This window comes from Globicephala melas, chromosome 11 (assembly GCF_963455315.2).
Source record: "Globicephala melas chromosome 11, mGloMel1.2, whole genome shotgun sequence".
Taxonomy (NCBI): domain Eukaryota; kingdom Metazoa; phylum Chordata; class Mammalia; order Artiodactyla; family Delphinidae; genus Globicephala; species Globicephala melas.
In genome coordinates, this window is record NC_083324.2 from 62,756,413 (window position 1) to 63,027,450 (window position 271,038).

The following is a 271,038-nucleotide window of genomic DNA, read 5'->3' on the forward strand; positions in this document are numbered from 1 at the left end:
TCTACCTCTTCCATATCTCTTTAGTCTGTCCTCCATTCCCACTAGTTCAGGCCCTCATTGGTTTGCTTGTCTTTTTCCTGGATCACTGCAATTTTCTTAGAACTGCTCTTTCTCCAATCTTATTCTTATTTTCCAGTGCTGCCACAAGGATCTTTTTATTAGGCACTTTTGATCACATCATACTTTTGCAAGAAAGCCTTCAATGGCTCTCTACAATCTGCTTTCCTTGGCATGATCCTTAATGATCTGGATCCACTTAACCTATCTCTATACATCATTTGAGATGAAATCTCACCTCCCTCAGGGAGCCTTGGAACCCAGAGTGGAGATGAGTGACTTCTTCAGTATGCTTCCACAGCACTGGCCTGTCCTTACCATCATTTGTATTGTATTATGCTCTTCTGTTTATGTCTGCTTCGGTCACCTCACTTCCACTGCAAGGTCTCAAGGATCTCTTCCTGGTATTTTTCCATTTTCAGCATCTACCAAGAAGGCCCACCAGCAAGTGACTACTCATTGGATGAATAAATGGGCTGTTGGTTACTGAAGGTGTTGAAGCTGGGCCTAGAAGAGCCTTCAAGCATTAGATGAATGATAGGTCATTCCTTCTAACATGGATATTTCAACAGTAAATCTGGGGTTCCCTGGTGGTGCAGTGGTTAGGAATTCACCTGCCAAAGCAGGGGACACGGGTTTGGGCCCCGGTCCAAGAAGATCCCACATGCCTGCCACAGAACAACTAAGCCCATGTGCCACAACTACTGAGCCTGTGCTCTAGAGCCCACAAGCCACAACTACTGAACCCTCGTGCCACAAATACTGAAGTCCGTGGGCCTAGAGCCCGTGCTCTGCAATAAGAGAAACCAACGCAATGAGAAGCCCGCGCACCGCAACAAAGAGTAGCCCCCGCTCACCACAACTAGAGAAAGCCCGCGCGCAGCAACAAAGACCCAACACAGCCAAAAAAAAAAACAACAACAGTAAATCTTACCAGGCATGTCTGTGGGCCACTCTACAGACATCTTCACTCCCACTGCCTTCCCTGTGCACCCCACTCATCTTCCCATTTTCTTCCTCCTCCCTGCCACAGCCTAATTCAGAGAGTAAGACTGCCCATCCAGCTCCCACCTTTACCCTCATTCCCAGCTCAGTGATCTCTTCACATCCATATTCATTGTTCCCTTTTAGCTGTATTATTTGAATACAGCAATCCTGTCAACTACACTACAAGGTTGGAATTTATTACTGCCATTATATAAACAAGAAATCTGTGGCTCAACGAGGTTCATTCATTTATTTATTTAGCAAATATTTACTGATTACCCTCTATGTACCTCGTAGTATGCTGGGCACCAGACACCTACATGACCAAACTTATAAGCTAATGAAAACAGAGGCATTAAACAAGTAATCATACGAACCTACGAAACCAAATTGTAAAAGGTACTGTGAAGGAAAAGAACGGAGATCCATAAGAGACACTAAGTGAAACGGGGAACCTAGTGATATTGAGATGGGATCTGAAGGGTGAGTAGGAGTTAGCCAGGCAGAGGGGGAAGAAGAGGAAGGCCCTGAGGCAGGCAAGGAGCTGGCTCCTTCAGGGAGGTGAAGACCTGTGTGGCTGGCATATTATTAGTGAATAAGAGAGCACAGACAGCAGATGAGGCCACAGGCAGGAAGAAGCAAGACCACGTGGGACCTCGTGGTCCACAGCGAGGTTTGCATTCTCCTCTAAGTGTGATTAATTCTAATGCTATGACTTTATTCCTTTTCATTCCATGGGTGAATGTGTGCTGTGATTCCTACCTGACCTACCTCCAGTCTCTCCAAAGCCAATCCATGGTGCACACTGATGCCAAGTAACTTCCTATAAAGGTAGCTCTTCCTTCCCCTCTCAAAACTTAAACAGCTCCCCCCTTTCTATGAGATTCAATCTGAATTACTTGGCCTGGGTTTTTCAGGTTCCCCATACTCTGAATTCTATCCCCAGACTACAAAACTGCTCTCCAATATCAGTAATGATCACCAACAACCTAGTGAGATTTCCCCTTTCTTCATTCTCTCACACCCTCTGCAGGATCTTGTCTCTTCATTCAATCAGAACAGGGGTTTTTGGGAATTCCCTGGCAGTCCAGTGGTTAGGGCTCCGCGCGTTCACTGCCGGGACCCGGGTTCAATCCCTGGACAGGGAACTAAGATCCCGCAAACCGCATGGCGTGGCGAAAAAAAAAAAGAAAAAAAAGAACAGGGTTTCTTAACCTGCAGTCCACATGCCATAAAATTCAGGGGTCCATGAACTTGGATGGAACAAAAAGAGTCACCTTTATTTTTAAGAACATCTAATTAACTGAAACTTAATTTTATGAATGTAGAAAACAAGTCTTTGTAGTACGAGCAGTACCTGTAATGTCATCAATAGAAATCACCATCAATGAATATTTTCATATCATAGCCATCTCAAAATACCTCTACAACTATGAGTTTAGACCTGCAATAAATCATTTTATTTATTGTATTAGTATTCTATTAATAAGGGAACACATTATTACTAGATCATCACACATTTCTTTTAATATTTTGATAACTGTGTATTTTACTTATGCATTTACAAATGTTATTGTCAGACAAGGTCCAAAGGCTCCACCAAACTGCCAAATAAGTGCATGGCACAAACAAGCTTAAAAACTCCTGATTAGTCATTCATTCGATAAACATGAAATCCTCACTGCAGCCCTCTCTTGTTCTGGCTTCCTCATATTATGTTGTTCTGCTTTTCCTTGTTTGATGCTCTTACACTGGTTTCTCTTCCTGTTCTTGCTGTGTGAGGATGCAACCCAGAGTGTGATCTTCAACCCACAACTAAATTGTTCCATACTTCCTCACTTATAAATCTCACCTACTTACCTGCATGACTGATTCAAACTACACCTCAAAGGTGACTTCCAAATCTACCTCAACTAATCTTTTTTTTCCTCGAACTTCAATCTTTGATTTTAAAATACCTGCTGTGGGGCTTCCCTGGTGGCGCAGTGGTTGACAGTCCACCTGCCGATGCAGGGGACACGGGCTTGTGCCCCGGTCCGGGAAGATCCCACATGCCGCGGAGCGGCTAGGCCCGTGAGCCATGGCCGCTGAGCCTGCGCGTCCGGAGCCTGTCCGCAACGGGAGAGGCCACAGCAGTGAGAGGCCCGCGTACCGCAAAAACAAAAACAAAAACAAAAACAAAAAACCTGCTGTGCCTAACAACCAGAATAACATACCACCCAGAGACAGACTGCCTGGGTTCAGATCCCAACTCTGTACACTTATTAAACACGTAACTGTGAGTAAATTATTTAATATCTCTTGCTTCAGTCGCTTCATTTGAAAAATGGGAGTGATAACAATAGTATCTACTTTATAGGGTTATAAACATTAGAAGAGTTCCTACATGTAAAGCATTTATAATAGGGCCTGAGACATTTCAAAAACTCAATGAATTTTAGCTATCACCAGTCTCACCTCCTTCCAACACGTGGCATTTTTATTTGGTGTTTATTAACAGGTATAGTGATAGCCACTGGGGATATGAAGATAGGATTCCTATCTAATGACATAATTCCAATCAAGCCATTGCTCAAAAAACTTCAGAGGCTCTCCACTAGGTCCAAACTTAACAGCACCGGAAATCATCATACTGCCTCAAATAAATGTAACTTCCAATCTCCTCCGGCTCTACTTCTTGTAGCTTATATTTTACTCGGGCCAGATTGGACTGCAGTGCTCTGTGAAAATGACCTGCTCTGTTCTGTCTTTCCTCACACCATCCCAGTGTCTCAAATGTTTATCTGACAACAATAACTTTGTTTATGATTATTTCCCCAATACTACGCATGGAGCCCCCGCTCCAAACACATACATTACAATCTTACCTAAGTCACATACTTATGTAAACATCAACTTCCTTCAACATTTGCTCACTTTGTGAGCACCTCATATTGGTCAGGTCCTGAGCCAGGAGCTGGGGGCATTTAAAATAAAAACAAAACAAAACAACATGGCCCTGTTCTCAAGATCAAAGTCTAGTAAGGGAGAGAAACATGTGGCATCACATATATGCCATTCACTGTGAAAGGTGCAATCATAAGAGAAAGGGACACCAAGGGATGAGCAGTCAACTCAATTTGGAAGGCAAGGATAGGCTTTTCAGATGATGGTATTTGGGCTTAGATGGACTGGAGAAAAGCATATTTCATGTAGTGAGAGCAGTATGTGTAAAATACAGTGTAAAACAAAATGATGTATCTGGGGAACAGTTCAATACGGCTGGAATATAGGGCCCAAGAGGAAGTGGCTAGACATGACACTGGAGAGCTGGGCAGACCTCTCTGGCAAGCACAGGAATTTGGACTTTATCACACAGGCAATGAGAAATTAATACGGGGCTTAAACAGTAGCATATGGCTAGAGTTGTATTTTGGAAAGCTCATTGCTGGCAGTATTGTGGCAGAGGCAGAGAGAAAAATCTAGAGCAGCACTGTTCGAGAGAACTTTCTTCAATGATGGAAATGTTCTATAATTTGTGCTATCCAGTATGACGGCCACTAGCCACACATGGCTAATGAGAACTTAAAATGAGGCTAGGGCATCTGAGGAACTAAATTTAAAACAGTATTTAATGTTAAACAGCCACTTGTTGCTACCATAGTGAACAGTGCAGCTTTAGAAATAAGGAAATCAGTTAGGAAGCTGTTGATACAGCTCAGGTGATAGGACTAGGACAGAGTGTGAGTCAATGGCTGTACTAGAGGCACAATGATAAGCCTAGGAGATATAATGTTGTGAGAAAAAGAAATCAAGAATGGCTCCCAGATTCCAGGCTTTTTGATTGAATAGCTGCCATCAGCCTGGATAATACAGACGGAGCAGGTCTAGGGTACATACAGATTGTATCAATTTTGAAAACGTTGAAGTGTCTGAGGATTATCCAAGTGGTAAAATTCAGTAGTGAGTTTCGCTCAGGAGAGTCCTCTGAACTAAAAATACAGATCTGAGAGGCTCTGAGCCACTGAGATTACTTAGAGACGATGAACAGAACTAGAAGCAAACTGAGGCAAAACCCTGGCAAACATCAACAGGGCCGAAGAAGAAGCGTCCACAAAGGAGACCAGAGGAACAGTTGGACTAGCAGGAAAAGTTTTCCCGTTGCGGAAAACAAGTGAGAAGTAGTCACAGAAATCAAGGGTGTAGAGAATTTCAGGAAGGAAGCGTGATCAAATGTCAAATACTTCAGAGAGGTCAAATAAGGTGAGAACTGAAAACTGCTTCCTGACTTTGCCAATTAGGAGGTTCCTGGTGACATTTGCCAGGACAGTTTCAGTAGTGGAAGAAACGAGCTAGAGTGGGGAATGAGGCAGAGAGAGGAACATTAAGATGACAATTTCAGGTCTTGACTGCAGGGGAGCTGAGAGTTAGATAAGCGAGTCCACAAGGGAATACAATATTGATAAGGTTGTCTTTCTTATCTTCTTTTTAGGCTGGGAAACCCGTATTAAGGGATTAGTTAAAAATACTAATTGGTAGAAAATGGAGGAGAGCTTCAGAGTAACAGATAAGATTGACCAGGTCAAAAGGAAAATACATTTCTTTAATCCGAAGAGAGGACTTCGAGTACAATGGTGGTAAAGGAACACAGACACGGCCCAGTTTACAGGTGGGAGATGGAAAGCCAAGAACTCTCGCGCAAGCTGGCCTTTCTGTTCCGTTCTGCGGGTGGGGGTGGGGAGTTATGAACTAGAGTGAATATTTGAACCACACTGAGGGTCAAGGGAGGGATTACTGCCCATGAACAAGTAAAACGTCGCCTTTAGGTGGCAACCATCCCTAGATTAGACTTTTATGGGTTTTATTCAACATGAGCAGAGGGTAAAGCCTTAGAAAAAGCCTAAGTGTTTTAACTCAAATGATCGAGACGAGCCCAGTAAAGAAGTAAAAGTGATCAAAAGGCCGGCAAGTTTTGCAGCAGGCAAAGGAGTCCAGGCTCCGGCAGGTCTCAATAAAGTAAGGAACTCCAGGTAGACTCAGGGGAAATGAGAGGTTAGAAAGCGGCCTAAGACAAAGAGACCGAACAAAACGCCCACACCAACCGCCCGCACCTCCTCTCCCCGCCGCAAGCACAACGAGGGCGGTGACAACACTCCCGTCGTGGAACCACACTACAGCCGGGAAGAGACCCCACCCTGCAAACCCTCACAACTCCAGGTCCAGGCCCCATTCTCCTCCACTGACAACAGCACGGCGGCGCGCGTTCCCACTGCACTCCGGCTCGGGCGTCCCAAGCCGCACCCTCCACCTGCGGTAAAGGAACCGAGGCAGGGCTCCCCCGGCTGCCCCGCGAGGCCGCCCGCAGTGGGGTAAGGCCTGCTGAGGCGGGAGGCCGGTGCGCCGCTCCCGCTTCCGCCCCACCCACCGCGCGCGCTCCGAGCCCCGCCGCGGGAGTTACGGAACCCGCCCTCACGCCTGCGCACTGCTCTCCCCGCGGCCTCCCGCTCTCCTTTCCCCTCCCCCAATCCGGTCGCACCCATGCGCCTGCGCTGTGCACGTTCCCGGGCTGCGGCAGCCATGCTGAACCCGTACGGAGAGGCGAGTGGGGGGGAGAGGGTCGACGATAGCGGGATGGGAAGCCGGGGATATGCAGAAGCAGCGGCATTAGAGTGCTCTGGGTCTGTGGAGAAATGCCTGGGCCATGCGGCCCCCTTGGCCCCTTGAACGACCCCTAGGAACCTACGGAAAACGCCCCCGTGGCGGGGGGGGGGGAGGGAGCGGCTGGCACGTGACCCGGGTCAGCCAATCTGGATGTTGCTGACGTGGCCGCGCGGCCCCGATGCTCTCCCCACCCCCCAGCTCAGTCGGGAAGGGAGGGGCTGGGGGCTACGCCCCCTCCCCCAAAGCAACCTCAGTTTCCGGGGGGGTGACACCCCGGATTACATCCTCCCCCCGCACCAAGACAAGGGGAACATTGGAGCCCCCCTGGAAGGTTCCAGGATCCAGGTGAGACGGGGCCTTTGGCGGGCGGGGGCGTTGTCAGTCATTTAAGTGCCTAACCAATGGTGGGGAGTCCGGGAGGGAGATTCTTGGGGTGCAGAGAAGAATCCTGAGGGTGGGAGGATTTGTCCTTCAAACAGTTTACAGCCAATGGGAGTGTGTAGGGGGGCGAGCAGGAGAGGGCCCCTCGGGTGGGGGAGGGGAATGGCCAACCTCTGTCTCAATACCAATTGGAGGGCAAAGGGGCGTGGGGGCGGTGTTCCCCCCCCATTCCATTCGTCCCCTGGGGGTACAGGAGCTTGGAGCCAGGTGAGAAGGGATCCTTTTGGCGTTTGGAGGGTGGGGTGACCTAGTGGGCTGAGGAGTGGGAGTGGTGACTGTAGTTCTTACTCGTAGATGGGAATGCTGAGAGTTGGCAACCCGGGTTGTAAACTGAGATTGTTCCCAGGCGCCCACTCCCTTTCTCCGCAGAGACTAAGGAGCATTTCTGTGCTTCCTTTGTATCAGTGGTAGGAAGCTGGCAGTCGCCACATGGCACGGTGGAGGTTACACTTCGACTCGCTTATCGAATTTGTGTGCATTCACGTGGACATGACCTGCGGAGCCTTCCGAACAAAACCTTCTTTGCCGCGGCGGGGGTCTTAGCTGAGCATGTGTCTACCCCAGGCTGGGGAGGGCTTGCAGGCTGGAAGCTTGAGGTCCTCTTGGGAGCAGAAACCGGCCCAACCGGCGTCTTGGGAGGGGTTGGAAATCGTGGCCTGAGACAGGAGAGAGTGAGTCTCAGGACCTGGAACGATTTCACAGCTCCCAAGGTTTCGGGTTTCTCCTGGGTGGCGTCTTTTGCCTCCTTCATCCCCTCCCCCATTCCTGAACAGTTCTTTCCTTGTGTATTGCGGGGGAGGGAACGGAAAGGAGAGAAGAGTTACTTTTCCAAATTACTGAGTAGCAGTAGCCTCCCCTGTGACTCATGTAGGGGAAGGGAGAACTGGGAGGGAGCGGAGAGCAGTGATTTTCCGGAATGCAGGGAAATAAGCCAGAGTACTGTCTGGCTGCCCTTTTCCTTTCTAATAAGGCCCTGTATACTCTCGACCTCCTAAATTTTCTTCCCTGGCCGGCCCCTTGATGGGCCTGTGTGCAGACTTGCAAGGCCCCGGGTGGAGAAAGGCAGATTGGGGAGGTTGGGCCATTAGGGGGAGGGGAATGGGGGAGGGGAGAAGGCCTTTGCAAAGTTGCTGTGTCATTGCTCTCTTTGCTGCAGCCACCCGGGCGGGCCCGCGTGTACTTTTGGGGCCGAGGTCTGATCGGAGGTGGGTGGGGGGGAGGAGAGAGACTGCTTTCCCCGTGCCCACTACCCCTCCTCCGCAGGGTTTGCCGGACTCGGGTGGTCGAGAATTGATGGCCATTTTAGACACAGTAAGCGAGGTTAGGGTTCCAGGGCCGCTACGGAGGGAGGGTGACCTAGTTGGAGTTCAAGGACCTAGGCCCTCACGAAGCCCTGGGTTTGCGGGGGGAGGGGGCTCTTATATTCCTTAACTTACCTTAATTTCCTTATTCAGATATACATAGTCTGTTTTCTTCCTTGGTAGCCAGAAGAGGGGACGTGGAGGAGGGGAAGGCCCCCCACTAAAGCCCAGGTGGGGGAAATTCTTTCACTCTCCGGTAAGGGGGCGGGGGAGCCCCAGAGGTGGCTTTAGAGATCTTGACCTTGTGCTTTGCCTCTATTCACACTTAGTCTGTAACCCTAATCAGATTACTGTACTAGATTGTGGGAAAAATGTAAGTTGAGTGGGTTGGGGGGAGGGGGCGAAATTGAGTTCCCAAAATGGCTCCTGCCCCTCCTCGGAGGCGGACGGCCCGGGGGGAGGGGGGAGGGGAGAGGAGGGGGAGGGCTAGTCTGAGCCGCAGCCGCCGCCTCCTCCGCTCGCCCTCCTCCCTGGCGCTGACCGATGGACCAGCCGCTCCGTGGGGAGGACTCCGAACCCTGGTGGGGGGGATGGGGGGGTCCTTCCGCCCCCGCGACGCCAGGACCCTTAGAGGGTGTGGGCCTGCCTTCGGGGTGAGGGGAGGGCGGGGAGCGTGGGGAAAGGTCTGAGCTCGCTAGGAGGGGGAGGGCGTTCACCCTGATTCGCCCCTCGCGGGACTTGTTTTTTCCGCTCTGAGCCAGACACCGGAATGAAGTTTGGGGAGGAGGTGGGTTTCATTTTAAAGGGTATATGGGTGCGTTTGGAGATTTTGCTCCCAGTTAAGGGTTGCCGAGGTTTTGTCGAGCAGGCAGATATTTGTATTGGTACCTGAAGGTATGAGTGGGAGGAATTGGAGAGGTGCTTCGGGTGCAAGTGTTTGGAACGTATTCTGTTTGGTTGCCTTGTTGGTGAAAAGCCTTTAAGAGTTCACAGATGGTAGATTCTGGGGAGAGTTTTGCCTTTGTCTGTCGATTGTTTGGCTTGGGGAAGAAAAGGGAGGATTTTAATTATCAATTCTGTATTTTTGATTACGGAGAACGGGAACGTTCGGTTCCTTGCTGCGTTTGGGAGCCCTTAGCTGTTTGCCAGTGCCAGGCCGCGGCTTCTAAGATGGCGTCTCCTTCCTCATTTCAGATTCTTCACTGCGGCGGCCTCCTCACTGCCGAGAACAACAAGCCGCGGGCGTCCTGTGACCACACCCCGGCGGGCCCAGGCTGACTACGCCCACGCGGCCGCCTCCAGTCCTGCCAGTCTGGCCAATGGAGGAGCTACAAACGGCACGACCTGCCCGAGCTTGGCAGTCACCAGTCGCACTGGGCTTGGACGCCTGGGAAGACTTTGTTGGAAGGGGAGGCGGGGAGAGGGTGCTGCACCCCTGCCAACCTCGCTCTTTCCCTGGAGTTGCCGAACCACAGCGCAGCCAATTGGCTCGGAGATGTGGCGGGTTGCCGCTTCCCTGTGGGTCTATGCGGCATTCTTCTGCCTGGTGACTAACGCGTTGGAAATGAGGCTTATGACGTCATCGCATCCGCCGACCAATAGAAAACGCTCCCGCGGAGAGGTGTTCCTCCCCCTTCGACTGCGCTTCTTCACGCGCGTGAGCGAGCGCGCGCGCGCGGAGGGGGTGGGGGAAGTCGCGAGCGCGGTGGCGCGCATGAGCGGCGAAGCTCCGCCCCCCTGCCTATATATAAAGGGCTGGCGCGGGGCTCGGCGGCGCCATTTCGCGCTGGAGTGGAGCAGCCTCTAGAACGAGCTGGAGGATTCTGCCTACCTATACAGAGCCTTCGAGTCGTCCGGGGCCGCCATTACAATCCACGTCCATCCGCTTGGAAATGGCCTTCGTCTCGGCCTATGACCGGTCCCGGCGGACAGTACAGACCCCATAGAAGCCCCCGAAGCTCCCCTTTTTCGAGCCCCGCCCAGTCCTCGGAGTCTGTCCACCCCCTCTACTCCGCCCTCAAGAGGATTTCAAAGATGGAGGCGGCGGCTCCCTAAACCACTTTTCGTGTTCATCCGCCTCCATCCGAGATCGAAACGGGACCTCGTCCGCGCCGGACGGTCCTGGCAGGAAGAGGGGATCCTTGCAGACCAACAGCGGGCAATATTGACGACGGTGTCTGGGATCGGGGACTGTCCTGGGGTTTGAAGAGTCCGTCCCCCTTCGCTCGCCCGCCTCAGCTGGGGCCGCCGCCATTTTCTCGCTGTCCGCCTCCTGCGGAGCGCGCCAAGCTGCCGGGAGTTCTCCGAGAAACAGCGGAGGAGACTGCATTCGTGCCGGCCCGGCGGGGGGGGTTGTTGCCTGGAGGGCCGAGGGCAGCGGCCCCCGACCCCCCCCCCATTCACTTCCCGGGTTATGCTGGACTGGAAGGTAAGGGGAACCGAGGCCACCCGGACTTTCCGCGGCTGAGGGCAGCGCCGGTTCCCCGTGGTCAAGATGCTGCAAAACGTGACTCCCCACAACAAGTACGTCCCCGCGAACGGCGTGTGGGAAGGGGACGTTTGCGAGTTGCAGCGCGCGGGTGTGGGGCATCGGATTCGGAGGGAGTGCGGGACCGAGTGGGGCGCGTTGTTGTTCCGTGGCGCAACTGTTGGCTCGCCGGGCTCGCGCAGGGGGTTGAGCGGCGGTTTGGGACTGAGGCAGTGGCCCAGATCCTGAATATGGAGGGAGCACAGGTTATCAGTTTATATGTTGTTTCTTCCTCTGTGGTTAGATCTTACCCGAGTCGGGCAGAGGGAGGTGGCGGCAGAATGTAATGGGGAAGGACGCTGGTTGGGGAGCAGGTCCTGCGGGTCGTGGGTTTGGTGTCTAGCGACGGTTTGTCAGGCCTTTTGGGGGAGTGGGTTCGTGGCCGTATCTTGTGCTTTACAGGGTTGCCATGGTGATAGAGCTCGAGGACTGGAAACGGAGATTTCCTGAGTAGGGTAGAAGGTAGAAAGATCACTCTTTCCTAATGGTTGGGGTAGGTCATTAAGCTCCTGCTAGTCTTTCGTTGACTGGTGCGGTTTTGTGTTGAGAGTTGTGTGTCTTGTTGCAGAGGATTGGGTTTTTTTGCTGTGTTTTTTTTTTTTTTGTTTTTGTGATACAATTGGGAGTTTCATTCAGGGTAGGAGGGTGGAGCTAAGGATTCTCTAGTCCAGCTCTGCGGATGTAAACAATGAGATTTCGGTATAACGTCTTTAGTCTTGGGCCTTGGGAAGCACCTGGTCTCGAGGAGCACCAGAGAGAATGTAAACTTGGTGCATTATTGGCGTTTGATCTTCAGAGTTGATGCTGCAGTGGGAACTGTTAACGGCATCGCAGTTTTTGTTAGGGGTTGCAGGGGAGGTCTGTATCACTTTTATGAGGGAACTTGCTGACCTTGACTGTTCGGACAGCTCTATTTTTTGAGTTCTTCAGAGGGAGGAGACGAATTTGTGAATAATTTCTGGAGGCTGGTAGCTTGGGGTATTCCAGGCTGTGAAGTGTGACAAATGCTCCCTTGTCTGATTTTTTTCTTTTTTTGAGTTGATAGGGTTTTCCGTTAGATGTCTGATCTGTTTGGAGTTAACTATCCAGAGCTTGTGGAGGATGCAGATTCCCTCTGCACAGGTGGATTCTTAAGTGTCTGTTTAATTAGCATTTTATGAAATTTTTCTATTTTGTTTCCTTTTCACCCACTTCTCTCAGGCTCAACCACCATGGCAACCACCAAGTCCCTAGTGAGGAGGAAGCTTGGGGCTTGAGTTTCTCGGCTCCACCCATTTTGCTTAAGTCCCATCCCAATAAGGCTGTGATTCTCAAATGGCTGTGCCTTGTGAGAAATTACCTTGGGCTTTTTCACTTTAAATTTTAAAAACAGATGAAAGAGTCCATCAGACTTGAGAATTCAGAATGTAGGACTAAGAACAGAAGAGGTGGTAGGAAGTAGAAGAACAAAAGCTCCATGGATTGTTTGGATACTGGTTTCATTTTCATAATCTTGACCACCTTTCACTAGATTCCAAGCCTGGATTTATTGAGGGTACGTAGTGTAAATTAGTGTAAATTGTACTCTCTCAAGTTCCACAAGATTATCACATATGGTTTTGTTCCTTGTCTTCACAGGCTCCCTGGGGAGGGGAATGCAGGGTTACTGGGGCTGGGCCCAGAGGCAGCAGCGCCTGGGAAAAGGATTCGAAAGCCCTCCCTGTTATATGAGGGATTCGAGAGCCCCACAATGGCTTCAGTGCCGGCTTTGCAACTAACCCCTGCCAACCCACCACCCCCGGAGGTGTCCAATCCCAAAAAGCCAGGACGGGTTACCAACCAGTTGCAATACCTGCACAAGGTGGTGATGAAGGCTCTGTGGAAACATCAGTTTGCATGGCCCTTCCGGCAGCCTGTGGATGCTGTCAAACTGGGTCTGCCGGTGAGTAGAGAGATTGGAGTGGGGAGCTATGGAAATGAACAAGAATGTGTGTGCGTGGAGGTGGGCTGTCTAGTGTAGCTGCTGCGGCCCCTAGGAGTTCCCATTTCTACCCTGTAGGGCAGATAGCCACCAGATTTCTGGATTCTTGGTCCTTTGTGTTTGATCCAACCGCTTGCTATCTTAGCATCTCTCATTGTGCCCTCCATGTGTCCTTCCTTAACTTTTGTGCCCTGGCTCCATTTTACAGATTCCCACCCCAGGTTGGGAGAGGACCACGGTGGCCAAAATTCTTAGCTTCTTCCTCTCCCTCATGCAGCCCATGGATAGCCAGCCCCAGAGGTAATGTCACAGGATGGGAAGCTTTTCCAGAGTGGGTGGGAGGTGGGTGGTTAGAGAAAGGCAGTAGGGGCCTCCCTATGGGTGATAAGAATCCTGTTCCATTTTTTTCCTATCCCATAGATTTAATTGGGGCCGCAGTTTAGGAGACTTTGTATTCTTGACGCATAGGGGGTGTGTATGTGCGTGTGTGTTGGGGTCGGTAGTTTGCTTAGGAGAACAGGCGTGTTTATCTTTTTGTAGCTCTGACCTACCATTTCTTTTTTCAGGATTATCACAAAATTATAAAGCAGCCTATGGATATGGGTACTATTAAGAGGAGACTTGAAAACAACTATTACTGGGCTGCCTCAGAGTGTATGCAGGATTTTAATACCATGTTCACCAACTGTTATATCTACAACAAGGTGAGTGTTTTTGTGTTGTTAGTAGTTGGGGAGAGACAGTGCATTTTTTATCACTACTTTATCAATGAAAGGTTTAAGTGTTTTACTGTAGGTGTTCTCAGTAGTCAGGATCCTAGAAAGTCTGAGTTCCAAAAGGTACCACTAAAAGCAGTGATGTGGTTTCAGAGATCCAGAGTTAAGAGATGTTTAAATAGAACACTTTTTATTCTTGTGGATAGTGGCCCTGTTTTTCAGAGAAATCTCCAGAGATCTGAGTAGAGCAGGAACTATTTTTTTTTTTAGTCAGCTCTCATTCTTCTACTTCTGAACTTTATTTCTTTGTTGCATCTTGAGGGGCAGAGTTGGAAGAGAAAAGGGAATTTAATGGCCCAATACAGGTGATTTTCAGTACTTGATGGTGAAGTTGTGTAAGGGGGGTGGTGGTGATGCCTGGGGCTAGGAATTCCTCAGAGAAAAATGGTTTTGCTTGTCTTTTGCTGGCATTTGAACTTTTTCTTTGTGTTTCCTGTAGCCTACTGATGATATTGTCCTGATGGCACAAACGCTGGAAAAGATCTTTCTACAGAAGGTGGCATCAATGCCACAAGAGGAACAAGAGCTTGTGGTGACTATCCCTAAGAACAGCCACAAGAAAGGGGCCAAATTGGCAGGTAGGAAGAGAAGGAGTTTTGCCAATGAAGACCGAAAGATGGGAAAGATAATCAGACTAAACTTTTTTTCTCTCCCCCCACCCCAGCACTCCAGGGCAGTATCACCAGTGCCCATCAGGTGCCTGCTGTCTCTTCTGTGTCTCACACAGCCCTGTATACTCCACCACCTGAGATACCTACCACTGTCCTCAACATTCCCCACCCATCGGTCATCTCTTCGCCCCTTCTCAAGTCCTTGCACTCCGCTGGACCCCCGCTCCTTGCTGTCTCTGCAGCTCCCCCAGCCCAGCCCCTTGCCAAGGTATACATCTGTGGATATCTTTGGGACAATGAGGATGGAAAGGTCTTGAATGGAGTGGACCCAGGGTAAAAGGCTCCTGTCTTGTTTTTCTCTGCAGAAAAAAGGGGTAAAGCGGAAAGCAGATACTACCACCCCTACACCTACAGCTATCCTGGCTCCTGGCTCCCCAGCTAGCCCTCCCGGGGGTCTTGAGCCTAAGGCAGCACGGCTTCCCCCTATGCGTAGAGAGAGTGGCCGCCCTATCAAGCCCCCACGCAAAGACTTGCCTGACTCTCAGCAACAGCACCAAAGCTCCAAGAAAGGAAAGCTGTCGGAACAGTTAAAACACTGCAATGGCATTTTGAAGGAATTACTCTCTAAGAAGCATGCTGCCTATGCCTGGCCTTTCTATAAACCAGTGGACGCTTCTGCTCTTGGCCTGCATGACTACCATGACATCATTAAGCACCCCATGGACCTCAGCACTGTCAAGGTACCCACTGCATGGGGCAGATGGGATACTCAGGCAGTGATTGGAGCCTAGGGATCAATAAAACAGTCACTTTTTCCGGGCACACAGCAGTCTCGGCATTTTATTTTTACAAAATAGTAACGGGGCAGAAGGTCAGGTACTTGTTAGGAGTCCATATTTTCTGGAGTTTGAGACAGTGTGGTGGGTTTTGTGTTCAGAGCATCGCTATTCATCTACAATTAGGTCCTACCTATTGGGAATGTTGGGTTAGGATAGGAAAGTTAAGGGATGGCTGCTTAGTCAGAGGCCACCCACCCTCTCTTTTCACTTAGAAATGATTTTTTTTCCTAGACATAGGTATTTCTTCAACCCACCCAAATTCCTTTGACTTCAAACTTGAGCCCCAGGGCATAGATCCTTAAGGCTACCCCTGCCCCGCCCCGGTACTCTCCAGAGGGCTAGCCTTGCGGTGTCTGGAGCTGGCAGGGAAAGGTGAGTCTTCCTGCCTGTGCAGCTTCTGATGCTGCCTCCTTCTGCAGCGGAAGATGGAGAATCGTGATTACCGGGATGCACAGGAGTTTGCTGCTGACGTGCGGCTTATGTTCTCCAACTGCTATAAGTACAATCCCCCAGACCATGATGTCGTGGCCATGGCACGAAAGTTACAGGTGAGTGTCAAGGTCGGAGTTGGAAGAATAAATGGGTCTGGGGAGAGAAATTTTGCTGTCTGTGGTGCACAACCTCAACATGGGGCTCTCCCAGTCTCTACAGTTGTAAATTGGAGCTGCCATATGGCTGGGTATGATCAGGGCATATCCACTAGCATGGTTTTGAGTCTGCTGTCTCTTTCTAGGATGTGTTTGAGTTCCGTTATGCCAAGATGCCAGATGAACCACTGGAACCAGGGCCTTTACCAGTCTCTACTGCCTTGCCCCCTGGCTTGGCCAAATCATCTTCAGAGTCCTCCAGCGAGGAAAGTAGTAGTGAGAGCTCTTCTGAGGAGGAGGAGGAGGAAGATGAGGAGGATGAAGAGGAGGAAGAAGAGAGTGAAAGCTCTGACTCTGAGGAAGAAAGGGCTCATCGCTTGGCTGAACTACAGGAACAGGTATTATTTTAATTTGTCACTGTTCAGTTTACTGGGTGAGGTTTGTGCGCTGTCTTGGCCCTAAATTTTTTTTGTTTCAGTCTTTATTGCTTTACCTATTTATTTTTTCTATTTCACATGATTCTTTTTCCTCTTTAGCTTCGAGCAGTACATGAACAACTGGCTGCCCTGTCCCAAGGCCCGATATCCAAGCCCAAGCGAAAGAGAGAAAAAAAAGAGAAAAAGAAGAAACGGAAGGCAGAGAAGCATCGAGGCCGAGCTGGGGTTGAGGAAGATGACAAAGGGCCTCGGGCACCTCGCCCATCTCAGCCCAAGAAGTCCAAGAAAGCGAGTGGCAGTGGGGCTGGCAGCGCTGCTACCCTAGGCCCTCCTGGCTTTGGACCTTCTGGAGGAAGTAGCACCAAGTGAGTACTATCTAACATGGAAGCAGAGACAGCTCAGTTATGTCTCTAATCTCTCCGGGGAGGATGATTTCTCCCACTCCTTGCAAAGGTTTCTCTAAATCAGGGTCCAGCGAATTTTTTCTGCAAGTGGCCAGGTGATGAAGTAGACTTTTGAAGACTGTAGTCTCTCAAAGCTGCTTGACTCTGACAGTGTAGTCTGCCTACCCCTTCTCTAAACCAGTGAATCTGTGGTTTTTCGTGTTTTCTTCTGTGGTCGGGGGTGGGTTAGTGCTTTAGGGAGCAAAAAAAAAAGTGGACCTGTGCCAGCGTACTTATATTTAGTTCTCAAAGTCCGAGATTAATAAAAGTGTTTGACATGTATAGAAGCTCTGCTCCCCTGATACAGTGTCTAGTAGCCCACTCTTTTGCCTTAATGGAAAACAGTTTTTCAGGCATGAAATCCAGGTCACTGGGTTGAATAGTGAGAATATCCCACAATTGACAATTTTCTTTTGCCCGTAGACTCCCCAAAAAGGCCACAAAGACAGCCCCACCTGCCCTGCCTGCAGGCTATGATTCAGAGGAAGAGGAAGAAAGCAGGCCCATGAGTTACGACGAGAAGCGGCAGTTGAGCCTGGACATCAACAAGTTGCCCGGGGAGAAACTGGGTCGAGTTGTACACATAATTCAAGCCAGGGAGCCCTCTTTACGTGACTCAAACCCAGAAGAAATTGAGATTGATTTTGAAACGCTCAAGCCATCCACACTTAGAGAGCTTGAACGCTATGTCCTTTCCTGCCTACGAAAGAAACCTCGGAAGCCCTATAGTGAGTATGAAATGAGGCCCACCAGTTAACTCAGCAAATCCTTGCGAAGTTCTGAGGAGGATTTGTTGCATCTAGAGGGGCAGAGTTAACTCAGTTAACTCAGCAAATCCTCACGAAGTTCTGAGGACAGTGAGAGAAGGATAGTTAGGCATATGCTTGATGGACTTGAGATCATCAGCTCCTGGGATGATAAGGGTTGGATTAGTTGCTTCCCAATGTTCAAGAAAGGAATTTGGCAACAGTAGGGGACAGAGAAACTAGGGTGCTTCTGGCTATCTTAATCCTGGTATATTTGTTTTTCTAGCTATTAAGAAACCTGTGGGAAAGACAAAGGAGGAACTGGCTTTGGAGAAGAAGCGGGAACTAGAAAAGCGGTTACAAGATGTTAGTGGGCAGCTCAATTCTACCAAAAAGCCCCCCAAGAAAGGTGAGTGTTCAGTAAGCCACTGTGAATTCACTACACCCTGCCCTCTTGACTCTTGAAAAATGGAAATCAGACTGAAATAATCTTTAAACTTCAACTTTGTTCTGCAGCGAGTGAAAAAACAGAGACGTCATCGGCACAGCAGGTAGCAGTATCCCGCCTCAGTGCTTCCAGCTCCAGCTCGGATTCCAGCTCCTCTTCTTCATCTTCCTCTTCTTCAGACACCAGTGATTCAGACTCAGGCTAAGGGGCCAGGCCAGATGGGGCAGGAGGCTCCGCAGGACCGGACCCCTAGACCACCCTGCCCCACCCCTACTCTCCCTTTGCTGTGACACTTCCTCATCTCACCCCCTCCCCCCACTGTAGGAGAGCTGGCTCTGCAGGGGGGAGGAATGCAGGGACAATTACTGAAGGAGGGACATAAATGGACAAAATACAACTGCGTTCCCAGCCCCATGGAGAGTGACCTCTTAGGCATAGAGCCCCTATTCAAAATGACTGTGGTGGGGCAGGGGTAAAGGGTGGGAATGGGCAAAGGCCCTGATACAGGGTTACCTGAGGCCGTAGCTGCCCTGTTCACTTGTAAGGGCCCTGTTTTGAGGTTGTTTGTTCTAATTTATTTTAAGCTAGGTAAGGCCGAGGCAGGGTGGGGCCGTGGTCCCCTCAGCCTCCATGGGGAGGGAGGAAGACGTTCTTTTTTTACGTTGACTTTTTTTTTCTACTCTGTTTTCCCTTTTCCTTCTGCTCCATTTGGGGCCCCTGGGGGTTTCAGTCATCTCCCCATTTGGTCCCCTGGATTGTCTTTTCTTTGTCTGTTGATTCTAACTTGTAAATAAAGAAAATATTATTCAAGTTTTGAGTTTATTACTTTAATGACATTTTTTTCTAGTGCTTCAAAATGAATGTGATACAATTGAAATTTTGAAGAAAGTACTCTGAGGTGAGGAAAAAGGACCATCCTGTTTTAAATAAACCAGTAGGCTGTTGCTGTAGTGATAGAAGTGCAGATTCCGTTTGTAAAGTGAATCCCCCAAAATAACCTTAAAGTTTGCAATTTGCTCTGGTTTTAGATGAAGAAAACAAAATTCTCTGGCTCATTCATATCTTAACCAAGTTTCAAACTCAAGATTTGGAATAGGCTCAAGTTTTCCTCTGGTGCTGGATATGTGGGTTGTTTCTTGGACACTTAGCAAGATGTGAAAGGGATGGGAGGTAGCCAACAGTAGGTACTTCTTGCATTGGGCATCTGCCTTAAAAAGGCAGTTGTGTCTACTTTTATAATTTGCTGCTTTGGCCTCAAGTTGCACATGTACATAGCTTTGCAAAGTTGGTTAATACAATGCCAGTTCAGAGAATTCCAGTGATCCTTACCAAAATGAAATCACAAGAACTCATTTCCAGGGCTTCCCTGGTGGTGCAGTGGTTGAGGGTCCGTCTGCCGATGCAGGGGACACAGGTTCGTGCCCCGGTCCGGGAAGATCCCACGTGCCGCGGAGCGGCTGGACCCGTGAGCCATGGCCTGTGAGCCTGTGCGTCCAGAGCCTGTGATCCGCAGCGGGAGAGGCCACAACAGTGAGAGGCCCGCGTACCACAAAAAAAAAAAAATTTCCAGAAGTCCAACCTCTTGTCGTGCTGTATAGACAGAAGGACTCTATAGTTGAGAAGTATGAGATGTCTGATTTCTGGAATTTGGGGGGCTTTACACCCTACAAAAGGGGACGGTTTAAAATAATGTGCTGTAGTAGAAAACCTGAATTTTTAAATGGAAGGCTGGGAATGTAAACCTAATGGTTTATTCTGCTGTAACGTTGCTGGAAACAGGTGGAAAGTGGAATATGGTGGAGATGGTAGTGATGATTTTGGAGGTAGCAATAAATTGGGCTCTAGCAGTGACTCTCAACCCTTGTTGCATACTTGGACTCCAGAGCTGCTAAAAGCTTGTAACGGGTTTCTGTCTGAATCCTTTTTTTTGGCCATACCCCGCGACTTGTGTGATCTTAGTTTCCCAACCAGGGCTTGAACCCAGACCTGCAGTGGAAGTGCAGAGTCCTAACCACTGGACTACCAGGGAATTCCCTGAATTCTTAAGTTGAGGCCCAGGCAACGCAAAAGCTCAGAGATGGTAATACCCAAGCAGGTCTGGGAATCACTTGTTACCATTTTGCAAGGCTCTTAGTTTTTTAAAGGGGAGGAGCCCCCTGATTGGGCTTTTCAGCCCACTTAATTGTAGATCTCAGTGAGTGAACTCTTCAACTCCCTTTGAGCTCTGTTCATCTAGAGAAAAGTGATGGAAAGGATTTGGAAAGTTCAGTAGTACTTAAGAGTTGTGGGTGTGGGATAGGATTTATTTAAGTCCAAAGGGATAAATGTTGATTTCAAATAGATGTGTGTCAATCTAACACTATATCTCATTTAAATGGGCATTTAAGGTGTGAGATTAGTTTGGGGAGGAGACCAGGCATACAATCTTGGAAGACTGTCTGTGGCTGCATCCCCTTCTGTTCACGTCATTTAAGTATTTTAAAATTGTGGTTTGGGAAAATAAAGACTTCAACTCTCAGAAGATGAGTTTCTGACATTGTACCTGTGGAGGCAATTTAATATTCCCTATAGACTGAATCCAGAACAGTCTAAGTGCTATAAAAGTAGGTGGCCTGGCTTATTCCCTTGACTGCAGAGCAGGCTGAGACTGGGCAAGAGTGGCTCTGGACCTGGTTTACACCTCCCTCTTTACCACCTCACTAGACAGCTTACAAACGTTCATGGATTTCCTGATGGTAAGTCTGTTGGTGAAGAGTCCTTTCCCTGGTTCCTGACCCTTGAGGTTGCCATTTAGCCCTTTGATTTACCTTTTCCCTTAGTCGAATTTACTGGTCAAAACCTTAGCTGTATCCCATCCTCTCCTTGAGGCATTGTAATAGTTTCAGGAGTCTGATCCCCATTTTGGTTTGAATTATTGTCTTCCAAAGTAACAAGCACAGTCCCCAGCTCAACCAGAAGGAACAATTATGGAATCCTACCGTGGGCAGTATTACCTCCCATGCTCTTTCCAGCTCTTGTAAGCATGGGTTCCACTGTCTCTTTTTTTTTTTTTTTTTTTTTTTTGCTACCTCTTGCCGTTTGCTCCCCTTTAATGTTTCCATAGTAATCATTAATTCAGAGTTCCTTTGATTGTCTTATTTTTCAATAAACACCATTAATCTAGACGTTGTCAAACTGCTCAGTCAGGAGGTGTGGCAGTGAAGATAAAGGCAAGGCCCTTGCCTTGTCTTTGAATCTTGCTTTATCAGTGCAGTTAGCTCGTGGTGCAGTTACTGGGCTGATTTGCTCTAAGATGAAGGCATGACAGTCTTCCAGATGATTCTTTCTAATTGCACCCAAATGTGTGCACCCCAGTCCAAGCCCTGCCAGCCTTGCTCTTGGATTCTCTCAGCACTATCCTGACTGAAAAGCCCTGCTTCCCTGAGGGGCTCCCAGGACAAGAATCAAACAAAGCTGGTTGGAGTTACTCTCTGAGGCTTGCCAAGAATAACACAGGGGAGGACTCGCTGATCAATGAGAAAAGGACTCCCAGAGAGCCAGGAAGGGGACTGGGAATGGTAGATGGAACTGATACATGATGATTCCATGATCTCCGTCTTTGCTTCTTTCCCCTTTCCTGGATCGTCACCCTAGTTCAAGCTCTGCAGAATCCCACTAGCAGGTCTTGCTGTCCCCATAGTTTACATTCTGGGAGCAGGAAAAGGGGTGACATTAGACAGCAGATCACAGTTTTTAATAAAATTATAAGTTTTAGCAGTGCAATATGCAAAGATCTGTAAAGAATTTAAGAGGGTTCTGATCTGAGAGATTTCTGAGAACTGTTCAGATATATCTGGGAAGGATGAGTAGTGTTTGTGTCAGGGAGGGCGGGAGTGAGCACTGCCAGCAGAAGAAAGTGATGATAGTTCCCTGGTGGTCTAGTGGTTAGGATTCCGGCCTTCCACTGCCGTGGCCTGGTTCAATAACTGGTCAGGGAACTGAGATCCTGCAAGCCATGCAGCATGACTCGAAAAAAAGAAAGGCGCGGCGAACGGCGGCCGGAGAGTAGCGCCCGCGCTGCGGCCCGCGGAACCGCACCGCGACCGCCCGGGCCGGCCCTAAGGAGCGCCCGTCGCCGCCCCGGCCGTCGCGCGCGGACCGAGGAGATGTGGGACATGAGGATTTGGGATATGAATTCATTTGAAAAACCACTTTGGGATTATGAACGTGATTTCTGATGAAACTGGATTGGAATAATTTTCATGATCTTTGTATATTTATATATATATTTTTAATTTTGCATTTGACTTAAAGTGCCATGAGAAAATTTGCATATTGCAAGGTGGTCCTAGCCACCTCCTTGATTTGGGTACTCTTGGATATGTTCCTGCTGCTTTACTTCAGTGAATGCAACAAATGTGATGAAAAAAAAGAGAGAGGACTTCCTGCTGGGGATGTTCTAGAGCCAGTACAAAAGGCTCATGAAGGTCCTGGAGAAATGGGGAAACCAGTCGTCATTCCTAAAGAGGGTCAAGAAAAGATGAAAGAGATGTTTAAAATCAATCAGTTCAATTTAATGCCAAGTGAGACGATTGCACTCAACAGATCTTTACCAGATGTTAGGTTAGAAGGGTGTAAAACAAAGGTGTATGCAGATAATCTTCCTACCACAAGTGTGGTGATTGTTTTCCATAATGAGGCTTGGAGCACACTTCTGCGAACTGTCCATAGTGTCATTAGTCGCTCACCAAGACACATGCTAGAAGAAATTGTTCTAATAGATGATGCCAGTGAAAGAGACTTTTTTTTTTTTTTTTTTTTTTTGCGGTACGCGGGCCTCTCACTGTTGTGGCCTCTCCCGTTGTGGAGCACAGGCTCCGGACGCGCAGTCTCAGCAGCCATGGCTCACGGGCCCAGCCGCTCCGCGGCATGTGGGATCTTCCCAGACTGGGGCACGAACCCGTGTCCCCTGCATCGGCAGGCGGACTCTTAACCACTGCGCCACCAGGGAAGCCCGAAAGAGACTTTTTGAAAAGACCTCTAGAGAGTTATGTGAAAAAATTAAAAGTACCAGTTCACGTAATTCGAATGGAGCAACGTTCTGGATTGATCAGAGCTAGGTTAAAAGGAGCTGCAGTGTCTAAAGGCCAAGTGATCACCTTTTTAGATGCTCACTGTGAATGTACAGTGGGGTGGCTGGAGCCTCTCTTAGCCAGGATCAAACATGACAGGAAGACAGTGGTCTGTCCTATCATTGGTGTGATCAGTGATGATACTTTTGAGTACATGGCAGGACCTATGGTGGATTCAACTGGAAGCTCAACTTTCGCTGGTATCCTGTTCCCCAAAGAGAAATGGACAGAAGGAAAGGTGATCGAACTCTTCCTGTGAGAATACCTACAATGGCAGGAGGCCTTTTTTCAATAGACAGAGATTACTTTCAGGAAATTGGAACATATGATGCTGGAATGGATATTTGAGGAGGAGAAAACCTAGAAATTTCCTTTAGGATTTGGCAGTGTGGAGGAACTTTGGAGATTGTTACTTGCTCACATGTTGGACATGTGTTTCGGAAAGCTACACCCTACACGTTTCCAGGAGGCACAGGGCAGATTATCAATAAAAATAACAGACGACTTGCAGAAGGGTGGTTGGATGAATTCAAGAATTTCTTCTATATAATTTCTCAAGGTGTTACAAAGGTAGATTATGGAGATATATCATCAAGACTTGGTCTAAGACACAAACTCCAATGCAGACCTTTCTCTTGGTACCTAGAGAATATTTATCCCGATTCTCAGATTCCACGTCACTATTTCTCTTTGGGAGAGATACGAAATGTGGAAACAAATCAGTGTCTAGATAACATGGCTAGAAAAGAGAATGAAAAAGTTGGAATTTTTAGCTGTCACGGTATGGGAGGTAATCAGGTTTTCTCTTACACTGCCAACAAAGAAATTAGAACAGATGACCTTTGCTTGGATGTCTCCAAACTTAATGGCCCAGTCACAATGCTCACATGCCACCACCTAAAATGCAACCAACTTTGGGAGTATGATCCGGTGAAACTAACCCTGCAGCATGTGAACAGTAATCAGTGCCTGGAGAAAGCCATAGAAGAGGACAGCCAGGTGCCCAGCATTAGAGACTGCAATGGAAGCCGGTCCCAGCAGCAGTGGCTTCTTTGAAATGTAACCCTTCCAGAAATATTCTGAGACCAAATTTACAAAAAAAGAAAAAAATAAGGATTGACTGGGCTACCTCAGCATACATTTCTGCCACATTCTTAAGTAGCAAAAAAGGAAAAGTGCTTTCCTCCTGCAGGATGTAAGGTTTATCAGCCATTAAAACTTAAACTGCTCTCTCTTTCACTAGCTGTGAACCGGCCTTCCTGTCCAAGGACGTGAAACTACATAGTAGCGAGATTGTGCACACTGATGTTTACAAGATTAAGAGTCTTTCATCAAGAATCATTGTAAAGAATATTCAGACTGAAACAATCTACAAAATGTGCTTTCCAGAGAGCAGCACCTTTTATGGTTTGCTTGCACATCAGTCATTTCTGCTGAATGTGCTGTTATAATGAAGAGATGTCCAAGATTTTTTTTTCTGATTAGAACTGGTAGCCAGTATATTAAATATTGATATAAAAATAAATGAAAAAGAACTGGAACCAGATTCAGAATCATGAAAACATTTTTACAACAATTTAAAAAACTATATTAAACAGGGTTTAAAGGAAATTAAAACAGAACTATGAGAAGTACAATTTGTTATAGTATAGTATCAAATTTCTATATAGATTTTATACCTCAGTGGGGGAAAATAACTGATTCCAATGACATTTCATTCTGTTTCATCTGTGATAGTCATAGATGCTTTTTTTTTCCTTGGGGTGCTGAAATTGAGCTGAAAAAGTGGCTCCTTGAACGTAGTTTTAATTGCTTTCTACAGTTGTTTTTTAAATTTGGTTTGTGGGCTGTTGGAATTGTAATTTTTAATTGCCTTCAAAAAATGGAGATTTAAAATAATGTCTGGTTTCACTGAACAAGTTTGATATCTCAGTTGCTCTTGGGTCAGCTGGCTTATAGACTTTCTCTCACACACAAATTTCTTATTAGATTTTCAACTTCCTAACTCGATTCAACTGATTATGTTTAATACCCAAGATTCATACTACTGTACTACAGATTGGTTTTCACAGCGATAAATCTTCTGTTCTTTGTTTATGATTCCACTCAATAGACGGCCTGCAGAAGTGAGTTATTATTTGGGTATTTGGAGATGATACGTTTGACGGTTTTTTGGAAAAAACTTTTTTCACTCCATACTCAGATGTGCTTCATTGTCAAGTGCATATTTAGATTAGGTTCTTGAATTGTAATGTTGATCTGCTGCTTTTTTTTTTTAATAAAATTTGACTGAAAATGAAAAAAAAAAGAAAAAAAAACAGTGATGGTAACTGTCTGAGAGCAGGTGGTGCTGAAGCAGCAGAAAAGGATGCGTGCTTCCAGATAAAGCCAGAAAGTTGGGAAAAGCTAGATCAAGGAGATCACTTAGGCCACAGTAAGAATTTGAATTTTCATCCTGAAGACTTTTAATAATAGCTCTCATCTATTGAGCACTTACTGTATACCAAGCAGTGTACTAAAAACAAACTGTAAACTCATTTGGTCCTCATTATGGTCCTTTGAGGTAAGTCTTTTTTTCTTTTAATTATTTATTTTTATTTTTGGCTGCATTGGGTCTTCGTTGCTGCACACAGGCTTTCTCTAGTTGCAGTGAGCGGGGGCTACTCTTCATTGCGGTGGGCCGGCTTCTCATTGCGGTGGCTTCTCTTGTACGGAGCACCAGCTCTAGGTGGGCGGGCTTAGTTGCTTCACTGCATGTGGGATCTTCCTGGACCAGGGATCAAACCCGTGTCCCCTGCATTGGCAAGCGGATTCTTAACCACTGTGCCACCAGGAAAGTCCCTGAGGTAATTATCTCCATGTAACAGGTGAAGACCTGAGGCAGAGAGTGAAGGAATTTGCCCAAAATCGCAACACAGCCAGTGAGTGCTGGAACTGGGATTTGAACCCAGCAATCTGGCTCCAGGAACTGCTACACTAAGAATTCCAGTACTGTGGTCTGGTGGGAAGCTAGGAGACATACCTACTTGGAAGAAATTGCAGTGGGAAGAGTCATACTGGGTTAGCGGGGCATTGAGAATGAATGCAGAGTGACACTTTAGAAAGCATCGGCGGTGGTGGGTCCCAGCAAGTGAGCATAGTGGTTTGGAATGGAACTATGAAAAGTTCCATAATGAAAAGACGTGGGTAGATTTGAAAACTATGTAGGAAATAAAATAGATGGGACTATTCTCTGAAAGTTCTTATTTTATCTTCACATACCAAAGGAAGAGCAGAGGGGTGTGTGTGTGTGTGTGTGTGTGTGTGTGTGTGTGTGTGTGTGTGTGTGTGTATCCCTCAGAGCTTTCCAGTAGTGGAAATTTGATGGTTCCTTGACTAAAGGAATGCCACCTTGCTGACTGTCAGGTTTAAATGTAGCCGCCGCGAGGCTCGCCTAAGGGGCAGGAGTGCTAAGGCCCGTGTTAATCGCCACGGAGGGTCTTTGGCGCCACCTGGTGAGCATATTACCAATGACACCCTCCTGAATCTCCGTTCTAGATATTTTTGTGCCCACCCTCCCATCTTTTGTTTTTCATTTTTTTGCCTGCGCTGTGGGGCTTGTGGGATCTTAGTTCCCCTACGAGGGATTGAACCCGAGCCCTCGGCAGTGAAAGCGCGGAGTCCTAATCTCTGGACCACAAGGGAATTGCCTCCATCCTCTGACGTTTAGGTCTTTCTTGCCTTCTTACCTCCAGCTTCAGCTCTTGAAACATGAGCCTTCACTTTTCTGACCCAGAGACCATTATCTCCCTTTACCTCTGAAGCATCCCTGGTTCTTTGATACCCCAGTTCCTAGCGCTCATCCTCTGTAGACAGCCCCTCTTGGTCGGCTTCTCTGGAGTCCCTGCCTCAGCCTTCCATGAGATGTTGTCTGTCATGTTACCGTCCTTGCCCTCTTCTCCTTATTTGCACAGTATTTCTAAGCAATTTCATCCATTCCTCTGGAGGCAACTCCCACTCATAAAATCTATCTCTTGTCTAGACCTTGCTCCAGAGTTCCAAATCTGTTTTTCAGGGACCTCATAGCAATGTCCCATAGGCCCCTGGCACTCAATGCATACCCAGAAAAGATCCTGTCTTTTCCCCCAAACATTTCCCTCTGTGAGTTATCCGTTTATGTAACAAGCATTCGTACAGAACTCATTAATGTGCCAGACATTTAGAATGCCTTTAAAATTAAGTCCTCATAGGGAATTCCCTGACGGTCCAGTGGTTAGGACTCCACGCTTTCACCGCCTTGGGCCCGGGTTCGATCCCTGGTCGCGGAACTAAGATCCCGCAAGCTGTGCTGCACAGCCGAAAAAAAAAAAGTAAGTCCTCATAATAATCCTGCGAAGTAGATACCCATCACCGTTTCACAGATGAGAAAACTGAGGCTCAGAACCATTCTGTTCTACAGCGGATAAGTAGCAGAACCAGTATTGCTAAGGTATCATTACCTTCCCTGGTGACCTGCCTGCTGGTCTCACCCTTGCTCTCCGCTTCTCTGCTCAGCCATTGAGCCCTCCTGAGCCTTCTTCTTCTCTCCTTTCAGTGCCCCCACCACCCCGGCTGGACTGTCACAACTCTCTTCTTCCTAGTCTTTTTTTTTTTTTTTTTTTTTTTGCCGCAGCACATGGCATGTGGGATCTTAGTTCCTCCAGCAGGGATCAAACCACACCGAGTCCTAACCACTGGACTGCTGGGGAATTCCCCTCTTTCTAGTCTTCTAGCCACAGTCCCATTTCCATGGACTCCATCCCCCACACTGTTGCTGCCAGAGAGATCATTTAGAAAAGAAATCTGGTCATGTTGCTTATTACCTTTAAGGATTAAACTCCTTTGCAAGGCCTCTCTCTAGCCCTTGTCATCTCTATAAGGTATATATCTCTATATATATCTCTATAAGGTTATATAGTTGCACCCTTCCTTGAACCCTGTGCTCAACTCGGAGCTGAAGAGAGGCCTTCCCGGATTCTCCCATACTGTTTATTGCCACTGGACCTTGGCACGTGCTGTTCTCTCTGCCTGAAATATGCTCTTTCCCCCATCAGCAAATCCTACACAATCTCCTACATAGTGTTAACTCCCCTATGAAGACTTTTTTTTTCTTAATTAATTAATTTATTTTTGCCTGCGTTGGGTCTTCGTTGCTGCCCGTAGGCTTTCTCTAGTTGCTGCGAGCGGGGGCTATTCTTCTTTGCGGTGCGCGGGCTTCTCATTGCGATGGCGGAGCACGGGCTCTAGGCGCATGGGCTCTAGGTGCACGGGCTTCAGTAGTTCTGGCTCGTGGGCTCTAGAGCCCAGGCTCAGTAGTTGTGACGCACGGGCTTAATTGCTCCACGGCATGTGGGATCTTCCCGAACCAGGGCTCAAACCAGTGTCCCCTTCATTAGCAGGCAGATTCTTAACCACTGCACCACCAGGGAAGTCCTATCATGGGCACTTTTCATAGTGACCTCTTTAGTCCACAGAATATCCCTATCGCATATGTATTGTTCCTATTTTAGAGATGAGGAAATAATAACAATGTGTATAAGATCGTAGAGCTGGTGAGACCGTGTAGTGCTGATTTCAAAGTTTATATTCTTTCTTCTATGCCCAGAGTTTCCGGTTATATTATAGATATGAGCAAAAAAGGAATTCAGAAGTGAAATTTTTGTTAACTCCACCAACCGGAACTGAAGAATAAGGAGATACACACACACACGGACACACACACGTCTGTCTATCATCTATTGATCTATCAACATCTTTTTTTTTTTTTACATCTTTTTTTTAAAACAGATCTTTATTGGAGTATAATTGCCTCACAGTACTGTGTTAGTTTCTGTTTCACTACAAAGTGAATCAGCCATATGCATACATATGTCCCTATATCCCCTCCCTCTGGAGCCTCCCTCCCGTCCTCTCTAGGTCATCGCAAAGCACCGAGCCGATCTCCCTGTGCTATGCTGCTGCTTCCCACCAGCCAACTATTTTACATCCGGTAGTGTATATATGTCAATGCTACTCTGACTTCACCCCAGCTTTGCCCTCCCACCCCATGTCTTCAAGTCCATTTTCTATGTCTACCTCTTTATTCCTGCCCTGCAACTAGGTTCATCAGTACCTTTTTTTTTTTTTTTTAGATTCCATATATATGTGTTAGCATATGGTATTTGTTTTTCTTTCTGACTTACTTCACTCTGTATGACAGACTCTAGGTCCATCCACCTCACTACAAATAACTCAATTCCATTTCTTTTTATGGCTGAGTAATATTCCATTGTAGATATGTGCCACATCTTCTTTCTCCATTCATCTGTCAGTGGACATTTAAGTTTGTTCGATGTCTGTCTATTGTAAATAGTGCTGCAATGAACATTGTCTTGCATGTCTCTTTTTGAATTATGGTTTTCTCAGGATATATTCCCAGTAGTGGGATTGCTGGGTCATATGGTTGTTCTATTTTTAGTTTTTTAAGGAAACTCCATACCGTTTTCCATAGTGGTTGTATCAATTTACATTCCCACCAACAGTGCAAGAGGGTTCCCTTTTCACCACACCCTTTCCAGCATTTATTGTTCCTAGATTTTTTGATAATGATAATGGCCATTCTGACCGGTGTATGGTGATAACTTATTGTAGTTTTGATTTGCATTTCTCTAATAATTAGTGATATTGAGCATCTTTTCATGTGCCTCTTGGCCATCTGTATGTCTTCCTTGGTGAAATGTCTATTTAGGTCTTCCACCCATTTTTTAACTGGATTGCTTGTTTTTTTTATATTGAGGTCCACATACTGTTTGTATATTTTGGAGATTAATCCTTTGTTGTTTCATTTGCAAATATTTTCTCCCATTATGAGGGTTGTCTTTTTGTCTTGTTTTTGGTTTCCTTTTTGTGCAAAAGCTTTTAAGTTTAATTAAGTCCCATTTGTTTATTTTTGTTTTTATTTCCATTACTCTAGGAGGTGGATCAAAAAAGCTCTTGCTGTGGTTTATGTCAAAGAGTGTTTTCCTCTAAGAGTTTTATAGTGTCTGGTCTTACATTTAAGTCTTTAATCCATCTGGAGTTTATTTTTGTGTATGGTATTAGGTAGTGTTCTAATTTCATTCTTTTACATGTAGCTGTCTAGTTTTCCCAGCACCACTTATTGAAGAGGCTGTCTTTTCTACATTGTATGTTCTTGCCTCCTTTGTCATAAATTAGGTGCCCATATGTACGTGGGTTTATCTCTGGGCATTCTATCCTGTACCAGTGTTCTATATTTCTGTTTTTGTGCCAGTACCATACTGTCTTGATTACTGTAGCTTTGTGGCATAGTTTGAAGTCAGGGAGGCTGATGCCCCCAGCTCCATTTTTCTTTCTCAAGATTGCTTTGGTTATTCGGGATCTTTTGTGTTTCCATACGAATTGTAAAATTTTTTGTTCTAATTCTGTGAAGAATGCCATTGGTAGTTTGATAGGGATTGAATCTGTAGATTGCTTTGGGTAGTATACTTATTTTCACAATATTGATTCTTCCAATCCAAGAACATGGTATATTTCTCCATCTGTTTATGTCATCTTTGATTTCTTTCTTCAGTGTTTTATAGTTTTCTGAGTACAAGTCTTTCACCTCCATAGGCAGGTTTATCCCTAGGTATTTTATTCTTTTTTTTTGCAGTGGTAAATGGGAGTGTTTCCTTAATTTCTCTTTCTGAGTTTTCATTGTTGGTGTATAGGAATGCCAGAGATTTCTGTGAATTTTGTATCCTGCAACCTTACCAAATTCATTGATTAGTTCTAGTAGTTTTCTGGTGGCATCTTTAGGATTTTCTATGTATAGTATCATGTCATTGGCAAACAGTGACAGTTTTACTTCTTTTCTGATTTAGATTCCTTTTATTTCGTTTTCTTCTCTGATTGCTGTGGCTAGGACTTCCAAAACTATGTTGAATTACAGTGACGAGAGTGGACATCCTTGTCTTGTTCCTGATCTTAGCGGAAATACTTTCAGTTTTTCACCATTGAGAACGATGTTGGCTGTGGGTTTGTCAAATATGGCCTTTATTATGTTGAGGTAGGTTCTCTCTATGCCCATTTTCTGGAGAGTTTTTATCATAAATGGGTGTTAAATTTTGTCAAAAGGTTTTTCTGCATCTATTGAGATGATCATATGGTTTTTATTCCTTAATTTGTTAATGTGGTGTATCACATTGATTGTTTTGTGTATATTGAAGAATCCTTGCATCTCTGGGATAAATCCCACTTGATCATGGTGTATGATCCTTTTAATGTGTTGTTGGATTCTGTTTGCTAGTATTTTCAGGATTTTTGCATATATGTTCATCAGTGATATTGGTCTATAATTTTCCTTTTTTGTGATTTTTTTTCTCGTTTTGATAACAGGGTGATGGTGGTTTCATAGAATGAATTTGGGAGTGTTTCTCCCACTGCAATTTTTTGGAAGAGTTTGAGAAGGATCAATGTTAGCTCTTCTCTAAATGTTTGATAGAATTTTCCTGTGAAGCCATCTGGTCCTGGACTTTTGTTTGTTGGAAGGTTTTTAATTACGGTTTCAATTTCATTACTTGTGACAGGTCTGTTTATATTTTCTAATTCTTCCTGGTTCAGTCTTGGAAAATTGTACCTTTCCAAGAATTTGTTCATTTCTTCGTGGTTGTCCATTTTATTGGCATCTAGTTGTTTGTAGTGGTCTCTTATAATCCTTTGTATTTCTGTAGTGTCAGCTGTGATTTCTCCTTTTTCATTTCTAATTTTATTGATTTGTGTCCTCTCCCTTTTTTTCTTGATGAGTCTGGCTAAGGGTTTATCAATTCTGTTTATCTTCTCAAAGAACCAGCTTTTAGTTTTATTGATCTTTGCTATTATTTTCTTCATTTCTATTTCATTTATTTCTGCTCTGATTTTTACAATTTATTTCCTTCTACTGACTTTTGTTTTCTTTGTTCTTCTTTCTCTAGTTTTTTTAAGTGTAGGGTTAGATTGTTTATTTGAGATTTTTCTTGTTTCTTGAGGTGAGATTGTATTGCTATAAACTTCCCTCTTCGAACTGCTTTTGCTGTCTCCCATAGGTTTTGGGTCATCGTGTTTTCATTGTCATTTGCTTCCATGTATTTTTTAATTTCTTCTTTGATTTCTTCAGTTATCTCTTGGTTATTTAGTAGTGCACTGTTTAACCTCCATGTATTTGTGTTTTTTACAGATTTTTTTCCTGTAATTGATTTCCAGTCTCATAGTGTTGTGGCCAGAAAAAGTGCTTAATATGATTTCAATTTTCTTAAATTTACCAAGGCTTGATTTGTGACCCAAGATGTGATCTGTCCTGGAAAATGTTCCATGTGCACTTGAGAAGAAAGTGTATTTTGCCACTTTTGTGTGAAATGTTCTATAAATATCAATTAGATCTATCTGGTCTATTGAGGCATTTAGAGCTTGTGTTTTCTTATTTATTTTGTTTGGATGATCTGTCCATTGGTATAAGTGGGGTGTTAAAGTCCCTTACTATTATTGTGTTACTCTCGATTTCTCCTTTCATGGTTGTTAGCATTTGCCTTATGTATTAAGGTGTTCCTATGGTGGGTGCATAAACATTTATAATTGTTATATCTTCTTCTTGGATTGATCCTTTGATCATTATGTAGTGTCCCTCCTTATCTCTTGTAACAGTCTTTATTTTAAAGTCTATTTTATCTGCTACAAGTAATGCTACTCCAGCTTTCTTTTGATTTCCATTTGCATGGAATATCTTTTTCCATCCCTTCACTTTCAGTCTGTATGTGTCCCTACGTCTGACGTGGGTCTCTTGTAGACAGCATATATATGGATCTTGTTTTTGTATCCATTCAGCCAGTCTGTGTCTTTTGGTTGGGGCATTTAATCCATTTACATTCAAGGTTATTATCGATATGTATGTTCCTATTACCATTTTCTTAATTGTTTTGAGTTTGTTTTTGTGGGTCTTTTTCTTCTCTTGTGTTTCCTGCTTAGAGAAGTTTCTTTAGCATTTGTTGTAATGCTGGTTTGGTGGTGCTGAATTCTCTTAGCTTTTGCTTGTCTGAAAAGTTTTTGACTTCTCCACCAAATATGAAAGAGATCCTTGCTGGGTAGAGTAATCTTGGTTGTAGGTTTTTCTTTCATCACTTTAAGTATATCCTGCCACTCCCTTCTGGCCTGTAGAGTTTCCACTGAAAAATCAGCTGATAACCTTATGAGGATTCCTTTGTATGTTATTTTTTGTTTTTCCTTTGCTGCTTTTAATATTTCTTCTTTGACTTTAATTTTTGTTAGTTTGATTAATATGTGTCTTGGAGTGTTTTTCCTAAGATTCACCCTGTATGGGAGTTTCTGTGCTTCCTGGACTTGGGTGACTATTTCCTTTCCCATGTTAGGGAAATTTTCAACTATAATCTCTTCAAATATTTTCTCAGACCCTTTCTTTTTCTCTTCTTTTTCTGCGACCCCTATAATTCGAATGTTGGTGCATTTAGTGTTGTCCCAGAGGTCTCTGAGATTGTCTTCAATTCTTCTCATTCTTTTTTCTTTATTCTGCTCCTCAGCAGTTATTTCCACCATTTTGTCTTCCAGCTCATTTATTCATTCTTCCGCCTCAGTTATTTTGTTATTGATTCCTTCTAGTATATTTTTCATCTCAGTTATTCTGTTGTTCTTCTCTGTTTGGTCTTTAGTTCTTCTAGATCTTTGTTAAACATTTCTTGTATTTTCTCAATCCATGCCTCCATTCTATTTCCAAGATTCTGGATCATTTTTACTATCATTTCTCTGAATTCTTTTTCATGTATATTGTCTATTTCTTCTTCATTTATTTGGTCTTGTAGGTTTTTACCTTGCTCCTTCATCTGTGATATACTTTTTTGCCGTCTCATTTTTTTTTTTTTTTTTTTTATGAGTGGGACTGTGTTCCTGTCTTACTGGTTGTTTGGCCTGAGGCTTCCAACACTCGAGTTTGTAGGCTGTTTCGTAGAGCTGGGTCTTGGTGCTGAGATGAGGAACTCAGTGAGACCTCACTCCGATGAATATTCCCTGTGGTCTGAGGTTCACTGTTAGTTCAGCGCTTGGACTTGGAGCTCCCACCACAGGAGCTTCCGCCCAACCCCAGGCTCATGAACCAAGATCCCGCAAGCCACCTGGGGCAGCAAAAAAAAAGGGTGGGGGGGGAAGGCCTTGGCTGTGGAGGGCAGGGCCAAGCAAGGGTGAGGTTTGGGTGGTGGGCGGGGCCAATGCTCAGGACCCACAGGGATGGAAAAGGCCCTGGGGGCTGTGGGGGTGGGGCTTAGGCTCAAGGAACAGAAGGGGCCCAGGCGTGCCCCCCACCCCTGGTCTCAGAGGGCAGGGGACCTCACTTGGGAGCCCAGCAGGCTTCGTGGGCTCGAGTGGGTGGGGCAAACACCCTTCTTTCCTCTCCTGCTCCTCCGATCTGGGATGGCCCCTCCCGCCTGCCTCTCCTTATCTTCCCAGCCTTAGGTGCACCAATCCTGTCTGACCTCCACTTCTCCTCCCCCCTCAGTCCCCCTATATCCTATGTGTTCACTTTGGTGTTCCTCCCACTCCCTGGGTGTCAGAGTCCCCCACCAGCAGCTGGCAGGTGCCCTAGTAGTGGGAAGACCCTAACTCTGCGTCTTTCCACACCTCCATCTTGACTCTGCCTCCTCAACATCTTTTTTTTTTTTTTTTTTTTTTTTGCGGTACACGGGCCTCTCACTGTTGTGGCTTCTCCCATTGCAGAGCACAGGCTCCGGACGCACAGGCTCAGCGAGCCCGCTCTGCGGCACGTGGGATCCTCCCGGACCGGGGCACGAACCCATGTCCCCTGCATTGGCAAGCGGACTCTCAACCACTGCGCCACCAGGGAAGCCCTCAACATCTTTTTAAGTGTAGCTTTGCCCAAGATTTCACCATGCTGTAGAAAAATAATTTTTTTTCACCAAGCCCAACTAAACTGAGTTTAGCTGAAGAAATATTAGGAAGTATGAAGACACAAAAGGAGAAATGAAACAACCTTGTTCCATCAGTACAAGTGAGGGAATCCCCAATGATGACTATTGCTGTGTGAAGAAGAACCAAGATGAGTGGTAATTATTCACTTTGAGTGGTATTCACTCAGTAATATCACTGAGTAATATCTGAATGGTGACTATTCACACTTACCATCCTTTAGGCTTGGCTTAGAGACTGGGACCTTTGTGAAGGAAAAAGGCTGCCAGGGTATAGGTGGTGGATGTGAAGGCGATGGGGCTCTGACCAGCTGGACAGGGTCCACAAGAGGAAAGTTGGGCAGGGGGATATCTCGGCTTGTATTGACTGTGTAAGAAGGAGAGAAAAAGGATGAAAAAATTATAGACCAGGGCTTCCCTGGTGGTGCAGTTGTTAAGAATCTGCTTGCCAATGCAGGGGACATGGATTCAATCCCTGGTCCAGGAAGGTCCCACATGCCGCAGAGCAACTAAGCCCGTGCACCACAACTACTGAGCCTGCGCTCTACAGCCTGTGTGCCGCAACTACTGAGCCCACGTGCCGCAACTACTGAAGCCCACGTGCTCTAGGGCCCACGTGCTGCAACTACAGAAGCCCACGTGCCTAGAGCCCGTGCTCCACAACAAGAGAAGTCATCTCAATTAGAGAAACACGAGCACCACCACAAGGAAGAGTAGTGCCTGCTCGCTGAAGCTAGAGAAAGCCCGTGAGTAGCAACAGAGATGCAGCCAAAAAATAAATTAAAAATAATAATAATAATAAAAATTACATGAACTTTGTAAGACTTTGGAAATTTTGTATCTTCTCCTTTTTTAAAATATTTTGATTAATCTTCTCTCTTTTCTGATTGGGATTGACAATAAAAATCTCGAACATGGATAAAAGTACAAAATTACAAACCATCTTAATATTTTTACCGTTGAACTTAACTCTTGGTGTTCCTGAGATGACTATAGGCAGTGTGATAGTAACTTTTGACTACAGAACATTTTCTCAAAGGATAAGATATTGAGGAAGCAATTGTAGGGCTTCCAGGATAAAATGAGGCTGTGCTTTGAACCTGGGGATGAAAAGGTTGCTGGAAGAAATGGCCAAATTTTATGTGTGTATTTAATAACCATGTAATGTAACAACAACAAAAAAAAGGCATTACATCAGGCTTACTTTATTTTAATTTAAAAAAAGAACAAAAGATTAAAATTATTTATATTTAAAGTACAAAATATCTATTACAGAGGAGTAATTATTCAATCAGTAGCATATATCAACTCATGGGTTCAGGAATCCAATGATCTCTCATTTAATTTCCTGCTATTTTCAAAAACAGCACACACACATTTACATTTCAAATGTAAAGAAAAGCTGGAAAAAGCACGAATAATACTTGACTACCCATAACATAGATTCAACAACTATCAAGATTTTGCCATATTTGTTGCAACTGCACATGTGTGTGTGTGTGTGTGTGTGTGTGTGTGTGTGTGTATCTGCATCCATTGCAAAATAAAGACATCATGGCATTTTCTCTAAATACTTAAAGTTGTCTTGCTACATAACCACAGTACAGTAATCATATTGAAAAAAATTGAAAATAATTTCCAAATATCACTGGTTACCCAGTCTATTTTCCCATTTGTCTCAAAAGGGTCTTTATATCTGTTTTCCCCCAAAGATGTTGCCAAGAATCACCCACTAAATCTGATTGTAATGTCTCTCAAGTCTCTCTTAATCGCCCCCTCCTCCTTTTTTTTAATGTTGTTTTTAGAGAGACCAGGCCAATTTTCTTATAGAATATCTCACATTCTGAATTTGTATGATTATTTCTTCCTGGCTTCATTTGACTTATTCCTCTATCCAATGTATTTTCTATAAACTAGAACTTTGAATAGAAGGCTTGATCAGATTCGGATTAAAGATCTTTTTGACTATAATTCTTCATAGGTGATACTGTGTACTTTTCATCTCATCAAGAAGGATGTGATGACCGTGTTGTTGTCTCATTACTGGTGAAGACAAGTTGGATTGCCGAGCTGAGGCAGTGACAGCCAGATCTCTCTCCTCTGTGAAGATATTTTCTCCCTTTCATCAATAGCAAACAATCTGTAGGCATGATACTTTGGTGTAATGGGACTCTCCCGTTTCCAGTCATCTGTTCTCCTAACATCTAGATGCCTTCCCTGAAACAATTCTCATATTAGGGCTGCAAAATACTGATTTTATCATTCTATTTTTTCCCAGCTGGCCATCATCTGAAAGGAAGACATTTTCTCAACCAGGGAACTATAGAGTTCCTTCTGAAAAGTCAGGATATCTGCTTGTTTTTTTTTTGTTTGTTTGTTTGTTTTGTGTGTGTGTGATTTTTTATTTATTTATTTATTTATTTATGGCTGTGTTGGGCCTTCGTTTCTGTGCGAGGGCTTTCTCTAGTTGTGGCAAGCGGGTGCCACTCTTCATCATGGTGCGCGGGCCTCTCACTATCGCGGCCTCTCTTGTTGCAGAGCACAGGCTCCAGACGCACGGGCTCAGTAGTTGTGGCTCACGGGCCTAGTTGCTCCGCGGCATGTGGGATCTTCCCAGACCAGGGCTCGAACCTGTGTCCCCTGCAGTAGCAGGCAGATTCTCAACCACTGCGCCACGAGGGAAGCCCACTTGTTTTGTTTAAGTACCAATTTTCTTTGTTGGAAATAGAATATTACACCCAGTGATGATAGAAAAGTCTTGTTGTTGTTGCTTGTTTGCTTTATCTTTATTTGATTATTATTAGGGACTCATGCATTTTTATCCATTCAATGTGTTTAAGTTGATTATAGTAATTTTTTTTAATCCTCAAATTGTCCCAAATTTGGCCAGTGGGAGCCCCTTCAAGATGGCTGCTCTTTTCTTTTGACATGACTCTGGTAGTCTTTGAGCACTTTCTTGTTTTCTGAAACAAGCTTGCTTTGTGTTTTCCCTAGCCTAGACTTGAAATAAGTCACTTCTCTAAGAAACTCCAGTTCCTTTTATTGGGTAATGGTATTAGGAAACCACAATCTGTGCTCTAAGGATGCCCATCGCTCCTGAAGGACCATTGCTTCCAGGTTCTTTCATTTGCTAGAGCTAGAAAATATATATATCTATAAATCATTAGGTTAAATTGATGTTTCTAATTCAAATTTAATATTAGGGTTTTAATTCAGCTACTTTTTTCTTTCCTTTTATACGCTAAAATCATGGTTCCCAAATACATTACATCATTCCCGAGTTGCTTTATCCTATAATATATATAAACATAGTTTCAAAATAACAATACAATATTATTACTAATAATAAAACTACTGAATGACTATCAATGCTTTTAGTACTACTTTTTATCCTTAGAATATAGTCCACTAAGAATATACAGTACTGTTTTCTAATAGGAGTTAAAATAAGTCTTCTCTCTAGGTTCAGTTGTTTATGTTTGTTTTAAATTTTAGGACTTTTTGTTTCATGTTTATAAAAATTGTAAAGCATTTGTATATTTCAAAAGTCAATATTCACTTTTATCCCTGTTGCCTCAAACGCATTCCCTCAACTCTGCTCTTCCCCCCTACCACTTTTTTAACAATTTCTGGTTTATCTTTTCAGTGTGGCTTTCTGCAAACATATCTTCCCTCTTTCTTACCCCAAGGTAGCACACAGTATGTACATTCTTCTGTATCTTGCATTTTTCCACTGCATCCTAGGGACCCCTCCATATCAGCTTAAAGAGATCTTCTTCATTCTTTCTAACAGCTTAATGTTTCTCCTCCTCATGGAGGTACCGTAGCTCTTTCAGCTTTTCCATTCTTGTTGGACATGTTTCCAATCCTTTGCTATTACCAAACATGGCATGTCATTTTTGAAAGGCAGATTGCTATATACTAAAACCTGCATACTTACGTTTGGCATTTCCTTACCCATATTAAAATATGTTTTAGGAAAAAAAAGGTTACTTACATTGATTTGTTTTTAATTAAGTTATTAACATCCTTCAGAACATTTGAGCTCCATGGAACAGTTTAGGAAACACCATGGTAGGTGTGCAAACTCATAGCTTTGACAGATGTAGGTGTTTAGTGCTTGGCACATTGGAAGTGCTCAATACATGAAAGCTAATAGTAATCATAAAAGCAATCATGTCAATAACAGCAGAAAGTTTTTAAATGTTTCTTCATTTGGGTGTGTCATCAAGGAATCTGAGAGCTGAGCAGACTATATCTTACTCTTCGGTCAGTTACTGAGTAACTGCCGTGTTCCAGGCGTTATGGTAAGAACTTGTACCTGGAGCAGAGCATATACTGCAGGCCTGAGGGAAGGAATGAAGGAAAAGCGGGAATCCAACCGAGTCTCAGGAGTGGCGCTGGGGCTCTAGGGACGGGGCAACAGAAAGTCTCCGGGAGGCAGAAATGCCAGGGAGTCTTCTCCTGGGAAGAGGAGGTTTACTCAAATTTGGAGCCTCCACAGGAGGTAGAATCAAACCACAAGACAGCCAAACCACAGTTAATGGAAATGACTGGAGATGAGGGGAGAGATGGAGAGAAGGGAGGAAGTGACGTTTCTACATGACGGGTCACGCCCCCGAAGGAGGAAAGAAAGCCTGAGAGGAGGGCCTCCATTCCAGGAGAGATGTCTGTCCACAAAGATAAATGGAGTCTTGTGATCGAAAAGGACTGGAGATGGGTGGTTTATTTAGCAAAGCTGATCAGGGAAGCCTCTGAATTTTTACCACATGTGTTGTGAATGAATGATGAGTTGGAAGCATTGATGTTAAGATCACAGGCAGGAGGAGTCTAAGGAAAGAGAGTATGGCTGTAACTTAATGAAAGAAGGAAGGCCGGAGGAGGGGTGAGGTTGGAGAGCCTTAGCCAGTAAGGAATTGAGAGTCTATCCTAAGTGAGAAAGTCTGAACAGGAGGAGTTGCATGAATGGTTGGGAGAAGTAACATCTCGTCAGTAATTCCAAAACCTGGTCATTCTTCTAGCTGGATATAAGAAACAGAATGTCCAACACAGAGGACAGGTAAATCCTGACAAGGATGGTAAATGGTGGTCCCAGGATGACAGCTGTCTCACTGAGAGCAACTAGTTAAGATCGAAGCCGACACAAGGTTCTGGGAGTTTTATCGACAGTAAAATGGACAGAATACCCAGGGTAGCTGATTGTATTGTAAGGAAATTTGTGATTCATTAATGACGGGTACCAAGAAAACCAAGCAAAGAGAAAACAGGCCGATTATTCATCCCAGGGAAAACACAAAGTTGTCTAGGAAAGGAAGAGCAGGCATGGTTTACTCTGTAGTTTGGCTATGAATACCCTTCATAAGATCATAATAATATAAACACTGAACACCAACCTAGCCAAAATTACAATATAACTATATTAGAGGAAGGGGTGCATGTGTGTGGTTTAAATCCTCTTCTTCCATAGTAGGAAGTAAAGAGAAAAGGCCTGAAGCTGAAAAATCAAGATATAGCAAAGCAAGAATACTATTTAGAGACAGAAGGTCAGTATCAACAGAATTAGTTAAAAACAGTTGAAAACTTATCAACTCTGGGGACAAGAACGTGATAGGAGAAGGGGCTAGAGACTGGAATTGTTTTTTACGCAAATCTGGTAGAACTATTGGATTCTCTAAACTATGTGGATAAAATTACGTTGTTAAAAATTAAAATTTTAAGAAAGAAAGTAGATTGGAAGAGGGGATGTGGATGCAGCCCATGCAGAATCCTCTTTCGGAGAAAGTGATGGGAGGAGCTTGTGAGGTATGGGTTATAGGACAGAGAGGAGATTTAATGTTCTTAGTATACGAGAGTGATGATATGTTTATTATCTGTGGAGAGGGAACTCTGCAAAGGGGGAGAGTTTGAAAATACAGAAGAGAAGGTGACTGTCTATTCTAAAAGAGACTGAAAGAAGTCAGATCAAGAATGCAGAACAGGGCTTCCCTGGTGGCGCAGTGGTTGAGAGTCCGCCTGCCGATGCAGGGGACACAGGTTCGTGCCCCGGTCCGGGAAGATCCCACATGCCGCGGAGCGGCTGTGCCCGTGAGCCATGGCCGCTGAGCCTGCGCGTCCAGAGCCTGTGCTCCGCAATGAGAGAGGCCACAACAGTGAGAGGCCCGCGAACCCCCCCCCCAAAAAAAAGAAAAGAAAAGAATGCAGAACAGGGCTTCCCTGGTGGCTCAGTGGTTAAGAATCCGCCTGCCTATGTAGGGGACATGGGCTCGATCCCTGGTCTGGGAAGATCCCACATGCCGCGGAGCAGCTAAGCCTGTGCACCACAAATACTGAGCCTGCGTTCTAGAGCCCGCGAGCCACAACAACCAAAGCCCGTGTACCACAACTACTGAAGCCTGCGCACCTAGAAGTTGTGCTCGCAGCAAGAGAAGCCACCATGGTAAGCCTGTGCACCACAACGAAGAGTAACCCCCGCTCGCTGCAACTGGAGAAAGCCCGCACACAGCAATGAAGACCCAGCGCAGCCAAAAATTAAAAATAAATAAATTTATTTAAAAAAAGGAATGCAGGACAATTTTTTTTTTAATGAGAGATAATTTACTTTGAGACTAGAAGAAAAAAAAATGTGAGTGTGAAGGCAGATACATAAACCTAAAAGTTTTGGAATAGCTCCATATTCCTTCCAAATTGTTTCTAGTGATTTCTGGGTAATATATGCATAGTGAAAAAAAGCACACTTCTGGTCAAAAGAGGACACTTTTTTTTTTCTGAAGTATAGTTAATTAACAATGTTGTGCTAATTACTGCTGTACAGCAAAGTGATTCAGTTATACATATATATACATTCTTTTTTTAATATTCTTTTCCATTATGGTTTATCATAGGATATTGAATATAGTTCTCTGTGCTCTACAGTAGGACCTTGTTGTTTATCTATTCTATATATAAGAGTTTACATCTGCTAACCCCAAACTCCCACTCCATCCCTCCCCCAACAGCCCCGCCTTGGCAACCACCAGTCTGTTCAAGACAGGACACTTTTATGACTTTATTAAACATAAGGACAGAGATGAGAGAAACACGTTTCCAAGGATGCATCAAGTTAAGTTTTAAGTAAAAGATCAGCAGAGACCAGGGCACTATGGGGACAGACATCTCTTGCGGTGTCTTCTGAGATCTTTCTCTGAGAACGACCCGACTCCTCACCCCAGAGGTGGGTGCCAGCCACCACCATGTTTGTACTATGGGATCTTGGTCCCCTGGTCACAGTACATTGGGCTGGGGTTGATACTTTCCCCAAGTTTGGGCAGTCATTTGTTTTTTCAATGATTTAAAATTGTGACTGGGAGACACAGTCTCTGTGGGCGGCTAGAGCTGAGGTGACATACAAACACAGGACCTATAGGGTTGACATGTCGGCTGAAAAGGACAGTCAGTCCATAGGGAGAGAATATGGCTGACGTACCGAGGGATCTAGAAAACAGGGACCATATGGCCCAGAGAGAGAGAGCAAGACGGACTGCTCTGCGTTCTGCTGGCTCTTCCACTCTGAGTTCTGTTCCTTGCAGGGCCTGGCTCAAACCCACCCTTGGGTTCTGAATACCACTCTTGTGTCTTTATTGTAAACACCCTCTCCTTTTGTCTATAACCACTTTAATAGGGTTTCTGTGACTGGCAAGCAAAAACCTGGATTAGAACAATCTTCTCCCACTTCCATCCGAGTCCTCTTCTGGCCATCGATTTCCCCCCATTTATTCTCTCTTGGGAAATCCACAGAGTCCTCATAATCTCTTGGTTTCTCTCTTTTCCGGGACCAAATGCTCCCAGTTCCAACCCCCATCTTGCCCCTACTCACCTGTATCTTGCTCAACTTTTTCTTTTTTGGCTGTGTGGAACAGCACGTTCCCTAACCGGGGATTGAACCTGTGTCCCTGCATTAGAAGCACAGAGTTTTAACCACTGGGAAGTCCCTTCCTCAACTTTCATGCCCTAAAAAAACCAGGTTTTCCAGAAAGCCCTCCTGGACTACTCAGACCTCAGGGATCCCCTCTTCCAATGACCTCCAATAGCACCAGACTCTGTCCATGGATCCCTGTTCCCAGACCACAGCCTGGGTCCAGGATGGCTTCATCGGCACCATCTAGAGCATGTTAAAATATTACAGACTCCCCGTCACCACTCTCCCCAGCCCCGAGATTCTAATTCAGTAGATCTGGGAGAAGCCTGTACTTTTTAAAAGGCTCTCAAGTGACTCTTCTCTGTATTCCAGTTTGAAAACCATCAATCTGTACCACTCACTTGGTACTTGACATAAACTACTTTGTATGGTTAGTTACCACTTTGTGTGCATTTTAAATTTTGTTCACAGTAAAGTAAAACCTTCCAGCCCACAGATTTAGAGAGCATTCAGGTGGATCTCTCCTAGACCTTCCTCTTACCAGATACCTTGATGATCTACACTGCTACCCTCCTACCTGATATGATTGACCCCAGGCAGAAGATATGGCCATCCTACCCAAGCCTTGGGCCTCTTTGTCATGCTTGGGACTCTAGGGAATGTAGAAAAAGGAGATGACATTGTAGATCATGGCTGCATACCAATGGACTCTTCATGACAGAGTAAATCTGGACAAGACTGAAATTTCCATGAACGTTTCCTCTCCTGGTGCCCTGTAGAACTGTCATTGGTTGCGGGGAGTTGCAATGAACAGGATACTCTGCGTCCCTTTTGGGGCAAATCCGAATTCAGGATGTTGATTTCATGATGTCCATGTGAAACAGTCCGTTCGCACGTGACACACAAGGGGACCCAAACCGATGAGTCAAATGGAGCAAGACGTAGCTAGACTGGCCCGGGAATGATTGTCAATCCCCAGTAGCAGGTGGTCATGCTCAGTAGTCATCCCCAGAAGTCCCCACTTCCAGATCCCAGCATCCCTTACACCCTGAAAGAATTGGCCAAGACCTGGTAAAATGAATACAGTGCAAACACTGTTTAAAATTTTACTGCTGCTAGCCAGGGCTTTGGGTAGAGCAAGAAAGTGTGTGTGTGTGTGTGTGTGTGTGTGTGTGTGTGTGTGTGTGTGTTTTGGGGGTGGGAAAGGGAACTCCTTGGTGCCCCACAAGTCTCTGCCTTGAGTACAGGAGCCAAAAAGGAGGAGACCTGTAGGACAGAGGTTGATCCCATTCAAAGTCAGCACGGTGGGGATGAATGTGGTAGACTCTGACACTGAGCATCCAAGGGCTGTCAGACACTTGCCAGGAAGCCGTAGGGTGTCTCCCCTACCTGTTTCTCTCAGAAGGGCCATTACCTAAAGTAGCAAAAACCATATGACCAATGTTGTCCCAGCTCACACTTCTGGGATCCCATCTCTGCCCACCTCCCCCAAACCTGACACCCTCGCCTCACCTCTTCTCTTCTATTCCCTGCCTACCACTCGTCCCTGACCCCACCCCTCCCCACAGAATCTCTCATCCTCCACCCTAGTCCCATGCAGAGTCATCTGCTTTCCTCCCCACCAGACCCCCGGGGCCTGCGCACCTGGGGGTGCTGGACAGGCATGTGCCTGTGATGATGAGGATGACGCCCACGAGGAAGCCGGCCAGGCCAAGGGCCAGGCCGAGGGTGAAGACCAGGGTCTCTGTGGTGTCAGGCAGCAGGGTAGGCACCTGGGGCTCTGGGAGAGAAAGAGAGGGTCAGGGGGTCGGGCAAAGGGATTCCAGAGTGAAGGACACACGGGTGTGAGAAGGGGGGCCTGGGGAGGGGGCTTCGTACCCCAGTGCTTAAAGAGTGGCTGGTCCAGGCCCCAGTGCTCCACCTTGCAGTCATAGAAGTCATCCACCGAGGGCACGAAGGGCAAGTAGTGGAACTTCCGGAACAGATGGTTGGGCTGGGCATAGAAGCTGGTCTGGGCCACCCCCTCGGTGATGGTCTGACCGTTGCGCAGCCAGGTGATATTGATGACAGGGGGGAAGATGTTCTCCACGACGCAGATGAGGACGTTGGGCTGGCCCAGCTCCACGTGAGACTTGGGCAGCACAGTCACTCTTGGGGGCACTAGGAGGAACCAGGCCCTGAATCCCACAGGCTCAGCCCTCCAGCTGGGCCTTATCAGGGCTGGGATTGAAGGGTGTTTCCTCCTATTAGCTTTCCGAGAGCAGGGAATGGTCTAGGATGGTGACACCAGGACAGAAGCAGGGGGACAGAGGGATGAGAGATTGTGGAGGGCAGAGGGGGCCCCCGGGGTTCCTGTATCTGCCAGGTCCCTGATGGGGCGTACAGCGGGAGGGGTCATTTCTCAAGAGGAAGAGGTTGCTAAAGGAATCTGAGAAGATCCAGCACCTCCTGGGAAGGAAAGGGCCTGAGCACAACAGTCTCAGATTCCGAGAGTGGAGCCCAGGAGTCAACAGAGGCCTGTGAGGGGGAGAGGAGGCTTCTCTGGGCCTCCCCTGCCTGCCAGGGGCTTAGTGGAGGGGGGCACAGAGGAAAGGCCGGTACCGTTGGCGGCTCTGGTACGGTTCGAGCGCTCCACCAAGACGTCCAGATGCGCTTTGATCATCGTGATACTGGCCAGCCCATGCTGCGGGTCAAAGTAGGCAAAGTTGCCAAATTCAGGCAGACGCCACACAGCCTCCCTCTTCTTCAGGTCCACAGAGAACAGCTGCTCTCCATCGAAATCGTGGGTGAACTGACCCGAGCCATCATAGGACTGGTAGAAGGCCGGTCCGTAGGAGCCCATGTGGTCAGCTGTATTGGGTGAGTTCAGGGGTCGGGGGAGAAAAGAAAAGGTATCAATCTCATCCATCAGATGTGATGTATTGAGTCTCTGAGCTGTGCCCCATCCTTGGTTCTGTGTGGGGGCAGAGTCCCGTTCTGACGCTGAGCTGGTCCTTGGAGAGTAGAAGGGTTGCCAAGGGACGGGAGGGAGAGGATGGAGGGCATGGGCACATCTGCTGCACACTGGCCAGCACAGAGTCATGGGTGCAGCCCGGCATACCGGTTTGGGAAGAAGAGAGGTTGCCTAAACTCAGGCTTGGGATCCCCAGAGTTAACTCTTGGCTCTGATGGTCTGCCCCAGCTGTGCTACCAGGTCCTGTGTGTGAGATGAGAGGTGAGTAGGGGTGGGATGAGGAGAAAATAAGTAAGGTTAAGAGCATCCATGGACCTTTGGGCACAGAGACGCAGCACAAGAGGATGTGAGGGAAAACAGGTGATAGCGGGCAGGAGTAAGAATTAAGATTTGTGACCAGAGACTGAAGGGATAGAAAAAGGCAGCCCAAGGTATTGCAAAGAGCAGTGGAAAAGGAGTCAGAAGTTCAGGGTTCATGTCACAGCTCTTCTGTCTCAGAGCATTATGATCAAATGTGTGTCTTCCCATGACTGAGGCTCAATTTTCTAGAAATGGGGAGTTAGGTGTTCGTTGATAAGATGCCTTTATAATTCTATGAAATTATTTGTGCAATGATCATGAGAAACCACCATGTGCCCAGCACGATACCAGGCCCCAAGGAAATACAGACAAACCAGCTGTGGACCCCGCACACAAGGAGCTCAAGTCTAGAGCAGGATAAAGACAGATAAACAGCTACCTATTGACCTGGTGATAAATACAGCAATAGAAAATGGGCTCGCCCGAAGCCAGGAAGTGGTACAGAAATCAGGATGCTGGGCAGCAGTAGGACGGAGGTTTGGGTCTCAGAGAGGAGGGAGGAATGAGGAGGCACCTGAATGTGATGCTGGGCTGAGCTGCACCTGTATTTTAGGTCCAGGACAGACCTGATAGAGGTGAGAGGGATGCGGGTAACAGAAGTTGCCCATAAACCAGAGGAAAGGAACTGTTCACTCTCTGTACCATCTGGCGTGTAACCCCACGCCCTTAATCTCCTCTCCTCACCCAGCACCCTCTGCACTCACCCTTGATGGCCCCAGCTTCCTGGGGGCTCAGGAGGGTCATCAAGCTGTGGAGTCCCAGGACCAGCCCCCCACTGAGGACCATTGTCCTTTGGTGCTTTAACCAAATAAGTCCCAGTCGGTGTGGAGGGTAAAGGAAGAGGGGGAAGGTAAAGAGGAAGAAACAGATTCTAGGATGAGGGAGCCCCCTGCTGTATTCAGCCAATCAGAGAAATTCTCTGCGTTAAATGTAGCTGTTGCTGGGGAAAGAAGTAGAGGAAAGAGCCTGGGTGAGAAGATGGAAGAATTCATTGGGCCCACGAGCACCAGGGAGGCTTGGTCCACAGGAAGCCAAAGGGATGGGAGGGGCTTAGATTAACTGTTTCTACATCCTCCAAGAAGGTATCCTGTGAAGGGAGAGGAAAGGCCATCAGAGCACCGCATAGCTGAGCTCAAACAAATCCTCTATCTTAATCCATGGTATAGGGACTCCTACTCATCCTATACGTTTCTGTGGACCAATTTGGAGTTAAAAAATAAAATAAATTTGGGGATTCCTTGGCTGTCCAGTGGTTAGGACTCTATGCTTCCACTTCAGGGGACATAGGTTCAATCCCTGGTCAGGGAGCTAAGATCCTGCAAACTACATGGCATGGCCAAAAAAAAGGAAAGGGCTTCCCTGGTGGCGCAGTGGTTGAGAGTCCGCCTGCCGATGCAGGGGACACGGGTTCGTGCCCCGGTCCGGGAAGATCCCACATGCCGCGGAGCAGCTGGGCCCGTGAGCCATGGCCGCTGAGCCTGCGCGTCCAGAGCCTGTGCTCCGCAACGAGAGAGGCCACAGCAGTGAGCGGCCCGTGTACCAAAAAAAAAAAAAAAAATTTTTTTTTACTAAGAAACTTTAAAAGGGAAACACTGGCTACACAGTAGAAAAAATCTTTTAAATCTTTAAATCATGTTTTAAAATATTACTTTATTTCATTATGTGAGGAAAACTGTATAACTGTTAGAGATGTTTAGAGTGAAAAAGAGCCATAAGGAGTTCCAGTGGACCTTTCTGAGGAGGGCAGAGGGTGCTGGGTAACCTCCATGAGTCCCTCCATGTCCCCTATGCCCGTGTCTCCGCCTGGAGGTTGACCTGTGTGGACTGCATCACCCTTACTTTTGGCTTCTAATTGGGAGGCACTGGCAGAATTTAGTCTAAAGTAAAATATATATATATATAAAGTTAACTGTCTATCCTGGTAAAGAGAAGTCTAACCAAATATCTGAAAGCAATATGTCAAAAGTGATTGAATAAATGATTTTCAACTTGGAAGGGATCTAAGAAATCATCTGAGTCTGTGTTTCCAAACCTGGCCACACAGGAGGATCAGCCGCGAAGTGTGTTAAAAATACAGATTCCTGGGTTCCATCCTGACCTGAGTTAGAGTAACTTTTCCAAAGTAGGGCCAGGGGACCTGCGTGTTTAGCATGCTCCCTAGATGACTCTTGGGCAGGCAGTCTATGGACTGCTTTTTGGCACAAAAAAACAAACAAAAACCACCTGCTCTGATGCTCTTTCCTACACTGTGTGGCATTGATTTACAATATTGTGTTTGTTTCTGTTCTACAGCAAAGTGAATCAGTTATACATATACATATCAACCCTTTTTTAGGTTCTTTTCCCATATAGGTCATTACAGAGTATTGAGTTCCCTGTGCTATACAATAGGTTCTTATTAGTTATCTATTTTATATATATTAGTGTGTATATGTCAATCCCAATCTCCCAATGTATCTCCCTCCTTCCCCCTTAGTAACCATAAGTCTGTTTTCTACATCTGTGACTCTATTTCTGTTTTGTAAATAAGTTCATTTATACCATTTTTTAGATTTCACACATGAGTGATATCGTGATATTTGTCTTTCTCTGTATGCGTTACTTCACTCAGTATAACAATCTCTAGGTCCATCCATGTCATTGCAAATGGCATTATTTCATTCTTTTTTATGGCTGAGTAGTATTCCTTTGTATATATGTACCACAGCTTCTGCATCCATTCATCCATCGATGGACATTTAGGCTGCTTCCATATCCTGGCTGTTGTAAATGGTACTGCAGTGAACATTGGGGTGCATGTATTCCATCATCTTTTTTTTATGAAGTGTTGTCTGTACCTCCCCCATCTTCCCTCTAACCAGATAAGCACCTTAGCATGCTTTCAAATACATTCAAATACTTCTCCTTCACCAAGGTATTTGATCAGTCTTACTTCCCATACCTTTTTGGCACCTCCTGAAATTTTCTCTTACTGGAATACTTCCTCCAAAAGTGTTTTCAATGTATTTGTGGGCAAACCTTCTGAAGCTTTGTATGCTTGAGAACGTTTTTATTATATCATCACTTTGAATAACATTTAGCTGTTGTATTAAATTCTAAGTTTGACTTTTTTCTCTTTAATATTTTAAATAATATTATCCCAATGACTTTTTTGCATCCATTGTTGGCATTAGGAAGTCTGCTGTCAGTGTATCTCTCCAGAATCTTTTAGAATTCTCTCATTGTCTGCTATTGTAAAATTCGTTATATTGTATCTAAAATGGGTTTGTCCAGATCTTACTGTAGGATATTAAGGAGCCTCTTTATGTTTTAATTCTAAGAATTTGTCTCTTTTATTTCTGTAACTATTTCTCCTCTCTATTTTTATGAAATTCATATTACCCACATTGGGCACGTCTCTCTTTCATCTCTTTTGGCTTTTCTTCTCTGTTTTCAATTTCTTTATCCTTCCATCTTTTATTCTAAGAGAGCTCTGTAGTCTAGTACTCCAGCTTACTAACTGTTTTTCAGTTGTATCTCTCCCAATATTTATTCTCATTAATGTGGTTTTTCTTTTGAAAGAAAAAGCTATATATATATAGTTTGTTTGTTTTGTTTTGTTTTGTTTTTGTTTGGCGCGCCTCTTGGCTTGCGGGATCCTAATTCCCGGACCAGGAATCAAACCTGTGCCCCACCCCCCACCCCACCCCCGCAGTGGAAGCGCCGAGTCCTAACCACTGGACCACCAGGGAATTCCCGACTAGTATATATTTTTACACCTAGACCTTCTATATAGTTTTCCCTATATCCCCTAGGTTTTTTTCTTTTTACACAATAGCTTCTCTTATTTTTGTAAATGCATTGTTTATGCTCATTTTAAGTGGCTAGTCTATATTTACTAATACTTCTTTTAAGGACACCTGTTGTTTTTCTTTGGAGGTGGTGGTGCTCCCTGAACTGAGGGAGTTACTATTTTGGTAACTGTGAACCAGGACAGGACCAGAGGGTAAGTGAGAAACAGGAAATGGCCTCCTCCTCCGGCTGCCCCTTATATGTAATGTATAATAATATCATGACTTCAAGGTTCCTGTATCAAGTCCTCATAGCACCTCTTAATTTCTAGTTCCAAATCACCACCAAGACCATGTGTAAGAGAACAGTGAAGTAGTTTATGTTAAAATTCCCCAAATTCAGGCAGATACTCATCCGTATCTCCATACTTTGCTCTCGACCCTATGGGAGAGATCAGACCTTGATCCACAACTGCGATTCAGACATGAGTAAACTAGCTAACATGTTGGGGTCTCCAAAGGTGCTCACAGATGCCCCTGAAACAAGTTAGCAGGAATAAAGTAAAGCCTGGCCGGGTGGGGCGGGGCTGTCAGAAGAGTAGTGACTACAGTGCAATATGACGTCGTATCAAAGATGCCATTGAATCACTAAGGGCTTAACAACATTTCTATGGGAAACGCCTGCAAAACTTTATGTCTACTGCAGAGAAAGACAAATATCATACGATATCGCTTATATGTGGAATCTAAAGAAATGATGCCAATGAACTTATTTACAAAACGTAAATAGACTCATAGAGTTAGAAAACTAACTTATGGTTAGCAAAGGGGAGTGGGGGAGGGATAAATTAGGAGTTTGAGATTAAAATATACACACTACTATATATAAAATAGATAAACAACAAGGACCTACTGTATAGCACAGGGAACTATACTCAATATCTTGTAATAACCTATAACATTACAGAATGTAAAAAAAAAGAATATATATATATAAAACTGAATCGCTTTGCTATACCCCTGAAACTAACACAAAACTGTAAATCAACTATATTTCAATAAAAAATTTTAAAAAGTAGGTCTCCTAGAAGATGGGGCACCTAGAGTAGGAGGGGCACCCTGGGGGTCTAGAGGTGATCAGAATTCTGGGTGAAATAAAAGGGGTGTCAAAGGAGGTCGGCAGCAGCATAGAGACAATGTGAGGAATAGTTCAGAGTAAATCAGCCCTGTAGGGAACAGCAACCATCCTTGTTCCCTCCACCTCCTGCTCTCGGCTAGGGAAGGACGCAGGGCAGAGCGAACATTCTCAAGACTTACCTCCTGGCAGGTCACAGACTGCAGTATCCGCACCCACATTACGTGTCCGAGATACGTGCTACTAGGGACTTGAAATTATAGCGAGACCAGGGACAGGCCCTGGAGTCGCAAAGAAGGCACCAGAGATGTCCAGCTCTGACACACAGGTATTTATTGGTCTCTGGTATTTCTCAGGAAGGATGCTGTGTAGGAAGAAGTCCCAGAGGAGACCGGGGCTTATAGATCAGTGTGGGGATCACCTTGCCACCATACTTCAAATTTCAACATGTATTAAGTGCTTTCTATATGTCAGACCCTTTGCAAAGGGCTAAGTGTGAGTGGAATCACAGATGGCCAGGATTTGGAGGAGTCTCTGGAGATGCCCATCATTGGTGCTGAGGAGCACAGAGATTCAAAGGGACTGGAGGTTTAAAGGAGATCTGACCAAAAAAAAAAAAAAAATTAGAATTCCCTGGCGATTCAGAAGTTAGGACTCTGCGCTTTCACTGCTGTGGCCCTGGGTTCAATCCCTGGTCGGGGAACTAAGATCCCGCAAGCTGTGCATGCAGACAATAAATAAATAAATACATAAAGTAGATCTGATGCTGGGGACTCCCCTCTGTCCTCTTCTGTCACAGAAAGGTTGTCACCTGCAGTAGGACAGTGTGGTTAGGACTCCCCGGTTAGCAGTGCATCCTTCATTCCTTTACACCTGCTCCCTTCTATTTCTCCCCTCACAGGCCCCTAAGGAGATGATGATCTTTCCAGCAGATGAGGACCAGTGAGAAGTCAAGAGATACCCTAAGGAGATGTCATGTCACTCTCTCCATCTCTCTCCACCTGTCCACCTGCTTGTTTTCCTCTTAGACCTGAAGGTTCTCTAGGGTAGGGCTGTTTATGATTAATGCTGGAAAGGACCTCAGAGATGATTTAGTTAAATCCTCCATTTATGGGGTAGGAAAACTTTGGACCAGGGGGGTTCTGTGATTTCTCCAAGGTCACATGACTGAGTCCAAGAACATTGTATATTCTATCATTTCACACTGGGAGGTGATGGGTTTAGGGGTAGTCATCAAAATACCTTTACGTCAACAGGAATAACACTGAATTGATGTGTCAATGCCTTGAGAGAGAACTGCACAGAGGCTGGAGGTGAGGTGAGGGGATAGAGAGAAAACACTGAACACAAAGTAGTAATTGTGACTCTGCTCTGGACAGAAGGCAGAGGGAGGTCTCTGAGTTCTCCAATCAGACACTCTGCTGAAGGAGGATGGAGACTTAGGAGAAAAGAGGCAAAAGACCACTATGTGGTCCTGGATGCAGCCACTCGACGTCACAGGGAAAGTGGGCAGAGTCTCTTGGGGGCATGGTAGCCTCTCCCAGCCCAGCTCTGCCTGTTCTCTACCTTCCACAGAGCTGTACGTGTACAGAGGAGGAGTGACTGCTACTGGGAGTGATGGACCGCTACTGGAAGTGATACCTTTATGACAGAGTGGTGTACATCCAGTTTGACAGTGCCGTGGGGGCATTTGTGGCTGTGACCAAGATGGAACACATCACTGCATGTTTACAGCAGAGCTTTTTACAATAGCCAAGATTTGGAAGCAACCTAAATGTCCATTGACAGATGAATAGATAAAGAAGATGTGGTATATATAAAATGGAATATTACTCAGCCGTTAAAAAGGATGAAATAATGCCATTTACAGCAACGTGGATGGACCTAGAGATTATCATACTAAGTGAAGTAAGTCAGACAGAGAAAGACAAATACCATTTGATATTGCTTATATGTGGAATCTAAAAATAATGATACAAATGAACTTATTTATAAAATAGAAACAGACTTAGAGAACTAACTTATGGTTACTGGGGGGGAAGGGGGCGGGGAGGGATAGATCAGGAGTTTGGGATTGACATGTACACACTGGTATATTTAAAATAGATAACCAACAAGGACCTACTATATAGAACAAAGGACTCTGCTCAGTACTCTGTAATAACCCAAATGGGAAAAGAATGTGAAAAAGAATAGATACATGTATACGTATAACTGAAAAAAAATAATGGAAAAGAATATGCAAAAGGATATATATGTATAACTAAGTCACTTTGCTGTACAGCAGAAATTAACACAACATTGTAAATCAACTGTACTTCAATAAAATGTTTTTAAACGTAAAAAAAGAAAACCCTGCCAAGATTTGGAACATCCAGAGGGAGTTCCTGGGACTGAGACAGAGCGCGGTGGACTTGCTGTGCAGACAGACTACACATGGACAACGGTTTCACCCTGAAGCACAGAGGTGAAAGGATGGGTGGGAGAGAGAAGACCCTGGAAGGGGTGGGCTCGGGCAGCAGAGGAGGGAAGCACTCTCCATCCCATCTCCGAGCTCAGTGGGTCCCAGGCTGGGTGGCTTGAGTCCAGAAGGCTTCACAGTGCATGGGGGCCAGACCAGCATGGGAAAAGGCCAGACCCCCTGCTAATTAAACACACAAAAAATATTGGGTTTGTGGTTCTTGCTACAATTTTCTTTTTTTTTTGGAGTTGGGGGGAGGTGGGTAGAGGAGACCAGGAAACATACATTAAATGTAGAATGAATCAAGCTACTTCTTTTCTTCTCTTTTTCTAATGAGGATTATCAGACCAAGAGATCAAAAGAATGCTATTGGCTGAATATATTCTGATTCTAAGGTCATGTTTGGCAGTATGATACATCCCTTTGAACAAGATAGGAAAATGTCAATTTAGGTAGCTTCACCACTGGTTCAACATTTCTGTTCAAAGAATATTAGTTACCAGACTATACGTTTCTGGTGAAGGTGTTATAGAAAGTATTATAGTGCTGACTTTGGCCCTCTCCTGTTCCTCTCTGCTCTCTCTTCATTGTGTCTGACAAGGCCCTTCTTGGAAAAATTGAATGTTTTACTCTGTTTTTCCTACTCTGTCCCCCATCTTCTGCCTCCAAATAGCTTAATGGATGATATATTCATCTTTAAAATCTAAAAGTCAATTTGGCTTAAAAATGGTAAATCACTGTATTGTACAACTGTAACTTATATAATCTTGTACGTTAACCATACTTCAATTTAGATTTTTTTAAAAATGTCAATTTGGCAAGAAAATCACTCAACGCACTGCATTAGCTATCTCCATGGTCATAACGAGATTCTTTCCCGCACTCCTACTCCAACCTAAAGTGAACGTCTCCCCCTCCAAGAAAGAGCCCTTGCAAGCACACCACCTGCTCGTCTGCCATGTGACTGATTTCTATCCAGGCCACGTGCAAGTCCGCTGGTTCCTGAATGGACAGAAGAAGACAGCTGGGCTTGTGTCCATCCACCTGATCAATGGTGGAGACTGGACCTCCCAGCTCCTGGTGATGCTGGAAATGACCCGTCAGCAGGGAGACGTCTACCCCTGCCACGTGGAGCACCCCAGTCTGGACAGACCTGTCACCGTGAAGTGAGTTACTCCCTTATGACCCTCTGGACTCCAAGCTCTGGGGTCCACTCACTACGCCTCGGGGCCACACCACCCCGTGTTTTTCCTCCTCAACTCCCTGTGGTCTGGGCCGGGAGCAAAGGGGAGCTGGTGACCCTAGTGTGCGTTTATCCCTGCCCTGGGAAATCCTAAAGACTCTCTCCTTGTTAGAAAACCTCAGAAAGTAACCACCTTCGTGACTGGCCCTCAGACATGGGAACCAGCCTCTCCCCCCGGTCTCCCTTCAGCCCCTGAAGCTGGGACCTGACGGGCTGACATTGGCTCCTGTGGAAGTCTCCACTCCAAGATCCAGAACTTTTGGGGTGATTGCCACATTTTTAAAATTAATTTTTATTGGAGTATTGTTGATTTACAATGTTGTGTTCGTTTCTGCTGACAACAAACTGAATCGATTGTGCATATACATATATCCACTCTTATTTAGGTTCTTTTCCCATATAGATCATTACAGGGTATTGAGTAGAGTTCCCTGTGCTGTACAGTAGTCCCTTATTAGTTATCTATTTTATATATAGTAGCGTGTATATGTCAATCCCAATCTCCCAATTTATCCCTCCCTCCCTTTCCCCCTTGGTAACCATAAGTTTGTTTTCTACACCTGTGACTCTATTTCTGTTTTGTAGCCACATTTTTAAACTTAGTTTAAAAATCATTTTGACTATGCTAACACACATATATGGAATTTAAGAAAAAAATGTCATGAAGAACCTAGGGGTAAGACAGGAATAAAGACACAGACCTACTAGAGAATGGACTTGAGGATATGGGGAGGGGGAAGGGTAAGCTGTGACAAAGCGAGAGAGAGGCATGGACATATATACACTACCAAACGTAAGGTAGATAGCTAGTAGGAAGCATCCACATAGCACAGGGAGATCAGCTCGGTGGTTTGTGACCGCCTGGAGGGGTGGAATAGGGAGGGTGGGAGGGAGGGAGACGCAAGAGGGAAGAGATATGGGAACATATGTATATGTATAACTGATTCACTTTGTTATAAAGCAGAAACTAACACACCATTGTAAAGCAATTATACCCCAATAAAGATGTTAAAAAAAATCATTTTGACTGTTACCTTAGAATACTGAACATTCCATCCTCTGCTTATAAGCAGAACCAATAGATTAATATAGGGTTTGACAAAAAGAAGATGGTCTCCCTGACTTTCTGTTTGGCCAAGAATTCCTTCTAATGTGGTGTTATCAGACTGCAGTCATAAAGCTGTAAGTTAACTCAGGATTCTAACCATCAAATCGGGTTTTGAAGCTTGTCCTAGTGGGGGTAGAGGGTTGTCACAAGGAAACATGGAAGTTCAATGATTTAGTACTTCTTTCCTTTCCCTGCTTTATTGGACAACTATGGGAAACTAAAACTGTGGATGGGAGAGGGAAGGACTGGGAGTCTGGGATGAGCAGATGTAAACTATTATATACAGGATGGATAAACAAAAAGGTCCTACTGTATAGCACAGGGAACTATATTCAATATCTTGGATAAACCATAATGGAAAAGAATATGAAAAAGAATATATATATGTATAGCTGAATCACTTTGCTGTACAGCAGAGATTAACACAACATTGTAAATCAACTATACTTCAATAAAAAATAATAAAATTAGGGTCTTCCCTGGCTGTCCAGTGGTTAAGACTCTGTGCTCCCAATGCAGGGGGCACAGGTTTGATCCCTGGTCAGAGAACTAAGATCCCACATGCCACGCGATGTGGCCAAAATAATAATAATAGTAAATACATAAATAAATAAAAAGTAAAAACAAATTTTTAAATAAATACAAAACTTTAAGAAAAATAAATAAAATTGTGGGGTAATTTTTAATTTTTATGAGAAATAGTCTAAGATTTGAGGGAAAAGTCAGATTATCCATTGCCAAGAATCTGAATTTTACATGTTCTGTAAAGCTAGAGAATGTTCAATAGGCTCCCATCTCCACCTAGTGGCCAACAGTGGGATTTAGCCTTGGAACAAGAAATCAAGGGATTTGTGAACAATTTGTTGGAATACGCCGACGTTTTTTTTTTAATACATATACATTTTTAATTTTTTTATTTATTTGGTTGCGTTTGGTCTTCATTGCTGCGCGCAGGCTTTCTCTAGTTGCGGTGAGCAGGGGCTACTCTTCTTTGTGGTGGCTTCTCTTGTTGCAGAGCACCGGCTCGAGGCGCGCGGCTTCAGTAGTTGTGGCTTGCAGGCTCTAGAGCGCAGGTTCCGTAGTTGTGGCGCACGGGCTTAGTTGCTCCGCAGCATGTGAGGTCTTCCCAGACCAGGGCTCGAACCGCGTCCGCTGCATTGGCAGGCGGATTCTTAACCACTGCACCACCAGGGAAGTCCCTACCCTGACTTTTATATATGTAACCTTTTATCTAACTTTTTTGTAAAGAATGTTGGAGTGGGACTTCCCTGGTGGTGCAGTGGTTAAGAATCCGCCTGCCAATGCAGCGGACGCGGTTCGAGCCCTGGTCTGGGAAGACCTCACATGCTGCGGAGCAACTAAGCCCGTGCGCCACAACTCCTGAAGCCCACCTGCCCTAGAGCCCGTGCTCTGCAACAAGAGAAGCCACCGCAGTGAGCAGCCCGTGCACCGCAACAAAGAGTAGACCCTGCTCGCCGCAACGAAGACCCAAAGCAGCCAAAAGTTTAAAAAAAAAAAGTTGGGATAAATATGGCCAAATGTAGAGGCTTTGGCAGCACCAGCGCTTCTGCAGTTTGGCTGTGCCTCGGACAGCAGCCATGAAAATATACTAATCATTGCTCTGTTGCAATATGTATATTTTTGTTAAATAATTGAACATAAATATACCAACAGAAGGCAACCCTTCAAAATTAACTTTAGAAAGAAGAAGGTTTACAGAAGTAGAGAGTCATAGTATCTATAAAGTGAGTGTGCTCATCAGAGAACATCTAGAGCAGCCCTGCCCAATAGACCTTTCTGCTTTGATGGAAATGTTTATATCTGAGCTGCCCAATAGAGCAGCCACTAGCCACATGTACTCTTGAGCACTGAAAATGCCCTTGGCTGGTGCAACCAATGGGCTGAAATTTTCATTTAATTCTAAACTAGTTAAATTTAAATTATAGCCATATGTGACTAGTGGCTACCATATTGGACAGGCACAGTTTACAATCTTTCTCTTTAAAAAATGTAGGCCCTCTCTTAGTAGCCTTTACTGGAGGCTGTAGGATAAGCTACTAGAAAAATGAAAAAGGATTTGAGGGACTTCCCTGGTGGTTCAGTGGCTAAGACTCCGCACTCCCAATGCAGCAAGCCCTGGTTCGGTCCCTGGTCAGGGAACTAGACCCCACATGCATGCCACAACTAAGAGTCTGCATGCTGCAACTAAAGATTCTGCATGCCGCAGCTAAAGTCCCGCATGTGTCAACGAAGATCCCGCGTGCCGCAACTAAGACCTGGCACAGCCAAAATAAATAATAAATAAATAAATATTTTTTAAAAAATAGAATTTTAGAAGCCAGGGAAGGTAGAGATAAAGAGTCTTCTCTGGTCATGGATCATTAGATTTGGGGATAGCAAAATCTCAAAAACATAAAAGGCCCACTAGCAACTTAATACATTTACAAAAGAGATTAAAGAAGCACAAAAAAAGTCCAATTCTAGCAGATACAGAAGCTACAGCCATAGAAGGAATCTTGGCAAACCCTCAACTCATGCAGTTGAAAAGCGCTGGGAATGAAGCCAAAGGGAATCTCCAAGACAAAGAGCTTACAAATTTTAAGAACATGTTTTCTCAGTACATACAGGAAAGGAAGCACTTCAACACACCTCCTCTGATTCACCCTCTGAGTTTAAAGAGCTTTGCCCTGAAGATCAAGCCAGATCCTCTCCTAGGACAGCACAAATAACTTTAATTTCCTTCCCTCCAGATCTGTTACAGTAGTAGATCTGTCTGGAAACACTACACTCTATTAAAACTTTGGACAAAGGACAACATTGCAGAATTCTAGGAACTTCGGGATACAGGATCAACAGGAACTTTTAATTAGGAAACCTAATCTAATAAGAGGGCTATTTTGACTGTTGGGGCATGTGGAGGAGAAAGTATCTAAAGGAATAAGTTGTGATAACATTAAATGAGGTTAGAGAGAAACAAAAAAGTTCCTATGGTGATTTCACCTGCCCTTGGGTATGTTGAATTTACTACTGCAATTCCGGGAAATAGAAAAGCTCCCACTTTGAACCTCTGGAATTTCACATCCCCACCAAAAAATGTAAATATGAAACAGTGCCAAGTCTCTAACAGAGTATGTAAAAAAACAATGATGATAAAATAGCTGGAGAAACTTGAGATAATCCATCCCACCAACAGAACTCTTTAACATCTCATTTTGGCCAGTCCAAAGGTAGGTGAATCTCAGAAGTTAATTGTGAATTATAGCAATATTAAGAATAATAGGTAGGGACTTCCCTGGTGGCACAGTGGTTAAGAATCCACCTGCCAATGCAGGGGACATGGGTTCGAGCCCTGGTCCGGGAAGATCCCACATGCCGCGGAGCAACTAAGCTGGTGTTCCACAACTACTGAGCCTGCTCTCTAGAGCCCGCAAACCGCAACTACTGAAGCCACGTGCCTAGAGCCCGTGACCCGCAACAAGAGAAGCCACCGCAATGAGAAGCCTGCACACTGCAACGAAGAGTAGTCCCCGCTCGCCACAACTAGAGAAAGCCTGCGCGCAGCAACAAAGACAATGCAGCCAAATAAATAAATAAATAAAAATTTAAAATACCATATAAAATATAATAGCTAATTCTTTTTTTTAATTTTTATTGAAGTATAGCTGATTTACAATGTTGTGTTAATTTCAGGTGTACAGCAAAGTGAATCAGTTATGCATATACATATATCCACTCTTTTTTTTAGATTCTTTTCCCATATAGGCCATTACAGAGTACTGAGTAGAGTTCCCTGTGCTGTTCAGCAGGTTCTTATTAGTTATCTATTTTAGTTAGAGTAGTGTGTATATGTCAATCCCAATCTCCCAATTTATCCCTCCCCCCAAATATCTAATTGTAAATATTACTCAGTGATTTAAAAAAAAGAATGAAATATTGGACAATAAGGTCCTACTATATAGCACAGGGAAATATAGTCAATGTCCTGGGACAAACCATAATGGAAAATAATATTAAGAAAATAATGTGTAGGGCTTCCTTGGTGACACAGTTGTTAAGAATCCGTTTGCCAGTTCAGGGGAAATGGGTTCAAGCCCTGGTCCGGGAAGATCCCACATGCCGCAGAGCAACTAAGCCCGTGCGTCACAACTACTGAGCCCACGTGCCACAACTACTGAAGCCCGCACGCCTAGAGCCCGTGCTCTGAAACCAGAGAAGCCACCGCAATGAGAAGCCCGCGCGACGCAACGAAGAGTAGCCCCCGCTCGCCGCAACTAGAGAAAGCCTGCGCACAGCAACAAGGACCCACAGAGCCAAAAATAAAAAAATAAAATAAAAAGTAAAGTGACTGTTAAAAATAATAATAATAATGTGTATATATATATATATGTATAACTGAGTCACTTTGCTGTACAGCAGAAATTAACACAACACTAAATCAACTATACTCCAATTTTTAAAAAGTTTAAAAAGTAAAACAAAAAAATTTTTAATTAAAAAATAAAAAAGAATGCCATTTGCAGCAACATGGATGGACCTAGAGAATATTATACCTAGTGAAGTCAGAGAAAGACAAATATATGATATCACTTATATACGGAATCTAAAATCTAATAAAAATGAATCTATATGCAAAACATACTCAGAGACATAGAAAACAAATTTATGGTTACCAAAGGGAAGAGGGAGGGAGAGAAAAATTAGGAGTAGGGAATTAACAGATACAAGCTACTATACCTAAAATAGATAAGCAACAAGGATTTACTGTATAGCACATGGAATTATACTCAATATCTTATAATAACCTAGAGTGGAATTTAATCTGAAAAAATACATAACTGAATCACTTTACTGTACACCTGAAACAAACACAATGTTGTAAATCAACTATCAATAAAGTTTTTTAAAAGAATCATAGCTAATTCTTTGTTTTTTAATAACTAATTCTTAAATCGTGCTTACTAGATGCCAGGGATTGTTCTAAGTACTTTTTATATATTTCACTCATCTAATTTTTTAAAAATAGGGCTTCCCTGGTGGTGCAGTGGTTAAGAATCCACCTGCCAATGCAGGCGACACGGGTTCGAGCACTGGTCCGGGAAGATCCCACATGCCGCAGAGCAACTAAGCCCGTGCGCCACAACTACTGAAGCCCACCTGCCCTAGAGCCCGTGCTCTGCAACAAGAGAAGCCCCCGCAGTAAGAAGCCCGCGCACTGCAACGAAGAGTAGCCCCGGCTCACCACAACTAGAGACAGCCCACGCACAGCAACGAAGACCCAATGCAGCCAAAACTAAAATAAAATAATTTTTTAAAAAAAGTTAAAAAGAGTAAATAAATAAAAATAAACAAAATGTGGTTAGCACTGTACCTGATATTATTTCCTTAGTAAAAGATCTTTCTAAGTCAATCCTTGATTAGCGTGTATGCATTCATCTGGCTGATATATTCTCCTCAATGTCAATAAACTATGTCCATCACCAGTTTGCTTTCCCTTGGCTGCCCCAACAAGTCTCATTTATTATATGACCTCAGTAGATTTTTTCACCCTGAGGCGCGATCCAATAAAGCAGAAGTTAAAGAGATGACCTAAACCCAATGCGAGTATTAAAATTGTTCGTTACACTTATGACACATTAACCAGGAGTGAACTGAAAACAATTATGCCTGTGAGGAACGTTATGGGGGTGGTAGAAATAGCCTTTATCTTGATAGTGATGGTGATTACACAATGAATATGCTTGTTAAAACTCATAGGACAGTACAGCTAAGGAGGATGAATTTCACTGTAAGTAAAATATATCTCAGTAAACCTGATTTTTTAAAAAGCAACTGCACCCCAAAACTATGTCTTCCCTTATTGATTTTATGATTAAAAGAAACGAACCATAAAATTTTCAGTAAATTGGGGGAGAAAAATTCTGCCTAGGATCAGGGAAAAGCCCTTGCCCTTGAAACACCCTACCCCAAAAAAGAAGACCAGAAATTAATTGGCATGTGTGAATTCTGAAATCTGCATCTCCCACATCTGTATTAAACTTGGATCTCTTCATCATGTTACTAAAAATGGATGCAAATCATACGGATCTTTAAACAGCAAGATACCTTAGGGCTGTGCTGTCTGATATGGTAGCCACTAGCTACATGTGGCTATTTAGATTAAAATTTCATAAAATTAAAACTACAATTCTTGTGGGACTTCCCTGGAGGTCCAGTGGTTAAGACTCTGCTCTTCCAATGCAGGGGACACGGGTTCGGTCCCTGGTTGGGGAACTAAGATCCCGCATGCCATGTGGCCAAAAAACAAACAAAAAAATAAAATTCTTTAGGTGCACTAACCACTTTTCAAGAGCTTGATAGCCACTTGCGGCTAGTGGCTGCCGTATTGGATTGCACAGATGCAGAATATTTCCTTCATCACAGAATGTTCTAGTGGACAGCACTGCTCTAGAGGGCAAATAGATATATAGACCACTGGAGTTTAAGGACTGGAATACTGAACACATATCTGTATGGCATGGGTCTCTGAAAATTCAACTGGCTGACATTTCTAATTAAAATCATCTTGAGATGATACACATTCTAACTATTCTACTTATACTCCAACAAGGCCAATTACCTTCTCACTCAGAGGCAAGCACACCAATAGAGATAACTCATGGTGAAGTCAGGGAGGAACGTGTGACAACAAGAACAAGCTCTAGGGGCTTCCCTGGTGGCGCAGTGGTTGAGAGTCTGCCTGCCGATGCAGGGGACACGGGTTCGTGCCCCGGTCCGGGAAGATCCCACATGCCGCGGGGCGGCTGGGCCCGTGAGCCATGGCCGTTGAGCCTGCGCGTCCGGAGCCTGTGCTCCACAACGGGAGAGGCCACAACAGTGAGAGGCCCACATACCGCAAAAAAAATAAATAAATAAAAATAAAAGAACAAGCTCTAGGTGCCTGTAACAGCCTGCAGAAACTTCAAGAAATCCCTAGAGGGAAGTTTGCAAAACAGAATACATAGTCTATTTGTTTTTAAATTTCTGCTTAATACTTTGCTTAGTGCTCAGGGGTAGATAATATTGGAAACCCCTCCCCTCAGGGCAAATATGTTCTTAAACAACTGATTTTTATGAAAATTGTGGGACTGCTTTATTGGTAAAAGCAGCCACTGAAGAATCCCCCCTTTCTGGATCTAAAGAAATGATTTAGAGACATGGCAGGCAGAGAATTGTCCCCTAATATCCATAATTCCACAGTTCCTAATAGAACCTTCTGTTTTATTTGGGCACATGAACTTCCAGAATAAGTCCTAGTTTCCCATCCTTCTTTCCAGTTATGTGTGGCCACACGTAAGTTCTGTCCAATGCTCTGTAAGGAGAACTGCTGTGTGCAACTTCCAGAAGGTGGCCTTATAAAGAGGGTGATGGGTCCTTCTTTCCCTTTCCTCTTTCCTGCTGATTTGAATGCAAATCTGAAAGCTGGAACTCAAGCAGTCATATTGGACCTGAGAAGGAAGAGCCATGTTGAGGCTGGTGGAACAAGAAGATGGAAAAAAAGTCTGAATCTCTGACACTGTTAAACACCCTACCAGCCCTGGAGCTCAACGTGAGAGAGAAATAAAAGTCTATCTTGGTTAAACCATAATTGTTCTCAGGTTATCTGTGTCTCACAGCTCAACCTAATCTGAACCAATATATATAGCATCTCTTGTTCACAGCCAAGCTATAATAAGAGTAGATTCATGGAAATGTAAAATGGAGCTCTCAATGTACATATCACCCTCAAGCATCAGGTACAGTAAAATGATGGAATGGTTTCCTTCAGTCCCAGTGCAGGACTGTCACGAACAGCTCTCTCACAGCTGCTTATCTTCTTGGTAATCACACCTTACATTGTGCCTTGTCCAACATGGCACCCTCCACGGTGCTTCTCAGTATAGAGCCCCGAAACTGTGACTGACAGGATGGAGAAGGAATCCCAGACGCTGTTGTGTGGGCCCATGGGCATCTGTTGAGTTTAGTGCCATATCAAAGGATTTCAGAAAGGAGCTGGTACAGATTTACTTGTGGTAATAAATCAATAAGACAATACAGTGGCTGATATACTTTCCAATACCCATGTTGCATCCCGAGCTGCCAGGTAGGAGACTTAGTATCTTCAAAGCTTTTGCAATAGCCATAAAACCACTCTTTAAAGACACAGCAAAGTGGAACTGGGCTTTTCTACCGCTAAGTGGTGTCAGGTATGTCTAATGAATGAATGTCGGTGAATGTCATGTGTGATAGTGACATAAACAGAACCACAACAGCTATAACCAAAACATGTGCATGTACTTTAGGCAAAGAAAATGTGTAAGAATTCACACCGTGGTACCATATTTCACTGACTTGATGACCAAGGGAAGACAGAGATATGTAGGCCATGGCCCTCTGGGATATGTGGTGCTCCCAAGTACAGTTACCTAAGTTGTCCAAATTTTACAAGTTTTTTGTTTTTTGTTTTTTTTGCGGTACGTGGGCCTCTCACTGCTGTGGCCTCTCCCGCTATGGAGCACAGACTCCGGACACGCAGGCTCAGCGGCCATGGCTCACGGGCCCAGCCGCTCCGCGGCTAGTGGGATCTTCCCGGACCGGGGCACGAACCCACGGCCCCTGCATCGGCAGGCGGACTCTCAACCACTGCGCCACCAGGGAAGCCCTACAAGTTGTTTTTTGACCATAAGTCACAGATGCCACAAATACAGCTCAAGGCTAAGAAGCAGCTCCAAGATGTGACAGGCTAGAGGACCCAACCCCCCAGGCTTCACGCTATAATCTCATTGTCCTCCCCACTCCTAGTTCTCCCCTCCTAAGTCTCCCAACCTGTTGTTGGCTGTGTATGTGTCTAGGACCTTCACACCCTCCTCCAACCTGGGGGGGCCCAAAGTCACTCCCCCAAGTCTCTATTTCTCTCTCCTTTATCTCCTCCCCATCCCATCTAGAAGCCTCCACTGTCCGCAAGCCACTGGAGCCCCTGCCAGCCCCCACATGTCCAGATTCCAGGACGCTTGCACTACCTACGCCCAGTCACACCCCAAAACTTCCACCTCTGGGTGCTTCCCCTCATCTTTCCTTAGAGCCAGGCCCCAGCTTGCTGGATGAGGAGGCAGGAGATGCCCCACTGCAAGGAGAGGGCTGTGGTCCTGGCGTCCTCGGCTGCAGCTTGGCACAGAATTGCTCATAAAACCGTTTGACGGGGTTGCTTGGCATACTAGTTAAATAGGCTTTTGTGGATGGGCCTGGGGACCTAACCGCCGTGTATAAATGTTAGTTGAGTAAATGCATGGCTTTGTTTCCACGGAGAAAATCTGAGCTCAGAGCATCTGACCAAAAGTGACCTTTGGGAACACTCCCCTCTGTGCTCCAAGGGCGACCTCTGTGGTTTGGCTCCAACTGCAAAGATAGCTCCGGAGAAACCTCAGCTCTGGCCCGGCTTGTCTGGGAGTGGGTGCGGGCGAACGGTGTGAGGAGCATCTATTTAGGTCTGATCTTCTGTTCAGCTGAGGCCTGGGATTGGGGGGAGAAGGGTGCCTGAAGCCATTGAGATGGAGGGGAGGGCGTGGCTGATCCCAGAAACCACGTCCATCGCCTGATTCCATATAGACGAGGGCCAGGGGCTTCTGCTCCACTCAGCCTCCTCCTGGGTTGGGGGAGTGGGAATGAGGGTTCAGTTGGTGACGCAGGAGGGGCGGCGGTTTAGGGATGTCTTAGGGCGCGGAATCACTGCGCTTGCGCTTTAGCCGGGCGCGGTCTCCGCGCCGCCACCAGGGGGCCGCAGAGGCAGAGAGATGCGCGGAGCCCGAAGAGCAGGCGCGCGGAAGCGGGTTTTCACCTGCGCTCGGTTTTCCTGCCCTCCCGCCGCCGATGCGAGGCCGGACTTCTAGATGCCCATAGGAGAGCTCCCTGGGATCGATACTGAGTTAGCTCCAACACTTCAGGGTTTCAAAGATCGGGGCTTTGTCCTTGCCGTCGGGGATCCGCCGGGAGGAAGAAGTACGGGGACGAGGGGCGGGGGCGCTGCCTACTGGGACTCCGGGTCTGGGGTGCAAAGCAGCCCCTCCCCGACCCGCACCGGGGGTTTGCGGAAGAGAAGCAGGGACACACATACGTGCACACGCTCGTACACCGTCCCCCTCCCGCACCAGCAGCCCGAGGAAAGGGGCGTCGTAATCAGGAGGCCCTGAAAGAAGTCTTCATCTCCTGCCAGGACGGGCGGGAGGCAGGATGTGCTGTGTGAGGATGGGAAGCCCAGGAGCTGCCAAGAATGCCCGGCTGTGCAGCCAGCCCTGAACAGAGGAGACACCTGACCCAGAGGGCTCGGAGCTGCTGAATAAACCCCGAGAGGGGCCGCCAGCGGGCGGCACGGAGTCGGAGGAGACACTGGGCGAGGATTATGCATCTTGACACGGCACAAAGCCTGCAGTAATGTAGACGCTAATACACACAAGCATGAGGGGCCCCAGCCGCAGCCCTGGCTTTTTATGGCAGGACATTCGAGCCTGTACCAAAGGGACTGGGGCGGTAAACGCTGTCGTGAAAGTGAGCCTCGGTCTCATTTGCAAAGAGTTCAGACTAGACATCTGAGGCTCCTTCCAGCCCTGAGGTCCCTAAAGCTGGGAGGCAATGGGGTGTTTGAGGTGAAACCAGGGAGGGCAGGCACACCCTCACACCGAACCAATCCAGCGCCAGCGTCAGGCAGAACCCTGGACCCCCACCTGCTGTCACTGGGGGATCTGTTTGAGATTCTGAACTCTTACGCCAGGCTTCATGAACTCTCTCTGCACCCTGACACCCCAGCTGGACAGGCCCTCCAGGAAACGGGGATTAAGCCATTCATTTCTGGTAACAGCTCAGCCAGAAGGGGCGCCTTTGGATGAGAGTGGGGGTGGGGATTGAAATAACAACACAAGCACCACACACATGCACCCCAGCAGGAGACAATCACATTTTTTAACCATCAGTCAGAATGGGCGCAGGTCATAGTGCTAGACAAGGCCCTGGGAGTCCCATCCAGATGCCACACATTAACCCTTTAATTGCAGGATCAGAGAAGGTGAGGGGGCACCCAGGGGAGGGATGGGGGTGGCCAGGATGGCAAGGGTGTACCGGGGGGGCTCAGGGCCACGGCGATTTCCCAGCTAACGTGGAAGAATTTCAATAGTTCAACAGTCTGCTGACCGCAGGCCATGCACACACCCCTCACTATTCCATTTCTCCCCTGAGGGACTGGCCTGGTCCCCAAGTAGCAGGCATTCCTGCGAGCCCCAGACCAAGTGAAAGACAGCAGGCATGCGGGCCACAGAGCCAAACACCCGGTAGGTAGAGATGAGCAAGCCCCACACTGGGCAGAGAGAGGCAGAGCCCTGAGACAAAGGAGACCGTGTATTACAACGTTCACAGTGGGTGCTGCAGGTGGGGCGTGAGGAAGGCGGGGTTCGGCCCCCAACCCCCACAGTCTCTGAGGAGAGCCCTGAGGCAAAGATGAGGGTGCCAGGCTCGCCCCTGGAGAGCCCTGTCTCCAAAGTCCGCTGATTTTTGTTGGCATTTCTCTCTTTATCTTTTTTGTCATTTTGTTTTCCACTCTTTAAATAATTAATATAATTACTTTTAAATACAAAATACACAGTGTCCTTTCTCTTCCACGTGTTTGGGGTGATTGGGAGGTAAATTTTAAATAAGGGTCTCAGCTGTCGAACAGGGCACAGGCTCCAAGTGGGAGGGCCGCGAGCCCCAGGTGCACCCCTCCCCTGCACTGCCCCTGACTGGGGGCTCTCGGTGCCCTGGCCCAAGGCCCCCTAGATGGCAAGGAGCCCTTCTGCGAGGTGGCACAGAGCCGATGCTGTGGGATTCCAGGTGGGCCTGGTGTCGACGGACAGGGTCAGACAGAGGAGAAGGTCTTAGCCCATGAAGCAGACAGGCCCCAGCAGCACCCCTCCCCGCCTCGGGGGGGCCCCCAGGTCTGAGAAGGAGGCGTCCAGCACTGGCAGCTGCTCCAGTACAGGTGTTCGAACCTCCAGCACCGTCCGGCCTTGCTGGGTCTTGAGGGGGAGACACCGGAGTGAGAGGAGTGAGCACAGGGGAGGCACACAGGGCCCGCAGACACCCCAGCCTCAGGCCTGGCTCTCCGCGCCTTCAGGCGCCCTGAGATGCTGTTCCTCTCATCCGTGTCCCATGTTCAGACTTTGCTAAAGTTTCTTCCTAAAGTTTCTTCCAGCGAGTCAGGATTGGGGAAGCTGGGAGGGCTGCGCGTGTGCGTGTGCTTGCACACGCATGCAGTCTTGAGCCAGTCTGAGCAGTTTGGGTTTGAGATTATTTGTCTGTAGTAGTGGTGTGAGCCTGTGTGACTCCACGGGGACGTGTGTATATGTGTTTGTGGGTGTGTGTGATGACAGCCAACACGATTCCACGTGTGTGTACCTGTGTGACCCTCTCCAGGCGACTCTGGGGATGTATATACGGATTGGGGGTGTCCGTGTGCCCCTCCGTGGGGAGGGGGCATTGTTCATACCCTGTGTGTGCAGAGGGCAACCTGTGTAAATGTGCTTACAAGCCTGCATGACTCACTCTGGGTGACACTGCCATGTGCACACAGGTGACACCCACCTTCCATCCTTCCATCCTTCCTGCCCTTCCTGACACCAGGAAGCTGGCCTCCTCATGCTCTCCCCGAGTGCCCCTGCCCGAAGGGTCTTCCCACCGCCTCCTCCAGCCTGAGTCTGGGACCCGCCCCCACCCAGCTCTCCCTGGTTCCCACCTGACAGCCGTCTCTGAATTCCTTGACGTAGGGGCTGGTCTCCGGGCTCAGCTCATCCTCATTGGCCCCTCGGAGCTTCAGGGGGCCATCCTGGATCTCCCCAGAGCAGGGGTACGAGATGTTCTGGTGGGCTGAGACGCTGAGCAACCGCAGGAAGGTGAGCTGGACCACGCCGACTGGGGAGCCTTCAGAGTCCACGTAAGAGAACTGGCAGGAGAGAGGGCTGTAGTCAAGGAGGACACGGGCCTGCAGAGCAGCTACAGAAGCAGGGCGGCTGAGCCAGGGTCATGGGTGGGGAATGGGTGGGAGGAGAGGGCTGGGGGAGAAATAAGGGGCCGGGGTGGGAACGAGGGGATAAATAAAAGGCAGACTTTTGTCTTAGGTTGTCAAGGGAAGGAGATGAAGTGAGCACCGGAAGACTGGTGAGAAGGAACGGAATAAGAGAAGAGTCAGCAGGCTCTGCAGGGTCAAGGGTCAGGGAACTTGTCACACAAACCCAGAAACCACTAGGCCCAGAGGGGGGCTCCACTGTGGTGCAAGGGACAGGGCAGTCAGAGGCCAGATCTCACCCGCGTGACATCATCCCTGGGCGTCACACAGGTTTCCCCTCCGGCCGTAAAGTTGCAGAAAACCCGGAAGGCATCCCGAGCACAGCCCTGGTTGGGGTCGACCCAGTACTCTCCTGTCGAGTGGGGGGGAGGGTCAGGGCCCCCGAGGTCTTGGACCCAAGATGCTCTTTGCCCCACTTCCCTCCCACTGCTCCAACCAGCCGCCCCCACATATGCCCTCAGACACCCAGTCCTCCGTTCCCCCGCCAGAGCCCCAGAACACAGCTCTGGTTTCCTTCATCACCTTATGCCCCTGTCCGGCTCTGCCGCCCCTCCCCCCAGCAGCACCCCCAGGCTCGCAAATGGAGGGGGTAGGAGCACTGACATCCTCACGCTGGTCCAGCGTGTGGCTGTAGGCTTGCACACATGTCTGTGTGTGTAAATGCCAGCATGTGTGTCCACGAGTCTATGTTTATCTATTTCTGTAGACCCTGAGCAGATAATGAGCTGAAGAGCCTGGTAGGACCATGTCAGTTGCTAAATACTGAAATACCTCTGACCCAGTTGGTAAAGAGCTGCTGCCCCAAGCCCCTCCACCCTCACCCCCACCCCACAGCTTCCCCAAGCCTCCCCCGACATCCATCCTGCTTGTTCATGCCCACGCAGTTGTTCACATGTCGTGTCCCTGGCACTGACCGTCGGGCAGCTCTGGGTGGCAGAGCTTCAGGTCCTGGCAAGTGCGAGCGGGGCTGTCCTGGGTCCCCGTCGGCCGCCTCATCTGCTCAATCTCCTCCCGCAGGGAGTCCAGGGAGCCAAAGATCTCCTCCAGCCCCCCAGGACTGCCCGGGGCCCCCCCAGTTGGCACGGCCTCATCTTCCTGCATGAGCTGGCTCCCATCCACTGAGCGCCGAGTCTTCTTGGGCATCTGGATGGGCAGGGGCTGGATCACCTCGCCGGGGGGGCCCTGGTGGAGGGAAGGGCAGAGAGGGCAAGAGACAGGTCAGGGTGAGGGTGATGTGGAGAAACACCCAGACAGAGGGGGACCGTCAGAAGAGCAGGATCTGACGCTGACTCACCGGGTGTCCCGGAGGGCCCTGGATGCCCTTCTCTCCCTTAGGTCCGGCTGGGCCCTGCCAAGGGAGTCAATGAAGTCATGGAGGGGTCAGGAGGTCAAGAATGCGATCAAGGTCACAGAAGGGTCAAATCAGTCCCTGGGCTGGGAATGAGGGGCTCCACCGGCAGGGAGTATGTTTGTCTTGAAGAGACAGTGTCAAGTCCACCTATGGAGGGCTGGGGGAAGGGAAGGTCAGAGCTGGCTGGGGGTCACTCACTGTGGCTCCTTTGGCTCCTTTGGGGCCAGCAGGTCCCTGTGAAACGAGGAACAAGAAAGAGATGGTCAGCACAGGGGAAGGTCAGGACAAGGAGAACTGGAGAGGCAAGGTCACGAGTTCACAGGACCCGGGAGCCATCACAAGAGGGGCAGGCATGGGAGACGTGGGGACATTCGGGAGGCCCTGGAAGGACAGGAGTGGAAACACTGAAGGTGTAGGAACATATGGGGGACACGGGAACCTGTGAGTGTTATGCTGGCGTTGTCACGGAAGCCAGTGGGGGATTACGGAGGGGGGCAGTGGGGTTTAGAGGACTGAGTTGAGGAACAGATGGGGCACTCACAGGGAAGCCGGGGGGCCCTCCAGGACCAATAGGGCCAGATGCTCCTGGGATGCCCTAGGAAAGGGAGGGGCTTGGTTCAACTGGGTCCTCCTCCCCTCCCCCTCCCTCACCCCACAGCTGAGGCTCCACACCCCGCCTTCCCACACCCCCATGAATCTCCACCCTCACCCCACCCTTAGACCTCCCAGGACCATGACCTCTACTCACCGTCTCCCCCTTTGGCCCTGTGGATCCCTGAGGACCAGGAAGCCCTCGATCACCCTTCTCTCCCTGCTCCCCCGGGGGGCCAATCAGTCCAATGAGACCTGGGTGACCCTGGAGAAGGGGCCAGGTGGTCAGGGGGATGCAGAGAGGAGACACATGGACGGGGAGAAGGAGAACCACAGGGGTCAGAGCCCAGAAGACAAGAGAGGGACTTGGGCCGGGTCTGAGGAAAGAGCGGGGGCTGCCACGGCCCTGACTGAGGAAGGGCTCCCCAAGAGCACGAGGCCCCCCGGAGGTTTCAGGGGTGGGGCTGAGACACCTGGCAATGTGCGGTCACTCACCTTCTCTCCCTTGGCCCCAGCATCGCCCCGGAGGCCAGGAAGCCCTGGGGGTCCCTGTGGGGAGACAGGAAGTCACTCTCTCTTGGGGGAGGCGGGACCACACTCTCCCCCCACCACTTCCCACTTCCTCCAAGGCTGGATGCCCACTGCCCCAGGGCCCCCCCCCCACCCACCCTATCCACAGTCACTCACCACAGGGCCTGGAGGTCCAGCCTGGCCTGTGGCCCCGGGACGGCCTTGCTGACCCTGCAGATTCGAGGGGACCACGGGGATGAGGAAGAGTGTCCCCACACCGTGCGCCTCCCCCTCTCCAGCCAAGCCTCTCTGCCCTGTGACTCACCACTGCGCCCAGGAGCCCCCGCAGACCATCAGGGCCAGGTTTTCCTGCTGGGCCTGCAGGACCCACAGGGCCTGTCTTTCCCGGGGCGCCCACAGCACCAGGATCCCCCTGAAACACACCCAAAAAAGTGTCCTGAAGGGCAGAGGAGGGGGTGTGGCTGGGGGCAGGGGGCCCAAGGTGGATGGGGGTGAGGCAGGGAGGAGGGGTCAAACCCCAGGGACCCCTGGGGTAGGGACAAGTATGGGGAACCCTGTCCCCACAGGGGGCTCGGCGTGGAGATGGTGGATGTGGGGGAGGCGTTTGGAGGCTGCAGTGTGAGGACCAAAGGGGTGGGAAGATGGAAGGGCTGTTCCAGCATCCAGGGCGGCCTCTCCCTCACCTTGGCTCCCTTCTCTCCTTGTCGCCCCTCAGGACCAGGCGCACCAGCAGGTCCCTGCAGGTGGAGGCGGCAGTGAATAGCCAGGCTCACCCCCCTCCCCCTCGCTGTCCTCCTGGTGCACACACACACACGTGTGCGCACACACACACGTGTACACACACACGTGTACACACACACGCATACCTGCGCATGCACAGGCACGATCGCAGAGGCCGACTCATGGATGGGAGAGCCGGTACAGCTGTATCAGCTGTTAAAATACTGAGTCGTTCTGTGCCTTTGGTGAAGAGCCTCTTGCCCCACACCACCAGCAAAAAGAGGGTTAATCCTGACCCAGCAGGGACCTCCCCAGGAAAGCCAGCCCCTTCCCTCCGTGTCCATTCTGATTGGTTGGTACACAACACCACCCCTGGCAAGAACAGATGGAATATACAGGAACAAATATACACAGCACGCTTACAAACACACATGATCACACACATACACACCTCACCCAAGGACAACCGGCACACCAGGCATCTCCCTCCACATCCCACCTGCCATTGCCCCAACTGCCATCCAGCCTGCCCCACAAGGTCCCAGGTGACGACCTCACTTACCCGCTTTCCAAGTGGTCCAGGAGGTCCATTCTCCCCAGTGGGACCAGGGGATCCCTATGGAGGGAGGAAGAGTGGTGGGTGAGGGACCCCTCAGGCATAGGGCATAGTAGAGGGGAAACAGGGCTGAGGGCCTGGGCTCAGTGGTGGGGTAGGGGTCCCCGGGCACTCACAGGCTGTCCTGGCTCTCCATCTTCTCCGCGGTCACCCTTAGCACCATCCTGGCCCTGCAGGGATGAAACAAGGTCAGAGGGTCAAACTGCCAATCCTCCCATCCCTCCACCTGCCCTACCACAACCCCGGTTCCCCTGCCCACGCCCATCGGCCACACAGAGCCCCTCCAGAGCAGGCCACCTCTTCGCCCCTCCCCTCCCCAGGTAAGACTCACCCGAGGGCCACTTTCTCCAGGAGGGCCAGGGTCACCAGGAAAGCCAACAGGACCCTGATCCAAAAGGAGACCAAGGGTCAGGGTCACAGCCCCCTAAGCCCACGCAGGGCCAACAGACCCCCATGGCCACATGCCACACTCTCCCTCCCTACAGGCAGTGCCCACCTGCACCATTTAGGAAGAAGGTCTCCGGCACCCCCTTTTCCCCACCTCCTGCACTGCCTGCACTCTAAGGCTTTCAGGTTATTAACTAGGGTTTCTCTCACTTTCTCTCTGGATCCCAGACCCCGTACATCCCTCCCAGGAGACCCCATTCGCAAAGCCTTCCTCCCAGGCATCCCCCACACTCTTGGGCTCCCCAAACTCCAAGATCCTCACACCCATATCCCCAGATCTCCATTCACAGGGGCCTCCTCGCAGCCCCTCCCCACAAACTCACAGGGTTCCCTTTGGGGCCATCATCACCGGTGGGGCCCTTAGGCCCTGGTGGTCCCGCCTCTCCTGGCTGCCCCGACTCTCCTTTCTCCCCACGTTCCCCGCGTGGACCCTAGAGGATGAGCGGAGGTTACAGATGGTCCCAAAGGGGTCCCAGAGATCAAAGATCCAGCCCCTGCTTCTAAAAAACCTTCAGCTTCCCCCTCTTGCATCGCTGACATCGGGGTGCACACAGAAAGGCAAGTCCATCGTGGGAGTCCCTGGCCCCTCTTCCCTTCAAGGAAAGGGGGACAGAGCCCACCCGGATCCAGGGACCAGGCCTCACGGAGAATGACCGGGAGCACAGACTCACGGGCTGTGCAGGAGTTCCAGCTCCAGGAGGTCAGAGGAAAGGTGGGGGTGGGATTGAGGGGGTGAAGGGGAGTGCAGAGCAGGGCCTCAGAACTACCACTCACCTTGACCCCTGGCTCGCCCTGGACTCCCGGAGATCCTGGCTCTCCTGGCTCCCCCTGCAAGGAGATTGGGGTCAAAAACCTCCACCCCCCAAAAAAGAATCCTGATATTCCCCCTCACTCTCTTTTGACCCCCCAAAATTGGCAAAAGTCCAACCCTCATCCCTCCAGACCACCTATGTACCCCTTCCCAGTACCTTCTCTCCAGGGGGACCCAGGTTCCCAACACCTCCAGGGGGACCTTGTGGACCCTGGAAGAGGAATAGAAATAGGGATCATTGCTTATGGGAGGGGGGGCATGGGGGGGCAGAGCCTGGAGGAGGGCCTAAGGTCAGAGCAGTGAGACAGTGTGAGACCTTCCCAGGGTCCACCGGCTTCTCTTGGCATCTGAGATGAGACTAGAGTTTACAGTCTGGGGAAAGGGAGGCAGAGGACTGGCCACACTGATCTGGAGGGACAAGGGGCCAAGAGGACTCACATCAGCTCCATTGGGTCCAGCTGGGCCTCGAGGTCCTGGGGGCCCGGGGGGTCCCTGGAGAAAAGATACACATGATGGGAAGGGAAGTGAGAGAAAGCCGCCGTGGATGCACGTGAGTGGTGGAGGGTGAGGGAGGCAGAGGTCCTGGCGGGGAGGGAGGCAGCCAGGCCAGGGAATGGCATGCAGGGAGCTGGGAGTCGGAGGCAGTGGGCTGCTGGGGTGGGGGCTGGATGAGCAGGGGTGTGCCTAGTGGGTGGGGCTGGAATCAGTCGGGATCACACCCTATCAATGCGGTCCCACTCACCATAGGGCCCACGTCTCCTGTTTCTCCCTTCTCCCCCGAGGGGCCTGGCAAACCCTGCGCAGGTGTACACAGCACAGACCCAGGTGACCAAACCACCTGGAGCACAGCCCTCGGCAGAGGGGTCCCCCCCATACAGATCCCACGTACCCCCCACCACCCAGTCCTCTGCCCCCACCTCCCCAGACCTCCTTTGTCAGCAGGGGGCTGGGGGGGCTGGGGCAGACATCAGCTCCAGCGTGAACCCATCTCTCAGCCCCTGTCTCCACCCCCCAACTCACCTGTAGACCAATGGGTCCTGGGGGCCCATTGAACCCTCTTGTTCCCTCATCACCTTTGGCTCCAAAGTGTCCCTGGGGACCCCGAGCTCCAGGCTCCCCATCTGCCCCCTGAGGTGGGAGGAGGGCAGGACAAGGACACAAAGATGGTCGTGGGTCAGGTGTGTTCTAGCCACAAGCCCCACACAGAGCCAGGCACCAGGGCTGGAGCCCCCCACTCCCACCGCCAACCCCATGGGCAGAGGGAAACTGAGGGCAGAATCAAGGCTGCACACAGGACATCGTCACTCACCGCAGCTCCAGGCTGCCCCACGGGACCAATGGGTCCAGGGGGTCCAGGAGGGCCCTGGGGGAGAAAGAAGAGTCAGAGATGCCAAGACGGGGAGAGACCAGGTGGGAATGAGGTTAAAGGCCAGAGGTGAAAAGTCAAAGGAATGGACACTTACATGTTCCCCCTTGTTCCCTTTAGTGCCCTTCTGTCCGGGGTCTCCCACCTCACCCTGGGGGTAGAAAGCAGGTGGGACATTAGAGGAAGGAGTGGGTGGGGCAGGGAGAATAAGCAGACAGGGATCTCAGGGCCAGACCAGCAATCTCATTGGGAAAGAAGACTGAGTCCAGGGTCTGTGTGCTCCCTCACCTTGTCTCCATCCTCTCCTGCCATGCCCGGGGGGCCAGCAGGGCCAGGAAGCCCCACGGGACCCTGCACCCCATCGCGGCCAGTCGGACCGATGGGGCCCTTCTCACCCTGTGAGAAATGAAGGAAGGAGTCATGACCCAGAGATGGCTGTCCCCCTCAAACACCCCTACAGGAAATCCCCCATAACCCATCAGCTCACAGACCCCTCCCCAGCATCTCCCCAGGGACCCCACACTCACCGGAACACCTTTCTCTCCTGCTGCTCCAGGGGGACCTTGCGGCCCTGGGCGCCCTGGGGGGCCAATGGGTCCCCCAGATCCTGCTGCACCTCGCTCCCCAGGGGAGCCCTGAGACAGGAGATAGAGTGAGACACCCCAAAGGAAGAGACCACAGCCCACCTACACCAGAGGACCACTGACCATGGTTCCCAGGAGAAGAGCCCAACATCAGATGTCTTACGGCTGACCCTTCCCGGTCCTGCAGCCCCCCCCAAACTCCAGATGCCGCACCGCATCCTTCCTCCCCTCTGCCCCCCAGGGACCCCAGACTTACTGCAGGGCCAGGGGGACCAGCCGGACCTTCATTTCCCTTCAAACCAAGTCCGCCCTATGAATCAGAAATCAGAGGCAACAGACATGAGACAGGAAGGGGGGACATGGGGTCCAGGAGACAAGCGGGGAAGGATGGGGGTGGGGAGATGGGAGTAGGGTGTCGCTGAGGGGTGCCGGGAAGCCTGCTGACTTATTACAGGCAGCCAGGTTGGAGTCACACTCACAGCAGTGCCAGGGAGGCCTCTTTCTCCCGGGAAGCCCCTCAGACCAGCGGGACCATCCTTCCCTGGGGCCCCAGGGGGCCCAGGGTCACCCTAAAAGGAAACAGAGGTGATGAGCCACTTCCACACTCCCAAACTGGGCAGAGAGATCTCTGTTCCCTCAAATCCCCATTTGCCTGTTCCCTTAGGCACCCCAACCCTAGACCCCCAAGTTCCCCCCTGCCGGGCCCCTTACTGACCTTTGTCCCTTCTTTTCCAGCTGTTCCAGTGAGTCCCTGCTCTCCAGGGGGCCCCGGGGGGCCTGGGTGACCTCGCTCCCCCATGGGCCCGGTTTCTCCTGCGGCTCCCTGGGAAAGAGACAGAGAGACTCCAATCTCAGAGCCTTCACCTCACTCTGTCCACCTTAAATTTTCCCTTAGAACCCCTTCATGTCTGCCCCAAAGCTCCTGGGAAATTCCCGGAGCTCTCCTAGGCCTCCGCTCTGGTTTTCATTCCCCGGTGTGGAGTAACCATACCACCTGGTGTCCCTGAGGGGACCTTCCTCTTCTCCAAGATGCGAGAAGATGAGAACTGGTCCAGGAAACAGACTGAAATTTGGGACCCCTGCTCCAAATCCCAGTCCCAGGGGCCCAGCTCAGTCAAAGGAGGGGCAGGGGCCCGTGACCGGGAAAAGGGAGAAGAGAGGCAGATAGACTAGCTCCAGGGTCTGGGGTCCTTTCTCTCCAGGGAGCAGGCATACCTGGGGTCCCACCACTCCTGGGGGGCCAGGGGGGCCGGTCTTCCCTTGGAAACCCTGAGAGAGGAAGAGAGGAGAGGGCAGTCAGAACACACAGTCAGGCGTGGACATTGTGGCACGGACCCCAAGCTCCCGGAGGGAGGGCAGGGTCACCACCAAGTCCTTGGCTGTGGTCTGAGCAGCACCGAGATGCGCTCCACTCAGCCAGGAGAACCTTCCCAGAGGGCCTTCGGGACAAGACAGCTCGGGAGTGAGGGTCTGAGGAGGCCGGGGCACCACTTACCACTTCTCCTCTCTGGCCTGGGTGTCCCGGCAGCCCATCCTTCCCAGGGGGGCCCTGGAAGAGGTTCAGATGTCAGGTGAGCTCTAGGCTGGGAAGGGGGATGGGGAAGGATTCACAGTACCAAGGCGGGTCAGAGGTCAGAGGTCAGCTTACTGGAGGTCCTTTGGGGCCAGGAAATCCGTTGGGGCCCTGAGGTCCAGGGAGACCCTAGAGACAAAGCTAGGTTGAGTCAGGAGAATGGGGAGGGGTGCTGGGCAAGGGGCCTCTCCCTGCGGTGAGAGGGAGCCGGCCCCACTCCGGCTCCCTGGGGAGCACTGGGGAACAGGGGGCTCAGGCCACACTCACCCTCTCTCCGGGGGGCCCGTGGGGGCCATCACCACCCGATGTTCCCTGTGGGGGAAACAGTCAGAGAGTGAGAGGAGATGCTTTCTAGTCAACTCTGAGGCCAGAGGAGTTGAGAGCAGCCGGGCTACAGGGCAGAGGGCGAGATGAGCCCTGCCAAGACCACCAACCTTAGCTCCAGACTTCCCGGTGGCACCTCGGGGTCCCCTCTGACCCCGTGGACCCTAGAGAGAGGACAGGGGCGTTGTCAGAAAAGCCCCGAAGCACCTCTTTGGATCTTGAGCCGCACGTCTCTCCCCTGCACTCACCGTGGGGCCACGTTCTCCCCGAGGCCCTGATTTGCCCGACACGCCCTGGTGGGAACGAAGCAGAAACAACACATCACCCAGGGCGTGAGGCCCCTGCTCCCAGAGCTGCCCCTCCCTCTGCCCCCCCAACCCTTCCCCAGCTTACACGGGCCCCCTTCTCTCCACTGGCTCCAGGAAAACCAGGAAATCCCAGAGACCCCTGGTGAGGATGGAGAAGGGGAAAAATTGACACGTCACAAAAGGGGAGGACCAAGGAAGGGCCAAGGGGGGTCAGGAGAGGTGGTGGAGGCAGCAGGGTGGGAGACCCGGGCTCTGCCAATAACTAGTGCTTCTGGCCTCTGTTCCCTCATCTGTAGAATGGGGGTGGGCTAAATTCTCTCTAGGGTCCCCCGCTGCTCTGTCAGTCTGTGCTTCCTGTAATTAGGGGTCAGGGAAGGGGGAAGGAGGAGGGGCACATGCGGGGCAACGAATCACCTTGGGACCCTGGCGTCCGGGGTAGCCAGGCAGACCAGGAACACCAAGCTTGCCCTGTGGATGGACAGGGAGCGATCAGGAGCGAGAGGAACCACGGATGCCGCTCCATCCCTGGAGATCCCAGCCCTCCCCCCACCCAGAAAAGCCCCAGCCCCTGGCCCCTCATTTCCCACCTCCCAGGATGCCTGGCTTTTGTAACCTCTCCTTGCTGAGAGTGGATTTTCCCCGAACTCTAGTGCTGGAATCTCCCCTCCCCTGTGTCGTAAAATCTGCAGCTCCAGTCCTGCAGGCGCTGTGATCCGGCCCCTGCCTACTTGTCAACCTCAGCTCCATCTTCCCAGCACACAGTCCTGCTCCACCAAGACCGGCCCCCTTGCAGGCAGCACCCCCCCAGCCTCACTCCCTGGCTCCACTCTGCACTACCCCGGGCCCCCCCACAACCATCCACGCCTGCCCCCTGAGGCTTCAGGACCTATCTTGCCAAGGCAGCTGTGGAGCGGAAGTGGGGAGCAGGGGCTCTGCGGCCTGACTTTTGGGGCTCAAACCCTGGCTCTGGCCCTCACTGGCTGTGTGATGAACAAGTTTCTAAACCTCCTGATGCTTCAGGACTGTAGTAGCGCCCACCCCCCAGGACTGACAGGACAAGATGTCACGGTGCTGGCGCACGGTGAGGGCTTGGTGAGAGTTAGCTCTGAAGATGTCAGAGCTCACCTCCTCTCTGACTCTCTTCCTTCTCGGAATGCCTACTGCTTGGAGTCTGGACACATTTTCACTCTGCCCGGCACCTTCAGGTATCCTATGACGGCCTCTCTGCCCTGTCCCCATCAATCTGTTGTAAAGTCTTCACGACAGAGACTTTTCCTTAACTTCTTATGTATTCCCCCCGCTTCAACGCATCAGTGTCTAGGAGGCGCCATGTACACACAGAGGAGCATAATGCATGGTCATCTTTGATTGACTTGCAGACTTCAGCTGTCGGCACCCCACCCCAACCCTGATCCCAGCGCCCCGGGCCTCACCCCCTCCATGCCCTACAGCATGTAGACCAGACCCCTCACACCCTCCCCATCACCTTCTCGCCCATGAGCCCAGGGGGGCCAGGGTCTCCAGTGGGTCCAGTGCGTCCCTTCGGCCCCTCGGGACCATCCTCTCCCCTGGAACCAGGGACTCCAATCTCGCCCTGGGTGAGGGGGTTGGAGAGGTTAGTGATAGGGACTAGGGGAGGGGCTGAGCCCCGAAAGGAGAGGCAGGCCCCAGTGAGGCTGAGTGGGGTCGGTGGGGGTCCCCGAAGCTACTGCAGAACAGGGAGCCCCACAGGGGCAGGGAGTGTGCTGTGATTGGTGAGCCAGTGGGTCACGGAGCACGGGGTTGGGTTCCTGCTCAGATCAGGCTCTAGAGGGTGATCAGATCCTCTAAAGGGAGCCTGGAGATGAGGAGTCTGGGGTATTGGGGGGTGGGGGTGAAGGCTGGTAACTGGGGGCTCCAAAGGGGAGGATCATCAGCACTTAGAGTTGGGGGGCCACTGTGGCGATTTCTACTCACCCTGTCACCTTTCACACCCATGTCACCTTTGAACCCAGGAAAGCCATCCTCGCCCTGAGAAAGATTGGGGTGAAAGGACACCACAGATGATGGAGGGAGGGGGTGAGGCAGAGATGGACAGAAAGGCTGGTGTGGGGCAGGTGGAGGGGCTGGGAAGTTAGGGGCACATTGCTCACCTTTTCACCCTTGTGACCCTTCAGACCCCGAATTCCATCCACACCCTGGAATTAGAGTGGGGGATAGAGACTGAGAGATCAGGGGAGGAGGCTGGGCTGGCAGGACCAAGCTCCTGGGGCCCCAGCTGGCTCCCCTGACCCCAGCCTTTATCTCCCAGCCCGGTGGTTCGTTACCTTGACGCCTCGAGGTCCTGGGTATCCCAGAGGACCCTGAGGTCCAGATGGACCCTGGAAGAAGACAGAGAGGCATCAATAAAGGGGTCTCAGGGTGTCACCACGGGGGCGCCCTAGGGGTGGGGGAAATGGAGGTTACAACATTGGGGTCTGGAGAGGGTTGAGGGGTACGGGACAAAGGACTGTCAGAGCCGCGTGACGAGGTGAGGAAATCCCAGGGACTTGGAGGCCCAGGGTCTGGGTAGAGACCCCTCCAGGGGATGAGAGGAGGCGTGGAAGATCTCACCTGGTTTCCTTTGGTTCCAGGGGGACCTTCTTTGCCCGGGTGACCCTGGGGGTAGGGGAAGGAGAGCGTGACCACTGGCCCCTGTCACCTCCTGCACCCCTCCCTACACTTCTTCCACCCAAATGCCCCCCTGGGACCTAATGAAGCTGACCAACCATTGGCAGCACCACCAGTGACCTCCCAGTGCAAGGGACACACAGTACGGACACTCACTGAAGGTGCTTGAAAGTCATTTCCTGGGGTGGAAGGTCAAGGGGGATTTGTATTAAGAGGGGTGGCCACTCACCGGGGGTCCATCTGAGCCAGGCATGCCAGGAAGCCCTGGTTTCCCTCGAGGACCCTGCAGGGGGATGAGGAGGCTCAGTCCCAGCCAGATATTTGGGGCCCACCCTACACCCCGCCTTGGCCCATCCACCATTCCCCTGATCACTTAGTCACTTACCTTCTCTCCATGAGGGCCGATGGCACCCTGGGGCCCAGGGAGACCCTAGACACAGGAGGGAGAAGTCACAGGGGGCCCCCCAGGGGTGGGCCGCTCTCTCTGCAGCAGCCCCCATTCAGAGCGTGAGCAGCGAAGGCTTGAGACCCTTCATTTCCTGTCCCCACCCGGGATCTGGCCCACTGTGGAAGCCCAGGGGAAATCACTGAAGTTGGGGAGGGGATGGACAGGACCACTCACCTGGGTCCCAGGAGTGCCCTGTTGTCCAGGAGGTCCTGGCTCTCCCTGGGGTCCCTAGAAACAGGCAACCAGGCAGGGGTCAGAAGGAGATGGTGACAGAACAAATAGGGCAGAGAGCCGAGTCCCGGCAGGGACAGCCGAGACGGCAGGCAGGGGGTCGAAATGGTGGCAAAGGGAACAGGACTTTGGCAGAGACCCCAGGGGCTAAGGGTCAGGTGGGGTCTCCATGCCCAGCACTCACCAAGCTTCCTTTGGGACCATGGGGGCCATCCATGCCTCGGACTCCCTGAAACACGAGAGGGGCATGAGCAGGCTGGAAGGCGGCCCTGGGCCCTGGAGGGACCTGTGGTTTCTGAGGCCAGGCCATCCCAGAGGGTGGGACGGGTCAGGCGCACAGCAGTTCATCCCAAACCTAAGCAAACACAGCCGGTCCGGATCCACAGGGCGTGGGTCTCTGGGGCTCTGGGACTGTGGGTTTGTGGGGGTTTGTTTTGTTTTCTTGAGGATTTTTTTTTTTTTTTTTTTGGCTATGATGAGAGCCTTTGGTGCACTACAAGACATGGTCCCGCAAGGGCACCAGGGGGTGAAGACTGAAGCAGGGCTAGGTGGGGGCCAGGGAGGAGGAGCTGGAGGGGAGGGAGGAGGGAGGCAGTCAGGGAAGGTGGAGAGAGGGAGAGGGCAGGATCAGAAGCCAGGGACAGTCACTTACCGGGGGCCCAGGAACCCCAGGTGGACCTTTGGGGCCAAGGAGACCTCGAGTTCCCTGCATTCAGGTGAGGGGAAGATAGGACCCGCATGGGTGAGAGAAAACGTGTCCCTTTCATGCCCGTGTCCCTCCTCCGGCATCCCCAGAGCCACCCCCATCCCCAAACCCCTTGACACTCACCGACTCTCCAGGCAGCCCCCGAGGCCCAATCTCCCCATCGTCTCCCTGGAGGAGGAGGACGTGGTGAAGCAGACTCAGCGTCCAGACCTCTCCCATACCCAGCCCCCACCCCTGCCCCCGCCGTCCACAACACTTACCCGATCTCCATCCTCGCCGGGGGGCCCAGGAAGGCCCTGGGCACCAGTATCACCCTGGAAAATGGTTGAACAGGTAAGAGGGGGTGCAGAGCCCCCAACACAGGCAGACACTGACTGTCTTCAGTTAACCAACCAATTTCCTTCACTGAGCTCCTGCTGGGACCCTCAGCCTCCTACCTCCCCTCCCCTCCACAGAAGATCTACCCCCTCATCACAACACACCATGCCCCTATACTCACCCTGTGTCCTTTCTCCCCAGGTAGCCCTGGGAGGCCATCAAATCCTCGGTCACCCTGGGGAGAAGAGGGGCAGCGTAGGTGAGGTCCCAGTCCCGTTCCCACCCCACCCCTCTCTACTGTGCCCTGAGTGGGGAGGGGTTATCCCTAAAAACAAACGAGCTCAGGTGGGGCTGGGAGTTGTGGGTGCCAGAGAGGGGCCCAAGCCTATTACCTTCACTCCAGGTTCCCCAGGCATCCCTCGGGCTCCATCAGCACCCGCTCGGCCCTGGGGGTGAAGGGGAGGTGTCAGAGCAAGAGGGGGCACAGTCCTCCACACCCTGTGCTCTGCCTCCCATCCCCCACCCACACCCATCCTACCCTCAGGTCACTCACCCTTCGCCCAGCCTTGCCAGGGGGGCCCATGAGGCCCTGAGGTCCTCTGGGGCCCTGGGAGGGAGAGGCAGGGGCAGGGTTAGTGGGTATAGACGGCGGGGGCACTGGTTTGGGGATCAGGTGGGTGGGGGCTGTCACCTGAGGTCCTAGGTCTCCAGATTCTCCTTTCAGTCCAGGACTCCCAGGTTGTCCCTGTGAGAGAGAAGAGAGGGTGGCTGTGCTGAAGGACACACCCATCGGTGGCCTCAGAGCCCTCCCCCAAAGAAGCAAAAGACTTGCAACTTGGTCCTTTTCCAGAACTATCCATACCCCCCACACAAATAAAGAATCCCCTATCCCAGCACCCCACTCACTCACCAAGGGTCCAGGGCGGCCCGTGTATCCCATGGGACCAGGGGGTCCTCGGAGCGCCAGCTGGGGGAGCAGGGGAGACGGAAGAGCTAAGCAAGAGGCAGCTGGAGAATTCCGGACCCCAGGTCACTTCCCAAAGTCACCCTTGTACCCCTGATCTTCATTCTACTGCCCTGTATCTTCCCCAACCTCCCTCTCAACCCCAAACCAACCCAGATCTCCGCCTGCCCTACATTCACTCCAACCTACCCTTCCAACTCTTCCTAGAGTCTTCCCCTTCCCACCACACCCCTCCCCCCACCAAGATCCCCCAGCCTTCCTCACCCGTGCCTGCTGCAGAATTGCCTGGGCCTGGGCCTCCTGTGCCGCCACCACGGGGCCCTTGTCACCCCCACCACTGCCAAACCGGAACTGTGGGCCAAGGAGAGAAGGTCTAGGGTCTTCCAGGAAATCCACATGACCCTCCCAGCCAGAGGCATCATCCAGCATGTCTGCCCCATCCCCCAGGTTCCAGGACCCCACTTCCCCCCATGCCCCCCTCCAGTGTCTCCCATGGGTTCCAGGTAGTCACTTAGAGGTTTTCAGAAACTCAACTCCTGTCCTCCTCCTCCACTCTTGAGGCTCTTCCTCCCCAAAGACCCTCCTTTGGTTCTAGACCCCCTGAAATTTAGGATTTTCTGCCCAATTCTAGATGCTCCATGTTTGGCTCCAGGTCATCTAATGAGGCCCTAAACCCTCCACCCCTAAGATCAATCTCTTTGGGTGGATGGTCTTTAGAGACTCCTCCTTGGCATTCCTGCTCCTCTGGTTCTTGGTGACACAACACAATTCTCCCTCCCTCCCCCCTCAGCTCGTTCCAAAGACCAGAAGACAACTCACTGGGAGCATGAGGGATGTGCCGGGAGGGCCAGGGGCCCCATCTGATCCAGGGAGCCCTGCTCGGCCAGGGGGGCCCTAGAGTGGGGGAAGAATGAGAAGAATACGGCCACAGGGGGTTGTTAGGGTCCTGGCATCATTTTGAAACCCTCCTCAACAGAATAAATATAGACTTCCCTACGTCTTTCCCAAGCTCTCCCCACACCCCATGGAGAAAAATGACGGTGAGACACCACACTACTCCCCTCCCCAACCAGAGTCTACCTTCTTTTCTAATGAGAAATTACTGGGCATGGTACCCCTACCGGGTACCAGTGGCTCCTCTGCAGCCGTCCCCCCACCCCCACAGGATGTCCTCATACCCTCTCGCCTGGGTCTCCAACTGGACCTGGATTGCCTTGGATGCCAGGGGGACCAGGAAATCCCTGAAGAACACAAGAAGAGGGGGTAAGGTGTGGGCGTTCAGATAGAAGAGGGGTATGTGGCTAAGGGGTGGTCTCTACAGAAGAGATCTGAGGATCTGGGAGGCTTTGATTAGAAGGATGCTCTGAGTTCTAAGAAGGAGGCCTGGGCCTATGGGGGGAAGGCACAGGTGAGCACATAGGAAGCATCTCTGTGAAAAGAATGGAGGCTAGTGGGTCACAGCTAGAACTCACCGCAGGGCCTTCTGGACCAGGGGGCCCCTCCACTAGCATACCCTGTGGAGTCAAAGGTTAAAAGTCAGAGGCTATAGGGCTAGCACCCCCACCTGCTTCCCTTCATCCCACTGCCCTCAGCTCGGTGACCACAGTGACTTACAGGTTCCAGCACCGCAGGCTCCCCCTTCTCTCCTTTCAGCCCCCGGGGACCACGGGCAGCCTGAGAGAGACACATATGTAACCCCCAGGGGGGCCCGTAAGCATTCAAGACACCAGGACTGCCCCCATCCCGGTGGCAGTCTCAGGTCCTCTGGAGACCTCCTGACCCTATCCCCAAGTCCCCCCCTCCTCCTCTAAGACTCCCTCTTCACAGACCTCCCAGGTCTACCTAGGTAGACCTCAGGGCTCCCCTCCCCACAATTCCCAGCTCCACCTCAACAAACACAGTCTCCTCCTCTCCCTGAGAACCTCTCTCAGGAAGGTCCCCAGACACTTCCTGGGATTCCAAACCCCCAACCTTCCCAAACCCTCTTCTGGAGGACTGCACCTTATTCCCCAAACTCCCTGAGAACCTTAAGAAACCATCGACTTCCTCACCTTTACCCCATCTCACCAAATAAGAATATCTCTAAGATTGTGGATAGATTTTTACTTGGGTTTAGGGGAAGATCATGCACCCATATGAGGATCTGATGTAATCTATGGAGCCCTTCTCCAGAAAAGAAAAAGTGTACGCCCTTATGCACAGAATGTTACTTAGAGTTTCAAGGGGTTCACAAGTTTAAAACTCCCTGGAGATTAGACATTCATACTGTAAGTAGATCTGGAGAGCAGTCCCCACCGATATCTCAAACTTAGACCACATAACTGGACTTTGGAAAAATACAGCTCCTGGGCTCAGTTGCTCAAGCCCCGAGCCAAGCCCCTCAAGTCTTCCCAGTTCCTCTCCCAGCAAGGATGCTACACCCGTCCTCTGACCCTCATTTATACTTCAAGCCCACCCGTCGCCTCTCTTCCACACGTCCACTCAGATGCCCGCTCCCAACTCTGGGGCCAGAACCAAGATAAGGACAAGGAGAATGGAGGATATTCACCACCACCCCCCAACTCTCCCAACAAAGATCTTCAAAATGCCCCCTTCTACCTCCATCCTGATCAAACAACAGTGATCAATTTCCAAACTCTCCCATATCCCAGATCAACCCTAAATTTCCAGAAAGCAGCATAAGGGAAAGGCAGCAGAGGGTCAAGGGTGGAATTATTAGAGCAGGGAGGGTGGGATGAGGCAGCGGGGTAGAGGCAAAAGATGAAGTGAGTAGACAGGAAATACCCCACTGACAGGGAGTGGTTGAAAACATGGGACGCAATTAAGGGAGACAGAAAAAAGGGACAAACACTTGGAAGCAAAATGATGCCAGGGCCAAGAAAAATTAAACATGGCCAAGACGGCTAGCAAATGAACCAGATAAACAGGAAGTGGTGGGACAGACAGGAAGCAGCCAAGGAAAGAGGATCCAGGAAGTGGACCTTCAATAACAACATGGCTACCACAACCAAGAGAGAAAAGAAATTCACAAAACAGACAGAAAGTAACTCCAGGAAATGGATTATGACAATGAAAGGCAATTCTTCCAACAAACACAAACATCAAGGCTAGTACACACAGGAGGTGGCTGTGATAAATATCTAGGCCCACATGGAAACTTTATGATTTGGATGACCTGAGACACATAGGAAGCGGCTTATTATCAAAGTATAAGAGAGCATGAAAAACTAGAGCCAAAACACAAAGAATAAGTCCCTTCCCGTTCAATCTGACACAGTCACCAGAACGGATGCCATGACTGGAGAAGACAGGAGGGGAGCCATTGTAGAGAAGGAGAGAAGACAGGAGGGGACAGACAGGAAGTGGCCTGTAGGTTAGAAAATGTGATAGAGGAAGTTAGATCATTTGGCAGCAACATGGACAAGAAATTGTTTCGACCAAGAAGAAATGATCGAGACAGACGGAAAATGGACACAAGGTAGGGGCTTACTGACCAAAAGTTTTATAAAATCCAGCTTGATGGAGACAGGAAGTGACCAAGAAAGACAGAAAGTGGCCATAGGATTGAAAAAAAAAAAAAGAAACCCAACAGCAACAACCAATTGCCCTGAACAGAAGGATCCATAGATTAAGACTTTTGGCAAGGGAAGGCAGGAAGTAACGTTTTCAAGCAACAGATACATCTTATGTGAACAGAAAATGGAAAACCACTAATGGGAAGTAGCTCACAGACAAGAGATAACAATCAAAAACAACAGGAAGCGATTCTTGTAGCTCCCACTGGAAGTCAAGGATGGAAGAGGAGCTCCTTTCACTTACGGCTCCCAAGTGGGCTGTCTCCGCAGAGAGTGCAGGGCCAAGCTCCGTCTCCTCACGAAAATCGTCCCCATAGCCATAGGTGTAATCGTAGGGCCCTGCTGTGGGGTCTGTGCCACCCTCCCCATATTCCTCTGTCAGGAACCTGTCAGCTGTGGAGGGGACCTGGAGATCTGTCTGCTCCTTCCCGGGGATGGGGAGGGAGAGGGGTAGATGGGGGCATTAGGGCTGAGAGGAGGTTCTCCCTGGACCCCAGGGTGTGACAACTTCCAGCCCAAAGGTTTCTGAAGGGTAACAGGGACTGGAGTTTTCCTCCCAAGAGCAAGGGGAGCCGTTGTAGAGAAGGGGGATGGCCATCAGAGCCCCCCAATGTGGAGGGAGGTCCAGAAAATGGGCCCGGTTGGAAGAAATGATGGGTAACAAGAAGGGTGGCCAGAGGGCTGGACACAGAGTGGACAGTCCATGGACATAATAATCGATGAAAGAATCCAAGGAATGACCAAAGAAATGGATGGAAAGAGGGGCAGAAGAGGAAAAGTGACAGCATTGGACAGAAAATGGCTCCTGGGAACAGAAATATGACAGAAAGTAAAACCATTTGACACCAACAGGGAGAGGAAGTTCCTCCAGAATCAAAGAATAATGGCAGGAGACATGGACACTGGAGAAAAATGAAGGTTCTGAAAGAGGAAAGCAGACCGATAGGTCCGGAGTGACCGGGAGACAGAAGGACACGAATGGAGATGACAAAGAGCCCTCCGGCCAGAGGAGGGGCTGGTTCATCAAGATGACATGGGGCAAGGAGAGTGGGTAACAGACGCCCACCGACCCAGCTAGGGCGAGGGTGGGGGATGGAGTTACCTCCTCAGTGGGTGGCAAGGGGCGTGACTCCAGGTTTCCTTCCTCTTCACCTGGGGTGGGGTCCTAACCCCAGGGGGAAGGTGTGGGGAGAGGAGCACAGGGCGGGAGGGAAGGAGAGAGGTTAGCGGAAAGGGAGGCCAAGCAGCAGTTCATCCCCCGGGGGGCAGTGTCTGTCTGTGCTGGGGGGTGGGGGCAATCTCAGATCTTGCAGCCCCTTAGGAGGGGGGGACGCTTTGGGGAGAGTGAATCTCCGAAGTCACAGAGGTTTGGGGGCAGAGATCTGGATGCCCCGGCTCTACCTGCCGGTAACCACTGCCTCTGGTCCTGGGGGGGGCCCGGGCAGTGAGGGGAGCTGCCATCCGAGCTGGGCGCCGGGAGAGGGGAGGCTGGCCCCGAGCTGGGCCAGAACCTCCACTTCGAGAGGGGAACGCCTGCCCAGCCGCTGATCTCTTGGCAGGTGGGGTAGGCTTTCGGGGAGGGGTCCGACGCCCCCTGGGGGGAGGGGGAGCCCTGTGGTTGGGGCTTGGAGGCCACTGCAGCAGAGAGACACGGGAGGGGGCAGTGAGGAAACGCCCACAGTCTAAACACAAGGTGGCTCTCCCCGCATGTGGGGAGGGGAGGAAGGTGTCATAGATGTTTGCAAGGGGTGGTGGAGGGGAACGGGAGAAGTCCCTCAAGTTTACCTGATAATCAGGGGTGGTCACCGTAGTCATCACGTCGTAATAGGGGAGCTCGTAGTCATAGTAGAGAGACTCAATGGACTGGGGTTAGGGAAGGGGCGGTGGGAATAGGTGGGAAGGGGGGGCAGGCAGGTGAGGAGGTGGCGTGGGAGTTGGGGATGAAAGGAGGGGTGGGAGTCAGGAGAGAGAAGGGGTGGTGGGAAAGGGGGGTGGGTCCCACACGTGGGACAGAAGCAGACGTGATTAAGAGATTGACCCTCCAATCTTCAGGCCACTGACCCCTGTCACTGTCAAGACTCCACCCAATTCGTACCCTCCCTTCCCTTCCACCCCCCCAGTCCCTTATCCAGCACCTCCTCGTGCAGGGGGCCAGAGAGAGGGCCCCCGTATCCACACTTGCACAGACCTACTCTACCTCCTACTCCTTCCCCTCTTCCCCTCCTGGTCTTACCATTTCAACTTTCTCCCTGTTTCTGTCTCTCCCCTCCTCTGCTCTCCCATCCTCCGTCCCCAGCTCTCACCCCCACCCTCCATGGTCTCGCAATCTCTTAATTCAAGGAAGGGGGATGGAAAGCCCAAGGGCACAGTCCCAGGAAGACTAGCAGAGGAGGAGACACAAGGAGGGGACACGGCTCCCAGCCACGAATTCTTCATGACGACTTTTTATTTTTAAATGAAAATAAAAAGGTTGATGAATGAGGACTGGGGGTGGGGGGCGGTGTGATGAGAATAGAGGGTACAGCTGGGGAGGGGCACAAGGGAGGGGAGAACAGGAGCCCAAAATAGGATGGGGAGCTCTGGGACATTGGGGCAATTCCCCTGGGGAGATGTGAGGGTGTCTTCCCTCCCTGGGACGTGCTGCAGTTTGGGGTTCACCAGCTCCCTCACCTGTCGCTGGGGTTCCTGGTTTTGTGACCTATGAAGTCTTGGTGGTTGCTGCTTCGGAGATCTCTGGGCTCTGTGAGACTGTTGTCTCTGAGGTCTCTCCCTCCAACCCCCCTCACACTCCAGCTCCTTCTGTTCACAGGATTCATAGGCAGCTTGCACCCCCGGAACGATGGCAAGCTCCTGAACATCACCCTACAAAGACAAGAGGAAGGGACACCAATGGAGGGAGGCAGAGTGGGCTTCCAAGAGACACAGGGTAGAGTCTGGGACACGGGGTCGGAGGCCAATCCGAGATAAGACTATATAATGGAGAAGGTCATTACCAGCCCTCCCATATGCACAGTGCTTTTCAGTTTTCCAAGGACCTTCTCATTCATAATCCCATTGAACCTTCACAACAACTGGACAGTTGGACAAGGATTGAAGTCAGTAGGACAAGGATCTTTATGCCTATTTTCCAAGCACATTCCATTCATAAAATTTCAAAGAGACAATGACTGGCCCAAGGTCACTCGAAGTGGTAGAATCAGGACTAGAATTCAAGCCTTCCAAGTGTAAGTTCAACTCTTGGCCTACACCCTGCCCATGTGGCCATGCATGAGCCTGTTCACAAGGGCTTCTGGAGACAGTGGCCCAACCTTAGTTGCTTTGACCTTCCAATGACAGCGACGATGAGAAGTCTCAGGATCTCTGGAAATGGGGGGAAGACAGTTCTGATTTCCAGTGGCATTTATTTGTGCCCACATGTGGTGATAAGCACACCCTGCATTGTATTCTAGTTTGGGGATACTGTCTCATCTCCACAGTGGAACTGGTAGTTCCTTGGGATGATAGAGATCTGATATTATTCTTCTGTGTTCTCCCTTAGTGTTGGGCCAGCAGGTGTTCAGAAAATGTTGACTGGCTGGGTGGGTGAATGGACAGATGGATGGCTGGATGGACAGATGGGTGGGTGGGTGGGTGGGTGAATGAGGGCTCGAGCACTTGACTGAATGGGAGTGTTGATGGATGGTGAATGTCTGTGTGGGTGGACTGGTGGGTCAATAAATGGGAGGTGCAGGGTAGATACCAACAGTGTGTCGGTAGATGGATGGAAGTGAAGAAATGGTAGGGTGGAGAGTGCGGTGGGTAAATGAGTTGCTAGCTGCATGCATGTATCCTATGCATGGGTAGACGGGGTGGGTGAGTGGATGGATGAGTGAATAGGTGGATGGATGGGTTAAAGAGGATGGATGGACAGAAGGATAGCTGAATAGATGGGTGGTTTACAGGAGGGAGTGACTGAGCAGGGGAAGAATGGGCAGGTGGGAGAATACAAGACTGAATGCTTGAGTGGGTGGGTGAGTGTGTGAATGGATACGTGGGTGAATAGATGTGAATAGATCTGCCGATGGATCAGTTGAAGGGATGGATGGATGGGTGGACTAATGAAAACTGAGTGACAGAATAAGTGACTGTGGACAATCCTGCCACATAAGTGGGCACCTAATTCTCCTACAGAAAAAAAAAATTAGCCCTGAAGATAGGAAATGGAAATATAAATTTATGAAAGGAAAAGTGAAGGGTAGGACATAGGAAGACAGAGTACTGAGGTCAGAAGGGGAGTGGATACAAGGCATAGGACCAGAAGTCACTCCTCTCTCTGGCTGCTCTGGTTACCTCAAAGACTTCTTCATCCAGGATCTGAGCACCAAAGATGATCACGCCTCGGGTGTCCAATACTGGATGAGCACTTCGGGGGAGGGGCCGGGTGACTCGCTTCTTGCAATCAATTATGAGGGTGACCGACTGGCCCTTCACAGCCACAGCCACACGGTGCCATCTGGTCATAGGGACAGGGAGGCGGGAGGTTCAAGCAACTGACTGAAGGGGGGAAAGTCAAGAGGGCTGAGCAGCCCTTGATGGAAGGGTTGACAAGTCAATGATAACAATAGTAGTAATCACAGTTAACTACCATGTACCGAGGGCTTACAATACACCAGGCACCATCCCATCACTTTCTCATTTGATTCTCACAGTTCTATTGTCCCTATTTTTCAGACATAGAAACCAAGGCTCAAAAAAGTCAAGGAACTTGCCCAAGGTACAAGCTAGTCCTACTTGCAAGGATTTAAACTCTAAAGCCCAAACTCTGGGCTAGAAGTGACTAGGCAGAAGTTTGGGCAGTGGGTAAGTGAGTGGTGGCCCACAGGGTCGGCAGGGTTTCCTAGATTAGGGCATGGGGGCTCTGCGGGCAGGGGTCAGAGGGGAGCTCCTGAAAGGGTAGGCCAGACAGGCCAGAGGAGCAAACTGACTTACTTGCCATCTGCTAGGCTGAGGCCTCGGAAGACGGGCTGAGCAGGAGGTTGAGGCCGTCCAGTCTGGTCCTCGTACAGGAAGCGGACAGGTTGGCCGAGCTCCAGGCCCAGTTGTCGGACACCCTGGGCACTATAGACAGTCAGGAGGGGAGCCTGGAGGCCAGGGCGGGTCCGGACAGCAGTCAGTAGAGAGAAGTCTTTGGGAAAGCCTCCTGGTACCGGAGAGACATACACAGGTGGAGTGAGAGGCAAAGCGAGACATTAACCCCTTCCCTTCTCGTGTCTGATCCCAGACCCTGCCCTGTGACCTCGGCCAACTTTCCCTCCTCCAGCGTGTCACCCATACCTGGGAAGAGCTGGCGGGTGGGTGCACTGAGCTGGGCGGGCCGGGACACTCGGTAAGCCACATCAGCTGGACAAATGCCTCTCGCCCTCCGGACACCGTCAGGGAGGGAGGGGAACCTCAGGGCCCACAGCACGTCCACAGGGGCTGCACCTGGGAGAGTCCACGAGGGTCAGGGGAAGGGACACACTCTCAGGAGGGCCCACACAGGGGACATTTGGGGTCTAGAGCTCAGCTTCCTGGGGCTCAAACTCCTTGGAAGATAAAAGTCACCTCTCCCTTACTTGCTCCTGAACGGGGCCTGAATGGATGGAAAACGAAAGTCACCTGGAAAAGGGCAGCGCTGAGCCGGTATTCAGCTCCCTGCCCACCACTGTCCCCGCCTCCCAGCCTCTGTCTCTGTCACTCCCTCCCTATCTCCGTCTTTCAGCCTATGAATCTCTCTCTATTCTCTCTTAACCTCTCCGTCCCAACTCTGCCTTCCCTTTACTCTAGCTCTGTCACGCTTACTCTCTCTGTCTCTGTATCTGTGGGTCTTTCTCTCTCCCCGGCTCTTCTGTCTTCCTCCGTTTCCCTCACACTCTACCCAACTTTTCCTTTCTCCCTCTCTTCCTCCCTTTCCGTGTCTCTTGGTCTCTGGGTCTCTGGCCTCAGTCCCATGTCTCCAGCATAAACAACATCTGGGCAAACGATCATCCTGGGCACGGGAGGTGCAGGGGGGCCACGAGGGAGGGAACAGAGAGGCAGCTCTGTGGGGAGGGGACTGCAAGCTGCTGGGGTTCCTGTGTTTGGGGAGGTGGGGACACCTCTGACCATGCAGAGGAAGGAGATACAAGAAAGGGCCAACCCAGGAGCTGGTGCCCCTGGCTTGGGAGATGGGCTGGGGTGCAGGGGCGGGTGGGGAGCCTGAAGCTGCCACGCAGAGCCGGAGCAGGTCCAGGGCCTGGAGCCACACATCTGTGGATCCCATCAGGGTCCTTTGCCCAAAACCCGGGCAAGCTCCCCACACCTGGAACTTCGACCGTGCCCGCCCCGCCCCGCCCACCCCCCACCCCCCGCCACGGTCCAAAGATTCAAGGCCCGGGCCACCAGCCCTATCCCCCTAGAACTCGGCTTCTGAGGGTTCAAACTCCTGAGAAGACAGAGGTCGCCTCTTCCTCACTTGCTCCCCAATACACATACTTCTCACTCCATCAGCTCCATTGGAAAAATCCCAAAGAAAGTTCCAGCAAAACCCTCATAGAAGTGTGGGGCAGGGCAGGGGCCAGAGTGATCAGGAGAGCAGAGCTGGGTGGGGCGGGTGAGGTGGGGTGGGCAGGCAGAGAAAAGGCCCTTTGAGTCCAGGAGCCGGGAAACCACGGCCTTGCCCCCTCCCACCCCCCTGCCCTAGCCTGGCCCCCACGTGTGGCAGCTCCGCAAACACCAACACACAAGGGCCGCTTTGAGAGACGAAGGGTAAGTGAGACAGAGACACAGAGACTCACAGAGACCCCAGGCCAAGGAGACCTCAGAGGGCCCCACCCTCCACCAAACCCCAGAAGAGCACAGTTCCATCCTATAGACAACCTACCCACAGGTCTGCCCACCCATCTTCCCACTTCAAGCTACATATGTGCCCCACTGTCTCTGGCCTCAATCTGCCCCAGTCTCCCCACTGGTGGCCCCATCACCCCCACCACTCTACCTCTGGCCCCCCAAACACCCCTTTCTTTACTCTGATGAATTCCACACTAACCTATTTCCCGCTAGAGTCCCACCTCTACCCACTCAACCCCCAAATAAGAGACAGTCATCTCAGCCATCCCCCTGCCTCCATGTTAAAGGTCCCCTTTTCTCCCTAAAAAAGACTCCTAGAGTCTACAGACATCCCACACTTCAATTTTCTGTCCCTGAGCCGCATGCTCCTCGTATCTTGAAAGTTCTTCCTTCTGTAATCTAATCTAATCCTTTATGCTGCTTTTCTGACCATCTTGTCTCCAAAGCAGAGAAGAAATGAATAGTCAAGTTATATGCAAATCAGCCTCCAGTGTTTCCACGGGGGGAGGGGGCTTGCTCCAGCCTGCCTAGTACCCAGGTACTCCCAGCCTCCTCCCCTCCAACATCAAACCCCCTCTCCTAGGAACCAGGACTTCTGGATCCTGGGAAAAAGAAGGAAAAGATTGGGATTGTGGATGCCAGGGTCCCAGGGGAGCCCGGCTGGCCAGAGGGGGAGGGGCGGGGCAGGAATGCAAAGAGTTGGCTCCTGCCTCAGACACCTGATCCTGGCCTGTCCAGCGGCCGTCCTGTTGGCAGCCAGCCCCAATGCTCCCCAGAGCCAGCCGCGTGGCAGCATCGAGGGCACGGGGAGGGGGAAGGGGATCCTGTCGGGGAAGCTGATGGGACAAATAGTACAGGTATCCCTTCTTTCTCTACTTTCGAGGCTCTGCTCTGACCAAGGATGCTCCCCCCCTCACCCCAGAGATACAGACAGAGAGACAGAAGACAGACATGTGCCTCTCACTCATCAACACTGGCATCTAGCCCTGACTCCAGCACCAGCTGGACCACAGTGGCCCTGCTGGAGGACCCCACCATCCAGCCCCACTCACCGCCCTCAGGTGATGCTCCGCCATTCAACCTTACCCGCCCTCCACCAGTCACTTCAAGGAGGGAAAGAGATCCCCACCCCGGCTCCAAGGATCCTAGGTGTCCTGCCCTCCAGTCTGGACCCCTGACCCCCCCAAATCCCATTCTTGGACCCAGAAGCTCCCCCCTGCTCCCCAGGCATCAGCTGTCCCCTGTCCCGAGGTGTGCGGAGATTCCGATGACCCAGGCGCTGGGACTCCCCTTACCTGCCCAGGCGTGGGCCGCGCTCAGGCCCAGCAACAGCGGTACCAGCAGGAGGAGGCGATGGCAGCGGCTGCACCGCTCCATAGCTGGCGCCCGGAACGCCAGGTCCCAGGGACCGCCGGAGGCGCCGGACACCCCGACGCTGGCAGGAGACAGCGAGCAGGCTCGCACGCCGGGGTCCCGGGGAAGTCGGAGGCTGCCGGGTGGCGACAGCTCTCAGTGACCCAGCTCCATGCAGCGAGGCGCCGTCGGGGCTCCGGCGCTGCTCCCTCCTCGGTGGCCGCCGCTCCTGTGTGTCCCCGGCCACCCCGGCAGCCCAGAGCCCCCACCCCGCTCCCGCCCCCGGCCCAGCCCCTGCCTCCAGCCGCCCGCCCACAGCCACCGAGGGAAACCCCACCCCCGATCTCCACCTGGTGTGGGGGTGCGAGTGGGAACCCTCCCTCGCTGACCCTCGGACTGCTCTCCTCTGCTTCTCGCAGAGACTCAGTGGCCTGTACCTTAGGATTCTCTTTTCGGGAACCCCAATATCTCTTCCCCAGTCTCTTTCTTTGGGGGGGCCCAGACGTCCAGTCACAACACCCCTTCTCGTTACTCCCCCTTGGGGGCCCAGAGCCCCCTTTCAGCAGAGTCTGGGGCGGGATTTACAGCACAGTGGGAGGGGAGAGGCGGACCTGGGGGTCGCTACCTCCCCTCACCCCGTCGGGTCTCCATAATTATTTCCCCTCGGCCCGGCCCGCCCGCTGTAATTACAGAGCCTGGCCCGGGGCACGGTATTTATAGACACGGCTATAGATAGCGACTGGGGACCTGCAACCGACGGCCGCGGGGAGCGGGGGTGGGGGGCGAGGCGGGAGGGCCGTTAGTGGGGAGGCCAGAGCCTGGACAGACCCACACACAGGCTAATCAGGTCCCAAGGGATGGAAGTAGGGGGACGACGTAACGGCGCCCGGGAGCCCAGGTGGAAAGGCACCCAGTGGAGAGGCGGGGGCGCGGGGGGCCGCCGACACTGGTTGGCAGAGTACGGGAAACGGGGTCACTCGGGGACGAGGCCGCCTCCAGGCGGGCAACACAGGAGTAAGCCGCGGCGCTCGGCGCCCAGTGCGCCCCCACGAGCGGGCACGGCGCCGGGTCTGCCCGGAGCCCGCGGCGCGGCCGGAGGGAAGCCCGGAGCGAGCCGAGGCGCCGCCGCCCGCTGGCGCTGGGGAGGGCGCCCGCGAACAAGGCGCCTTTGAGAGTCAGCCGCCCCCATCCCTCCGGCCGGCCCCGCCCCCAGGCTGGCACACCCTCTCCCCCCACCTCCGCGACAAAGCGCGCCTTGTGTCCCCCACCCTGCGCCCGCCTCCGAGGCCCCAGGGAACTTAGGCGGCGGCGGCGGCGTCCAGGGAGCCGGTCCGGAGCTCCCGACCGGATACCCTCCCACACGCGGCCCGGTGCGGCGCTGCCCCCACCCCTCATACAGTCACCTCAGTCCAGAAAACAGCGATTTTAATTTGAAAGCGATTTTATGTGAGTGAAAGAGAGGGTAAAGGAACCCCGGAGAGAAGAGCCGCAGGGCAAAAATCATGCAGCCCCATCACCCCATCTCTGCAGGCGGGCCATCTCCCCTCAGTTCTGAGGCCAGGAGCCTGTGTCCCCAGCCTACAAGGTGTGTGCCCCGGGCTGGGGGGAGAGCTGGGAGGGGAAGGGTCTGAGGACTACTCACCAAGCCACTTCCCCCCACCCCGCCCTCACAGCCCAGGCCCCTTCCCCAAGCCAGACGGAAAGAGTGGGGGAGGGGGCTGGGAAAGCCAGTGCTGAAGAGCCAGCCCCGCAGACCACCTCAGGGCCCTGCCTTTCCCGAACACCACCTCCACCACTGGCATTTCTTAGTCAACCTGGGAAAGTACAGTACTTCTTTGAGTCTAACTGCAAGTCTCTATCCTCAGAGAAAATTAAAAATAGCACATGGGTTCCTACATCTCCACCCGCCCCTTAGCCACCACCACCTTTTTCTTTTTCAGTCTGACGGCAGAAGGTGAAGCGTGAGAGGGGGCTCTGGACATGGGGCAGCGACAGGGCCCCTCCTTATTCCAGAGAAGCCCCCATCTGCCAGGCTTGGTTGGAGGAAGGCCTGTCAGAGCCTTACTCCCATGTCCATCCGTTTGGGGGGCCTGCCCCCCAATATCCATCTCTGTGGGAGTTCCCATTTCCATTCTTCAGATGGGGGGCTAAGTGAAGCAAGACGAGAAGGAAGCCAGGTCCTGGGAGCAAGGCCAGTGCTCTGTGCTGGGGGAAGGAGAGGCCGTTCCAGGCCAGGGGTAAGAAAGCACCCCCAGATCATGGCAGAGCCAGACAAATTCAGAGACTCAAGGCCACTGAAGGGAGAGGTCCAGCCCTCAAAGTGGTCTGGGGTCCCCTCTGACTTGGGATGCCAAGCAAACCCTTGCAGGGTTTAGGGACCCCCCGTTGGAGGTCTCCGTTCTGCCCTATGCTCCTCACCCCACCAAGATTCTAGGAACATGGTCCCTCCCCACCCTGCCCCAAGGCTCAGAGTCCCTTGCCCATGTGCCCTCCTCAAGCGTGAGGAACACCACGTCTGGGTGTGGGCTCAGGCCAGCTGGTGGGGAGCCTCAAGCATCTCCATGAGGAAGGTGTCGATGGGAGTGTCGCCAATGAGCTTGAAGAAAAACAGATGCTCTAGACACTTAAGGCCTATGGACCTGAGAGCAGGAAGACGCAAGAGCAGCTTGGCAAACCTGAGGAGGGAATGGGAGACATGGAGTGAGAGCTAGAGCCACATGGCACTACCCCCACCCCAGCAGGAGCCTCGGTTCCCACAGCCCCTCAGCCCCACAGCGCCTTCTCACCGGCCCTGCTGCTCAGGGTACTTCTGTTTGCAATAGGTCTCCAGGGACGCGTACACTTTCTCCCGCAGGACCTCTACCTCGCTGGGGTTGGAGAGGCCCTTGGCATCTGGGATGGCAGGGAAGAGAGGAGGAAGAGGAAGGAGGGCAAATCAAATCAGGACAAATGTGGAGGTGTGGCCCACACGATGTCCCTTTTGGGCCCCACCTACACGCCCTTCACCAGATGCCTGGCAAGGGAAGCAGGGCACAATGGGTTTGAGGGATGGGGTTGCAAAGGGAATGTTATCAGCAGATGTGGGTTCTTCTTTGTCAGCTGTGAGATTTCTAGGTTGAGGGGGATAGCTGGGTAACTTAGGAGTCTCCGAAGAAGAGGAGGCTCCAAGGCTGCCTTGGTCTTGAGAGACGGGGGTAATCCTCCTCTTACCTGGATTGAACAGAATGATTGCCCTCAGGCAGCCAAGTTCTGTCTTGTCCATCCTCATGTCACGCATTTTGGACACTAGCTCTGTCAGCACCCTGGAGAGGGACCTGCAGGTCACTCAAAGGTCACAGCTCAGCCAGCCTTGGACACGGACCAGCCTATAGCCCCACCCCCTCGACCGACAGGCCAGCCCAGCCGAGGGCCACTGACCGATCAAAGATGGCTCCCACGCCTGCGGAATGGGCTGAGTTGCGGTGCACGTGAAGACCTGTGGCGAGGAGGATGCCGTCTCGGACATCGATGGATCGGTGAGAGAAGGAGGCAATGAGGAGCTCATTCCAGCCTGGGGGTGGGGGGCGGCAAGGGTGACGAGCCAGGGATCAGGCCATGGGATTGAAAGCACATCAGGGGAAGAGAAGAAGGGGTGGCGAGGTCAATGAGACTGGCTCTCTGAGTATGCAAGGTAAGGCCGCTGGGGTCCCTGAAGGTCAGGAGGTCCAAGAGGGGTCAAATGACAAGAGATTCAAGGAGTCCAAGGTCACTGACCTGCCCGTAGCAGTATGACCTGGTCATCCAGAGGCAAGGAGGAAAAGTGTGGGATCCTCTTTGCCCACTCAACAAGTGTGAAGAGCTGTTTGTCAGCTGCCTGGCAGATGTTAGTCACAGGATCGTTTGGCTGCAGGGGAGGAGGGGTGAGAGTTATAGAAGGTTTGGAAGTACACTGGGAGCCCCCCCAACCCCATGAGAGGCTTTTGACACCCCCTCCTTATTTGTAGTCTCTCTTCAAGCCCTATCTGAACCAATTCCTCCTCTTCTAGCATTCAGGAAAAGTTATTAATTTGGGACTTGCCTGTGGTTCTGTGAGTGGATTGTTTTGGGAGTGGGGACGGAGGATGCTATCACGCCTACCTCAGATGTCTAAGAGACCTTGTTTGGCGGCACTTCCGGTCCCGGCAGTGTTAGATGGGTTGTGAGGGGAAGGGAGGGGAGGGGGAGGTAGAACAGACCTAGACTCCCGCCTCCCCACCCCCATCAGGAAGAAGAGTAGATTGACCCCAGCACTCACGCTGCTGCCGCTACCCGCCGTTCCCCCAGGACCCTCAACGCCCTGGTCACTCTTCTGCTCCACAGCAAGCTCTGCCTCCAGGATCCTGTCCACGGGCATCTCCTCGGGGGCTCCCCCAGCCCCCTCCCCATCCCCATCCTTGTCCTTCCCCCGCTGACGCTCCTCCTGAACCGCTGAAGGAGAAGGAGGAAGGAGAAAAAAGTAGAAAGTCAGCAGCCAGCCATGAGGAGATTCCAAAATGTCCTTAGGGTCTTATCAGGGTCTCATGGCCCTTAGGAGATATTTATAGAAATTGGGGAAGTCACTGGAAACCATGGCAGATTTGTGGCAGTCCAGAAGCAGGACTTATAAAAGAACAGATAAATAAACCCAGAAGAAGTAAAAGGGTGGGTAAAGGAATTACGGAGAAAGCTAGCATTTAAACTGAGAGCCTACTATATACTAGGAAACGTGCCAAGCACACTTTCACGTTCACTCAAGTATCATAACGACCCTGTGAGCTCTTGACCCCATTTTTAAAAATAACGATTTGGGGGCAGTTCATTAAACAGCTTGCCCAAGTTCACACAATACATAGCAAGTCGTATGTCCAAATCTAAGCGTGCCTGATGGCAAATCTGGTGCTCTTCTGACTCAACAAAAAAGCAGGAAAAGGAGCACTGGCCTGGGTCTTCAGAGGTGTGGCTTCTGATCCAAGACCTGCCACTCTTTTGTTGCATGACCTTGGGAAAGCCAGGCTTCAGGCTCATCTTCTCTAAAATGAGGGATGTGACCAACATATACTCCCTAAAGTATCTCTCTCAGAATTCCAGAATCAAGCTTAAGAAGAAAAGATAGAGATTAAAAAAAAAAGAAGAAGAAGAAGAAGCCCTGAGGTCTTCAGTAAAGGCTGCAGCTTAAGAGGGTAGAGTCCCAGAGTTTGGAAGAGAGAACACAGATAATAGGGAGATGGAGACCAGGGTGGAAGCACTTGGTCAAAATGAGGAAGAATTACTCAGGTTAGAGAAGGGGAGCTAGAGAAACCCATCATGGGGAAGGAAAACTTATCCTACCCTAGCACCAGACCAGGGAGGGGTCAGAGGGGCAGAGGCCACAGAAGCAGAACCATTAAGAAGGAAACTCAAGGCACCAGGTCAAGGTACCAGAGAGGAGGGCTGATGAGCAGGGGAGAGGGAATCAAATATCGCCCTCTGGAGGAGAGAGAGGAGTCCAGCCTTCCTAAGAGGTATAGTCCCTGCAGTCTTCCCTCCCCCTCCTCCCTCTCCTCCCACAGGGTAGACTGGGAGGCCTGGGTAGGGCAGGCTCTTACCCTCCCTCTTCATGCCGGTGGCCAGGCACTTCTGATAGCGGCAGTACTGACAGCGGTTCCGCTGGCGCTTGTCCACCGTGCAGTCCTTGTTGTCCCGGCACGAGTAGGTCAGGTCCTTACGGATGGTGCGCTTGAAGAAGCCTTTGCAGCCCTCACAGCTGTAAACCCCGTAGTGTTTGCCTGCGAGGGGACAGGAAGAGCAGTAAGACTGCACGTAGACCCTGTGCCACTAGGACTCTTGCCCACCTCCCCCCAGCAAATTTAGTTGAAGTCTGCTCTGTGTTTGCCAAAGAGAGAGATGGGGAACCAGGACATGAGGCATGATCCAGTCCCACTCTTCTCACAGTTCGAAAACCCTATGCCAGCCCCCTCTTCCCTCTGACCACCCCCCCACACCAAATCTGAGCTGCAGGGTCCTTAACTCTCATCAGACCTCCCCCAGCTCACTTGCTCTAACCAAACCTCAAGAGCCCCTGGGAATCCCACAGGTGATGGTAAATGGTACACGCTCTCTTCCTCTCTGCTGGTCCTCTGAGCCCCATACCTGAGCTTCGGTCCCCGCAGATTGCACATAGCCGTTTGCCAGCCCCAGGGCCACCTGGAGGGGGTGGACAGTGCAGGCCCCGGACCCCTAAGACTGGTGGCTTCACATCTTCAGGGGGGCCAGACCCACCCCCAGGGAGCGACACTGTTGAGTTAATCTGGGTTGGGGGAAATAGGGAAGTCACAGGGAGACTCATTGGGAAGGATAATCTCTCAGAGGGGAGGAACATCATTCCCTACCACCTAGGCAGGGCCCTGCATTGCACGTTACAAAGGACATTATTTACACTGCAGTGCCCGGGAAGGGCCACCCCTGGAGTACAACCCCGAAGAGATGAGACATAAAGGTCCCCCTGAAATTGTGCAACACAGTGGCCCTGAAGGGCTTGTATTTCAGAAGGGTAGATGGAACCAAAAGGGCAAAAAATCACTGATATATGAAAGGGACATCAAGAATAGCTGGGTTCTTTTACAGGGTTGGGGAGGAGGCGTGCACTGAAAGCTCAGTCACCTCAAGAAATGCCAGGGGTCACACAAGGACCACAGGCCTGGAAGGTCAGTGGGCCATGGGGAAGTTCACACAAGGATCTAGGTCACCAGGAAAACAAGGAAATGAAAATGGAGAGGCAGTAAGTGGGTTACAACCTCTCACCTGGGGACTGCTGACAGGCCCGGAGAATCCTGGGGGAGCTGGAGGGGGCAGACCAGGGGACCCCATGGAAGAGCTGATGACCGGGAAGGGGGAGCCCAGTGGCGGGGGTGGCATCGGGGGTGGGGGTGGAGCCCCAGAGCCTCCAAGGGATGCAGCTGCTGAAGGGGGTAAGGGTGGCCCCGGAGGAGAAGGGGGAGCGGCCCCCTGGGGAAGGGGATTTGGAGAGGAACTGTCTGGGCTTCGGGAGTCTGGTGAGGGGTACACACAGGCACAGACACACACAGACAGAAGAGACAAAAAGAGAAAATGAGTCTTCGATCATCCAACCGGAGCCTTTAATTCTCTCTCTGATCCCCCCACCGCGCCCCCACCTCACCCCACCCCTTCCCAAGTCCAGAGGCACCCTGCTGTCAAACAACGGCTTAACTCCTAATCGTGGTGAGAGGAGGGGGCTGACAGAGGAGGATCGTTCGGGTGAGGCAAATTCCAAACAATGCATTTGGTCACCCCAAGCCAGACGCATCTCGTGTGGGTGGGGCAGCACGTGGGGTGGACCAGTCAGCCCCTCCACTCCCAGTTCGTAGCCAGAACGTGCAGGGAAAAGAGATAGGCAGAAGAGACCCCTCCTAGGACACAGAATTTGCCTTCAAACGTCCAGAGTCCTCAATCTCGAGGACTAGTGCCCCACGCCTTGGACCTCCGTAGTGCAGGGCCTCGAGCGGCCACCGCTAGGAGAGCGGAAGCTCCCCCTCCCCGCCCCGCCCCGGGGGGAGGGCACTAAGGCCCTCGGGAGGGAGGGGACGCGTGTTTACAAACAAGGGGGCGGGAGCGCCTGGGAAAGAACACCAGGGGAGGGGGGGGAAGGGATTGCTGATAACGCGGTCACTGGCTTGCCGGTCCGTCCGCTAGGTCACTCACCCCGCCCGCTGTCGCCCATCCCGTCCCGTCCAGCCTCCCCCGGCTCCGGCTCCGGGGTTTGTTGTTCTCCGGCTGCCACCGCCGCCGCCGCCGCTGCTGCTGCGGGATCCAGCCAGGGCCGTCGCCGCCGCCACCGGGACGCGACCCCACAATGCATTTCTTTTCGCACCCCCACCGGCCCACACTGCCCTGCGGCATGCCGCTGGGGGAGGAAGGGCGGGCGAGCAGCCCAAGACATGATTCCTGGCTGAGTGTAGGAATACCGAAGAGGTACCAGGGATTCCCAAGGATTGATCGTTGGACTAGCTGAGCACGAGGAAGCCCCAGAGAAAAAGTCTCTGGCCTTAACCGGGTCGAATTAAGCGCTTCGCTCTGCTCTGTAGCAAAATGACAGCGCCGATGTGGCAGCCATCTTGGTATAGACGGGAAGTCTCCGCGCTAGTTCCCGCCTCCTCGTCTGGTTGGAAACGGAGGAGGCGGTCTCCTCCCGCCTGTTAACCCGCCTAGCCCAGCGTCCCCTCAAATAACCTCCACACCCGCGCATGCGCGCCAGGGCTAGACGGCTTCACCACTACCGGAGTGCCGCCATATTGGTAAAGGTACTGGGACCAAGGTAGAACGGAACTCCCTGTTCTCGCGGGAGCTAGAGGCGGGACTGCCACGTCCGAGCAAACCGGGAAAGGAGAGGATCCCGGAGCCGGTGAGAATTCCCTGTTTTTCCCTACCGTCCTTTTCAGGCCTTTTTCTTCATTTAGTGGGTCATAGAGACGAGGGCGCAGAGAGTCCATATAGTGGAGGATCAAAGCCTAGAGCGGTGTCCTGGGGGCCCTGCATCAGGGATGGGGTTCCGGATAAAGAAAACGAGTCTTGGGAACAATGTGGGTGGGGACAGGATGGAATGGGGAAGCAGCCCATAGAAGTGGACGGAGGGCGCGAACGGAGTAAAGCGGACCCCGCATAGGTATAGAGTTGAGGGTCAAGTGGAGTCACTATCTCTGTCCCTCTGGTCAGCGTGATGGCCAGAGGCCTGGGGGCCCCCCACTGGGTGGCCGTGGGACTGCTGACCTGGGCGGCCTTGGGGCTGCTAGTGGCCGGACACGGGGGTCATGGCGACCTGTACGAAGACCTGCACGAGGACTTCCAGGGCCACAGCCACAGGCACTCACATGAGGATTTCCACCATGGACACAGCCATGCCCCTGGCCACACTCATGAGAGCATCTGGCATGGGCATACCCACGGTCACGACCATGGACATTCGCATGAGGATTTGCACCATGGCCATAGTCATGGCCACTCTCATGAGAGCGTCTACCACCGAGGACATGGACATGATCATGAGCACAGCCATGCAATCTATGAGGAGTCTGGGGCTCCAGGCATCAAACAGAACCTGGACACTGTCACTCTCTGGGCCTATGTGAGTCCCCCGGGGATGGGGCAGAGGGGGACTGGTTCGGGATTGTTGGGAAACCCCACACCACTTGACCCCTGACTCTCCCTCGCCAGGCACTGGGGGCCACAGTGCTGATCTCTGCAGCTCCATTTTTCGTCCTCTTCCTTATCCCCGTGGAGTCAAACTCCCCTCGGCACCGCTCTCTGCTCCAGATCTTGCTGAGTTTTGCTTCGGGTGGGCTCTTGGGAGATGCCTTCCTGCACCTCATCCCTCATGCTCTGGGTAAGTGATCTCTAGCTTCTACCTTAAATCTTAATGTATTTCATGCTTTGGACAAGAGGGTTCTTTCCCCTTTGTGATCCCTGACCTTCCAATATTCTCCCAAATATACACCCCTTGGTTGGGGTATTTCCTCATCTGGCTTTGTCTCTCCCTTCCTCCAGAACCTCATTCTCACCACCCTCTGGAGCAGCCTGGACATGGACATTCCCACAGTGGTGAGGAAGGGGCAGGTGAAGACGTGGGGTTGGGGTGCAGGGGAAGGTCTGTGCCTCCCTATTCTTCTCTTGTGCTTGGGGAGGAAGAGTCTGAAATCAAAATCTCCCTTAATGTCTCAATGTATCCATTCCTAGGGCAGGGCCCCATTCTGTCTGTGGGACTGTGGGTCCTCAGTGGAATTGTCGCCTTTCTCGTGGTGGAGAAATTTGTGAGACATGTGAAAGGAGGACATGGACACGGACATGGACACGCTCACGGTCACACACATGGAAGACAGGGTGAGCCCAGGAACAACCTTCCTGAAAGCCACCTTGCCATCTCTGAATCTCCTCATTTTATGGTTCTTAGGTGGGAGAAGGCTACCCTTATGAGGACATATTGGCAAATCTCTGTTCTCCACTCTTACCAACTCCTTTCTTCCCTCAGGGCGTCCTTCAAAGGAGAAACAGAGCTCAGAGGAAGAAGAAAAGGAAGCAGAGGGGTCGAGGAAAAGCAGAGGAGGGAGCACAAGGCCCAAAGACAGGCCAGTGAAACCTCAGAACTCTGAAGAGGAAAAAGCAGGTTCAGGTGAGGGCCAGCGTTGCATACGCTTGGGCAAGGGGCATCATCATGAATCACATGGAACAGCACTATGGGTGATCACAGGTGTCTGGAAAATACTGAGGCTGGATGTGAAGTGGTCTCTAGGAGGCTGATCAGGGCTGAGACTAGGGGTGATGAATACCTCTAATCGTTTAATCTTCCTTTTCTCCTGTAAAAGACCTACGTGTATCGGGGTACCTGAATCTGGCTGCTGACCTGGCACACAACTTCACGGATGGTCTGGCCATTGGTGCTTCGTTTCGAGGGGGTCGGGGACTGGGGATCCTGACCACAATGACTGTTCTGCTACATGAAGTGCCCCATGAAGTCGGGGACTTTGCCATCTTGGTCCAGTCTGGCTGCAGCAAAAAGCAGGTTGGTGAAGGTGTGCACCAAACATGGTTGCCTCAAGCCTTTTATCCCCCGCTAACCCACCCCAAACCCAGACTGCCACCCGTTAGTTCCGAACAAGTTGTACTACAGGTATACCTCGTTTTATTGCACTCCTTTGTTACACTTAGCAGATATTGCGTTTTTTACAAATTTATAGCAACCCTGCTTCAGCAAGTCTATGGATACAATTTTTCCAACAACACTAGTTTACTTCATGTCTGTGTCACAGTTTGAGTAATTCTTGAAACATTTCAAACTTCGTTATTATCATACTTGTTACGTTGATCTGTGATCAGTGATCTCTGATGTTACTATAGCAAAAAGATTGCAACTTGTTGAAGGCTTACGTGATGGTTAGCATTTTTTATCAGTAGAGTATTTTTTGTGTGTGTGGTACGCGGGCCTCTCACCGCCGCGGCCCCTCCCGTTGTGGAGCACAGGCTCCAGACGCGCAGGCCCAGCGGCCATGGCCCACGGGCCCAGCCGCTCCGAGGCATGTGGGATCTTCCCGGACTGGGGCACGAACCTGCGTCCCCTGCATCGGCAGGCGGACTCTCAACCACTGCGCCACCAGGGAAGCCCTCGGTAGAGTATTTTTTAACTAAGCTACGTACATTGTAGGCATAATGCTACTGCACACTTACAGGATAGTGTAAATATATGCATTGGGAAACCAAAAAAATTCACGTGACTTGCTTTATTGTGATGCCCTGGGACTGAACTCACAATATCTCCGAGGTATGCCTGTATTGTTAACAACAGATCCTCTAGAAACGAGGGGGAAGAAGTTCTGTTTCTTTGTCTTGTAGCTCAGTAGTTCTTGAACTGTGGTCCATAGCCATCTGAATGTTTTATGGGGGTCTTTCACACCATGCCCCTGACCCTGACCTATTGAGTCAGAAGGTCTGTGGAAAGGACCTCTTTGATCTAAGATTTTTCAGAAAGTGTCTATTCTAGATCCCCTTCTTTTTGCCTTACTATTTAGTTTCTAAAGACATGCATCTTATCCATGTACACTTATACCCCTCCAGCCATATGTAAACCACTGATAACCTTTAGATGTTGGTGAGTGCCTCTCTCTCTCTTTTCTGCCCACCAGGCGATGCGTCTACAACTACTGACGGCAATAGGGGCACTGGCAGGCACAGCCTGTGCCCTCCTAACTGAAGGAGGGGCAGTGGGCAGTGAAGTTGCAGGTGGCACAGGTCCTGGCTGGGTTCTGCCATTCACTGCAGGTGGCTTTATCTATGTAGCAACGGTGTCAGTGTTGCCTGAGCTGTTGAGGGAGGCATCACCATTGCAATCACTTCTGGAGGTGCTGGGGCTGCTGGGGGGAGTTTTCATGATGGTGCTGATTGCCCACCTTGAGTGAGAGGTGGGGTAAACCAGCCCCACCCCAGCCCCAAACCTCTAGCCTCTAAACCCTCCAGGTCAGGGGTCTGTGGAAGTTGGGGGCCCTGGCCTGGGACATCTGCCAAAGGAGGGAGTTGTGTCCTAGGGAGGTGGCAACTTTGTCTTGAAAGCTATCAAGATTTGGCAGTCTTACAGGGGCTGCAGAGGTGAGAATGACAGCCCGAGGGACCATAGTGTTGGGCATGTGCTGACCATGTTGTTGGGTTTGGGGACTAAGTGGGGCCATGAAGAAGGCTGGAAGAGAGAGGAGTCACGGCAACCTACCCCATATCCCCCACCCCACCTATTCACAGAGGACCAAGCTGCCACACACTGGCTTCTCCAGGGTCCACCTCCCTCTCTCCCACCGGTTGGTGGAAACTCCAGGGAAGACCAGAGCCCTGAAGTGGGTAGCAGAAGTCGGGGATAAACATCAATCGTGTGTCCTGATTTGGGAGTTATTGCGGGGGGAGGGGGGCTAGTTGCTACTCTCATGGCCTGATTTTTCTTTTGTTTGTATTCTTTTATATCACTGTTTGAATGGGGAAGGAGGGGTGGTGACCGGAAATAAAATCCTTGGATCTTCCGCTCCACGCGCAGTCTTTGTCCTTTTTGGGGGGAATGGGGGCCCCTCTTCTCCCGGCTCCACTGGCCCCCAAGCCTTGGTGTCTGGCCACGCCCCCGCGGTTGGAGGTCTGCCTGCGCGGGTGGCCGCCAGTGGCCTAACGCTGGCGGGTCTTCGATTGGTCCAGCTTTGCTCTCGCCGCGCCCCCTCTGCGCTCGGATTGGCTCAGTGCTGGGGGCCCGCCCACTCGCCACCCGCCATGGCGTCTCAGCTCCGGCTTCGCTTCGCGCTGGCTCTGGTCACAGGTTGGGGGGCGGGTGTCCTCTCCCCGGGGGGGTTGGTGTGCTAGAGTGACGTCGGGGCGCGCCCTCGGACTCTACAACCGCTGTGGCCTGTGGTCCGAATTTTACTAACTTTGCGCCCTGTTGACCTCTGACCCCTGCCCACTTCTCCCTCCCCCCCTTCCCGCGTGTTCTCTCCCATCTCAGGTGCTGGTAGTGGCATCGGCCGAGCAGTGGGTGTGCGCCTGGCCGCTGAGGGGGCCACTGTGGCCGCTTGCGACCTGGACGGGGCAGCGGCACGGGAGACGGTGCGGCTGCTGGGAGGGCCGGGAAGCCACGAGGGGGCACCCCGCGGGGCCCACGCAGCCTTCCAGGCTGACGTGTCCGAGGCCGGGGCCGTCAGGCGCCTGCTGGATCAAGTGCAGGTGAAAAAGCGAGACGACGTCGCCCCCTTTAAAGCCCTAACGTTGCCTCCAGTGCCCTCGGCTCTACAAGGTTTTTTGGTGTGTAACCTACCCCTTACATAGGCCTGCTTTTCTCGCCCGCCATCTGTCGTTGTGTCCTGTGCGGGCATCACCAGGGATGAGTTTCTGCTCCACATGTCTGAGGATGACTGGGACAAAGTCATAGCTGTCAACCTCAAGGTGGTGATCTCTGAACCCATGACTTCTGGGCCCTCTAGCCTGGGGAGGGAGTTGGAGGAGTGTCACCCCTGCTGATCCTTTCTGCCTTGTTACTTTCTCTCCCCACCCCCAGGGCATCTTTCTAGTCACTCAGGCTGCAGCCCAAGCCCTGGTGTCCAGTGGCTGTCCTGGCTCCATCATCAACATCAGTAGCATCGTAGGGAAGGTCAGGTTGAGTTGGGACGAGGTCAGCCAGCCAAGTGGGCACAGAGAGGAGAGCCCCTCCTTAGGACTCCCAACTTAACCCCAATCTCTGGCTCACCCAAAGGTGGGGAACGTGGGACAGACAAACTACGCAGCATCCAAGGCTGGAGTGGTTGGGCTGACCCAGACTGCAGCCCGGGAGCTTGGACGGTTGGTCAGACACCTGGGGCCATGTGGAAGGTCTGAGGGAGGGTCAGTGTTCAGTCCTCTCTGGAGTCAGCAGCCACTCTCCTTTCCACAGACATGGGATCCGCTGTAACTCTGTCCTCCCAGGGTTCATTAAAACACCCATGACACAGAAAGTGCCACAGAAGGTACTGGACAAGGTAGGAGACTGTGGGTGGAGGGCAGAATCATTCAGAGAGCCAAACTCTCTGGGCTTCAGAGAGAGGATGCTGGGCCCAGTGAGGGGCATATTCAGCAAGCGTATAAGGAATGAAGACCAAAAAAAGTCACAGACTCGGTCTACAAAAAAAAAAAAAAAACCATGAAAAAAACTTTCACTCACACGAGTGTTTCCTTACAGGTGACTGGAATGATCCCACTGGGACATATGGGGGACCCTGAGGGTGAGCACTGAGTGCAGAGGGGGCCTGAATGAAGAGATCCTGAGGTCTGTGGTATCTGAGAGGGTCTCACCAGGATTGGTGGTTGGGGGAGGGATGATTCGGGTAGGTGGCTACTTTGGGTCTGTGAGAGTGAGTAGGATTCTGCCCTCTCCCCACCATTCCCATAGATGTGGCAGATGTGGTCGCGTTCTTGGCATCTGAAGACAGTGGATACATCACAGGGGCGTCAGTGGAAGTCACTGGTATGAGGCCATCAGGGGGAGGAAGAGGGCAGAGAAGTGGAACCCAGAAAGCAAATGAGGGGAGCCTGGAGCCACTGAGGGAAGGGCAGAAGTTCCCATAGGCCAAGGACAGAAGTGGATGCCTCCCCCCCAGCCCATTTGTCTCCACCTATACATCTGTCCAAATGTTTCTGCCCCTCCCAGGAGGTCTTTTCATGTAACTGCCTCAAGGACCCCGGACTCTGCTCACTATCCCACCACTCTGCCAGGCCTCCTGCTGATGAGGACTCAGAGTTCCCAGGCTACAAAAGGGGTGGCAGTGTATGGCTCAGGAATGCTGAATATGGGAGGCAGGGGTGCTTGTGACCCTAATAAATTCCAAATCCTCTTCCCTGCCACCTCCGGTTCTTCTTGTGTCCAAGTCCTCAGACCCTTCGCCACCTCCCCCTCCTTTCCCTTTCGCGAAGGATTGTTCCCTTTCACTGCCTGGTCTCCCAGGGCAACCCCCGCCGCCGGGTATGAGAGGAGAGAGTGTGTGTCACTGTGTGTGCGTGACACTCTGGGTCTTTTGGAGGGAGGGGCTCTCTGCCCCACCCCCTTCCACTGATCCTGCAGCCCCAGTCCCCTCCCCCAATTCCCTGGGTCCTTATGGTCCCCAAGGGTGATTTGTTCATGGCCCCATCGTAGTATCCAGTCTATCCTTGGGAGGGGGTCTTGGAACAGGTGGCCCTCCCCCACCCCTCTCCTTTCTCTGAGTCCCCCCCTCCCCTTTCTCTCCACCTTACAATAGCTGCAGCCGGCCGGGGGTCGGATGGGGGGGATTAGGGGAGGGGGCCAGGATTAGGGGAATGGGCCAGCCGATGAAAGGGGCTGGAGGAGAGCAGAAGGGAGGGAGGGGGCTGGGAGGAGGAGGAGGAAGGGGAGGGGGTCCGCGCTAATCGACTCTGGAGCCCACATAAGGACTGGCCACGGACTGAAGGCGAGGACAGGGAAGTAGGGGGGAACTGGGGGAGGGGGCGAGGGGACCCACTGCTGCCTTGTCCCAGAAAGAGGCCACCCCCTGGCAGTTGCAGCCCAAGTCCGGGAGCCCCAGTTCAAGCTGGAGGAGACAGACGCCCATCACGGTCTCTTTTCCCCCGTATCCCTCTCATCCCCTGCCCTCAATGGGGATCGCTCTGCCCCTTCCTCTTCTCTTCCCTCTCGGTCCCCTTCCTTTACTGGGAAGTCCTGGAGGAGACTTCTGCCCGCTTCCCACTCCAGACATTCGGCCCCTTGTGCCCCCCACCTACACGCGCACAACCCCTCCCCGATAGGGGCCCCATCGTGTGTGTGTGTGTGTGTGTGTGTGTGTGTGTGTGTGTGTGTGTGTGTGTGTGTGTGTGTGTGTGTGTGTGTGTGTGTGTGTGTGTGTGTGTGTGTGTGTGTGTGTGTGTGTGTGTGTCCCTGCTTCCGCGTGGTGTCTCCATTCCCCCATACCTCCCGTGTGCCTCCCTCCCCCGCCCCGGGCCGCGGCTCTTGATTGTCCAAACGCAATTCTCGAGTCTCTAGCTCTGGCCGAGAGTTGAGTCTGGACGTCCCGAGCCGTCGCCCCCAAACCTCGAAGGGAGAGCGGGTCGGAGGGTCTAGGGAGAGCCAAAGCGGAGGGTGGAGCAGGTCACCAGGGTGGTAAGGGAATCCCGGGCACGTCGGAACTTAGTTGCGTTCACAGGACTGAAGGACTGTAGCGGCAGAGGCTCCTCTGCAACTCTTTTTTCCCCGGAATCCCGGGCTGGGGTTATGGAGAAGTTGTGTGTGGGGAGGAGGGGCGCCCTTCCCCAGAGCCGCCAGGGGACGCGGAATGGGGGAGGTGGCCCCTTTTCCAATTCCCTCTGTCCCCTCCCGGGGTCCGAGAGATCCCAGGCCCCGCCCTCCAGAGCGGAGGCCCCGAGTGGGGGCCTTGGAAGGGGACAGTGGCTGAGGTCGGCCGCGCGACGGTGCTGGCCAGGGGACGGAGACTGCGATCCCCACGTAGCGCGGGACTCCGGGGACGCCGGCTGCTCGCGGGGGCCGTGGGGAACCCGGGCGTCCACGTCGCGTCCCACCCGCGCCGCGACTGGCGGGTGACGTCTCTGCCGGCGGGGGGTGGAGTGGAGTGGAGGGGCAGGCGGAAGTGACGTAGGGCCCCAGCGCCCGGGCCATGGCGGCGGCGGCGGCGGCAGCGGGAGCTGCTGTCTGAGCAGCGGCTGCGGACCGAGCGAACTCGGCCGGGGAGCCCGGGCCCCGGAAGAGGCGCTGTGGCGGCGGGAGCGCGGACAGCTGTAAGCTGGTGAGGGGCCGCGCCGGCGCGGAGTGGGGGGCGGAGGAGGGAGCCTAGGGAGGGCGGGGTCTCCGCGAGGGGCGGCCCCCCTAACACCCTTCCTCCCCTTCCCCCTTCCCCCACTCCCCAGCCTACCTCTCCTCCTCCCCGGCGGTGGAGCCCTCGTGGGGGTCTGTGCCCGGTCACCATGACGACGCCGGCGAATGCCCAGAATGCCAGCAAAACGTGGGAACTGAGTCTGTATGAGCTCCACCGGACCCCTCAGGTGATAGGGATTCTCCCTTTACAACTTACTCCTTTTCCCCAGACCCCCATCTCACAGCCTCTTCCATTTTTTGCCCCATTCTGCCCGATTTCACACTCCCCGGCCCTTTGAATTACCTTAATCTTTCAAAGCGTTTTCACATTTATCTCATTTAATCCTAAAAACAGACGTGCCAGAGAGGTAGAGCAAGTATTACTATCTTCATTTGAAAGATAGTAAACAGGCTGAAATTACCTTCCCCGTTCCTCAGGTCCGCATCATAGGTCAGTGCATTTAAGACTCACCTTGGGAGTTTATTAAAAATGGAATTCCCGCTGGCCCTACCTGTAACATTGTGATACAGTAAAGGGATGGAACCCCAGAATCTGCTTTTTTTTTTTTTTTTTTGCGGTACGCGGGCCTCCCACTGTTGTGGCCTCTCCCACGCGGAGCACAGGCTCCGGACGCGCAGGTCCAGCGGCCATGGCTCACGGGCCCAGCCGCTCCGCGACATGTGGGATCCTCCCGGACCGGGGCACGAACCCGTGTCCCCTGCATCCGCAGGCTGACTCTCAACCACTGCGCCACCAGGGAAGCCCCAGAATCTGCATTTTTAACCTGCATCCTAGGGGATTCTGATATAGGTAGTACCAGGACTGCACTGTAAGAAATTCTGTTGACCAAGTAAGTCTTCCACAGATGGAAAATCTGTGCCACGCCCATCCCCAGGCCTATCACCAAACCACAGATCCTCCTATTCCAAAGCTCCTACTCTTAGAATTCCCAATTTCCTCATGTGGCCAACGTGAGATACCCAGATTCTGACATCTCACTGTATTTCTCAAGACTCCAATTTCATGGACCACTTGTTTCTAAAACCCCTTTCCCCCCAACCCACCCACCACCTTTCTACTCATCGACGCCTCCAGGAAGCCATCATGGATGGCACAGAAATTGCAGTTTCCCCTCGGTCACTGCATTCAGAGCTCATGTGCCCCATCTGCCTGGACATGCTGAAGAATACGATGACAACCAAGGAGTGCCTCCACCGATTCTGCTCTGATTGCATTGTCACGGCCCTGCGCAGCGGGTAACAGGAGGGACAGGTTTGAGATGGGGGGAGGGGGACAAGAGTTGGACCCTCCATGCCCTGGTGACTGACTCCTCAGGGCCTCCTTTCTCCCACACCAGGAACAAGGAGTGCCCTACCTGCCGAAAGAAGCTGGTATCCAAGCGGTCTCTGCGGCCAGACCCCAACTTCGATGCTCTGATCTCTAAGATCTACCCCAGCCGGGAGGAATATGAGGCCCACCAAGACAGGGTGCTCATCCGCCTCAGCCGCCTGCACAACCAGCAGGCGCTGAGCTCCAGCATTGAGGAGGGGCTGCGAATGCAGGCCATGCACAGGTTCGGGGGCCACGAAGAAGGTGGCAGCGGTGCTGATGGGACAGATCCGTGGGTCAGACTCCTGGGGCTGTCTTTGCTTCTAAGCCTCAGCATCCTGAGTGCTGATCACAGTCTTAACTGTCACGCCTGGAGGTCATGGATGTAAACTGTAGCTTGTACTACTGTTCTTAAGGAAATAGCTCATCTTCTAACTTTCTGGAAGTTAGAACAGTAGAGTGCTTTTTGAGCATGAGCTCTGAGTTCACACTGCTGGGAATTAAATCACCTCCTAGTCCAGCATCACTCAGTCTTTAATGTGCATCTAAATTACCTGAGAGTCTTGTTAAAAATGCAGATTCTGATTCAGTAGGTCACAAGTTGGGCCTGAGATTCTGCATCTCTACAAGGCTGTGCTACTGGTTCTTGGACCACGCTTTGAGAGGCAAAGAGACTGTGGTCTCAAACTAGTTATTTAACCTCTCTAAGCCTCAGTTTCCTCAACCATAAAATAGAGATGATATAATTACCTGTGTCCATAGGATTTGTATAATTTGAGGCAATCAGTGCAAAATACTTAACAATGTGTTTAGCATGTAGTCAGTATGTAATAAATATTAGGTATCATCATTAAGATTTCCCTGATCTCTTAATTCTCTGAAGTTTAAAATCTAAACCCCTTATCCTTGGTGCTTTCTAACCTCAACCACTTGTTTCCACAGGGCCCAGCGTGTGAGGCGGCCGATGCCTGGGTCAGATCAGACCACAACGATGAGTGGGGGGGAAGGAGAGCCTGGGGAGGGAGAGGGGGATGGAGAGGATGTGAGCTCAGACTCCGCCCCTGACTCTGCCCCAGGCCCTGCTCCCAAGCGACCCCGTGGAGGGGGCGCAGGGGGGAGCAGCGTAGGGACAGGGGGAGGTGGCGCTGGTGGGGTGGGTGGGGGTGCCGGTTCTGAAGACTCTGGTGACCGGGGAGGGACCCTGGGAGGGGGAACCCTGGGCCCCCCAAGCCCTCCCGGGGCTCCCAGTCCCCCAGAGCCAGGTGGAGAAATTGAGCTCGTGTTCCGGCCCCACCCCCTGCTCGTGGAGAAGGGAGAATACTGCCAGACTAGGTGAGAGCTTCGTCCTTCCCCAGACCACTGAGAAACCAAAGGTCTCATGATCTTCCATCAGAATTGGGCTTCGCCCAAACCCAGAAAGAATCCCTAACCCAGAGGCCCTTTGGGAAATCCCCAACTTCCCTTCTCCATTTGAGGCTTCCTGTGCCCTCAACCTGCCCTCTCTCCCACTCCAGGTATGTGAAGACAACTGGGAATGCCACAGTGGACCATCTCTCCAAGTACTTGGCCCTGCGCATTGCCCTCGAACGGAGGCAGCAGCAAGAGGCGGGGGAGCCAGGAGGGCCTGGAGGGGGCGCCTCTGACGCCGGAGGACCTGATGGAGGAGGTGGGGAGGGTGGGGGCGCCGGAGGAGGTGACGGCCCTGAAGAGCCTGCCTTGCCCAGTCTGGAGGGTGTCAGCGAAAAGCAGTATACCATCTACATCGCCCCCGGGGGCGGAGCTTTCACGGTGAGAGCCTCTGAGGGCAGCGGTGTGAGAGGAGAGGAGGGAGAGTGGCCTGGGGACGCAGAACCGAGATCCTGACCTCCTAACTGACCAGCCCTCTTCTCCCTCTGCATCTCCCATCTCTCCCTTCTCTGTCCATCCTTCTTCCCCATCATCCGTGTCCGTGATTTGCCCCATTTATTATTTCTTCTTCCTTTTTTTTTCTCCTCTCATTCATTTCCTTTACTATCTCTCCCAACTTACTTTCCTCTTCCCTCTCCTCCCCCATCCACCCCCTCTGTAGACACTGAATGGCTCGCTAACCCTGGAGCTGGTGAATGAGAAGTTCTGGAAAGTGTCCCGACCACTGGAGCTCTGCTATGCCCCCACCAAGGATCCAAAGTGACCCCTCAAGGGGACAGCCAGGGGATGGGGACCATGGGGTGTCCCTGAGTCCTGGCCCACCACCCAGCTTCTTTGTCCCCCAGAGCCCCCCAGCCCGGCCAGCCAGCAAGAGGACACAAATGAGGACAAGTGGCTTTTATACAAAGTATCTATATCAGATTCTTCTATATTGTACAGAGTGGGGCCTGCGCCCCCATCTACTGCCTTTTCTATTGCCCCCAACCTCCCATCCATGCAAGATGTTGGGAAGGGTGAAGAGCCCTTCCCATCATGCCCTTCTACCAACAACAACAAATTTGCTTTTATTCCTCTTTGAAACCTGTGGTTTTGTGTCTCTTTATCAGGGGGTTAGTAGAAGGAGAGGAAAACAAAGATCGGGGAGGGAACCCTAGAAATCATGTAGAATCAGCCTTGGAAATGGGGAGGAAATGTCAAAGGGTATTCATGGTGTGTAGATCCCATTTTCCTGAACCTTCAGATCAGCAAATGTGAACGAAAATTGGAAGGACCTGTGAAGCTGTAAGAGACAGGGTGGAGAGCCGAGAGGTGTGAAGTCAGATCCCAAGCTTTCCCCCTATGACCTGAATGCCCAGGCTGAGATTCCGGGTTTCAATACCACAGGGAAAGAAGGAAAGTGGCTCAAGAGGGTGACGCGGCAGGCCCGAGATGTTTGGAAGGGGTACAATTCCTCGTCCCTGCGAGAAGCTGGTTTCTAAAGCTGGAGAGAAAAGGCGCGGATGGGGGGAGGGCTGCGAGAACCTCCCTGCACATATCCCGCCCCCGGGTAGCCTCCCGAAGAAGACGGGCAGGGCCAGGGACTACAGTTCCGAGGAGCGAGCGAGCCGGTCGGTGCCCGCCGAGCCGCGGGGCTGAGCGGAGGGAGGGCTGCCCGGGAGTTGTAGTTCTGTGCCGGTCCCGGCGGCAGCGGAGAGCCCAGGTGGGGGCATGCAGTAAAGCGCTCGCTGCTCCGCATCCCCCACGCCTCGAGTTCCGCGGGCGGGGTCCGGGGCCCACGTAGCGCGCCACGCCCCGGCGAGGTGGAGAGGATCGCCTCCCCAGGAGGGACTGACGCTGCCTCCCGCCACCCGCTTTGGCCTCTCTGCCCCTCACTTCCTGTTTCCGTTGCCCTTCGCGCCCCCACCCCACTCCGCCCCAAATTCCCGTGGCTCGCTCAGTCTAGTCTCGGCCCTCCCGGCTAAGGAGTCAGCCACGGCGTCAGACTCGCCGGCCCGAGGGCACCTCACTCCACGCTTGGCGTTTCTCGTTTGCTGCCCGTCGTCCCTTTCACCCTCAGTACGACGGACGCAGGGGGTACCCTCCAGCCCAGGTGACCGGGCGCCCACCCCCGAGACCTCTCGCCCTGTAGAAATAGACAACACCCACTTCACCCTCGTATAAGCCCCTTTCTACCCCCGCCTCCCTGGATCCCCGATCCTGGCTCCCCTTTTCTCCCACCCCAGGCATCCAGGGGGGTGACGCTCCCGGGATGTGAGGGCGGGAGGAAGGTGGGTGTCGCTCCCGGAGTTTCAAGGGAGAGAAAACGATGGCGAGGAGTCGCGGGAGGTACCGAGGTGGAAGCCGAAGAGTCTGGAATGAACCCGGCTTCTCTTCTGGTTCCAGCGGCTGCCCGGAGCGACACTTCCTCACTCTCCTCGTTCTCGCCAGCCCTACCCGACCCGGTGGCCCTTCTGCCTCTTCCCCCGCCCTCTGGCTTCACTCTGGAGCCGCCTGCGAGCCTTGGTCCCCCGTCTCTCCTCTCCTAGGGCCCCAGTCCACACCACGGCCCATCCTCTCCGCCGTTCCGCTTCTCACGCTCCTCCTCGGACCCCTCTCTGCTGCCAGTGCTCTGTCACCCTCCTCTGCCCCCGAGACGCTGAACTTCGCAGGCTGCCTGTTTCTTTAGATGGCACCATGTGAGCGACATACAGAACTGTTGCTCCAGGTCCATCTCCTCTGCCCACAACAAAGAAAAAATGACTGCCTGACCTGACCTGACCAGGCGTTCCCCTTCCCCAGTGCTGGCAGAAGGGGGCGGGGGTTGCTCCAATTCTGTTCCACCCCCACTCCCTGAGATAGCTCCCCAAGTCTTTCAGCCTCTGTCAGTGAAGCCTGCACCTATGGGTGAGGCAAAGTGAGAGACACAAAGTATACAAAAGGGAACCTGATTATTTTGTTGAGAGACAAGATACAGAGGATAAAAGGAGAGCAACTACCCAGAGGAGCAAGGTGGAGAAAGAAAGACATTCGATTCAGACTCATCGGGGTCCAAATCTCCACCTCGCCACTTAGAAACCACACGACCTCGCATAGGAAAGGGACTTGCGGGGTGGGGCCCGCAGTTGTGTATTAACAAGCCCTCCATGTGAATCTGATGTGCTCGGGGCCCAGAACCCCTGCAGTAGATGCTCTGGTCCTTACAGTGAATGACAAGTGTCCCCTTGGAGGGATGCCAGGCCTCAGGGCAGGGGCATCACTGGAAGCCGCAGGGTGGTCAGGAAGAGCTTCTCAGAGGAGGTGCCACCAGGCTGGATAGACGGGAGGGAAGAAGGAAGTAGGTGGGGGGCCTGTGGGGGAGGGGAGCCTCTCTCTCTGTTAGTCTCCCCCTCATTTTATCTCTTTCAGGCTTCTTGGTCCCCAAACCGTAGCAGATTATGTGTCTAAGTGCAGAAGCTGAGCCCCAGAGCCCAGGACCAAAGGAGACCCCTGCCCAGGTGAGGCCTAACCCTGAGGGCTTGGTTGTCACCCAGCTGCCCTCAAAACCCTGGCAAACTGCTAACGGGAAAGTTGTGCCCTGGGTTCCTCAGGGCGGGGCTCAGCCTGCCTGCGCCACCTTGGTCTCTCTGCCTCCCCCTCCTCCTGGCTGCTCTCACCTTCATCCCCCTCCCCTACAGGCTGGGAGCCAAGGCAGAGGAGAAGGAGAAGGCAGGACAGACCTCCAGCTCCCCATCTACCCCTTGACCCCTCTGCTGTCACAGCTGACCCTGTCCCACGTCCCTCCCAGCAGCCCCTGCCCCCACCCCAAAGCCCTTTTCTGGCCTGGACTGTGGAGCCTCCTTTTGTCATGCTCCCACCCCTCCCAGCACCGCCTGGTCCATTTGAGTGAGAGGCCCTTTCCCTGCCCCCAGTGTGGGAAGTGCTGCAGCCACGGGGCCACCTGACCCTGCCCCTGCACTCCCACACAGGTGACAGGCCCTATGGCTCTGGCCTCCATGGCTGTGGCTTCACTCAGAGCCCCCTTCTGCTTTGACAACCGTCCACACCCAGTGGGAAGGACAGGGATGAACAGAGCGGGCCGCCAACCCCGCAGCACTCCAGGAGGGCAGCCCTGGGGACAGACTCCCTCCACAGTCGGAGTGACTTGCCTCTTCTGTGGGAGGCATAATGGGGCACGGCTCCCTGACCCATTCCATCCCCGCCAGAGCCACCACATTAGGTGATCAGCGTGTCTCACCGGAACCTACTCAGGGCTGGAATGGCCAGGTCCACCTCACTTCTAGTCCACAATCTAATCCCCCAGGAAAAGAGCTTTTCCTGTTTCTTAGAAAAGAATCTGTACTTCCAATCTCCTGTCCTCCATCTGAGAAGTTTAACCAGGCTGCCTGAGACCTACTGCCATCACGGACGGATCAGATTTCCCGGGATTTTCTTGAAGGGATTTTTTAAAGAGATAACTGAATCCCCAGAGATCTCCATGACAACCCCCACCATCAAATTCTAGTTGCCCACAAATCCCACCCAACCCCATCACTTCCCCCAGAGGCCGCTGGCTGCTTATTGCCTCCGGTGCTAAAGCTACACCCAGCACCCCATCGGATGAGGCCATCTCCCTGTGCCCACTCCTGGACCCACGGGCCCTGTTTCAGGGCTTTCTGTGACCTTCACTGCATTTCACACTAAGAATAAAGCCCAGACGGAGGCTGCTTTTTCCAGCAGCACCATGGGCCTCTTATTGAAAGGTGAAAATAGGCAGAGGCATGTATCCAAGGAGAAGGAAGGGAAATGGAGGAGATGGAGACCAGTGGAAGAAGCCAAGGGAGGTTGGGGGAGAAAGTGGGAGGTTCTGGGTGTGGAAAAAGTAGAACAGGGTTGTGTGGGAGAAGACAAGAAACACCTGGCCAGTACAAGCACTTCCTTGCATTTGCACTTCTTCCGCAGGATTCCTCACTTACTGTCTTCTTCATGTGCTGGGAAACTGGTTTTGAACAAGAGTCAGCAGGGAGTCCCACGGAGCATCCCCTCCAGATTGGCACCCTGGGGCCCAGCGTGGCCCCGAGGATGGCACGTCATCATTCACTCTTGTAGGAGGTTCTGCTCGGGGAGTTTCCGCCTTGGGCGGCACCTTCAGTAAATTTATTGTTATTGTTCATGTTCAAGGATAAGGTAGACCTTAGTTCTTGTATTAACTTCCCCCAAAGAAAACTCTTTAGAACTTGACAGATTTCTCCCGATGATGTATCAGAGAGGCTGATTATTGCCACATGCAGGAAGGGATGAAAGAACCTCTAAGGTAAAAGGATCACTTGGGAGACCGCTGGTCAGTTTCACCCTTTCAGAAACTATGTATTGAGTCCACCATGTATCAGGACTGTTCTAGGACCTGGGTACCACAAACAGGTGTGTGATGTGGCCCCGCCTTTGAAGCATGTGATCTCAGGTGTTCGTGGTGAGCATCTCAATATTGAATCTAGTCCTAACGAGTGTATCCACTATAATATCTCTCAAGTCTGTCCACTCTTCTCCATCCCTCCACCTCCCTGGGCCAGCGACCACTTGGACTGTCTGGCTCTTCTCTGAATCACTGAGATCACTGGAGAGACCGGAAAGACCTTCTCTGAAACAAGAGGCATGCCTGAGTAAGAGAGACCTTTCTGAAATGCAAATCTGATGGTTTCAGGCACCCTGCTGAAACACAGTCAATGGTTTCCCACCGACCTTAAGTTAAAGACCCAAGTCCTTAACCTGGCCTCTAAGGCCCCTTGGGGTGTGGCCCCACCGGCCTCTCCAGCCTCACCTCCCACTACTCACCCCTGTCATTCCCTAGCGCTCTACTCCACCGTGGCGTGCTTCCTCCCACAGGCTGGGCCCTCCACCCGAAAGGCTTCTTCCATTTCTCTTTTAAGTTAGCTCCTGTGCATTCTTCAGATCTCAGCTCCTTTACCACATCCTCAGGGAAGGTACTCAGACCTTCCTTTCGAGTCAAATTCCCCTCCTCTGAGCTCCCACACCAAGGCGCACTCTTTCTCCAAGGTACTGTGTGTGGTCGCAGATCTGTGTTTTTTGGGGATTACTCGATTGGTGTCTGGCTCCCCATGGAACGTAAGCTCCCTGAGGGCAGGAGCCAGGATTGCAGATGCTCACTCTTGTCATTCCCTGGACCTGGAACTGGACACTCTACGAATATGGAGTTGAAATATTGGTTGAAAGGATGCATGCATGCCTGGATCTGGGGCAGGGGACGCATATTTCAGGATCTCAGGATGGATTGAGGCCGTGATTCTCCCTCCAAAAGCTGCAGCCCAGGAGTCCCATATGTCATTTCCTTAACACCATTCCTTCCTCCACGCTTCCTGGCATTGTCCGTCCACGGTTGAGCCTCCATCCCAGAGTCCTCCACCTTGCCCATGAGACCCCTTCTCCCTTTGACTTCCTAATGCCCCTTCCTGGTTTTGCCTCTTTGGCCTCAGAAGGCAGCATGGAATAATATGGCAACAGCAGAGAATTCAGAACCAGAAATCTGGGTTCAATAACTAGGTAAAAGGATTAGCAGTGTGACCTTCAGCTGGCTTTTAAACCACTCTGAACCCTAGCCTTCTTATCTGTAAAATGGGAACAACTTCAGAATCAAGCAAGATGGAGGATGTGGAAAATCTAAAAGCACCATCACCTAGAAATACTGATAAAAAGGAAAAAAATTAAACATATAACTGAGTTCTCAAAAGGAAAGTAAAATCCCAGGTGCTAGAAACAAAGAGAAAACTGAAAGCCAGAGGGTGAGCTGACTGTGGCTACGGTTACTAGGAGGGGGCTGGGAAGGAACAGGTTCTGTCAACCTGTTCTGTTTCACCAGCCACCCAGAGACAGATGAGGTCTCAGTCCTGAACAGCTGAGGAAATTAGATGAAAGACAGCCAAAGTTGACTCAAGAAGAAATAGAAAGCCTGACAGCTCTATAAATTCTAATAAATTGAATGAGAAATTTTAAGTACACACACACACACACACACACACACACACACACACACACTACCCAAATGGCTTTATAAGTATATTATTCTGCTAACTCTTCAAGGAGCTGTTTATTTATTTATATAGACCGTCTCAGACAATGGAAAAAGAGGACCAATTGAACTTATAAGATTGAAAATCCTAAATGAAATATTAGCAAACTGAATCCAATGGAGTTTGTGCAAGTGCATGTATATATGCACGTGTGTGTGTGTGACCAAGCAGAGTTTATTCCAGGAATACAAGGATGGTCTACTTTAAAAAATCTATTAATGATATTTACAGCATTGACATATTAAAAGGAAAAAATATGATTGTCCCAATATGTAGAGATGCACCTGGATAAAGTTTAACACTAATGATTTAAAAAACAAATCTAGCTAACTAGGAATAGAAAATAACTTCCAACACTAATACAAAGATACTAGTTTTTACTGTTTCTATTCAACTTGTGCTGGGGGTGGTGGTGGTCTGAACTAGCACAATAAGAAAAAGTAGAAGTAAAGCCATAATTATACATGGATGATTGATTATTTACATAGAAAATTTATGAGAACCTACAAACAATTAAAACTAACACCCTTTTGGGGGGCAAGATGAATATTCAAACATCAATATGGCTATACAACAGCAATAAACAAATTTTGTTTTAAGAAAATACCATTTGTAATTGCAACAAAAACTATAAGGTACTTAGGAATCAATATAGCAAAATATGTGCATGAGCTTTATGGAGAAAATTATAGAACTCTATTGGAGAACATGAAGAGAAGACAAAAAAGAATGGAGAGATATGCCATGCTCATGAGGAGGAAAATTCAATATACAGCTGATTAGTTTTTCTCAAATCTATACATTTAGTACAATTCTAATCAAAATCTATACATTTAGTACAATTCTAATCAAAAGTACTAGAGGGCTTTCCTGGTGGCGCAGTGGTTGAGAGTCTGCCTGCCGATGCAGGGGACATGGGTTCGTGCCCCGGTCCGGGAAGATCCCACGTGCCGCAGAGCAGCTGGGCCCGTGAGCCATGGCCGCTGAGCCTGCACATCCGGAGCCTGTGCTCTGCAACAGGAGAGGCCACAACAGTGAGAGGCCCGCGTACCGCAAAAAAAAAAAAAAAAAAAAGTTCTAGAATTTAGTACAATTCTAATCTAAATTCTATTTAACAAGCTGTTCTTTACATTCTTGTGGAAGAGTAAATGGCCAAAAAAAGTCAAAACAAGTTTGAAGTGCAAGAATACTGGAGTGTTTGCCTCACCGTATATCACAGCTTTAAAGCTGGAGTGATTAAAGCAGTGTAGGCCTGACACATGGACAAATAGATAGACCACGGGTCCAGAATCAGACCCGCAGAGATATGAGAACTTTGTATATGACAAAAGGAACATAAGTCAGTGGAGAAGGATGGACTATTTCTTGACTTGTCTGGGGCTAACTGGCTATCCAAATGAAAAACAAAATGGATCTGTGCATTACAACAGATCCAAAAATAAATTTCAGATACCTTAAATATGTGAAAAAGAAAACTTTAAGTTCTTCAAAGAAAATACAAGAGAATACATTGATGATATCAGCATAGGGAAGGATTTCTTAAACAAGATACAAAAACACAGGCAATAAAAGATTGACACATACAACTACATTAAAAAAAATTTTAACTTCTATGAGACAAGAAACAACAAAACAAAAAGACAAGCCACAGATTGTGAGACTATTTACAACCTATATGACCAATAAAGGATGGGTATTCAGGATTTATAAAGAACTCTTGCAGATCAATTAAAAAAAAGGACAAGGCAGGGGGAAATGAGCAAAAGCTATGAACAGGTAAGTCATCAAAGAGGAAGCCAAATAGCTAATAAACATAGGAAAAGATGCTCAACTTCCCTAATAATGCAGAAATGCAAACCCAGACCATGAGATACTACTTTACTAAATCAGCAAAATTAAAATAACTCTGATAACACCAAGTGTTGACAAAAATGTGGGATATTAGGAACTCATCCATTTTGGCTTGAAGTGTGAACAGCTATAACAAAATTGAAGGGAAATTTGGCAACACTTAATGCTGAAAATACACATACCCTAAAACCCAGTGCTCCGGCTTCTAGATGTATTCCTTAGGAAAACATTTATAGGGGTTCCCCTGATGGTGCGGTGGTTGGGAATCCGCCTGCCAATGCAGGGGACACGGTTTCGAGCCCTGGTCCGGGAAGATCCCATATGCCATGGAGCAACTAGGCCCGTGAGCCACAACTACTGAGCCTGCGCTCTAGAGCCCACGAGCCACAACTACTGAGCCTGTGAGCCACAACTACTGAGCCCGTGAGCCACAACCACTGAAGCTCGCACACCTAGAGCCCTTGCTCCGCAGCAAGAGAAGCCACCACAATGAGAAGCCCACGCACCACAACGAAGAGTAGGCCCCGCTCGCCACAACTAGAGAAAGCCCGTACACAGCAACAAAGACCCAACATAGCCAAAAATAAATTAAATAAATAAACAAACTCTGATCATGCATAACTCTTAAAAACAATTTCTACATATGTACAAGGAGGCAAGGATAAGAATGGGCATTGCAGTATCATGTGATTGTCAAGAAAACGTGGAAACATCCTAATCTGTCCTTAAAGGAATAGATAAATAAAGTACGGTTTATTCTTACAGTGGACTGCTACACAGCAGTTAAAATAAATGACTTATTTACCAACATATAAGTAAAAGAAAGTTGCAAAAGTGGATGTTGTATGATATTTATGTGTTTTAAAATACACAAACAATGATACATGTTAAAAAAAGCCTATTTGTTGGGACTTCCCTGGTGGCGCAGTGGTTAAGCAACTAAGCCCATGTGTCACAACTACTGAGCCTGCGCTCTAGAGCCAGCGAGCCACAACTACTGAGCCTGCATGCTGCAACTATTGAAGCCCACGCGCCTAGAGCCCTTGCTCCACAACAAAAGAAGCCACCACAATGAGAAGCCCGCGCACCGCAGTGAAGAGTAGCCCCCACTCACTGCAACTAGAGAAAGACCGCGCACAGCCATGAAGACCCAACGCAGCCAAAAATAAATAAATTATACTTATATTAACAAAAGCCTGTTTGTTAAAGTAGAAAATATGCATGGGAATAATTCCCAGTGACTTCAGAATGATAATTACCACCTAGAAAGGAGAGGAATGGGATGAGCTTTAGCTATAACTGTAATGCTTTTTTAAATTACTATTTTTAAAGAAAAAAATACAAAGCAACAGAGGCAATGCAGCCATGAAGATTTGCTCAATTGGGTTGCTGTAATGAGCTTCTACTGCTTAACGTCTCCCCACCCCCCAAAAGTGTGTGCTTTGGAATCTGGCAGAGACACAACCTCAAACTTGCTCAGGATTCGGTTGTAGTCATCTTTTGTTTCCAGGATATAGGGTAAGAGATTGCAGAAGCATTTCCCTGGGGCCGGAAGGATGTTAATTATGAGAGCAGAAGGTCAGGGTTTCAGGTTGTGCTGTGCCAGAACTGAGGGCCGGATCCCAAGTGACAAAGGTGCCCAGGTGTGGCTTCATAAATGTGGCACATGATAGGTGAGGTCCCCTAAAGTCTGTGGACCAGAGCAGGGCCCCTGTGGTCCAGATTTGAGCATGACACTGTTCGTGATCATATTCATATTCACTTCGAATTCACTTTTACATATTCACTTTTGAATATGCTAAGTCTGTGGTACCTTTGAGACATCCAAGTAGGGATGCCAGGTAGGGAGTCAGATCCACAAGTCTGGAGATCAGAGGAAAGACATAAATTTGAGAGTGATCAGCTGATAGCAACTGAAGCCGTAGGTCAGGAGTGATGGATCTCCTGGAGGCAGAGTGTAGCATGAGAAGAGGAGGGGTCTAGGGCTCAGGACCCTTGAGGATCTCCAATACGACCAAATAGAGCAGGATGAGCCAACAAAGGAGCAGGGAGCAGCCAGAGTGAGAGGGGAAAACCCAGGAGAGTGCTCAGTCCTGGAAGCCAAATAAAGACTGTGTTTCAATGAAGAGTTGGTCAACGGCTTCCCTGGTGGTGCAGTGGTTAAGAATCCGCCTGCCAATGCAGGCAACATGGGTTCAAGCCGTGGTCCGGGAAGATCCCACATGCCGCAGAGCAACTAAGCCCGCGCGCCACAACTACTGAAGCCCACGCACCTCGATCATGTGCTCTGCAACAAGAGAAGCCACAGCAATGAGAAGCCCGTGCACCGCAACGAAGAGTAGCCCCGGCTTGCTGCAACTAGAGAAAACCCGCGTGTAGCAACGAAGACCCAACGCAGCCAAAAATAAATAAATAAATAAAAGAATTGGTCAAAAGCATTGAATACGGGAGGGAGGTCAAGCAGAAGAAAACTAAATAATGGATTTAATGAAATGAGGGTCATAAAAAAAAGCACCTGTGTGGCCTGGGAGAGGTGGACACCAGCCCAAGAGGGTTGAGGTGTGAGTGGAAGTGAGGGACTAGAGAGAGAATTTTCCCCCAACTTTTTATTATGAAAAGTTTCAAGCATACAGAAAAGTTGAAACTATAGTATAATGATCACTTGTACATCCACCACTTAATTTAAAATCGTTATCATGTATACATACATACATACAAATATTTACATATTTAGATCTAGTCCTTGAACCATGTGAAAATGTAGGAGATCGTGACGCTTCACACGTGAACACTTCAGCACACATGGCCTCAAAATAAGGACTTCCTCCAGCTAAGGAAATAACAGTCAGTCCCTAATACCACCTGATATACAGAATATACTCAGATGAACCCCCAAATGGCTTTTATACATGTCTTTTCAAATTAGGATACCATCAATGTACACGCGCTGTGTGCGAGAGAGTGAGGGGATGGAGAGGTACAGGGAGTGGTCAGAGGAGGAGGTGAGGTGGAGGTGGGGGTTGGTTTTTTGTGTTTTATTTTGAGAGGGAGAGGCTGAAGATTCAGGAGGGGAAAAGGGGGAGGGTAATCAAGGACATGGGATGCAGTCACAGGTAGAGAAACTGGCTTTGGGCAGGAGGTGCCTCTGCTCCAGTGGTTCTCAAAGTGGGGTCCCCAGCCAGCAGCATCAAGCGTCACCTGGAAACTAGTTACAACTGAAAATTCTAGCCACCCACCCGCTGAATAGGAAACGTGTTTTAACACGCCCTCCAGGCAATTCTGATGCGCCAAGTTGGAAAACCATCGCTCTTTTCTGAAGGAACAGGGAGAGATGGGCACAGGTGCTATGTGGATTTGGTAACACGTGATTGAAGGAGTCCACCTCTAATGGCTTCAGTTTTCTCTGTGATGTAAGAGCAAGATCATCAACTGAATGTGAGGTGGAGACAGAGAGGCATCTCATAGGCTCCAGGAACAGGGAGTTTAATGTAGCCAATGACCAGCCTGATGTGACTGGTTAACGAAGCAATGCCTCTTAGGGACCACGAATGAGGAGTGGTGACCATTTCCTGGCTCGAGACTTCCTCCAACACTTCTTAGCTTGAAGAATAAACTCCTGAAGAAAGATCATTAGGCTCACCAGGGTTGAGGTTTTGCCTGAGACATACAAAGGATGGAAATATAGCGGGGCAAGGCAGTTCAGGATACTGTCGAGAGAGCTGATGAAATGAAGGACCACACAGGTGTAGCCACATAAGGTGGGGCTGATGGGCTGGAGGAAGGGAGGCACCAGTGACCCGTAGGTCCCGGGAGACTGAGAAATGGTTGCGAGAGGAGAGACTGAAGGGGGGAAGCTTAGGAGATGGGGGTTGAGTGATTCTGGAGGAGCCGCTGCAGATGACAAGGTCCAGGGTGTGACAGTGAGGAAGGGTGGCCAAGTCGGAGTGGAAAAGGTCCAGGGCATGAAGTCACCAAGGTGTTCAGACGTCAGGTGGGCAACAGGTCCCCTCCTTGGACAATGAGATGGGAAGAGACAGACAGTTTGCTGAGTGCCAGAGTCCCCCTGAGCGAGATGGAGAGGTCTGGGAGGGGACAGACAGTAACAAAAAGGAAGACAGCAATTTAGCCCAATGGCTGAGCCCCGGAGGCAGAGGGTTATTTTAAAGTAGAAACTGGGGGTGGGGTGGGGTGGAGGAGGAGGGTCTGGAGGCAGCAATCTGGAGCAATGAAAGCACCCTCACCTATAAGAAAATAAACAGCTGTCATTTCAGAAGCCTGCAGAGGAGGTAGTACCCTCCAGGGAGAGTTCAATTTCGGTTAAAGCCAGGAAATGGAGGGGGCACTCCAAGGAGAAGTGAAGGGTAGGAGGAGACTCCCAGTTTATTAGAGGGCACGAGGGTGGGTTCAGGAGGGGGCACGTGGGTCAGAGCCGGAAAGCACAGAGTGTGGTGGAGACAACAACGCGGTAGAGTAGGTGGGCCAGGGAGTTTACATTTTCACTCTTAAATATAAAAACAGGGATGGGAGGCAGGCTGGATATCATCTCATTAGTCTCTGGGAAGCTATAAGAAGTGACGGTTCAGGATGTGGCCTCTAGAGAAGACCTGCTGGATTCAAATCCCAGCGTTGTCATGCACGACCTTGGGCAAGGTCTCTGGGCCCCCATTTCCTCTGCTGTAAAATGGGGATAACAATAGTTCTGACCTCACAGGGTTGTTGTGCTGAGCCAGTGACTTAGTGTGTTAAATGTTGAGAACAGTGTCTGGACAGGCATTTCAGATAACTCGGTGGTGGCTCCCAAGCCCAGGGGAGCAGCCTCTTGGCTCACCTGGCCTCTGCCCTGTGCTAGGTAGGAAAGCCAAGTAGCCACCCCTTGGATGGGAATGAGGAGTTTGATGAGCAGCTGCAAATGCAAGAATGACTCCAAGATCAGAGACACCCAAGAAGATCCTGGTAGAAAAATGGACTCTTTGGGGGCAGCAGCTTGGGGTCACTGCCTACCTCTGGGAGGGGGGCTTGGTTCCCCAAGATCACAGAAGGTTTCATTGCTACATATCAGACCAATTATGGCTTCTCTAATGATAGCATGTCTAGCTCTACCGCAAAAATACAAGACGTCAATTCTAGGAATGCAGAGGAACTTCTGCAAGAAAAACCTCAAACCCACTGATCCCAAAAAGAGGGGAGAGAAGAGGAAGAAGCAAGATGGTCTCATGTCCACAAAGATAGAAATACAAATGTATTATATATCTAATTTGCCTCTAGACATTACAGTAGGTGAATTTACACAGCTGACATCCAAATTTTGCATTATTATGAGAGATCGTCAGAAGAATTTAAGGTCAAGTTTTACAAAGAAAATCAAAGAAATCTTAAAGGAGGTGGGCTTTGCTGTTATTTGAAGAGGAAATCTTTGGATCTTGCATCACAGCTCTTCGATGAAGATGAAATTGGAAGCTATAGGGAGGAATGGACAGGGAGTTTGGGGTTAGTAGATGCAAACTATTACATATAGAGCAGAAAACAACAAGGTCCTACTGTATAGCACAAGGAGCTATATTCAATATCCTGAGATAAACCATGATGGAAAAGAATATAAAAAAACTATATATGTATAACTGAATCACTTTGCTGTACAGCAGAAATTAACACAACATTAAGAAGCCACACATTACAGGTCAAAGTGGCAAAGTTTCAGCTGAAGGAGTGATATGATGCCTCAAATCTACAAGAAGAAGCTGTCTCTGCAACAGAAGCAATTGGACTGGAGACCTGAGAGGCAAGATGGGCCAACCAGAATGTACCATGAGTGAGTTGTCATCATCAAAAATATATTTCATCCAGTGGATTCAGAGGATGATCCGTTGGTGCCGAAGGAGGTCAGAGAACACCTCTGAGTGGAGTGTTCCAAGCCTGGACAAATTAAGAAACTCCTTTTCTTTGCTAGGCACGCAGCTGGTGTGGACTACGTGTCCTTGAGGAATGCAGAGGAAGCTGGTTATTATATTCAAACCCTTGATGGAAGGTGGTTTGATGGCCATGAAATCATTGCCCACGCAGGGGATGGGATTACAGACGATCGGGTTGAGGAGGCCTCAGGAGAGAGGGAGAGTTGAGGGTAAAGGGGAATCTCCAAAGGCTAAGTGTGTGTATGTGAACTGAAAATAGTTAATTCTCCTGTGTGCGGTGATATACCAAGAGAGGTGGAGTGGGAGGGCACTGCACCACAGGCAGCAGTGTTTTGTCACTATCATTGTAGAATTGCTGGTGCATGGTAACAATAAAAAGTCGATTTTAGTATTATTTAAAAATTCTCTACAGACAACTGAAGAAATACTGAATTTCACTTTGAGGCTAGTGAAAATAAAATGTACTTTTCCCCATCCTCATTCACAGATCCTTTGGGATGCTGATTAAGAGCCTTGCCTTAGAGCCAGCGATGTCTCAGAGTGGAAAGGAAGCCAGGTCAGGAGAACACGTTGCTCCCCGCCCACCAGTCTTCTGACCCTTGGTCCCTAAATCCTGGAATTGTCCTGGCTTCTGTCCTTTCTAAATCCTGCCTGTCCAGCTTTTCCCTCAGTTCTGTAAAGATCCTTCTAATCGTTTACTCTTACTTCACCAGAGTTAATTTGTTATTTCTCTGCAGACAGCTGCTTCCTCAGCTCCATGACTCCCAGCCTGGAGTCATGGAACAGGTGAATTTGGGGCACAGAAGTTTCGAACCACTGAACGGCTGTGTGGTGTTGGGTTCATTACTTACTCCAGCACATGAACCAGGAAGAACACCTCCAAGGACAGGTGTGTGAATTTGGTGAGATGACATATCTGCTCTATGATTTCAGGGACCTTGATTTATTCTCTGCTGAATCTACAGTGCTTGTCACAGAACACAGAGAAGGGGATCAATACATATGCCTTGGTTTAATGAACTTTGTATCTGAAAACACTCTATAAACTCAAATGCAACGTGAATTGCTACATCCATTTTCCCCAGGATGGAGAGAGCTGATTCTATTTTTCCCTTCAAAGTTGTCTTGGTCTTGCTTTCTCCTTCTTTCCTTGAATCTTTATCCTAAATCTATGTTGGAACCCAGCCAATTTGCCTGCTTCCCCTCATGCCTGATTTCCTAAAATCTGAAAAGCCACCCTTCTTAAATAGAGGGTGGGTGGGTCCATATTGATAGGATGGGAAGAAAGGAGGAATCTCTTATTTCTTTTGTCCTCAGGGTACATGTCCACATTCAATAGCTCTGAAATTGATGCTGAGATGGGCACCCCCATTTTATGCAGAAACAGAGCTGTTGGACACAGAGTAGATATTTCCCAGAGAGTCCAGTTAAGAAATAACTCAGGACAAGCTGAGGTCACCGAGGTGTAAAAATAGAGGGAAATGATATTTCTTTAAAGGACAGAGATCCCTTAGCATTGGGGCGCTATTACAATCCATAAGGACACCTCCAGGTCCTTCCTATATGACACTAGGTAAAGACAGGGACCGATGTGCCAGATACAGACACGAGTCTTACAGGTTAGCAAAGGGAAGGAGGATATTGACACAGTCCCGTCCTAAGGAGTGATCCCTGATGCTTCTGGGTCTGTGAGGCCAGTGTGTCTGTCATCAGCAAAAGGAAAAAAGTGAAGGAGAAGCTTGAGGGGCGGTGATGTTAGCCAGAAGTTATGAGTTTCAGCCTGGGGATCACAAGGACCCATCTAAGCCACAGGACTGAATGTTGTTAGACTGAAGGAAAAGTCCCTCAGTTGCTTCAGCTTGAAGGGAGCATGAAGGGGGCTCTTCAGCAGTCGGCCAAGTTTGAGCGGATGAAGAACTCCATCCCCTGGTCGATGCTGCCCCCTGGAGGTCTATATAGGTATCGCGGCTCCCTTTCACGCGATTCTGTCGCCTTTTCATGCCCTCCTGAGACCGTTGGGTCAGAGGGCTCCTGTGGATTCCCGGAGCAGTTCAATGTCCCCGAAAACTGTGTGCTCCAATGTAACTTTAATGCCTCCAGGCTCCAGAATATGAGCCTCCTCATATTCCAGCAATGCTCCTCAGTGAGGCCTGCAAGAAACCGTGCTTATCAGTCCAGCGTATATACTTAGGTTCAGGGACGGACAGGAGAAGGGAAGCGCAGAACTTCGAAAACCAAGGCGCCAGCATGCACAACCCTTCTCCCATCGGAGTATTAGTTGACTTTCGATGAAGACACCTGTCTCAGGAATCTCCCTCGTGGGATATCCAGAGACCCCCTTCTCAGAAACCGCTCTGTCAAAGCAGCTTATGTCTCCCTAGTCCCAAGTCCCAAATCCTGGGCCCTTCTGTGCTCCTCGAGCTGGGGCAGGAATCAGGTCAAATGTGAGAATATCTGGATCCCCCTGGTGGTGGTGGGGTTGGTGGGTAGTAACGGGACAGGAAGGTGGAGGCGCCCAGCGGTGAGCTCGCGGTCCCCCAGAGCCCAGCACACAACCGCCCAGCACTGGGCAGGCCTCAGGGAATGTCTGGGGCGAAGAGTCAGGCAGGGTAAACCTGGAAGGACGCCGAGTGGAGGGGGAAAGTGGTGGTGACACCGGGTGAGGTCAGTTAAGGACACTGTCCTGGTTCTGCCCCGGAGGCGTCTGAGGCCGCCCTCAGTCCCCACCATCTCTGCACCCTCCCCGGCTCTTCAGTCCTTGAGACTGAAGCTCAGAGATATGGGTCCCAAAGCCAATCAGAGCGCTGCTCTCAGAGATGGGGCGGAACCCCAAAACGGCGGGAGCCGGAGAAAGCGGCTCCAGCGACCCTGCCACGCCCCCCCACCGCACCCCCCCCCACCCGGCGGCAGCCAATCGGCAGGGCCCGCGGGCAGAAAACGGTCCAGCTCTGCCTCGCTCTGCGCGGTCCTCGCTTTCAGCCACCCGCGCTCAGGCCATACGCGGGACCCCTTTGTACTCTTATTCTCTCTGCCTCCGCGGGCGGGCTGGGCCTGCATCCAGAGTGCCGAAGCGGGGCCTGGGAGGGAATGATTAGGCTATAGGGGCGGAGGAAGCGTCGCCAAATTACCATTTTCCCCTGACTGCCCAGGCCTTCCCCCTTAGGACTTAAGGCGCCCCCATGTCTCCCCAGTCTAGAGTCTGAGTTCAAACGAGGTGTACAGGCAGCGGCAGCAAGCAGGCGCCGAGTCATAGAAATGGATGAGATGGTCACATTGCAAACCTGGCCTACCAATGCCCCAGTGGTGTGGGTACCGCAGCCCTCTAGCAAGTGGCTGTGACAACCACATCAGAGGAGCTAGGGAGCTGACACTGAAGGAGAGGAGGCAATCCCAGGGTCAGCCTGAGGAGGCAGGAGGCAAAGAGAGCTGGTGTTGGTGTCAGGGAGCCAAGGCAGACCTTGGACAGTGCCCAAGGTGGCACAGCCGTTGATGCATCTGCCACCTTAACCAGGGCCATTTCCTCCACCAGGCTGGTTACTCATGAAACAGTCTCCACCCTAAAAGCACTACAGCCACTCTTTTGGCCTGAGGTAGCTAGAGGTGAGAGGTAACCATGTGCCCCTACTTTCTGGACACCCACCAGAAGGGATGTAGGCCCAGGAGGTAGTCAGAGAGCAAAGATGACCCTGGAGCAGAGATGGGGCTACTTGAAGGCCCCAGGAGGAAGGAGAAAAGAAATGGGAAAAGAGTGTTATGTCATGTTAAATATTTATTGTTTTCTGCAGACTGACCTTGGTGTAACTCTCAAGCCAGGAGGGGACTGGTTAGTGTTCAAGTTGCTGAGATCTTAGGTCAAAAAGCTACAGAAAAGAACTCACTTTGAGGGAAAAGAAAAAAAAAAATCAACCATTATGAGGCAGTCTCTCCCCTTGCCACACCAATTCGAAGAGTCGAGGCTTCACACCTCATAACATGGTGACAAGAGCTCAGTGAACCAGAAGGTTTTACTGGGAGAAGAAAAAAGCCCTGGGGGTGGGGCAGTGGAGGGAAAGAGAGGAATGACAAAACTGGAAAAATAATAAAGGTCATTTTGGAAGCCCAGGAGGAAGTGGTCCTGGGAAACCTGAAGACATGGGAGATTCTGAAAGCCAAAGGGATTCAGCTTATCCTGATGAGGCAGGGTCCTGGGAATGAAGGAAGGGTGAGGCATGTCAAGGACCTGGGAGGCAAGGGAAGAACTGGAAGGGGGCCCCCAGGTGAAGAAAGGTATGGGATGGGGCACAGAAGTCCATGGAGAGGGCTGGCGGCTCCCAGGGTCCGGCGCATCAGAAGTTGGGCTTGTGCTTCTTGAGCTCCACCATGAGGTGGTGGATGTTGATGAGCTCGGCCCGGGCAGGCAGGGCTCGGAGCTGCGGCTGAGACAACACCCGGTGGAAGCGATGATAGAGCTGGATCAGCTGGGTCAGCGCTCCCTGCTCAGAGAAAGTCACAGAGGGATGAGAGTTGGCGTGGTGCTAGGGATGATGATTAGGAGTCAGGTTAGGGCTCATCCAGAACTTTGGGCACAGCTAGTAGTTGAAGATCAAGGGTCATTTGTATGATTCTGAGCCCAGAGAAAAGAGGGGGGAAAATCAGTGATGGGGTGGGGTGGGAGTGGGGACTGGGAACTGCAGGTCACCTGGATGATACTGGTTCCATTTTTGAAGTTGGTGAAACTCCGCATTACATCCTGACTCAGAGACTCCACTGAGGATTTCCAGGAACTACCAAAGCCACGGATTAGCTGAGTAACCCGGGCTGAGAGTAGGAGGAAAGAGATCATGGCTAAGTGATATTTGATCCCTCTACGTCTTCCCCAAGGCATAGCCACCCTCACCATGCAAGCCCTCTTTCCTAGTGTTCTCCCAACCCACTCTTTCCTGCTCGACACCCTCCCCATGTAATCTGCATCCTTGAATTTTTCTTTTCCATTCACCTTTCCACTGACCCCATCATAACCACCCCATTCTCAGACCTTCTTCCCCACGAAGTCGTTCAGCTTGTCCACGCTCAATCAAAGCCTCAGCTTCCTTCACAAATGCCACCAGACCCCCAAAGGGGGGAGACAGCAATTCTTCAATGAATTCCTGTAGAAACATACACACATACAGAGTTGAGTTTACTGGTGTTGGCAGATTTTCCCCAATTCTGGCATCATGCCCAACTTGGTCCTTAGAAAACTCCCATAACAGAACAGCTAAACTCTGCAAAGGTCATATACTTTAAGACACTGCCAGACTCACAAGAAGTAGGGGAAATCTCCAAGGATTACCCTCCTCAAAAAAAAAATTTTTTTTAATTACATTTGAAAAAAATTGAGCTGGGAGCAGAGGGCTGGAACCAGAGAAGTGGATAACTGGGAGAGGCAGGGCTACCAGAAGGCAAGTGGCCATGGCAACTCTGCTATCGGGAAGCTGAGCCTGATGCTAGCCTTGAGTGGGGATGCTGAGCCTGGTCTCTCACAAGAGCCTCAAAGAGGTGCCAATGTAGACCCATGTGGACGGCATCTTTCAGCTATTGCAAAAGGAGAGGTAAATCTCTGAAATCTCCTCGATCCCAATTTAGGCCCCTATGACTGCTTAAGACCAAGAAAAGAACTCAAAGATCACCAGTCACAGAAGAAAGCAAGCTACCACGAGTCAGCACAGACAATAAGCAATGGACTTAGACCTCCAAAGACTGCCAATGTTAGAACTGTCAGATACAGAGCAGCTGTACATTCTGTAAAAACTGTTCAAAGAAGTTAAAGGTACAGACACAAACATGACCAATTAACAAGATTAGGAATGGAAAGACTTGAAACAAAATGGAATTTTAAAGAAATGATTTAAAAATTTTTAAAAAGTCAACTGGCTAAATCGCAGATTAGAAATACCTGGAAGCATGATAGAGCAAATTGGAATTTATAATTAAAGAACTGACTCAGAATGCAGCACAGACAGATAAGGAGATGGAAATTTTTGAGACACTGATAAGTACAGAAATCTAATGGTCTAGGCAGTGATCATTGATGCTACTGGCAAAAAGAGAGCCAAGAAGACATTATGTGCCCCTGATAGACGTACACACCACTACCTCTCAAATAGCCTTGTAAGAAAAATCTAATTGGAACCTGATCAAATCTTTCCATCGAATTACACATTTATGGGAAAAAAGGAACAGTTTAGGCATGCCACGGAAGGCAGTCAGCAAAATCCAGACTGTACATCATTCTACATGACAAATGACTCCATTTCTTCCACAAATAAATTGCAGAGCGGGGCAGGGGGGTAAGATGGAAGGGAAATCTATAGATTAAAAAGAGACTCGTGAAAAAAAAGAAAAAAGAGAGACATGTATGGACGCATATGGATCCTGACTTGAACCACTGTCTATGAGATAACTGGGGATACCTGAATACTGGCTATTTTGAGAGTGTTTTTTTTCTTTTTTTGGCTGCACCACACGGCTGATCTCAGTTCCTCGACCAGGGACTGACCCTGGGCCACTGTAGTGAAAGCACCAAATCCTAACTACTAGACCACCAGGGAACTCCTTGAAAGTGATAATTTTTTTTAAGTGTGATAAAGTATTGTGGTTTTTAAAACACATCCTGATACAGATGAAGTGATAGGGATGTATGGGATTTTATTCAGGGACTTCCCTGGTAGTACAGTGGTTAAGAATCTGCCTGCCAATGCAGGGGACATGGGTTAGATCCCTGGTCTGGGAAGATTCCACATGCTGTGAAGCAACTAAGCGCGTGTGCCACAACTACTGAGCCTGAGCGCCACAACTACTGAAGCCCGTGCGCCTAGAGCCCATGCTCAGCAACAAGAGAAGCCATCACAATGAGAAGCCCACACACCACAATGAAGAGTAGCCCCACTCGCCACAATTAGAAAAAGCCCACGTGCAGCAACAAAGACCCAATGCAGACAAAAAAAAACAAACTTTTTAAATTCAAAATCACTGTGGGTAGGGGGGACAGGTGGGAGAAGGATGAACAGTGAGTGTTGATACAGATGAAACAAAACTGTCTGTGAGTTGTTATTGGTTGAAGATCTGTGATGGCCCCTGGGAGTTCACCATGCTATCCTCTATATAGCATGTACATTTGAAATTTCCCAAAACACAGAGTTAAAATGAAAAAGCAAACAAACAAGTAAAAAACAATGGAAGGGAGGAATTAAAATAGGGAAAGAAAAAAGAAAAAACAGAAAAACAAAAAACCCAACCCAAATAGTAAGATCTGGTAAGATGAAAATGAAACTTTTATTCCATTTAAAAATAAACTACTTCCACTTAAAAATCTTTTGTGGAATCTAATATGGTACAAATGAACCTGTCTACAAAACAGAAATAGAGCAGAAGCAAGAAGAACTACAATCCTGCAGCAGGTGGAACAAAGACCACATTCACAGAAAGACAAACAAGATGAAAAGGCAGAGGGCTATGTACCAGATGAAGGAACAAGATAAAACCCCAGAAAAACAACTAAATGAAGTGGAGATAGGCAACCTTCCAGAAAAATAATTCAGAATAATGATAGTGAAGATGATCCAGGACCTCGGAAAAGAATGGAGGCAAAGATCGAGAAGATGCAAGAAATGTTTAACAAAGACATAGAAAAATAAAAGAACAAACAGAGATGAACAATACAATAACTGAAACGAAAAATACACTAGAAGGAATCAATACCAGAATAACTGATGGAGAAGGGATAAGTGACCTGGAAGACAGAATGGTGGAATTCACTGCTGTGGAACAGAATAAAGAAAAAAGAATGAAAAGAAATGAAGACAGCCTAAGAGACCTCAGGGACAAAATTAAACGCAACAACATTCACATTATAGGGGTCCCAGAAGGAGAAGAGAGACAGAAAGGACCAGGGAAAATATTTGAAGAGATTATAGTCGAAAACTTCCCTAACATGGGAAAGGAAATAGCCACCCAAGTCCAGGAAGTGCAGAGAATCCCATACAAGATAAACCCAAGGAGAAACATGCCAACACACATAGTAATCGAATAGGCAAAAATTAAAGACAAAGAAAAATTATTGAAAGCAGCAAGGGAAAAATGACAAATATCATATAATGGAACTCCCATAAGGTTAACAGCTGATTTCTCAGCAGAAACTCTACAAGCCAGAAGGGAGTGGCATGACATACTTAAAGTGATTAAAGGGAAGAACCTACAACCAAGATTACTCCACCCAGCAAGGATCTCATTCAGATTCGATGGAGAAATCAAAAGCTTTACAGACAAGCAAAAGCTAAGAGAATTCAGCACCACCAAACCAGCTCTAAAACAAATGCTAAAGGAACTTCTCTAAGTGGGAAACACAAAAAAAGAAAAGGACCTACAAAAACAAACCCAAAACAATTAAGAAAATGGTAATAGGAACATACATATTGATAATTACCTTAAACATGAATGGATTAAATGCTCCAACCAAAAGATATAGGCTTGCTGAATGGATACAAAAACAAGACCCATATATACGCTGTCTACAAGAGACCCACTTCAGACCTAGGGACACATACAGACAGAGAGTGAGGGGATGGAAAAAGATATTCCATGCCAATGGAAATCAAAAGAAAGCTGGAGTAGCAACACTCATATCAGATAAAATAGACTTTAAAGATTGTTACAAGAGACAAGGAAGGACACTACATAATGATCAAGGGATCAATCCAAGAAGAAGATATAACAATTATAAATATATATGCACCCAACATAGGAGCACCTCAATACATAAGGCAACTAACTGCTAACAGCTATAAAAAAGGAAATCGACAGTAACACAACAATAGTGGGGGACTTTAACACCTCACTTACACCAATGGACAGATCATCCAAACAGAAAATTAATAAGGAAACACAAGCTTTAAATGACACAACAGACCAGATAGATTTAATTGATATTTATAGGACATTCCATCCAAAAACAGCAGATTACACTTTCTTTTCAAGTGCGCACAGAACATTCTCCAGGATAGATCATAGCTTGGGTCACAAATCAAGCCTCAGTAAATTTAAGAAAACTGAAATCACATCAAGCATCTTTTCTGACCACAACGCTATGAGATTAGAAATCAATTACAGGGGGAAAAAACGTAAAAAGCACCAACACATGGAGGCTAAACAATACGTTACTAAATAACCAAGAGATCATTGAAGAAATCAAAGAGGAAATCAAAAAATACCTAGAGACAAATGACAATGAAAACACGATGATCCAAAACCTATGGGATGCAGCAAAAGCAGTTCTAAGAGGGAAGTTTATAGCAATACAATCCTACCTCAAGAAACAACAAACATCTCAAATAAACAATCTAACCTTACACCTAAAGGAACTAGAGAAAGAATAACAAACAAAACCCAAAGATAGTAGAAGGAAAGAAATCATAAAGATCAGAGCAGAAACAAATGAAATAGAAACAAAGAAAATAATAGCAAAGATCAATAAAACTAAAAGCTGGTTCTTTGAGAAGATAAACAAAATTGATAAACCATTAGCCAGACTCATCAAGAAAATGAGGGAGAAGACTCAAACCAATAAAATTAGAAATGAAAAAGGAGAAGTTACAACAGACACCACAGAAATACAAAGCATCCTAAGAGACTACTACAATCAACTCTATGCCAGTAAAATGGACAACCTGGAAGAAATGGACAAATTCTTAGAAAGGTATAAGCTTCCACAACTGAACCAGGAAGAAATAGAAAATATGAACAGACCAATCACAAGTAATGACATTGAAACCGTGATTAAAAATCTTCCAACAAACAAAAGTCCAGGACCAGGTGGCTTCACAGGTGAATTCTATCAAACATTTAGAGAAGAGTTAACACCCATCCTTCTCAAACTCTTCCAAAAAATTGCACAGGAAGGAACACTCCCAAATTCATTCTATAAGGCCACCATCACCCTAATACCAAAACCAGACAAAGATCTACAAAAAAAGAAAATTACAGGCCAATATCACTCATGAATATAGATGCAAAAACCCGCAACAAAATACTAGCAAATAGAATCCAACAACACATTAAAAGGATCATACACCATGATCAAGTGGGATTTGTCCCAGGGATGCAAGGATTCTTCAATATATGCAAATCAATCAATGTGATACACCATATTAACAAACTGAAGAAGAAAAACCACAAGATCATCTCAATAGATGCAGAAAAAGCTTTTGACAAAATTCAACACCAATTTATGATAAAAACTCTCTAGAAAGTGGGCATAGAGGGAACCTACCTCAACATAATGAAGGTCATATATGACAAACCCACAGCAAACATCATTCTCAATGGTGAAAAACTGAAAGCATTTCCTCTAAGATCAGGAACAAGACAAGGATGTCCACTCTCACCACTATTATTCAACATAGTTTTGGAAGCCCTAGCCATGGTAATCAGAGAAGAAAAAGAAATAAAAGGAATACAAACTGGAAAAGAAGTAAAACTGTCACTGTTTGCAGATGACATCATACTATACATAGAGAATCCTAAATATGCCACCAGAAAACTACTAGAGCTAATCAATGAATTTGGTAAAGTTGCAGGATGCAAAATTAATGCACAGAAATTTTTTGCATTCCTATACACTAATGATGAAAAATCTGAAAGAGAAATTAAGGAAACACTCCCATTTACCATTGTAACAAAAAGGATAAAATACCTAGGAATAAACCTACCTAGGGAGACAAAACACCTGTATGCAGAAAACTACAAGACACGGATGAAAGAAATTAAAGACGATACAAACAGATGGAGAGATATACCATGTTCTTGGATTGGAAGAATCAGTATTGTGAAAATGTCTATACTACCCAAAGCAGTCTACAGATTCAATGTAATCAAGATCAAATTACCAATGGCATTTTTTACAGAACTAGAACAAAAAATCTTAAAATTTGTTTGGAGACACAAAAGACCCCGAATAGCCAAAGCAGTCTTGAGGGAAAAAAACAGAGCTGGAGGAATCAGACTGCCTGACTTCAGACTATACTACAAAGCTACAGTAATCAAGACAATATGGTACTGGCACAAAAACAGAAATATAGATCAATAACAGGACAGAAAGCCAGAGATAAACCCATGTACCTATGGTCAACTAATCTATGACAAAGGAGGCAAGGATATACAGTGGAGAAACGACAGCCGCTTCAATAAGTGGTGTTGGGAAAACTGGACAGCTACATGTAAAAGAATGAAATTAGAACACTCCCTAACACCATACACAAAAATAAACTCAAAATGGATTAAAGACCTAAATGTAAGTTCAGACACTATAAAACTCTTAGAGGAAAACATAGGCAGAACACTCTATGACATAAATCACAGCAAGATCCTTTTTGACCCACCTCCTGGAGAAATGGAAATAAAAACAAAAATAAACAAATGGGACCTAATGAAACTTAAAAGCTTTTGCACAGCAAAGGAAACCATAAACAAGACAAAAAGACAACCCTCAGAATGGGAGAGAATATTTGCAAGTGAAGCAACTGACAAAGGATTAATCTGCAAAATTTACAAGCAGCTCATGCAGCTCAATATCAAAAAAAACAAACAACCCAATCCAAAAATGGGCAGGAGACCTAAATAGACATTTCTCCAAAGAAGATACACAGATTGCCAACAAACACATGAAAGAATGCTCAACATCATTAACCATTAGAGTAATGAAAATCAAAATCAAAACAATGAGATATCATCTCACACCAGTCAGAATGGCCATCATCAAAAAATCTACAAACAGTAAACGCTGGAGAGGATGTGGAGCAAAGGGAACCCTCTTGCACTGTTGGTGGGAAAGTAAATTGATACAACCACTATGGAGAACAGTATGGAGGTTCCTTAAAAAACTAAAAATTGAACTACCATATGACCCAGCAATCCCACTACTGGGCATATACCCTGAGCAAACCATAATTCAAAAAGAATCGTACCACAATGTTCACTGCAGCTTTGTTTACAATAGCCAGGACATGGAAGCAACCTAAGTGACCATCGACAGATGAATGGATAAAGAAGCTGTGGCACATATATACAATGGAATATTACTCAGCCATAAAAAGAAACGAAATTGAGTTATTTGTAGTGAGGTGGATGGACCTAGAGTCTGTTATACGGAGTGAAGTAAGTCAGAAAGAGAAAAACAAATACCGTATGCTAACACATATATGGAATCTAAAAAAATTTTTTTAAATGGTTCTAATGAACCTAGGGGCAGGGCAGGAATAAAGACGCAGACGTAGAGAATGGACTTGAGGACACAGGGATGGGGAAGGGTAAGCTGGGACAAAGTGAGAGAGTGGCATGGACATATATACACTACCAAATGTAAAACCGATAGCTAGTGGGAAGCAGCCGCATAGCACAGGGAGATCAGCTCGGTGCTTTGTGACCACCTAGAGGGGTGGGTTAGGGAGGATGGGAGGGAGGGAGATGCAAGAGGGAAGAGATATGGGGATATATGTATATGTATAGCTGATTCACTTTGTTATAAAGCAGAAACTAACACACCATTGTAAAGCAATTATACTCCATTAAAGATGTTAAAAAAAAACTGCAGTGAAAAACTGATAAACTTATGAATTTCAAAACCTCTCTCTCAACTACTGATAAGTAGACAAAAAAAAATCAGTAAAAATATAGGTGATGTGAACCTCAGAATTAAAGAGCTTGATTTCCACACCTGACAATCAAAGAATACACAATCTTTTCAAACATACATGGGGGACTTTCCTGGTGGTCCAGTGGCTAAGACTCTGTGCTCCCAATGCACGGGGCCTGGGTTTGACCCCTGGTCAGGGAACTAGATCCCACATGCCGCAACTAAGAACCGGTGCAGCCAAATAAACAAATTTTAAAAAATTTAAAAATTTAAAAAAAACATTGGACATTTACAAAAGTTGGTCATGTCCTAGGCCAAAGCAAATATAAACAAATTTCAAAAAATTTTCATATTTCAAATATTCAGTACCAAAAGGCCACATTCTCCATCCACAATGCAATTAAGTTAGACATTAATAACAAAAAGATAAAAAACTACTTTTGGAAATTTTAAAACACTCCTCTAAAAAATCTCATGGATTGAAGAAGAAATGACTGAAATATAAAAATTCTTAGAACTGAATAATAAAAATGCTACATACTCAAACCTACAGAACTCAATAAAAGGAGTACTTAGAGGGAATTTCATAGTATATTTTTTTTAAATGGCAGTGCCACAATTTTTTTTTTAATTAATTAATTTATTTTTGGCTGCGTTGGGTCTTCATTGCTGTGCGCGGGCTTTCTCTAGTTGCGGCAAGCGGGGGCTGCTCTTCGTTGCGGTGCGCAGGCTTCTAATTGCGGTGGCTTCTCTTGCTGCGGGGCACAGGCTCTAGGGCACACGCAGGCTTCAGAAGTTGTGGCGCGGGGGCTTAGTTGCTCCGCGGCATGTGGGATCTTCCCGGACCAGGGCTCGAACCCATGTCCCCTGCGTTGGCAGGCGGACTCTTAACCATTGTGCCACCAGGGAAGCCCAGGAATTTCATAGTTTTAAATCTTCCTGGATGTGTGTGCTGGCAAGTTCTAAGATACTTCCAAGGAAGAGATCATTTCAATCTCAAACTCTTTCAGAATAAAAAGAATGAAGAAATACTTCCTTCCCACCTTCTTCTTCAAATCCAGTATGACTTTGGTACCAAAACCACACAAGTACAAGTACAAGAAAAGAACATCACAGGCCAATCTCACTTCTGCACAGAGAAGCAAAAATCCCATATGAATTAGACCAAATCCAGAATGGTTTAACATTCTAAAATCTACAAATGTAATATACCACACAGTAGATTTTTTTTTAAATTGAAGTATAGTTGATTTACAACATTGTGATACTTTCAGGTGTATAGCAAAGTGATTCAGATATAGATATATATACAGATAGATATATACATTCTTTTTCAGATTCTTGTCCATTATAGGTTATTACAAGATATTGAATATAGTTCCCTGTGCTATACAGTAGGTCCTTGCTGTTTATTTTATATATAGTTGTCCTAATTTATCCCACCCATGACATAATAGATTTTTAAAAACTTAAATATATGATTACCTCAATGTATGCAGAAAAAGCACACATTCTTGATTAAAAATTCAATACCCATTCATGATTTTTTAAAAATTAATAACTTTTGGCATACTAGGGATCGAAAGGAATTTTCTTCACCTGATAAAGGATATCTATAAAAAACCTACAACAACAGTACTCTTAATGCGGAAATGATGAAAGCACTCCTTTTAAAATTAGGAAGAGATAAGCATTCTCACTATCACCACTTCTATTCAACCATTCAGCTTTGTACTGGAGGTACTAGCCAATGCAGTAAGAGAATAAAGACATAGAGAAATTAAATACATAGGGATCAGAAAAGAAGAAATAAAACTGTCACAATTCAGAGATGATGAACGCCTACAAAGAAACACACACACACACCTCCAAAAACATTATTAGAAATAATTTAGGGGACTTCCCTGCTGGCGAAGTGGTTAAGAATCCGCCTGCCAACGTAGGGAACACGGGTTTGATCCCTCGTCCAGTAAGATCCCACATGCCGCAGAGTAACTAAGCCCATGCATGAGCCACAACTATGGAGCCCGAGTGCCACAACTACTGAAGCCCACGCAACTAGAGACCGTGCTCCACAACAAGAGAAGCCAACGCAGTGAGAAGCCCGCGCGCCGCAATGAAGAGTAGCCCCTGATCGCCGCAACCAGAGAAAGACCGTGAAAGCCTCCACGCAGCGATGTAGACCCAGCACAGCCAAATATAAATAAATAAGTTAAAAAAATAAAAATAAAGTTAAAATGATACTTAAAAAAAAAAGAAAGAATTTAGGAAGGTGGCTGGCTATATAATCCATGTACAAAAATCAACAGCATTTCTACACACCACTTCAAACAAGTAAATTTCTTTTTTAAAACACAATATTTAAGGAACAACAGTTTATTTAAAGGACAAATCCTAAAAGAATAAAGTCCAAACAGAGAGAAAAAAAAATGTAGTTATTATTTCTAGTAATTCCTAGTATTATTCTTAGTAATTATCCCTAAATAAATGTAGATTTACTTCTAGTAGGAAAAACTATGATAAAAACTCTTAGCGCAAGGGTGATTAAAAGGAATTTTCTTAACCTGATAAAGGGCATCTACAAAAAAACCTACATCTACATTACTCTTAATGAGAAAATGATAAAAGCATTTCTTTTAAACTCAGGAACAGGATATTATTCAACTATTAAACTGTTATAGGGTCCTGGCCAGAAGAGTAAAAGATCAAAGACATAAGAAATTAAAGGTAAAGAATTGGGAAGGATTTATGTATTCCTAGTAGGACTAAAGCTACATATTACACCTACCTAGGAGCAATTCTAACAAAAGGTTTGCAATATCTTTGTGCTGAAGACTATAAAAGGTTATCAAAAGACAATAAAGAATACATTTAAAAATGTAGAGAGGGGCCATGTTCGTGGATGGGAAGTTTCAATATCAAAAAGTATCAATTCTTCTAAACTGATCAATGCAACTACATTCAAAATCATTAATAAGCTTTTCTGAAAACTTATAAGCTGATCATAAAATTTACATGAAAAATCAAAAGGCCAATAATACTCAAGATAATGATGAAAAAGAAGGTAGGAGAGGGAAGTCCCTGGCAGTCCAGTGGTTAGGACTCCGCACTTCCATTGCAGGGGCATGGGTTCAATCCCTGGTTGCGGAACTAAGATCCCACAGCTGCATGGTGCCACCAAAAACAAAACAAAACAAACAAAAAAGAAGGTAGGAGAATTTGTCCTAAAAGCATGATAATTAAAACTGTTTTGCAGGTAGACAAATTGATCAATGGAATAGACTAGAGGCAAGAGGCACATGTTTGTGGAGTTTTGCTGTGTGACACAGACAGGACTACAGATCAAATGGGGAAAGAAAGGGACTTCCTATAAATGGTTCTAGGCCAATCATTTTTCCAAATAGAAAATAATTAGTATCCTACCTCACATCATACACAAAAATCAATTCTAGGTAAATTTAGGGCTTAAAAGTAAAAAGCAAAATTCTACAATATTAAGAAAATGCAGTATAATATTTTTCTGGCTTTGGGGTAATTAGGGATTCCTTAATCAAGACACAAAAATAAGGATTATTAAATTCATCAAGTTACAATTAGAAATTTCTGTTCATCATAAGACAACATAGAAAAAGTAAAAAGGGGAATTCCCTGGCAGTCCAGAGGTTAGGACTCTGCACTTTCACTGCAGAGGGCCTGGGTTTGATCCCTGGTCAGGGAACTAAGATCCCACAAGGCTCGCAGAGCGGGCAAAAAAATTTTTTTAAATAAAATTAAATCAAAAAAAAAAAAGTTAAAAGATAAAACACCTCCTGAAAGGTATCTGCAACCTATACAATCAACAAAAGATTAGTAGGTAAATGTATTAAGAACTCTTATAAATCAGTAAGAAAAACACAAACAGCCCAAGTTTTAAAAGGTCAAATGCTGACAGACATTTTACAGAAAAGAAAAATTTGTATGGTTATTTAACATTTGAAATGATGCTCAATCTCATTAGTAATCAAGAAAATGCAAATCAAGCTCCCAGTGAGACACCTACCAGAAAGGCAAAGATAGTCTGATCTATCGTATGTTGGAGAAAATATGACTCATTGAAAATTCTTATACATTTCAGGTAAGGAATAAACTGGTCCCATCACTTAGGAAAACAATTTGGCATTGTCTCATAAAGTTGAATACTAGCATTCTCTTGATGCAGCAAGCCTACTCCTACCTCCAAGAGAGATTCTTTTTTTTTTTTGCGGTATGTGGGGCTCTCACTGTTGTGGCCTCTCCCGTTGCGGAGCACAGGCTCCGGACGCGCAGGCTCAGCAGCCATGACTCACAGGCCCAGCCGCTCCGTGGCATGTGAGATCTTCCCGGACCGGGGCACAAACACGTGTCCCCTGCATCGGCAGGCGGACTCTCAACCACTGCACCACCAGGGAAGCCCCAAGAGAGATTCTTGATAAAACTTTTGATATATCTATGTGTGCTAAAAGACATAATTGTTCATAAAACAATGCTCACAGGAGCAAGAAACTGGAAATAATCCAAATGTCCTCTGTTATATTCACACAATGTAACATTATATTGCAGTGAAAAAGAATGAGCTACATGGGCTTCCCGGGTGGCGCAGTGGTTGAGAGTCCGCCTGCCGATGCAGGGGACACGGGTTCGTGCCCCAGTCTGGGAAGATCCCACATGCCGCGGAGCGGCTGGGCCCGTGAGCCATGGCTGCTGAGCCTGCGCGTCCGGCTCCGCAACGGGAGAGGCCACAACAGTGAGAGGCCCGCGTACCGCAAAAAAAAAAAAAAAAAAAAGAATGAGCTACAGCCATATGTCATAACAGGACAATACTAGAAAAATTATGCATGAAATAATCCTGTGATTCTCGCTTTTATGGCACTCAAACCCAAAACCAAATAGTTAGTTTTTGCATACCTATAGCTCTATTTTTTTTTTACTTTTATTTTTTTGGCCACACCATGCGGTATGCGGAATCTTAGTTCCCCAACCAGGGATCAAACCCATGCCCCCTGCAGTGGAAGCACAGAGTGCTAACCACTGGACCACCAGGGAAGTCCCTATGGCTGTATTTTTAAAAGCCAGGGCATGATAAAGACAACATTTAGGTCAAGAGGTGCCTCTATGTGAAACGCAGGGTGATGGGGTGGGGTTTATTGCCAAGGTGTGTGGTAGGTTCATGGACGTCTATATCATTAAAAAAATACAAAAGAAGGGCTTCCCTGGTGGCGCAGTTGTCGAGAGTCCGCCTGCCGATGCAGGGGACACGGGTTCGTGCCCCGGTCTGGGAAGATCCCACATGCTGTGGAGCGGCTAGGCCTGTGAGCCATAGCCGCTGAGCCTGCCAGTCCAGAGCCTGTGCTCCGCAACGGGAGGGGCCGCAACAGTGAGAGGCCCGCGTAGCTAACGGCCCCTTCTGTCTCTCTGTCTCTCTCTCTCTCTCTCAACTAAACAGCACATGGGACTATTCCTTTCCTCTTCCCCATACCCCTACCTGTGTCCGAGCATTGAGCAGCTGTTGGAAACTTTCAACCTCTTTGCTGTCATCCGCTGCCCGCTCCTAAGGGAAGACACAGGGAAATCTCAAGTTTGGGGAGAAGCTGCCCTTCACGTCGGAATATCCCCTTCTCCCCACATTTACTGTACATAGCCAGACGCTGTGCCAGTCTGCAAGAATAAAACACCAAACAAAGCCAGCATAATCTTTGCCCTTGTGGAGGTAACAGAGCAGTGGGGGGAACCCAAATTCTCCAGGGAGGGAGACAAGGAGAAAGGGCTTCAGGTACCATCAGCACCCCCAGCATCATGTCGTAGTTGTTGATCAGAAACACAAGCTGCTCCTTCCTTGAGGAGAACTCGGCTGCCACTCGGAGGACAAAATTCTCCACCTCCACCTGAAAAAATGAGAGGAGGAGGTGGCAGGAGCAGGCAAGGGCCCCCACCTCACACTCCAGCCCCCTGCAGCAGCGCTGTGGCTCGGCAACCTCTCCCAGCCGCCCCTCACCTGTAGCTGGCCTAGCAGCTGCATCGTCCGTTCATTGGGAATCGTCTGATTGATGCTGACAAGAGCCGAGGAGAACTCTGCATAGCGGCGTGTGATCTGGGAGAAAGAAGGTAGGACGAAAAATCAAGCCAACCCCCTGGCCCAACCCATGAAACCCCCAACTCCCTTGAAGCTGGCCAACCGGTCTCTGGGTGACTCCCACCTCCAATCCCTCCCCCAACAGTGCCCAACCCACCCTGAGTCTGACCACACTCCCAGATTGCCCCTCACGCAGCGTGGCTAGCTGTCCAGCCAGGCCCATGGACACGACCGTGAAGCTGGGTGACCCCTGCAGCGAGGCTTCGAGCCCTGCCTTTGAACGGCCCGTTACCCCTGACCGCCCTCACGTAGTGAGGCCGAGTGTCCAGCCCCCCGAGGCGCTGAGGGTCAGTGCTGCGGACACTCTGGACGTTCATCTCCAGGATCAGTTCAAACCGTGGCCACAGCAAGGTAAGCACTTGTTCCCAGTACCTGTGGGCTTGATCAGAATCAGAGATCTGGCAAGGAACGTCAGGGGTGGGGGCCAGGGGGAGGGTGTGTGTGCGGGAACGCTCATCGACAGGTGATAGCTGGTGGAGGCTGGAGTGGGTGTGAAAGGTGAGTCTGGAAGCAGCAGTACTGCCTCTAGACAGACAAATGGTAACAGGGTCAATGGTTCAGGTCAGGAAGAGCCCACGGGTCAGAGCAGGCTGGTGCAAGACCAAAGATTTCAAGGCCAGTGGAACATCAAGGACCAGAACTCAGCGACCTGTCCAGGGCAGGAACATCCCTCTTGGCTGCAATGTTGCGGAATCGGAGGACAATATGGATACAGAGAAAAACAGCAATGGCATCGTAGCAGTCAGTGAGGTAAGACTCCAGGTGTTTCTGTGATTTAGGAACAGGCAGGGGATTGGAAGAGAGCATCTGTTACTTTGCTTTTCCCAGTGGCCATGGACAGATGCTTGTGCTCCCCTAGGGACGTGGCACTAGGGAGGGGATCTAAATGGGAAATGCTCCCTCCTTCCCTGCCCACTGGCCACTCGGGTGGTCCTGCAGTCTTGCTCCCCAGATCTAAGATCACAAGCCCATCACAGCAGAATTCAGGGCTGAGCACCAAGGTTTAGGGGCCCCTGAGTTTTCAGGTGCTGTCACCTGTGTGTCCCCAGGAGCCTCTGGGACCCCAAGCTTTGATGGTTTCATGGGGAATCACACAGCGAGGACGAGGCTCATGCATTTTAGAATGAAGGGATCCTGGTTTCAGTAACCCCAGGGCTGTGACCTCACTGTGGTGCTGACAAGAACTGGGGACAGAGTTTTAAGAGCCCGGGAGCGAGGGAGCCTACCAGGGTCATGCTGAGCGTGCGGCCCATGACTGCGTGGAAGAGGTCGTGTGCAGCCGAGCCAGACACAACGAAGAATTCACAGATGAAAAGGTATTCACGGCAGGAGTTGTCAAGGAGGGCGTAGTGCTGGCTGCGGAAGAGGGCCTCGAAAGGATACTAGGATGGAAGGGGTAGGAAAAGAGACAGACGGGATGGACCCCAGTACCAGCAGTCCATGGACACAGCTGGGAAATCAGCAAACCTGGGTAATGGGAGCTCAGGAGACCCTCCCCATCTACCCCTAGTCCAGGCTGCGAAAGAGCATCCTGAACGGGTACTGAAGAGGTAGGGGGAGGGGGGGCACGAGAAGACGCCGCCTCCACCTGCTGTTGCTGCTCCCATATCCTCCTTCACACCTGCCTCATGACATATCACCCACCTCTCCCCTCTGTACACCCTAAGTCAATGGTCCCCACCCTCTTATCACAGAACACTGGGGTGACTGGAGAAGGGGACTCCCACGGGCCTGCAGTGGGGGAAGCTTCGCCCTGAGGTCTGTACTCGGAGTTCTCCCGCCCCCACCCCCACCCCGTCGGCTAAGGCTTGCTCCTCCTCCTACCCTCTGTTCTCCCCGCTGGGCGGTGTGGGGCACAAGGATGGGGGCTTCCAGTTCAGTGGGGGAGATGACAGAGCCCCGGGTCCCCAGGGTGAAGATGGTATTCCTGCTGCGGAGGGATGGCTTTGAGAAGAATCGTGGCGAGTCAGAGTCAAGGAAAACAGTCACATCACAACTGTGATGGAAGGTCAAAGACTCAGGACCTCCAGGGGCCCCCAGCAGCCAGACACAGCCCCAGGGTCCCTCTTTCCCAGTTCTGGAGCCCCACTTCACCTCACATCGGTGAATGAGCCCTAAGGAGCCTCTACACCCCCTAACATCATATGCAAAACTCTGTGTCAGGATGATTTGTGCATTTTTCTGGGGAGGGAGGCCACAGCCTTGATCACATTCTCAAAGGTTTTGGTCCCACAGAAAAAAGGTAAGCAGCAGTGCCTTGGAGGCTGGAGCCCGAAGCCCCCTCACTCTCCAGACCCAGCATGAGGGCCCCTCAGCTCCAGGATATCTTTCTTGGCTGTATCTTCTACACCCATTAGATCATCCTTCTCAGCGACCTCCTCATACTAGAGAAAAGAGCAGAGAGAACTGGGAACCATCGCTTCCCAAAGTGCAACAAAAAAATGTCTTTTTATCCTGTCCCCCATTGCCCCGTAGCTGCCCCTCCCCGCAGCCCAGGGGCCCAGGACTGCCTCTTCCTCCGTGGCCTCACCTGCACCTTCATGAGCCGCCCCAGGTAAGAGCGGTAGTAGGACAGGTAGATCTTGCTCAGTGTCTCCACATACTCGTCCCTGATCTCCTTTGCGGTGGCCCGTTCGTTGCCCAGCAGGAACTGATAGAAAAACCTGGAGATGCCAGGGACCAGTCAGTCTCCCTGACGGCCCAAGACGCCCAGCATCATGCTGGGCTGCTCAAGGGCTCCGAGGCCACCCCCAGCCCTTCGTTTGGGCGACAACCTGTACTTCAGCAGGGCCGTCTGGGGGATCTGATAGTTGGTCATTGGTTTTCTGAAGGAATAGATCTTCTGAAGGATGAACTCTCGGATCTTCGTCACTGCCTAGACATGGGGGACCAAACACAGGGCATGAAGCTGCAACCTCACTGTTTGGGAATTACTGAGGGAAGGAACAAATGTTGGATATGGAAGGGGTAAGAGTAGAGAATACCTCTTTGATATTTCTTAAAGACTTTCAGGGGAACCCAGAGATGTGCTCTGCTAGGTAAAGGCAAGGTGAAGTTCTTGGGCACAGGCTACAATGAGCTTTGCCAGGGCAATTCAGGGTGGACTTCTCAGGCAGGCTGGTTTGAGTAGTCTCTAGGGTATCCACCCCCCTCCCCACCTTGATCCGGAGCCTGTCGAGCACGCCTCGGACGTCTGCACAGGCCGCTGTGCCCCTAGCCTCCTGCTCTCGGACTGCAGCTGCCTTGGCATCCAGCTCCTGCAGCTGCTCCAGGAACCGGGGCTCTGTGACTGGTGCCTCCAGAATTGCCCTGGGGAGCAAGGAGGGGTGGGATGGGGGAGGAGGGAGACCCAGACACCCCTAGACTCTAAACCATACCCCTGGCATCCAGCCTCTGTCTCCTCTCCCTTCTTACACTGCATCATAGAGTCAGGACACACATACAAAGTTTTCTGTTCCTAGACACACACACCTCCACCACCCACATAAGCCTTGGACCCCCTTCTCTACGCCCAACCCTGGATGATTCCTAATCTTTGATGCCTAAAGCCTGCATCAAGGTTAGGAAGCGCTGTCAACCCACTCATCAGTTTCTGGAAGTGACGTGATGGAGACCCATGTGGTAAGTAGGGTAGGTCGCTCCAGCCCATCTACTTGGTACAGACATTATGCCCCTTCAAACTGATGACTCACGTGACCAGAGCAGAGGGCACCACCAGACCATCGACAAGCTCCCCGAGTTTCCCCCGGACAGCCTGGCGGTTTCGAAGCCGAATGTTCATGGCTCCTGACTGTTCCTGCAGTGTCCGGATCTCAGAGCTGATGGAGCTGAGATCACTCTGAAAAGCTCCCAGCATCTGCTCCATGCGCTGGGGGAAGGTGGAAGTGTTACTGAATGGCCATAGGGTTGGTAGGGGACGAGGGGGCCACCCAAGTTTCTTGGTAAAATCTCCAGCATCTATCAGTCCGAGGGTAGTGGATGATAAGGGAAGAGGTACCTGAAAGATCACTGGCAAATAACATCAGTCATAGCGGCAACAACAAAAACGGCTGCTGAGGTCACCCTGAAGTGACCCTAACTGTCCCCGCCTGAGGCTGATGACGTAAAGAAAGTTCCCAGAGACCATGATCTGGGCTCAGGATTATGAGGGTTACTAACCTCAAGGACAGCATCACAGGCTGTGATCTGGTTGTGCAGAGATGCTATGTTTTCACTCTCTTGGATATCTGACTCACAAAAAGTCAAGGGGCCTCACTGTGGAGATGGAGATCCTCAGACCCGCAGGACCCCTCCAATTTCTCCCTGAGGTGACATAAACCTCAGAGAGAAGATGGCAGCCCCAGCTGGGCTGTCAGCACCATGCCCCCCAAGATGCCCATTTTAATAACACCACCCTTTTTCTCTGCTGGAGGATACAATCCCGAATGGATTTCTGCTCAATCTGCTGTAGCTCCAGCTCAACCTGCTTTGAATAGTGACGGAGATCCACACCCTGGGAGGACAGAAACGTGACAGGTCAGGAGGGAGTCAGTGAAGCGATGCTGGAACAGAGTCAATGAAGGACTAGAGAGTAAGACACCAAGGTGGTATTAGAAGAGCAAGAGATTGTTTTCTTCTTCTTTTCTCTGAGGGGAAGGTAAGTGGAGGGACAGATTAGTATAGTGGAAAACCTCACCGTTTTAAGAGCTTCCTTTACTAACTCATCCTCCAGATTCGCCTGAATGTGAACTGCAAATAGAAGTTCATCATAAGGGTCCATCCAGCTCCTCCACAGCTCCATCCCCACATTGAACATCCACACACTAACCCCTGCCCTAGTACTTCCAGCCCCCATGCCTCTCAGGTTATAGGAACTGCATCCCCCCACCCCCGTGCCATCACTTACCATCCACTTCATCCAGGATGAATTCATCAGAGGTGATGTCCAACTCTCCAAGCTGCAATGGCTCCTGAAGACCCGGACCACCCTCCTGGAGAGGGACAGGTTAATGGGAAAGCAAGGGGGAGAACAAAATACAATGGGGTAATCACCAACCCTTCAAGTGGGGGAGAAGGACTTTCACTGGGGAGCCATAGGTAAATACTGAGTCCAAAAATTCCAAAAGCCTCATATTGTCTCAGTCTTACTGACTGGGGCTGATGGGTAGGGAATATGACCAGCAGACAGGCAACCCAGAAAGGGCGGAGGTGACCAAATGAGGAAAATTAGGAGATGCAGAGGACAGAGCAGAACCTGCAGTTGAATTTAAGATCTCTAGACTCCTGCTATCTTAGGTGTTCTATCACCATCCCACTCGGGAGCCCCAGCCTTTCTAGAAATGCCAACTAACCTATAGTGTTTACCTACATGCCAGGGGCCATCTTATTTGTATTCATTTGCCTAATCCTAACCGACAATCTATACAGTAGGTCTTATTTTCTTCACCTCATAGGTGTGGAAAGTGATGGCACAGAGGGACTAGTTAACTTGCCCAAAGACACACAGTGTAAGTGGCAGAAATGGAATTAGAACCCAAGCAATCTAACTCCAGAGGCCATGTTCCCAGCCGTTACTCTACACTGCTTCTCTATTCTGCCCAAACATCTGGAGATTAACTGAAATTGTGGCCCCAGAACCTGAGTCTCGGCCATTCTGGTCCCCGCTCAGTTTCAGGTCTGATTCCAGGAAGGTGTATGGAGAGCCAAACCGGGTAGCATCACCGGTAGCAGCCGAGCTCCCAACCTTGTGCCTAAACCCAGCCCAGGCCTTTCTGACGTAAGGAGATCGGACGAGACTCTGCAGGAGAAACAGCCCTGCGTTCTCACCAGCGGGCCCTCCTCCTCCTCCATATCTGAGGCTCCGGCCCGCAACACCAGCTCCCGGGCGGCTGCAGCCATGGTCGCAGCGGCGGCCATTCCGCGCAGCCTCACTTCCGGCAGCTGTCAGGCGAGTCTGTTCCCCGGAGTGGAACTACAAGTCCTGGAGTGTCTTGCACTGCGCGAAATCGCTCCCAGATATTTGAGTTAAATTGTTTGCCTCCAGCCTTTCCCTTTCAGCTCTAACCGCTTCACCCAAGTGCAAATGGGAATCGGAAGTCTTAAGCACGATCTCAATCCGGAACCCTCGTTGCTCTCACACCCAAGAACTTTACGAACACGTAAAGAAAAACCGCACCGGAAGTCTTGGCTCCCAACTCAGACTCTTGCACAGTTTCCGGAAACTCATCAAGATCGCTCCGCCCCTTCCGACGGGTAGTGATATAGTGCTGGTACGTCACTTCCGCTCTCTCTTCCACTGGAGGCCTACACGCCGCCGCTGGGGCCGCCGCCATGGTAAGACTGGAATCGGTACGGGGATCTGGCGACATCGGAACCGGGGCAAGGAAGGTCTGCTGTCAGGGGGCCGAAAATGTCCTACTCTGGGGGCCTGCAACTTTCTGTGTGGAGCCTTGGATCGCACCCCTGGAAAAGGACGACTAAAGACATCCAGTTCTGGGGAGTGGGGCCGGAGGAAGTCATTCCGCGGGCGCTGGAAAGGCTTGGGCGTGAGTGGGGCCCTCCGGCCTCCGCCACTCAGAGTGTACTTTGGGAACGGGCAGGAGACGTGCTTCCTCCCGGAGGTTGCGTTTTTCCAAGCCTGAACACTTGATGCTCCTGCTGTCTGCAGGACCGAGGAGTTTGTTGTGTCGTGAAAACCTGACGGGGGCTTCTTGCTCTCTGTGTGACAAGCTTAACGCTCGTGTTTGAGGTTACAGTTTAATAGTAGTTCACGGTGTCTAATTTCTCCCCGAATCTCTGTCAGTCTCTAGTAATCCCCGAGAAGTTCCAGCACATTTTGCGAGTACTCAACACCAACATCGATGGGCGGCGGAAAATTGCCTTTGCCATCACTGCAATTAAGGTAAAGTAGGGTAAGGACTACTTGGGTTGTAAGTGAAACTTGGGTTGTTAACAATTGAGCTTTCGTTAAGGCAAGGTGGAGGAAGCCCAACCAGATCACCACATCTGCTGGGTAAAAAAAGAATAGTTAAGAGTGCAACTAGTTCCCTTAACCCCTTAACAATATTTGCCCGAAAAGGTAAGTGATAAAAGCCAAAGAACAGTCTCAGGTCAAGCCAATGTATTTCACCTAGGGGATGGAGAATGGGTTTGGTTGTCTACCTGAATTCACTAAAAACTTCCTGGACCATCAGCCATCAATCAGCTTGTAAGGTCCGTGCTAGATTTGGTTTCTGCCGCTCTCCCCCAGTGCATCATAACAGCAACTCTTCCTGGGAAATGTGTATATCCTAGGAATTGGATTATTGTACATTTTGAAGGGTGAGTAGAAATGCTGAGAGATTCTAAGTTGGGAGATGGGAGGTGTCACTATGTCATGACAGGACACCATTATAAGTATTTTATAGATAGGTTGTTAATTTAAAACAGTACATCATAAGCTTTTCTTTATAAGATCCATCGTATTTACTTTTTCATTCTGTAATTCAAGGAGCACAGCTTTCATACTTAAATGGTACATATGAAGACTGCTTCCTTCTGTTCTGTGAAACTAGTAAGGCCGTGTGGAATACAGTACAGGCTTACCTCATTTTATCGTGCTTAGCAAGAATGTGTTTTTTGTGGCAGCCCTGTCTCAAGGAAGTCAGTTTTCAATAGCATTTGCTCACTTGGTGTCTCTGTCACATTTTGGTAATTCTTGCAAGATTTCAAACGTTTTCATTACTGTGTTTGTTAATGGTGATCTGTGATCAGCGGCCTTTGGTGTTACTATTGCAAAAATATTTAGACTTGATGAAGACTCAGGTGATGGTTACCACTTTATAGTAATAAAGTATCTTTTAATTAAGGTATGTATGGGGTTTTTTGAGACATAAAGCTATTGGCTCCCTTAATAGATTACATAACTTTTACATGTGCTGGGAAACCAAAATATATTGTGTAGCTCCCTTTATTGCAATATTCACTGTTTGGCATGGTCTGGAACTGAGCCCACTGTATCTGTGAGGTTGCCTGTTCCCTTTTTAAAGGCTGTAGGTGAGATAGTGAAAACAAAAGATGAGCATAGTTAGTAGGATACTTTTGTTAAACCCTTCCTCTGCCTCTTTGAAATTAATTAGTTTGTTATTTGTTAGCTTAAGTATGTGTCAACCTTTGTAGTCAGCTTAAAACAGTTTAACCAAAGCAGTTTCCGATACTTAATGAGTATTTTGATAAATCTTTTTATTAACTTGATGCCCTACTTATCACTGGGAAAGATTAGATATAGACAGGTACTAGGGCCGTTGCTAATTGTGTGGAAAGTCAGCCTTTGCTGGCTCTTCCTCTGGTGAGACAACTGAAGCTTGCAGGTGGTCTTTGGGGGGGGGCAGTTTTTAGCTATTACATATAGTGCTATCACAAATGTTCTAGTACATGTACATATACATTCTTAAAGAACATCCATTTACATTTCTGGTAGGTATATAGGACATGTATATGTTTAGCTTTAGTAAATATTGCTAAACAGTTTTCCAAAGTGGTCGTATCAATTTACACTTTCTACCAGAAGTGTATGGGAGCCCTGTTGCTCCACCACCTTTGCAGGTGGTCTTTTGTTAATGATCTGGAATGTAGGGCAGGGTAATACTTAGAAATTGGAAGAAAGTTGCCGGGGGGAGGTTGAGTATAAGGAGGGGTTCCTCAAAAAAATGTAGTTAGAGGAGCAAGGTTAATTGGCCAGGGAAAGGTGAAGTATTGAAGTTGGCACAAGCAGAAGAGGGTATTTGCTGAGAGGTAATACACACCTGCAAGGTTATTCTGTGCCATGATCCCTTTGTTGTTTTTTTTCCATTTGTCCACTTTGGCTATGAATATTCCTTAAGGCTGGTTGTTCTGCTCTTTCTCTAAATCAGGATGATAACTGTTGTCTGCAGATTGTTTGGAAACATGGAGGGGGTTGGAATTGGTCACAATGACTGGGTTTCAGAGACTAGTATGAAGTTAGTATCAACTCTTCTGTTATATGGTCCAGGCCCTTGAGCTACAAAGATGAGAAAGTGATGATTTTCTGTAGTGTACTCTTCTGGATGGAGAGAATAAGGGTGGTCTGCTTGGGGCAGAGTAAAGGGGATCTGTGGGTCTAACTTAGGAGGTTGGCAAGCCAGTATCTAAATAGGGCTTTCAAAAATCTTAGCTTGACAGCAGCTTTTTTAAAAACTTGTTAATGGAAAGTTTTAAACACTTAAAAGTAGAAGGAGGGGCTTCCCTGGTGGCGCAGTGGTTGAGAGTCCGCCTGCCGATGCAGGGGACACAGGTTCGTGCCCCAGTCCGGGAAGATCCCACATGCTGCGGAGTGGCTGGGCCCGTGAGCCATGGCCGCTGAGCCTGCACGTCCGGAGCCTGTGCTCCGCAACAGGAGAGGCCACAATAGTGAGAAGCCCGCGTACCGCAAAAAAAAAAAAATAGAAGGAAGAGAAAGTTTGAGAGAGACTTAAGATCCTAGTCTCTTCCAAATCAATCTGGTAATTTGACTTCCTGCTCACTTTCTTACAGAAAGGAAATGCCATCTATTTCAGTTTCCTGGGGCCCTTGTAACACAGACTTGTTGGCTTCAAACAACAGAAACTTAATCTCTCAGTTCTGGATGCCAAACATCCTTGGTTTCTTTGTGTTACAGCTGCATCACTGTAGTGTCTCGCCTCTTATCACATGCCTTCTTCCCTCTGTGTCTGTGTCCTCTCCTTTGATAAAAACACCAGTCATTGGATTTAATCCAGTATGACCTCATTTTAACAAACTATTTCAAAATAAAGTAACGTTTTGAGGTTCTGGATGGGCATATATTTGGTGGGACACTGTTCAGCCCAGCACACAGTCCTTCACTATCCAAGTCAATTTGGCTTGTGAATTCAGGTGGCAAGGAGTACCAGTGGTGGTGGTGATATGATGCCACTGATTTAAGTGTTTGTTCATTTTGATCGTGCAGTGACCTGCCCAAAGGATCATGGCCTGTCGCCCTTAGACATCGTGAGCAACTGACATTCCTACCCCTTAATCAACCCTATTAATTCAAAATACCCTAATCTTGCTGCCTTGGTGCTACATCAGCTCTGAGGGGCATCAGCTTCATTCTCCACGATGCAGAAATGAGGAGGTGCCTTTCTTGGATGCTGCTGTATTGTCTGAACAGCAGCATTTACACTATGTCTGTATGCTGGGCAAGTGGGGAAAAAAAGATTCTGCTTTCAAGGGGTATATGCCCCAAGGTCTCTGGTCCAGCCCTGCCTCTGAACAAAACTTTTTCTCTTTTAATGATTAGGCTTTGTATCTGGAAAAGTATAAGGCATTAGGTTATTTTAGGACCTACCTTTCTGTGCTTTTTGAATCATGGGTCTATAAAGGAAACCCAAAAAATCAGACTCATCCGACTCTGAAACCTTTCCTCAGGGTGTGGGGCGAAGATATGCTCATGTGGTGTTGAGGAAAGCAGACATCGACCTCACCAAGAGGGCAGGAGAGCTCACTGAGGATGAGGTGAGGACAAGGAAGGGGGGCTGGGGATTGGGCCTATGGGGAGGGGGCAGGGAGACCATCTGGACCTGACCCTTGTCCTGCCTGCCAGGTGGAACGTGTGATCACCATTATGCAGAATCCACGCCAATACAAGATCCCAGACTGGTTCTTAAACAGACAGAAGGACGTGAAGGATGGAAAATACAGCCAGGTGTGTATTAAGATGGGGGAGATTAGAGAAAAGCAGGGTGTCCAGTTAGAATTGGTCATAGGCCAGGGGGTAGAACAAGCATACCTCACCATCTCCTCTGTATCCAGGTCCTGGCCAACGGTCTGGACAACAAGCTCCGTGAAGACCTGGAGCGACTGAAGAAGATTAGGGCCCACCGAGGGCTCCGCCACTTCTGGGGGTGAGTGGGGCGGGGGTTCATCTCTGCCTGTCCCTAGACTCCCAGGGAATTCTCATGCTCTGTCTTTTTCCAGACGTTTGTATGGTGTAAGACCTGTAACCCTTCTCTTTTCTCACCTGCAGACTTCGTGTACGAGGCCAGCACACCAAGACCACAGGCCGCCGTGGCCGCACCGTGGGTGTGTCCAAGAAGAAATAAATTTGTGGGCGTTGTCTGTTAATAAATAGTTTATACAGTTATGGCTTCCTTCTTTATGGTTCTTTGCATTTTTCTGGAGACACTAATAGGGAACATGTTCTCACACTGGGGCCTGTTGGTCATTTTCCCTCCTGCCTGATTTCCCCACTCAGCTGCCCAGACAGTGTCCTTGGTCTTGGTTAAAGCTATGCTGTTGCCACTCCCCACTGCGGGAAGCAACATTTTACTTAGTGGTGCCCTGCTCTCCAGGTGGGTGGGAGAAGGGGCAACCAACACGCTCATCCTCGAGGAGGAGCCCTCACGATTTTCAAGACTAGGCTCCCTGTTGTCTTGCAGGGTGTTGAGGCTTGTGTAGGTAGTTGAGCCTAGCCGGTTGCCGCTTAGGCGAGTATTTCCAGGTCTTTACCACCCTAGGTTTCTGAGAGTTGGGGGGAGATGCTGATTTTGGTGACCCGGAAGAGTTGAGCGGCGGGGGGGGGTGGGGCGCATTGTTGCCAGGGAGCCGCTGCCGTTCCGGCTGCACAGCGTTCGCCCGCTGTGCCCGAGGCCCGCGGGTCCAATTCCATTCTTGCCCAGTTTCGGGGAAGACCCCACTTGTACACCACAGTCCCCTCTGCATTCTGCTTGCCGCGCGGCTGCGAAGCTTCTGACAGGGTTCCCGGGGGCGCGCACGCCACGCCCTCCCAGCGAGAGGGGCGGGGCTAGGACGCTGCCGCGGACGGAAGAGGTGACTGTTGAAGCGGAAACCCGCCGGCCATGGAGGCAGGCCTCGGCGGCCGAGCCGACAAGGTAACCTCCCTTCAGCTGCAGCCATGGGCCCCGCCGCGCCGCCTCCCGCGCCGGCACCGTAGGGCGCTGGCACAGGCCGTGCCCTCCGCCCGCCCCAGCCCTGGCGTGACCGGTTAGGGACCGAAGTGTCCTAGAGCTGCACTCTCCGCCCTCTAACCGCGTTCCATCTTTCCCTCCAGGTCCCCTCTGACTGCGCCGCACCATGCGCCTCAGCCTCTTCCGGCGCCTTCTCCTGGCCGCCCTGCTGCTCGTGATTGTCTGGACGCTCTTTGGGCCCTCGGGCATCGGGGAGGAGCTGCTGAGCATCTCGCTAGCCTCCCTGCTCCCAGGCCCGGCCTCGCCCGGGCCGCCCCTGACCCTGCCCCGCCTCCTGATCCCCAACGAGGAGGCGTGCGGCGGTCCCGGCCCCCCGCCCTTCCTGCTAATCCTGGTGTGCACGGCCCCGGATAACCTGAACCAGAGAAACGCCATTCGGGCCTCGTGGGGCCGGCTGCGCGAGGCCCGAGGGCTCAGGGTGCAGACTGTCTTTCTGCTGGGAGAACCCAGCTGGGGCTCGCGCGGGAACGACCTGGCGCGGGAGTCAGCGGCCCAGGGGGACATAATGCTGGCGGCTTTCCAGGATTCCTACCGCAACCTCACTCTCAAGACCCTCAGCGGGCTGAACTGGGCCGACAAACACTGCCCCGTGGCCCGCTACATCCTCAAGACTGATGATGATGTGTTCGTCAATGTCCCCGAACTGGTATCAGAGCTGGTCCGGCGAGGAGGCCGCTGGGAGCAATGGGAAAGGGGCATGGGGCCCCCGAGAAAGGCGAAAGTTGGAGATGAAAAGTGGGAAGGAGGCCCCACCTTGGCGAGCCAGCCTGTGCCTCTCTTGTACCTGGGCCGTGTGCATTGGCGGGTGCACCCCTCTCGGACACCAGGGGGCAAGCACCAGATATCAGAGAAACAGTGGCCTCCCACCTGGGGCCCCTTTCCCCCCTATGCCTCAGGCACGGGGTATGTGCTATCGGCTTCTGCTGTGCAGCTCATACTGAAGGTAGCCAGCCGGGCACCCCTTCTGCCACTGGAGGATGTCTTTGTGGGGTTAAGTGCCCGACGAGGAGGCCTCGCCCCAACCCACTGTGTCAAGCTGGCTGGTGCCACCCACTACCCCCTGGATCGGTGCTGCTATGGGAAATTCCTGCTGACATCCCACAAGCTGGACCCCTGGGAGATGCAGGAAGCCTGGAAGCTGGTGGGTGGCTCTGACGGGGAAAGAACTGTACCCTTCTGCTCCTGGCTCCAGGGAGTCCTCGGCATCCTCCGATGCCGGGTAATAGCCTGGCTTCACAGCTGAGAGGGCGTGAGCGCCCAGGAGAGGGGTGAGGAGCTGAGAGTCCAACCAGCACCCTCACCACCTTCTCTCTCCCGGGCCCAAGGCAGGGGCTCTAGCTGGCTGCAACTGATTGGTTGCCCTACACCAGATGCGCAGTCTGTCACTGAAGACTGAGGGATACAGGACACACCTAGGGGGCTGCCTTGCCTGCCAGCCCCAAAGATGGTCATCAGGAAGAGCCGCACATGCTGGGTTGTTCTCTCCAGCCACGGCAGGGGAGGGGCACAAGCCCCTCAATAAACTTGTCTCTTTTCCTCTTCGAGTACAGTGTGGTCCTCACCAGGAGTCTCAGATCACAAACCTGGGGAACCTGAAGGCTACCAGAGCCTGCTGGATGGAAAGGACATCTCCAGGGATGTGGGAGAGGGAGGACAGCCTCTCCCTGGAGGAAGGCCCTAGAGAGCCAGACTAAAGCCACAGCGACTACAAGATAGGGGTGAGGGTAGAAGCAAGACACCACCACCTCTCGTGTCTGAGAGCAGCCCCAGGCCGGACGTGGGAAGGGAACAGGTCCACAGGATGATCCAGACATGTTATCCAAAAACCCACCTTCCTGTTTAATACCAAGCCCTCTCCCCCAACCCCCAGGAGTCAGCTTTCCACCCCCTGTGGGGGAGGGGGCTCACTGCTCCCTCCTCATTCCAGGGAACAGGTCATTCCCCACAGGTGCTCTTGGGGAGAGAATGTCGTTCCCAGGAACCCCTGGAGCCTGGCTCAGCGCACAAATCTGTCCAGGGCAGATGGCCGGGCCCCCATGGGCTTGGCCTTCTCTTGCTTCTGCGGCTGCTGCTCCAAGCTCTGCCGGACTTTGTCCTGGGGTGGGAAGAAAAGGCGAGGTGAGAAGTGGCAGGAGGGCATAGCCCACAGGCCACCCGGCCCATCCCCCAGTGCTCACTTACCCTGTGTTCCTCATCCATGACCTTCCTCTTCCTCTTCACCAGACTTGCTGTGGAGCTGCGGCCCTTCTGCTTTGGCTTTGGCTGGAAGGGAGGTTTGGTGTCGGGATCGTAGCCCTGAGGGAGGGGACAGGAGTGAAACCTGAAACAGACTTCCAAGGCAGGGAACTGCACTTATGAGGACATGGTGGGGACAGGATGTGGGGGTGAGGAAGGCCCGGGCCCTCGGGGGCCTGCTCCGTACCAGCCTCTCAAGCCGTTCCTTCTTTTCCTGCTCCAGAGAGATGACATCAACCTCTGCCAGGGCTCGTGGGTCCAGACAGATGAGCTCTGCAGGTACCTGGGTGTGTCACAGAGGGACAGGAATGCGTAAGGAGCCACAGGAGGGTGACACCCAAGAGATGCCGCTGAAGCCCACTCTTCCCAAGACCCCCGGCCCCACACCACATGCAGACACTTCCTCACCTTCTCCAGTAGGGCCTTCACCTCCCACTCCTGGCGCTGCTTCCGGCTCCTGTATGGGTTACTCTCCAGGCCGTCGAAGTTGGGCTCAGCAGCCCCTGGAGGGAGGAGGGAACACAGAACTGTAAACAGGAACCTACTCCAGCCTGAGCAAGCCCCTGGCCCCCAGCTGTCTCAGGGTCAGGCCCACTCCAGCTTCCATCCCAAGGTCATCCACTTAAGAGCCCCAGCCCTGCCCACTCACCAGGGACCAGCATGCTGGTGATGCCCCCGCTGTGCCCCACTCCCAGCACATCTTCAAAGGGGCAGAACTGAAGGCCATGCACGTGGCCTGAGAGCCGGTGGGTGAGGTAGGGCTGCTCCAGGGACGGGGGGCTGGCCTTGCCCTGTCCTGCCCATATGTTGACCACATCGCCCGTTCCTGCAGCCAGCAGTCCCCGCTGGGAGAAGGCCAGGTGCCCCGCTCCCTGGGGCAGGGTCCGAGCGCTCAGAGGCTGGAACGTCCCTCGCAAGTCAAAGATCTTCAGCTGGTGGTCCAGGCCAGAGGTGGCCATGTGCCTGGGGGCAAGGGGGGCTGGTTAATCCATAGTATGAGCTTACTGGGCAGGCCCGTGGCCAAGTCCAGGCATCAGGTCTGGTTGAAGAGAAGAAGACCAATAATGACAGTAATCACTACCATCACACCACACACTCCACGCACCTCTTCTCAGTGAGGCGGCTGTACTATTTTCATTTCCCTTTTACAGAGAAGAAACTGAAACTAGCTCAGAGAAAGGAAATCAGGGTGAGTGGTAGAGCTAGAATTCAAGTCAGACCTGTGTCTTTAGTGTCTGTGCTCTTACCCACTCACGACATGTGAATGAAAGGGAGGACACACACGACAATCTACACCCAGGTGTGAGGTCCCACCACATAGACAGGCAGCCCATCGGTAAGCAGCGGGAAGGGCTCACAGCAGTGGTCAGGGAGGGCTTCGTGGGATTTGAGCCATTCTAGGTAATTCTCAAGAAAGCACAAAAAACAGAGATGCATGTATAAGCAGGTACAAATGAATTAACATCAGAGCATGGTGACAGGGAGATGGAAGCAGGGGTTTGTTTTCCAGGCTGGTGGGAAATATGGCCAGGAAGGCCAGGAGGGGACAAATTGCAGGGGCTCCTGAAGGTCGGACGGGAGATAGTTCCCAAAGCTGCTCTCCGGCAATGACAGGCCACAAGATGGAGGCTGCATGGACCTGAAAAAACCTCCTTAGGAAGCAAGGAAGTGATGCACTAGAGGGCCCTGCCCCGCCCCCTTCCCTGGAAGGAGGGTGGGCAAGGTTGGTGACCAAATCCTCTCAAGGAAGCATGTACCATGCAAGTCATTTACTTGCAGAGGTTGGAGTTTCTATTGATGTTCAAGTTGCTCCTCAGGGAGGCTGAAGGGGGACCAGCCAGGCCAGGGGATGTATGTTTGCCAGAAGCCAAAGACCCTCCTCTTAGCCTTGGCTGTGAACCCAGGAGGAAGACACTAAGGAGTTCCTACTTGAGCAGAGACTTGGCCTGTGATGGGGCCGAAGAGAGGCCCAGCTGGATACTTGTCCTGACAAGACAATCAGGGCCCAGCTCCACCCGAGGGAGAGGCCATCAGCACAAACCAGGACTTATGGAGGGCTCCTGGGACACAGGGTCACACCCTTCACTGAGCCAACAACTGAGGAGCACACGCTGGCTCCTGCCCCAAACACACCCAGCTCTGGGATCCCCTGTGCAAATGCCCACCCAGTGGCCAGATGGGTCTCCAAGGCCACACTACCACGCTACTGAACTTGCAAGAAACACTTCAGCTTTGCGAGTCCAATCCAATCCTAATGCAAGCTTCCAGAATGCCAGCTGAGGACGACAGTCAGCCTCATCTCTGGAGCCCCTGTGGCTGGTCTGAGGCACCCCTGAGGAGGACCAGAGCTAAGCCGGGGTGGGCCTAAGACCAAGGACCAGAGCCGTCTGGTGTCAGGCTGTTGACCAAACCTCCGTGAAGGAACTGATGGAGCCCTGAGCACAGGAGTAGCTGACCCAGGCAGCCTGGGGAAGGCCAAGTCCAGCTCAGGTCCAATGGCCCACAGAAGGCAGAAAACCTCAGGACAGGCCCCCTGACAGTCCTAGCACCAGACTGGCACAGACATGGAGTAAACAGGGCAGAAGCAAACCACCTGTCCACAGAGACACAACTATGGGGGGCCCAGGAGGCGTGAGCATCTGGCAGGCTTTCATAAGTTGGTAGCCACTGGGCTTTTCTTCTTCCTGATTTTCTATCAAACAACTTAAAAGTAAGGTTATGGAGTTAATACTTAATGTAGAAGATTCCTGAACAATGGTGTAAAAGGAGGAAAGCCACGTGGGAAAGAGTATTCTGACATCAACACCCAGGACACACAAGGAGGAAGAACTGGAGGCTAGAAACTGAGACACTGAGAATGGCGAGAAACAGACCTTGGAGGGACCCTGGAGGGGAAAAGCAGTCAGGACTTCACAGCGGTCGTGAGGCGGAAATTCAAAGCAGACCTGCCACCCCCAACCCTTCACATCACCAGCCAGACCTAAAGAGGACAATCGTCTTTGACAAAGATGACGAAATACAGCGCTCCCTACCCACCAGGCACCATGATCAACTCTATAGGCCTTAACTCGCGTTCACGCCTACAACAGTTTTCTAAGCTAAGCCCCAGGCTTGGCAAACTATGGCCCATGAGCCAACAAAGCCAGCGCACCACCTATTTCTGTATAGCCCACAAACTGTAAAGAATGGTTTTTACATTTTTAAGTGGTTGGGAAAAAAAATCAAAAGAAATATATTTTGAAACATGAAAATTATTTGAAAACTCCAGTGTCAGCATCTACAAATAAAGATTTATTGGGACACAGTCACACTCATTCAGTTACTTGTTCTGTGGCTGCTTTTTGTGCTAAGACAGCACGGTATTGTGGTCAAGACTGACACCACGTAAAGCATCTCACTTGAGAGTACCAAATTTCAAGTACCAAAATCTCTCCACAGATCGGCATCTGTAGATAAACATTTGCAATTGGGTTGGATGATTTGGGACACTAACTTTCAACCTCAATTAAACCAAATGTTATTCTCAAAAACAGGAATCCAACTCTTCCCATGAGTAGACCTGTATTACAAAAATATTGTGCTCAATTATTTTTCTAAGTTCATTGCTTAAAAATTTGCAATCCTGTGTTTCCTCTTGTTATTTAAGGACCTACATAAATCACTCAGATATGCCCCATTGCCAACAAGCCTAAAATACTTACTATCAGGCTCTTTACAGAAAAAGTCTTCTGGCCCTTGAGCGAGACACTCATATCCCCAGTCTCAGGGTGAGGACAATGTGTGGTACACCGAGGTCACCTAACATGCTCGCTGACATGGCTGGTCAGGAATAACACCAGGATTTAAACCCAAGCAGCTTGGCTGCAGCGTCTGTGCCCCTCCTCTCCTTTCTGCTGCGCTGTGACACACACACCGCCCCTCACCCCCCAGCACCTCAGGCCCAAACAAGTGACTTACGTGCCTGTAGAATCTACTGCCACAGCCCGGACCCCACCACGGTGACAGAGAATCTTTGCCAGTGGCTCCTTCATGGCTGGGCTCCATAAAGACACAGTCCCTAGGCATCAGAGGAGAACTTTAGTTACTAAAAGGGCGCTGAGGTGATTAACCCTGGGAAAGATGGGGACTCAAGGCCAAGAAGTAACAAGAGAGGGAAGCAGAGGAGCAACCTGAAGGGACCCGTTAAAAGCAAATATAGAAGAAAAGCAGGGGCATTCCCTGGCGGTCCAGTGGTTAATACTCAGAGTTTTCAATGCCAAGGGCCCAGGTTCGATCCCTGGTCAGAGAACTAAGATCCCTCAAGCTGAAAAAAAAAAAAAGAAAAGAAACGAAAAGTAGGACAGGATGGTCAGGCTCAAAGTTCACCCAGGAACCGACCATTGCTGTGTCCCAGATGGATGACGGCGTTGTAAGGGTTCTGAGTCATGACGTTGAGCCGTCCAGCCCGAGCATTCAGAGCTGCCACAATCTTTCCCACTGACACGTCCAGGTAGGTCAGAAACCCTGTCTCTGACTAAGAGAGAGAGAGAGAAAATGAGTCCTGATTGCCCTCTGTCCTTCCTCTACTGGGGCCCCAGGGGAGGATGGTCAGTCTTCTCAGGGCCTGCCACCCGGTCCCTCTGCTCCGCAGCCACTCACAGCTGTGGCCAGGAGAAAGTGGAAAGGCAGGAACTCAAGCTGCGTGATGCGGTCACAGCGGCGGATGCAATGGAGCTCGATGCCCTGGTTGTCGTAAATGTGAAGCCAGCGGTTCTGGGCGACAGCAAGCAGTGCCTCCGAATGCAGAAACCTGGGAGGAGCGGAGTAACAGTACAACGTGAAAGGGAGGCACTGGCTGTCATTCGATCAGGGATGGGCTGTCTCAGCCCCACCGCTGCTAACCGAGGCCACTGACCGGATGTCCCGCACTGCCTCCATGACGTTGATCTCGCACATGAGCTTCTTTGTCACCCAATCAAGGGCGGCCACATGACCCCGGCGCCCTCCAAAAGCCAAGTGTCTGTTGGAGTTGGAGGACAGGCAGGGTGTCAGTTCAGGGGGGCACCTGGGCTCAGACGTCTGCCCCACGCCAGCTCCTTCTCTCCAGGTGAGAGCAGAGATGCTGCCATACACGCGCACCCTCACATGCAAGCAAATCACAAGACCCTCCCCACATCAACAACCCAGACACACACTGGTATGGCTGAGATGAGCAAGACTGAAGTAACTGGAATTCCTTACCTCCCAGTTCGAGAGTAATTAAGCCTGTAGGGTCCAAACTGCCTCAAGTTCAAGTCAAAATGCTAGAAAAAAAAGAAAAGAAAAAAAAGAAATAATTGGCTCCCTTTGGTAATTTTCTCTTCTAGTCCCCACTCCCATCTTACTCTGCATCCATCAACCCATTGGCCCTTTTTCCATCCTCAGGCTCACTTTGGCTGCACTTGCAATGTCCACAGCCTCCACAATGTCAGCCTGGCATATTTTTGCCGTGTCCTCCCCATCCTCTCCTTCTAGAAACCTGCAAGTGAGCATCAGGGATGAATTAAGGCTTCCTAATATGTAGTGGGTGTACCAACATAAAAATGAGAAATGAGAGCCCCATAAAGCAGGGGCTGGGAGGCCCACATTAGGGTCCACTCACCCAGGTTCCTCAGCAAGCAGCAGCTCAGAACGAGCAGCTTTGACACTTATTTCCTCTTCTTGAGCTTCAGCCGCCTCAAGTCGGCTCCGGATTTTGGTCTCAGAACGTGGCAGCTACAACATCGTTGGTGGAGAAGGAGTGGGAGAAGAACCAAGGGATATGGGGGTCACAGGAGAGCCACCCGGCCCCGCCTCCATCCAACTCACCCAGACACTTCCTGCCTGCAACCCCTCCCCACTCTCCGACTGGTCCTCACCTTTTTGGATTTGTCAATGCGACAGAACTTCTGAACCACCTCCACAGGGACGGGGGCGGGGCCTGTAAATGGGTCCTGGGCCTGGGGCAAGGAGGAGGCAATTAGGAAACAGGCTCAGGTTGACCCCAACCCTCGTACCCTCAAGCACAAGGCGACTTGCCTTGCCACCCTATCAGGTCCCAGGCTCACCCCAGACAAGCTCCGCTGAGGCCCTGGACTCCTCCGTTCCCGGGGTTTCTTCGGGACCTGGGGCTTCTTGGAGATCCGAGACTTCCTTGTGCTGTGAGTGTTCTTTGGCTTCTGGGGGCGGAACTCTTGATTCCTCTTCCGTTTACGAGGTGGACCTGGAGAGGCTCCGGCAGCAGTCTGAGTGGTCTCTTCCTCCCAGTATCGCCGCGGTTTCTGCCGACAGATCAGGATACCCGATAGTGCGCTGCCCCTCGCCCCGCCCCTCCAACCCCGCAGCTAAAAACTTCCCTTCCACCCCAAGGAGGTCTCTACCTTCTTCTTGCCCTGAAGTTTGTCTTTCTTGGGCGTGACATTATTGCCCAGCTTGGGGACCGTCTCCATCTAGTCCACTCGAACCACGATACACGTGCAAACTCTTTTCAGCTGTCCCACAATCGGATGGAGAACTCCCGGAAGTTCTCCGACCCTCATCCAATCAGCGCCGCCCCAGGTCTGAAGTCTTCTAGGCGCCATCTTGACTGAGGGCGCGCTCGCCACTGAGGGCCTCCGCGGGCCTTGGCCCCGCCCTCCCGTGCAGCAGCTTATGCCCGAGTAATGAAAGAGAGGCTGTCCGGGGCCAGGACCCAAGCAACCGTGCAGTTTCTTTTACCAGCTTGGTTTCCCCATCTTGCCTAAAACCTTCCACATCCAGTCTTTTCAGCGGAAAGCCGCTCATTAAACATGTTAGAACTACATTTCCCGGCATGCACCAGACGAAAGCTTCCGGCGCCGTCTTTTCCCGGCATTCGTTGTTTACTTCCGGGTTTACCAATACTGACGGGAGAACGTGAGTGGGTCAGGGATTCGGTTGAGGGGTTTGGGGTCCTGTTTCGCCCGCCACCCCCTGGGGCAGGGGTGAAGCAGATATTCCGGATCCGGAGAGACTGCGGTGTTCCGAGAGGCTGCCTGTCAGGAGAGCTGTCATTTCCGCAGGCCAGAAAAGGGAGCTCGGGTACCTTCCAGAGTGTGAGACCCAGCGCCCCCCTCACGCTCCCCGCAGGCTTTCGTCCCCGCCATGGCTGAGCTAATCCAGAAGAAGCTACAGGGAGAAGTGGAGAAATATCAACAGCTACAGAAGGGTAAGGGAGCAGGGTCGGTGTGGCCTCGCCCCAATTCCCTCAAAACCCAAAGCCATACCCAGACCATGTGTTCTGCACTGCCCCCACCCCACCCCCCTACTCCCGGCCCCAGCGTGCGGGTCCATCCCCACCTCTATACTCTTCCCATCCACTGACTCGCCGCCCCGTCCTTGGCCTACTTCCTCAATTGCATCTTTTTCTCATCAGGATTTTGGGGGTCGGGTGGCGCATGTGATGTCTCTAATAAAGTCTTTCCTCCCACCCACCAGACTTGAGTAAATCCATGTCAGGGAGGCAGAAACTAGAGGCACAACTAACAGAAAATAATATCGTGAAGGAGGTGAGAGACTGGGATTTGTGGGGTGAGGAGGGATCTGTCCTGGCAGTAATTCTGATCATGTATGTCCCACCCCTCCATCAGGAACTGGCCCTGCTGGATGGATCCAATGTGGTCTTTAAACTTCTGGGTCCCGTGCTGGTCAAACAGGAGCTGGGGGAAGCTCGGGCCACAGTGGGGAAAAGGCTGGACTACATCACGGCTGAGATGTGAGTCTTTATTCCACCCCCCTGTGATGTACTTGACGCGTTGGGAAAAAGGTGTTGAGGAACCATCGTAGAGTCGCTCTCCAGAGTATCCCCCAATTGTCCAGTTCCTCCAACCCTTCCCTTGTAACTCCTCTCCTCCATCCTCCCCTTAGATCTCAAGTTTTCCACCAATCTTCTTCTTGCCTTCAGCACCCTCAACAGTAAGTCTCAGTAACTTCTCCTTACTTGCTTTTTTGCCTTTCCTCAGTAAGCGATACGAATCCCAGCTCCGGGACCTAGAGCGGCAGTCAGAGCAACAGAGAGAGACCCTTGCTCAGCTGCAGCAGGAGTTCCAGCGGGCCCAGGCAGCAAAAGCAGGGGCTCCTGGGAAGGTCTGACCCTGTCCTGGGGGCAGGGGAGGGGAGGAAATGAGGCAGCTCTAGGGTCTATACTGTAGCTAATAAAATGTGAAAATACCTGGCCGTTTTCTGACCAGTCGCTTCTGTTATAATTGTCTCCATCCATTCTCCTGGTCCCTTCCACCTTATATGTTTATCACTTGCATTACTCTCTCAGGTCCAGATCCTTGCACTGGAATCTCTGTGTGGCAGAGTAACCCTTCTTTCTTGAGACTAAAATCCGAAATGTCTCAAACCTAATTCTTGCCTGTATGTGGAACCCTTAACTCTTCCATATCTTGGTTGGAAACATGAAAAGGGCATTTACAACACAATAATTTCAGGGAAAGTGAGTTTATTGAAGAACTCACAATTCTCTGACCCCAGAATGAAACATGGTGACCCTCCTTTGCTATGATTTCTTGTCATCCTCAAAATAGCCCTGGCACATTAGTTCTTTTTAGTCTCTTTCTTCCTAGAATTTGAGTGTAGCTTAAACTGATTTCAAGCCCCAGCACATAATGCATTGTAATATTGTAAGGTCTCCCAGTTTGTACATTGTCCACAAAGTTGTTCTTCCATTTCTTTGTCCTAAAATTGTTTCTTACAAATTCAGAGTCAGGGGTGTTCTTCATGCTGATCACTTTAATTGGGATGGCTAGTACTTGACATGGGTTTGTAGCAACTGAGGAGAAAAATGTAAGAGCAAATAAAGGGACCAGGGATGGCGAGGTTGCTGGGGAGGAACAAACCATTCTGAGGAAACCGTTTCCACCAAGTCCTTGCTTCCAGCTCTTCATGGATAGAGAACATTGGGCCCCTCTTTTTCCACGGTGTCTACCTTCAGCCAACTCCCCACCCCCACTCCAAGCAGCTAGTTCGTACACACTGCAAGGACGGGAGTAGAGTTCAGGTAGTGTTTTGGTTTATTAGTGTTGTCACAGTGACAGGAACCCCCAGACTAGGAAGAGGAACTCCTACTAGAACCTTTTTCTTACCATTCCCTTCCCCTGGGGCTCAGAGCCTCTAGGCTTTTCCTTTCCCCCTACTTCCAGGCCTTTCCTTGGCCCTTAGCATGTTAGGATGTGGCCAGGAATCAGAAACGGATCCTTTTCCCAGCACTAGCTGTGTGCTGCATTCATGGAAAGTGGGAAGCTATACACAGGTATCCGTCTTGGGTACCAAGATTACCAGTTCCCATAGGGCTGGATCTCGGCTGGCTGGTAAACCAGTGGCGCTTCACTGCCCCAGGGTGGTTGGCCATCCTTCTGGATTTTTCCCCAGTGCGGCAACTGCCACCATTCAGGATGGCTCCCCACATCTGGCACGGCCACCATGAGTTCTAGGAGCCAACAGGGCTTCGTCCTCAGAACAGTGCTCGGGCAATCTTCCTCCCTTTGGCCTTGATCCTGGGAAAAGAACCCCCTCCTCCCTCACTTGGGGGAGTTCCCGAGGCAGAAGGGCCACTGGCACGGCCCAGTGTAGCAGTGGAGGGCCGTCGCCGCTGCCGCAGGAGGAAATCGAGTGAAGCTCCATCCATAGCGTAGAAGACGTTAGCCGAGGGGGGGATGGTCAGCTCTGTAGGTTCAGAAAGGGTGTCAAACACAAACACAGTCATTCCCCGCACAACCCCCCGGATGTGGATGCACTCTCCTCCAGAGTCTGTCTGCCCTCCCAGCCTCTGACCTCGCTCCCCTGGGAGCAGCTGCACTAGCTCATACTCTGAAGCCACCGCAGAATCACGATTGTTTTTCTTAAGGACACGACTGATGACACTTGGAGCCTTGTCCTGGCTTGTCACCTGGCAGGACAGTAGACCAAAAGAGCAATCAGTTGGCCATGATGACCTGTGCTTTCCATTTTTCCAACCCTAGCCAGTAATCCCAACCAGAAAAGGTTACCCGCACCCAAACTTTCAAGCGACGAGGGAAACCCAACATGGTGGCTCCCTGTACTCCATCCGCCAGCCCACATAGTTGCTGGGCTGCTTCCTGTGGGGAAACTGCTATTGGTTCTGAAAATCTAATACAGCCACCCAAAGGTCAAGGTGCACCAGCTAATGCAAAGTAACCTTCAAAAGAAAACATGGTTGCTAAAACCAAAGGTCAATTAAAAGTAAAAACAGGGCTTCCCTGGTGGCGCAGTGGTTGAGAGTCCACCTGCCGATGCAGGGGACACGGGTTCGTGCCCCGGGCCGGGAGGATCCCACATGCCGCGGAGCAGCTAGGCCCGTGAGCCATGGTAGCTGAGCCTGCGTGTCTGGAGCCTGTGCTCCGCAACGGGAAAGGCCACAGCAGTGAGAGGCCCGCGTACCGCAAAAAAAAAAAAAAAAAAGTAAAATCATCCTCCCATTTGGCTGTTGACATCTAAGACATCATCTATCTCTAGTCCCTCGGGGCACCATCCTTCACCCCACCTCCCAGCCCACAGCTCCCTCACCAAGATGCTCTTGTAGACACTGCCATCTTCCCCCAGCTCCATCTGGACTCGGATGATGCGGCAATCAGAGGCCCCTGGCCCAGGCCCCCCTCCCCCATATCCAGGCCCCCTGGAGGCCCCTTCTGCACCCCCACTGAGCGGGGAGCCACAGGAGGCTGAGCGGCGGTGACCTCGAGAAGGCCTCGGGGAGGAGGCTGGGGGAGAGAGGTGGCTGGGGTCAGCGGGACTCTGAAGGGCTGGAGTGCTTTCCAGGGCGGAGTCCAGAGATGAGACAGACGGCCACTTCATGTGCTGGGGACAAACGACACAGGGAACTGGCACGAAGGCAGGGAGGTCAAGGAAGAAGGATTCACGAAGTCAGGGTCAGTGTTGAGGTCAGAGGTCAGGAGCGGAGCTCACCTGGGCCAGCCGGGTCAGCAGTGGAGCGGGGGTTGCAGGCACCTCCTCTGCCCCCACATTCGGCCAGTCCCAGGAGACAAGGGGTGTGGGACCTCCAACAGAACCCAGCACCCTGGAGTGGCAGGACATTGGGAAGGTCAGAGGGAGAAGGACAAGTCCCCAAGAGACCACCCTCCAACCACTGACTCCCTCACTCTGTCCACTGCGAGATGACAAGCGTTGGCCGAAGCACCCGCGGGGCAGGAGGGTCACTGCTACTGGATGGCTCCACCTCACAGGACACCTGATGGCTGGGGATGGGGGCAATGGGCAGAGGTCAGTGCATGACATACTGACCCCCACGCCCAGCCTGAGCCCTGGAGTCCCAACCGCACCCAGCCAGTCACCTCTGGGCCTCTGTCAGTGGCCGGAGCCCCTGTAGCCACCGCTGGATATCGGGGTCAGGTCGGAGGTCATAGCCACGACATTTGTTCTGGAGCTGCCTCAGCTCAGAAAGGACAGCAAACTCCTAGGAAGGAGCCCACAGACTGCAGGCGCCAAAATTCAGGAACCCCTGACTCTGCCCTCCTCTCCCCTTCCTGGGATGTAGCTAGGGACAGCTAGCATCCAGCCCAAATGCTCCCCTCACCTTCCTCCGCTTGTCAAAATTGATGTATCCGTTCTGCAAGGATAAAGGGGATGGGGTGAGGGTCCCAACCCTGCCACAGAGAGAACATCCCCTCTCCCAAACACTCACTTCACTCAGCCTCTCTGACTCCTCTGGCCCTCCCCCTCCTCCCCCTCTCATCCATCATGCCCCAAGACCCCTACCTTACCCTTTAAATAGAACATCATGGGTCAAAATTGTGTCCACTTTACAGTTGAGAAAATTAGAGCTCAGAAAAGATAAGGAACTTGCCCAAGATCCCAGTATTGATTTATTTAGCAAACTATATATGCTTACATCTCAGGCATGTTCTGAGCACTCGCCAAACGTTAATTCATTTAACTCTCATAATAAAAGCTTGATGTAGAGACGTCACTAGTTTCCCATTTACAAATCACTAAGGCACAAGGAGGTTAAACAAACTTGCCGAAGTAACAGAGTCCTGGCAGTGCTTCTGCCTTGCAGCCCCTTCTGGAAGGAGGTCTGTCTGACCCTGAGGCCTACTCATTCCATTATCGCAATACACACACACACACACACACACACACACACACACACACACACACACACACACACACACACACACACACACACACACACACACACACACACACACACACACACACACACACACTGACCTCCAGCTCATCCTTGGAGGCTGCGTCCAGCATCACAAGGTCCTTCAAGAAGGTGCCAAGGTATGGGACCACACCCTGAGATCAGAGGTAAGAGTCAGTCACCCCTGCCATTGATCCAAGGGCCCTCCATCTCTCCGCACTTTCCTATCCCATTGCCTCAGAGAACAAGTTGAATTCTCCTCACGCTGCTGTGCCTCCTCTTCCATCCCTCAGACTGCTTCCACCACCCACTAGTCACTCACCCCACCCCGGGAGCCAGACCTCGGGGACTTCTTGGAATTTGGCTCCAGAGAAGGCTGCAGCTTCACCTCCTGGTGGTGACAGAACAAGGAGACATGGGGGTGGGGGTGGGGGGGATGTCTGGGAATGCTGGGAACAGGCCTCACCTGCAGGAGGAGCTCCCGGCTCTGGGAATAATTATCCTCCTCGGAGAAAATCTGGCAGAGGCTGGAAAAGACTCTGAGGCTGTCCCTGGGGAGCAGGAGGCAGTGGTCTTGAGGAGGGCCCTGGCTCAGCTGCCCCCCTCCCAGCCCTTACCCGACTCCAGTGCCCCATCCTCCCCACCTGGCTGCTTCCCCCCAGGCTGCCCGAAGCCTGTGGATGGGGCTGGATTGCAGGGCCGACACCACAGCATACACTGAAGAGAAGTTTCGGAGCAGACGGCACTCCTGTGGGGTTCACAAGAGGGGGCCGCAGCTGTGGGCCTCTTTCCACACCACAGTCCCTAGTAGGGCCGAGCCTCTCTCTTACCTCTGCCACACGGATCCACTTCTCCAGCAGTCGGGCCCTCTGGGGGGGACGGAGTGGCCGTATGGTCACCTCCCCAGGCCCCTCTCCGGTTGAGGTAGCCCCCAGGACAGAGCTGACCACTGCCCCTGCCACCTTGTTGAACTGTATGACAGTAGCCCGGACAGACGGGCAGAGGTGGGAATGTCCTGGCCGGTCTCTGTGACCCCACAGGCCCCCCAGGCACTGAGAGGGGACCAGATTGAGAAATAGCTCCTGTGGGGCAGAGGTTAGAGGTTAAAGTTTGTAGTCAAGTGAGGTCAGCCTTCCAATATCGGGGGTGTGAGGATCTCAGGTGGCCAAGGAACCAGAGGGGCACAGGGTTTGAAGGGCAACAATCAAGAGGAAAGGGGGCAAGGTCAAAACTGGGTGGGCGAAGGAGACTGGGAGCTGGATCAGGAAGGATTGGAAGCACGCTAAGGATCTGGAGTCAGGGACAGGTTAGTAGGGGGCAGGGGGCAGGGGGGTCAGAGGTCAAGGTCTCACCGCATCTAGCAGGGTCAGCTGTTCGGCCAAGTGGTCAGCGAGGAACACCAGGACATCCGTGGGGTCAGCAGGGGGATCGCCGGGGAGGGCCAGGGGCTTAGGAAGTTCGGGGGTCTGGGGGTCCACCCGGGACCGGAGGTTGCGGATGAGGTCAGCGCCGCCCCCCCCAACACCCTCCCCTGCTGCATACCCTGTCCGAAGCAAGAAGCTCTCAAGCCAGTCAATCTGACCCTTGACCTCAGAGCCAAAATCCTCAGGGTGAGAGGCCAGCCAGGTTGACAGTACAGAGATGGCTACCCTGGGAGAAGTGGAATCCGCCAGGGGTCAGATGTCAGGCTGCAGCCTGGGCGGAGGGAACTGTGAGGTTAAGAATCAGGGGTCACTCACCCTTTTGTCCTCTCTAGCTCATCAGTAGGATGAGATTCAAGGGCTTCCAGCCTGGGGAGTGGAAGAGATTCTATCTGTCCATTTTTTCCAAAATGCTAGTGGCTTTGACTATTTGGGCGGGATATTCCGGCTTTAGAAAGTCCAGACATGTCAATGACCCTTGGCCCCTTATGACCCTGACCTGTCAGCCATAAGCCCTAGCAGGGCAGGCGTGGAGGTGAAGGCCCGGTGAGTAGCCAGGAAGGCTGCCGTGAAGGTCACGTCAGTCCCTGATGTCCGGGTGTCCAGCAGGTGTCTGACCAGGGCCTCCAGAGTGCCAGCTCGGAGCCTCCGGAAGGAACGCGGGGGAGGCCTCGGGGCCTGGGGGAGACAGAGGGCCAGTCACTGACCCTTTTTTCAACTCTGCCCCTAGATATCTGGGGGAAATCCCAGACCTAGGAGATGATCCAGGCTCACTGTATTAAGATTCAGAGAGGGCAAAAGACTTGACCTAAGTCACACAGCAGAGTGCAGTCTGCAAACTTCCAACCTGGCACTCTGGCCAGAAAGTTGGCCGGAGGAAGGGGAACTGGGAGGTGGAGGGTCAGAGGTGTGAAGTCAAAGTTATGATCTCACCAAGGGATCAACAGACCGATACTGGCGACTTGTGACAGTAAAGGTGGCACCATCCTCCTCCTCATCCCAGACAGACACAGGGGCCTGGAGGAGCAAGGAAGGGGAGGTCAGACAGTTCCCCACCATACCCCACTGCCCAACCCTCAGCCCCAGGCCCTACTCCTCCCTCTGTACCCCTCACCTGTTGCGGCGGGGGACAATACCAGCGAGTACGAGGGGTGGGGGGGACTGGTGACCCCAGGTCTCCCCCACTGGGGCCCAGACAGCCCCCCGCAAGCCGCCTCAGGGCCCGGTGGAGTCTAGGGGTTTGCCGTGGGGGGCTGGATGGAATGCAGGAACCCTGGTCCTGGAGACCGCTGTAGCCCCTTCCCCCCAGAGCTGAACCCCAGAACAGCGGAGAATCAAGGTGCAAAGGGTAGGAGACGGGAAGCGAGAGAGGCAGAAAGCCTGAGGCAGAGACCTTGAGAAGCTGAAACCTCAGTCACAGGCACAGCCGCATGCTCCGCCCTCCCCCGCAGGAACTGACCAAGCCCAAAGAGTTAGTCCTTCCCCTTAGCCCCCTTTCCCCGGGTCCCTCAGCCCTGGAGACCCCCCTCGAGGTGGCGGCTCTGATCCCAGTACAGGAAGAAGGGGAAGTGGGGATGATGTGGGGGAAAGACTCAGAGTGTCATGTGACCCAGCCCCTCCCCCAACCGATCCCGAAAAACCAGCCCTGCTAGTCACCCAGCCCTCACCCAGACTCTGGACCCAGGAGTCCAAAGCCTCGGGGCCTCAAATCCAACTTTTGGCGCCTCCCGAGGCCCCAGTCATACTCCTGGCCACCGCCATTAGTCCCGGAGAAAAGCAGGTGACCACCCGCCACTCAGCCCGGGATGGTCCCTCCAAGGTCCAAGAACCTTGGCTTCGCGCCTCCACCGAGAGCCCGGCAGGAGAGGGGGGAGGGGTCACGAAGTCAAAGGGTTCCCTCCCCAATCCCGGAATCAGAGGAGCGGGTTACTGTGGAAACAAACCCCTCCCCGCCAAACAAAAACAGGGAGGGAGACAGGGACCTAGACACCAAGCCCAGAGAGACGGGCACACTCGGGCACAGGCGGAGAGGGCCAGAGACCCGCAGGACAGCCAGCCAGACGCTCCTGGCAGGAACAGGGCAGGTTCCTGCGGGCAGGTCCTGAGTCACACTGCGGCACAGAACCACAGAAACGCCGGGACTCCCCGCAGCGGGGAGACAGGCAGACACCAGCGAGAGGCGCGGAAGTAGCTGAGGTAGGAAGAGATGAAGGGACACAGACACCAAAAGGTGGAGAGTCTCAGAAATATACACGCCCCCTACCTCCCACCTCCCGCGTCTCACCTCGTCGTCTTCTTCTTCCTCCTCCTCCTCCTCCTCCTCCTGCCCCCCGCCCACGCCCCGGCCACCTGGGCCCCCACCCTCTTCGGGGTCTCGACTCCGGAAGCTGCTCAGCACGACTCCCCCGGGGGGGCTCGTGTCCCAAAACAGCCGCAGGGGCCGCGGGAGCATGGCCGAGTGAAGGAATCAGCGGGGTCGGGCCATGGGGGCGCCTGGGGAGAGACAGGAGGGGTCAGGTGGAGAGTCAGGTGGACGCGGGGGATCCGGAGGGGAGGTAAGCGGGTGGGTTCTAGGTAACCGGATGGGAGTCCTGAAGGGAGGCTGGGCGGGGGGGAAGGAGGGATACAGGGGTGGAATATGGGGGGCCTTGCATTTTGGGGATGAGGGGGTCACGAGTACGGGAACGGGCAGGGTCACAGGGTGCTCTGGCTCTGACCTGCTCAGGAGGGGTGGGGGCAGCGAGGGTCCCGGGCCGCTGTTCCCGTAGGTCTCCGGCCCCTGATCAAGTTCCCGGACCGAGTCCCTTCCCTGGCTTTTCCGCACCCCCTTGTACCCCACCCCCTCGCCAGACTCCCGGGCCCTCCCGCCCTTTCCGCTCCCCCCACGTCCGCCCGCTCCGCGAGCAGGAGCCAAAAAGGGAAGGAAGTGAGGACAGGAGCCAGGGCCGCGGACGAGAGGAGCGCTAGACACTCAGGGGCCGGGACCCAGGAGCCCGGGTCTCCAGCTCCGCTGTCCTCGGGCCCCCCGGACTCGGGGATCCTGGAACCCAAATCGCCCCGCACTTAACTGATATAAAGATTTCAGTCTCCAGCCCCCGGGGAAGGGCAGGAGCCAAATTTGACATTCCTCTCCCCTAACACAACCACTAGGCTAAAACTCCCGCGGGAAGCGTTTTAGGCGGGGACGGACACAGTTACTCCAGCCCGCGGGGTTCCACTCCCACCCCCACCCGCGCGTGTAGCGGGCGGAAATCCACTCCGGCTTTTCCTGAGAGCCCTGGGTTCCCGCCCCCTCGGAAAGGGGCGGAGCAGGAAGCCGCCACGTCCGGTTCGTGACTCGGCGCTCGGGGGTTTCCGACGCCAGGGCCTGGATCTCGGTTCACGTACTGTCACCCCTCTAGGGCCGGCTTCTTCAGGGCGTCCTGTCCGCCATTAGTGGCGCCCGACCCCAATCAGTTCCGAAGGGGGATTGGGTGCAGCCGAGGCATTTGAGAGGCGGGGTCGTTGGAAGGAACCACACGCGATTGGAAGTGTTCTCGCGCTTGCAAAGGGGATCCCTGGGGAAGAACTAAGGCACCCGTTGGAAGCACTGAACAAGTTTATTCCCATACGATTATACCCGCTCCCCGCGTCAGTCTGGCCGACCGTCCTGACCTTCGGAGGTCCCTAAGCCGAGCCGCTGCTTCCTTCCTCCAATAGTTATTTGATCCAACACCTGCTTTTGAATTCTTAGGACGCAAAAAGACTAACTTCTTATATTGAGCGCCCTCCAGCGGGCGCCAGGCCCTGTGCCGGCGCGGGGGATACACCAGGGGACGGACAGGCTCATCCTCGCCTTCGAGGAGACGACAGTCCGGGCAGGGAAACAAGCATTTAACAACGACTCGCACAATCACTTAAATACAACCGTGGTGAACCGCACAAGAGGGACACGCGGCGATCTGAGGGAATGACAAGGCTGACCTGGTCTGGAGCCCAGGAAGGGCGAGGATGGACCAGGCAGAGGGAACAGCGCTCTGGGACCCAGGGAAGGTGGGAGGCTATTGAAGAAAAGGATCAGCCGTAGGTGTGATAAGCATTGAGAAGAGGGCCGGAGAGAGCACGAGGCGGGCTTGAAGAGGTAAGCAGTGGCTGGAGCGCAGGGATACACAAGCCAGGACAAGAAGAATGGATTTTGCCTCTCGAGCACCCGTTTCTGTCCCAGAGGTCCCTGAGACTATTTCAGGGGGTATGCGAAGTTTGGGCTATTTTCATAACAATCGCAAACTGTTATTTGCCTTTTCATTCTCATTCTCTAAAAAACGTACAGTGTTTTCCTGAAGCTACATGACGTGTATTGACATCGTCGCCACAGCTAATGGAACGTGTGCTTGTGTCTTTCTGTGTATTAAATTGTTCTCAGTTTTAAGTTCTAGTACAATAAATATCTATAGTTTATAACCCACATAAGCAAAAGCTCTGTAGGGTCCTTGATAATTTTTAAGAGGTCCTGAGAACAAAAATTTTGATAACTGCTGCTCTAGAGCCCTAAGAAGGTGAATGTCTTTTGTCTTTTCAGAAAGCAGCTGCTCACTGGAGAGAGACTGGAGGGGGCACGAACCAAGGGTATACAATTTGGGGGAGTTACTACAGTGGCTCAGACCAGAGATGATGGTGGCTTCCCCAGGATGGTGGTGAGTTGGCCTCACTGTGTTTTCTGGAAGAGAAGTAAAAAGGAGGTGAGGAATTCGGGGCAGGGTGAAGTGCTCATGGTCAATCCAGAGACAAATGAACATCATGGGCACAGAGGATGGCAGATGATAGAGGCTAACATTTTCTATGTTTTAAGCCTGGCACTGTGCCAAGTGCTTTTGCTCCTGCATCTTCCAGAGGAGATGCCCTTTCTCTTTTAATCATTCCAAGAGCCCTCTGAGGCTCTGCTGGCCGGAAGGGTAGCCACCACCCACTTGTGTCTGTTGAGCATTTGAAATGTGGCTAGTCCAAATTCAGGTGTGCTGCCAGTTTAAAATAAACTCCTGTTTTTGAGGACTTAGAATGGAAAAAACACTATAATTTCTTATACTGATGACATGTTGCCACGATAACATTTTGGATATATTAGATATCTCTTTACCTTTTTAAAGCAGTCCCTAGATTATATATTTAAATTTACGTATGTGGTTTGCATTATAATTCTATTGGACAGCACTGCCTAAGCAGTTTTTTCCCCCCTACACCCAAGGAAACTGAGGTGTAGCATGTTTGAGATGGCAGGATTTAATGCAGGTCTGTGTGAATTCCAAGTCTGGGTTCTGCCCACCAAGCCAGCAGCCTCCCTCCTGGGTGAGGAGTTGGGCAGAGGGGATAAAATGAGAAGGGAAAAATAAAGGAAGGTAGAGTGTTGTTACCTTTTCCACTGAATCCTTGGAAGTTCCCAGGTAGGCAGCTGTGGAGAGAAATTTAGAAGGGATGGGATGGGGCAGTAGAAGGGCAGAGGGATGGGTGTCAGACTTCTTCTGGGAGGAGGAAGAGAATGTCTGCCAGTCAAGGGTCCCAGCCTGGGTGGGACTTACACTCACCGGCCCAGCCCAGCACGTTGATGAGCCCAAGGAGGAGAAAGGCAGACAGGAAGAGGCCTACGCCATCCTCCAGAGAGGGCCCAGAGAGACCTGGCAGGCAGAAGGAGCAAGAATGAGTCTGAAATTCCCAGGCACCTCTCCCCACACCCCTCCCCATTTCTCCATATTTCAGGCTCTTACCAGCTACCTGCAGGGTTACCTCGGCGCTGCGCCCCAAGGCGGGCAGGCTGGGGTGGTGGACACGACAGGCATAGCGTGCCCCATGCTGCCCGGTGGTGACTGGGGGTGGCTGCAGGTGTGCAGAGAGGCTCACGGAGCCATCTGAGTGATGGCTTAGGGCGGAGAGCCATCTCTGCCCCTCGGCCTTCTGAAAGCGACCCTCTGGGCCACCCCAGAGCTCCCACTCCACCTCCAGGCCCTCGGAGGGGTAGAAGTGGGACACGAGGCAGAGCAGCTCCGGGGGTGCCTCCCTGGGGGCAGCCCATATAAGAGGTGCTGGTGTCAGGGTCACCTTGGGGGGCTCTGGGGAGAGAGTAAGAAAGCAGCATGAGGGAATCAATCTACACCGTCCTCTCTCAGAGGCCCTCAGTGTGACCTCTGGCTTCCCCAATACTGAGGGGTTCGGGTTTTCTCCTCCCAGGATGGGGAACCTGCCATCTCTCCATTGGTGTTTCACAGGAATCTCCATGCCAAAGCCCCCATTCTCAGGGACCCCTACTCCCTCAGATTTGGGAACCTTCATCCCAAAGCCGCTCAGATTCCCAGGGACCCTCTACCCATTGCCCCCCTGACTCTCAGGGACCCCCAATCTGTCTCCCTCTACTCACCCAGCACCCTTTTCTCCACCATCCTTCCCCCATCATGGTGTCCCCATAATCCCAGTGATCACCCTCTACCCACAGAGACCCCTGTCCCCTCACTCACTCTGTACGGCAAGCTCCAGGGTGGTCTGCCCTTGTAGGTATGGCAGGTGTACAGTAGCCAGATAGGTGCCCTCCTGGAAGGGCTGCACTGCAGGCAGCCAGAAGGTCCCATTTCCGGTCCACGGCCCCAAGGGCTCATCATCATCCCAAGCAGCAAATGCCACCGCCCCCTCTCGGGCAGCTGGCATTTGCCCACTCAGCCCAGGAGTTGCAGCCAGCATCAGGTGCCCCTTACCCAGGTGCTGGCGTCGCCATTCCAGCCCAAAGGGAGGGGGACCTGGGGCCAGAGAGGTAGCAGCCTTGGGGGTGGGGGGCGAGTAGGCGAAGCTCAGGTCCAGCAGGGCATCTTGTCCCAATCGGATGCGAGGGGTGGGGGTGTGAGTGAGGACAGTCAGCACAGCTGAGGAAGATGAGGAGAGGAAGGTGGGGAGGGGGAGAGGAAGAAAGAGAATAAAATAGAGAAATGGAGTTACGGGGGGGACTCGACTCTAATTTACCCACCCCTCTGACGACACCTCCTTTCTGACACTCACCATCTTCCAGCCCTCCCTGCAAATCCCCTTTGCCCTGGGACTGGGCGGGACCCAGTGAGACTCAGAGTGAGCAGAGAGGTCTCACGGTGAATAGAGGCAGTGAGTGGGTACAGCCCTTGAAGGCTGCTCGGAACACACAGCCCGTGCTGCACCAGCTCTGGGGTCAGCGGGATCTGAGTGTGCCCTGACACAACCTGAACCAGCCCACCAGCCTCCACGCCCACCTTTGAAGAGCCAGGCCCTTCTTGGTTTGCTGGTGAAGAAGTGATGATTCATGACTGTCAACCCTATGGTGCTATGCAGAGTATTTACTGACTCTGGAAGGTTCTGGCTCTAGACTAGACCTGAACACAGACATCTGTGATCTACTGAGGCAGTATATGCTGGTTGAGTGCCTGAAGCCTGGCTGCCCTGGTTAATCCCCACTCTGCAGCTATTTATATGGCCTTGGAACAGTTACTTTACTCTTCACTTTCTGAATCTCCTAAATAGGGATAATAATGATGATAGTACCTATCCCATGAGGTTGTAGTGAAGGTTAAATCACTTAACACCTGCTACTCAGACATATGCAGTTCCTGATTCTGGATAACAAAGACATCTATATATGAAAGCTGCTTAGAACAGTGCCTGGAACACAGTATGACTACAAAAGTGTTTGGTGTGATTACAGCCAACCATCTGCCAGACAAATGTAACGTGCCCCAACTCAATAGCATCTCTAGAACATTTCCCCACTCGGCTCCAATGCCCATCTTACCTGCCTTGACCAATGATCACCACCAGCCCCCAGGCGCTAAAGGCAAGCATTTGGAGTCCCTAAGACTCCTTCTTCTAATTAATTCATTCAACTAATATTTATTGAGCACCTAGGATGTTCACGGTTGACGAGAGTGGTAAACAAGACAGGCAGCCCCTGCCTTCAAATTGTGTAGGAGACAGATTGCCAAATATAATGTGCTATGTGCTCTCCCCACCAGGCCCTAATTCTGTCTCCCAAATAGATCTTACATGTTTCCTACTCAAGTTCTTATCAATATACATTTGGACAATTACAACAGCCTCCTCTCAGGTCTCCCTATCCTCTATCAGTATCTCTCTCCCTTTCATTTCATCCTCCACACTGAAACCAAATAGCGTGGCTACAAATCTGATCTGGGCACTTGCCTGTTTAAAAATCCCAGCTACCTAGGAAGCCAGCAACTAAAGGCACACGCTGGAGCTAGATGGCCCGGGTTCAATTCCTAGCCCTGCTTCTTACAAGTTGTGTGTCCCTGGGCAAATTACCTAACTGCTCTGTGTCTCATATATCTTCATCTGTGACATGGGAATAACATCAGTACCTAGTTCTTACGGTTGTTGAGAGGAATAAATAAGATTATGCCTATAAAGTGCTTAGAACAGGAGCTGGCATATAGAAAATGCTTAGCTGTTACTATTTTCATTACTGTCATCATCATCATGATGGACTTGCTGGGTATCTTGGGAAAAGGACTTAATCTCTATTTTCCCCATTAGTCCAATGATCTAATCCTTGCCACCTTTTGTAGGAATCAAGTAAAATAACAGGCTTTTGGAAAAATGGCACACACACACACACACACACACACACACACAACTCCTGATGGTTCACTATCATTTATAAACTCCAGCTTTCACAGTACTTGGTAATCCAGCCCATCTTTCCAGACTTCTCTTGCACCCTAAGAACCAGCCACATAGAATCCCTTTCTTGCGACCAGCAGAAACTCTAGTCACTGGGCTTTTCTTTGCTTTGGTTCCTTCGGTTTCTAATGTCCCTCCCCCATTTTCTCCAACATCTAACTACTTCATGTCCTTCAGATCTGTTCCACTGCCAGAAATGTCTGGGTCTTCCAGGTAGAAGTAATTTTTTTCTCTTGTGGTTATTTTTTTATTTTTTTTTTCTTTTGCGGTACGCGGGCCTCTCACTGCTGTGGCCTCTCCCGTTGCAGAGCACAGGCTCCGGACGCGCAGGCTCAGCGGCCATGGCTCACGGGCCTAGCCGCTCCGCGGCATGTGGGATCTTCCCGGACCGGGGCATGAACCCGTGTCCCCTGCATCGGCAGGCGGACTCTCAACCACTGCGCCACCAGGGAAGCCTCTGTGGTTATTTTTATGTAATTTTTTTTCTTTTTTCTTCTTTTGGCCATGCCACGGGGCTTACGGGATCTTAACTCCCCAACCAGAGATTGAACCCCAGGCCCTCAACAGTGAAAGAGCAGAGTCCTAACCACTAGACTGACAGGGAATTCCCTATTTTTTTTTTTTTTTTTTTTTTGCGTTATGCGGGCCTCTCACTGTTGTGGCCTCTCCCATTGCGGAGCACAGACTCCGGACGCGCAGGCTCAGCGGCCCAGCCACTCCACATGTGGGATCCTCCCGGACCGGGGCACGAACCCGTGTCCCCTGCATCGGCAGGCGGACTCTCAACCACTGCGCCACCGGGGAAGCCCCCCCTTTTTTTGTGTAATTTTCAATCCTAGCTTCTAAGGCCTATAAGGTTAAACTTCTCTGAACTTCATGGGATTGTTTTTGTTCAATAGAGTAAAAAAAAGTAAGCAATTTCATTTAGTTTATTAAAATCCAAAAATACATTTTTGAATTGTAAGAATCAATCTGTAGGATTAATAAACAAAACCTAAAGGTTTTACAGTTCAACCTTAAGCTAACAGTGCTCTTTAATATGGGATTATGAAGCAATTTTAGACCTGCATCCCACAACCTGGACTCTGTAAAAATACAAATGTAAACACAACAGGGCCAGAACCTGTTGGTAAGGAAATTTCTACCTGTTTTGCAGCTTGTATTATATAGGCTTATGCTTTTCTGTTAAAAAGTGAATGGTAGAAACTATTATAAAATATTACTGGGGCTTCCCTGGTGGCGCAGTGATTGAGAGTCCACCTGCCGATGCAGGGGACATGGATTCGTGCCCCGGTCCGGGAAGATCCCACATGCCGCGGAGTGGCTGGGCCCGTGAGCCATGGCCACTGAGCCTGCGCATCTGGAGCCTGTGCTCCGCAACGGGAGAGGCCACAGCAGTGAGAGGCCCGCGTACTATATATATATATAACTGAAAAAATTTAAACCCAAATCTAATCAAGCCTCTAGTTCTAACTACCAATTTATAGGAAATATGGAGGGAAAAGGAACAAAGGAAATGACAGGATGAGGAAACAATTGGCCAAATATAGAATGTGGGAACTTCTACAGAACAAATGACAAATCAATAGCATTTAAAGGGGTGGGGCAATTACAAATAAAAGAGACTTAAGAGACAAAACTGGGACCTCCCTGGTGGCGCAGTGGTTAAGAATTCGCCTGTCAATTCAGGGGACAAGGATTCGATCCCTGGTCCAGGAAGATCCCACATGCCACGGAGCAACTAAGCCCATGTGCCACAACTACTGAACCTGCACTCTAGAGACCGTGAGCCACAACTACTGAAGCCCGCGTGCCTAGAGCCCATGCTCCACAAGAGAAGCCACCGCAACGAGAAGCCCGCACACCGCAATGAAGAGTAGCCCCCACTCACTGCAACTAGAGAAAGCCCGCATGCAGCAACGAAGACCCAAGGCAACCAAAAATAAATAAATTTTTTAAAAAAGAGAGACAAAACTGTTATAGACTGAATGTCTGTGGTTCTCCCTCCCCCAACCCCCCCAATTCAAATGTTGAAGCCTTAACCCACAATGTGGCTGTATTTGGAGATAGGGACTAGGAGGAGGTGATAAAGTTAATGAGGTCATAAAGGTAGGCCCTAACCTGATAGAGCTGGTGCCCTTATAAGAAGAGGAAGAAACACCGCAGCTCTCTCTCTCCCCTCCACGTGGGGACACAGCAAGAAGGCAGCCATCTGTAACCACAAGGGGAGAGTTCTCACCAGACAACAGCCCTGCTAGCACCTTGATCTTGGACTTGATCTTGGACTTCTAGCCTCCAAAACTGAGAAAATAAATTCCTGTTGTTTAAGCCCCCTGGTTTATGATATTTTGTTTTGGCAGCCCAAGCAGCTGCAACAACCAAATAGAATATATAGACCTCTTTTTTATCCTGACTGAAGCAAACAGACTGTAAAATAACATCATTGAGACAATCGGGAGAAATTTAATATGAGCCAGGAGTTAAATGATACTAAGGAATTACTGTTTGTTTTGTTAGGTATGATAATGCTATTGTGTGTGGGGGGGGTTGTTAAAGTCCTTATATGATAGAGATGCTTACTGAAGTACTTATGAGTAAAATAATACGATGGGATATACTTAAAAATACCTCCAAAAAAGAACAGAAGTTTGGGGGAGGATAGGTAAAACAATTTGGTAAAATGTAATAACTATACAAGTAGATAATGGGTATATGGGGGGTTCATTTTACTGTTCTCTACTTTAGTGTGTCATTGAAACTTTCTATAACAATTTTAAAAGAACGATGAGAATTAAATACTATACACACAAGTATATTACAAAAGTATATTTCTCAAGAAACATTTTAGAGTATTTGACAACTAATTTGGTAAGAAATGAAGTATAAATGCATACTAGCAAAATTACTGATGATCTGTGACCCTGGAAAGAGTTCATTTTTAACTTTACATTGAAACAAAACTTTCACATTCTTAAATCCCTAATCAAGTAGGAATGCTTGAAAAGGAGGGCTGAACACAGCAACTAGTTTTCACCCCTGGTGGTGGGTGAGATGCAATAATTTTCTCTCCTGGGCACACGCCCATGGCTCCCTATCTGCACTTCTTTTATGGTCCAAGTCACTTTCTACTCTACAATTACCCAAGACAAATCTGATGGGAACCTTCCTGAGAGTAGACTCTACATCCGATCACCTTTGTGACCCTTAAAAGTAACCAAGGCCACCCAGAGGTTCTGATTTAATTCATCTGGAATAAAACTCAGATTTCAGTATAACCTCCAAAAGGATTCTTATTTGCAGCCTGGACTGAGAACTACTGGGCCCTAATTTATTCTTGGTGATAATAAATATTTAATCAGTGAATAAATTAACAAAGTGTCTCGCTTGATTTTTACAATGGGAAGGCAGATGGGAAATAACCATCCACATTTTACAGTTGGAAAAGCATATTCAGAGAGAAAAGGACATTCTCACCCCACCTTGTGAAGCCAACAGCCTGGGAAATATTCCTACCCACTAGAGAGAGCTACTGTCCCCACAAGGAGCAGTTTGCCTCTGCCCCTGCCCACAGCGAGGTCTGGGGACTAAGAATGGAGGTGTAGGCAGATGTGAGGGTTTCAGGGTGGGTGCTGAGCCCCGTGGGTGATTCTCTCTCAGTGATGAGGGTGGCAGGGAGAAGGTACTGGGGAAGGGAGGGTGTAGGGCTCGGCTGGGGTTGACCAGCCGGTCAGGCTGTATTGTTTCCATAAAATCGCACAAGACTGAAGGAAGCCGAGGACTCTGTTAATATCCTACCTACCCTCTCGAGAAGACCTCCGAGAAATCCCAAATCCCGGTCATATCTTCCCCATTCTTGCTTTATCGGCCCACTCCCTCCCTGCGCCCCAGCCCAGCAAGGTGCCCGACCCCTGGGCCTCAAACTGCGTCACACAATGCAGTAAGTGGCCCTTGCAGCGGGAACCATTAGATCTGCCGCTTCCCTTCCACGCACTCAAGCCCACCATTCGGTGACCACAGAGTCAGGGCATCATCACGCGCCATAGGGAAGGGTCTGTCAAGGGAGGTCGACGCGCTAGAGCTCAAGAGCCTGCGCTTTGCTGGTTGCCGCAGTGCCGGATGTGGGCGCGGGTGGGGCGCGAAGGCTGTTTTTTTAAACTGGGTGAACCGCAAATGTGGGGGAGCCTAGCAAGATCTAGGAGGAAAGGTGCAAAAGTTCCTGTTTCTGAGACCCTCCCAACTCTGTCGCCTAGCGAGTTTCTTAAGGTCGGGTGTCAGGAACCCCCGCCTGGCTCCAAAGCCCCGCCCCAAACCGCACTTTTGTTTAAACTAGGCTGGGACTAGAAGAACCGGTAGAGACATCTTAACTTCAGCTGAACTGCCTCGATTTATAAATAAAGAAACTGAGACCCGACTAGGGAAATGACTCGCTCAAGTCCACATAGCGAGTTAACGGCTGATCTGGACCCTTAGAATCTACCCGTTTATCTCTACTTCCCCTCGGTAGCTACCTGTTGCCATGGTGATGAGAGCAGGCTCCGGCTGAGGCTCGGACTGTGGTCGAAGAAGGCTGGAGAGGCTGAGGACCGGGCTGGACATGCTGACCATGAGCCACCTCCCATCCAGGGCCCGCGGGCAGCTCTGCTCCGGGGTCAAGCCGCTGAGCCAGATCGCCGAGGCAGGAAGCGGGACGTAGTGGCTCATTTCGCAGCGTGGCGCGGGGGCGTCCCGCGGGTATCGCCTGAAGGCGGCCAGGAGGGTGCCCGCGGGGTCTGTGAGCACAGAGAGAGAAGTTGCTGCAGTAGAATCTCCGCCAGGAAAGGGGAGGGGAGAGCAGCGTCCAGGGAATTTTAAAGGTACAGACTACCCGGTAGCGAGAGATTTAAAAGTGATCCAGTTTCATTTTACAGAGGGGGAAACTGAGGCCCGAGGTCACTGTGAGACCTAAAGAGCAGGGGGTTTCGGTGGAGGCGACAGAGTTGGGAGCGAGTCCAGCATGACTCACCATGCACTTTGAGGTAGCGCTCTGGGTCGAGGTCCGGCCGGGGAGGTGGGCTCTCCGAGCTCTGGCGCAGCAGCAGTGCAGAGGGTTTCTTGGACAACCGGCCCCCGCCCGCATCCTCCACGAACCAGCACTCTATCACTGCGGGTCCCGCCGAGACGACGGTCGCCGTGCCTGGGGGGTATGGGCGCGAGTGAGGGGACGGCCCCAACGTCAGGTGACCCGACCTCCTCCACCCCACCCCCAGACGTGGTGGCAGTCACCTCCCACCGCTTCCCTAGGCTAAGAGTCGTGGGGTTCGCTCACCCAGAGCCACAGCGAGGAGCAGGGACAGAGGCTTCATGGCGCCGCGATCTTCTCAGCTCCGAAGCCGGCTTTCCCCCTTTAACTTTCACTTTCACTTTCCTCCAAAGGCCGGCAGGAGGGGCGGAGGAAATCTCCGCTCCGGCTAGGGGAGGGCTCGGGGGAGGCAGGTGCTTCCTCCGCCGGCTGGGCAGGGATCCCGGAACATCCTCTCCAGTTCTGATCTGGGGAACTCAGCCCCGCCCAGCCCTCCTGAACCACCCAGCACCACAGAGTCCGGGAGCCTTCCCACACCAGAGGCACCCCCTCCTGTCCACCCCAACCCCGAATCCACTTCCCTGAGAACCCTTACTCCACCTTCCCCGACCTGGGCCAGGTCCCCAGCAAACACATAGGGGTTGTCGGGAAGGCAAATGAAATGACCAATAAATATTTTAATCACCGTTTAAAAAAAATAAGATTTAAAATAAAACCCTTGTACTCCTACGACTTACTCCTTGTCTCCACTCCCCCACTCCCCAGTGAGAATGGAGGTGGGGGACCCCCAAGGTGGAGGAAGAGGGATTAGGGTAGAAATAAGGGGCACATCCTTTTGGGGGGCAGGGTATGTTCTAGGACAAGGGTGGGGCTCAAAGTCCTGGTCCCCACAACTACGCAAACACAGACTTCAGGTACAGACTACAACCACCTGACCCTCGACCCAGCGACTCCAGGATGCTCAACAAGTCCCCTCTCCCTCCCTCCCCCCCACCACTTGCACCCTACTCGGGAGCTGGGGCTTCAGTGTACCCATCTGAAGGGAAGGAAGGGCTGAGTTCCGGTGATACTTTAGGGAGGAGGGGCTGAGGAGTAGAAAGGGGTGGCCCATGGTGCGAGGCGGTTCCCTCTCCAGAATATATACAAGTCCATAGAGATAGGAAGACAGTAAGTGTGTTGGGAGATCACCTACGGGCCACAGCGCCCCTGGCTAGTGATCCCTAATCCCTCTTCCCGGAAAGCTACCCCCAGTAGCTCGCCTCTTCAGTTTGCTCCTCCGCCCCCACTGAAGCCCATCTCCACCTTGTGGACGCTGGGCGGGGACCAGACCCGTCGACTGGACGGGGGCGTGGCCCCACTCGCCTCGTCGCCGCTGCCCCCGCCGCCGGGGGACTCTCTCTTGGGCTGCAAGGCTGGCCCGGTGGTCCCCCCGGGTCCGGGTCCGGCCCCGCCCCCGCCGCCTAGGCGGTGCCGGCGCTCACAATGTCCCCGATGGCGCATGAAACTGTCTCGCCACATGAACTTCTTGGCGCAGACGCCGCACTCGTAGGGCTTGAGGCCTGTGTGTGTCTTCATGTGCTCTGTCAGGTGATGCTTCATCTTGAACTTTTTGTTGCACACGGGGCAATCAAAGGGCCGCAGGTTGAGGTGCATGTTCACATGGCGATCTCGCATGCTCTTGTGGGAGAAGGCCTTTCCGCAGTGACACAGAAAGATCTTATTTCCATCCCCACTGCCTGTCCCTCCAGGAGTCCCGCCGGTGCCACCCGGCATGCCCAGGGCCCCTGCCGATGTGCTCCCCAGGGTCACTGCCCCATGTTCAGCTTGGTTCCCTGGTGGCTGGCCTGGAGCCTGTGAGGAGGAGGAGGAGGATGAAGAGGATGGGAAGACCAGGATCTGGTTGCCTTGCATGTCCAGTGGAAGCAGGGGCCTCGAAGGATGGGAGGGAGCATAGGAGGAAGGGGTTGGTCCCCCTGAATCATCAAGCCCTGCCCCAGGACCCCCACCTTCATAGGGGCCAAAGTCATTGGAGGACTCACAGAAATTGACCTGCTCCTCTCCCTTGTCTGGAGGCTCAGACAGGGTCCGGACGTCACTTATGCTAAGGGTAGCCTCAGATCCTCCCCCTGGTGGCACCCCGGAGCCACCCCCCAGCTCTTCATCTTCATCATCCTCACAGGTCAACACCAAGTCTTCCTCCTCCTCATCCTCTTCCAGGTCTGGGTCTTGGGGAACGAGGGGCGCTGGTGCTGGGCAGTTTCCACCCCGTTTCACATATACCCAGTGTTTCTGCGGCACAATGCTGGGGGGTGCGTAGGTGGGCCGGCGGAGCCCAGCCCCAGGGACCACTGCACCCCTCCCATCCCCACCGTCATCACACAGCTCATCTGCCTCCAGCAGCAGCTTCCCAGAGGTAGCCCCCCCACTGCCAACCACAGGGGCGGGGAATACAGGGCCACCTCCTTGACGCTCCCTACTGCCCACTGCAGAAGCTGCAAAAGCCTCCTGGGAGGAAGATGAGAAATCAGTGGACTCCCGAGGGCTGAAATAGTTGCTGCTGCTGGGGGACTGATTCTCACTGGCCCGGCTGGAGGCATGGAAGCGTACGGATCCCACAGTGGCAGGGGCCACGGTGCCCCCACTCCCTGAGGTGACCCCAGCACCAGGGACAGTGACCGATGTGGCTGCAGCAGTGGTGATGGTGGTGGTGGTGGCTGCGGCCCGGCCCTCTCGGAGGAGTTCAGTGCACTTATCCACGATGTGCCACATTTGGAGCACAGACCCCACTGTGAGGAAGTTGACAATGTCAGCAGCGGCCATGCTGAGGCGACCAGTATAAGCTGAAGCCAAGACAGTCTCGAAGGCGCCTGGGTCCATGACGCTAGGCAGCGAGATGGAGGTCATGCCCTTGAGTAGGACCTGGTCGTGGAAGTAAGGGGAAGAGGCAGCCAGGACAGCACGATGAGCCCTGAACTCCCGTCCCTGCACTCGGATGGACACATCACAGAGCTGGCCCTGCAGCCGCTGCTGATTGAGAGACTCCAAGAGGGCACTGGTCACCTCGGGGAAGGACACGTGCACTACTGCCGCTGCAGGCAGGGGCAGTGGTGGTGGGGCCAGCGATAGAGGCAGGGGGAGTGCTGCCCCGCTGGGAGACAGGGGAGATGGCTCCATGGTGTGGAGGGAAGGGGTACCCCCCCAGCCACAGGAACAAGGGAAGGAGGAGGGCGGCCGGGGGGGTCTCTGGAAAGAAAGAGAGAAGAATGATAACAACCCATAATGACACAGCCCTTTACAGTTTAAAAACATGTTCACACATTATCTGAGTAACTCCCCACAGTGACACTATAAGGTAGGTATTCCTTTCAACTCCATTTGACAGATGAGGAAACTGAGGCTCAGAAAGATTAAGAGATTATCCAAGGTTACACCATTAAGTGGCAGCACCCACAAATGCAGGTGTCCTAACTCCAAATCCAGTGATCTTTCCTTGGACGTTACAGAAATAAGGTGCTCTTGGAGAGTGGGGTGCCTCCCCTCAGAAATTCCCATTTGCCTGAGAACCTGACTTTCCAAAATTTACCTTTCTGGGGTTTTGTACCCTTTTCTTGGGAGGGGGGCAGGTTGGCTCTGGTGTTGAAAACCACCCCTCTCTCCACTTCCCTTTAGGCCGTGCCCCCCCCACCCCACGGCTCTCTCGCAGGCCACGCACCTTGCCCCCAGTTATCCCCAACCCCGCCCATTTAGGCCCCGCCCACCTCAAGACCCGCCTACGGCTTTTGGGCTCCGCCCCTTATCTACCCCCGCCCACATCGGACCCCGCCCCCTTCTGCTCCGCCCCAAGCGCTACTTCGACCTCCTCTCCCACCCGGAAGGCGCCCCCCAACCCCGCGCGTCCCCGCTTACCGGGCCGCGCGCCCCCGGGCCCCCCCGCCCCTCACTCGGCGGCCAGAGCCGCAGCCTGGGCCCCTCCCGCCGCCATCTTGCGCCGACTCCCTCCGCCCTCCGCCTCCGCTCCGCCTCCCGCCCCTCAGGCTTTAAAGGCACAGGCGGGAACCCCGCCCGACCCGCTGGGCAATACTCGGCCGACTCGGCCACTTCTCCTTTAAAGAACAGCTTCGTCCTTCCACCTTAAGGGTACCAGGTCTCTTTCCGCCGCTGAGGACGCAGGACTCGGTTCGGCCGAAGTTCTCATTCCCCTTTAATTCGGTAAGCCTGCCTCTTCCCATTGGCGATGGGTCTAGGCCGTCGCTGCCTGGGCTCCGCCCCTGAGCTGTGGCCATTAGCGGGTTTGCGGGATCTAATCGCCCCGGTCTCCCAGCTTCTGACAGTCCCCCTGAAACCCCGCCCCCTACCTCCGGGCCTGGATTGGCTAAATAACCTTGAGTCGGCCCGTGATTGGCCTTTTTACTGCTACCGCTCGAAGTGAGAAAGTAAAGCGCGTTCAGGAGGCTGAAGTACATTTTTTCAGCGCCTGGCAGAGAGCAAGGAGAAGGCCTGAGGGCGAGAAAAACTCCGCGAGAGGCGTGCTGAAGGCAGCTGGAAAGGGCAGATCCAGGGCTATCCCGGGGGAACGGCTAACCCTGAGCCAGAGAACAGCTCATGCCAATCACCAGCTGGTGAGAGCAGGACAAGGAAAAGACAGGAATACAATAAGAAAAGAACTTTATTGTTTATTAATGTTTCTGTGTAAAACTTAAGCTTTTTTTTTTTTTTTTAAAGAAACCACCAAAAGACGATTAGCTCAGTCCATCCCTTCCTCAGTCGTCTGGTTCCCACCGTCCTCCAAATACTATCCCAAAACATTTTGGAGGCAGGGAGGAGGGGGAGGCAGTTAATCAGAGTCTGAGAGCACGATGATCTCCTCTGGATCGCACTGTGTGGCCACACTCATCTGCAGGGGAGTGAGAGACAGAGTCAGAGAGGTCTGGAACACAGCGGACGAGAAGCCAAGGGAAGGACTTATCAGAGATCAAAAACTGGGGTGGGAAGAGAGAGGAGGTGATGAGTGCAGCAGACAGAATACCCCAAACTGAACAATGAAAGAGAATGAAGTCAGGAAACACAGCCTCCCCCTCTTACCTTAAAAGTACCAGGTCTGGAGGGTTGTGATTGTGGGGTGTCGAACAACCGGGCTGGAAATGGGCTACAGAGGGAGCTGGTCACCAGGCCGTGGCTAGGAGAATCCACCCTTGTGGAGGAATCGGCAACTGGAGCCATGGAAGCCAAGGGGGAAGGCGGGCTGGGCAGAGTATGTGTCTTCTCATGCACTGCCCTTTGCCTTTCCACATAGCTAGAGACAGAAACATATGTGGGTGGAAGGGTATGTGGAGACTGAGGATGGAGGGGGAGCTCCAGTTTCTCCTCGCAGACTCCGTTCCACAGTATTCCTCTCAGAAAGCCCCCGCAGTCCCTCCTTGGCTTCCCTCTTTCTCCTCCTTATTGCTGTTACCTCTTTCCTAATGGCCCGGCTTCTGTTTGCTTCTCCTTCCGAGATTTCTTGTGGGGAGGACTGGAATCTCCCCAGGTGTGAGGAGAGACGCCTCCGTTGAAGGAAGTGGAGGTGACCATGGCTGCTCCATTCTCCAAGACAGTGGTGAGAGGGTCTTCTGATTGCTTCCTGGAAGAGGAAACGTCCCTCTCCTCAGGGGAAGGAGTAGTATCCAGGGGCAAGGCTTCAATCTCTAGCTCAAAGAGCTGAGACATAGGGCTCTCCTCCTCCAGGGGCAACTCCTCGAGGTGCTCTCCACTGCTTTCAGCAACTACGCTGGAGGGGGCCGGGGGCTCTTCTGCCAGTGAAGATGGTGACACTGTGAGTCCTTTGTTTTGCTGCTCCCCCAACGACCCGCTGATCCCTTTGCGAGGTTCCAGGTTCTTTTCAGTGGAGATCTGTAGTGGGGACATGGGGCTCTTATCTCCATCCTTCCCTGGAAAAGAAGAAAAGAGGGGAGGGGTAGCAAAAGAACTAGGGGAAAGAAAACTGCTGAGAGGACACTAGGAGTAAGAGGAAGAAGGGAAGGATCTCAAACGGGGCTCATGCCCAACAGAGTAGAGGGAACCGACAAGAATACTGTTTCCTTGACATACCTGCTTCCTCGTCCTCCTCCTCCTCCTCCTCTTCATCGTCCCCCTGACCTTCCTGCATCTGTTCCAGATCCTCCTCTTCTTCAGAATCTGTGGCCTCCTCGTCTTCCTCCTCATCTTCCTCTCCCTCCTCTTCCTCCTCCTCCTCATCACTTTCCTCATCTTCATCATCGGTCTCAGCCTTGGAGGTGGTAGGGCACTCCTGGGATGCCATCCCACTAGGGCCCTGCAGGGGACAAAGGAGTTTCTCTATGGAATCCCTTGCCCCAGAGGGGCTGCTTCTTGCATTCCTTCTGCACACGCCATGATCAGTCACCACGTACTCCCTCCTGGCCAGTGCAGTGGAAGGACAAGGTCTCTCTGAAGGGTGTATTCCCTTCCATACCTCACCAGAATCCAAGGAGGCTTTGGAGGGGTCTGCAGAGTGGGAAGGGGTGGCTTGGGGGAGCCGCGCTCTTCTCTTCTGTCTCTCGCCCTCCTCGCTCTTGTCTTGCATCATTGCATACTTGGAGATGACCTCATCCAGCCGTCTCATAGCCAAGCTCCGGTTCTCCCGCAGGCGCCGAGCCAGGGCAGGATCTGACAGTGCGGGATCAATGCCTATGTGGGAAGATATAAAGTCAGTGTACTCACCCAGAACCCTAGAAGAAGGGACTAGAGAGACACCCCCTCCACCACACACCTGACGAATGAGGGTTACCAAGGAGCATCTCACTAATGCCTACCTGGCCTATAGTCATCTGTGAGGTGACAGCCAAAGTTGTAGATGAGATCAAGGTGGCGACGCTCCTGTAACCTGATGCCCACATCTCGGAAGGCATCCTGAGCCATGAGCTGAAGCTGCTGTCGGGGGAGGCCAAGGCTGTGCCGAGCAGCTGCCTTCTCTACAGCCCGCAGTACGTCTCCATAGTCAGGGAAGGTATCAGGCCCTGGCTTGTTGATGAGCCGCTCAATGCGCCTGTTGACCTCTGGGTAGCGGGTACCACGGTAGGGGATGCGCTGCTCTATGACCCGGCCTGTCAGTGAAGAGCAGTCTTTCAGCTCACACAGCCGCCCAAAGAGGCGGATCAGCTTACGCTTCAACCTCGCCTCCTGCAGGTAAGCGGAGTCTGGGTCATCCAATTCTGAGAGATCCAACTCCTTTTCCTGCAGCCGCCGGATCTCTGCCACGTAGAGTGCCAGCAGCTGCTCCAAGCGCTGGATCTGCCGCCGGGAACCATGGGTCCTTGGGGCCTCAGAGGCAGTGGTCTCAGCACTTGTGGGGTCCAAGGAGGGGTCTGCGGGAGGGTTATTCCCAGAGGGCTCACTAGAGGTGGTGGCAGCAGGGGCCAGGTTCAGCTTCTTCTTGGCTGAGTGGGCCTTGAGAACAGTGCAGAGCTCATTAATGTAGACATAGAGCTTAGCTGGCCGGCTCTGGGCCCGAGAGAGGACCCGAGAGAGGATGTTGCAGAACTCCGCCGAGGCCAAAAACAGAGAGTGGGCCCGCTGCTGCCGGTTATAGAGGAACGGGACCACCTCAGGGTGGTCCGCCGTCTGCGTCTTACACAGTTCAAGGAACTGGAAGGTTCAGGAGAAAAAGGGAGGGGGAAAGAGACAAGGGATGGGATTGAGAGAAAGAAGGTGAGGTGGGGTTAGTGGGGAAGAAAGGACAGGAGAGCCAGTCAGCCATCCCCCTCCCTGGGGTACGAGAATCTTCTCCCCTAAAGCTCACCTCTTCAAACAGCTTCTCATTCTCCAACTTGTAGCATTTCTTGCCGCCCGAACTACTGCTTCCTCCAGCCCCATGGGGCTGAGAGGAGCCAGGGGCTTCTGCCCTGGGTGAGGCCGGATTGGGGGGTGGGTGGGAGGGCCCTGGCAGAGCAGCTGCTTCATCTTCATCATCATCATCCAGCACGATGATGCTGTTAGCGGTGGCCATGGGGGATCAAATCCCCCGGAGGGAGGAAGTGTTGGGGATTTCGTAATTCCTGCTGGAAGGGGATGGGGCCTCAGACAGAGCCCCTCCAGCATAGCCCCATCCCTTCATCTCACACATTTTTCAGTCTTCTTGGGTTTCAAAACACCCAGCCATGCCCAACAGTGTCCTCACTGCCTATCTTCAGCAACCATTAGTACCATATGTTTTTTGGGCCCTTTACTATGGGAGCCCCAAAACATCAGAAAACCTTAAGTCCCACCCCCAGCTCCACCCCTCACGTCGATATCCGGTCTTTCAGTTGCATTTCCCCACTATTTCTCATAGTTGGCAAGTTGATTCTTCCTCTCAACCCCTGGACGACCTCTCACATTGCACTCCAGATTTCCTTGACATCCCCTCGAACAGATACCACACCCCCGCTGGCACCACCTCAGGTGTTTTCCCCTTTCGTTCTCACACACATCAAATCCACATCCTCACTCCATCCTGAAGGTTCACCCCAACTCCAAGACTCTCTGAGGCGAAGAAGGTTCCCTCCCAACAATCCATCCCCCTTTCTCCTACTTAAATTATCTCCATATTCCACCCTCTGATGGCTCTCCTCAAACCGGGGCGTTAGGTTGGAGATATTTCACCTCAAGTCCCCCTCCCTCTCACCCCACCCTAATTTTCCCCATTCTCTTTCTGGGACCTGTAACCGATAGTGAGCCCCACACTGGACTCTCCTGCTTCCACTCAGATTCCAGCCCTGAGTCCGGTCCTTCCCCTAGATGAGCTTCCCGCCAAGTACCCCTCCCCCAGTTCAGCCCCCGGCCGCCCCACTCCCCTTCAGGGATAGGAAGGAAGGTACCACAGCTTGCCCCTCAGACTCAGCGCCCGGAACCCCCCAGTACCTGTCCCTCGACATTCCCGCCCCCGCCTTCGCTCCCCGCACCGTCCGGCCCCCACCTCAGAAACAGTCTCTCGAGAAGACCCTCGCCGCTGATCTCAGAACCTCGCACGGTTCCCTCCGTCTTCCTTCCCCCTCCCACCGCAGGCCCTACTCCGGACCGGAAGCCGCGGAGTTTCCGGCTACAGGCACCTAGGTGCGGCCATATTGTCGTACGGAATCCAGCCCCCCCCCCCCCCCCCCCGGCCCCCGGTGGCCGGAAGTGACGGTGGACCCGCCCCGCGAGGGCTTCTAATGCCGCCCACATAGTCTGCGGCTCCCTTCCCCCTGACCTGCAGGGGACGGAATTGTCCCATCCGGGCGTCCCAAATGCTTGGAGGACGCCATTTTGCCGTACGGCGCTGGCTACGCCCGGATTGGGGCGCGCCGCCAGTGGAGCTCTTTTCACCCGGTGCTTCTGCCACTCCGCCAATCAGAAACTTCCCGCATCCTGGCCCAGCTGCCGGCGAGTTGCGTGCCGGGAGGACTGAGCCACCTGTCCAAGCAGGGGAGGGGGGAACGGAACAGGGCAGCTGAGGAATCGGCCCTCCAAGGCTGCACAAGGGTGCACGGAAGGGCGGGAATCTCTTAAGAGGGAAATAAAACCTTTTCCATCCACTGGGCTATTGACAAGCCTTCTGGCGCTGCTTTCCTACCTGCCAGGTACCAGTTTCCACGGCTTAATCGAATGTGCCTGTCATTCCTTTCTATGGGCTGTGCGCTCCCTTGTCGCTGTCCAGAAGCTATTTCTACATCCAGTTGCCTACATCTCCCAATCTTGAAGTCATAACACATGCATACAAATGAGCACAACACGCTGTACAAATGTGTTATTATTACTGCTATTGTTGTTGGTTTGCTTTTCAAGCTCCACCACAGAACTAATGACCAACCAAGTAGGTGGGACCTGGGTGGTTCTCCTTCCTTTTCTGGAGGGGATTCCCGAGGCGCAGGCGCTGATGACCAGGAGGCCGTGCTTTGTCCAGGGGCTCCAGGGCCTGAGGACGGGCGATGTGGGGAGGGGGTTCTGAGAAGAATCTGTGCCAATTGCCGCTGTGAGGGCTGTGAGACGAAATGAGGCTCGTAAAATACCTCGAGTCTCTCTCGTCCTCTTCCTCTGAGAGAGCTGATGAAAGAAGGAAGAGAGAAGAAAACGACTTTGACGCCCGCCTCGCCCGCCACCCCCCCCCCCACCACCTAACCCAGCTTTAGGGAAGCTGGAGGGACTCGCGGAGGCAGAGCTGGGTCCAAAGGTGAGCTTCTGGGGAAAGCGGAAATGTTAATACGGTTCCAACTGCTGAGTTTCCCACATCCTGCATCCTTGCGAATTCCACAGATGGTGAGCATCTTGCCACTTTCTGGGACCACAGACCCTTACATCCCCAAGCCCTCAGAGTCCCAGAACCTCAAACTCTCCCTTCCATTAAAGAATCCCACACCACTTCTCTCCAGTCATCTAAGTCTTCAAATTGGGGGACATGAAGACTTGCCCAAGGGTACTCGGATTTGGGAGATATAAGGGACTTAATTTCCAGATTCTCAATTTTCCCAAAATTTGTTTTCCTCAGTAAATTCCTGCAGTAGAGCTTCTCCTTCTTCCTTTTCTCTTTTACAATAGACTTTCTCCCTCTTAAAAAAAAAAAAAGGATACTGTAGTTCTCAATCATGAAATCTCAGGATGTTACCTTGTTTTTTGTTGTTTGTTTTTTGGTTTTGTTTGTTTGTGTTTGTTTTTCTTTTGACCACTGGACGGCCAGGGAATTCCCTTACTTTGTCTTAAATAAAGAGACATGTAACCTGTTTCTTCAAGGCACCATGAGCACCACCTCGTCTATCTCACTTAAAATGTACTTTTAGGTAGTTCCCTGGCAGTCCAGTGGTTAGGACTCTGTGTTGCCAAGCAGGGTGCTGGGATTTGATCCCTGGTCAGGGAACTAAGATCCTGCAAGCTGAAACAGAAAAAAAATGTACCTTTAATATTAACAATTATGAAAATGTGTACAATCTTTATGCTATTTAATCAGTTCTGCTCACATAATAATTGTAATGATAACCCAGAAGAAATTTTTCTAAAAAACTAGAGTCTTATGGTCACAAGAAAGAAAAATATTTTTCATCTCAATTAATATATATGTTTATGTAGGAAAGAGTGATAGATTGGTCAATAAAAGACTTTCAAGTATAAAAGGATAAAATTGTCTGTGGAGAAGTAGAATGGTAATAGAAGTTCTAGGAGAAAAGAGAATGATGGAAGAAGAAAAGGAAGGATTCCCAATTATATTTTTAAACGAGTGGTGGTGAATATCAAGTCACTCTGATATTTCAACTCCCCTGGACACACAAAAGATTGATTTAATTGTTTTATTTTAAAATGTGAATATTTTTTGTATGCCAGGAATTACATCCTTGAAACAATGTTAATGTATGATGAAAAGTTTTAGGTGCTTACTTAAAAATACCTGAGGATTATAAACTTTTTCAAAATTAATTCCCGGAGTACAGGTGCAGAAATTTTAAGATAGCTGCTCTCAGCTCTCCAAGTGTCCCTCCAAAGCCCCCATTTCCCCCTTTCTCCCCTCTCACCTCTGTGGCAGGGAAAGAGGACGTTTATAGGAAAGGCGGTCACAGTTCCAGCTCCTCCTCCATCTGAGGTGTTCTCAGGAGCCAGTCCCCAAACTTTGCCCATGGTAACAGGCATAGCAGCTTATAAACAGCCTCCAGCGTCAGTAGTGTCAGGGTGAGGACCAGGAAGATAAAGAAGGCCTTGTCCATGGCCTGCCGCAGGGGACCCCTGGGAGGAGAGGGCCTCCGGGCAAACGCCAGGAACACGTCCTCCTCGTCCACATCACCCTCCTCCTCAGCCATCTTAACCCACTATGTGACAGCTGGCTGGAGCACGGAGGCTGGGATGGAAGCCCTTACTCAGCCTGGCCAGGATTAAGGGACGTGGTGTTGGCAAGTCCTGCACCAGCGGAGCTTGACCCTAATTCCCCCAACCAAGAGAAAGAAAGGAGAGGAGGGCCTCTGAGCCTTTGGAACAGTCAGTGCAATGTGAATGGTCTGGATTAAACAATTCCTAAAGTCTGTCCAGCTTTACCGTTTTATAATTCTGTGTTTCGGAAGCTGAAGGCCCAACAGAGACATGCCAGCTGGAGCTGACCAAGTCATTCTGGGCCTCTAAGCTTAAGGCTCAAGGTCTTGGGCCCCTACAGACAGAGGGAGCAAGTGGACCTAGTATGCTAGTCAAGCACCTAAGGCCCTTTTCAGCTTTACATTGGGTGGGGGGGGGGGGGGACACGCCTAACCTAGGTGGGGGGAAGGGGGAGAGCGAGCAGCGGTGGCTACAGTCCGCGCAGGCTCGTAGTTCTTCCCCAGGTCTGTGGGGCCCCGAGGTTGCGGCGCTGAAACCCCGCACTCTTGCTTCGTGACTTTGAAGACGATTGTATCAATCATTGGACTGCAGGAGCCAGGGCGGAGGTTTATGAAAAGAGAAAGAACATGATTGGCCAGCGGTGCGAAGGAGAATGATTGGGACTTAACTATTGGGGCAATAATAAGGAAGAGCGAGCTTGTGCGTGAGGGGCGTGGCCTGAGAGTTGGTGGGAAATGTCCAAGAGGCTGTATTGTGGCACGGGTTGAAGGCCTTTTCTGGACCCTGTTCCCCAGGCACTGGCCTGAAAGTTCGTGAGGGAAATCGAAGTCCATGTGGAGACCGGCCCACACCCGCCCCGTAGGTGGTGGTTGGGGGGTGGAGTGTGGACAGCGGAGGAAAGGGTCCATAGTGAACCTCATATCTGGAGCCTCTATGGTCTCTTACCTAAACTCCAGTTTGATCTTAATAAGAAGACATTGTTTTCTTGGGAAGAACTTGTTTACCCAAAATGGTACAAAGGATGTCACAGGTTTTTTGTTGTTGTTGTTTTTAAAATATTTGTTTATTTATTTTGACTGCGCTGGGTTGTAGTTGTGGCATGCTGACTTCGTTGAGGCATACATGTGGGATCTAGTTCCCGACCAGGGATCGTACAGTGTCCCCTGCATTGGGAGCGTGGAGCCTTACCCACTGGACCACCAGGGAAGTCACAGTTTTGTTTAGAGTCAACTCGTGTTATCGTTTGCTACCGCCACAGGAGGTCATTACAAGTCAAAAAAAAACTGGATCAGGGTCCAAACTAATCATTTATTAGTTGTGTTAATTAAACAAGGAGGCCATCAGACTGAGTGGCTCTAATGTCATGGCGGCCTACTTAAGCAAGCCAAAATCTAAACCTGTAAATGCTTCAAGGTCATGTAATCAAGATGCCAAGGGAGGGAATTCCCTGGCAGTCCAGTGGTTAGGACTCAGCACTTCCACTCCAGGGGGCACAGGTTCGATCCCTGTTTGGGGAACTAAGATCCTGCATGCTGGGAGGCACAGGCAACACAAAAACAAAATCAAAACGAAACAAAAAAACACTAAAGGACAACCAATCACACACAGCCAACTAGGCTAAGCTATAGCCAATCAAATAATTTCCTTTCTCTGTTTCCACACTTTCTCCATTTAAGTTTTTCCTCTGGCTGAGGTCTGAGGAGCGCTCATAACCACTTCTGGTTTGGTGCGGGCCCATTTGAATGCATTTTTTGCTCAAACTTAAAATTTTAACATGCCTCAGTTTACCTTTAACAGTTGTATGATGGAGACCTTGGGCCAGTCAGCTGACCTTTCTTTAGTTTTTCTTTAAAATTGAAAAAGTCTTGCCTCACAAAGTTGTCAGGAGGGACAAACGAAATCAGATTTTTTTTTTGTAAATTATGAAGTGCTGTGTAAACATAATGTATTAATTTCTGATACCCTCACTATGTCTCAGGCAAGTTTGCAATAAGGCCACCCAAACACCTTTATCATCTCCTTATAGTTCCTTCCCCATGATAGGTTCAGCACTAAGATCTTGTGTAATACATAAACTCAGCACTTTATTGAATTTAAAAAATTTTTTGAAGTAATTTCAAACTTACAGAAAACACTTAAGAACAGTATCGGGAACTCTGGTATCCTTTTCACCCTGATTCCCCATTTGTCAACATTTGGTTATATTTGCTTATTTCAACCCCAATATAACCATCTATTATGGGTTGAATTGTGTCCCTTCAAAATTCAGATAGTGAAGCCCTAACTCCCAGTACCTCAGAATATGACCTTATTTGGAAATAGAGTTGTTGCAGATGTAATTGGTTAAAATAAAATGAGGTCATACTGCAGTAGGGTGGACCCTTAATCCAATATGACTGATGTCCTTATAAAAAGGGGAAATTTGGACACAGACATGTCCAGACCAGAACATCACGTCCAGACCAGCATATGTCAAGACCAGAATGTCATGTGAATGTGAAGGCAGAGATAGGGTTGATGTGTCTACAAGCCAAGGAACGCCAAAGATTGCCAGCAAACCACCAGAATCTAGGGGAGAGGCATGGAAGAGACTTCTGTCACAGCCCTCAGAGAGAACCAACCCTGCTGACTCTTTGATTTCTGACTTCTAGCTTTCAGAACTGTAAGAAAATAAATTTCTACTGTTTAAGCCACCCCGTTTGTGGTACTTTGTTATGGCAGCCCTAGCAAACAAATACACCATCCTAATCAGGAAGTCAACACCACTATCTAATTATAGGTACAATTCAGAATTCATCAGCTGTCCCACTAATGCCTCTGTCCTTTTTGGTCCAGGATCACAAATCGCATTTGGTAGTCACATATCTGCAGACTCCTTCAATGTGGGCAGTTCTTCTGTCTTTCTCTTTCATGAATTAGTTTTAAAGAGTACAGGCTTTTCATTTCTGTACAATCTCTCCAACCTAAGTACATGTTGGGGCAAGAGAGAAATGATGCGGCCTTTGTGTATCACATCAGAAGTTGCTGGAGGCAAAACCATCTCACTCCTGATGCTGCCAAACCAGTCTGGCAGGTTCTCCACCTTAAAGTCCTAACTGTCCCTTTGTAATTCCTAAGTATCTGGCACATCACCAAATCTCCACCTACCTGCCTTAGCATCCCTTTATGACTCTCATCGGAATAAGCATGACGATGTTTATTTTTATTTTTAAAATTTATTTATTTATTTATTTTTGGCTGCGTTGGGTCTTTCGTTGCTGTGCGCACGCTTTCTCTAGTTGCGGTGAGCGGGGGCTACTCTTCGTTGTGGCTTCTCATTGTCGTGGCTTCTCTTGTTGTGGGGCACGGGCTCTAGGCGTGCAGGCTTCAGTAGTTGTGGCACGTGGGCTCAGTAGCTGTGGCTTGTGGGCTCTAGAGCTCAGGCTCAGTAGTTGTGGTGCATGGGCTTAGTTGCTCCGCGGCATGTGGGATCTTCCCGGGCCAGGGCTCGAACCCGTGTCCCTTGCATTGCCAGGCAGATTCTTAACTACTGCGCCACCAGGGAAGCCCAATGATGTTTATTAAATGGTGATTTTTTTTTTTTTACTCCGTCATTTCTTCTTCAGTTTTCAGTCAACAATCGACTATAAAAGAACATTTCTTTTTCCCTCATTTATTCATTTATTTATTTATATCATATGGACTCATGGATTCCAATTTTACTCAATAACTTGTAATCCATTACTACTATATTTACTTATATTGCCTGGACCCATGCATTTCTATTTTATTTAATTAATTGTAGTTAGTTACTATCATCATTAATTTCATGCACAAATTATCCCAAATTTGGGCAGCGCCAGACTCTGGGATCCGTGCCACCTGGCGCCCACCATTCCCACGGGAGAAGATGGGAAGCCCATGGGCTTGGTGGTGCAAGTGGAGTTCATAGGCCACAGCCCCAGCAGCTGCAGCATCGGAGCTAGAGGCTGCCACAGCCCCAAGGGCCCCCAGCTGGTGGGGGGCGGGGAGGGCTGTGAGGGCTTCCCTGATACTGGCTCGAACCACTCTACTTGTCGTCAGGCACCACGGAGAAGGAGCTCCTGCAAGCTGGACGAGCAGCTGGACATCCTGGCGCTGATGGAGGTGAAGATGAAGGAGATGAAGGGCAGCATCCTCACCTGTGTCTCACTGAGGCCAAGCTCTGTGAAGAACTCCTCGAGAGGGATCGGCTGCTGGCTATGGCTGTCATCCGCAAAAAGCACAGGATGTGAACGAGTGCCATTTCGGCCTTCGGAACTCCCAGACACCTAGCAGCTTAGTGGGGACCTTAGACCGCCGCTGTTGAACTCCCTCATACTCCTGGGGCACTGGTTGAGAGTACTGAGGCTTAGGGCAGTTGGGCTCTTGCTGGTGACCTGGCACCCTCTCTTGTTTCCTCCTGAAGCAAGCTCCTGAAGTCTGGGATCTCAGACTCTGCACCAGTGACACCAGCAATTATGACTTTGTCTACCCCTCCCCACCTTCACCCCCACCCCCAAATTTACGTTGCAGGTTCTGGTGAAGCAGAGGCTTCAGAACCATTGAACTTGAAACTTATCCCCTACGGATGCAGGCAGGATGCCCAAGGACTATGGGTTTGGGAAGACGACACCTTGAGTTTGGCCATTAATCAGAACTCTTCCACATGTAATGATAAGAGATCCAAGTAACATCAGTTCTACTTTTTGTGCTTTTCCTTCCCACGTGCAGCCTGTGCTTCTGATAGGGACTGGCAGATCTGTGCCTCTCCCTCCTAGGACCTCCCTCCCAGGAGGCCATCTACAAGGCAATCTATGGGATCTCGTGGAGATCCAGCTTGCCAGGGACTTAAGTCTATCCTGTTATGTTTGCTACAAATTCTATTTTCTGCACAATTAGTCAGATTAAAGTTTTCACTATGTTTGTTTGGCAAAATGAATTAAACAGAAAGTAAGGTTGAAAAAAATTATCCCAAATTTGGCAAATGAGAAAGTGCTCCAAGCTGGTTCCTGTGTCCTTTTGCAATGTCTACAACATTATTTGATTACTTTCTGGTACAAGAGGTAATTCAGGCTCAATTTGTACTTTTCCTGACTCAGCCCAGGAATCAACCATTTCTTCAAGAGCCTCTGGCTTCTTTTTTTTTTTTTTTTAATAAATTTATTTATTTTATTTATGGCTGCGTTGGGTCTTCATTGCTGTCTGTGGGCTTTCTCTAGTTGCAGTGAGCGGGGGCTACTCTTCATTGCAGTGCGTGGGCTTCTCATTACGGTGGCTTCTCTTGTTGTGCAGCACAGGCTCTAGGCTTCAGTAGTTGTGGCTCGAGGGTTCTAGAGCGCAGACTCAGTAGTTGTGGCTCACAGGCTTAGTTGTTCCACGCATGTGGGATCTTCCCAGATCAGGGCTCAAACCAGTGTCCCCTGCATTGGCAGGCGGATTCTTAACCACTGTGCCACCAGGGAAGCCCTCTCTGGCTTCTTTTAACAAAGGGTAGTATTTGGAAACCAAGATCTGGGTGCCAGATATCTTCATTGCTACTATGATGCCATCGTTCCTAGGCCTTCTCAGCAAATAGAGCTAGGAAATATATGAATGTATATATGTATACACATACATACATACATACATACACACACACACACACTGTTCCATTTACTATAGCCACCTAACATACCACCCCAAAACTTGGTGTAAAACAACCATTTTATTATACTCATGGAATACTGTGTCAGAAAGGACACAATAAGGATGGCTTGTCTTTGCTCAGTGATGTCTGGGTCCTTATCTGGGGAGACTTAAAGGCTGAGGGTGACTTAACCACTGAGAGCTGGGATCATCTGGAGGCATCTTCTGTCACATTTCTGGCAGTTGATGCTAGCTGTCAGCTGACTCTCTAATGGGGATGTTGGCCAGAACACCTGCACTTGTCCTCTCCATGTAGCATGAGCTTTTTCACAGCATGGCAACCTTGAGATAGTTAAGATTCTTACATGGCACTCATGGCTCCAAGAGCATGTTGAAATGAGTAAGGTAGAAGCTGTATAATCTTTTCTGAGCTAGCCTCAGAAATCATGCAGTATGACTTCTGCTGCCTTCTGTTGGTTATAAGACAGTTACAAACATGTTTAGATTTAAGGGGAGGAGGTATGGACCTCATAACCCACTTCTTTTTTAAAATTACTTTATTGAAGTATAGTTGATTTAAAAAGTTGTGTTAATTTCTGCTGTATAGCAAATTGATTCAGTTATACATATATATATATTCTTTTTCATATTCTTTTCCATTATGGTTTATCACAGGATATTGAATATCGTTCCCTGTGCTATACAGTAGGACCTTGTTGTTTATCCATCCTACATATAATAGTTTGCATCTGCTCATCCCAAACTGCCAATCCTCCCCTCCCCCATCCCCCCATCCTTGGCAACCACAAGTCTGTTCTCTATGTCTGTGAGTCTATAAACCAACCTCTTGACAGAAGAAATGGAAAGAGTTCAAGACAAAGTAGTAGATGAGAAAGACAACAAGAGTACAGCCAGTCCTTTCAAAGAATTTTGCCATAAAGGGAAGGAAAGAAATGCAGCATAATGTAGAAAGAAATGTGGGCTCAGAGGAAGGATATTTAAAATGGACATATATTGGTATTTTTATATGCTGATAGGAATGACAGAGTAGACAGGGACAGGGACCAGGGAGTGCAATTGTAGGAGTGATGCTCTTGACTGAGAAGGACTGGGATTCAGTGCACAAGTGGAGGGGGTGACCCTAGATAGACACATTTGTGATGCCTGGAGGGAGACAGAGTCTAAGGGCAGAAATGTAGGAGAAGGTGGGAAGTGGAAAAAGAAGTTCTTTTCTGTTGTCCCTGGTTTTCAGTGAACTAGGAAGTAATGTCATCAGCTGGGCATGAGGGAGTTGATTTGAGGAGAGAAAAGAAGGTGCCCCAGGGCAAGAATAAAAATGGAGGCTCACATATCATAGGTCTAAATTTTTTAAAGTTAATCATCAAGCTAATAAACTGTTAGGTATGTTCTTTACTCTTACTTTACCAAGTTTACTTTCATAACAACAAAAGAATGTGCGTAAAGCAACACAGCTGGAAAAAAATATCAAAATGACTACATTTAATTATTATCGCAGGTACCTAGGTATTCTTTTGGTGGACCAGATATGGCTGGATGAGTAACAAAATAAAGATGTGCATTACTGGAGAAAGAATAGTCTCTTCAATAAATGATGCGGAAAACTGGACAGCCAACATGCAAAAAAAAAAAAAAAGAATCAACTCAAAATGGATTAAAGACTTGAATGTAAGACCTGAAACCATACAACTCCTGGAAAAAAACATACACAGTATGCTCTTTGACATCGATTGTAGCAATATCTTTCCGGATATGTCTCCACAGGCAAGGGAAACAAAAGCAAAAATAAACAAAGGAGACTATATCAAGTTAAAAATCTTCTGCACAGCAAAGGAAACCATCAACAAAATGAAAGGACAACCTACAGAATGGGAGAAGATATTTACAAATCATATATCTGATAAGGGCTTAAAATCTAAAATATATAAAGAACTCATACAACTCAAAAACTACTTGATTTTTTTACATGGGCAGAGGAGCCAAATAGACATTTTTCAAAAGAAGACACACTGATGGCCAATAGGCACATGAAAAAGATGTTCTACATCACTAATTATTAGGGAAATGCAAATCAAAATCACAAGATATAATCTCATGCCTGTCAGAATGGCTATTATCAAAAAGGCAAGAAATAACAAGTGTTGATGAGGATGTGGAGGGAGAAAAGGAACTCTTGTACATTGTTGGTGGGAATGTAACCTGCTACAGCCACTGTGGAAAACAGCATGGAGATTCCTCAAAAAATTAAGAATAGAATTTCCATATGACCCAGCTATTCCACTTTTGGGTTTTATCCCCAAAATATGAAAACACTAATTAAAAGAAATATGCACCCCTGTGTTTATTGCAGCATCATTTACAATAGCTACTCTATGGAAACAACCTAAGTGCCCACTGGCAGATGAAAGGATAAATAAGGTGTGGTGTATGTATATTAAATGGAATACTATGCAGCCATAAAAAAGATTAAATCTTGCCATTTGAGAGAATATGGACGGATCTTGAGGGTATTCCACTAAGTGAAATAAGTCAGATGGAGAAAGACAAATACTTTATGATTTCACTCATATGTGGAATTTAAAAAAAAATAAATGAATAAATAAATGAACAAACCAAACCAAACAAAAACAAACACGTAGATACAGAGAACAGAGCAGTGGCTACCAGAGGTGAAGGGATGAGGGGAGGGTGAAGAGGGTAAAGGTGGTCAACTTTGTGGTGATGGATGGAAACAAAATTTTTGGTGGTGAGCACACTATAGTGTAAACATAAGTAGAAGTATAATGTTGTACACATGAAACTTATGTTATAAATCAATGTTACCTCAATTTAAAAGAGACATGCATTATTTACAAGTTAATAAATATATATTTCAAACCATTTATTTTTCTTATCTTCATTTTTGCAAAGTCACTAATTATGTTGTTATAACTGAGATTTTCATATAATCTATGTTCTATTAACAGTAATGGGCTAAAGAATTTAAAAGTTAAATGCAGGACTTCCCTGGTGGCACAGTGGATAAGAATCCGCCTGCCAATGCAGGGGACACGGGTTCAAGCCCTGGTCAGGGAAGATCCCACATGCCGTGGAGCAACTAAGCCCATGTGCCACAACTACTGAGCCCACGTGCCACAACTACTGAGCCCACGTACCACAACTACTGAAGCTCACATAACTAGAGCCCATGCTCCGCAACAAGAGAAGCCACCATAATGAGAAGCCTGCACACTGCAATGAAGACTAGCTCCTGCTCGCCACAACTAGAGAAAGCCTACACGCAACAACGAAGACCCAACGCAGCCAAAAATTAATTAGTTAATTAAAAATAAAATAAAACTTAAATGCAACTGACTTCAAACTTTACATAATTTCAATATATTTTCATGAAGACATATAATGAAGTTAATGTAAAATTAAAATTATTATCATGCTTTCAAATGTTATTTTTCTAATATTTAAATCATCTATTAAAATTGAAGTGTAAATTGCAAATTATACTGAATAAATATTAAAAGTTATTTATAGAAAGCTGCCATTTGAAGGGAGGGCTTCCCTGGTGGCGCAGTGGTTAAGAATCTGCCTGCCAATGCAGGGGACACAGGTTTGAGCCCTGGTCCAGCGAGATCCCACATGCCACGGAGCAACTAAGCCCATGTGCCACAACTACTGAGGCTGCACTCTAGAATCCGTGAGCCACAACTACTGAGCCCGCGTGCCACAACTACTGAAGCCTGCATGCCTAGAGCCCATGCTCACAACAAGAGAAGCCACTGCAATGAGAAGCCTGCGCACCACAAGGAAGAGTAGCCCCCACTCGCTGCAACTAGAGAAAGCCCACGAGCAGCAGCGAAGACCCAACACAGCCAAAAATAAAATAAAATAAATTAATTAATTTAAAAAAAGAAAGCTGCCAGTTGAAAATTTAACTTTTTGAAATTTTAATTAAATCCTATGAAATATTTTTATAAAAATAAAACTATTCAAGTATTAGATGCCTATTTAGTTGCCAGTGTAACTTCATGTGCCATATTTGTTATACATACATATGCATGTATACAAATTGAAGAGTAATATTAATTGTTTAGTACAGGAACATGTTCCTCAGCCACTGTGGTCAACTGTGACCCTACTGGGAAAGGGTACATCATTATGTAAGAAGGTACTACATTCATACTGACTGAGAGAAGGTTTGACAAGTTAATTGATTTGTCTTTTCTGTTACTTAATCACTATCACTGCTAAATTCTCCTGCATCCCAAACAAGTGGCCATCTGCAGGGTCAGCAACAGCAAAACCTATGAATCTTCACAGCATTTGGTCACCATCACCTTTTGTTTCAATGATAAAGGACAAGAGGTAAGGAGACACATTTCCTTGCAACTTGAATAGTGTTAATTATAGCAGCAGATGTTTAGACTTATGGTCATGCTGTGTCTAGTAGGCTGCCTTCTAAAATGACTCCCAGTGATCTCCACCTTCTGATGGTTATGCCCATATGTAATCCCCTCCCCTTGAGTGTGGACTGAATCTAGTGACTTGCTTCTTTTTCTAGTTGCGGTGAGCGGGGACTATTCTTTGTTGCGGTGCATGAGCTTCTCACTGTGGTGGCTTCTCTTGTGTTGCGGAGCACGGGATCTAGGCACGTGGGCTTCAGTAGTTGTGGCCCACAGGCTCTAGTTGTGGTTTGCAGGCTCTAGAGTGCAGCCTCAGTAGTTGTGGCACACAGGCTTAGTTGCTCCACAGCATGTGGGATCTTCCCAGACCAGGGCTTGAACCCGTGTCCCCTGCGTTGGCAGGCAGATTCTTAACCACTGCGCCACCAGAGAAGTCCCCTAGTGACTTGCTTCTATTGAATAGAATTTGGCAAAGAGTGACAGGATGTCAATTCTGAGATTAAAAGTCATGACTTTTGTCTTGTAGGCACTCTATTGCTGGCTTTGAAGAAGCAAGCTGCCACTTTGGAGCGGCCCACATGGCAAGAAACTGAGGGTGGCCTCTGGGAAATAGCCAAAAAGAGACTGATACCTTCAGTCCAACAACCTTTAAGGAACTGAATCCTGCCAGCGATCCATGGAGCAAGATTAGAATCAGGTCTTTCCCCAACGGAGCCTTCAGAGGAGACCACTGGCAACACCCTGATTGCAGCTTCATGCGAGACCCTGAAGCAGAGGATCCAGCTAAGCTTCTCCCAGGTTTCTGACTGACAGAAATCATGAAATAATGTGTGTTGTTTTGAGCTACTAGTTTGGGGGTAATTTTATATAACAAGAGATAATTAATACACTGAGCCAGAATTAAGTGTCAGATCCTTAGTAACAGAGATACCCCTATGTCCCTTCGAAATTGTTTGTGTGTGTTGACATGAGGTGTCCTCTTAAATGTGGGCTCAAGGCAGAGTCCCTTCTTGCCTGGGTGTACTAATAGTACCAGGACTGGTTCATTAGTCTTCAATTTTTTTGCTTGCATGTTCCCTAAAAACATTTTGGAAAACTATGTGACCTCCTGCATGTCTTTTACTTCATATCTAATTTTTTCCTTGTAAATTTAAATAACTACAAACAGTGTAAAAATTTTAGTATCTTATAAATATCAACATTTAAAAATAAGACTGTTTATATTACTGTTTTAAATGTAACCAGTAGAACCTAAATGCCATAGCTTTTTTTTTTTTTTTAGCTATGTCGTGAGGCATGTGGGATCTTAGTTCCCCAACCAGAGATTGAACCTGTGCCCCTTGCAGTGGAAGAGCAGAATCTTAACCACTGGACCGCCAGTGAAGTCCCAATGCCATAGCTTTTTGATATTCAACATCATCCTTTTGAAAAACATATGAATAGGGACTTCTCAGGTGGTCTAGTTGTTGAGACTTCGCCTTCCAATGCAAGGTTACAGGTTCAATTCCTGATCGGAGAGCTAGGATCTCACATGCCTCAGGCCAAAAAAACAAAAAACATAAAACAGAAGCAATACTGTAAAAAGTTCAATAAAGACTTTTAAAAAAAAAAGTCTTTTTTTTTAAAAGACTTTAAAAAAAAAATAAAATCTTTAAAAAAAACCCAGATAAAACATATAAATAAACTCTTCTTCAACAGCTGGACATTTTACATTATTTACTTTTTCCTTGAATTTATATTTCATTCACTTCCACTACATAATTTTTTCTTAATGTATTTTATATGTGAAAGTCTTGTATTGATCTTTCTATATTTCTCTGTAACAAAATATATTTTTTAAAATTAGTTATTTTTAATTTCTTTTAACCATAATATTCTAAATGTTTAAACTTTTCTTTTGGATTGAACTATTAGCAACAAAGCAAATTGATCAAAATCACATAAATATATTATACATTTTGATATCTATCAATAAACATATAAAATTTTATTTACAATGCGTCTTTTAATGGGTTTTTAGCTAGTTCTGTATTAAGGAAGAACAAATCTGACTCCATATTAGATCTGTTCCTTTTACTTTTTTCTTTTATTTTAAAATTTTTATTTATTTATTTATTTATTTATTTATTTTTGGCTGCGGTGGGTCTCTGTTGCTGCGCGCAGGCTTTCTCTAATTGTGGTGAGCAGTGGCTTCTCTTGTTGCGGAGCACGAGCTCTAGGCGCATGGGCTTCAGCCGTTGCAGCATGCAGGCTCAGTAGTTGTGGCTCTGGGGCTCTAGAGCACAGGCCCAGTAGTTGTGGTGCATGGGCTTAGTTGCTCCACAGAATGTGGGATCTTCCAGGACCAGGGTTCGAACCTGTGTCCCCTGCATTGGCAGGCGGCTTCTTAACCAGTGCGCCACCAGGTAAGTCCTCCTTTTACTTTAATCTTTATGCTCTGTTGCCTGTGCTTAGTCATGCTGGCTCTGCACCTTTTGTAAAAGAATGTTGCCTATAGCTTCAAGTATACAGGATAGACTGACCTTGACCTGACCTGAACACAGAATAACATTTGTCTTGTTGGAGGTTTAGAGGAACATCGTGACCTGTGAACTGACCTACCTGGACAGCTGCAAGAACAAACGATCCCACACCAAGAAGTTTGCAACAACTAACCACGCCACTCCCTCATCTTGCCTTTAAAAGGGCTTTGCTGGACTTCCCTGGCGGTCCAGTGGTAAAGACTCCACACTTGCTTCCACTATATGGGGCACGGGTTCAATACCTGGTCAGTGAACTAAGATCCCGCAAGCCCTACAGTGTGGCCAAAAAAAAAAAAGAAAAAGAAAAAGGCTTTGCTTGAAAGCCTTTGGGGAGTTTGGGCTTTTCAAGTCATGAAAAAGCCCTTTGCCTGGCCCTGCAATAAACCTTTCTCTGCTCCAGACTCTGACAACAACAAGTTCTGGTATTGTTTGGCCTCACTGTGCCTCAGGCACCTGCGCTTGCTTTAGGTAACAGTTCATGTAACATCGTTACATGTAACAATCGTAAGAATAGCATAGCTGGAATGAGACAACCTTCAGTAACAATTCTCTATCTATTTTTCTTTTCATCAGAATAAAAGCGGAGAGTTCTTGTTCACATAAATAAGTAAATGGGAATGGAAATAATTTTATTATAGCAATGACACTCACTTCTTTGAACTTCTTCTGAATTATATGCCAAAAATCACATAATAAGCCATCATTAAATGTATTTTAATGATATTCAAGCTGAAAACTCCATTAGATTCTCTATTAATTTTGTTGAAAGCAACGAATTGAAAACCACCTGACTTGCTAAAGGATTCATTACTCAATTATTAGAGTCATTTACTTTCAAAAACAATATTTCAAATTGGGCTTCCCTGGTGGCGCAGTGGTTGAGAGTCCGCCTGCCGATGCAGGGGACATGGGTTCGTGCCCCAGTCCGGGAAGATCCCACATGCCGTGGAGCGGCTGGGCCTGTGAGCCATGGCCGCTGAGCCTGCGCGTCCGGAGCCTGTGCTCCGCAACGGGAGAGGCCACAACAGTGAGAGGCCCGCATACCGAAAAAAAAAAAAAATTTCAAATTGTACTTTAGTTTAGCAACTCAGATGTTTTTATATTTCCCCATCTTGGGAGAATGGCAAATGGGCAATGGCAAAAGAGGAGGAGAGAAATGAAAATATGCACAAAAGTTCACAGGTAAATCAGTTTTACGAAAAGGATATACAGAAATAGAGAATGTGAAAATGGATACATTCATAACTGGCCATGTCCTCCTGTCCCTTGTAGGACTTTGTGTATTCCTTGGAGTCTGCACACTCCAGGGTGAAGACCACTGGACTAGGGACATGTAGTATGACTGTCAGCCAGCACAAGGTGTACTTGAGACTTAACCAAAAATTCAAAATGAGACCAGTCAGCATGGTATGTGTTTTCCTTTCCCTCCAGATATGTTCAGCCACGTGCATGCAATGGCAGAGTTGGCAGAGAATTAGGACTTTGCCAAGAGTGCTGGGAAAGGATGAAGGAGCAAAGGAGTCAAGGCTGTATGCAAGGTAACATCAGGATTATTGGTGAAGTCCAGACAGGAAGATGAGTCCTAAAATTTCCAGTTCTTAAGGATGAACTCTCCCAGGGTAGCAAAATGAGAAGAGAAGGGGGTTCGAGCTTTGGACAGCTCCAATATTTAATGTCAGTGGGGCAGGAAGTAGATGGGCTCCAGGCTAGGCATTTACAACAGGCCTCCTGTTTGCACTTCCTGAAACAGGACATAGGTGGGCTCCAGGATAGATATTTACAACCAGCCTCCTGTTTGCACTTCGAAATAGGAATAACAACAGAAACAGGGTGCATACACTTTAAGATAACAGTCATGGCAGGAACAGAGAGGGGCTAAACCCTGTTTGAGTAAAAGATCAAGAGGTCCTATATTTCCCATCTTTGGGGCAAAGGAGACACCGTACATGCACAGAAAGGCTCCTTGGGGGTCAAAAAGAAGGGGTCACCACCCCAGAATAGGTGATGCCAAGGGCCCCCATAGGCCTCTGGGCTGGAATCCATCTTGGAAAAAAGTTGTGCATGCAAGTTGGGGAGGGTCCTATGACAGGTCAGGTGTGGAAAAAGAAACCAGGTAATTGGCCAAAGGTAAACAAAGGCTGGGAAGAGCCACGCTGTATAAACGATTTAACCAACTCTTTACTCCTCCTCATTAGGGAGAACGCCCACACCCTTTCTCTCTGGGTGTGTTATCTCTGCCTTGCTTCTGTCTTCACTAAACAAACTGTTTCTCTGTGTGCTCTCCCACTTGTTGTGCTGTGTCTCTAATAATAAACTTCATACCTGTTTTTACAGTTTTTGTCTCCCTGAGAAATGCATTTTTCAGTGGAGGCAAGAGCCACAGAAAATTTACTTCTAGTCCCCAGCCCTTGCTGGTCTAGTGGCTAGGATTCCTGGTTTTCATCCAGGCTACCCAGGTTCAATTCCTGGGCAGGGAACTAAGATCTTGCTTCAAGCCACCACTCACTGCTGCTGCTTCTCCAAGATCATCAGGATAAAGAAGGCAATGGAGGTCAAGAGTGATCACAGAGGTGGATATTAGAAAGTGTTGGGTCTTGGAGACCAAGGAAAGTGTCCCAAGAAAGTGGAAGTCCACTTATCTGGTGCTGGGGAAATCAAGTAAGAGGAGGTCTGGAAATTTATTGTATTTAGTTACATCCAAGTCATTGGGGGATTTAGGAGAGTAAGAGGCAGAAGCCCAACTGGAGTGGGTTGTGAAAAATGAGTGGGAGGTGGGGGATGGGAAAAGCCAATACTAACAATTCTTATTTGGAGGAGGACAATACGATTATTCTTTATCCCTTTTATTGGTTTTCATTATAATGTTTACTGCAGTTTATTATATATATATATATATATATATACATATTGTCTTCTCTTCTTTATCTGTGGGTCTCCTTTCTCAAAACTGGAATCATAGGCTTCCCTGGTGGCGCAGAGGTTGAGAGTCCGCCTGCCGATGCAGGGGACACGGGTTCGTGCCCCGGTCTGGGAAGATCCCACATGCCGTGGGGCGGCTGGGCCCGTGAGCCATGGCAGCTGAGCCTGCGCATCCGGAGCCTGTGCTCCGCAACGGGAGAGGCCACAACAGTGAGAGGCCCGCGTACCGCAAAAAAAAAAAAAAAAGAAAAAAAAAGAAACTGGAATCAAAGCTCTATGAGGCTGGCAACCAACACTGTCTTGTCCAGTCTGTGCAGTATACTGGACACTTGGAAGAGGCCGGCTGCCTCGGCCACACCCTTCACAGACGCGGGGGCGGAAGGGGGTGACCCCTCTCGCCCCTGCCCACCTCGGCCCCACACCCCATCCCTCCCAGAAGTGCCTCAGCATAGCCCGCCTGGACAATTTGACTCGCGCTCCATAGATGTCTGGGGTCGCCCGCTTCTTCCCCTGCCCCTCCTCCTCTCTGCGTGTTTGAGTCCAGCCAGGGGACCGAGCTCAGGGACCACTTGGACGCCATGGACTCCAACCTGGGCGACCTGCAGACCAAGCCGACTAGCCACGACTTCAGCGTGGACACCAGTGCCCTGCCGGACCTGTTCGGCCCCTCGGTGACATTGCCCGACAGGAGTCTGCCTGACCTTGACAGCAACCTGGCCCGCGAGACCCCCAGGCCTCGCGAGGCAGAGAGCAGCAGCCCTGACTTGGGGAAGCAGCTCCTGCTGGACCCGGGCTCCGTGGACGTGCGGGGCAGTGGTCTGCCGGTGCTCTTTTTTTTTTTTTTTTTTTTGTGGTACGCGGGCCTCTCACTGTTGTGGCCTCTCCCGTTGCGGAGCACAGGCTCCGGACGCGCAGGCTCAGCGGCCATGGCTCACGGGCTCAGCTGCTCCGCGGCTCGTGGGATCTTCCCGGACCGGGGCACGAACCCCTGTTCCCTGCATCGGCAGGCGGACTCTCAACCACTGCGCCACCAGGGAAGCCCTGCCGGTGCTCTTAGAGCTGGGGGAGGGCTCCTGCTTCTCACAGGAGGACAACCACGCTGATGACCCCACCATCTCCCTGCTGATGGGCTCTGAGCCCCCCAAAGCAAGGGACCCCACTGTGTCCTAGAGGCCTGGGTCTTGGCGTGGCCCCCCAGACCAAGGGTCCGGCCCCGTGTGCCAAGGCTTGCTTGGGGCTTCATAGCCACACTTGGACTGACTAGTACACGGGTGTTCATAGAACTATATTTTGGATTTTTACATGAGAAACCCCCTTTCCCTTTCCATAGAGATATACAGATACATACGAGAACGGACGGGTGGATGGACAGACGGACAAGACAGGCAGAGATCTAAGAACAACGGGCTCTGTCTGTGGCAAAAAACAAACAACAACAAAATACAGAGCAAACAGAGGCAGAGAGAAGAGGGGAATGTCACGTAAACTATAATAAACTTCCTCATAGATAAGCTAGAGTGTCTCTGAAAGAAGAACAGGATGCTGTGAAACATCAGCAAGGAGGTGCTGTAAGATGATCAACAGTATATGAGAAATAAAACCTTAAGGCCCATTTTAAGATCCAGACTTTTCTTCTTATGAGGGAAAGAAGCTACTGGTATTTAAAAAACAACAGTTGGCATTATTATCCTTAGCTCAACCAACCAAAAATGGTATGTATCTTCTTTTTGTGTCTTGAAAATGAAGGGAGTCTCTAAAGAAAGAAATGTATCTTTCTCTGAGAAATTACTGTTTGTTCTGGTTATTTAGGAATTGTATTGGTTTGACACTGCAATTAATTTACAAAGGAATTCCTCCTATTGAATAGGTAACATACTGCAAAATCCCACAGGGAGAAAGGTGCATCACTTGTTTTCTCGTGTCCTGCAGCCACCCAGTTCACCTCTCAGGAGCCAGACTCTTTTACTGGTTTCTCCTGCATCTTTCCAGATAGAGGCAATTTACTGTGAAGCCAACTACGCTTCTGCATCAGCGTCCTTTGCTTGCTTAGGCCCCTTCCCAGGCCTTATACCGAATTTTGTATTTGTACTTTTTGTATTCTTTTTCTTAAAAAGGGCCACCAGAATTGTACAAGTTTCAGAGCCCCTCAAACCTGAATCTGCTAGCTTCCAGAGACAGTGTCTTCATATACAAGCATGTATTTGCATATATTCTATAAAAATACATAAACAGTAGTATATCATATTCATTGTTCCCTGCCTTGCTTTTTTACACTTCATATCTTGAAATCAGTATTTACAAGAGTTGCCTCCTTTTTAACCATTGTGTTACATTCTATTGTAGGGATAATGGTACTTCTATGTAAACATTCATCTATTGATGAATAATTGAGTTATTTCCACTATTCTACCAATACACACTGTGCTGCAATGAATAACCTTGTATGTAATTCACAGTCAGAGTGACCATACCTGCAGGTGTCTGGGGTAGTCCTTACTTGTAACAGTGCTCCCTTAGATTCTCAAAAATGTCCAGTGTAGATGTATATTCTTTGAAGGAGAATCACTAGATTAAAGAATATGTAAATATTTAACTTCAATAGATATTATAAAATTGCTGTCTGTAGAGGTTGCACCGGTGTACCCTCCCATCAACGTGTGGACAGTACTAATTTCGTTCCCTGGCCCCTGCCAAATGAGAGTGTTATCAAACTTCTATATCTATATGATGGGCAAGAAATAGTGTGTCATTGTTATTTTAATTTACTTTTAAAAGTTAGTGAAATTAAGTGTATTTCTTTCAGTCAAGTGGTTGAAAATCTATTTGAATTTCCTTTCCTATAAATAATCTATGTCTTTGCTCATTTTCTATTGGTTGTCAATATTTTTCTTATTGATTTGAAAGAGATTTTTATATGTTGGGGAGTGCTGCCTGTTATTTAGAAATAACTTCAGGAAAGTAAAGGCTGGAGGTAAATATACACATACTTTATTTTAATCCATGCTTTTCAAACTGGTTTACACACATCCAAGGAAATACTTGTCAGTGTGGCAGGGAACAGAGTAGATGGTGTTTAATAGCATCAGCTCTGGAGCCAGACTGCCGTGTTCATGTTCCAGTTCTGCCTCTTGCTAACTAAGTAACTTTGGACAAATCTTTTAAATTTCATTGACTCAATTAACTATCCATAAAGTAGATAATAATCTCTACTTCACAAAGTTGGAGTTAAAGAACCTATGCCAAGAAAAGATAGTTAGCTTGGAAAACCAAAATAAACAATAATTCTGGTCCTGTTATTTGGCTTTTTAAAAAGAATCATAAGGGGCTTCCCTGGTGGCGCAGTGGTTGAGAATCTGCCTGCTAATGCAGGGGACACAGGTTTGAGCCCTGGTCTGGGAAGATCCCACATGCCACGGAGCAACTAGGCCTGTGAGCCACAACTACTCAGCCTGCGCGTCTGGAGCCTGTGCTCCGCAACAAGAGAGGCCACGACAGTGAGAGGCCTGCGCACCGCGATGAAGAGTGGCCCCCGCTTGCTACAACTAGAGAAAACCCTTGCACAGAAACAAAGATCCAACACAGCAAAAATAAATAAGTTAATTAAAGTACCCTTAATTTAAAAACAAAATCATAAGGACACACAAAATTAAGGTAAAGTGATAAGAGTAGGCCATGCAAATTTTGAACAAGAATCCAACTGACACAGATAACTTCTTAACAGACTGTATCAGTTAGCTAATTGCTGTTTTTATTTATTTTTGGTTTCAATTAATTAATTTATTTATTCATTTATGGCTGCGTTGGGTCTTCATTGCTGTGGGCTTTCTCTAGTTGTGGCAAGCAGGGGCTACTCTTCGTTGGGGTGCGGGCTTCTCATTGCAGTGACTTCTCTCGTTGCAGATCACGGGATCTAGGCACACAGGCTTCGGTAGTTGTGACATGCGGATTCAGGAGTTGTGGCACATGGGCTTAGTTGCTCCGTGGCATGTGGGATCTTCCCGGACCAGGGCTTTAACCCATGTCCCCTACATTGGCAGGTGGATTCTTAACCACTGTGCCACAAGGGAAGTCCTAATTGCTGTTTTTTAAAAAAGAACAACAGGCCCCAAATGGAGTCATTTATGCTACGCCCCACCGAGACTTAGTACCTAACTTAATTGTACTTTCAACTTCTCCCAGGAGTGGAATTTTAAACCAATTAGTCTGAAAGTACCTGATCAACCCTAGTGAAGTAATCAGCTTGATAAGACCCCCTGCCTTCCCCTAACGCAAGGGGATCTTCCCTGGAAAATTCACTTAACTTCCTTGTCTCATCCTCCTTCTGCTTTTAAAATCTTTCCATCTTGAACATCTCCTCAGAGCACAGTTCTCTTTGTTTTTTGGTGGGTTTTGTTTGTTTGTTTTTAAATAAATTTATTTATTTAATTTATTTATTTTTGGCTGCGTTGGGTCTTCGTTGCTGTGCGTGGGCTTTCTCTAGTTGCGGCGAGCAGGGGCTACTTTTCATTGCGGTGCGCAGGCTTCTCATTGCGGTGGCGACTCTTGCTGCAGAGCACGGGCTCTAGAGCGCAGGCTCAGTAGTTGTGGAGCACGGGCTTAGTTGCTCCGCGGCATGTGGGATCTTCCAGGACCAGGGATCGAACCCGTGTCCCCTGCATTGGCAGGCGGGTTCCTAACCAGTGCACCACCAGGGAAGCCCCAGTTTCTTGATGGTGTTTTTTGGCCCTGCTGCATGGCTTGTGGGATCCTAGTTCCCTGACCAGGGATCGTACCCGGGCCCACATCAGTGAAAGTGCTGAGTCTTAACAACTGGACCACCAGGGAATTCCCTGAGCACACTCCTCTTTGTTAGATAGGATGCTGCCCAATTCATGAATCATTGAATAAAGCCAATTAGATCTTCAAATTCTCTCTGTTCAGTTTGTTTTCTAACACTGTGTATCTCACTATCCCAATATTTTGTGTCTTAAGCATTTAATTAACTCACGCTTCTGTGGGTTGGCAGCATGGGCTGGGCTCCTGTATGGATTTCTTGTAATCTCAGCAAAGCTCACTCATATGTTTGTGATCAGCAGCTGGTCACTTGGACAGCTCTGCTTCTGAAGGTTGCCTGGGTGTTGCTGCGGTGATAAGAGGTGCCCGGGCCACAGGTCTTGTCATCCAGAAGACTAGCCTGAGGTTGTTGGCTGGCAGGGTTTCGGGATTGAGAGCAGAAGTGTACAGGGCTTTCTGAGGCCTTGGCTGGCACAAGGTTGCTTCCACCTGGTTTTATTGACCTAAGCCAGTCACAAGGCCAATCCAGATTCCAGCAGTGCGGCAACAAGCTCCACCTTTTGATGGCGTAGCTGCCAAGAGCACATTGCAAAGAGCTCAGATAACAGGAAGTGGGGAGCATTGCAGCCGATTCCACACCTAGATAAATTTGAAGTTTGAGATACAGAGTGCAGGTGAGAGATAGCCAGCAATCATGGGGCTATGCAAACCCACAAACGTCCCACAGAGCAAAAGTCAATCTGAACGTCTGTCACAGCCAGAGGAAACCAAAACCGCTTCTGGTCTGTGCTGGTTAAGTAAAGCATTTCCTCCCCTGCATCTGGCACTGATGGGTATGGTGGGATGCTGCGGGAGTCTGGAAAGAAATTCACCAAGAAGAATCCGGCCACACTGTCTTTGTTCCCCAGCACAACTTTCCAAGTCAAGCCAGTGATGGCTGGCCGAGGGAAGAAACTTAATTTAAAATGAAGTGTGGAGGACTTTTTATAGAGAGATTGAGCAGATTCGCTCTGTGACCTTCCTGAGTATTGTTCAAAGGCAGAGAAAGAACTAGCTCCACAGGGCAGGTTTCCAGGGACACTGGGGGAAAAGGATAAAGCTATTATCTGATTACAACCTACAAGCCCACAGACTCAATGTACTGTTACAGAGATAAAAAAAATTATAGATTGTAGTAAGTGATATAAAGGAAATAAACAGCGTGAGAGAGAATTAGAGCTATAGAGAGAGGGGAGGCAAGAGGGGTTTCTTGATAGAGTTGCCTGGAAATGACTCCCTGGGGCGACTTGAAGTCGGAGAATGAACTGTCCCAGTGTTTCAGGCAGAGGGACTGGCTAGTGTCAAGTCGCAAGACAGGGAAGACCTTGGCACGTTCTCGGGCAATGACTTGTTTTTTCTTTTTTAACTACAATTTATGGGATAAAAAACAGTTTATTACTGCAATCCAGAACACATGCATCCAAAACAAAAATTTCATGGAATTCTTCTACATAAAGTGCTAAAATGCACTCTTGTATTTTCTTTTACTTCAGGTTCATTGAGACATAATTTACATACAGTAAAATCCACCCTTGTTAGGTGTACAGTTCCATCTGTTTTGACAAATGTATGCAGTCGCAGACATCACCACAATCAAGATATAGGACATTTCCATCCACCTCAAAATTCCCTCAGGCTCCTTTGTAGTCAGTCGCCTCCCCCGACATGAAGCCACTAGCAAGCGCTGATCTGATTTCTGCTCCTACAGATTTTTAAAAATAGTTTTTCTTAGTATCTGTCTATAGGTTTATTGATTTTAATGATCTTTTCAAATAACCTGGTATCATTAATTTTTCTCTATTTTTCTGTTCTCAATTTCATTGATTTGTGCTCTAATCTTCCTTATTTCTTACTTATTCACTTTTTTTTTTTTTTTTTTTTTGGTGGTACGCGGGCCTCTCACTGTTGTGGCCTCTCCCGTTGCGGAGCACAGGCTTCGGACGCGCAGGCTCAGCGACCATGGCTCACGGGCCCAGCCGCTCTGCGGCACGTGGGATCCTCCCGGACCGGGGCACGTACCCTTGTCCCCTGCATCGGCAGGCGGACTCTCAACCACTGCGCCACCAGGGAAGCCCCCTTACTTATTCACTTTGAATTTAATTTGCTCTTCTTTTTTCTGACTTCTTAAGATGGAACATAGATTAATAATTTGAAACTTTTTTTGTTTTCTAGTTTAATGTTTAAATTTCCATTTAGGCACCACTTTGGCTGTGTCCCACAAATTTTGATATGTTATTTTTCCATTTTTATTCAATTCAAAATATTTTCTACTTTCCCTTGTGACTTCCTCTTTGACCCATGGGTAATTTAGAAGTGTGTTGTTTAACCTGCAAATATTTGGGAGATTTTCCAGATATCATTCTAATTTAATTCAGTTGTGGTCAGAGAACATACTTTTTATGATTTCAGTTATTTAAAATTTGTTGAGTCTTGTTTTATGGTCCAGACTATTATCTATCTTGATGAACGCTTGATGTGCCCTTGGAAAGAATGTTGTTCTTCTGTTGTTGGGTGGAATGTTCTATAAATGTCAATTAGGTCAAATCTGTTGATAGTGTGTTCAGATCTTTTTACCTTTGCTGATTTTCTGTCTACTTGTTTCATCAATTACTGAGACAGGAGTATTGAAGCCTCCAGCTATAACTGTGGATTTATCTATTTGACTTTCAGTTCTATAAGTTTTGCTATATGTATTTTGGAGCTGTGTTCAGTGCATGAACATTTAGGACTATTATGTCTTCTTCATGAATTTTTGTTTGTTTCTGAGATTTTTTTAAACTTTTTTTTTAATTGGAGTATAATTGCTTTACAATGTTGTGTTAGTTTGTGCTGTACAATGAAGTGAATCAGCTATATGTATACATATATCCCCTCCCGCTTGGACTTGCCTCCCATCCCCCCATCCTGCCCATCTAGGTTATCCCAGAGTGCCGAGCTGAGCTCCCTGTGCTATTCCACAGGTTCCCCCTAGCTATCTATTTTACACATGGTAGTGTATTTGTGTCAAACCTAATTTCCCAATTCATCCCACCCTCCACTTCTGCCCCTGTGTCCATACGTCTGTTCTCTACATCTGCGTCTCTATCCTTGCACTGGAAATAGGTTCATCTGTACTATTTTTCTAGATTCCACATATATGCATTAATATACGATATTTGTTTTTCTCTTTCTGACTTACTTCACTCTGTATGACAGACTCTAGGTCCATCCACATCTCTACAAATTACCCAATTTTGTTACTTTTATGACTGCATAATATTCCATTATGTATATGTACATCTTCTTTATCCATTCATCTGTTGATAGACATTTAGGTTGTTTCCATGGCCTGGCTATTGTAAATAGTGCTGCAGTGAATATTGGGGTACATGTGTCTTTTTGAATTATGGTTTTCTCAGGGTATATGCCCAGTAGTGGGATTGCTGGGTCATATGGTAGTTCTATTTTTAGTTTCTTAAGGAACCTCCATACAGTTCTCCATAGTGGCTGTATCAATTTACATTCCCACCAACAGTGTAAGAGGGTTTCCTTTTCTCTGGGATGCTTGGTACAATTTAAATTTTCTTAAATTTTCTGAGGCTTGATTTGTGACCCAGGATGGATCTATCTTGGAGAATGTTTTGTGTGCACTTGAGAAGAAAGTGTATTCTGCTGCTTTTGGGTGGAATGTCCTATAAATATCAATTAAATCTATCTGGTCTATTGTGTCATTTAAAGCTTGTGTTTCCTTATTTATTTTCTGCCTGGATGATCTGTCCATTGGTGTAAATGGGGTGTTAAATCCCCCACTATTACTGTGTTACTGTCTATTTCCCCTTTTATGGATGTTACCATTTGCCTTATGTACTGAGGTGCTCCTATGTTGGGTGCATAAATATTTATAATTATGATACCTTCTTCTTGGGTTGATCCCTTGGTCATTATGTAGTGTCCTTCCTTATCTCTTGTAACAATCTTTAAAGTCTACTTTATCTAATATGAGTATTGCTACTCCAGCTTTCTTTTGATTTCCATTTGCATGGAACATCTTTTTCCATCCCCTCATTTTCAGTCTGTATGTGTCGCTAGGTCTGAAGTGGATCTCTTATAGACAGCATATATACGGGTCTTGTTTTTGTATCCATTCAACCAGCTTGTGTCTTTTGTTTGGAGCATTTAATCCATTTTCATTCAAGGTAATTATTGATATGTATATTCCTATTACCATTTTCTTAATTGTTTTGGATTTGTTTTTGTGGGTCTTTTTCTTCTCTTGTGTTTTCCACCTAGAGAAGTTCCTCTAGCATTTATTGTAAGGCTGGTTTGGTGGTGCTGAATTCTCCTAGCTTTTGCTTGTCTGTAAACCTTTTGATTTCTCTGGTGAATCTGAATGAGATCCTTGCTGGGTAGAGTAATCTTGGTTGTAAGTTTTTCCCTTTCATCATTTTAAATATATCCTGCCACTCCACTCTGCCTACAGAGTTTCTGCTGAAAAATCAGCTGATAACCTTACGGGGATTCCCTTGCATGTTATTTGTTGCTTTTCCCTTGCTGCTTTTGATGTTTTTTCTTTGAATTTAATTTTTGTTAATTTGATTAATATGTGTCTTGGTGTGTTTCTCCTAGGGTTTATCCTATATGGGACTCTAGCTTCCTGGACTTGGGTGGCTGTTTCCTTTCCCACATTAGGGGAGTTTTCAACTATAATCTCTTCAGATATTTTTTCAGACCCTTTCTCTTTCTCTTCTTCTGGGACCCCTATAATTCGAATGTGCATTTAATATGTCCCAGAGGTCTCTGAGACTGTCCTCAATTCTTTTTATTCTTTTTTCTTTATTCTGCTCTTCAGCAGTTATTTCCACCATTCTATCTTTGAGGTCACTTATTTGTTCTTCTTCCTCAGTTACTCTGCTATTGATTCCTTCTAGAGTATTTTTCATTTCAGTTATTGTGTTGTTCATCAGTGTTTGTTCTTTAGTTCTTCTAGGTCTTTGTTAAACATTTCTTGTATTTTCTCAATCCATGCCTCCATTCTATTTCTGAGATTTTGGATCATCTTTACTATCATTACTCAGAATTCTTTTTCAGGTAGGTTGCCTATTTCCTTGTCATTTATTTGGTCTTGTAGGTTTTTACCTTGCTCCTTCATCTGTAACATATTTTTTAGTCGTCTCATTTTTTTTGATGGGTGGGGCTGTATTCCTGTCTTACTGGTTGTCTGGCCTGAGGCATCCAGGACTGGAGTTTGCAGGCAGTTAGGTAGAACCATGTCTTGGTGCCGAGATGAGGACCTCCGGGAGACCTCACTCCAGTTAATATTCCCTGGGGTCTGAGGTTCTTTGTTAGTCCAGCAGTCTGGACTCGGCACTCCCACCACAGGAGCTCAAGCCTGACCTCCCAGCCTGGGAGCCAAGATCCTGCAGGCCATGAGGCACAGCAGGAAAAAAAGGCAGAACAATAACAAAGAATAAAACATTTTTAAAAATTAGAAAAATAAGGACTTCCCTGGTGGTGCAGTGGTTAAGAATCCACCTGCCAATGCAGGGGACATGGGTTCGATCCCGGTCTGGGAAGATCCCACATGCTGTGGAGCAGCTAAGCCCGTGTACCACAACTACTGAGACTGTACTCTAGAGCCTGCGAGCCACAACTACTGAGCCCGCATGCCACAACACTGAAGCCCACGTGCTGCAACTACTGAAGTCTGCGTGCCTATAGCCTGTGCTCCACGACAAGAGAAGCCACTGCAAGGAGAAGCCCATGCACCACAATGAAGAGTAGCCCCCGATCGCTGCAATTAGAGAAAGCCCACACGCTACAACAAAGACCCAACGCAGCCAATAAATAAATAAATAAATAAATATTTAAAAAGGCTTTAAAAAAAAAAGTAAACTGCTGATCCCTACTTTTTTCTCCTCTCCTGTTTAGAGGTCCCAACCTTATTTCACTTAGCTATTTATTTTGCTATTAATTTCATACTTTTATTATTTTTTTATCAAAGTTATTCATGCACATAGTCTAAAGATTCAAATAGTTGGGAAAAAACATACCTTCTCCCACCCATCTGCCCATTTCTCCAGTCCAACATAGCCCATTTTTTTAAACTGCTTATTTATTTATTTATTGAATTATAATTGACATATAATATTATATCAGTTTCAGGCATACAACATAGTGATTTGATATTTTTATACCTTATGAAATGATCTCCATGATAAGTCTAGTTATCATCTGTCACTATACAGAGTTAGTACATTATAGCTCATTCTGCTTAGATGGATATTCATCATTAACCTATTATGACTGCACAAACATTACTCACTGAATAAACTCTCATTTTCCCTTGACCTAATAATTACCTTTTTGTTTATTGTTTCTATGTTCTTACCATGAATTCAACCCCCACATATCTTCCAGTATGTATTTCTTCTCAATTTGTTCAAACACATCAAGTAGTCTATCACATCTTCTGAATGAAATTCCCTCTCGAAGCCTCTGATCAGCTCCAATGGGAAGTGGCTGCCCTCCAGTCCTGCTGAACAGCTCTGGTGTTTGGGGTCTCCCTTCACTGTCCCCTAGGAATTTTCCTCCTCCCTTGTGTTTGACCTCCTGTTTCATACATATCAAGCCTTCTTCTTTTTTGTTTATCTCCTAGTTGTGGTGGAGCACATCCTGTAAAAGTTTCCAGAGCAAAGGTGCACGAGAAGTAAATGCTTTGAGACTTTGTATGTCTGGAAATGTATTTATCCTATTCATAGTAGTTTGGTTTGGTACTGAATCTTAGTAGTTTGGTAGTAGTTTGGTTTGGTACTGAATCTTAGATTGGAAAAAAATTTCCTAAGAAATTTGAAAGCATTGCTCCACTGTGTTCTTGCTTTCAATGAATGGCATTCTTGCTCTTGATTCTTTGTATAAAACCTTTTTTAGGGGACTTCCCTGGTGGTCCAGTGGTTGAGACTCTGTGCTTCCACTGCAGGGGGCGCAGGTTTGATCCCTGCTTGGGAAACTAGGATCCCTCATGCCACGTGGTACAGCCAAACCAACAAAACAAAACCTGTTTTATCTTCCTTCAGGAGTTGTTAGGATCTTCTCTTTTTCCTCACTGGTGAAACTTCAAAATGGTATAACTCTGGAACGGGCATATTTTTGTTTAATGTGCTGGGCCCTGTCATTCTAGAAACTCATCTGCCAGTCCTGGGAAATTTCTTAAATTATTTCTTTGGTTATATCCTTCCAGCTGTTTTCCTTCTTTATATAACTCCCAGAGTCAGATACTGGACCTCTTGGACTGATTCTATAAATTTTTTAATCCTTTTTTCTCCTCATTTTTTCACATTGTTTTCCTTTTGCTCTATATTCTGGGAGATTTCACCAACATTATCTTTCAAATCTCTATGTTTTTCACTTCTATCATATATTTTTTTTCATTTTCAATAGTTCTGTTTTGTTCTCTGAATATTATTTTTTATAGTATTCTGTTATTGTTTCATGAATGTAATTTCTTTTCTTAACTCTCTTGAAGATTAATAATAGATATTTTGGCAAGTTTTCTTCCTCCTTTTTAGTCTCTGTTTCCTATGAGGTATTTTCTTACTTTGATCTCTATATTTCCAGTTAGAGATTTTTCTTAAATTTCTGATGATCCTTGACTGTCTGCCTATATTTAAGAATGGTGGGACTTCCCTGGTGGCGCAGTGGTTAAGAATCCTCCTGCCAATGCAGGGGACACAGGTTCGATCCCTGGTCTGGGAAGATCCCACATGCTGCGGAGCAACTAAGCCTGGGTGCACTAGGAGCCTGTGCCCCTAGAGTCCGTGTTCTGCAACAAGAGAAGCCACCGCCTGCAGCAACTAGAGAAAGCCCATGTGCAGCAATGAAGACACAGTGCAGCCAAAAGTAAATAATTTTTTTTAAATGGTGCACTAAAAAGCTGATTAGAAGATCTGTTCACTTTGCATGGGGCTTTTCAACTTTAACATGATAATCCTAGTTTGGGTTCTCCCAAAAGAGAACGGAAAGCTATGTATTCAAGTGGAAGTACTTGGTGGAAACATAAGTAGGGGAGTAGGAAAGTGAGATAGGGAAGAGAAAACAGCTGTAAAGCTAACTATGACTGAGGCTTAATGCTATGGAGTAACTTTGGGAAAACGGTGTAAAACACACACCTCAGAATTATTGCATACAAGGGCAAGAGACCTGGAGTATTTATACATCAAATTCCGACAATCATTGGTTGAGAGCTGCTCCTGTGGAGGAAGGTATTAATTCCCTAGAACCTCTGGCCTCTGCCTTGTACCTGGACAAGGTCACCTTACCTGGCTTTGGACAGAGACTCCAGGCAAAGAGGCTCAGATTTTGGCAGCTGGAAGTCAACAGGAGTACACTGAAGTGGGATTGCCCAGAGGATACGAGTGGGGGCAGTGATGTCTGCTGTAGTGACCTAGCTGGGCTGTTACTTGGGAACTTCCATCTGTATTTTTAGGTCTTTTCTTTTGTCCTTGTCATATTTTCTAGACAATCTCTTGTCTGGAGGGTTACAGTCTGGTTGTCAGGGTCTGTGAGCTAAGTGGGGGGAAAGGCGGGGAATCTCAACTTTCATTGGGAAACTCTAAATCTTCACTTAATCCTCCTGTTTCAGGATGACACCCTTGCTCTCTGATGTCCTCCAGTCTAGAGACCCTCTAATTAGTACTGTTGACCTAAGTAAACAGACTGCCAGATATTTCTCCAGCAAAGATAGGCTTATTAGGGATCAGCAGAGAGTTGCAGTTCGGGATCTGCAGTCTGGTGAGGCACGTGCAAGTCCCTACACGGCAAGGGAGGGAGAATTCTTTTACAGAGAGGAAAAGGAAGTTGGGAGGGCTATAGCAAACAAAGAATCCATGGCTTTTCACTGGCGGAGTCCTTGCCAGGAAAGGAGTCTTTCTTCTTCCTATTGGTCTCTGCTGTTGTCGCAGGGTGTGAGAGCTCCCCCTGCTGGTCTCCTGACTGTATTTAATTGAGGTTTCTATTTATTGATACTACTTTTTTTACATTTCTCCCTTTTGATCAAGATCATTCTCTGAAAGCATTGCAGATCCAGAGACAGGTTTTCTAGTTTCAACGGCTTTTTGTCCCTCAGTATCAGGAAGGATCTTTCTTGGGTGTAGTGTCTTATGTCAGAGAGAAAATGCACAGATTGAAAACCTATCAAGGTCTCATTTGAGCAACAAGAAGGGGCAGAAGGGAGAAGTCTCATGTACCTTTTATCTAAAGTCCATATGTTATCAAGATCATAGACACTGGATACCATCTGAAGTTTTTTTTAATATAAATCTATTTAATTAATTAATTAATTAATTTTTGGCTACATTGGGTCTTCATTGCTGCACACAGGCTTCCTCTAGTTGCGGTGAGCAGGGGCTACTCTTCGTTGAGGTGCGCGGGCTTCTCATTGCGGTGGCTTCTCTTGTTGCAGAGCACAGGCTCCAGGCACGCAGGCTTCAGTAGTTGTGTCACGTGGGCTCAGTAATTGTGGCTCGCGGGCTCTAGAGTGCAGGCTCAGCAGTTGTGGAGCACAGGCCTAGTTGCTCCATGGCATGTGAGATCTTCCCGGACCAGGGTTCGAACCCGTGTCCCCTGCATTGGCAGGCAGATTCTTTTTTTTTTTTTTTTTTTTTGCAGTATGCGGGTCTCTCACTGTTGTGGCCTCTCCCATTGCGGAGCACAGGCTCCGGACGCGCAGGCTCAGCGGCCATGGCTCATGGGTCCAGCCGCTCCGCGGCATGTGGGGTCTTCCCAGACTGGGGCACGAACCCGCGTCCCCTGCATCGGCAGGCGGACTCTCAACCACTGCGCCACCAGGGAAGCCCAGGCAGGCGGATTCTTAAGCATCACGCCACCAGGGAAGTCCTGAAGTTGGTTTTTTTTGTTGGTTTTTTTTTAATATTTACTTATTTATTTGTTTGGCCATGCCGGGCCTTAGTTGCGACACGTGGGATCTTTTAGTTGCGGCATGTGGGAACTTTAGATGCAGCATGTGAACTCTTACTTGTGGCATGTTGAATCTAGTTCCCTGACCAGGAATCGAACCCGGGTCCTCTGCATTGGGAGCGTGGAGTCTTAGCCACTGGACCACCAGGGAAGTCCCTATCTGAAGTATTATGTCATCAAAAAGGTTTGGGGAAATTTTTTCAACAGGCCTGGTCTGGATATCTTGGGAAAGCTGTCTCATCAGATGTCATCTGCTTCAATTCTGGGAATCTTTACTTTCAGGTCACCAAATGATGTGCAGCTACAGTCAGGGTTCAGTACTTCCTTTAGGTGTGTCAGATAAATCCAAGAGTCTATTCCTTGGAGTTTGGCAGCACGAGGGTTGGTAGAAGTACCCGATAAAAGCCTTTCCGGAGAGGCTGAAGAGAGTCCTTCTGGAGGTTTCTTTTCCAAGAGATGATGTCTTCAGGTTGCAAGGTGTGATGCTTAAGGTCTTCCTCTCCTGAGTACGCACTGTGGAAAGATTGCTCTACCAAAGCACGGTTATTTTTAATAGAAGCAATTAGGCCTTTGCAATATTGGGTGTCTCTCCTTTTATCAGTTGTGAGTCAAAAGAAGCAGAAGCCAAGTGCATTGGGCATCCTGTGACTATCTCAAAGGGTGAGTATTTATGAGTTCCAAAAGGGGTGGATCTGAGACTTAGAAGGACCCATGGCAATGCTTTTGGAGGGTCTCTCCAAGGTAATTGAAGGACCTCTACAAATTTTGCCAGTTAAGTCTTAATGATGCCATTAGCGCATTCAACTAAACCAGAGGATTGAGAGTAGTAAGCACAGTGAAAGCATTGTAAAACTGGCCAAACAGTGCAGACTTGTTGAGGTATCTGGCCAATATAGTGGGTTCCTTGATCACTAATGAAGTTTGAGAGGAGTTTCCCCAGGTAGGGATAATCTTTTCCAAATGGATTTTAGCCACAATAGAGGCAGTAGCTCATCTGCAAGGGAAGGCTTTGGTCCAGAGTGAAAACATACAGACCATGACTAAAACATATATCCATGAGATGGAGGAAGTTGTTTGAAATCCATTTGCCAGATCCTGAATGGTCCATTAGGCAGTTTAAGTATAGAAGTATGAATAGGCTTCCCTGGGTTATACTTCTGACAAGTGGGACAAGTGAAGTGGGCAGTTTTTGTGGCCTTGTTAATGCTTCCTCACCAATATGGATTCATGAATGCTATCATTTTGTCAGTAGCCTAGTGGGTTAATCCATGTACAGTGGTGAGGAGTGGGAATTTTAGAGTCAAAGCAACAACGTTGAATTCCTAATCTTATTTTTCCTTTTCTGAGGTCAATTGGTTGGGCTTCTCTAGCCAGTTTTTCTAAGTTATCACTTGGGAGAAATATCCCTTTGGACTGTGACAGAAGTTTGGCTGCTGGCAGTCCCTTTAAGGGGAGCATTTCTTGTGGAAGTATCAGCAAGGTGATTTCCTTAGCTTCCAGAGAGTCAAGTTCAGAATGCCCCAGAATTTTACCAATAGTTAAAGTGGCAGGTAAAAGTATTGCACCTAATAATTTCTGAACATAGGGGCCATTTTAAATTTTATTTCCACTGGAAGTAAGGAAGCCACAGTGCTTCCACAACATTCCAAAATCATGAACTACTCTGAAAACATATCTACTATCAGTATAAATATTGGCAGTTTTGTCTTTGGCTGAAGTACAAGCTCACGTAAAGGCATATCATTCAGCCTGTTGGCCGTAGGTAAAGATGCTGCCTCAACATCAAAAGGAGTTGTAGTAGCATACCCAGCACAATATTTACTGTTGTCACCTTTTAAATAAGAACCACCAGTAAACCATAAGAAATCAGAATTACCCAGAGGAATTTCCTCAAGATCATCTAGAGGAATCACAAGGTGGTCCATCAGCGTTAAGCAGTTGTGAGGGATTTCATTGGTGAAAAGGGGAGAAGAGTAGCAGGGTTAAGATTACTAGAACATAAATGAGTTACATGAGACCATTTAACAAAAGGACTTCATAGGAGGTGAGGCATCTGGCTGAGAAATGTTCAGTGTCATGAGAATTCAGGGGCGCTTCTACTGCATGAGGTACAAATGGCTAAAGGGGATCCACAACAATTTTCTCAGTGGCTTCAACCTAAAGGGCAGTGACCATAATGGCTCTAAGGCAAGGGGCATGATGGGTCGATGGTGGTCCCCGTATTTTTGGGTGAATACCCCAAGGACATTCCCTTAGTTTTCATATACAAAAAGGAAAAAGGGAATCTGATAATTGGGATGCCTAACGGTGTGTGGGTTCCTTACACTCTCCTTTAAAGCCTTAAATCTAAGTCTCCGGTTCTTTCCATAAAATTGGGTTGGGGTTGTTATTGTTGAGTAAAACATACTGAGGTTTGGCCGTAAGAGAGAAATTTGGAATCCAATTTTGGCAATAACCAATTATCCAGAGAAAACCTCACAGTTGGCACTTAGTTTTGGGTTTTGGGAAACTTAGGATACCATGAAGTCTAACTGGATCTAGGTGTAGCCCTTGTTCTGATAGCAGATGCCCGGATATCAAATCCAGGTTTGGGCAAACTGCATTTTCTCTTGGCAACCTCATGTCCCTTTAAGGCTGAAAGCTTTAGCAAACTGGATGCTGTCTCCCTGGGAGGAGCCTCGGGAAAGAGAGCAAAGAAGCAAACCATCTACGTATTGCAGCAAAGTAGAACCTCTAGGGAACTTTCTGTCATCCCGATAAACCTTCAGGATTTGTGATAAATAAGAAGGACTCTCAGTGAAACCCTGAGGCATTACTGTCCAGGTGAATTGTTTTTCTTCCCAAGTGAAGGCAAAAAGACATTGGCTAGTTCATCAGGAATGCATTGCATAAACCAATTATAGTAAAGAATTTACTTCCAGTGGGAATGGATGTTAGTGAGATATGAGGGTTAGAAAGCAAAACTTCCTTGAGTGATTTTGAGAACTGTGGGCATTGAAGCAGAATAGAAGAGGAAGAGCATTGGCAGATGCTTCAAGGTGGCCACAGCTGATGTTTATGAACACATGTAAGGCCTCTTGTGGGCTCATCTAGAAATACCAGGAGAGAGAATTGTTTGCAGGACTGGCCGATGCAGGTTAAGACCTGTGGTGGTCTGTGACATAGGTGATCCCCAATGGATACCTCCCAATATTCACAACCTCGCGTAGTCCCCTCTCCTTGAATCTATGCTGGCCCTGTGACCTGATTTAATAGAGCACAGTGGGCGTGACTATGTGCCAGTTCTGAGCCTAAGCCTTCAGAAACCTGATAGTTTCTATTTTTCCTCTCTGGGAACTCTGAATCTCCAGGTAAGAAGTCTGTCTACCCTGTTGGAGTGACTGCACGGAGAGGCCATGCGGAGAGGGAGAGACCCTGAGATTTCATGACAAAGCACTGAGAACTGAGGCCTCAGAAGTGTAACCACGGTTGAGCAGTTCTAGTCATCCCCTGGCCACTGGGAGCCCTCTGAGCTGAGGCTCTAGACACATGAGTGAAGACATCCTCATGGATCTTCCAGCCCCAGTGGACACTACAGGGTTCAGAGGCGAGCTGTGACCTGCCAGAATTCCTGACCCACTGAATTGTGAGAAACAATAAAATGGTTACTGTTTTAAGACACCATGTTTTGGGGCAGTTTGTTATATATCAACAGATAACTAAAACTGAACCAGAAGAGGAACTTTGAGTTCTCAGTGTCTGAGGGACTTCCTCTACAGACCAAGAAGGTCTGACAACATTTAGACTGTACTTGAAAAGAGTCAAACATACAAGGCAGCTAAAAGCATATGCTGGTCTGGAAGAAAACATACATTTTAGAATTTTAAAAAATCTTTAAGAAGAATGAACCATGGGTATTGTTTTCTTCACCCACGGTTATATGCTTCAAAAGCCTAAGTTTAAAGAGAAGAATAGGAAATGCTCCCAAAAGTACCTCCAGACAGGGTGACTTTTGGATCCATCCTAGTATGAGCTCCTTCTAACACATGGCAAGGGAGCTGGGGCCTCCCTCTCCACTTGTGATTTTTTTTTGCAGCAGCAGCCGCAGCAGCTTAAATCCGATCCCTTTAGTTTAAAACAAGATTAGGTATACTTACTTTTATGCTTGTTTTAAAAATAAACTTCTACAAGGAAGAAAATACTCACCTATTTTTTTAAAAAAAATTTATTTATTTGGTCGCACTGGGTGTTAGTTGTGGCAGGCGGGCTCCTTAGTTGTGGCATGTGAACTCTTAGTTGCAGCGTGCATATGGGATCTAGTTTCCTGACCAGGGATCGAACCTGGGCCCCCTGCATTGGGAGCATGGAGTCTTATCCACTGCGCCAACAGGGAAGTCCTAAAAATACTCATCTTTATAGAGTCCTAAAAATACTCATCTTTATAGAGTCCCATGTAGTGCCAGCACATTCTCTCAAGAGGCACATTAACATAGGGAAAGGATGGTGAGGTTAGTAGTCACAGTGGATAGGGTTTGAATCCCACCTATTTCATGTTTTAGCTGTGAGGTTTTGGAGAAGTTATTCAACCTCTTTCAGGCTGTGCTCCCTCACCATTAAAAAGTAAGAATGATAATACCTACTGAAACCAAGCAGGACCCTGCAGGGCCTTCCTGGGGATAGACCTTCCCCCCACCGCCCACTGTGTCCCCTGCCTCTTGTTTGTAAAAAATAGCCTTAGCCTCCTAGGCCTTCCCCAAGTTTCAAAGAGCAAATTTCTTCAGAGAAGTAAAAAAAATGCAGAAACAAAGGAAAACAGTCAAGCAAGACAAAGTGATAATAATTTAGCCATAAAACAAACTCAAGGACATTTAGTTCCTCCTCAGGGGCTACAGATCATATCCTGAGCCATATCCTTGAGTTGTTTTGCAGATACTAAAACCCCCACCAGGTGGAAGACGTTAACTGCATTCTGACCACCAGCACAGAGACGGTTGGAAGATCCCACATGCCGGGGAGCAACTAAGCCCGTGCACCACAACTACTGAGCCTGCGCTCTAGAGCCCATGAGCCACAACTACTGAAGCCCGCACACCTAGAGCCCGTGCTCCACAACAAGAGAAGCCATGGCAATGAGAAGACCACGTACCACAACGAAGAGTAGCCCACGCGCACCGCCACTAGAGAAAGCCCACGCGCAGCAACAAAGACCCAATGCAGCCAAAAATAAATAAATAAAATAAATACATTTATTTAAAAAAAGAAGCAGTTTTAAAAGAATAAAGAGTTCATTTTTCTCAACACTGTCACACACTTGATACATTCACACACATACATATGCACATATTGACACACATGTGCATGCACACAATCAGAGGACTAGATAAAAATTCACTAGACTTTGGAGAAGGGAAGTCAGGTAGAAACAGGGAGCTGGAATGAGTAATGTACGGAGAAACTATACATGTGCTTTTCTCTTTGCCCTTAGCAACTAAACGACCTCCTTATTTGGTAGTGGCATCAATCTGCTTGTGAGAAGATTAGGATTGTTTCAGACGGAATATAAAGAGAAGAAAAGAGCTAATATGCATCTATTGAAACTCAGAATAGGATTGTTCAGAAAGACAATAGGCTTGAAATTGGACTCAGAGAGAAATCATTTTCTTTATTCATTTAGCTCCCATTTAACATAATCAAGATCCAGATCTAGATCCAAGTTTCTACCAAAGGAAGAGTTAATTTTATCTCTCGTCTCTGATTGCCTCATTTGTCCATAATGACAATCATAACATCTACCTCAAAGGATTGCTTCCAAAAGGAATTCCTGTCCTCTGAAGTGGTGACTAGAGCCGGGAAACCAAGGATATGGTATGAAAGGAATAAAAGAGAAACCTGCCCCTTCTTGTCTTGGGGACTGAAGAAGAAAGCCGGAGGTGACAAGGAGATAGACATCAAAGAGGCTTACCTTGGAAATGGGGAAATGACTTCAAAAACAGCTAGAAAATAGAAGAAATCACTGAAGTTGGTACAAACTTGTGTCCAATATAGATATATGGGCAAACCAGGGTGAACGAGAGGGAGAGAGGGTCTAGTTTTCACTTTTAGTTCTTCCCTAGGTGGGTATTGAGCTGAGAGCCATGGGCGTGGTGTGGAAGGAAGGTGGTGAATGGACAACAGAGGTGTGCAGTTTGGACAGCTTGGGTCAGGGGCTAGATTGGGGACATGGTAGATATTCAGGGGGTCCACTGGGCTCTCCAGAGCCACAGGGAGATTGAGTCAGCCAGGGAGTACCAGTGAGATCAGACCCAGCCATGAGAGACCCTTGAGATACTCTAAGTGCTGACATTAGCCAAAGAACAACAGGGTGAACATGACCAAGTACATATTGACCCATACACCAGAGGAGACAAAGGACGCAGTGAGATCATGAGGACCCTGATTCTCCTCCTACACCTGTCCCCCACAAGAGAATTTAAGCCTCTTCTCTCTCTTCATGCACTCCCAACAGCTACTTGGCAAGAAGCCTGGGAGGAGGGAAGACTTCTGAGAAATCTGAGATTCTCAGCATTTTTACCTAGAGAGACTAAGAAGTATCTGAACAGCATGTTTATTCTATGGCATTGTACTGAAACAGCTCCAGCTTTTACTGCTACCCAGTAGATGAGGGTTGTAAGAAAGGCCACATTTCTTCTAGGTAAACTTCATTTCCTCACACCTCTGAGTTTTGGTGTAAGATAATTGATCCTGATAAAGAGCTTAGACATTGGTAGGGCCCCCAAAATGTCCTGCAATAGTTAGTTTTTGCTGCGTAAACAAACATCTCCAAGGTATCAATGGCTTACCATAACAACAATTATTTTTATGTTCATAGTGCTGGAAGTTGGCTGTGGTTTGGCTGATCCAAGTTGGGCTTGATCAGGATGGATAAGGCTCCAAGCTTCTGGTTGTGTTTAGTTCTGGTCCAGGGTCTTTATTCTGGGGCCCAAGCTGAAGGGACAGTAGAGGTCTGGATTTTACTTTTCTCTTGTCACATCACAGGAGTGTAAGAGGCCAAGTCAAATTACAAAAACCCATCTGCCTATATCACGTCTTCTGACATCCTGTTGGCCCAAGCAAGTCATGCAGCAAAGGACAGGGATGTATACTTAAATTATAAGGGAGCAAATAACTGGGAATAATAATCCAAATCACCACAAGGCCATTGTCCCCTCCCCACCCCCCAAGAAGTAATACTCCCAAATTGGTCTGGGAAATCCAGGGGCAAAGTTTCCCATGTGCCAAGAGAATCATGGAGTATCACAGGGGTCCCAGGGTGATGGAGCAGGATGAGGAGAGCCTAGGTCTTGTTGGATGATATATGTGAGTGGCTTTACCAGCTGCCTACCTCCAGACCTTTTTGTAAAATGAAACAATTTAATGTCTTCATTATTAGCTGAGTTTTCTGTTGCTTATAGCTGAATGCATCCTAACTGAGACAAAACTCTTATTAGCCCTATTTTTCCATGAGGTCCAGAGAAGTAAGTGCTAGAGGTTGGATTTGAACAAAGGATTTGTCTCCAGTGCACATGCTTTTACCTAGTATGATATCCTGCCTTCCAAATCTTGTGTGAGGCCTTCAAGTCTACTCTACAGATCAACATTTCTGAGTCACATGGAAATAGCTCTCTAGGTAGATACCAGAGACTGACCCAACCATGGTCTCCCATACAGGAGGTGTTCAGGCAGGGTTAATTGGATGAATGAACAAACGGTCTAGGAGCAGGGCCTAATGAGCCTTATGGCAAGTCTAAAGGTCCATTTGCCAGTGTACTAAGTTATTGAAGCTCAAGGGGCTAACGGATGCTATTCAAAGTCACATGAGACAGATAAGCTAGGATACCCGGCTATCATGTCTCTCCACTGACTGAATTTCTTGTACCTCTGTACAAGGCACTTATGGTACTGAGGTGCAGGTGTAGAATAAACATAATAGTTACTGAGCATGAGTCAGTGGGGTCAGGACATGGTGAGGGAGGTTTCTCTAGTGGCCCGCAGAAGCCATTGAGCTATCTCTGCCTTGAGTAGACTTGGGGATTTTTTAAAATTTTATTTTAGATTTTTTTTTAATAGAGGTAAGTTTCATGTGTACAACATTATATTCCTACTTCTGTTTACACTAAAGTGTGTTCACCACCATGGACTTGGGAATTTAAAAAATATAACCTAATTTCTGAGGTTTGGGTATAATTTGGTCATACAGTACAAAAATATTTAAAAAAAAGAAACTTTTTAAAAATGTATCTTTTATTGAAGTATAGTTGATTTACAATGTTGTGTTAGTTTCAGGTATACAGCAAAGTGATTCAGTTATATATTTTTCAGATTCTTTTCCCATATAGGTTATTACAAAATATTGAGTATAGTTCCCTGTGCTATATAATAGGACTTTGTTGCTTATCTATTTTATATATAGTAGTGTTATATGTTACTCCCAAATTCCTAATTTATCCCTTCCCCCCACCTTTCCCCTTTGGTAACCATAAGTTTGTTTTCTTTGTCTGTGAGTGTTTCTGTTTTGTAAATAAGTTCATTTGTATCTTTTTTTTTTTAGATTCCACATATAAGTGATAGCATATGATATTTGTCTTCGTCTGACTTACTTCATTTGGTATGATAATCTTTAGGTCCACCCACATTGCTGCAAATGGCATTATTTCATCCTTTTTTATGGCTGAGTAGTATTCCATTGTGTATATGTACCACATCTTCTTTATCCATTCATCTGTTGATGGACATTTAGGTTGTTTCCACATCTTGGCTACTGTAAATAGTGCTGCTATGAACACTGTGGTGCATGTATCTTTTCTAATTATGGTATTCTCTGGATATATGCCCAGGAGTGGGATTGCAGAATCATTTTTAGTTTTTTAAGGAACCTCCATACTGTTCTCCATAGTGGCTGTACCAATTTACATTCCCACCAACAGTGTAGGAGGGTTCTGTCTTCTCCACACACTCTCCAGCATTTATTATTTGTAGACTTTTTGATGATGGCCATTCTGACTGGTATGAGGTGATACCTCACTGTAGTTTTGATCTGCATTTTTCTAATAATTAGCGATGTTGAGCATCTTTTCAAATGGCTTTTGGTCATCTGTATGTCTTCTTTGGAGAAATGTCTCTTTAGATCATCTGCCCATTTTTTATTGGGTTAAAAAAAACAAGAAACTTTAACTGATATTTTGGGGGACTCTGCCTGCAGTAATAGGAGAAATCTAACCCTGTCCAAGCCCCTCCCTCTGTCTGTGAGAGAATCTTGAGGAATCTCTGCTGTCTTCCCCATGACCCTGCATAGCACTTGGCTCTCAGGTGGCATAATGACCCTCCCAGAACATCTAAGTGTCCAGAGCCATCTTTGGTGGAACCCTGGGGTTCTAGCAGGCCTCCAATAATGGTGGGGTCCCTGGTGCTGCCATGTCTCTGCTCCCCATCACTGTCTTTTCATACTGAGCTTCTGCACAGAAGGACCTGGATGGTGCCTCCACCTCCTTCCATATTTCTCTGCTCCCACAGCTGCGCCTGCAGTCTTTCTTGGTTCTTATCTTCTCCCTTGTTCTAAAGCAGAAGGTCTTCACAGGCAGCTCAAATTTTTCCATATACAGGGATAACTTGATTCATGTCCCATTTTGCCGCTGTTTCCTTCACTCATTCATTTAATCAAACAGTCAACATCCATTTATTGATGGGTAATGTTGTGCCATCCATGTGCCAAACACTGGAGTAGTGGTGAACAAAAATGAGGTCGCAGGGAATTCCCTGGCAGTTCAGTTAGGACTCCGCACTGTCACTGCCAAGGGCTTGGGTTCAATCCCTGGTCAGGGAACTAAGATCCCATAAGCCATGTGGTGCGGCCAAAAAAAAAAAAAAAAAAAAAATGAGGTTGCAGCTTGTGGTCCAGCTGAGAATACCAACATTCAGTGAGACATTACAGTGAAATGTGAAGAGAGTTATGATAGAGGAAATAAAGTGTGCTATGAGAGGCGTGGAACACAGACATCTAACCTAGTGTGGGAGGCAGCAAAGAGCTTTCTAAGGATGTGAAGTTCACAATGAGAACCGAAGGGTGAGTAGGAGTGAACCCAGTAAAAGAGTGGGAGGCTGAGGGGCTCACTGTTGTTGTTTTTTTTTTTAAAGATTTTATAAACATGGCTTTTTATTTATTTATTTATGGCTGTGTTGGGCCTTCGTTTCTGTGCGAGGGCTTTCTCTAGTTGCGGCGAGCGGAGGCCACTCTTCATCGCGGTGCGCGGGCCTCTCACTGTCACTGTCACAGCTTCTCTTGTTGCAGAGCACAGGCTCCAGACGCGCAGGCTCAGTAGTTGTGGCTTACATGTCTAGTTGTTCCGCGGCATGTGAGATCTTCCCGGACCAGGGCTCGAACCCGTGTCCCCTGCATTGGCAGGCAGATTCTCAACCACTGCGCCACCAGGGAAGCCCAGGCTCACTGTTTTGTACAAGTTGTTTCTGATGGTAGAAGAACACTTCATCAGATTACTATTACCTGCATACAGAGTTACAACCAACATTAACAACAACAACATACACCTTTCCAGAGAAGAGATAAAAGAGTATATACTTTAAAACTATTTGGAGGAATTCCCCTGCGGTCCAGTGGTTAGGACTCAGCGCTTTCACTGTAAAGGGCCTGGGTTCAATCCCTGGTTGGGGAACTGAGATCGCACAAGCTGTGCGGTGCAGCCAAAAAAAAAAAACAAAAAAAAAACTATTTCATGAAACTCACTGACAAGCATAGTGGGAAAAATCCTAAACAAAAGTTTTGCAAATCAAACCAAGCAGTGTTTTGTGTGTGTGTGTGTGTGTGTGTGTTATCAATACTAACTTGACAATTTAAAAAAAAACATAAATAATGATTATGTTGTTTATAAGGATTTGATTATCTACATAGAAAACCCAACACATGGACTTCCCTGGTGGCACACTGGTTAAGAATCTGCCTGCCAGTGCAGGGGACACGGGTTCAAGCCCTGGTCCGGGAAGATCCCACGTGCGGCGGAGCAACTAAGTCCCTGCGCCACAACTACTGAGCCTGTGCTCTGGAGCCCGCGAGCCACAACTACTGAAGCCCACGCACCCTAGAGCCCATGCTCCGCAGCAAAAGAAGCCACTGCAGTGAAAAGCCAGCGCACCGCAATGAAGAGCACCCCTGCACTCACCGCAACTAGAGAAAGCCCGCGCGCAGCAATGAAGACCCAACGCAGCCAAAAATAAATAAATAAATAAAATAAAACCCAACAAATAAATAAATAAAAGAAAACCCAACACATTATTAGAATTTATAGGGAGGCTTAGAAACATTACTGAATAGAGATTAATAAGTAAAGCAATTAGTTTCCTTTATAGCAGTAGCAGATAGAAAGAAAACATAATTTAATTAAAGCCCTTTACAATACAATAAACATTTTAAGATAAGCAGGAATAAATCAAAAAATTTTCAAGAAATTTCTGAGAAAAATCACCGTATTTTATTGAAGACCTAAATAAATAGACATACGTGTTAATGGATAAAAAGACATAATATAACAATGACGTCAACTCTTCCCAAATTAATTGATAAATCTAAAACAATTCTAATAAAAATTCTCAGTAATATTTTTTCTGGACTTCATGAGCTGATTCCAATATTTATATGGATGAACAAAGGGCCAAGAATAACCAAGAAAACAAGTTTGAGGGTTTGCCTTACCATATATTCCCTTGACCCCAACCTCTAATCTGATCTATATGTATGGATTTGCCTATTCCGTATATACTATATAAAAGTAATGGTACAACATGTGACTGTGTCCGGCTTCTTACACTTACCATAATGTTTTCGAGGTTCATCAAAGTTGTAGCATATATCAGTATTACATTCCTTTTTATGGCTGAATAATAGTCCATTCTATGTATAAATCACAATTTGTTTATCCACTTAACCAGCTGATGGACATCTGGGCTTTTTCCACCTTTTGGCTATCATTAAACGATGCTGCTGTAAACATTCTTGTACGAGTTTCTGTGTGGACGTATGTTTTCATTTCTCTTGGGTATATGCCTAGGAGTAGAACTGCTGGGTTATTCAAAGATAAAAAAGTTGGACACTAGTTAATATGGTAAGGACAGATTGTAGTCAGTAGTATACTAATGCATTAGGGAAAAGAGTCCACCATGAACAGAACTCAACTTGGATTTGTACAGAGGTAACTGGGCATTTTAAAAGGAGAATGAGGGAATAGAGAGGGGGGTAAGCGGGAGCTCAGTAGAGTCAGGGAAGTGAAAAATTACAAAAAGCAGGAAGTGGGGGTTTGGTCCGTGTGAAATCCATTTGGGTTTGTTAACTGGTGCTTATCCAATTTAGACTCCTACCCTCCCAGAGAGGCCAGGAGACAAGGGTCCTATCTTCAGGTGTTGACTGGAACAAACAAAAAATTATTTTGGCAGCTTTGTGTTTTCTCAGGCAGACACTTTAAGGGGGGCAAAAGTCATCCTGGGGATGTGGCCTTGAGCTGTTAGAAATTATGTTCGTGTTTAAGTCTTTTTTAAAAAATATTTATTTATGTGGTTGTGCTGGGTCTTATTTGCGGCAGGCGGGCTCCTTAGTTGCACCCTCAGGGCTCCTTAGTTGTGGCATGCATGTGGGATCTAGTTCTCTGCCCAGGGATCGAGCCCAGGCCCCCTGCATTGGGAGCACAGAGTCTTATCCACTGCGCCACCAGGGAAGTCCTCTGTTTAAGTCTTTGCAGGCCAAAGTAGAAAAAGAGCTTAGAGGAACGTGGCTAGAGTTTGGTCAAGGAGAGAATATTTTTCAGTCAACCCTAGTTATCTTTGTGTACCTTTTGGAATACATGTGAATTATTGCTATTCCAAAAATTAAATGAATAATAAAAAGAACATTATAGTAGTCATCATATATAGGCATATAACCAAGAAAGAATTACCACCTAGAATTTATGGAGAACTTCCACAAATCAGTATGAAAAAGACAATCAACTCAAGAGAAAAATGAAGACAGTATGAAAGACAATTCCTCAAAGGAGAAACAGAAAATGCAATTTAAAATAACAGTGAGGGACTTCCCTGGTGGTTCAGTGGGTAAGACTCTGAGCTCCCAATGCAGGGGGAGCTGGATCCCGCATGCATGCTGCAACTAAGAGTTCACATGCCGCAACTAAGAGTCTGCACGCCACAACTAATAAGTCCGCATGCTGCAACTAAAAAAGATCCTGCATGCCACAACAAAGACCCAGCGCAGCCTAAATAAATAAATATTTAAAATAAAATAAAATAACAATGAGACAACATTTGACATCAATCATATTGGCAAAGATAAGTCTGGTAATACCAAGTGTTGCTGAGGTTATGGGGAGATAGGGACACTCTTACATTGTGTAAGAGTGTAAACTGGAAAAACCACTGTGGAGACCATTTGGCAATATTTAGTAGAGTTGACAATATAATTCCACTTATAAACTAATATCCAAATTCTCCCATATTTGCATAAGGAGGCATAGAGAAATATGTTCATTGAAGCATTTTCTTATATAGCAATAATTTGGAAATAACTTCAATATCTGTAAATAAAAGAATGGAAAAATTATTTGTGGTCTTTTTATATAATTGCATGTTACAGAGCTGTGCTCTCCAATATGGTAGCCATCAGCCACATGTGCCACTTAAACTTAAATTTAAATTAATTAAAAGTAATTCTAGGGGAATTCCCTGGCAGTCCATTGGTTAGGACTCGGTGCTTTTTTTTTTTTTTTTTTTTTTTTTGCGGTACGCGGGCCTCTCACTGCTGTGGCCTTCTTCCGTTGCGGAGGACAGGCTCCGGACGCGCAGGCTCAGCGGCCATGGCTCACGGGCCCAGCCACTCCGCGGCATGTGGGATCTTCCCGGACCGGGGCACGAACCTGCGTCCCCTGCATCGACAGGCGGACTCCCAACCACTTGCGCCACCAGGGAAGCCCAGGACTCGGTGCTTTTACCACCCCCCGGCTCGCGGCAACTAGAGAAAGCCCGTGCACAGCAACGAAGACCCAACGCAGCCAAAAATAAAGAAAGAAAGAAAAGAAAACCCAACACATTATTAAAATTTATAGGGAAGCTTAGAAACATTATTGAATAGAGATTAATAAGTAAAACAATTAGTTTCCTTTATAGCAGTAGCAGATAGTAAGAAAACATAATTGAATAAAAAGCCCTTTACAATACAATAAACATTTTAAGATAACTAGGAATAAATCAAAACAATGTTCAAGAAGTTTCTGAGAAAAATTACCGTATTTTATTGAAAGATGCTAAAGAATACCTAAATAAATAGACATACGTGTTAACGGATAAAAAGACTTAATATAACAATGGTGTCAACTAAATTTTTTTTTAAAAAAAGATAAAATATCAATCTGTGATTATGGTGTTAAAAGACATCTCATTATATATTTTTATTTTATTTTATTTTAAATTTATTTATTTTATTTATTTACTTTTGGCTGTGTTGGGTCTTCATTCCTGCGCGTGGGCTTTCTCTAGTTGCAGCGAGTGGGGGCTACTCTTCGTTGCAGTGCGCGGGCTTCTCATTGCAGTGGCTTCTCTCGCTGTGGAGCATGGGCTCTAGGTGTGCAGGCTTCAGTAGTTGCGGCACGCGGGCTCAGTAGTTGTGGTTTATGGGCTCTAGAGCACAGGCTCAGTAGTTGTGGCGCATGGGCTTAGTTGCTCCGCGGCATGTGGGATCTTCCCGGACCAGGGATCGAACCCGTGTCCCCTGCATTGGCAGGCGGATTCTCAACCACTGTGCCACCAGGGAAGTCTCCAGGAGTTTGCACTTTAGACTTCAGCAATGAGAGGCAATGCTTCTTAATCCAGGGAGTGATGTGATGGTATTTGCACTTTTGAAAGATCACCCTGACTGCAAAATGGAGAAAGAGTCAGCAGGAATTAGGAGAGGATGGGAGAGGCAGTTGTATGCAGCTGTAGTAGTCCAAGTGAGAGGTGAGAGGTTGGAGATATGGAAGGATGCGCAGCAGGTAGAATCTGCAGGACTCGGAGGTGGATGAGATAGGAGGCTCGCAGTAATTGTGGAGAGAGGGTAGTTGGAGGGAGAATGTTAGATTTCTGGCAAAAGTGGTCAGAAAATGGGAGACAGGCACAAAATGAGGAGCAGTTGCTGGGGAAGCTGTGTTTGGACATGTCGAGGCAGGGTCGCACCTACGGTGTGTGGGCAAAGTCTATAAACAAATTGATTGTAAAATATACTACAGGGCTTCCCTGGTGGCGCATTGGTTGAGAATCTGCCTGCTAATGCAAGGGACACGGGTTCGAGCCCTGGTCTGGGAGGATTCCACATGCCGCGGAGCAACTAGGCCCGTGAGCCACAACTACTGAGCCTGAGCATCAGGAGCCTGTGCTCCGCAACAAGAGAGGCCGCGATGGTGAGAGGCCCGCGCACCGCGATGAAGAGTGATCCCGCTTGCCACAACTAGAGATAGTCCTCGCACAGAAACGAAGACCCAACACAGCAAAATTAAATAAATTAATTAATAAACTCCTACCCCCAACATCTTAAATATATATATATATATACTACAAAATACATTAAAAAAATAAAAATAAAGGGCTTCCCTGGTGGCACAGTGGTTAAGAATCTGCCTGTCAATGCAGGGGACATGAGTTCGAGCCCTGGTGCGGGAAGATCCCACATGCTGCGCCACACTACTGAGCTACTAAATCCGTGCGCCACACTACTGAGCCTGCGCTCTAGAGCCTGCAAGCCACAACTACTGAGCCCACGTGCCACAACTACTGAAGCTCGCGTGCCTAGAGCCCATGCTCCGCAACAAGAGAAGCCACTGCAATGAAGCCCACGCACAAAAACGAAGACCCAACACAGCCAAAAATAAATAAATAAATTTATAAAAAAAAAATAAATAAAAATACTACAAAATACATAGGCCCAAGTGAAGTATAGTGATATATTGGTGAAAATTTATATTAATGGGTAAAATATGTACTTACATATTTTTTTAACTGTCTGATCTGTACATATGAAGATTTTTTGTGGTTTCCAGGCATCATCTCTTCCCATTCAGGTCCAGGAACCATTGTTTCTTGTTCTTTATTGTTCAATGTACCGTTCCTGGATAATTTCATACCTCACGCCTTGAGGAAATACAATGTCATGGCTCTTTGGAATATGTTTGTATTGGAACAACACAGATCTCTCGCCTTTGAGGTTCCCTCATACTTTTTACTTAATACTGGTACATCATTACCTGGGATGCTGTGTCACGTATGAATCCTGGCTTCCGACAACTCTCTCAACGGTTGTTACGTAGCTTCACTGATTATGACCACAAACGCAAGACTTAGAGTACGCAGGAAAAAGTAAAGGATCATTTGTTTTCTGGTCATGTTAAACGGATAGTTTGGAATTTGTTAATCCACACATACATCAACCCGTGTTTCAACCATATATTCTCTCTGCCTCTCCAGGACACAATCGCTGCCTTCCTGGAATGTGATGGTTTTCAAGGATGTGGCACCTCTGCCTTTTACACACAGCCACCAGCAGGGGGCAGCAAGAAGAGCAGTCTCATTTATATGAGGTCCGTCCATTCCTTTGAGCTGCATTACTAGAGACTAACCTTGGACGCCGCCACATCAGCTGATGAGAAGGGCCGGCCTGCTTGTGGAGCTGAGGTCTTGAAAGTCTGAGGAGGAGGTAGGCAGAGCCACGCCCAGGGGACAACCTGGAGTAAGGTGCAGACTGTAGAGCAAGTGGCTGACTTTCCTGGGGGCCAGTGGAGCCAGTGGAGCGGTGCCAACAGCCAGGGACACACATGAGGTGAAGGACACCTTTGACCACCTTGCACCTTTTCCAGCCTCATCTCCCCAGATTGTTCTGTGCTCCAGCCCTGTTCAGTTCTGCGCACTTGAAGAGCCTGGCTCTGGCCTTCCGTGCCCAGTGATGCAGTAACTCATAGTGTTGTACGTGCTGTGCTACGTATGTCACATTCATGATCTCCTAGTTTTTTGTGATTGCCTATCTGCTCATCTGTTTGTACTCCTCACTGGCAAGAACTTCAGAAAAGTCAGGGACCATGTCTGTCCCATTCACTGCTGTATTCCTAGCACCCAGTACAGTGTGGCATGTTGGAGGAGCCCCAGGCTCCATGCTACAACTGGCCCAGGATCAAGAGTTTTTTACACTGAATTTGAGTCTTGCAAAACATGAAGCAAGATGTTAACACTGATTTTCTTTAATAACTCAGTTTTTCTGAGAAGCAGTGACCAAACAAAGGAAGATGATTCCCTAGACTTACTTTAAAGGGCGTATCTTGCCTGGACCTCTGACACTGCTTTTTGGAGTGGCTGTCTTCTGGGATGCCTGTCCTCGCAGATGAAGGGTATGGCAGTAGTGAGTGATGCCTCCTTGGCAACTGTTTCTGGAGACTGGAGGTGGAGGTCTTCATGTCTAAGGCAGGGATCTCGAGGCAGGAGAGTGTGTGCAGAGACTCCCTGGTTTATTCAATACCTTCCATTTCCCATTAAAGACATGACAGTATGATATAGAAAACCACATTTCTTTCTTCTAACCAAACTTCTAGCCCACTTAAATGACTACTTATTTCTAAGTCCAGATATGAACATTTCCAGCATGAGAAACTCTCCAGGACCTTCATTCATTACGGTTTGTCATAGTGGAATTTTGTGACACATGGTTAGAAATAAGATTCCCGTGCAGCTTGAGATGAAGCACGGATGACACCTGGCTCTGAAGATGCCCTCGAGCCCAGTGCCACACGGCCGTTCTCAGCCACAGTCTTGCTTCTCCTCCTATTCTAGATCTGTGCCTTTCGCTGTAGTTTGGGAGAGCAGGGAGAGGAAGGAAGAGATGGCAAAAGCAGCTCCAGCCATCTGTTTGGAGTTAATGTCAGGAGCTCTCTTATCTTTCTGAAAACTGGAAAGCCACTGGGGAAATTACCTATGGACTAAATATCTCTATTAGTCTTTGGGTAGAAAAATGCAAACTGAAATTTTCCAGCGTCCCCCGTCTGACTTTTGTGTCCTCAAAAACGTCAATTGATATCATTTGGGAGAGGTATCGTCAGTCTCAAGGGAAGCTTTTTTAAAGTAATTTTTTCATATCTAGGTATGAAAACCATGTTACATGACATATGTAAACATGGTGAAAAGTTAGCTTTTTATTATTTTTCCCCACTCTTTTTCTCATGCATCCTTTTTTTTTTTTTTTTTTTGCTAAATATAATTTTAGTTGTAGTGTATATACAAGATGGTGGTCTTTTTCACTTACCTTACATTATAAATGTTTTCCTTTGTGGAAGATCAAGATATAGTGATGTCTATAAAACTCTTAGAGGAAAACATAGGCAAAACACTCCATGACGTAAATCACAGCAAGATCCTTTTTGACCCACCTCCTAGAGAAATGGAAATAAAAACAAAAATAAACAAATGGGACCTAATGAAACTTAAAAGCTTTTGCACAGCAAAGGAAACCATAAACAAGACGAAAAGACAACCCTCAGAATGGGAGAAAGTATTTGCAAACGAAGCAACTGACAATGGATTAATCTCCAAAATATACAAGCAGCTCACGCAGCTCAATATCAAAAAAACAAACAACCCAATCCAAAAATGGGCAAAAGACCTAAATAGACATTTCTCCAAAGAAGATATACAGATTGCCAGTAAACACATGAAAGGATGCTCAACATCACTAATCATTAGAGAAATGCAAATCAAAACTACAATGAGGTATCGTCTCACACCAGTCAGAATGGCCATCATCAAAAAATCTAGAAACAGGGCTTCCCTGGTGGCGCAGTGGCTGAGAGTCCGCCTGCCAATGCAGGGGACACGGGTTCGTGCCCCGGTCTGGGAAGATCCCACATGCCGCGGAGCGGCTGGGCCCGTGAGCCATGGCCGCTGAGCCTGCGCGTCCAGAGCCTGTGCTCCGCAACAGGAGAGGCCACAGCAGTGAGAGACCCACGTACCGCAAAAAGAGTCATGTACCACAATGTTCATTGCAGCTCTATTTACAATAGCCAGGACATGGAAGCAACCTAAGTGTCCATTGACAGACGAATGGATAAAGAAGATGTGGAACATATAAATAATGGAATATTACTCAGCCATAAAAAGAAACGAATTTGAGTTGTTTGTAAGGCGGTGGATGGACCTAGAGACTGTCATACAGAGTGAAGTAAGTCAGAACGAGAAAAACAAATACTGTATGCTAACACATATATATGGAATCTTAAAAAAAAAAAAAGGTTCTGAAGAACCTAGGGGCAGGACAGGAATAAAGACGCAGACATAGAGAATGGACTTGAGGACACAGGGAGGTGGAAGTGTAGCTGGGACAAAGTGAAAGAGTGGCATGGCATGGACATATATACACCACCAAATGTAAAATAGATAGCTAGTGGGAAGCAGCCGCATAGCACAGGGAGATCAGCTCGGTGCTTTGTGTCCACCTAGAGGGATGGAATAGGGAGGGTGGGAGGGAGACACAAGAGGGAGGAGATATGGGGATGTATGTATATGTATAGCTGATTCACTTTGTTATACAGCAGAAACTAACACACCATTGTAAAGCAATTATACTCCAATAAAGATGTTAAAAAAATATATAGTGATGTGTGTTTTGAAAGCAAATGTGTTATGAGATCTTTTTTTTTTTTTTAACTTATACAGCCCACAAGGAGAGAAACTCGACATTTGGAATCTAACTTGGCAAGATAATACACAGATATGATTAATTATAACAAAATCAGCAAGTTCCTGGCTGGGTTAACAATGGGATAGACAATGGGTTATCAATATAAGGTCGCTATACAAATGTAACTTCATATAATAAATATAACCTTAGCTGCAGCGTTGGAATATTCCGGGATGAGCCGGAAGCTTTCCTCTCCAGAATAAATCACAAGGCCCACTCCTCCCCGGGACTGTCTATGGCAACGAGTGGGTCTCTCCCTCACAGGAGTGGTATCTACCTATGCCTTGGTTGTGTTTTCAAATGGAACTCTGGGACACAGGGAGAACAACTTGGGGGAAATCAACCACCTCTGGCTGGGGACCTCAGCTCCTGTCCTGCACCCACATGTCTCCACCCCTGTGAAATGGAAGCTGCTTTTTCTCTTTACTTTTACTTATCTTGCTGCTCCCAGCTGAGATGAGAACTTCCTCTGGAAATATTTCTCCCACTCCTCACCTCTGAGCAAGGTAATCTGACTCTAGCACCTGTCTTCCTTCTGCCGTATGGTAACATTTTATTGTCTGTGTCCCCTTCACTCCCAAACTGGAAGCTCTGGGAGGAAAGAGATGTTTATCTCCATCAGTGTAGCCCAAGAGCCTCGCACAATGCATGACAGAGTGGGCACTTAAGAAATGATGAATTGTACTTGAAAACTGAGTGACATTTTTATAACAATTTTGAGAAATACAATTCATTCTTTTAAAATGTACAATTCATTGGCTTTTAGTATATTCACAGAGTTGGTCAACCATCACCACTATCTAATTTTGGAACACTTTTTATCAATCCAAAAAGAAACCTGTACCCATTAGCCAATCACCATTCCTCCCTCCCCTGGTCCCTGGAACCATTAATTTACTTTCTGTCTCTATGGATTTGCCTATTCTGGACATTTCAGATAAATGGAATCACACAATATGTGGCCTTTTGTGTCTGGCTTCTTTCATTCAGCATAATGTTTTCAAGGTTCATCCATGTAGCATGTATGAGTACTTTCTTTTTATGGTTGCATAATAGTCCATTTTATGGATATACTAAATTTTGTTTATCTAAAGAGTCTCACATTTTTTGGTTTGTTTCTCTGTTTGGTTTTTATCTTTGGAATTTCAACTAGGCAACAACATGTATGGAAAAAAGGCTGCAAGGCAGTACAACAATACGAACAGTGGTTTCTGTGGCTAGCAGAATGATGGATTTGTTTTCCTTTAAATATTTCCATTTTGCTTTAAAAATTTTTTTTTACTTAAGTATAGTTGATTTACAATGTTTTAATTACTGCTATACAGCAAAGTGATTCAGTTATACATGTGTATACATTTTTTATATATTCTTTTCCATTATGGTTTATCATAGGATATTGAATATATAGCTGCCTATGCTATACAGTAGGACCTTGTTGTTTAGCTATTTTATATATAGTAGTGTGTATATGTTACTCCCAAATTCCTAACTTATCCTTCCCCCCCGACCTTTCCCCTTTGGTAATCATAAGGTAACTTTACTGCACATTTTGTCGTCTGCGGAGAGGCCTACAAAGGGCTGGGCAGGGAGAAGGGAATCCGCCAGAGAAACAAGGAAGAGAAGCAGTGGAAGAGGGGACACGGGTTTCAGGAATGTGATTTCCAAGGTAAGAAATCCTCCTCAGCTTGCAGGAGGGATCTCTGGCGAGGGGGAAAGGACCACCAAGGGCAGTCTCACTCATCCTGCTCCTGAGATAGGCAGATGAAAGAGACTCTAGCAGGACCAGGCATCATGGACTCTATCATCCCCCTTAGCCCAACACCAAGGCCTTGGAGAGAACTACATCTTTACAACATCAAGTCTTTCTCTGCAAGTACATAGTATATCTTTTCATTAATTTAGATTTTCTTGAACATCTTCCAATAAGTTTTATCATTTTCTCCACAAAGTGTTTACATTCCAGTTGTTAAATTTATTCCTAAGTAATTTGTATTTTTATTGCTATTGCAAATGGTATTTTTTAATTAAAAATTTTATTGCAGTATAACATAAAGTGCAAAAATCAAGTGCATAGCTTGACTTTTATATACGTATATAGTTATGTAACCAAATGGTACATTTTAAAAGTTACACTTTCTGACTGATGGTTGCTGATGATAGAAATGCAATTGATTTTTTTTCTATATTGATTTCCCACCTAGCAACTTTACTAAACTCACTTATTAATTCCACTTGAATTTTCTTTTAGGGTTGCTACACATGCAAATACTGTATATTTCATCTGTAAATACTGAAATTCTTGTTTCTTTCCAACGTCTATATATTTGCTGTTGTTGTTTATTGGACTGGCTAAAACTTCCATTATTGTATTGACTAGGATTACTGAGAGCAGGTTTCCTTGTCTTGTGTCTCATCTTAGGAAGAAGGCTTTTGGGCTTCCCTGGTGGCGCAGTGGCTGAGAATTTGCCTGCCAGTGCAGGGAACACGGGTTCGAGCCCTGGTCCAGGAAGATCCCACATGCCACGGAGCAACTAAGCCCGTGTGCCACAACTACTGAGCCTGCACTCTGGAGACTGCGAGCCACAACTACTGAAGCCCGTGCACCTACAGCCTGTGCTCCGTGACAAGAGAAGCCACCGCAATGAAAAGCCCACGCACTGCAATAAATAAAAAGAGGAAGGCTTTCAACACTTCACCATTATTGTGATGTGTGCTGTTGGATTTTTGAATATGTCCTTTAACAGGTTATGTTCATTTTTCTTCAATATCAATGGATGTTGAATATTTTGAGTAGTTTTTCTGCATCGATTAAGATGAATAAACTTTTTCCTCTTTAATGTCCATATTTCTCCTAGTTTAACATCTGTTTTTTAACTTTGATAAATGTCTTTTTTTTTTCTTTTGCAGTACGCGGGCCTCTCACTGCTGCGGCCTCTCCCGTTGCAGAGCACAGGCTCCGGACGCGCAGGCTCAGCGGCCATGGCTCACGGACCCAGCCGCTCCATGGCTCACGGACCCAGCCGCTCCGTGGCATGTGGAATCCTCCCGGACCGGGGCACAAATCCGTGTCCCCTGCATCGGCAAGTGGACTCTCAACCGCTGCGCCACCAGGGAAGCCCCAGATAAATGTCTTTTGATATACATTTCTTCTGTTTCCCTTCTCAGTTCTCTTCACCCATCCAGGGTTGGTCTTTTCCAGTTTCCTCCATCACTACTCACTCTTCAAGCTCCTGCTCCGTGTACTTTCCTAGGATTTCAAAGGTTGGGGGATGATGGCAGGGTTTTTAGACGCTGTGTCTCCCCACAGTCTGCTCCCCACCACAAGCACGTTTGAATTCAAGTCAAAGCACTGGATTAGAAGATATGTGGCTTGAGTTCCAATCTCGGTCAATCTCCAATTATGCACCAAGACAAATCCCTTAAGTCTCCTGCCTTTCAGTCTCATAAATAAAATCCCTGCCCTGCCTACCTCCAGGATGTTTGGTAACTAAGAGTAGCAGAACAACTCTGCAAATTATTCACAGGTAAGAGGTTGTTGTTTTTGTTACTAAGGTTATTAGAAGTAGTGTGAGATAACCGATATAGCTTGGTGGGGTCTTTTGTTTTGTTTTGTTTTGTTTGGCCACGCCTTGCAGCATGTAGGATCTTTGTTCCCCAACTAGGAATCGAACCCGTTCCCCCTACAGTGGAAGCGCAGAGTCCTAACCACTGGGCCGCCAGGGAAGGCCCATAGCTTGTATTTCGAAACTAGTGGAATCTAGATCCACTCCCAATCAGCAGTGTGACTTTGTACTTGTTAACTTCACCTTTCTGAACCTGGCTCCTTCACCTAGCTTGCAAATAAGAAATGCAAAGCACTTGACACATAGTAAGAGCCCAGTGAATCGAGGGATCATTAAAAGGGATAACGCACGGGTACAGTTAGTCTGAAAAGCATAAAAAATATTCCATAAACGTAAGCAGTAAGGCCTCCATGGGCTCTAGGCTCGGAAAGACTCAAGCCAGTTCTCTAGCACCAGTAGCAGCGCCCAGGTACGTAGGAGGTGAGGCGAGGAGGCTGACTGGAGAGAAAAATCCTCCTCTCCTGGGCCTCGAATTCCCACCGTCGGGCTTCCATGGAGCGCCAAGCTGTACTCAAGGTCATTAAGTTTTGTGATAAATGCCAAAGAGACCGGGGAATGGGCAGCCTCAGCCACTCTGACATCCGCATAAGGTATCCAGCATCAACTTCCGGGATCAGTTCTAAGCATCTGGGAGACGTCGCGCACCATCCGCAAACACATCGATCCAGTCGGGGCTAATGAGTGCGCTTCCTACTGCCGCCGCTAGGGAGCACTGCTCGCGCCCCGCAAGGGTTCTGTTTGCGCACGCGTGATTCCTTTCCTCCAGCGTCCCCGCCCCTACACGAGTTACGTTAGGGCGGCGTGTTCCCTGCAATTTCTGACGCAGCGAGCGGCGGCCGGGAGCCGAGCGGAAGTCCAGAGCGACTCCCGCTGGAGGAGGGGTGGGGTGAGAAAAGAAATAGTGAGGCCGGAAGTGTGACTAACCCGCCAGTCTCCCAGGGCATGGGAAGCAGGAACGGGAAGGCGGTGGCCTAGTGGGGTGTGGCCTCGGGAGGTGGACGACGCTGCGATTGGCCCTCGGCTGTGGCGGCGGCGACGATTGGCCCCTGAGTGCGGAGCGAGGTGAGCAGGGTGGCGGCCGTTGAAATTCAAAAGTGGCGGGTGTGGCGCCGGGCTGGCAGCGCCGGAGTCCGGGACGTGCGTGTTCTGTGTCGCGAGCGCGCGAGAGAACGCGGGTCCCGGGAGCCCCGGCGCCCTGTCCTCTTCCATTGCGCTTCCCTGCCGTGTGTGGCACGGAGCTGGACATGGAGCCGCAGGTGAGTAGGGGTCGGCGCGGGGACGACAGCTGGTCGCCCCACCCCGCTGTGCTGACGTGCCGGCGGCCTCAGTTCTGCCTGCCTGCAGGGCCAAGGTCGTGCGCCCCCGCACAGTGGAAAGGGATGAGGGGTGGAGAGTGGAGAAGGCAGGGAGCAGCCCCAGGAGTGGAGGTGGGGGGAGTCTGCCTGCCTTCCCGCAGCTTCAGGGAGTCCCCCACGCCCTTGCTCACTTTCATGTTTCCGGGATTTCCCATTTCGAATTCTCAGGCTTGTCTGAACACGTTCCCACCTGTCCATTCCTACTCACTATTGCAGTGTGTGTTCTGAGATGACCACTAGCTCTAGGGAAGTGGTGTCTGAGGCCAAATCCCTGCTGATGTCCTTTCGTGTCCTCTCTCCTCTTTGCGGCCTCTTCGGGGTGTAGGAAGGGGAGAAGGGGAATGGAGTACTGTGAACTGAAGGACTCCTCATTATCTCTCCTTCCCCAGGTTTTGCAGAGATCTCTGCTCAGTGGGACTGGTTAACTTAATTTCTTCTCTCATCAGTGCCCTGCTGCACCTCACAACCACCTGCAACCTCCCCTCTCCAGTGGAGAGAGGTGTGTTTGTGACAGTGAGAGTGGGTTGACTTCTGGTGCCAGCAAAGGCCTCCTGCCTGAATCCTCTGTTTACTAGTATTTCACATTCAGATTTACCCAAAGTCAGGTTTCAACTTGAAGAGATACTCTTTGTATCCTGCCAGCCAGAGAGCAGAGCAGTGTGATGTGACAGTGAAAAAAAATAGAAGGCTTCTCATATTTATTCATCACATATTTACTGAGCACCTATTATGTGCTTGGGATGCGGCAGTGAGCAAGCAGAGATCCCTGTCATCATGGAGCTGCCATTCCATGGGAGACAGGCAATATGTGATAAGTAAATTATATAATGCTGTTAAGAAGGTGATAAGGGCTATGGAGAAAAGGAAAATTTTGAGCAGATTAAGAGAGGGAGGGGAGGCCAGCTGACAAGATAGACTGTTAAATTGGGTTGTCTTAGTAAGCTCCGTTAAGAAGGTGAGAGTTGAATAAAGACTTGAAAGAGGTGAGGGAAACAGGCAAGTAGTTATTAAGATCATTCCAGGCAGAGGGAATCCGCTAGAGCAAAGCCACTAGAGTTGTGTAGCAAACCCGAAATGGAATGAGCAACGGGGAAGTTTGTGGGAAGGGATGTCAGGTAGCAGAGGGGGCTGTTGAATGCATTGCTCCTCGCAGGGGCCGTTTTGAAGACTTTGATTTTTTTTCTCTGAGTGAGATGGGGAATCACTGGATGGTTTTAAGCAAAGAGAGACAAGATCTGTCCTACAATTTAAGAGGACCACTCTAGGGGCTTCCCTGGTGGCGCAGTCGTTGAGAGTCCGCCTGCCGATGCAGGGGACACAGGTTCGTGCCCCGGTCCGGGAAGATCCCACATGCCGCGGCTGGGCCTGTGAGCCATGGCCGCTGAGCCTGCGCGTCCGGAGCCTGTGCTCCGCAATGGGAGAGGCCACACAGTGAGAGGCGCGCGTACCGCAAAAAAAAATAAAAAAGATGACCACTCTAGCAGCTGCATTGAGATTAGACTGTAAGGAAGAAAGGATAGAAACAAGGAGAGCTTTTAGGAATGGGGCAGGTTTTCTCAGCTTTCACATATTGACTTCTTATGGGGGGCGGGGGGGATTGTCCTATAAGTTGTCTGTTGTTTAGCAGCATTCCTGGCTTCTACCCACTAGATGACAGTAGCAACCTCCACCTAATCATGACAAAGTGTCTCCAGACATTGTCAAACGTCCCCTGGGGAGTAAAGTCATCCCTAGTTGAGAACCATCCCTAGTTGAGAACCAGTAGAGTGTGATAATCCAGGTGACAGATGATGGTAACTTGGATCATGGTAGTAGCAGGGGAGGTGGTTACAAGTGGTCCGATTCTGGATCTATTTGGAAGATAGAGTTGGCCACGTTTGCTGATGTTAGACTTTGTGGTACGTAAGAGAATGAGAGGACTTTGGGTGTATTTGCTTGAGCAGCTGAAAGATGGATTTATATCAACTGAAATGGAGAAAGCTGCAAGAGCAAGGCTGAAGGAGGGTTAGACGTCAGGAGGTTAAGATTTCAAAGTCTGGGCTGGAGACAATAGTTTGGGAGTTGTCAGCATATGAATGGTGTTTAAAGCCATAGGAGTGGCCTAGAGTGTAGATAGAGAATAGAAAGACCACTGTTAAAGTTTGGGTATATGAAGAGGATCTACCAGCGAGGTAGGAAAACCAGGAGAGGATGGTCTCCCAGGAGCTAAATGAAGCGAGTGTATTAAGGAAGAGAGAGTGATCAGTTGTATTACACGCAGCTGATGGGTCAAGAAACAAAAAGATGAAGAATTGGTTTAGCAACACAAGCAGACTTGTGACCTTGAGGGCAGTTTTGGTGGAATGGTGGGAGTGAAAGCCTGACTGGGACAGGGTTAGGAGAGAAAAACTCTTTTTGGTTGGAAGTAATAATAACATGTATTATATACTGATTGGAATGATCCAGGAGAGAGTGAAAATGATGGTGCAGAGGAGAGAAGGAAGGCTTGCTGGAGCACTATTCCTGTGTGGGTGAGGGTGGGAGCAGATGCTCACGTGCAGGAGATTCCTTAGCAGCAGGGTATCCATCTCTGATCCTGGGAAGTGGGTATAGGAGGGGTTCCATGAAAATCTGTTTTTATAGAAGGTTAAGTGCATATGCTTATTGTGGAAAGTTGGGAGTCATCTTGTCTAGCTTTATAGATGGGAGAAAAATAAATACTGTACTCTTAGGAGTTGTCCTGTATAAACAAACCTTTGAACACATTTTCTGAACCCACACAAATTCCTGGGAGGTAGGCCTTTAGTTGATCCACTATCATAGTGTAGGGAGAACGAAGGCACAGGTAATTAAAAAAATTCAGTGTTTGACCTTGAAATACTTAAAAGAAAAATTTAGTTTTCATACTACATTTGATTAAAGTGAATTAAAATCAGCATTCTTTGTGCACATTTTCTGCAGGTGGCAGGAAAAGAGAACACCACCTCCTTTTTTTTCCCTTTTTATTTGTATAGGAGCCAATGGTTTGGATGCATTGCAGTTTATTTGAGCATTTCCCTGCTGGTGGACATCTAATTTCATTCCTTGAAAAATGTATTGAGGGAATTCCCTGGCAGTCCGATGGTTAGGACTCCGTGCTTTCATTGCCAGGGGTGCAGGTTTGATCCCTGGTCGGGGAACTAAGATCCCACAGACTGTTCGACGCTGCCAAAAATTAAAAAAAAAAAGTATTGAGTCCTACCATGTAGCAGACATTGTACTGGGCACTTTGGTTCTATAGTTGTGAACAAAACAGGCATGTTTTTGTGATGCTCACAGTCTAATGTTAGGAAAGACAATAAACCAATAATTTAAAAACCAGGATATCAAATTGTTTCAGAGTTTTCTCTTTAGTGATGTTCTGTGAACATCCTTAACCTCACTTTCCCAAAGTTGAACTTAGCATCTCTTAAAAATTAGCCCTTCAGGCACTCTCAGATCTCTCCATGTTATTTCTTACAACTGCATGTGAATCTACAGTGGTTTTAAAATGAGAAGTTTAATTAAAAAACAAACAAACCCAGATTTTCCTTCTGTGATCTTGGGAACCAGGGCAGGCTTCTTGGAGTCAGCCTGGACTCCATCTCCTTCACTGCCTGACCTCTAGCTACTCCCCCCCACCCCCACGCCAGCTCTGCTTAGCCATCAAACTCTTAGAACATCCCCTCTCAACTGAGTTCCATGAGAATTAAGATCTAATACCCTAAGGCATCCTTTGTGTCTAATGCATTAACTTCTCTCTGAGGCACCTAGAATGGTAAGAGCTGTTTTTTATATTCTTGGGAGAATTGAGAAAACACATCATTTTCTGTAGAGCTTAATTCTCTTGTACCCCAGTTTGGAAAGGCTGCCCTAGAAAGTAAGCTCTGGGCAGGCAGGGACTTTACATTCATTACTCTCACACCAGAGCCTAGAAGAGCAGTCATTCAACAAATCTAGTGCAACAAATCCTTGTTGAATGGATGAATGAAGGAATGACGCCATCCCTCTGCTGTGATAACCCTCATCTTCTATTTCCGTTCATTCTTTGCATTGCGCACAGTTCACTTTTTCAGTAAAGATCGAGTCATACTATTCTCATGTTTAAAAATCATCAGTGTCCCTCTTGTCTTCAGTAGACCCCGGATTCCTTATCACGGCATACCACGGTCTTTCCCTTCTACCTCTCTTTTCCTCTCCTCACTTTCTATGTACATCCCTGTGTTCACTTGAATAGAATGATTTGTCATTCCTTACAAGTCCCTCTCCTTGCTTTCTGCTTGGAATGCTCCTCCTTGGCCCAAGCCCATCAAGCCAACTCTTCCTCATCTTCAAGGCTTGGCCTGAAGATACTTTGTAGAATTGTGTCTGACACTCTCCCCATCTAAACTGGATGCCCACCCCCTCCTTTGGGATCCTTTTATGATAGCACTTGGTAAAGATTTAATCATCTCTTTAAATGCTTCGCTTGCCTACTGTCCTGTCACAATCTTGAGGGCAGGGACCACGTCTGTTACTCCAGAATCCAGATCATTTCCTGGCATGTAATAGGCACTTTGTAAATATTGAATGAATGAAGTAAACGGAAGGGCAGAGAGAGATTGGCCTTGGAATTAATAGTTACCTATAGTGAAAATCAGAAGTTGATCTATACATGGTACTTTCCTGATGGTGGGATAGGAGTAGGGTGACCACTTGTCCTGGTTTGCATAGGAATTACCTGGTTTTAGCACTGAAATGCTGTGTCCCAAGAAACCTCTCAGTTCTTGGCAAACCAGAATAGTTGGTCATCCTACGTAGGAGTAACCATAGGGTGGGCATGATCCCCAGGTACTGAACTGGGCTGCTTAGAGGAGAGGATCTTTCTTTCCCACGCCCCTACCTCATACCTGTACTTCGGTGGTCTCCAGACTGGTCATGCCCCTGCTTCCTCGTCTTCCTCATGCAAGTCAGCCTACTTACACCTCATTATTATTTATTTATTTGTTTGTTTGTTTGTTTATTTTTGGCTGCATTGGGTCTTCTTTGCAGCACATGGGCTTTCTCTAGTTGTAGTGACCGGGGGCTACTCTTTGTTGCTGTGCGCGGGCTTCTCATTGCGGTGGTTTCTCTTGTTGCAGAGCACAGTCTCTAGGTGCGCAGGCTTCAGTAGTTGTGACTCGTGGGCTCTAGAGCACAGGCTCAGTAGTTGTGGCTCATGGACTTAGTTGTTCCGCTGCATGTGGGGTCTTCCTGGACCAGGGCTCGAACCCGTGTCCCCTGCATTGGCAGATGGATTCTTAACCGGTGTGCCACCAGGGAAGTCCCTATTATTATTTATAATAGGCTCTTTTGTATGATCAGAAACTGTATCTGGCTCTCCATATATGCAGGGCTAAAGCCTAAATTCCTTAGCTTAGCATCAATGCCCTATGAGACAGTGTGATCAAGTGGTTACAAACATGGCCTCCAGAACCAGACTGTCTAGATTCTAACCCTGGCTTTGCTTTTTATTCACTGATGACTTTAGACCAGCTAGTTTACCTCTCAGCCTTCCTTCCCTCATCTGCAAAATGAGGCTAATAATAGCTCCTCCTCAGTGGGCTGGGAGGTTTAAGTCAGTTGATACAGATAAAGCATTTGAAACAGTTCCCAATAAATGTTACCTGCTCCTCCTACCCAGTCTTCAAACTTATTCTCCCAACTCTCTCCCTTGTTTATAATCTCAGCTTTCCCTAAAAGGGCGTAGTGGTTTCTCAGCTGTACCATGTGCAAGCTTAAGGTTTTGCCTTCCGAAAGGAGTGTTCCTTTTCCCTGCTTTTTTAAGTACTGCCCTTAAACTTAGCTGAAATTCAGCATCTGTCCAGCTATTCCCTTAGGGTTTGTGTTACGTCCCACCTCTCTCCATGGTTTTTAGACGGCACATCATCTGTGAGCTGCAGTTTGTGGCACAAGGGGTACTTATATAATGCTTGTTGGTGGTGATGAGAATTAGGCTGGGGGGCCATAAACGGGAGTTCTTGGGACATTTGGGCCACAGGGTATTGTCTGAAGGGTCTCTCTCTTCCCAGCAGAGGTCCCCCTTGTTGGAAGTGAAGGGGAACATAGAGCTGAAGAGAGCCCTGGCCAAGGCCCCTTCCCGGCTCCCCCTCCCGGGAAGCAGGCTGAAGAGGGGTCCCGACCAGATGGAGGAGGACTTGGAGCCTGAGAAGGTGAGCTGGGTTTGGAAATCCATGTACGTGTGTGTGTGTGTGTGTGTGTGTCTGTGTGTGTGTGTGTGTGTGTGTGTGTGTGTGTGTGTGTGTGTGTATAAAACCATCAGAGGGTAATCATGGACTCCACCCCCCATCCTTGTCTTTCCCCAGAAAAGGACACGAGGCCTGGGCACCAAAGTGGCCACGTCCCGCCCCAGAGCAACGGCCCTCACCACTGTGCCACAGACACAATGCCAGACCGCAGGTGGGCTCCAGGGCACAAAGTCCAGTTCTCTTCAACTCACTTCTTTCTTTTTCTTTTCTTTCAATCTTAGCTTATTTTGAATAGGTAATATGTTTTACTTGTTTCAAAATTCCGAAGGCACGAAAGTTGTTATACAGTGAAAAATCTCCCTCCTGCCCATGTTCCCCAGGCACCCAGTCCCCCAACCAGGGGCAACTGTGAGTCCTTCCAGGGATGTTCTGTGGGTTTGCAAGCAAATATGGGCATGTTCCCCAACATGTTTTACACACATGCTAGCGTACTTTACATACACCTGGTTCTGCCCCCTTGCTCTTTTTGCTTGTCTTGGTCCAACTTGTTTCTTGGCTTGTTGGTCCTAGGAAGGATATCTCTAGGAGTTGGTCAGATTTAAGGGAAGAAGGAAGTTATCTTATTTCTTCTAATCCTCTGAAAAAGCAGCTCCTCTGCCTTCGGCCCAGTCAGAGTACATGCCACCCTGAGAATCATGACTCTGCTTTTCTTCTGTCCAATTTCCCGACAGTGCCGAAAGTTCCCAGGAAGACAGGACCCCCATGTTCCACAGCTATCGCCACAGGTAACAGTGCTTAAGACCTGGGGCTGAGAAGGGATTGGGGGTAAAGGGAGAAGGATGGAGGTGGAGGGACCCTGATGCTATAATTCCTTATGTCACCTCCCCAATTCTCTAGTGCTGAAGAATCAGAAGCCAGGCCCTGCTGTTCCTGCCCAGAAGCCTGGCAGTAGGTGACCAAATATAATCCTTGGGTGAGAGGCTGGGATAGGGAAGAGGAGGTGGTGAGTACCTAGAAAAATCCTTTTGGTCTCTTCCTTGTCTGAAGAAGAAGGAGATGGAGGGTCAGGTGTGGAGGCGCTAAAGGCTAGGAGGGAGGAGAGAGCGAGACAGAGCCAAGAGTTCCCTGACCTTTGTCTTTTCTGTGCCCATCTTAGCAACAGCTGCTCCTCCTGTGGTGGGAAGGAAGAAACCCAGCAAACGTCCAGCCTGGGACTTAAAGGGTCAGTTATGTGACCTAAACGCAGAGCTGAAATGCTGCCGTGAGAGGACCCAGATGTTGGACCAGGAGAACCAACAGCTGCGGAACCAGCTCAGGGAGGCCCAGCAACAGGCCACGGCCCTGGGGACAGAGCGCAGGACACTGGAAGAGGAGTTGGCCAGGGTGCGGGCCCAGGCTGAGCAGGGCCAACAGGAGCTGGGGAACCTGAGCACTCTGGTCCTAGAGCTGGAAGAGCGGCTGGGCACGCAGGAGGGCTTAGTGCAAGAGCTCCAGAAAGAACAGCTAGAACTGCAGGAGGAGCGGAGGGGGCTGGCTGCCCAGCTGGAGGAGCAGGAGGTAAGGGCCAGCTTCTCGCCAAATGCTGACCCTTCTTTCTAGGTTGCCCGGAAGTCACTTTGGGCTTTGAATCCCTGACCACCTCTCTCTGGCAGTACACCTCCGTCCCCTACCCTGCTCCCCCATCGCCCCCACCCCCGCCCACTCCTGACTCTGTCTTGCTTTCTGCCCCACTTCACCCTATCCTGACTCTGTTTCCGTATCTTCCTCGGGTCTGTATCGCCTCTACTTCTCTGCCCCCTTTCTTCTTTCTCTGTTTTCCTGATAAAAATTCCCACGCATTCTCTCTCCTTCTCATCCATTTGACTCCTTGGCGAGCACCAACTAGATTGCATTACTTGTAGTCTCTCAAATGACTCGATTCTCAATTCAGGGCATTTTGCATATACACGTCCCTCTTTGTGGAATATTCTTTCTGCACTCCATCCTTCCCTTGGTCCACTCCCATACTTTTTGAGTGTCAGCCTAGATATCATTCTCCTTGTGCCCCTTCTGGATGCTCCCATAGCACTCCCCATTCTAGTACTATGATTCCTATTTCCTTATCTCTTTCTTTACCAGTCTGTGAAGTCCTTGGGGGCAGGGCCCAGCCCACCTCCCACCCCCACATCCCATCATGACTTGTTCTTGTTCTTGGTTGCATCTCACCCTCTGTGTCTGCTCTGTTCTGGACAGAGGAGGCTACAGGCATCAGAAGCTGCTCTGTCGGGCAGCCAAGCAGAGGTGGCATCCCTGCGCCAGGAGGCTGCAGCCCAGGCGGACTTACTGGCTAACCGGGAAGAACGTCTCCATGGGCTTGAGATGGAGCGCCGGCGGCTACACAACCAGCTGCAGGAACTCAAAGGCAATGTCCGTGTCTTCTGCCGGGTCCGCCCCGTCCTTCCAGGGGAGTCCACCCCACCCCCTGGCTTTCTGCTATTTCCCTCCGGCCCCAGCGGGCCCTCCGACCCTCCAACCCGACTCAGCCTCTCCCGGTCTGACGAGCGGCGTGGGACCCTGAGTGGGGCGCCAGCTGCCCCCACCCGCCATGACTTCTCCTTTGACCGGGTATTCCCACCAGGGAGTGGACAGGACGAAGTGTTTGAAGAGATTTCCATGCTTGTCCAGTCAGCCCTGGATGGCTACCCAGTATGCATCTTTGCCTACGGCCAGACAGGCAGTGGCAAGACCTTCACCATGGAGGGTGGGCCTGGGGGAGACCCCCAGGTGGAGGGGCTGATCCCTCGGGCCCTGCGGCACCTCTTTTCTGTGGCCCAGGAGCTAAGTGGCCAGGGCTGGACCTACAGCTTTGTGGCAAGTTACGTAGAGATCTACAACGAGACTGTCCGAGACCTGCTGGCCACTGGGACCCGGAAGGGCCATGGGGGTGAGTGTGAGATTCGCCGGGCAGGGCCAGGGAGCGAGGAGCTTACTGTCACCAACGCCCGATATGTTCCTGTCTCCTGTGAGAGAGAGGTAAGTGCTGAGGGCCACTAGCCTGGACACTGGGGAGGCATGGGCAGGGTGACAAGGATGGAGGTGGATGAGCAGGGGGAGGAGAACGCTGAGGATGAGGAAGGGTGAGTGGTGAGGGGTAGGTTGCATATTCAGTTTTGGCTGGTGGGCTATGAGGTGCATCCGCCTTTGTGGAACCAAGGAGTGGAGAGAAGTGATGGGCCTGCTGAAGCGGGTGCCACTGGGCCCTGCCCGTCAATCTCAGGTCTCACCTCTGCCCACTCTTCTTGCTCAGTTCATGACATCCATGCTGGCCTCCCGCCTGTTCCTCAGCCTGCTCGTCACACCCTCAGATCAGGGCCTTTGCACGTGCTGTCTCCTTTGCCTGAACATTCCTGCTCCTCTCCTGGAAGAGCTTGCTCCCTCGCTTAAGATTTTAAGGCATTGAGGCCATCCCTGACCATTCTTTTTTTTTTTTTTCCCTAACTTGGCCGCACTGCACAGCTTGTGAGATCTTAGTTCCCCAACCAGGGATTGAACCCGGACCCCGGCAGTGAAAGCACAGAGTCCTAAGCACTAGACCACCAGGGAATTCCCGCTGGCCATCCTTTCTAAAATTGCAACCCTCACCCTCACGCACTACTTTTCTGTTTTATTTTACTCCTTAGTACTCTCAGACACACTGTGTATTTTACTTATTCTTTTGCTGGCTAGAAAGAAAGCATCAGGAGGGCAGGTGCTGAGTCTTACTCATCGCCTTACCTGACCTAGCTATGTACTGACTTCTACCTGCCTTTGCCTCTTGCTGCTGTCCATCCCCAGGTGGAGGCCCTGCTCCATCTGGCCCGCCAGAACCGGGCTGTGGCCCGCACAGCCCAGAATGAGCGATCGTCACGAAGTCACAGTGTGTTCCAGCTGCAGATCTCTGGGGAGCATGCTGGCCGAGGCCTGCAGTGTGCGGCCCCCCTCAGCCTTGTGGACCTGGCTGGGAGTGAGCGGCTAGACCCCGGCTTGGCCCTCGGTCCTGGAGAGCGGGAACGCCTTCGGGAAACGCAGGCCATTAACAGCAGCCTGTCCACGCTGGGGCTGGTCATCATGGCCTTGAGCAACAAGGTAGTAATGGGGGTGGGGGCAGGCGGACCCCAGGGAGAGGTTGGGGCTGACCATGCTGAACCCAGCCCTGTCCTAACCACCTGTCCCCCCCAACCCTCTAGGAGTCCCACGTGCCTTACCGGAACAGCAAGCTGACCTACCTGCTGCAGAACTCTCTGGGCGGCAGCGCTAAGATGTGAGGGGAAGGGGTGGGCTGGGAACCACAACATTGGGGTCAGGGTTGGGGAGGCAACACCGTGAAGACCTGGTCCAGGCTCTGCCCAGCCACTGATGCTGGGGCTTGGCCCCCTCTCTCTCCACAGGCTCATGTTTGTGAACATTTCTCCCCTAGAAGAGAATGTCTCCGAGTCCCTCAACTCCCTACGTTTTGCCTCCAAGGTGCGGTCACTACCAGTCCCATCCCTGTCAGACCTCCTGGGGATTATAGCCTTCTCCACCCCTACCCTACTGTCCTTCAGGCCAGGGGGCATGGTTCATCCAGAATGGATGTACATTTGCCAGGCATCTGGGGCACTACCTACCTGGATCCTTTTTTTTTTTTTTTAACTATTGACGTTTGGGGGTTTTTAATTAAGTTTTTAAAAATAGGTAGTTGAAAGGTCAAAACTATATCAATAGAAAGCTATATACAACAAGTGAGATTTAACCACTGCCCCGTCCCCATTCTCTCCACTTGCCCTAGTAATCATTTTCATCATTTATCATTTTACTTATCCTTCCAATGTTTCTTTTTGCAAATACAAGCAACATGCATGGGATTTCCCTCCTTATATAAGACGTCTCTTCTCCCCCTCTCATATATTATGTTGTCCCGTGCTTTTTTTTTTTTTTTTTTTGTGGTACGCGGGCCTCTCACTGCTGTGGCCTTTCCTGCTGTGGAGCACAGGCTCTGGACGCGCAGGCCCAGCAGCCATGGCTCACGGGCCCAGCCGCTCCACGGCACGTGGGATCCTCCCGGTCCGGGGCACGAACCTGCGCCCCCTGCAATGGCAGGCGGACTCTCAACCACTGCGCCACCAGGGGAGCCCCGGGGAGCGCCCCCATTATTTTTACATCTGCCTAGGACTCCACTGTGTAGATGCACCAAAGTTTATCCACCAGTTCCCTCTACTGGACACTTGGATTATTTCCACCCTTTTACTATTACATACAAAGCCATGTTGGCTAACCTTGTACATTATCATTTTATATTTGTTTAGTTACATCTAACTATCTAGGGAGAGATTCCTTGAAATGGAATTACTGGATCAAAGACGTACAGGTTTTTCAGACTGTTCCAAATAGTGTGAATTCAGGCTCCAATCCCCACGAAGATCAGCTGTGTCCATGGCCATGAATTCTCTAGGAGATTTAAGCTCCCTCTACTAGAGTTAAATCAGGATGTTTCTTTACTGTCTGCCTCCAGAGGGCAATTTTTCCCTCTGGTTACTTGTTTTCCAGAGGGTATAGTCCTACGATGTGTTCTGGCTTTATTCAGGGTCTCTGATCTTGTGTGCCCTTCTGTACTCTTGCTGCCATGGTAGTAGTCAGCCACCTTAGCACCCTGCCCTGGTCTACTTTAATCAGGATTTCCCTTGCAATCTTGCAAGTTCAGGTAAAGTTCTTTTTTTTTTTTTTTTTAGTTTATTTATTTTTGGCTGCTTTGGGTCTTCATTGCTGCACGTGGGCTTTTTCTGGTTGCGGCGAGCGGGGGCTGCTCAGGTTTCTTATTGCGGCGGCTTCTCGTTGTGGGAGCATGGGCTCTAGGCGCACGGGCTTCAGTAGTTGTGGCTCGCAGGCTCTAGGCACACAGGCTTCAGTAGTTGTGGTGCAGGGGCTTAGTTGCTTTGCGGCAAGTGGGATCTGCCCGGACCAGGCCTCAAACCCGTGTCCCCTGCGTTGGCAGGCATTTTCTTAATCTCTGCGCCACCAGGGAAGTCCCCAAGTAAAGTTCTAGCAACATCATTAACACCCAACAACATGAACTCTTTAATATCCTCTAATACCCAGTAGATGTTGAATTTCCCTATTGTCTCAGAAATGCTTTTTATACATTAGGTTTGCTCTGTTCAGGATCAAAGCAAGGGCCGCCCATTTCATATGGTTGAAATTGTCTCGAGTTTCTTTTTAAATTTTTATTTATTTATTTATGGCTGCATTGGGTCTTCGTTGCTGTGTGCAGGCTTTCTCTAGCTGTGGCGAGCCGGGGCTACTCTTCATTCTGGTGTGTGGGCTTCTCACTGTGGTGGCTTCTCTTGTTGCGGAGCATGGGACCTAGGTGTGCGGACTTCAGTAGTTGTGGCACATGGGCTTAGTTGCTCCACAGCACATGGGATCTTCCCGGGGAGTAGGGCTTGAACCCGTGTGCCCTGCGTTGGTAGGCGGATTCTTAACCACTGCGCCACCAAGGAAGTCCGAGTTTCTTTTAATCTATAATAATCTCATCCCCTTTTATAGCATTTATTTGTTGAAGAAGTAGGGTCACTTGTCCTATAGAATATACCACATTCTAGATTTTGGCTGGTTGCTTCCTCTTTCCTTCACAATTTTTGTAGATTTAGAGGCTTGATTTGAATCAGGTTTAAATTTCTTGGGGAAAAAAACTTCGATGGTGTGATACACTTTCTATTGCATCATATCAGGAGGCACCTAGTATCTAGTTGTTCCACTTTTTTTCCCCCTCCCCCTAATTGTTCCACTTTTAATGATATAAAAATTGATCATTGGGGGCTTCCCTGGTGGCACAGTGGTTGAGAGTCCGCCTGCCGATGCAGGGGACGCGGGTTCGTGCCCCGGTCCGGGAGGATCCAACATGCCGCGGAGCGGCTGGGCCCGTGAGCCATGGCCGCTGAGCCTGCGCCTCCGGAGCCTGTGCTCTGCAGCGGGAGAGGCCACAACAGTGAGAGGCCCGTGTAACGCAAAAAAAAAAAAAAAAAAAAAAATTGATCATTGGATTAGGGTATTGTCAGCCTGATCTATCCATTTAAAAACTCCCTATCAGCTTTTTCCCCTAGTGATTTTATCAGTAATGCTATCTAGATCTATTATTAGGAAGTTTTTAAATGGTGATTTTTTTTAAATGGTGATTTTCTAATTTTCTCAGTTCTACATTTATTAATCACAATTCTTCTATAAATAACTCCCCTTTGCCATCTATTTGGTTATTCTGAAATTCAGTCCATATCGGTAAGATGGGATAAATGCTAGATTCTTTATCAATTTTCAGTATTATAAGTTGGTATCCTGGCAACTTTCAAAGGTGAACACTGAGTTTTTATCCAGGAGGTAACATCTTACAGATACTTACTTGTACTTTTGGTATATATCCTTTGCGGTCATTATTCATTCTGATGCTCAAATCGCCCATCTTTGGCCAGTAGAAGCTCCAGCTTGGCTCCTGTGTCCTTTAGATAGGTCCCCAGTAGTCTTTACTCCAGATCCATCTTGTACATTTCCTCCCCTAGGCTTGGAATCATTAATTTTCCAAATAGCCTTGGTTCCTAAATTTGTGTCGTTCTTGTTTTATCTAGCTTATTAAGCATTAGTGTTGGGAGGGTTTTGGGGGTGTCTAGTCCGAGGTACTGCTAGAAACAGAAGCTCCTCTCCCTGCTCCTTTGTGGGGCTTTTGTTCCTTCTCAGGCCTTTCCTTCTCTTCCAGACCTAGAATACCTAGTGGGCATGGGAGAACTGAGACCAGCCTGAACTTCCTTTCAGAGCCCTTATTTTAGGATTCTCTGAGGGCAGCCCTAATATTGGGGGTTGGGAGGTGATTTGGAGAAAACTGTTCTTTTGGTTACTCTGAAAACGTTTTTTATTTTGTTTGTCTAAACCCCCTGCCCGCAGGTGAACCAGTGTGTTATTGGTACTGCCCAGGCCAATAGGAAATGAAGACGGATCTAGATTGTGTGTGTGTGTGTGTGTGTGTGTGTGTGTGTGTCTGTGTGTGAGTGAGACCGACGGGGAAGGGGGGGCGGTGGGGGGTGCTTTATTGGGGGGGGCACTGTGATACCTGGGCCTATCAAATAAAGAAGAGGGTTTTTGTGTTTTTTTTTTA

General features: G+C 49.0%; 19 protein-coding genes and 2 pseudogenes across 49 annotated transcripts in view; 11 read left to right on the plus strand and 10 right to left on the minus strand.

Moving 5' to 3' along the window:
• The first annotated feature begins 6,599 nt into the window (after positions 1-6,599).
• BRD2 (bromodomain containing 2) lies at positions 6,600-18,610 on the plus strand. 9 transcript variants are annotated; one of them, XM_060307426.2, is made up of 14 exons: positions 6,601-7,029; positions 9,621-10,949; positions 12,326-12,487; positions 12,571-12,874; positions 13,480-13,617; positions 14,129-14,267; positions 14,354-14,568; positions 14,666-15,040; positions 15,559-15,687; positions 15,873-16,124; positions 16,263-16,528; positions 17,030-17,334; positions 17,639-17,761; positions 17,869-18,610. In XM_060307426.2, the coding sequence occupies exons 4-14, from the start codon at positions 12,683-12,685 to the stop codon at positions 18,003-18,005; spliced, it is 2,271 nt and encodes a 756-aa protein (XP_060163409.1). In that variant the 5' UTR covers positions 6,601-7,029; positions 9,621-10,949; positions 12,326-12,487; positions 12,571-12,682; the 3' UTR covers positions 18,006-18,610. The 9 variants fall into 9 exon arrangements, with proteins under 9 accessions (XP_030696866.1, XP_030696871.1, XP_060163409.1 ...); XM_030841006.3 differs by lacking the exon at positions 12,326-12,487 and having other exon boundaries at positions 6,600-7,029; XM_030841011.3 differs by lacking the exon at positions 12,326-12,487 and having other exon boundaries at positions 6,600-7,029; positions 14,417-14,568.
• A 3,476-nt stretch (positions 18,611-22,086) lies between these two features.
• Positions 22,087-25,170, plus strand: LOC115844150 (polypeptide N-acetylgalactosaminyltransferase 1-like; annotated as a pseudogene).
• Positions 25,171-44,060: 18,890 nt separating this feature from the next.
• Positions 44,061-46,885, minus strand: LOC115844161 (HLA class II histocompatibility antigen, DO alpha chain). Its single transcript, XM_030840999.3, has 5 exons — positions 46,783-46,885; positions 45,367-45,615; positions 44,644-44,925; positions 44,410-44,545; positions 44,061-44,179 (listed from the first exon to the last, which is right to left on the minus strand). The coding sequence occupies exons 1-5, from the start codon at positions 46,862-46,864 to the stop codon at positions 44,176-44,178; spliced, it is 753 nt and encodes a 250-aa protein (XP_030696859.3). The 5' UTR covers positions 46,865-46,885; the 3' UTR covers positions 44,061-44,175.
• Positions 46,886-67,175: 20,290 nt separating this feature from the next.
• Positions 67,176-95,432, minus strand: COL11A2 (collagen type XI alpha 2 chain). 9 transcript variants are annotated; one of them, XM_060308697.1, is made up of 66 exons: positions 95,152-95,432; positions 92,324-92,473; positions 91,979-92,189; positions 91,340-91,502; positions 89,681-89,872; positions 88,796-88,873; positions 88,113-88,175; positions 87,255-87,434; positions 85,050-85,109; positions 84,908-84,949; positions 84,614-84,676; positions 84,255-84,329; positions 83,700-83,786; positions 83,382-83,438; positions 83,163-83,216; positions 83,025-83,078; positions 82,864-82,917; positions 82,653-82,706; positions 82,414-82,467; positions 82,277-82,321; positions 82,100-82,153; positions 81,632-81,676; positions 81,391-81,444; positions 81,154-81,198; positions 80,998-81,051; positions 80,712-80,756; positions 80,426-80,479; positions 80,252-80,296; positions 80,076-80,129; positions 79,606-79,713; positions 78,534-78,587; positions 78,205-78,258; positions 78,060-78,104; positions 77,922-77,975; positions 77,755-77,799; positions 77,563-77,616; positions 77,410-77,463; positions 77,130-77,183; positions 76,630-76,737; positions 76,394-76,483; positions 76,171-76,224; positions 75,858-75,965; positions 75,619-75,726; positions 75,428-75,481; positions 75,274-75,327; positions 74,985-75,092; positions 74,707-74,760; positions 74,403-74,456; positions 74,122-74,175; positions 73,928-73,981; positions 73,477-73,584; positions 73,038-73,091; positions 72,823-72,876; positions 72,653-72,706; positions 72,054-72,107; positions 71,675-71,782; positions 71,527-71,580; positions 71,335-71,388; positions 70,997-71,104; positions 70,790-70,843; positions 70,447-70,482; positions 70,192-70,245; positions 69,812-70,079; positions 69,137-69,249; positions 68,568-68,774; positions 67,176-67,851 (listed from the first exon to the last, which is right to left on the minus strand). In XM_060308697.1, the coding sequence occupies exons 1-66, from the start codon at positions 95,231-95,233 to the stop codon at positions 67,711-67,713; spliced, it is 5,211 nt and encodes a 1,736-aa protein (XP_060164680.1). In that variant the 5' UTR covers positions 95,234-95,432; the 3' UTR covers positions 67,176-67,710. The 9 variants fall into 9 exon arrangements, with proteins under 9 accessions (XP_060164680.1, XP_060164682.1, XP_060164681.1 ...); XM_060308699.1 differs by lacking the exon at positions 92,324-92,473; XM_060308698.1 differs by lacking the exon at positions 88,796-88,873.
• Positions 95,433-96,617: 1,185 nt separating this feature from the next.
• RXRB (retinoid X receptor beta) lies at positions 96,618-103,372 on the minus strand. Of its 3 annotated transcripts, none has more exons than XM_030852035.2 (10): positions 102,905-103,367; positions 101,987-102,234; positions 101,336-101,492; positions 100,792-100,971; positions 99,483-99,655; positions 98,963-99,092; positions 98,627-98,759; positions 98,420-98,511; positions 97,996-98,101; positions 96,618-97,884 (listed from the first exon to the last, which is right to left on the minus strand). In XM_030852035.2, exons 1-10 carry the CDS (start codon positions 103,140-103,142, stop codon positions 97,737-97,739), a joined length of 1,605 nt encoding a protein of 534 aa, XP_030707895.1. In that variant the 5' UTR covers positions 103,143-103,367; the 3' UTR covers positions 96,618-97,736. The 3 variants fall into 3 exon arrangements, with proteins under 3 accessions (XP_030707895.1, XP_030707894.1, XP_030707892.1); XM_030852034.2 differs by having other exon boundaries at positions 98,420-98,523; XM_030852032.3 differs by lacking the exons at positions 96,618-97,884; positions 97,996-98,101 and having other exon boundaries at positions 98,108-98,523; positions 102,905-103,372.
• An 84-nt stretch (positions 103,373-103,456) lies between these two features.
• On the plus strand, positions 103,457-107,751 carry SLC39A7 (solute carrier family 39 member 7). The gene is made up of 8 exons (XM_030852027.2): positions 103,457-103,604; positions 103,916-104,324; positions 104,414-104,582; positions 104,744-104,797; positions 104,933-105,076; positions 105,225-105,365; positions 105,559-105,755; positions 106,873-107,751. Exons 2-8 carry the CDS (start codon positions 103,920-103,922, stop codon positions 107,143-107,145), a joined length of 1,383 nt encoding a protein of 460 aa, XP_030707887.2. The 5' UTR covers positions 103,457-103,604; positions 103,916-103,919; the 3' UTR covers positions 107,146-107,751.
• A 226-nt stretch (positions 107,752-107,977) lies between these two features.
• Positions 107,978-110,076, plus strand: HSD17B8 (hydroxysteroid 17-beta dehydrogenase 8). Of its 3 annotated transcripts, XM_070046792.1 has the most exons (9): positions 107,978-108,035; positions 108,219-108,436; positions 108,539-108,655; positions 108,768-108,860; positions 108,963-109,048; positions 109,140-109,224; positions 109,425-109,467; positions 109,635-109,709; positions 109,893-110,076. In XM_070046792.1, exons 1-9 carry the CDS (start codon positions 107,990-107,992, stop codon positions 109,907-109,909), a joined length of 780 nt encoding a protein of 259 aa, XP_069902893.1. In that variant the 5' UTR covers positions 107,978-107,989; the 3' UTR covers positions 109,910-110,076. The 3 variants fall into 3 exon arrangements, with proteins under 3 accessions (XP_069902893.1, XP_069902894.1, XP_069902895.1); XM_070046793.1 differs by lacking the exon at positions 108,539-108,655 and having other exon boundaries at positions 108,219-108,514; XM_070046794.1 differs by lacking the exons at positions 108,539-108,655; positions 108,768-108,860 and having other exon boundaries at positions 108,219-108,514.
• Positions 110,077-111,827: 1,751 nt separating this feature from the next.
• Positions 111,828-115,878, plus strand: RING1 (ring finger protein 1). 2 transcript variants are annotated; one of them, XM_030871096.3, is made up of 7 exons: positions 111,828-111,993; positions 112,115-112,249; positions 113,158-113,318; positions 113,420-113,635; positions 114,334-114,723; positions 114,906-115,179; positions 115,460-115,878. In XM_030871096.3, the coding sequence occupies exons 2-7, from the start codon at positions 112,172-112,174 to the stop codon at positions 115,559-115,561; spliced, it is 1,221 nt and encodes a 406-aa protein (XP_030726956.1). In that variant the 5' UTR covers positions 111,828-111,993; positions 112,115-112,171; the 3' UTR covers positions 115,562-115,878. The 2 variants fall into 2 exon arrangements, with proteins under 2 accessions (XP_030726956.1, XP_060164355.1); XM_060308372.1 differs by having other exon boundaries at positions 111,828-111,985.
• Positions 115,879-126,625: 10,747 nt separating this feature from the next.
• LOC115860588 (17S U2 SnRNP complex component HTATSF1 pseudogene) lies at positions 126,626-129,805 on the plus strand (annotated as a pseudogene).
• Positions 129,806-133,347: 3,542 nt separating this feature from the next.
• VPS52 (VPS52 subunit of GARP complex) lies at positions 133,348-154,587 on the minus strand. 2 transcript variants are annotated; one of them, XM_030871084.3, is made up of 20 exons: positions 154,198-154,587; positions 153,278-153,362; positions 153,068-153,120; positions 152,809-152,884; positions 152,551-152,618; positions 152,085-152,260; positions 151,551-151,701; positions 151,167-151,267; positions 150,923-151,055; positions 150,719-150,776; positions 150,217-150,350; positions 149,619-149,774; positions 149,042-149,160; positions 148,641-148,764; positions 148,255-148,350; positions 148,037-148,144; positions 147,745-147,810; positions 134,613-134,724; positions 134,277-134,395; positions 133,348-134,070 (listed from the first exon to the last, which is right to left on the minus strand). In XM_030871084.3, exons 1-20 carry the CDS (start codon positions 154,285-154,287, stop codon positions 133,924-133,926), a joined length of 2,172 nt encoding a protein of 723 aa, XP_030726944.1. In that variant the 5' UTR covers positions 154,288-154,587; the 3' UTR covers positions 133,348-133,923. The 2 variants fall into 2 exon arrangements, with proteins under 2 accessions (XP_030726944.1, XP_030726946.1); XM_030871086.2 differs by lacking the exons at positions 153,278-153,362; positions 154,198-154,587 and having other exon boundaries at positions 152,551-152,622.
• A 6-nt stretch (positions 154,588-154,593) lies between these two features.
• RPS18 (ribosomal protein S18) lies at positions 154,594-159,511 on the plus strand. The gene is made up of 6 exons (XM_030871094.3): positions 154,594-154,704; positions 155,174-155,272; positions 158,797-158,883; positions 158,972-159,073; positions 159,181-159,272; positions 159,395-159,511. The coding sequence occupies exons 1-6, from the start codon at positions 154,702-154,704 to the stop codon at positions 159,468-159,470; spliced, it is 459 nt and encodes a 152-aa protein (XP_030726954.1). The 5' UTR covers positions 154,594-154,701; the 3' UTR covers positions 159,471-159,511.
• A 403-nt stretch (positions 159,512-159,914) lies between these two features.
• Positions 159,915-165,957, plus strand: B3GALT4 (beta-1,3-galactosyltransferase 4). The gene is made up of 2 exons (XM_030871092.3): positions 159,915-160,259; positions 160,439-165,957. The coding sequence occupies exon 2, from the start codon at positions 160,462-160,464 to the stop codon at positions 161,596-161,598; it is 1,137 nt and encodes a 378-aa protein (XP_030726952.1). The 5' UTR covers positions 159,915-160,259; positions 160,439-160,461; the 3' UTR covers positions 161,599-165,957.
• WDR46 (WD repeat domain 46) lies at positions 162,166-169,291 on the minus strand. Its single transcript, XM_030871087.3, has 15 exons — positions 168,968-169,291; positions 168,656-168,868; positions 168,467-168,547; positions 168,211-168,323; positions 168,000-168,087; positions 167,811-167,872; positions 167,485-167,589; positions 167,229-167,379; positions 166,968-167,103; positions 166,548-166,647; positions 163,240-163,553; positions 162,999-163,093; positions 162,778-162,873; positions 162,537-162,650; positions 162,166-162,450 (listed from the first exon to the last, which is right to left on the minus strand). Exons 1-15 carry the CDS (start codon positions 169,034-169,036, stop codon positions 162,352-162,354), a joined length of 1,836 nt encoding a protein of 611 aa, XP_030726947.2. The 5' UTR covers positions 169,037-169,291; the 3' UTR covers positions 162,166-162,351.
• Positions 169,292-169,459: 168 nt separating this feature from the next.
• PFDN6 (prefoldin subunit 6) lies at positions 169,460-170,780 on the plus strand. Its single transcript, XM_030871095.2, has 4 exons — positions 169,460-169,773; positions 170,043-170,113; positions 170,195-170,319; positions 170,567-170,780. Exons 1-4 carry the CDS (start codon positions 169,710-169,712, stop codon positions 170,694-170,696), a joined length of 390 nt encoding a protein of 129 aa, XP_030726955.1. The 5' UTR covers positions 169,460-169,709; the 3' UTR covers positions 170,697-170,780.
• Positions 170,781-171,034: 254 nt separating this feature from the next.
• Positions 171,035-179,614, minus strand: RGL2 (ral guanine nucleotide dissociation stimulator like 2). 2 transcript variants are annotated; one of them, XM_030871077.2, is made up of 18 exons: positions 178,877-179,614; positions 178,444-178,652; positions 177,093-177,176; positions 176,659-176,837; positions 176,478-176,528; positions 176,091-176,388; positions 175,569-175,820; positions 175,383-175,486; positions 175,205-175,289; positions 175,061-175,129; positions 174,819-174,893; positions 174,163-174,195; positions 173,921-174,042; positions 173,729-173,824; positions 173,535-173,646; positions 173,136-173,426; positions 172,383-172,497; positions 171,035-172,274 (listed from the first exon to the last, which is right to left on the minus strand). In XM_030871077.2, exons 2-18 carry the CDS (start codon positions 178,609-178,611, stop codon positions 172,063-172,065), a joined length of 2,346 nt encoding a protein of 781 aa, XP_030726937.1. In that variant the 5' UTR covers positions 178,612-178,652; positions 178,877-179,614; the 3' UTR covers positions 171,035-172,062. The 2 variants fall into 2 exon arrangements, with proteins under 2 accessions (XP_030726937.1, XP_060164961.1); XM_060308978.1 differs by having other exon boundaries at positions 178,423-178,652.
• A 125-nt stretch (positions 179,615-179,739) lies between these two features.
• Positions 179,740-190,279, minus strand: TAPBP (TAP binding protein). 4 transcript variants are annotated; one of them, XR_009566046.1, is made up of 8 exons: positions 190,144-190,279; positions 189,841-190,011; positions 189,347-189,607; positions 182,642-183,040; positions 181,905-182,239; positions 181,718-181,807; positions 181,547-181,584; positions 179,740-180,855 (listed from the first exon to the last, which is right to left on the minus strand). XR_009566046.1 is itself a non-coding variant. In XM_030871090.2 (8 exons), the coding sequence occupies exons 1-8, from the start codon at positions 190,178-190,180 to the stop codon at positions 180,844-180,846; spliced, it is 1,350 nt and encodes a 449-aa protein (XP_030726950.2). In that variant the 5' UTR covers positions 190,181-190,279; the 3' UTR covers positions 179,740-180,843. The 4 variants fall into 4 exon arrangements, 2 of the variants coding, with proteins under 2 accessions (XP_030726950.2, XP_030726948.2); XR_009566047.1 differs by having other exon boundaries at positions 181,712-181,807; XM_030871090.2 differs by having other exon boundaries at positions 181,898-182,239.
• Positions 190,280-191,013: 734 nt separating this feature from the next.
• Positions 191,014-194,155, minus strand: ZBTB22 (zinc finger and BTB domain containing 22). 2 transcript variants are annotated; one of them, XM_030871079.3, is made up of 2 exons: positions 194,028-194,155; positions 191,014-193,140 (listed from the first exon to the last, which is right to left on the minus strand). In XM_030871079.3, exons 1-2 carry the CDS (start codon positions 194,124-194,126, stop codon positions 191,161-191,163), a joined length of 2,079 nt encoding a protein of 692 aa, XP_030726939.2. In that variant the 5' UTR covers positions 194,127-194,155; the 3' UTR covers positions 191,014-191,160. The 2 variants fall into 2 exon arrangements, with proteins under 2 accessions (XP_030726939.2, XP_030726940.1); XM_030871080.3 differs by lacking the exon at positions 194,028-194,155 and adding an exon at positions 193,804-193,882.
• Positions 194,156-194,584: 429 nt separating this feature from the next.
• DAXX (death domain associated protein) lies at positions 194,585-198,943 on the minus strand. 3 transcript variants are annotated; one of them, XM_030871083.2, is made up of 8 exons: positions 198,848-198,943; positions 197,693-197,948; positions 196,707-197,538; positions 196,367-196,581; positions 195,985-196,207; positions 195,350-195,824; positions 194,980-195,190; positions 194,585-194,791 (listed from the first exon to the last, which is right to left on the minus strand). In XM_030871083.2, exons 2-8 carry the CDS (start codon positions 197,897-197,899, stop codon positions 194,732-194,734), a joined length of 2,223 nt encoding a protein of 740 aa, XP_030726943.1. In that variant the 5' UTR covers positions 197,900-197,948; positions 198,848-198,943; the 3' UTR covers positions 194,585-194,731. The 3 variants fall into 3 exon arrangements, with proteins under 3 accessions (XP_030726943.1, XP_030726941.1, XP_060163787.1); XM_030871081.2 differs by having other exon boundaries at positions 197,693-197,951; XM_060307804.1 differs by lacking the exons at positions 194,585-194,791; positions 194,980-195,190 and having other exon boundaries at positions 195,649-195,786; positions 197,693-197,951.
• A 556-nt stretch (positions 198,944-199,499) lies between these two features.
• Positions 199,500-201,764, minus strand: SMIM40 (small integral membrane protein 40). Of its 2 annotated transcripts, none has more exons than XM_060307805.1 (2): positions 201,411-201,764; positions 199,500-199,953 (listed from the first exon to the last, which is right to left on the minus strand). In XM_060307805.1, exon 1 carries the CDS (start codon positions 201,690-201,692, stop codon positions 201,450-201,452), a length of 243 nt encoding a protein of 80 aa, XP_060163788.1. In that variant the 5' UTR covers positions 201,693-201,764; the 3' UTR covers positions 199,500-199,953; positions 201,411-201,449. The 2 variants fall into 2 exon arrangements, with proteins under 2 accessions (XP_060163788.1, XP_060163789.1); XM_060307806.1 differs by lacking the exon at positions 199,500-199,953 and adding an exon at positions 200,694-200,776.
• A 13,631-nt stretch (positions 201,765-215,395) lies between these two features.
• On the plus strand, positions 215,396-218,350 carry LOC115860585 (heat shock factor protein 1-like). Its single transcript, XM_060308656.1, has 4 exons — positions 215,396-215,443; positions 217,617-217,645; positions 217,731-217,996; positions 218,220-218,350. The coding sequence occupies exons 1-4, from the start codon at positions 215,396-215,398 to the stop codon at positions 218,348-218,350; spliced, it is 474 nt and encodes a 157-aa protein (XP_060164639.1).
• A 38,091-nt stretch (positions 218,351-256,441) lies between these two features.
• KIFC1 (kinesin family member C1) overlaps positions 256,442-271,038 on the plus strand; it is a 15,616-nt gene continuing 1,019 nt past the window's right edge. Inside the window, exons 1-10 of the mRNA XM_060308657.1 lie at positions 256,442-256,578; positions 262,725-262,865; positions 263,019-263,112; positions 263,633-263,686; positions 263,799-263,849; positions 264,058-264,458; positions 265,134-265,913; positions 266,715-267,005; positions 267,107-267,180; positions 267,308-267,383. Of these exons, the coding sequence (XP_060164640.1) occupies positions 256,567-256,578; positions 262,725-262,865; positions 263,019-263,112; positions 263,633-263,686; positions 263,799-263,849; positions 264,058-264,458; positions 265,134-265,913; positions 266,715-267,005; positions 267,107-267,180; positions 267,308-267,383 (1,974 nt within the window). The 5' untranslated portion in view covers positions 256,442-256,566. The remainder of the gene's footprint in view (positions 256,579-262,724; positions 262,866-263,018; positions 263,113-263,632; positions 263,687-263,798; positions 263,850-264,057; positions 264,459-265,133; positions 265,914-266,714; positions 267,006-267,106; positions 267,181-267,307; positions 267,384-271,038) is intronic.

Excerpts from the sequence above, each read along its gene's own strand:
- RPS18 (XM_030871094.3), top strand. Across the intron at positions 158,884-158,971 it reads GAGAGCTCACTGAGGATGAG|GTGGAACGTGTGATCACCAT; the intron begins GTGAGGACAAGG and ends CCTGCCTGCCAG. Across the intron at positions 159,273-159,394 it reads GGGCTCCGCCACTTCTGGGG|ACTTCGTGTACGAGGCCAGC; the intron begins GTGAGTGGGGCG and ends TCTCACCTGCAG.
- ZBTB22 (XM_030871079.3), bottom strand. The coding sequence starts at position 194,126 with ATGGGAAGAGGCAGGCTTACCGAATTAAAGGGGAATGAGAACTTCGGC. Across the intron at positions 193,141-194,027 it reads AGAGACCTGGTACCCTTAAG|AGACCCCCCCGGCCGCCCTC; the intron begins GTGGAAGGACGA and ends CTTTCTTTCCAG.
- PFDN6 (XM_030871095.2), top strand. The coding sequence starts at position 169,710 with ATGGCTGAGCTAATCCAGAAGAAGCTACAGGGAGAAGTGGAGAAATAT. Across the intron at positions 169,774-170,042 it reads ATATCAACAGCTACAGAAGG|ACTTGAGTAAATCCATGTCA; the intron begins GTAAGGGAGCAG and ends CCCACCCACCAG. Across the intron at positions 170,114-170,194 it reads AAAATAATATCGTGAAGGAG|GAACTGGCCCTGCTGGATGG; the intron begins GTGAGAGACTGG and ends CCCCTCCATCAG.
- LOC115844161 (XM_030840999.3), bottom strand. The coding sequence starts at position 46,864 with ATGGTCCTCAGTGGGGGGCTGGTCCTGGGACTCCACAGCTTGATGACC. Across the intron at positions 45,616-46,782 it reads GGAAGCTGGGGCCATCAAGG|CTGACCACATGGGCTCCTAC; the intron begins GTGAGTGCAGAG and ends CACCCAATACAG. Across the intron at positions 44,926-45,366 it reads CCGTACCAGAGCCGCCAACG|TGCCCCCAAGAGTGACTGTG; the intron begins GTACCGGCCTTT and ends GGTTCCTCCTAG.
- WDR46 (XM_030871087.3), bottom strand. The coding sequence starts at position 169,036 with ATGGAGACGGTCCCCAAGCTGGGCAATAATGTCACGCCCAAGAAAGAC. Across the intron at positions 168,869-168,967 it reads AACTTCAGGGCAAGAAGAAG|AAACCGCGGCGATACTGGGA; the intron begins GTAGAGACCTCC and ends ATCTGTCGGCAG. Across the intron at positions 162,874-162,998 it reads TGAAGGCCCTACTGGAGAAG|GTACCTGCAGAGCTCATCTG; the intron begins GTGAGGAAGTGT and ends TGACACACCCAG.
- TAPBP (XM_030871088.2), bottom strand. The coding sequence starts at position 190,180 with ATGAAGCCTCTGTCCCTGCTCCTCGCTGTGGCTCTGG. Across the intron at positions 189,608-189,840 it reads GCGCTACCTCAAAGTGCATG|ACCCCGCGGGCACCCTCCTG; the intron begins GTGAGTCATGCT and ends CTGTGCTCACAG. Across the intron at positions 181,808-181,897 it reads GGTAACCCTGCAGGTAGCTG|GTCTCTCTGGGCCCTCTCTG; the intron begins GTAAGAGCCTGA and ends TCTGCCTGCCAG.
- HSD17B8 (XM_070046792.1), top strand. The coding sequence starts at position 107,990 with ATGGCGTCTCAGCTCCGGCTTCGCTTCGCGCTGGCTCTGGTCACAG. Across the intron at positions 108,036-108,218 it reads CGCGCTGGCTCTGGTCACAG|GTGCTGGTAGTGGCATCGGC; the intron begins GTTGGGGGGCGG and ends CTCCCATCTCAG. Across the intron at positions 108,437-108,538 it reads GCCTGCTGGATCAAGTGCAG|GCCTGCTTTTCTCGCCCGCC; the intron begins GTGAAAAAGCGA and ends CCCCTTACATAG.
- SLC39A7 (XM_030852027.2), top strand. The coding sequence starts at position 103,920 with ATGGCCAGAGGCCTGGGGGCCCCCCACTGGGTGGCCGTGGGACTGCTG. Across the intron at positions 104,583-104,743 it reads CCTCATCCCTCATGCTCTGG|AACCTCATTCTCACCACCCT; the intron begins GTAAGTGATCTC and ends CCCTTCCTCCAG. Across the intron at positions 105,077-105,224 it reads TCACACACATGGAAGACAGG|GGCGTCCTTCAAAGGAGAAA; the intron begins GTGAGCCCAGGA and ends TTCTTCCCTCAG.
- DAXX (XM_030871083.2), bottom strand. The coding sequence starts at position 197,899 with ATGGCCACCGCTAACAGCATCATCGTGCTGGATGATGATGATGAAGAT. Across the intron at positions 196,208-196,366 it reads CCTCCTTGGATTCTGGTGAG|GGCCCTAGTGGGATGGCATC; the intron begins GTATGGAAGGGA and ends TGTCCCCTGCAG. Across the intron at positions 195,191-195,349 it reads GCCGGGCCATTAGGAAAGAG|CTATGTGGAAAGGCAAAGGG; the intron begins GTAACAGCAATA and ends TTCTGTCTCTAG.
- VPS52 (XM_030871084.3), bottom strand. The coding sequence starts at position 154,287 with ATGGCCGCCGCTGCGACCATGGCTGCAGCCGCCCGGGAGCTGGTGTTG. Across the intron at positions 151,268-151,550 it reads TCGACAGGCTCCGGATCAAG|GCAGTGACGAAGATCCGAGA; the intron begins GTGGGGAGGGGG and ends CCCCATGTCTAG. Across the intron at positions 148,351-148,640 it reads TGGACACTCGGCCTCACTAC|ATCACACGCCGCTATGCAGA; the intron begins GTGAGGGCGGTC and ends TCTTTCTCCCAG.
- COL11A2 (XM_060308697.1), bottom strand. The coding sequence starts at position 95,233 with ATGGAGCGGTGCAGCCGCTGCCATCGCCTCCTCCTGCTGGTACCGCTG. Across the intron at positions 80,130-80,251 it reads AGGGTCACAAGGGTGAAAAG|GGCGAGGATGGCTTTCCTGG; the intron begins GTGAGCAATGTG and ends AATCTTTCTCAG. Across the intron at positions 79,714-80,075 it reads TGGGTGTGAAAGGTGACAGG|GGCGAGATTGGAGTCCCTGG; the intron begins GTGAGTAGAAAT and ends CCCCTCACCCAG.
- SMIM40 (XM_060307805.1), bottom strand. The coding sequence starts at position 201,692 with ATGGCTGAGGAGGAGGGTGATGTGGACGAGGAGGACGTGTTCCTGGCG.
- RGL2 (XM_060308978.1), bottom strand. The coding sequence starts at position 178,611 with ATGCTCCCGCGGCCCCTGCGGCTGTTTTGGGACACGAGCCCCCCCGGG. Across the intron at positions 176,389-176,477 it reads GAGCTAGAGAGGACAAAAGG|GGTAGCCATCTCTGTACTGT; the intron begins GTGAGTGACCCC and ends CACTTCTCCCAG. Across the intron at positions 175,130-175,204 it reads GCCGGGAGCTCCTCCTGCAG|GAGGTGAAGCTGCAGCCTTC; the intron begins GTGAGGCCTGTT and ends TGTCACCACCAG.
- B3GALT4 (XM_030871092.3), top strand. The coding sequence starts at position 160,462 with ATGCGCCTCAGCCTCTTCCGGCGCCTTCTCCTGGCCGCCCTGCTGCTC.
- RXRB (XM_030852032.3), bottom strand. The coding sequence starts at position 103,142 with ATGTCTTGGGCTGCTCGCCCGCCCTTCCTCCCCCAGCGGCATGCCGCA. Across the intron at positions 100,972-101,335 it reads CTGCGGGGACCGAAGCTCAG|GCAAACACTACGGGGTTTAC; the intron begins GTATGGGGCTCA and ends GTCCCCTCGCAG. Across the intron at positions 99,093-99,482 it reads CGGCGGGTAGCGGCAGCAGC|CCAAACGATCCTGTGACTAA; the intron begins GTGAGTGCTGGG and ends CCTCCCCTGCAG.
- BRD2 (XM_030841006.3), top strand. The coding sequence starts at position 10,921 with ATGCTGCAAAACGTGACTCCCCACAACAA. Across the intron at positions 10,950-12,570 it reads AACGTGACTCCCCACAACAA|GCTCCCTGGGGAGGGGAATG; the intron begins GTACGTCCCCGC and ends TTGTCTTCACAG. Across the intron at positions 17,762-17,868 it reads CAAAAAGCCCCCCAAGAAAG|CGAGTGAAAAAACAGAGACG; the intron begins GTGAGTGTTCAG and ends TTTGTTCTGCAG.
- RING1 (XM_030871096.3), top strand. The coding sequence starts at position 112,172 with ATGACGACGCCGGCGAATGCCCAGAATGCCAGCAAAACGTGGGAACTG. Across the intron at positions 112,250-113,157 it reads AGCTCCACCGGACCCCTCAG|GAAGCCATCATGGATGGCAC; the intron begins GTGATAGGGATT and ends CGACGCCTCCAG. Across the intron at positions 113,319-113,419 it reads GTCACGGCCCTGCGCAGCGG|GAACAAGGAGTGCCCTACCT; the intron begins GTAACAGGAGGG and ends CTCCCACACCAG.
- LOC115860585 (XM_060308656.1), top strand. The coding sequence starts at position 215,396 with ATGGCAAAAGAGGAGGAGAGAAATGAAAATATGCACAAAAGTTCACAG. Across the intron at positions 217,646-217,730 it reads AGCATAGCCCGCCTGGACAA|GACCGAGCTCAGGGACCACT; the intron begins TTTGACTCGCGC and ends GTCCAGCCAGGG. Across the intron at positions 217,997-218,219 it reads CGTGGACGTGCGGGGCAGTG|CCCTGCCGGTGCTCTTAGAG; the intron begins GTCTGCCGGTGC and ends CCACCAGGGAAG.